This window comes from Sphaerodactylus townsendi, linkage group LG16, assembly GCF_021028975.2.
Source record: "Sphaerodactylus townsendi isolate TG3544 linkage group LG16, MPM_Stown_v2.3, whole genome shotgun sequence".
NCBI classification, from domain to species: domain Eukaryota; kingdom Metazoa; phylum Chordata; class Lepidosauria; order Squamata; family Sphaerodactylidae; genus Sphaerodactylus; species Sphaerodactylus townsendi.
In genome coordinates this window covers 149,063-422,844 of record NC_059440.1, presented here as the reverse complement: position 1 = coordinate 422,844, position 273,782 = coordinate 149,063, and the positions used below count along the sequence as shown (strand labels likewise).

Genomic DNA, 273,782 nt, shown 5'->3' with positions numbered 1-273,782 from the left:
CGACGCGCTGGAGGCCCGGGGACAAGGTAAGTACAGGGAGGGAGGGGGGGAAGCGCCGGGAAGCCGCTGCCGTTCGCACGGCAGCGGCTTCCAGCCGGCGTTTCCTCAACAAGTGCGCTTTGAAGCGCGCCGGGAAAACGCCGGCGTCGGGACGAGCAGCCGGCGCGAGGGCGGCGTGGCTGTGACGCAGCTGCGCCCCCTGTGCAAACGGTGGCCTGGGGACAACGTTTTTGCCGTCCCCAAGCCACCGTTTATGGCCCGTGCGGAAAGGGCCTAAGATTATTTTGGCAGTAGCAACATTTGTTTCAGTCCTTTTATCCCTTGCATTAAAAAAGAATATTTTTTTCTAATACAATATGTAGATGAATGGGCTCCTAAGGAATAAAACCCCTTCATCACCCCAAAACTTCAGGACATTTCGTTCACACAAGGACAATGTTGAGATAATTCAGCTCATCCATCTTAGTGTGTCTGTCTTTAAAAAAAACCTTCTCAGAGTTATTTGAAAATGATAAAAACAAGTTTGATTCTGTTTTTGCTTAATTTTATCTACGTAGGACCAAAATTGTTTCTGTGATGTTCCAAGCTAGCTTGATTCCTGCCTACATTTTTTCCCAATCTCTGTGGCTAATTGTATCAAGCACAATTTTCACAGTTATCATAAAACACTGTCTTCTTATCTTACATGCCCTCCAAGGAGTTCAGGATAGCACATGCAACCTTTTTTCTTTGAAGCATCACAACAACTTAGGTAAATTATGGTGAGAGACAATGACTGTACCTCATAGTTGAATGGAAATTGAAACCCAGGTCTTCCTAGTGCTGTTCCAACACCACATAATCTGTAAAACATTTGCTCTGTGCACCTGACATAATTACAAAGAAGAAAACATGTAAAGACATTCACATTCAAGCATATTGACTCATCCCCCCCCCCCCATGGCTGTCTTTCAGTAGAAGACCTCTAGCTCCCTGTGGCTCCTTCCCACAGCTGCTCAGTGGGTGGTGGGAGAAAATAGGTGTGTATGTGGCCATGGGTGTTTGTTGTAGAGGCTGTAAGGACATCTATTACTTCTGGGACAACCAGAAATGACATCACCATAGCACTGGTGATGTTTTGGCATTCAGCCAAAATGCCTATCTGGACAGATTCACAACAGTGTGAACAGAAAGCCTGAACAAAGATGGCATCTTTATCCATCCTTCTTCTATGCAAGTCCAAGTGGTGTGCATAATTCTTTCCCCTTCCATGTCACCCTTACAACAATGGCCAAATCCCCACCAAGAAATTAAATATGGATACAGCCGGGTTTCAAAAGAAACAGTACCTTTTCATTTTACATTCTCCCTTCCCACTCTACTGAAAACTTAGCTGTCTATCTCAGATTCAAATGATATAGATCCAAGCAACACTCCCCTCCGACACATGATCCGCTCAGCGGGGGTGTTCTTCCTCGTCCTGATTAGCCGTCATCATGTTGTGTTTGGGTGGAACCTTTTTTAAAAAATTTGACGTCACAACATCACTATGTGGCATCAACGGTGAATGTGATTGGCTGTTGGGTTGGAGCAGGTACATTGCTCCGCCCCAATTGAAAATTCATAATTTTTCTTGCTTAAACATCCCACATTGCAATGTGGGAACAATATTGCATAATTGCACGCATGTGTGCACATTCGTTCACTGTTTTCACGTGTCCCAGTTTATACCTGGAAACAACCAGGTTGAGCCTGAGAGTATTCAGCTATCTCTGAATGCATTTATACGTTAACAACAACTAAGTTTTGGCTGGTTGAATTCCATGTTCAGCAGAAGTTCACAGCAATTCTATGAGAATCCTCTAGAAATGGCAAAGATCTGGCAAAACGGGTATGATGTTATAAATAAACTGTGAGAAAGGATGAATAAAGGAAATTAGATCATCTTAACCATAATATTTTTTTTTCAAAAATACCCTTGGATCTCTAAGAGAGTCTTTAAAACATAAAACATTTCATTTTAATAATGCACTCTAATTTTATATTCAGTTATAGCGAGTGCTAGACACCATTAATACAAAGAAGGTTAGCCATTAGGGATAGATAAGAACATAAGAACATAAGAACAAGCCAGCTGGATCAGACCAGAGTCCATCTAGTCCAGCTCTCTGCTACTCGCAGTGGCCCACCAGGTGCCTTTGGGAGCTCACATGCAGGATGTGAAAGCAATGGCCTTCTGTGGCTGTTGCTCCCGAGCGCCTGGTCTGTTAAGGCATTTGCAATCTCAGATCAAGGAGGATCAAGATTGGTAGCCATAGATCGACTTCTCCTCCATAAATCTGTCCAAGCCCCTTTTAAAGCTATCCAGGTTAGTGGCCATCACCACCTCCTGTGGCAGCATATTCCAAACACCAATCACACGTTGCATGAAGAAGTGTTTCCTTTTATTAGTCCTAATTCTTCCCCCCAGCATTTTCAATGAATGCCCCCTGGTTTTCTCTCTGTCAACATTTTCTACCCCATGCATAATTTTATAGACTTCAATCATATCCCCCCTCAGCCGTCTCCTCTCCAAACTAAAGAGTCCCAAATGCTGCAGCCTCTCCTCATAGGGAAGGTGCTCCAGTCCCTCAATCATCCTTGTTGCCCTTCTCTGCACTTTTTCTATCTCCTCAATATCCTTTTTGAGATGCGGCGACCAGAACTGGACACAGTACTCCAAGTGCGGTCACACCACTGCTTTATATAAGGGCATGACAATCCTTGCAGTTTTATTCTCAATTCCTTTCCTAATTATCCCCAGCATAGAGTTTGCCTTTTTCACAGCTGCCAAGCATTGAGTTGACATTCCCATGGAACTATCAACTAAGACGCCCAAATCCCTTTCCTGGTCTGTGACTGATAGCACTGACCCCTGTAGCGTGTATGTGAAGTTTGGATTTTTTGCCCCTATGTGCATCACTTTACATTTTGCTACATTGAACTGCATTTGCCATTTTTGAGCCCACTCACCTAATTTATCAAGGTCCGCTTGGAGCTCTTTGCAATCCTTTGTGGTTCTCACCACCCTACATAATTTGGTATCATCTGCAAACTTGGCCACCGCGCTACCCACCCCTACTTCCAGGTCATTTATGAATAGGTTAAAGAGCACTGGTCCCAATACGGATCCTTGGGGGACACCACTCCCTACATCTCTCCATTGTGAGAACTTCCCATTTACACCCACTCTTTGCTTCCTGTTTCTCAACCAGTTTTTAATCCATAGGAGGACTTTCCCTCTTATTCCTTGTAATAAATGCAATAGACCTTGGCCAAAAGTAGGAATCCATTAACAAGCACAACTGGAAAAGATATAATTTCTGATGTGATTCTTTAGCTCTCTAGCAGAAGTTGCCTCATTTGTAAAATGTAATCAGACTTATATTAATTGAGAAATTCATGTAGAAACCAAAAAACTACAAGAAACCCTGACAAAAACATAGCCTAATCCCAAATTTATTGCTTAGTAATAATGGCCAAACCAACATTACCTAATGGAGGAGAGATTCTACTGAGCAGCCACACCTGGGCTCACCATCTCCCTGTTCTCCAGATAACTGACACCAATGTGATTAACTGCATAAAACTGCTTATTGTGCAAATGATAAAACTAGAGCCTTGTCTATGAGTTGCTCTGTAGACTCAGGGTAACTTATTCTCAACCAAAGCACTTTTAAAAATTAAGCTTATTTATATACCTGTCTCCCCAGGGGGGGACTCAGAGGGTTGCCAGCCTCCCGGTATGGTCTGGCGTACTCCTGGCATTTTCAGGCAACAGAGATCATTTCCCCTGGAGACAATGGAAGTGTCGAGGGGTAAACTGTGTAGAATGCCACAGAATCCTTCCCTCGATACACAGGTAGCACCCCAGATCTCCAGGAATTTCCATGGCAGGAATTGGCAGCCTCAGTCAGATTGGGAGTCCCTGTGAACAGTGGGAGGCACAGGCTCAGCCTGGATCTGACCAAAGTTGGCAGCCATCTTCACATACTTCTTCCTGTGGTAATTCGCATGGCGGCCATCCAAGAGGACTTTTGAACAACAACCTCTGCCTCTGGTTATGATGAAATCGTTTGAGTTCCAGTGTATGATCTAGCAGTTTCACTGAATTCACACTATCAGAATTGTCTTTTGATTTCCCCACCTTTTGAACAACTGACAGCTACAAACTTATTTAATTTTTTTAAAAAAAAATTCTCTTGCCTAATGGGAAATACCCACAGAAAACCAAGGTTTGTCAAGCTTTACCCCACTCCAGTTCAAATCAGAAATAACGGCGGGAAATTATGAATTAGATCTACAAACTCAGAGGGGGCAAAAATACCTTTTTAAAAACATGCTGGCAATGCCCAGGCCTTCCACAGGAATTCTAAGCCACCCAACTCCACCTTTCTTTTCCCAACTGAGGAAGAAGAAGAGTTTGGATTTATATCCCCTCTTTCTCTCCTGCAGGAGACTCAATGGGGCTTACAATCTCCTTGCCCTTCCCCCCTCACAACAAACACCCTGTGAGGTAGGTGGGGCTGAGAGAGCTCCGAGAAGCTGTGACTAGCCCAAGGTCACCCAGCTGGTATGTGTGGGAGTGCACAGGCTACTCTGAATTCCCCAGATAAGCCTCCACAGCTCAGGCAGCAGAGCTGGGAATCAAACCCGGTTCCTCCAGATTAGATACACGAGCTCTTAACCTCCTACGCCACTGCTGCTCCTCTGAGCAACAACAATGATGACAAGGTGAGGGGACCGGCAGGAGGAAGAGGAATCAAAGGCAGGGAGAAGACAAGATTGTGGCCTATACAGTTGGACCCATAGAAAGGATTTTTTACTTTATTTCTATCCTCCTTTTCTCCATAGTAGGGCTTCTAAAAGCTCATCATTTCATTCTCTCTCCCTCCCCATTATTCTCATAACAAACACCTTGCGAGGTATATTAGATTGAGAGAGAGTGATGAGTCAGGCTTGCTACTTCCGGCCCTTTGGGTCGGGGAGTAGGGGAACAGTAGGGAAAGAAAATTGGGGGAGGGAGGAGAGGTATCAGAACAAATGCTGGCTAGAGTTTCCAGCTCTGGGATGGGAAATACCTGAAGATTTTGGAGGGGGTGTCTGGGAAAGGCTGGTTTTGGGGAGATGAGAGATTTCTATGGGGTATAACTCCATGGAATCCACCTTCCAAAGTGGCCATTTTCTCCAGATGAACTGATCTCAGTAGCCTCAGTTGTAATAGTGTGGGATCTGTGGCCACCACCTATAGGTTGGCTGAGCATCCAGAAGGGACATTGTTTCATTCACAATGTTCTTGGGATCCCCCAAATCTCTACGGTATTTACCATAGAGATTGGTGGAATTTCTAGTGTAGCAGGACAGGATGGGGTGTGCCATGGGCAGTAGAGTTTGTGAGCAGCAAGACAAGTGGAAGTTCAAGTGGAAAAGAATTGGGACACTGCCTGATTGACCTGCCACACTGACAGGAGGAAGAAGCTGGTTGATCCATGATCCAACAATCAGGGTAGAAGGAATACCACCAGAGTTGAGAGGCCACATAGGTAGACCAAACACCTATGGATGAGGGTCAAGGGCAATTGCTGTGGAGACCACTTAAGCTCATGATTCAGAGCAGTTGGGAGGTGGCCTCTGAGCATGGATGCTGGAGGGGCTGTTGACCCAGATAGAGGGAAATCTGTGGCTGGGCAAAAATCTAGGAGGGTGTAGAGTGATGTAACTCTGGCCTAGAAGAAGACCCTTGGTAACAGAAAGCAATAAATAGCATGCTACGTTGTTAAGTACTAGTCCAGCATATTGATTTGCGGCCCAGTTTGGAACCATGCCCATCACCCCACTTGTTGCAAACTTTCAACCTCTCCAGTCTTTGCCTATCCATTCTGCAAAGGCTCACACCCCATCTTCAGTACTGCATTGTGCAAAATCTCAAACAAATGTAGTAGCTAAAGAAAATGAGTTGTGATTCAATAGGTTCCAGAATCAAGTCTTCCCTCCTCCACGAACTCCCTGGATAGCCTTAGGAGACCCAGTCATCCTCAACAAATGGACATGTAAGGATTGCAACAAAATAATGTAAATATACAGCTGTGAACCCTGTACATTCTCTGCAAATGCTGTCTACTTTTCACTGATATCACATTCACATAATTGCAAAAGACATTTTTTAAAAAGCCATTTGGTTTCTGTTTTGTTTCAAATATGTATTCTTTCTTGTGATAAAAGGGAGCAAATATGGGAATTCCAAATCTAAAATATAATTTGTGTGTCTGAAAATAATTAAAGACTAATAAAATGAAGGCAATGAAAAAGATAGTTTCCCAAAAGAGTGATCTTGGACATCCAAGGTCAAAAGTAAATTATAATTCAATTGAAAAGTTGGAGCACGGTAAAAAGTGGCAGACATTGCCGCCCAGGAAAGGGCACAGCAAAGAAATCTGACTGTGCCTGACCTTGGAAGGGCAGAAGGTGGGCGGCAGCCATGCCCATTAAAGGCAGAGATGTCACGTTGCTGGCAGCGGTGTGACATCATCGATGAAGGGCTGGACGGGAGCCTTACAAGGCTCCAAACAGCCTGGGGTTCTCTTTGTGCACAACATGTTTTTCCCAGCCACTTCACCCCTTTTGTGCAATGTTAATGCATGTGTTTACTGTCATCGCCGGACTGGCGGGTTGCACATGGGAACTGATCTGATGGTGAGGGAAGCTGGGGTGCTACCATCTTTGGTGGGCCTCTATAAGAGGTTTGGGGTGGGGTAAGCCACAAGTCAGGATACCCAGGCGGGGGCTTCTGAGGCTTGTGCCCCTTAGTGGTATAACGGTTCTTCAACATGGGGCCTTCCACCCAGCTAAGTTCCACTATTGCTGCACTGCGCAAAACGGATCTCAGCATGGGGCCCATAGACCAGTTGAGTTCCACATTGCTGCACAAGGTGAATGATCTCCTCCAACAGGTGGGTTGAAAGAAGGTTTCATTGGGGGACAGCACCAGGGCTGTCCAGTGTACAGATCAGGTCCTTTGCTGTGCCTCACACTTCTTTCATCCTTGGTCAATAAAACGGTTTTGGTTATGGCAAAAAAAATTACCCCACAGACAAGAGTGTTATGTTGTTATGGTTTGGGGACTCTGAGCAGTACCAGTCCCACCCTCGGGTGGCAAATGAATAAATGTCTAACTGAAAAAAAAGCAGTTAACTCAATTTTCTTTATTTGAATACATTATTTTACTCCACACCCTCAAAAGATGAATTAGGTTTCTGAAAGGTGACAAGGAAGGTCTTCTACTGAAAATTCATTCTTTTTTGGAGGTTAATGTGGCTATTGTCAGACTCTTGAACGTGGAAATAACAGAGACCGTAGGAAAGTCCAAACGCAGTTTATTCCAGGTAATATGAAGAGTAACAGTGTAAAGCAGGATCAGAGCTAGAGAGCTCAGATCCAGGACTTATATCCTTTAATCCCCCCCCCCATTTTGCCCCACACCAAATGTCCACTACAGTTTCTACTACAAAGCTACAAAGAACCTGGGAACCTTTCACACCTCTTTGGAGATGGGCTGGCGCTAGGAGATTGCTAGGAAAGGAAGAGGGAGACAGGAAAACAATTGCAAATCACACACAGCAAGACATCAAGATACTGACAGGCATGGTCCTGACATTCCGCCCCCCTTAAGACCTCCCTCCCATTTCAGGTGATTGGGGTAAGCCCGGTGAAACGCCTTCACTAAGCGAGGGGCTCGGACATGTTCAAAGTCGACCCATTCATTGTCCCCAGTCGGGAAATGGGTCCAAGCAATCAAATACTGTAGTCAGCCACGATGCACCTGAGAGTCTAAGACTTCTTCCACCTCATGGTGAGACTCGCCACTCACCGCATCAGGGGCTGGCACCGCCAGCTGAGGGTGCCAGTCATCAGGGGGGGTGCCTTCTTGAGGAGGCTGCAATGAAAAACAGGATGTACAGACTTCAAGTTTTTAGGCAACTGCAACTCAGCCGTCACATTATTAATCACTCTGAGCACTGGAAAAGGTCCAATATATTTTTCCCCAGTTTTCTACACCCTTGCAGTCCCCGCAAGTTCTTGGTGGACAAATACATCCAATCCCCAACCACAAGGGTGAACGGGTGCCATTTCTTATCGGCCTGCTGCTTGTACCCCTGCTTAGCCTTCTCTAGGTCTTGCTGCATCGGTCCCCATGCCTAGTGGATGGTCTGCACCCATTCCTGCAGTTCCACAGGTCCCTGCTGGACCTCCCCAAGGAATGGAAACAGCTTAGCTGACTGTCCTGAAACAACCTCAAAGGGGTTTTTTCCCATGCTGCTATGCACTGCGTTGTTGTAGGCAAACTCAGCAAAAGGCAGCAGGTCAACCCAATTCTCCTGATGGAAGTTAATGTAGCCCGTAAATATTGTTCAAGAGTCGCATTCATACATTCGCTCTGACAATCGGTCGCTGCATGAAACGCCGAGGAAAGAGCCTATTCTGGGCCCAGCAACTTCAGAAAGTGCCGCCAGAACTGCGAAATAAACTGTCTGCCATGGTCCAATACTATCTTATCAGGGGGCGCGTGGAGCCGGTAGACGTGGGTTACAAACATGCGGGCCAGCTTGCTCGCTGTCGGCAGAGATGCGCAAGGGACGAAGTGTGCCTGCTTTGAAAACAAGTCCATGACCATCCAGATCACCAACTTCCCTTTGCTGGACAGGAGGTCGGTAATGAAATCCATGGAAATCACCTTCCAGGGTGTGGAGGATGCTGGCAGGGGATGGAGGAGGCCAGGCAGCCTCCCTTGCGCCCTCTTGACCATCGCACACGTGGGGCAACCTTTAACACAAGCCTCCACATCCCCCCTCAACATCCTTCACCAAAACTGTCTATGGGCCAAATCCTTCCCCCGGGGAAGGATCAGGCAACTGAGACAGGGTGTTAGCCAAGCAATTCGACTTCCCTGGGAGGAAATGCAGTGTGAAGTTGAAACAGGAGAAAAAGTCAGCCCAACGAAGTTGCTTGGTGGACAATTACTCCAGAGCACGAAGCACCGTCAAGTTCCTATGGTCAGTCCACACTTCGAAAGGGAGGGTCGCTCCCTCCTGCCAGTGGCGCCAGACAGTCAAAGTGCACTTGATTGCCCCCATCTTCTTGTCCCCAAGTGTCCATTGATGTTCTGCCCCCAAAAACTTGCGGGAGAGATAGGCACAGGTATACAACCTCCCATCCCCCCTTCTGTAGCAGGGCAGCACCCTTAGCCTTGTTCGAAGCATCAACATGCACAATAAAGGGCTTGGAAGGGTCGCCATGGTGCAGTATATTTTCCAATGTGAATGCGTGCTTAAGTGCCTGGAAGGCCACCCCGCACTAAGGGGACCATGGCAGTGGAGCCGACGGCTTGGTTGCCACTGGCCCCTTCTCCTTCGTGCGCAGCAAATCAGTGAGGGGAGAGCCAGCAGGGCAAAGTTAGGAATAAAATCCCGATAGACATTGGCAAAGCCCAGGAACGACTGCAACTGATGCCTGGTGCAGGGCTCCTGCCACTGCAACACATCCTGCGCCTTACCCGGGTCCATCTCTAACCCCTGGCTGGAGATCCGGTAACGCAGAAAGTCCAGCCGCTCCTTATGAAAGTCACATTTGGAAAGTTTTACAAACAAGTCATTGTCAAGGAGCCGCTGTAGCACAGCCCACACAGTCTTAACATGCTCCTCCTCCATCTGGGAGTAAATAAGGATATCATCCAAATACACCACCACCCCCTTGAACAGAAAATCCTGGAGAACCTCATTTATCAAACACATGAAAGTCTTCGAGCCCCAGATAACCCGTATGGGAGGACGCGGTGGGCAAACTGCCCCAGCCTCTTGTTGAAAGCCGTCAGGTGCTCGTAGTCCTTGGCAATCCACACCCGAAAGTAGGCTTCCCGCAAATCCAACTTAGTGAAAATTTTGCCCATCCCCAGACAAGTCAGTAAGTCTTTGATCAGGGGAAGCAGATATTTGTTACATGCGGAGATTGCGTTCAGTCCCCGATAGTCAGTCAAAGGGAGCCATCCTTCTTTCGCACAAAACGTTAAAGGAGCAGCAAAATCACTGGTTACCCTTTTTATGAAGCCCCGTTTCAAGTTTTTGTCCAAAAACTCCTGAAGTGCCTGGGCTTCTGACGGACTCATGGGGTAGAAACGGCTTTTTGGAAGCTTAGCACAGGGCAGTAATTCGATCTTACAGTCAATCTTACGATGGGGCGGCAGCTTGTCACACTCCATTTCCTCAAACACCCTCCGGTGTTGAGGTTGAGGGGTTGGCCGAGATGTCCAGCGCGCTCCCAGCCACCTCATGGGAATCTCCCACCCACAGAAGACTGGACAGATGGTCACCACAAAGGGGGGTCAACAAATCGGATAGAGTTGGAGGACCAGGAGATATCGGGGTCATGGTCCTGTAGCCAAGGCACTCCTAGCACCAGGGAATATATGGCCACTTCGGCAATGATGAACCGCTGCTCCTCCCAGTGCCCCCGCATTGGAGGACAGGTTCCGTCCGATGCGTGGCCGGTGCGCCCCCCAATGTGCTCCCGTCCATCTGCTCGAACAGCATGGGGCAGCACAGGGGGACCCGCTGCAGCCCCAACTGGGCCACTAGGGATGGCTGCATTAGGCAGCGGGTGCACCCTGAGTCAACAAGTGCCTGCGTCTGCACACTACTCCCACAAGTCTGATTTGACACAGTCACGGAAAGAAGGAGCAGGCCGTTGGTTCCACTCACCCTCAGTTCCGCTCCCTTAGAAAGGACCTGGCATTGGGCGCGATTCAGGCCAGGTCGCTGTTGTTTCCCACCGACTCCTCGCTGAACTCGGGGCCACCCGCCTCCTCTGAGGCCGAACTCACCTCGTGCGGCTCCACTTGTAGTCCCGAACTCTTCTTGAATTGGGACTTTTTCTCTGGACACTTAGCCATCCCAGCCTTCGCTGCGCCGCTTGTTGAAACTTCTGGAGGGTCAGATTTCTTGCTAGGACAGACGGCCACTTTGTGCCCTTCTCCACCGCAACTCAGGAAAAGCCCCAGCCGTAGACGCCAGGCATAAAGAGATTCCCCTGCCTCCTTGCCACCACAAGCTGGAGAAGTCCCCCCCGACAGGGGACGGGGAGTTGCCCCACTGTTTCAGTAGCTGTACTCTATGCAGACGGACCTCTGTCTCGCCCGCCCACATGTACCAGGGAGGTCGGCTTCGTAGTCACCATGGCCCATTGTGCCCCTCTAGGAAGAAGTGGATCTTCACCTGCTCTGGCCAATCCCTGGCCACCCCGGCTAGCTGGCGGAACTCCAAGACATACTCACTCACAGATTGGAACCCTTGCCTGATCTGCCACAACCTGGCATGGGCCTTCTCCTCCTCGAACAGATCCTCGAACTGCCGCCCCAGTGCCAACATGAAGGGGAGGAAGGAATGCAGCTTGGGAGCTTGGCCTTTGTAAAGTCCCACGTACCAGCCGGCCGCCGCCCCCTCCAGGAGGGCCCTCGCCTCATGTACTTGCTTGACCTCATCCTCGTAGTCACTGCCATACTTCTCCATATGCGCCACGACCTGCACAAGGAAGTAAGGTAGCGTCTCTGTTGTCCCATCGAAATGGGCCTTCAAGTGCCTGGGTGGGCCCAGCAGCCCTGGTGGCCCAGGTGGCATGTCATTGGGGGGCAAGGGCACCTACTGCCCCCCCTCCAGAGGCAGCAGCAGCAGCTGTGGCAGATCCTGGCGATCCTGCTCTGCCACCTCGGTGCGGGCCAAGAGGAGTTCCATGTTGCGCCGTAGGAAGTGTATCTCCTGCTGCATCTTGTCTCACTCCCACCGCCAGGCAACTGCGCCTAACTCAGGGTCTCATGCCCCTGCCTGGACCTGGACCCGCAACCACTCGCTTTGCGCCGCCGGGTCCCACTCCGAGTAAATGTCCTGGTCCATGGGTTGCATGAGCCAAGTGGACTCACGTCACCCAGCCGCCTTGGCCCCGCAGCACGGCCGCCGAGAGGGGACCCAAGAGTAGGGCAATCCCATGCTCTCCTCACGGTTGGTGCTTCGCGCAGCACTCAAGTGAGGATAGTTATTTTTTTATTGGGGGGGAATTTAAGATTATTGGATCCTAACATTTTCAGAGAAGGCAAAAAAAGCTGAATCCCCATAATGGTAAATGAAGTTTTCCAACTAGTTTTTTGCATATCTGAAAATGTTCAATTCTATTGAAGTCTCTAGAGAATTTCTAGGGAGGCTATGGGGTTTTTTTTAAGATTGAGGGTGGTCTTGCCCTTGATGCGTGTGTCACGCAAGGTGGCCAACATGTAGACCATCTTCTGGGCAAGAGGCTCAAGGCAGGATGCCACTCCAAGGTGCAACCTCTGAACCAGTACTGCATGCCCTGCTTTAGGTCAGTCTGCATGTTCTTCAGTTGGCTCCAGAAATATTCTCACAAACCTTCCGGTGGCACCACCTCAACAACTGCCTCAATGAAGAGCACGTTGTATGGCTTCTTCATTGCACCCCTCCAGTAAGAGGGTGGGTTGGCGGAAAGATGCTGAAGAGCAGGTCTCTACACTGCCTCAATGAAGAGCACGTCGTAGAGCACTGAGCAGCAGTGGCATAGTGGCTAAGAGCAGTGGCTAAGAGCAAGTGCACTCTGATCTGGAGGAACCCGGTTTGATTCCCAGCTTTGCCACTTGAGTTGTGGAGGCTTATCTGGGGAATTCAGATTAGACTGTGCACTCCCACACACGCCAGCTGGGTGACCTTGGGCTAGTCACAGCTTTTTGGAGCTCTCTCAGCCCCACCCACCTCACAGGGTGTTTGTTGTGAGGGGGAAAGGGCAAGGAGATTGTAAGCCCCTTTGAGTCTCCTACAGGAGAGAAAAGGGGATATAATCCAAACTCTTCTTCTTTTTCTTCATTGCACCCCTCCAGTAACAGGGTGGGTTGGCAGAAAGATGCTGAAGAGCAGATCTCTCCACACACAGAACCAAAGGAAATACCTGTTAAAAAAAAAAACCTTGAGCCCACTCAAGGGCAAACAGAACAAGCAAACAAAAATCCTTTGCAACAAACAAAACTGCAACACACACACACCCCTCCCCACCAAGAACCGCAAAATCAAACAAGACAAGACAACTAGTCCCTCAGATCATGCAAGGCTTTTGGGCCTCTCCCTCCTTCCCCATGCCATACCAGAAGAAGACAAGGTCCTCCAAGCAAAAGATAAAAGGGGGAAAGGAAAGCTCCCACAAAACCTCCAAGAGAAACAGCTCAGCACACCTATCAATAGAAACCCAAACATACACACACACAAAGACCTTAACATACAAAAAACTCTGAAACAACTTTTAATGCAGCTGCGCCACATGAAACGGGTGGTCAGACGACTAGAGCAAGTGTGGAGAAAATCTCGTGACGAAGCGGCACGAACATTCTATAGGACGTTTATGAAAGCCTATGAGATGGCGACGAAGGAGGCGAAGAGGGTTTTCTTCTCCTCCTCTCTCACATCTGCTAGCTCTCGCCCGGCTTAATTATTTCAGATAATTCGATCTCTAACCTCTTTATCAGAGGGTTCTACAAATTGTCAATTGGCTATTAGCTGTGAGGCATTTATGAGCTTTTTCGCAGATAAAGTCGCATCGCTCCGCCAGGACCTTCCTGCCACTTTTGCTACAATTAGTGAACTGGAGGCTCCCTTGCCATCTTCTGGCCCTTGCTTGGCCCAGTTTTCCCTGCTCTCTGAAGCCACTGTTGACAGGGCCTTGGCTGCTGTTAGACCTACTACCTGTCCTCTGGATCCGTGCCCTTCCTGGCTGATTAAAACCTGCCGGGGGGAGCTACGACCCCATCTGTTGAGTATCATCAATGACTCCCTTGAGCAAGGAGTCTTTCTGGATGGGTTGAAGGAGGCAATGGTCCGCCCACTCTTGAAAAGACCATCGTTAGATCCTGGAGATCTGTTCAATTACCGCCCCGTTTCAAATCTTTCGTTTCTGGGGAAGGTAATTGAGAGAGTGGTGCTGGAGCAGCTTCAGGGCTTCCTGGATGACACATCGGCTTTTGATCCCTTCCAGTCTGGCTTCCGTGCTGGGCATGGGATGGAGACAGTTCTCGTCGCTGTCACGTCATCCGCGGATCACGCTCGCATATGCCAACTTTTACTTCGAGGCTGTGGTCATCGGGCACTGCTGGTGTTGCTAGATCTCACCGCAGCGTTTGAGTGTGGTTTCGACCACTTCATCTTTTGTCCCAATACACGCCTGGCACCACCTCCAGAGTCCGGGGCACTGTCCTTCAATGGATTGTCTCATTCCTCCGGGGACAGAGTCAGCAAGTGTGGTGTGTGGACCAAGCTTCCCGGAGGTGCCCGCTTCATTGCGGTGTGCCTCAGAGCTTTGTTATCCCCACTGTTATTTAACATCTATATGCGACCCCTTGCTCAGTTGGTACGGAGCTTTGGGCTGATCTGTCATCAGTATGCTGATGACACTCAGCTCATTCTGTTGATGGAGGGGGAGCTGCTGCCACCCCTGCTGCTCTACAGCATTGTTTGGAGGCGGTTGCTGGTTGGTTGCAGCAGAGCAGGTTAAAACTCAATCCATCGAAGACGGAGATCCTTTGGCTTGGTCAGGGGGTAGGGGTTGGGGATTTCCAGCTGCCGGTGTGGGAGGGGGTCACATTGGCGCCGACCTCCTCCATCCGCAGCCTGGGGGTCCACCTGGATTCGTCTCTTTCAATGGAGGCCCTGGTGGCCCATATAACCCGGGTTGCGTTTTTCCATCTTCGACAGGCTTGACGGTTGGCTCCCTTCCTCTCTAACAATGACCTAGCCATGGTAATCCATGCAATGGTCACCTCCAGGCTAGACTATTGTAACTTGGTCTACGCGGCCCTTCCCTTGCGTTTGATCCGGAAATTAAAACTGGTCCAACATGCGGCGGCTCATCTGCTCACAGGGGGCGCCTTTCGAGAGCATATTATTCAACACTGTGTTGGCGCCACCCGCATTGTGGCTCCCCAGTTGAATTCCGAATCATCTTCTAGGTGTGGAGTGAGTGATGTTACGACCTTTAAAGGCCTTTGCGTGACCTGGAGACACCTCGCACCTTCGGGGACCACATTACCCCCCCATATGTCCTAACTTGCGACGCCTCTGTGTGGCGCATGCTCCCATGGCAGAGGCCAGCTTACTGGAGGTCCCCGGCCCCTCCAATGATGCCCGGCTGGCAGCCTCCACTGCCGGGCCAGGGCCTTCATGGCTCTGGCACCGGCCTGGTGGAACACTCTCCCTCCAGCTGTCCGAGCCCTGCGGGACCTTGGGGATTTCCGCAGGGCCTGTAAGACTGAGTTGTTCCACCGGGCCTTTGGAGAGACCAGCCGCTGAGGGTGCCCCAGCCCCCTCCTCCTTACCCCCCATGGGCCCAATACCATCAGGACCCATTATTTTTCATTAGGAGGGCTTTGTAAGGGATCCGTGGGGCGATGTTCTAAAATGATTGTTGTTTTAAACGATATGTATGTTTTTAGTTGATGTTTTATTTGTACACTGCCCTGAGCCCTCTGGGGATAGGGCAGTATACTAAATTCAATTATTATTATTATTATTATTGATACAAAACAGTTATACACAGCAAACAAGATCAATATGCTGGATTTTGTATTACATCACACGTCGGACACTTCCCAAGCATCTAGGACTGTGAATAATGAATAATGCGTGAATAATGCGTGCAGAGCGAGTAGGGTGGCCTTTTGCTTGGTCTTGCAAAAGGTGGCCTTTTGTAGGGTGGCCCACCCTAAGTAGGGTGGCCTTTTGCTTGGCTTAATAAAATTATTATTATTATTATTATTATTATTATTATTATTATTATTATTATTATTATTATTATTATTATTATTATTATTATTATTATTATTATTATTATTATTATTATTATTATTATTACTACTACTACTACAACAACAACAACAACAACAACAACAACAACAACAACAACAACAACAACAACAACAACAACAATAATAATAATAATAATAATAATAATAATAATAATAATAATAATAATAATAATAATAATAATAATAATAATAATAATAATAATAATAATAATAATAATAATAATAATAATAATAATGAAATCCCCACTACCGAGGTGCCGCTTCTTTGTCGCTGGCAGGGGCTTAACTGCTTCTGTGATGTTGAGGAGCTGTGCTGGCAGTAGTGCACAATCTACCGGCAGTTTCAACCGTATGCCGAGAGTGGTCTCAATTGAGGGAGAAGGACTAAAATTTGCACCCAACCCATTAAAATATGGTTAGAAACAAACTCAAGAAAGAAGTCTATACTGAAGCTCGGAATTACGGTAAGCCCGGGATAATAAGGACAGCACGGCGGGTAGCATGGTGAACCTGTGGGCATCCGTCGAGCAGAGTGGTATAGCATACAGGAACCAGGACTCCATTGTACTGAGCAAATTCAGGGCATGGGCCTGCAGGGCAACTGGAACAAGCAAAACTAACTACCACCAAAGCGTGCAGAAATTTTTCAATGTCAGAGAATCGAACTGTCATGAACTGCTACCATAAATCGGAACCCCAAAAGCGTGGCTACCAAAAAATGGATGTACCCGGCTGCTGGAAACTTCGAATATCCAGATTCAACTGTAACTGTCGAACTGAGACTTACTGACCAGAGGCGATTCATAACCAAGGAACAAGGTGTTCCCAGTGTAAGTCGAGAACTTTGAAGAAATCTTCACGGAAAAATCATGGAAACAGTGCAGAACAGGCAACTGTGGAGACAATTGTAGGAGTTCTAACAATATCTACGAGTCCACTTCGAACACGTTTTTTTGAGCCAGAAGAAGCAATGCAGAAATTTTGCATGAAAAACCTGTGGCCATTTTTCGTACACCTGCCACATTGAGCCACAAGGCAACAAGAACTTAAAGAGAAAATTTTGACCTATCTCATGCTGCATCAAAGGAAGAAGAAGAGCAAAGACACTGCCACAGCATTGAAAATAAGCAATGGTACCAAGAAAACCTCTGGCACCTCTAATGGAAGATGTGAATGCTGCACTCGGAACTATCCAAATAACTTTTATCCAATGGAAGGAAACTAATCAGCTTGCATACAGTACAACTGCAGTGATTTGTAACACAAAGAATTGGGGATACAAAACTGAAGAAAACCCGCAAGAAAAAAATGACTGGAGAAAACCAAAATGGAAAATCAGGTTGGAGTTAAAAATCCAAAGAACCCTCTGATCCAGATGCAAGCAATCCTGAAGAACAGCATGAAGGAACAAAACTGAAAAAATGTCAAAATAAAAGAATAACCTGATTAAAAAATACTGGCTGAACACCAAGAAAAAAGGGTGAAGAAGCACTTGGAACATTTGTGGAAACAACAAATCGCAGCAACAGCCAAGAAAAATTCGAACGATATGATGCTAGAAGTCATCCAGTACAAACAAAATCAACTTTTTTCAATCTGATCAAAGGCCCGGTTCTACCGAGGAGAGTCTGAATCTAGCAGACAGCTGTGCAGAATGAAAAAAAACCAGAAAAAACAGCTACAAATACATTCTGGAAAAGATTTGTGGGAAGCAGAACAGAAAAGGCTTCGCAACAAAATGCTGGGTGGATAAAGAAGACTTTTGGTGAAAAGAAATTTTCAAAAGAACAAGATGAGAAACTTCGAAATAACAATAGGAAATGATCAGTAAAAGAGTGGGAATAGAAAAGTCAAAATTGGACATCACCTGGCAAATGATCAGTTGCATGGATTTTTTTGGCTCAAATATCTGACCAGCCTGCACTTCAAAAAAAAAAAAAAAAAAAAAAAAAAAAAAAAAAATTCCGGCCGTAACAATTCAACGAAAATGCTGCAAAAGCTGGAAACATCAGTGAATGGATAGTAACTGGAAAAAACATATATTTGATACAGAAAAGATTCAGCAAAAGGGACAATACCACTTGGGAAAACTACAGGCCAATAACATGCTTCTGCCCGCTACAATGTTCAAACTGGCTGACAGGCATAATTGTACTGATCCGGAAATCCAAGACGGTACTTGGAGGCAAATAACATCTTGCCAGTAGAACAAAAAAGGTAATAAAAGAAGAAGTAGGGGCACCAAAGATCAGCTTCCTGATTGATAAAATGATACTGAGAGGAGAACTGCACAAAAGCACGCTAAAAGAAACAAACCTTGTATACTAGCGTGGATTGATTACAAAAAAGCATCTCGACTCACTGCCACACAGTTGGATCATCAAATGTCTGTGGATGTCATTTGGGGTTTGTGCGTGAAAATATTAGCAAATTTATCTCAAAATGCAATGAAAACGCACTGGAAAACAGTTGTTCGCCATGGGCAACCAAAGCGCTACGGAACTGTCAACATCAAAGAGAGAGATTTTTACCAGGGTGACTCACTGTCACCTACCATTGTTGTTCATCATTACGGCAATGATCCCACTGTCAACTTAATTCTACAAAAAAAAACAAACCTGGGCTATCAAACTGCAAGAAATTCACCAGAAATTTCCCACTTGCCTGTACATGGATGATCCCGAAAGCTTTATGGAAAATCAGAAACTGAAATTCAGTCACTGACCAAACACAGTCAGAGAATTCTTCGGCAGCTTAATGACATTAGTATAAGGTTCGGCTTGGACAAATGCGCCACAGTGGCATTGAAGAAAGGGAAAATTACTGACAGTAAGGAGCATAGAGATGCCTAATGGAAAAACCATAAAGTCTGCAGATACAACCTGAATCCTATAAATACCTGGGAATACTTACAGCTGGACAAGCATCAAGCATGGACATGTGAAAAATGTGGTCAGCAGAGAATATGTCCCAAAGAGGTCCAGAAAAAAATTTTGAAGAGCAAATTAAACGGCGAGCGAGAATACGATCAAGGCTATGAACACCTGGAATGCATACCCGTCATCAGATACACTGCTGGAATTGTGAACTGAACCCGAGCAGAGCTGTCGGATGATCTGGACAGAAAAACAAGAAAACTGATGAGACAATCCACTACTCATTACACCACGGCGTGGTGATGTTGGACAGACTTTACCTACCCAGAAAATCAGGAGGTAAAGAGGGCTTCTGCAAAAGTGAAACAAACGGCGGAAGAAGAGAAACATGCACTGGCAGATTATGTGAAAAACAGTGAAGAACCAACATTGGTGCAGCCTAACAGCAGAAAACTGCTCAAAGTGCAAAAGACAAAGAGTGAATACCGTAAAAAATACAGTGCAAAGCAGAAGAGAAAACTGGTGCAGAAGGCTCTCCATGGACATGTTCCTAGAAAAAATTGAGGACAAAATTGACAAAGGAATAAAACCACGGTTACATGGGTCACAAATGGAACTTTGAAAAAGGAGACTGAGAGCTTGATACTTGCAGCCCAAGAACAAGCAATTCGAACAAAGCGCCATCAAAGCCAGAATTGAAAAGTCAACTACAGATCCTGGCAAATGCAGAGCTCTGCAAGGAAGCAGACGAAGTTCAATAGATCACATACTTAGCTGCTGCAAGAACATCGCGCAGGCGGACTACAAAGCAGAGGCATAATACTGTTGCTCAGATGATTCGCGAAGTAGGCTGGAACTTGTGCCAATAAACTACCATCTGCCTGTGACAAAAGAACTGGTGGAATCACAAACCTGAAAAGGTCACTGAAAATGAACACGCATTGAAAAACTACTCTGGGACTTCCGAATTCAGACTGACAAAGTTTTTCTTGGGAACACAATACTCCTGACCTCCAATGATTGTGGAAAAAAAGAAAGTGTGGATAGTTGATGTTTGCAATTCCTGGTGACAGCAGGATTGGATGGAGAAGCAACTGGAAAAAACTTTACACTCGATAATTTGGAGATTTGGTAAGGGATTGAACTTCATACAAAGACTCTGGCACAAACCAGTAAAGGTGTGGTCCCAGTGGTGATCGTGGGCATCATCTGGGTGCAGTGCCTTAAAGATCTTGAACGCACTTAAAACAACAGCTACGCTGACAAAATCACCATATGTCAGCTGCAAAAAAGGCCACCCTACTTTCGGCTCTGCATCAAGCATTATTCGTCGATACATCACACAGTCCTAGATGCTTGGAAAGTGTCCGACGTGTGATGTAATACAAAATCCAGCATATTGATCTTGTTTGCTGTGTATAACTGTTTTATAATACATTAATAATAAAATAATAATACAATAATAATAATAATAATAATAATAATAATAATAATAATAATAATAATAATAATAATAATAATAATAATAATAATAATAATAATAATAATAATAATAATAATAATAATAATAATAAACTACAAGGAAACAAAATCAAACTCAAGGCAATTACAGGGCTTTTAGGTCTGGTTAAGCCCTGAGGCCATTTCCAATCCACCATCAAGCCAAAGACTAAAAGGGGTAAAAGGCACATTACACATGACTGCACACGCTCACACACACGCACACACGCACTCAGTCCGGACACTTGCCGCCTCCGCTGCCTCTGCACTAGCCATGAGAAGATATATCTTGTGATTCAACTGGTGGATCTCTCTGTGGAGGTCATCCTGCTCTTGGCACCAAAGGCTAGCATCCTGGCAGGGGGCTCTCAGGGGCTGCAGGATTTCCTCCCCCTCATCCGAGTTAGAGTAGTGCTGGGTCACTGGCTGGGTGAGCCATGTGGAACTCTTCCTCCGCTTGGACCTGATCTCTTCTTGGAGACGAGTACGTGCTCCAACCCGAGGAAGGGAGTCTCTCCTGTTTCGGTCATTTGACCCCAATATCATAATGGTGAACACCACTCTGAACAGTCGAACCCAGATCCAACTCTTGGCTGTCAGGTCATCCCTTGGGTTCACTGATGTGGAGCTTTTCCAGGCCCAGTGTGACTGCCTCCACTTTGGACTGGGCCTCGACCGACTGATAAATGCCTCGAGGGTAGAGGTTGTCTCCCCCAAAGCATCTCTGGAGGCCTCCATCCATGCTCATTATGGTTGGGGATTGGCTCATTATGCCACTTGAGCCTTTGGACCAGGACCTGTTGGCTGCCAAGATGTTGTGGGCAGCCTCAAGCTGTGGACCAGAGTGGGCTGCAAGCCCTGAGCAGGTCCCCACCATCAAAGGCTATGAGGCCTCCCTTTGCCCATAGCTTTCTTTCTCTATTTCACTCACTCCCTTTCTCTCTTTCCGTCACTATCCCTGTGCATTTTCCTCCACCCCTTTTGACCCCTTTCTCGCTGCCTTTTATCATCTTTCCCTCCCAATTGTGCCCTTTCAAGACCCTCATTGGACTGCAGGCTGTCTGTCTATCCTGGCTGGGGCACTGGTTGGTCTTTTGACTCGCAACCTGTCAGGGGGATAGTATCTATGTGATGGAGATACATTCCTGAATCAATGTAACTGTTTAAAACAACAAACCAATGCTGCTAAAAGATATATGTAACACTTGCCATTTGGTGCATTCTTTCCTTGATCCTTGCTTTATGGCTTCACATGTGTTGTAGATGACTAGGCTTCCTCTGGTCCTCTGGTGGTTCTCTATTTCTATCTGCCACTGACATTGGAGCACGTCAGCTCCAGAGACTTGTTTTCTGTCTTTCACAACTTGTTGGGAAAATGGGAGCGGGATTTACTATGGGGAATAAAGGGGAGGGCAAAGGTCAGGTTTTGTCAGAACTGGCTTTGCCAAGCTTGGGTGCTCCATTACCTCAACAATAAACACTACTGATCAATACTTCTGAGTCTATTTGTTGACTTATGGTTCTGAGATCTAACACAACCTCACCTCCTCTTTTCTGCCCAAGAAGTGCCAGGCCTGTGACCTCCTTTGCTCATAGCCAGGCCAGCATGGCCAGCAGGCTGTGTGCTGTGTGCAGGCCTGGGCATCGGGCCTTGCCGGGAGGAGTAGAGATCTGGGCCTAAGGGCAGCCTGGGTCTCTGGGACCATCAGCAGCTTGCATGCTCTTGCACCACTCCAACCCATTCAGCGCATCCATTCAGCAGCCAGTCAGCACCCCTGGCTGACCCCCGCAACAACCCCAATCCCTATTGCGGAGGACAGCATGGTCAGGGCCACCAGGGCACCCACCCTTTGTGGCCCCCGTTGCTTCTCCTTGCCGCCATGCTGAGCAAACCATCAACTCAGGCTTACTAGGATTTGCCCACCACCTTCTGAAAAAACTAAAATTAAGGAAGGGGGGAAGGAAGAACACTCCTGTATCTCCCCACGCAGGCAACACAGCTCCTAGCCTCGCCCTTTCTAAGCCTAGCTCCCTGACTAGCAATTAACACCCGATCAGTTTGTTCCAGGCATCGAGGAAGGCCGGAGCAACTGCGTGCAGCCTAATACATAGGGAGCCTGGCTCACCCTTCCAACTTGTGCGTATCACACAATCAGGCCTGGCACGCATGCTCACTGCTCCGGAGCTCACCATGTGCCCTGCCCCCTGTCACAATTATGGCCTAGTTGAATCCAGTGCCATTATTTAGTGATGTACCCTTCTTGTATTGTGTAGTTGTTGCTTTAGTTTCATTTTACCTCTTTGTGGTTGACTGGTGGTTGACTGCCACTGATTGCTTTTGTTCCAACAAAATTGGAACTAAGTGTTAAAACAGCAAATGCATCTGGCTCTCACTCAGTGTTGGTTTTCTATCCTATCAAGTGTGGAAAAGAGTCCAAAGGATGACAGTTTTGGGAAAGTGTTATTGTTTGGAGGAGAGGCCATTTGTGTCCTGATGATGGCTGGGAAGAGACCCTTCTTGTTGCTGATGAGGCTGTTGGAGTGGTTGCCATTGAGGTCTGTAGGCCCAAGTTGTATACATGTAAATAAACCAGTTGACTTCCTTCACAAGTGGCTGGGATCAGCTGGGTGTGGAATCTGTAGGATGTCCCAAAGTTCTCATTATTGCTACAAGTACCTCACACTCTCAAACTGATAATTTGTTTGCAGTCTACACCAGGTTTACATTTTTGTGTCTAACAAATAGGATTATCAGCCTCTAGATGGAGTCTGAAGATCTCCTGTGGTTACAACAGATGTCTAGAACTGAGTTCCCTTGCAGAAAATGGCTTTTATAGCATTACATCCCATTGAGTCAGGCCCCTCCCTAAATCCTGCCTTCCCCAAGCTCTATCCTCAAATCTCTGGGAATTTCTCAGCTTGGTGTTGGCAAACATATTAAACAAGACCCATCCATTAATGAGACTCATTACCACTGTATGACAGTAGGGGAAAGTATCTCAGGAAAGTGACTTCTACAGGGCTTGTAGTTATTATATGTAAATATGTGATTTGCCCACATTCAAGGTACTGGAAGAAGCAATTCTGAAAAGCAGCAGTGTGTCAGGGAATTTATTCTATAGTAAGATCACTTTTTTTGGCTAAGCAATGATTTTTAGTGTCATGTATGTCTTACTGTCTGGGACGCTGGATCCCTGAAGGGGAAGTTTTCAGTTGATAATCTTCTTACTGAAAGAATTTACAAGATGATATGAACATTAAGCATGATGCATTTGTCAGTTTTCACACTGAGACGTCTTCTGCATTTCCCAAAACTCTCTTGCATCTGGAATAAAAAACCCTACTAATGGATTATTTAGATAGGGTTCATTTAAAGGGGTGTGTATAAGACAATCCCATATATTAAAATTGTAATATTCTGAACAAAAAATAATTCAATAGGTAATCACCACAATGTTTTGTTGTTTCATGCAATGAATTTTAATTTCCATTAACTTCACTGTGGACTGCTTAGATAAATGCTGAATGGTAGAATTAAACACACACACAATATTTATTTATGAATGAATTATCTGATCTCTGACTGATTTAACTAACACAGCAAGGCAGGAATAGAGCTTCATTGAGCCATGTGAGAATGTGCATGTGCAGACCGTCTACTGTGCTGATTGTGGTGTTGGGAAGTTACAGGGTAAAACACCTTGCCAAACTCACACACACATGAAAATGGGATGACAAATGGATATACAGTCTACTGCAAAATCAGCTCCCTGTTTGCCCCAGGATATGAGCCTAGCCTGTCAGGTGTTTGAGCATCTTCATCTCATACCTATATTTTGTAAACTATCAATATCCCAGAACCACAAGATTTATTTGTATGTGTCCTGAACATCTTTGCCCTCTTTGCTTACAAAAGAGATGTGAAGAGAATTTCTGAGTAAGGTATCCTGAGCATCAGGCACTGCAGTGTTTATAGATTTTCCTTCACCACCAAAGCTGTACATCTATTTCATGGCCATTTCTGTACCACTAGATCAAGGCGACTGAGTAATTTGGCAGCAGGTGGTCATCATTTTTCTGTCTACATTTTTTCTTGCTACCTATGGCTTTACACAAGATGTAGCTATCAGGCCTTCCTCGACAACACTGGAGACTAAATCCATCTTTTTCTTGTGTCCTAGAGAAATTGCTTTTCTTGCAAGGTGCTGAAGAGGCATTTAATGAGAAATATAATCACACTTCAACCCTTCACATCTCCTCAGAGATGCTTACATTTTTCACCCATGAGCCTTCATGTGACTAAACTCTAAATGTCCTAGTTCTCTCTCCCCCACCCCCCCAGAAAAGGCCACAATCTTGATCAGCTTGAGGATATGTTGCAAAAATGTTTGGTTTTGCTTTGCTTGCTGAGTTGTGCAGAAGAAACTGTACTTTCTCTTAAGAATGTTCCAAGTTCCATTCCTCATAGACCCAGGTTAAGGATTTCAAGCAGTACCACTGATGGAGAGGAGATGAAGGTCTTGAAGAGCCTTTGCCAGTCCTACAAAGCAGCTAGATTGACCAGAGGCCTGACTTTTTATTTATGTATTTATTTAAATAATTATTCCCCCATCTTTCCATATGGCTCAAGGCTGCTTATAATAATAGTTAAAAAACATTTTAACTTTACACTCAAATAAAATAACAAACCCTAAATCTCTTCCTCTCTCCCTCTTTAAAAGACTTCCCACCAAATAAGTTCTTACATTCATTCAGCCATATAGTGAAGAGACATAACAGTTCACTGGTAGCACAGATACTTGGCACTCAGGAGACCCCAAGTACTAGGTGTCTCCTGTGTACTATGTACTAGTACTATGGTGGACCAGGACTGTGGTGTACTTAGGCAAACTGGAGCCCTGGGCAAAACCTGAGTTTGGCACCCCCCCCCCCTTTGGCAGCCACACTCCCCCACCATGACCAAACAATGATTTTTTTCCACCAGGTCATTTCAAAGTCACCATCACATTATAGAACATGCCCCAACTCACAAATCTGAACACAGGGATAATTCATGACACACAGCAGAAATAATTTTTTGACATTTTCAAAATGCTTTCAAAATGTTTTATTACTGCTGAGAAAAAAATATTAAAATAAAATAAAAGGACCCCCAAAGGAACTTCCAAATGGCTTTCATTTGTTTTCCTGTATGACACTAACCCTAACCCTGTGATCCATGGGCAGGGTGGTGTGCTGGGGATGAGGGGAGGCTGGCAGAGCTTGCTCTGCCCTTGGATCCTGCGATTCATGGGCAGGGAGGCATACTGGGGTTGAGGGGAAGCTGGCAGAGAGATGTTCCAGCCTCAGAGCTTTTTTTAAGCCAAGAGAGGGATCCTCTCTCAGCTTTAAAAAAAGCACCAAGGAGGAGGCTGGAGTGCCCCTCTCTCTCGAGAACCAGCCACAAGGCAGCAGCACCAAGATGGTCAGGGTGGGTTGGACTGAAAACAAGAAGACTGTTAGATCTACTGGTTCAAGGGACAAGGGTCATTGTTCTGCATGCAATTTGTGGGATGTGTTTGTATTGCAAGCTGTTCTGGAGGACTCATGGTGGTACAATATTTTAACAGTACAAATCAATGTGTAAATATTAAATGTACTTAATCAGAAGCAGATAAACACACTCCGATACTATCAGAATCAGACAAAATTTTGATTTCAATACGAATGTCTTAACACAGTCCACCCTTTTCTTGATGACATTTCTGAACGCTGGTTAACCTTAAAGGCCAAAATATGGCCTTTCATGAAAAACAACCCCAGGCAAATACACCATCTTCACCACAAGGTAAGGGGTGCTGTCTTTCCAAGCGTGTCCATCACCTTCATATCCCTCTTAAGATCAGCATGTTAAAGTTAACTGTACTTTCCTTCTTTTTACCACTTTCCTTGAGCAGCAGGTCCACAATAATACTTACTGAACTGATGCAAAATCACCTTCTTTCTCCCATGCACTTTCTCACATGCAGAATAATGCATTTTCAAACCACTTTCAATGCACTTTGCAGCTGGATTTTAGGGTCCCCAGTTTAAACAACATTGAAAGTGATGCTATTTTGGGATGGATTCTCCCCCACCCTAAAACAGCATCACTTTCAATGTTTAAACTGGGGACCTCAGATTCTCCCTTTAAATCCATGCTGAAGGCGGTGGATTTAATAATAATAATACTGTGTTTCCCTGAATATAAGACAGTGTCTTATATTAATTTTTGCTCCCAAAGATGTGCTGTGTCTTATTTTCAGGGGATGTCTTATTTTTCCTGTGTTCTGTTTGTCGGGCAGGCTTCCAAACAAAAACTTTGCTATGTCTTACTTTTGGGGGATGCCTTATATTTCGCACTTCAGCAAAACCTCTACTATGTCTTATTTTTCGGGGATGTCTTATATTAGGGGAAACAGGGTAATGATGATGATGATGATGATGATGATGATGATGATGATGATGATGATGATGATGATGATGATGATGATGATGATGATGATGATGATAAACCTTTATGAGGCATTTAGAGAATAAAAGAAAGAAAAAAACAAGCATTGGCAGGAAGGGGTGGATTTAAAAGGAGAATCTGGAGAAATTTAGGGGGTGCCTGCTGTCAGGGGTGAAATTGTTAAGCTAGCAGCACCAAAGTTTCAGGGTATATTTAGGGGACTATCCTGATGATACCACCCTGGTTTGGTGACGTTTGGTTCAGGGGGTCCAAAGTTATGGACCCTTAAAGGTGTAGCCCCATCTCCTATTAGCTCCCATTGGAAACAATGGGGGATGGGGCACTCCCTTTGGGAGTCCATAACTTTGGACTCCCTGAACCAAACCTCACCAAACCTGGGTGGTATCATCAAGAGAGTCTCCCAACACGTCCCTGAAATTTTGGTGCTGCTATCCTAAAAAATTCACCCCCTGCAGGCCAAAAATGGAAAAACACAAAAAAATAAAAATGACAAGCCTGCATTTTTGACACCCACCACAAGGGGCGCCCTGGGAAATTGCCTACTTTACCCAGTGGCAGGTATGCCACTGGACCAGGACCCCTGTTTTAAGACATGCAGTGGCACCTCTTCCACCTCAGCCAACCCTTGGGATGCCCAGCAGTAGTGCCAAAATAGGGAGGCTTTGTTTTGGATAGCCTACAAGGAAAAAGAACTCGGTCTGGACTTGTCTCCCTCCAAAGCAACTTGCATAATGTCCTCTCATGCCTTTCCTGACAGGATTAAGTCTACACAAAAAATCTTGTGTGGAGAGAGTTCCCATATCCAGCCCTGGACCATATGAACCGGAGAAGACAAAGGATGTATTAATGTGGTGACCTGCCCTGTATTGTAATAACTAATGTTTCTTCCTATGGGTAACATTTTTAATGACCACCTTATCATTGTTTCACAGCTGTAATCTCTTTAGCCAACTTCCCGGGACCCATCAGGCTGATGTCTAAACCCATTAGACTCATGACCCACCATTAAAGTTTGTGTCTGTCTCTTGTCCTTCCCAGGAAGGGCAGGAAATTCATTTTGTCTAGGGAGATTTAGGATCACTCTGCATAACTTTGAGGTTCCACTTTTCACTACAAGAAGCCCACTTTCCCAATAGACAGTGTTCAGTATCCTCTGTCTATGATACTGTTCTACAGAGCGAAGCATGGGTTGCTCAGTTCTGTTCATTGGACCATGTGTCAGACTTCAGTCCAAAATAAAAAAAACTGTAGTTGGCTATAGTTTTTATTGGGAATACTAAAGATCAGGAACAGAAATTAACCATTCTGAAGATCACAAGCAAAGATTGGGCTTATATTCCTCAGCCCCCACCCCCCACCCCCCACCCGCCGCCAAAAGGTGCCAACCCCATTCCCATAGGGTCAAAGTGAAAGCACAAAGGACAGAAGGCATTTCACACATATAGAGATTTGAGCTAAATCAGGCCTCCAAGGCCAACTGGCGGAAATAGGAGACGAAGTATCCCTCACCCTGAGCATCCCTCCCCCCTGTCAAACCTAGGGCCATTCTGACACCATGTAAGTCTTATGCACTGGTAAACACTACACAGAAAGTATCTTGATACAACTGTATATACATCCACATCAAGACTGCTTCTTTCTCACTATGTTTTATGAGTAATTAGTAATAAACAGAAAGGTATGGGGGAGAATACAGCTGTAGCCAATTCTGCATGCTGAGCATTTTCCAGCATTTGACAGTAGATTTCTAATGGCTCATTTCTACTTCAGAAACCAAACAGAAATCCAGGAATCCCATATCTTGTGTGAAATCTGAATGTTATTCTAGAAGCAGCCTAATCTAGAGTTTATGGTTTCCAGTTCACTTATTTTTGAAGCTATAATAGTGGCATCATTCTGTTTGTTTTATTTTTTCTGCTCTGCAAGTGCAAATGATGAAAGGAATTTTCCCGGGAAAAGTATCTGTAATGAATATGAAAAGTAACTTTCATTCCATTTTTGTAACCAGTTAAGAAAACTTAATAGTTATTAACACTTCATTGGGGCTAAACTGCTGTAGGATACTGCTATGAGCCTCCAGTGTCCCTAATTATAGATCTCCAGCTGTCTTGCCAACAAAGTCCAATTTATTATTCAAAAGGTGAAAGGATGATGTATTCCCAACCAGTAGGTGGTTCAGTTCCATTTAGTGAATGAATTAGTACCTTAGCACAGCTGTTACCCAGATGTGAGCCATCCTCCCCATGAGAATTACACTGCATGAATCATTAACTAATCTTCTCCAAAGTGTCTTCACCAGTGATACAGACAGACTACAAAATGAAATGCAAGAGTTGGTCAGGGTAAAGGGAAGGAGAAGGATGCCCTTGTGCAGTACTATTTTGCACTGACTCAGTGATTGCCAGAATCTGAGTGAAGAATGTCAAGGTTTTTTGTTTTACTCAATTTGCAGTTTTATACTTTATTACAATTTGAAGTTTTTATGCATTCCACAGAATTCTTAAGACAAATTATGAATCCATTTATCTAGAAGGGTTAATTTTGTACTTTTCCTACAGCTAATACCCTATTGAATCTCTTAGCACATCACGATTAGTTCCTGCATTCACCCGGAGCCATTTTAGTTACCTACAGTAAGGTTGCCTGTCATTAGTCATCAAAAAGAGTCCAGAAATGATAATGGCAATCTTTATTGAAGTTCTATGCAAGGCAATAACCATAATGCTTTACTGCTAGATCTGAAGAACTTGGAAGTTGGTGTACTTGGTGTACTTGGTGAACTTTGCGTACTTGGTGAACTTGGAACTGATGGGGTGGAAGTTGGCGGGCTCTGAATGACTTCCTTTTTTATGAATTGGAAACACAATCGCAGACAGCCAAGTCTTGGGTATCAGACCTCAGCTGTTTACTTGGGTAAAAAGAGTGGCCAGGATGGGGGCTCACCTGTCAGTATGAAATTCCAGAATCTCTGGAATTAAAGAATCATGGCCAAGGGCTTTCCTTCCTTTGAGGTCCTCTAACAGCTCAACTACTTCTTGAGATGAGACAGGAGGCCAACTTGGCAAATCTAAAGGGATAGGTGAAGGAGATCCATTGCTTAAAATATCATCATTAAAAAGTTTGCTAAAATAGTCATGCCAAATATCAGGGGTAATACAGGTAAGGGTAGGAGGCTGCTTCGGTTAAAATTATTCAGGACAGTCCAGAGTAGCTTGGAGTTGTTAGAAGTTACTGCAGAGTGGAGATGTTCCCATTGAGTGATGACATGTTCCATTTGGTTCTTCCTAATTAACTGGTGAAAGTTGTTCCTACTATTTATTGGTAGGATGAGGAGGTCCTGGTCTCCTGAAGCCCTAAAGTTCTGATATAAGGAGCGAATTTGGCCATACACTCTCTTTCAAAACAAGGTGCTTTGTTTAAGAAGATCTTCGAACATGGTAATAGTCTCCTGGGGGGAAACTGCAGTGAGGACAGAGGATTTAAGGCTGGCTAAGCGAGGGGAAATGAGTAAGTTTTGAGTGGCTAAGGCCAGCTTGGGTGTCTAATCTAGTCTGGGGGGTGGTTCATGTCTGGCCTCTTGATGCGATAAAGAGGAAGATGATCACCCAGCAGAAGATCTCCAATCTGGAAGGATAAAACAGATGATCTCAACTTTGGGGAAGTGAGGAGATAGTCAATGACACTGCAGCCATGAGGAGAAACGAAGGTATAATCTTGAGCGTGGGCATAGCACTTTAAGCCGTTAAGTCAAAATTTGTGTGCTTGATGGCCAAGTGAATGAGTTTCCTACCAGCAGCATTGGAGTGAGTATCCTTGGAGTCACGAAGGGCAGGAAGTAAGAGTGAGTGGTAGGGTTCATCATCAAAACATTCCTGCTCAAGAAGGGAAACTCGATTTGCACCTACTCTTGCATTAAAGTCCCCCATTAGAACAATCTCAGAGGAGGGATGACTACATTCAAGCTCCTCAATATAAATGGATAGGTTATCCCAAATTTCACACAAGGTAGCTTTCTGAAGACCAGGAGGAACATAAACATTAACAAGGACTAGAGAGAGATCCTCCCAAAGAATTTGAACAGCCTGAGCTGTTTGAGTGAAGGAGGGAAGGGCCTGTGCCTGGATTGACTGGATTGACTGTGAAACTGGAATGCAAAGGTCACCGGAATAGCGACCAGACCTAGACAATTTGGTTGCTGGAAGGCAGAAGGACTTATAGCTCATAAAGCAAATATGCTAATTGGCCCATGTTTCCTGAAGGAGAATCACATCAGCCTCTCTAAGGTAGTCACAGAAGAGAGGGTTTCTGAGTTTGTCCCCCCATCCTGAAATATTCCATGATAGGATGGAAAGGCCAGCTGGACGTTGGCGTCATTCAGTGTGATTCCAGGAATGTAAAGGGATGATGCAGCCATTTCTGGAGGGTAAGGCTGTTCTTGTGATAGGGGGCAGTACCAAGGGTCTCAACTTCGGCATTGAATTCTCAACCAAGATGATCTCTGGAGGGCACAAATTAGAAGAACTTATTGGTGCAACAGGATACTCAGGCTCAGAGCAGAATTCTGAGGCCTGACCCTCTAGAGCTGAGGACGAAGACTGCATTAGCTGAATGAGTTTGGAGGTACTAGGGCCTAGATTAGTAATGACAGCTTTTTGTTCTGAACTGGGGGGGTCCTGAAACCTTGTAAAGACCTCCTCTTCCAAGGATTTGGACATATATTGGGGAGAAACATCATGATTCTCCTCACAGGCCCCAAGGGATCTAGGTGAAACAGTATGTCGAATGGGAGCTATAGAAGAGAGCTGGGAAGATTCTATTTCCTCAAGCTCCTTAGCCTAGGATTTGCCTGGAGGGTAAGGTGAATTCTTCCTACTAAGCACCCTTGTTGAGTGGAAATCTATGTCCATGTCCAAACGAGTCAACGCCACATGTGGGGGAGCACTCTCAGTGTGAGGAATGTTGGTGGTAGCACTGGATGAGTGTATATGATTAGAAGACAGCGGAACTAGTAGATCTTCAGGTGGGGGGAGCTAGTGTCCATATAACATTGAGTGGAGGGTCCAAAGATAAACTGGAGCAAATTCCTTTGGCTGTGCAGGTTCGAGAGTAGAGTTGTTGAGGATGGAGAGATAGTTCCCAAATTGACCGTCGCTGGCAAATTATCAGAAGCAACATTCGAAGGGGATTTGACCAGATGTTGGGATCCAGCAGTTTTTTCTATTGCAAGTTCCAAGTTCTTCCACTCATCAATAAAGTTCTGGATTCTCACTGGTGTGGCAGTATGTTGGGTATCTAACACTGAGGGACCCATAGGAGATGCACACAAATACCAGTTGCCGGATCAAGTGTTCCCATGAAGGCCTTTTGATAGACAGTATTTCAATTTCCAAAGGGGTCAAACAGGGCTGCGTCCTGGCTCCTGCTCTTTTCAATCTTTTTTAAGGGACCTCCCCTCTGCTCTCTCAGCAGTGAACAGCCATGCCCCAAAACTGCATAGAGCAATTCTGCTCTATGCAAATGATGCTGTCCTCTCTAGATCCAGAGTTGGCCTCAGACGCTTAATGAAGTGCTGTGTAGATTACTGTGAATCCAACACTGACAATTAATTATGAAAAAACCAAGGTGCTTTAAGAAGCTCACATGGGCAATGAATAGCACCCAAATTGAACAGGTTAAGTGCTATAAGTACCTCAGCCTTTCATTCTCCTATAACCTTTCATGGGCAACTCATAGGAAGGCTGCTCTCCTTGCTACATCTAACAGTATGTCAGCATTACTATGTTTCTTCTACAGCTGTGGCCATTCCTTTATCCCTCCTGCCCTCAAATTTTTCAATGCCAAAGTCACCTCAAGATTGCTTTATGGAGTCCCAATTTGGATTCAAGCTATTAACCACTCCTTGAATTCCCTTCAATCCAATTTTTTTCATAAGATAACTGGACTCCCAAATTGTGTGCCCTATGCAGCCCTTTGTCTGGAGTTAGGTCAAAACTCCTTGGAATCAGCCGCTTGGCGGAGGGCTTTTAGATTCTGGCTGCAAATCCATTTTCTCTTGGACTGTAATTCCCTGGTCCACCATCTGCTCTCTGACACCCATTCCAACCCCTGGTTTTCCATAGTTGAAGAAAAATGGCTTCTATTGGACTGTCAGTGGATTCACTTTGCCCTTTGTCCTATTCAGAAGCCTATAGAAAATTAAAAGATCAACTGGATCTCTACCCTAATCACCGCAGCCAAGAAAACATGCTCCCCCCTGTATTTTTCTCTCCCATTTGAACAGGGCCACTTGGCACACTACCTGTATTGTTTACTAAACCCTGCTCAAAGGAGAGCCATAATGCTCGCCAGGTTTAATGTTTCGCTTCTGCCTTGTTACATGGCAGATTTAACAAGTAAGAAAAGATTGTGCCCGTGTAATGATGGCTCAGTTGAATCTCTGGCCCACCAATTAGTACACTGTTTCAGATTCAAGGAAATCAGATCCAAGTATGTGAATCTTACTCCTTTACATTTACCCGATCTCCCTGATTTATTTAGATTACACTACTTGCTGGACAATCCTGATCCTTCTCTCTGTATGATAGTGGCAGACTTTCTCCTGGAATTACTAAATGCCAGTAGATTTCCCTCCACTTAACATTTATTTCCTGTATTATATATTTTTAATCAGTTTTTTTACTATTGTTGTACTGTTGTCTATGCCAGTAAAGGCTTGCTTGCTATAATGAAGAAAGAGGAAACTTAGATATGAAGAAAAAAATTAAGGACGAGATTAAAAATAAAGAGGAACAACTATTAAAGAATCCCAAACAGGTGAAATTGGTTAAAGAGATCCATGAGTTACGAAAACAAATTGATATGTTGTATACTCAAGAGTTAGAGAAAAAAATTAAAATACTTGAAGGCCAAAGAATTTAAGCAAGGGAATAAATCAGGGAAGTGACTTCTTCATACAAATGGAGCCAGTGGTTTTTAGAAATATATTATTTTGTGTTCTTATCTATTTTCTCACTCTGAGCCTAACATTTCAGCCTAAAATGTTTGCAATTGCCCAGTGTTACCTTTGTATCAGACAATTACTTACCTGTATCTTAGACAATTAGTGTGGCTATTATTCAAATGGCATACACTGTACATATAAATATTATGTAAATCATTTAAATATTATATAAAATGGTCCTTATATAAAATATTATATAAAATGATTAAATAATGGAAATGAATCTACAAATCCAACAGCAAAAGCAAAGAACTGAACTCCAACATTAGGGTTGGCGATTCAGTAACCTGAATCATAGAAAAACGTGGGAAAAGCCACATCAACTTTTTTGTTTTTTCCTTGTAACAATAAAAAACCCAGGTGTATTCAAAAAAGCTTTTAAAGGCTTTTGAAATCCCACACATGCACCATTTCCCAAGCCACATGGACTTGGGAGTCAGAAGAGTGGGGAGGAAGGGAGAGATCTTCTGAAGAAATGGCAGGGGTTTGAAGAACTGAAAAAAATTGGATTTGGATTTTTAACCTGAATATTTGCAATAATAGCTGAATAAGTGATGGGTACTATATATTACATTAATTGTATTATATTATTATATTAGTTATATATTAATTGGCTTTAGTGAGCATTTCCAGAGATTTAAAAAGCCTTTAAAATGTACTGATAATTTTTATTGGTGTTCATGCCTATTCGGTGTATGAATGAGTATCAAAATAAACCAAGTTCATCCTGAACTTCTGAGATGCTGGCGAGGGGGAACAGCTTGCCTCTTAACAGATTGAGATGAACACTTTTTGACAAGAATTTTTGAATTGAAAACAAAGAATTTGGAATGTATACCAAAGTTTACTTATGTGGGACAACTTTTGAGCTGTCCTGCAGATCTGTGGAGCACACAAAGTTATACCATTCTTCTCTCTTGATTATCTCTTGAAGAGTTGGGAACCAAATGAATCAAAACCACAATTGGTTTATTTTCTTGTCTCTCTCAGTCAGCCCTTTTCAAAATGTGACAAGCCTTTCTTCACTGTCTTGCTTGAGATTTTTTACCTCATTATGTATTGCTAAAAACTTAGATAAATGAGGTCACTGGGTCTTGAAAGGCTAGGCATCATTATCATTTCACATTCAGGCAATTCTTCTTGCTCCCAAGTTCACTAATTACTTGACTTGATATTAATAAATGGGCTTCCCTGCTTGTAAAACCAATCTAGCCAGACAGGAGAGAAGGAACTTGGTTGGGATATACATGATGAAGTTCAGGCACTGTGTTCTCATTAACAGCTGATAAAATAAGTATTTTGCGGGACAAAATATTCAGTATAGGAACCTTTTCTTTCTTACAGAGAGAGGTAAATAGTGGAAGCAGAACAAAATCATGCCATGGGAGTGGGTTGAGATCCTTTTGAGTGTCTCTTCCCTATAGGATCTCAAAAGGTTGAGATCCATTTGAGTGTCTCTTCCCTATAGTTTGTGTTCCCATTTAGATATCACTTTTCCTTTGCGTGAGTCAAATCTTCCATTCTATATTCCCATTTTCTGTATTCCCCCCTCTGTTACCCAGTTTAACAGGTTATGAACGTATTTTTAAGGAATCTCCACCAGCTGCTAAGAGTGTAACAGCACACAAATATCTTTAGAATAGCGATGGGGAAAATAACTCGGCTTGGCAATGCTTTGGGGAAATGGCTCAGGAGAGTTCCGCAGAGTAACACAAGGAGTCCAAATCAAGTTTAAAATGTTTATATAAATTTGGTTTCAAGCACACATACAGGAAGATATGGAGGCACATACACACAAGTTCCTGGAGATATAAAAAGGTGAGAAAAATAGGTTTGGATGATAGAGAGGGAATTGGGAAGGCAGCAGGGTGATACGTTACCTAATGGTTCCAATGCAGCAGATGAAGTAGAAGGCAAGGACTCTATGCCAGCACAGAGATCCCATAGAAGGACGATATCGTGTCTCACACCAACTTGACCAAGGGAGGTTCAGGTTAGAAATGAGCAATGAGCAGGGCTTTTATAGGGTGGATCGCTAGTTTGGCGGGAAAAGAGATCCTTTGCATTAGGTTTCGTTTCCTACAGCTGTGCTGGGCTGCAGGGGCTGAGCTAATATTGTCCTAAACCCAGGGGTTGGTAGCCAATTGTTTCCTTGATTACATTAGCAACACCTTGAATAGGTAGTCGGAAGAGCGAGTCTCTGGCTATTGTAATTTAGCTGAGGCAGTGAGATTAAATCCAGGGATGGGAGCACTTAGGAGCTTTTAGGAACAGCTGAAGGGAAGGAAGGGTGCAGCATCTCAATTCAAGGGATAGTTCACATTTACAATTCTATTGACTGTAGCTCTGGCTTGGGTGTGGACATCAAGGAGCAAATGAGTAGATTTATTTTCTACTGACTGTTTGCTATTCTGTAGGCTTTCTGTTAGCCCATTTTATCCTGCACCACACCATATATATTTGTTAGCCTTAATATAACTCAGAAATATATCTCACACATACCTTGTATTTATAAATATCCCGGCTTGGATGCATGTTTTAAGATGTGGCGGTGGAAGGGGTACATAACACCTCCATAGCCATGCATTTTTCAACTTCATTTCTGGTTCAATTCCCCACTCCTCCACATGAAGCCTGTTGGGTGACCTTGGCTTAGTCACAGTTCTCTCAGAACTCTCTCACCCCCACCTACCTCACAAGGTGTCTGTTGTGAAGTAGTGGAGGGAATGTGATTGTACTTTGAGACTCCCTAAAAGTAGAGAAAAGAACGGGGCAAATATGATGGTAGGCGGCAGCCGTATGAGAGAAGATGGGCGAGATGTAGATATGCTCGCTCATCTTCTGACCTCTGACCTATCCTGAGGAACGTAGGTGGTAGGGTTCAGGGATACCCTGCTTCATCATTGGTGTTGATAAATGCCAGGTCCATAAATAATAGGACTGCAATTCTCCAGGATTTTATTATTTATTTATTTATTTATACCTTGGATTTTAAACTGCCCACCCCCAAAGGGCTCTGGGCGGTGTACAGAAGGCCAAAACAATATTACACACAATAGGCCATTACATTACACACCATAAAATACATTAAATAAGTTAAAACAATTTACAGATTTCTTAAAACCTAGCAGCATCAGACAGCATTATAAAATACATTATAAAAGTGTGACGCCCGTTCCTAAAGCCAGGCAGGGCAGCAGTGCACTTTAGATATTATATTGAGCGTGCCAAGAGCGGAACAGCACGCAACACACGGGCATCCTGGAGGGAATGAAACGAGAGATTCGAAACTGGGCGGTAACTGGCTGGCCTCCACCCAGGCCAGAGCTTTTACAGCTCTGGCCCCTGCCTGGTGGAATGCTCTCCCTCCAGCTATCAAGGCCCTGCGGGACTTAATGAGTTCTTCAGGGCCTGCAAGACTGAGCTGTTCCACCGGGCCTTTGGGGAGGCCAGCCGCTGATGGCTCCCCTTTCCTTTTATAACATTGGTGGATCCTGCCGTTCCCCCCTCTCTTAGGGGATTTGATAGTAGGTTGCCATCTGTTATGTTTGGTACTAGAACGCTGTATTTTAATGGGGTTTGGTTTTAATATGTATAGAGCCTTATTTATTTATTTATTTATTTAATTCTGGTATTTATTGATTTTATTTTGTGCTCTATTTGTGTATTTTGTTGTTCACCACCCTGAGCCCTACAGGGGAGGGCGGTATACTAGATGGATGGATGGATGGATGGATGGATGGATGGATGGATGGATGGATGGATGGATGGATGGATGGATGGATGGATGGATGGATGGATGGATGGATGGATGGATGGATGGATGGATGGATGGATGGATGGATGGATGGATGGATGGATGGATGGATGGGGGATGGATGGATGGATGGATGGATGGATGGATGGATGGATGGATGGATGGATGGATGGATGGATGGATGGATGGATGGATGGATGGATGGAACCAAAAAAGTATAAAACCAACTCTTCATTACCCTGCCAAAAACAAAAACCTTTTGATAGTATACAAAACAGTGAGCAAGATTTCAAGTTCTCCAGTCATTTAAAGGAACTGGAGGGGTGGGGGGGGAGATGAACTACAAGCTATTCCACACCTGGTAAGTGGGCAATTTATTGGCCCAACCAATATCCTGGGGGATTACCTTCCTCTATTAATTGAGAAGATGTAGTCAGGTTCCTTATCTCCCAAGGTATGACCTGTCTCTGCAGTAGATGTGACAACTGACCAGGTGCAAACTGCTCCATGTGAACTTTGACACAAAGCATTGCGGTAATCTGATAACTGGTAACTCATCCAGGAAATTTGATCCAAATAGATGCACCTGGCAATTGTCTACTAACAGCTGGCTTGGACTGAGTTTCATGAGAACATAAGTCATGTCCCAGACCACAGATGGGCTGCTGATTTCCATGAGGCCATCTTTGATCTAGACCCTGCTGTTGGAACAAGCTATCACTTTTAGATAAATAAGTAATCTCAGAAAGAACAAGTCTTTTCTTGACAACAAGGCTGAGCATGTTATGTGCATTTTCCAGAAGTTAGTACTTCTGGAAAATATGAAGTACTTCTGGTACTTCATATCAGCACTCAGAGTCAAGGTTGGGTCACACCATTAACAGGTTCTGAGTGGGTGGCAGTGACCTGGTTGCATTGAAATCACTAGGACTTTTTCTGTACATTTAAGGTGCAGCAGCACTTAGATAGAAAAGGTGCAGAGGTGAGTATCAGAAGTGATACATAATACATGTTCAGAATATATATGGGGAAAACTTCAAAAAGCTGTGGGTGTTCAGCTTAGAGAAGGGGATGAAAAGTAACATGAGAGTAGTTGACATTAATGACAGGTAGCAACTGCTCCTCATAGCATAGAGGCAATGACCCCAATTCTGAAAAAGGAAAGCACAAGCAGGTTCTGTCATGGACAATGGAAAACAAAGGCTAACGAGGGCAAGCCAGAGCTGCCCTTCTGCTGTTCACACATAGGAAGGAGCAGATTTCCTTCATTTCACTCTTTTTGTTGTTCCATAAGCTCACTCTGTCCTGTGTTCCACTCTTTCAGAATTCAGAAACTAGGCTAGCCATAGCTAGCTGAAGTTTTTTTTTTTCATTTTGGCTGTGTTTTTCTATGCTTCTAGTGAACAGTCATAAAATACTACAATAAAACAATATTAAGGTAATTCTATGATTGCATCAAGATTTTGGGCAGTTATTTCTTGAATTTATTCACATTGATTTATTTATTTACATTATTTACATGCATATTGGGGAAATGTGTCACTTGTGAGACCGCAGTCCCAGAATAAAGCGACCTGTAGTTTAATTTAAAAAACATAAGACTTTATTGAGGACTGATGCATGCGAAGGATAGACGAATTCTGAGGAATATAGAAAGAACACCACCTTAAATCCCTGCTGCTGTTGGCCTGCCCCTTGCTGGTCCCAAGAGTTACAGTAAAATAACAAAGGAAAGAATACCAACATTCAGATACAAAGTTAACATTTCAAAAGACAGGGCTTGGCCACACCTTGGAAAGCTGTGGCTGCATTTTAGCTTTTGTTTCCTGGAAGGCTAGCAGGGGGAGGGGGGATGAGCCAAGGGGCCCATCCTGACATCACATCACTACATTTGAATACAATCATGTATAAGGTTGTCTTAACTCACCCCTCCTGCATTTTATCAATGTACAGAGCAAGGGTGGAGCAAGAGGAAACTATGCCCAGGGTGCATGCGTGCCCTGCGCCTTTGCTGCAGCACTGCCTGCTCCTGCCCCACCCTGAAACGTCCCCACAATGCTCCTGCAATGCCCCCAGGACACCCCCACCACAGCATGTTTCAGGGCATCGCACCCCACCCCACCTCGTTGGTGCTACGCCACTGGTACAGAGGCATACAGACATTGAAAGGTATTGTAAATTGTTCATGGAAAATAATTCAGTGACCAGCAGGCTTCAGGTGGAGGTGTGGAGAATCAAAATAGTTCTCCAGATTAGAGTCCACTAGCCACTCACCACACTGGCTCTCATTAGACCATTCAAGTCTTCCATGTCCAAGAAGTTGAATGAGTCACTATTTCTTGTAGTAGGATGTTGTACCTTCCTCTTTGTTTGGAAAGACCAACGTTCAGTTATTGCAACTTCCACTTAAAGGACTTCAGGTAGCCCATTGGGGAAGGGAAAGATTTGTCTGCTGGATATTCTAGAGATCCATTGCCAGATAGAGAAGACAATATTGAGCCAGGTAGAGCAAAGGCTATTAGGTGAGGCAGCTTTGGATTTTTGAAATGTTAAGAGGGTGTGTGACTTAATAGTAGAAATTTGCATGAATATTCCCGGTTCAGTTGCCTAAATCTCTCCCTAAGAAATATCTCAGGAATCAGGTGTTGGGGAGTCCTTTCTCTTCTTGAGCCCCTGGAAAGCTGCTGCAATACCACTGAATAGATCAATAATCTGTATGTCAGCTTCCTAAGTTCATATTTATATCTCTTGCTAAAATTAATATTTCTATTTAATTTTAAAGTGAACCTGTAACAAACAGGAAGGGAAATACATCTTTCTAGCAATATTAGCAATAATCTAGAGCCTTACTAGCAATAATTATTCAAGAATAGTTATGTGAGTCTTTATTGAAAATATTAAGAAAATACAGCTGCACTTCTACGTAACTCCTTTTTATAAAACATTATAAAATACAGGGTCATTTATTGCCTGTGAAAACTATAAATAACACCTGAAAGATGTAACTAAATTTTAAAAAAATATATTACCTTTCTAGTATTTCCTCCAACATGACCTATCGCTTTGAGTTCACATAGCAATGTTTAAGAGGCCTGTTGAAACGTGTCACCTGAAAACTCTCAACAGAAGGGGATTGAGTTGTCTTTGAAGACACTGCAGAAGATGTCCATAATGAATTTTACAGACCAAACAGCCTCTTACATCCTTCCTGAACCATGATGATATCTTCAGCTTTTCAGAGAGTGGCAGTATCTCAGCAGAGCCCTCCTGCACGGATTTTAACAGATTCCTATAGAAACAGACTCTCAGGTACTCAGGGGAAAGTTCTGTTGGGCTTTGTAGGTGATAAGTTGCACCTGGGAGCTATGTAGGACTTGCTATCTCTCTCACATGCCACTCTACCCACCTACCAGCAGATCCCTCTTGTAAACCATGAAGCATCAAACATTGGCCATCTAGTTGCTTTTGAGAAGGACACAGAACAGGCATGAAAGCAGAAGCCCTCTTCCTCCTCATCGTTTGTTCTGTGCTGCTGGAGATGGAGCTTCCATGTTCAAAACCATCCAGTTGGGTTCACAAAACAGCCATCCCTGTTCAGCCAACTGTGGTGTAACATCAGTCTGTCTTTAGTGGTAACTTTTTGAATCTTCCTTCCTGCCTCAGAAGAGGCTGAAACGTCTTCCTTCAATACATTCTGGGAAGAAGCTCTGATTCCACCATCTCTGCTTGAATCTCCTCTGCCATGCTTTATGTGCATGGATCAAATGCCAGCAGGTGCCATCATTATGAACCTAACTTGAAAATGCCATAGAATATCAACCCTTGAAATTAACCCCGGAGGGTCAGATCCTTTTCCTGAAGTAGGAAGAACTCGCTGACTAAAGACCTGCCCTAGGTTCTCCGGGCAGTTTGTAATGGCAATTTTCAAAGTACTTCCTTGCCTCTGAACCTTCAAAAAAGTAAGTATATCAGACAAACCAAATGGAATAATATGTAACTGCTTCCCAACCAGTGTCAGAACTTGTAGTGAAATACATCAAGTCTGAATGACTTGAAATGCCCACATGCACGCACAAAGAACTTCCTTGCATTCTCAGGAGAGTAACTTGAGAGGGCCCAGCCACAGCGATTCTTTGGGAGGGAGGAGAAAAAATTCAGGAACATCAGAAGGATGAAGGAACTCCACTCATCTCTGGGCACTTCAGTGGAACTAAACTCTTTGAAATGTCCATCAGCTTGAGAGAGCTCTCAGGTTTCAAAGGCTAGAAAGATACATCAGCATGACCACGAGCTTGAAGGCAGCTCTTCAGTCTAGCCAATATCATGTAGTAGTTATTGTTACAGAAGACATAAAGAAAACTGGGTTCTTCAGATCCTCTGGGTTCTTCAGATCCTCATTTAGCCTTGAAGCTCTCTGGGTAACTTTAGGTCACATACCCCTCTCTTGCCCTAGCCAATCTCATAGTGTCCTTACAGGAATAAAAAGGATGTCATGAATGCAAGCCTGAACTTCTTGGAGGGCTGCTACCTGAACTGGTCTGGTCTTTTCCCTGTTGTGATTGGGGGAATTAGCTGGGAACAGACCTGCTATGTGAGAATTGGGTAGGAAATTTATACAGAGGTCAGTGCTCCAAAGAAATCCACTCAAAAATCCAAAGGGGAGAAGGATTACAATTGTATTGAGGGATTAAAATAATAAAATAAAAATACACAGGCAAGTTGCAAGCACTCAGAGAAAGTTTTGAGAAGCCTAGAATATAGCGAGAAATGGTCGATAGCACAAATAGAAGAGGGAGTTGAGGAAAGGGCAATATTTTTATCAATCCAGAAGAGGTCTGAAGAAAGCCAGGGACAGAGACCAGCACCACACATGGGAAATGACAGGCACCAGGAGAAACATCCAAGGGCAATTTACCATGGATTTTTGGGGTCTAGTTATAGGAAAAGCTGACCCTTTGGCGATGTTAAGAGGTACAATCTTTCTAGAACAAAGCAAAAGTTCAATTCCCAGGCACAGACAATGCTGTGAAATAAGGATTTCATTTGATTAATACCTGGGAGTATTTCAAGCATGAAATTGCTGATCTTCTCACTTTAATATGCAACTTATCCCTGAAATCTGCCTCCATCTCTGAAGACTGGAAGATGGCCAATGTCACACCAATCTTTAAGAAAGGATCTAGGGGGGACCCAGGAAATTACAGGCCAGTCAGTTTGACATCTGTTCCTGGTAAATTAGTAGAATCCATCATTAAAGATAAAATTATAAAACATGTAGAAAAGCAAGACCTGCTGAGGAAGAGTCAGCATGGCTTTTGCAGAGGCAAGTCCTGTCTTACAAACTTACTAGAGTTCTTTGAGGGTGTAAACAGGCATGTGGATAAGGGGGAACCAGTGGACATTGTCTACTTGGATTTCCAAAAGGCTTCTGACAAAGTTCCTCACCAGAGACTATTGAGAAAGCTCAGCGATGAAGGAATAAGAGGGGAAGTCCTCCTATGGATTAAAAACTGGTTGAGGACCAGGAAGCAAAGGGTGGGTGTAAATGGGAAGTTCTCACAATGGAGAGATGTAGGGAGTGGTGTCCCCCAAGGATCCGTTTTGGGACCAGTGCTTTTTAACCTATTCATAAATGACCTGGAAGTAGGGATGGATAGCATGGTGGCCAAGTTTGCAGATGATACCAAATTACCGGTATGTAGGGTGGTGAGAACCACAAAGGATTGCAAAGAGTGGACCTTGATAAATTAGGTGATTGGGCTAAGAAATGGCAAATGCAGTTCAATGCAGCAAAATGTAAAGTGATGCACATGGGGCAAAAAATCCAAACTTCACACACACACTACAGGGGTCAGTGCTATCAGTCACAGACCAGGAAAGGGATTTGGGCGTCTTAGTTGATAGTTCCATGGGAATGTCAATTCAATGCATGGCAGCTGTGAAAAAGGATGGGAATAATTAGGAAAGGATAATTAGGAAAGGAATTGATAATAAAACTGCAAAGATGACCATGCCCTTATATAAAGCCGTGGTGCGACCGCACTTGGAGTACTGTGTTCAGTTCTGGTCGCCACATCTCAAAAAGGATATTGAAAAAATAGAAAAAGTGCAGGGAAGGGCAGCAAGGATGATTGAGGGATTGGAGCACCTTCTTTATGAGGGGAGGCTACAGCGTTTGGGGCTCTTTAGTTTTGTGAGGAGATGTCTGAGGGGGGATATGATTGAAGTCTATAAAATTATGTATGGGGTAGAAAATGTTGACAGAGAGAAATGTTTCTGTCTTTCTCAGAATACTAGAACCAGGGGGCATACATTGAAAATGCTGGGGGGGAGAATTAGGACTAATAAAAGGAAACATTTCTTCACACAACGTGTGATTGGTTTTTGGAATATGCTGCCACAGGAGGTGGTGATGGCCACTAACCTGAAAGCTTTAAAAAGGGCTTGGACAGATTAATGGAGGACAGTTGGTCGATACCAGCCAGATTCGTTCCGATTCAGATTCAGACCAGATTCGGATCAATGGGCTCAGATTGGCTGAATTCCAAACCTTAGAGATTCGGACTGCCCCAAATCTGTGAGAACATCCGAGAATTTTGGATGCGTTTTTATTTTTTTGGTGTTTTTTCACGTTTTGGCCTGCAGGGGGCACATTTGTAGACACATCAACACCAAAATTTCAGGGTATCATCAGAAGACAATCCTGATGATACCCCATAAGTTTGGTGTAATTTGGTCTGGGGGTCCAAAGTTATGGACCCTCAAAGTGGGTGCCCCTATCCCCCATTGTTTCCATTGGGAGCAAAGGAGATGGGGGCTACCCTTTGAGGGTCCATAACTTTTGCCCCCCATGAACCAAACTTGGGGGGTATCATCAGGACAGTCTCCTAATGATACCCTGAAATGTTGGTGTCACTAGCTTAACAATGGCACCCCTGACAGGCATCCCCCACATTTGCCCAAGATTCTTTGTTCTGCGTTGAGTTTGCTGCATTGCTGTCAATGGGGAATTTCTGGGGGTGTCTGTGCAGTGCACATTTCTGAAGGCACAGTCACAAAATTTTCTGGGTATCTTCAGGAGAGTCCCTTGATGACACCATCCAGGTTTGGGGGACTTTGCTTCAGGGGGTTCAATGCTATAGGCCCCCAAAAGGGTAGGGCCCATCTCCCACTGCCCCCTGCAGCAAAGTCCCCCAAACCTGGATGGTGTCATCAAAGGACTCTCCTGAAGATACCCAGAAAGTTTTGAGACTGTTTTGAGTCTGATATCCTGTGTCATACAAACCCTCTTAATATCAAAGCCCTTGAATTAAGATTGGCATCCATCTTATCCTTGCCCTGATTCATGAGCCTGTGCTGTCTATGATATCAAGATTATTTTATCATTCTTTATATGCCATTAAAGGTTTTGTATTTGTATTTGTATTTGATATCAAGATTATGACTGGTAGGGCACTCAGATATGCCCTCCCTGCCTTATTATGATGTGCCTGTGTATCAGGGAACACAGAGTGAAAATATGATAAAGGTAAAGTATTATTTGATAAACTGTTTATACTGCCCATAAACTAGTAAGTAAATCTAATAAATCGCAACTGGAATCTTATCCTTTTCATCCATAGTGTTTGCTAAGATATTGTTATATTGTCCCCTTAATCATTCCAGGCAGAGCTTCAGAAATACTGGACTGTAATTGCTTTGCAAATTCCAGGCTAAGAAATCTTCTTCCAATTTAATTGTCTCTTCCTCTAGCAGAAGACAGTTTAGTAGGCTCACCAACTCTGGGATGGGAAATTTCTGGAGATTTGGGAGTGGGGACTGAGGTTTTAGCAGATAATAATGCCACACAGTTCACTCTCCAAACCAACCATTTTTCTCCAGGAAACAGATCTCTGTCATCTAGAGCTCTGTCAAGCTGGTGAAAATGGCCACTTTAGAAGGTGAACTTTATGGTAGTGCACCCCACTGAAGTCCTTTCTGTCCCCAAACTCTGCCCTTCTCAGACTAGACAACCCAATTCTCCAAGGCCGTTTCCGCATGGGCGGAATATGGCAGCCTGGGGACGGCAAAAACGCACGGCAAAAACGCACGGCAAAAACGCATTTGCACGGGGGCGCAGCTGCATCGCAGCCGCACCGCCCTCACACCGCCCGGTGTTTCCGGAGTGCGCTGGGAAGCACACTTTCCCGGGAACGCCGGCTTGAAGCCGCTGCCGTGCGAACGGCAGTGGCTTCAAGGTGCCTCCCCCCACTCCCTCCCTGCACTTACCTTGTCCCCGGGCCTCCGGCGCGTCGCCGAGGCCTGGGGACACGCCCCCCTGCCCTGCGACGCTGGAGCCCTGTGACGCTGGGACATGCCGGGTCGGCCGGGCAACAGCGCTCTGCGGCGCCGTTGTCCCGGCTCTTTCTGGGACCGTCCATGCGGACGGTCCCAGCGTCGTCAGGTCGGCGCAAAATGCGCCGACTCAGCCGCTTCTGCCTCCGTGCAGAAACGGCCCAAGTGTTTCCCAACCCAGGTCTGGGAACCCTGACCCTTCCCCCTGCCACAACCCTTCTGCTGGTACACATAGGCCTTGGACCTTACTGTATCTTTCTCTGTAGACTTTGCACTTCCCAGGTACCCTTCAAACCTCAGGAATTGACTGGGGGAAATGGAGTTAAAACCAGGAGCCAATGACTGATGAGGAGTTGGAGCCCTGAGAAACAGGGCATATAAAACCTTGCACAGGGAGGGAGCGATCAGGCTCATGGCCTGGGCAGCACTGAGGCTGCCATTGGGAGCAATTATAGTTTAATGTTTGATGAAGACAGCTGTTTTAGGGGACTTCACTGCTTTCCTACACACTTATTTTCCTGTAAGTTTTTACCCTGTGTTAAAATATAGGGTTGCCAAATCTGAGTTGTGGAATTCCTGATGATTTGGGGACGGAACCTTGGGAGGAACCTCAGTAAGGTCTAGTACCATAGTCCACCCTCCAAAGCAGGTGTGGATGCTGCACTTCCTGCAAAATAGTATTGAAGGAAAAAGAAATTAAAATAGACAATTTAAGCTGGGGTGAAACATTGGAAAAGTTTTCTAACTGTAATTCTTCATGTATGGTGTACTTATTAAAATGCCCCTATAACCTCCTGTATGTGGGTCAAACCACACACAAGCTCCATATTAGGATGTTGGAACATTCCTCAAGGATCAGGAATAATATCAAAGAGGCACCACTTGTGGAATATTTCATGGAAAAAATGCACAACTGACTCTTTCAAGTTTACAGTGTTGGAAGTGTTGGATTCACAAAGAGAATTTGGATCTACAATGAACTATGAAACAGATTGAGTCAAAATATGAATATTTGCTGAATACAATCCATCCTTTTGGACCTAATCAAACAATAGATCTGTCAGCCTTCATTTAATTAACACAGGTACAACCAGTTTCTGCACCTGTCATTTTAAATTGTGAAAGTTTGAGAGCAGATGTTGCTTCCCGCTAAGGACAGCTCAAGAATCACAGCGAAACTGTAGTCTGGGTAATATGAAATGATATGTGTTATAATGTCATAGCTTGCATATGACTTTACGTATTTGATGTTGTTAATGAATGATTTACATTTTATATGTAGGGAAGCCATTGAACACGATCTCTGTGTGGCTTTATGGAAGTGCTTAGGCACACATTAACACACTTTTTGGAGCAGATATGTCTCATCCATGGTCTATTTATTTATATAGATATTTCTATTCCAATTCTCTCCCCAAACTCCAAAGCAACAACATTGATCTCCCTCCTCCATTTTATCTTCACAACCCCCACCTTGTGAAGTAGATTAGACTGAAAGAATGAGTGATTGGACAAAGGTCAGTGTCAGGAGGCCTGTTATTATGGGGATTTTGCTATTGCTGCTTTCTGAATGCTGAGGTTGGAGGAATGGGTTAATTGCATTTCTAACTGACTTTCAACTGTCTTCTGTATGATGTTATACTGTACCAGGTGCTGCCCAAGGTCAGTACCTGGCTGTCTTTACCATTATCTCATTTGCTGTCCTTTTGGGCAAGCATTCCCACGATGGGGGGGGGGGTGGTGCACTCTGCTTTAACTATAGGGGTTTGCACGGGAAAACCTTAGTTCTGGCAATGACCATAGAAGATCTCAATACCAATAAACTACTGTCCTTCTACATGAGTTTGTTGCAGTTTTTGGGATTCTGACATTATGCCAGAACTCCGCTTAGGTTGAATTCCATGCTGCGTGCATTGCTGCGATTTCACCATGCAATTCCGTGCATTGCCGCGATTTCAGCTTCTACTTTTGCAACTTTACTAAGACTTTTCTTGCCATTACCATGGCTTCGGAGCCCCAGCCAGGGGGGTGCATCTGAAGCCACAGACTTGTGGCACCCCATTCTTGATGATTTGACAGGAACATCAGATTCAGCCTCTGACCCAGCAGAGGGACCTTGGATCTCACTTGGCAGTGCGGCAGGAGGAGAAGCCCCTACTCCAGGTGGAAGTCTGGGCTCCATCAACCCGTTCCTGACTGCCCTGTTAGACGGCTCACATGGAGTTACCGTTTGCCATCACCGGGGTTTGGACTTTTGAGAATCTCAACCTTCAGGTTTCAGCAGTGCAATGTGGGCTACTGCACCTTTGGCTGGAAATGTATCATTGGCCGGCCGCCCGTTGGAAGGAGCCAACTCATCAGAAGCTGAAGCCTTGAGGCTACTGCAAGGGTCAGAGAAGGCGTGGGATTCAGAGCGAGAGGAATATCGCCGGGTCTTGCGCAAGAGAGAATGGGATATCGAGAACTTGCAAGCGGCCCTCACCCAGGCTCAACAAGTGGCCCCCGCTGCCCCGGTACCAGTACCTGTTCTGCCAGCCCCGCCGGCCCCAGTTCCAGCTCCACCAACAACGCCCACTCAGCCACTCAGCTGGCCCTGGTTCCCATACCATACAGCCCACTCAGCCTGTACCAGCCCAGCCTGCTCAACCAAGACCTGCCCCAGTGCCAGGCCAGCCGCCTTTCCAGCTGGGCCCCGGAGGGGTTCCGCCCATGATGCTGCCATTTGTACCACCTGGTTGGGGAGTCCCGGGTGGAGGGTTGCCGAACTTTCCTCCATATGGAGTAGCTCCCCCTCCGTTCATGCCCAGGATCCAGCTGTCTACTTTTGATGGGACTCAGGACTTACTCCCGCTTTCCTGGTTCAGGTCAATGCCCACATGTTGCAGTATGGGCGGCAGTACCTGAATGATTTTGAGCGTGCGTGTGAGATCAGGTCAAAGCTAGATGGCCAACTGTGAGGGGCATTGGGAATGCCGTAGCTTCATAATTGCTCCCATCTCTCAGTACCCGTGATATTGGGATTGTCTTGGCTTATGGATCATGATTGGTACGTGAACCTGTTTCACGCTAATTGGTATGTGAACCTGTTTCAATGCAAGCGCCTGAACTGCGCAACTTCCAAGATTTCATGATGGCCCTTCAATGCCGCTTCGAGAGCCCATTTGTGGGTGAGCAAGCTAAACAAGAACTTATGGAGATGCACCAAGACAAAACCCCTTTTGCAGAGTTTGTGGAAAACTTCTGCACTGTGGCCAGCAAGATCCCGGATTGGGATGACCCTGTGAAAGTGTTCGCCTTTAAGAAAGCCCTACACCCAGACTTGTTAAACTGGGCTCTTGTTAGAGACAGTTTGCAGACCCTGATGGAGTGGTTCATGCTCGCGGGTACTGCGGAAGCCAAGATGCATGAGGCGGCCACGTTGGGAGCTCCAGCCGGTTGATCCCCACTTGCCCAGCCATGTCGGGAAGCTCCCCAAGTTCCATGCCTGCATGCCCTGCTTCTTCCAAGCACCGGATCTTGCTGGAAGAAAATGCCCGCTGCCGCCTAAATCTTTGCCTGTATTGCAGCGGGGAGGGCCATATTGCTGCGTCTTGTCCTGCCAAATGCACTCCCACCACAGCTACTTCCACCCCAGTGGCCAAACCAGCCAAGTCGTCCAAGCCACCGCTGAAAGGGGGTGCCAGCTGATGGAGGGGAACAGCTTATTCCTTGGGAGCCTCCCAAGCCGGAACGGGTGAGTGAAGCCATCATTCTACCCCTCGTTCTGACTAACGGGCCTGGATGCCCAAAATTAGTGGTTCGAGCCCTAGTTGATACCGGCTGCTCTCGTTGTTTAATACACCCCTGGTTGGTGGAAGCACTTGGTCTGCAGCCTGTTTTATTAAAAGAGACTATTTGGTTTGACCAAATGGATGGCAGTCCCATGGGCGGCGGTCCCATTACTTCTCGCACCCCAAAGATTCTGGCCAACTGTGAGGGGCATTGGGAATGCTCTACCTTGATAGTCTGCCCCAGCTGCCTTCCAGTTTAACATGGCTGATTAGAAAATTAATTTTGGAAGTTAGATGACTTAGTTTGCTGCAGTGGGTTTTCCAGGCTGTGTGAGCGTGGTCTGGTGGATCTTGTACCTAACGTTTTGCCTGCATCTGTGACTGGCACCTTCAGAGGTGTATCACAGAGGGAAGTCTGTTACACACTGTGTCCAGTAAGAAGGGAATGTTTAGGGAGGTATATATTGTCCATGTCCCAGGGTGGGGAACCAATCAGTAAGTGTTTGGGTGGAACTTGCTATGCGAAGATGTGATTGATAATATTGTATTACAGGTGGGGGTTTCAGTCCAGGGAGTGATTCACATTTTCATGCCCTGCAGCATCAGCAGTATTGCTGAATGCAAATCCTGTGTTTGGGTGGAGTCCATTGTTCATGAACTTAGTATACCCTTGGGGTTTGCTTTTAGTGTTTTTAATTACTGGTTGCCAAGCTTTGTTAATTCTCAGAGTCTCTTCTTTCCTATTGAAGTTGTCTTGGTGTTTGTGAATTTCAATGGCCTCCCTGTGCAGTCTGACTTAGTAGCCTTCTGAATTGTCCAGAATTTCAGTGTTTTCAAATAAAATGTTATATCCTGTTTTGTTTAAGACATATTCTGCAACTGCAGATTTTTCAGGATGGTTAAGCTCCTTAATAAGAGTCTGAAAGCTAAATTTTGTGGTTCCTATGTAGCATTCAGACTATGTAGCATATAGGCCGCTGAGTCGAGAGGGGTGGAGGGTCCTTCAGTGGGGGGGGTGCACCTCCAGGGTAATCCGCTGCCACCGAGGAGATACCCAACCGTAACGACTATGCCCTGGTACCTAGCTTCCCTTTCATGGGGGTCTGGGATTTGCCAACACTGTCCATCTTGGAATCCCTGGTGCTCCCCAGATCCCTGTCATCCCCCATCCCTTTTGCATCAGGGACTACAAGAGGCTCGCCTGAGGTTCCATCCATCTCAGACATGGGGCCCAGAGCAAGAATGAAGAATCGTCAAAATATCAGACTTCAGTCCAAAATAAAAAAAACTGTAAATGGCTAGCTATAGTTTTAATTGGGAAATCTGAAGATCAGGAACAGAAATTGATGATTCTGAAGATCACAAGTATATATCCCACCTAGCCAAAAGCCCCACAGGATCAAAGCAAAAGTATAAAGGACAGAAGGCATTTCACACATATAAGGATTTGAGCTAAACCAGGTACCCAAGGCCAACTGGTGAAAATGGGAGAGGAAGCATCCCTCATCCTGAGCATCCCTCCCCCTTGTCACACCTAGGGCCATTCTGACATCCTTGTGCTTGCAAGATTGGCATTAAGTACCAATGGTAAATATACTCTAGTCAGCTGATCATGGGTCCATCAACATTTGGAAATGTAACTCAGTCAACACCATGCTTTATTCTCTGTTTCATGAAAGTTGGATGCACAGTAATTCTTCTTTTGCAGGCAGAAATACAAAAGTGAGGTCAGTATAAAATAACTGTGATTATCAAGCTCATCTCTTATCCTATTTTTTAAATAAACATCCTCATTTTTGCTTTGCTTAAATAAACATCCTCATTTTCAGTTTTTCAAGATAAATAATAAACCCTGCCTGGTGGAACATGCTTCCATCGGACGTGCGGGCCCTGCGGGACCTCGGTGAATTCCGCAGGGCCTGTAAAACCGTCCTGTTCCAGTGGGCTTTTGGGGAGGCTGGCTGCAGATTCCCTCCCCTGGATGACCCCGTGCTGAGGGCCATATCGCTTTTGGCACATCCGGTATGACATCTTGTCAGCACAGCCTGTCCCCTCCCTGCCTTTGGATCGGGCGCCACCATTTTTATATTGAATGCTGCTATGTTTTTATATGTCTTATAGATCTGAATTATGAATTTTAATGTATTAAATATTGCTGTATTTGTATTATTGTGTCTATATTTACTGTACACTGCCCAGAGCCTTTCAGGGGTGGGCGGTTTCCAAATTAAACAAATAAATAAACAAATACATTTATCACATTGGTGGTTGGTGTTTCAGTTTCTAATCAACCAGAATGGTTTGTATGATGAACATATCTAGTTTTGCTGCTGTTATTATGCCAGATGTCTGTTTCAATTTTATACATTATAGAACAGGTGCTAAATTGCCTCAGCCTGCCTTCACACATTTAAGTGGTTCTCATGGCCATCCTTAATGTAATTAAACATTTACACTCAAATGAAAATTGTGTAGCAACCTCATGCTGCATGTATCCACCACTTCTATTAAAAGCTGACAATATTTCCATACCAGCCATGAAAACAGTTCACATGGCAGTTCCTTTCATATTCTGGCACTTTGATAGCTAGTGCAGGCTATTAAAATATTTATAAATGGAAGGAAAGGAGTTCAAATGTATCATCACTTGAGAAGGCAACTTGGTGCCATCATTCACAGGTGCTAGAACAGTTGAGCTTGCTCTATTCCTCACAGCACTTTACAGGATGCTTTTATAATACATGCATGAGGAAATAATGGAATATTTGCAATTTGTGAGCATCTGAGCCATTTCCCACAACTTGAGGAGAGAGATGCATTCAAAATGCACCTCTTCCAAATTGTCCCCCAGATTTTGGACTTCCAAATTACCTAGTCTTCTTGGTAAAGTAATGCAATAGGATACCTATTTCCCTTGGGCCAGCTGTGACTGGTTCAAATAACAACAGCACTTCAGCAAAGTTATAGAGACTCTGGGAAGAGGCTGACAGGTGACTTTTCTGAACATGGCTGCTCATCATTATTACAAAGGTATGAGAAGACCCATGTGAGATCAGACCAGCAGTCCAACTAGTCTTAAGGATTCTCAAAGTGGGTGCTGCTGCCCCCTAAGGGCAAGGGAAGCATAAAGGGGGTGGTGAAGAGTTTTGGTAAGAGTAGTGAGGCATGGTGCAAGGGTTTCTAGATGAGGCGGTGGGTGAAAGGTTCTTGGAACAGAACACTGGTGCTGCAGCCCAGATCTAGTTGCAACGGTCTTTGAAAAGTGGCTGGTGCAAGCATGACCAGTTTGGAGGGCAGTAGTGGGAAAGGCCCCCTGGCCTGTGGGGGGAGGAGAGGAGGTGACCAGCCCCCAGCCCTGCAAAACAGCCCTGAGGGGGCAGACTGAGGGTGGGCAGACTGACACTTCCTTGAAGATAGCAGCCCAACCTATGCCCTTTTGGTTTGGCAGCTGTGGGTGTAGACTGGCTGCCAGGGGAGATGAAATGCTTGGACCCTAACTCCTGTAGCAGACTGGGGAAGAAGACAGAAAGTGGATCCAGTTAAAAGATTTCAGACAGTGGAAGAAACTTCGTGCTCAAGATCATGAAGACTGGCCTCCAGGCATGAGCAATGCCCCCAAAAGGAACAGGAGACTGATTTGGTTCAATATAAGGAAACAGTTTTTTAGGGATCCACAAAAGGAAGGTGTGCTTTCCATAAAGACCTCAGGAAGTGCCCTCCTTGTGCCCACTTTTTTTGAAGGGGAATCAGTAAAAACAAGATGGATGAGTTTGCCTGTTCATGAAGCATGGCACTCTCTCAGCTTCATTTGCCTTCACGGACACAATTTCATTGTTGAGTGAATCAGACCACTCAATAAGTCAGCCCAGGAGGCAGGGAACTCAATCTAAATCATTTACCTTTGCTGTTGACAGCATCAATACTAGCCAAATCCAACTGGTTCTATAACACTATCATTGTGTTATGTGATCATTGATTGGCTGGGCTTCTGCTATTGAAGAGGAGGGGGCTTAACTGACAAAAAAAGAACAGATAAGTAGATGTAATAGCAGCAAAGAAACTTGAAATGTGAACATTATTAGTCATTCTTAGTTTGTTACAAAATATGTTGGCTTGAAAAACAATATGGTTGCTATTATCTCAAAACTAATTCCAGAATCCTTTCCCAGCTTTCCTGGATGACAGAAAAAGTACATCATATTCCACACTTGTTTGAGAGTTTGTAGGTTTTCTGAACAAGTATACTAGAACCCCCAAACATTCAGCTGTGCGCATGAGGCAGAGTAGGGTGGAGGTTTTATATTTTCATAAAAGAAAGAACAATACATTTTCTCCTTGTGAGACTAGTGAAGCACTCAATTATTCACTGCAAATATAATTATCTTCCCCTGAGCTATTTCCCAGTGGACTCTCCAATTAATTGGAAAAATATTAACCTTCAAAGGTCAAAACTTCACTGTATCTAATCTCTTCACACCTTTATTGTGTTGCTGACTTTTTACCTTTAAAAATGTGAATGGGGAAAAATAACCTCCTGCATGTTGTACTGAGAAGATTAATAAAGAAGGAAGGATTATCTGTCAGCATTAGGTAGCAGCCTGCCATTGTTCAAAATTATCAGGTTATATAAAAATACCACAAAGATAACCAGGATTTTTAAGAGCATGCAGTCATCAAGGAATGAGTGAATTTGCCCAGGACTTCTGCCATATGCTGAAGATCATGGTCTTGCATGCCACATAAATTCATCTCGTATTACTGCATGTGCTTGCACTCACTAACGTGAATTAGGATCTTCCTTTCATATGTAAGCATGGATTCAAAGTATGAATAAAATCTACTTTCAACCCTGACTGGGAGGCAGGTGGATGAAGGGATCATGAATCCATGTCCTGTGAATCTGAGGACCCTTCCATACATCAAATGTATAATGGGTTGCAGTCGGAATAAAGTAACTCATTTTCCTGTTTTTGTGTTCACATGTATGCATGCAGGAAGTGATTGAAGGCCATGGAAAAAATCTGGGTTGCTGTTGTGCCTTCACATGCAGACACGTCTCTTTTTAAAATATATATATATATATCTCATCATTGTGTAGCTATGCAGGCATAGCTCTCATGAGACAACCATCTGCATCTGTGTAGTTATGCACATGTAAGCCACAATTTTAAAAAAAAGGAAAATGGAGGTGAATAAAGCACCTCCTGCCTGTGAGCGGCTGCAACCTAGGATTTTTTAAAAGACACATTAATAGTGCAATTCTTTAAAAAAACCCAGTTTGGGGAAGATAACATGGGCAGCCTCATTTTAGGGATGGGATCGGTGCAAAGTTTTCCCCCAATGGGGGTTTTTTTACCATCCTACACCCGTGTTTTCCAAATTCCAAATATTTGCATTGTAAAAAATTTATTATACAAGACAATAAAACTATAATCTAAAATACAATATTGTCTCAGCGTAGTTTTAACCAAGAATCAGTTGTTCAGTGAGTATACATGATCTTGTATTTAATTGTGAATGTTCTTTCATAGCAAAACACAAGAACCTTGCAACCTTTTTAGTTACAATGCAAGATTTGTTATTTAGTAACAGGCAGATTTTCTGTTGGTCCATAAATCTTTCTTTGATTACCAAAAAAGGGTCAACAAGGAATGTCTAATTGTGCTGCAAAAAGGACATATAAAGTATGTGACCAACAGTCTCTACATGGTCTGCATTGCAAGCACATGTTCTTTCCTGATAGGGAATTTTTGAACATCTCCCTAGAGCAGTGATGGCAAACCTTTTCAAGACCGAGTGCCCAAACTGCAACTCAAAACCCACTTATTTATCACAAAGTACCAATACGGCAATTTAACCTGAATACTGAGGTTTTGCAGGTTTTGGTGGGTTTTCTGGGCTGTGTGGCCGTGGTCTGGTGGATCTTACTCCTAACGTTTCACCTGCATCTGTGTCTGGCATCTTCAGAGGTGTATCACAGAGGGAAGTCTCTTACACACTATGATACACTCTGTGATTTCCCTCTGTGATACATCTCTGAAGATGCCAGCCACAGATGCAGGCCATGAACCCTGTGATCCATGGGCAGAGAAAGCTTGATGGGGATGGGGGTGGATGGGTCAAAGGAGACTGGAGCGCCACTCTCTTTCTGAGAGGTAGCCTCTCAGAGAGAAGCGGGCTCCAGCTTTTCCTCTCAGAGAGGGGACCTCCAGCCTCTGCATTTGTTTGGGGATTTTTTATGCTGAGAAAGGGTTGCCGCTGTCATTCCCCCTCTGCCTGAAGGAGAAGGAACCTTCTCCCTGGGGAAGAGGGGGTTCCCTGCTCAGAACCGCCTGCTCCCGCAACATAAGAGCAGGTGGCCCCAAGCAGGTAAGAGCAGGCGGCCCCAAGCAGCCACCTTCTCCCTGGGGAAGAGGGGCTTCCCTGCTCAGCGGCGCCTGCTCCTGCAACGCAAGAGCAGGTGGCCCAGAGCAGGTCACTGCTGCCATGCCCCCTCTGCCCAAGGGAGAAGGCAGCCACCTTCTCCCTGGGGAAGAGGGGGTTCCCTGCTCAGTGCCGCCTGCTCCCGCAACATGAGATCAGGCAGCCCCGAGCGGACCACCACCACCGTCTCCCCCTCTGCCTGAGGGAGAAGGCAGCCACCTTCTCTCCAGGGAAGATGGGGTTCCCTGCTCGGGGCCGCCTGCTCCCACAATGCAAGAGCAGACTGGCAAAAGTCCTGCCCTCAGGCGGCCCCACCTATCTCTGGTCCCTATCCTGCCTTACCTCCTTCGGACCATCAATACGTCCCGGAGCAGGGGGCAGAGTTTGCGGAGGAGACTTTTGATTCTCCCTGGGAGCAGCAAGTTTATTGGGCTCCTCAGAAAGGGCGACGTTTTAGACAACCCTTGCCCTCTCATGGACGAGCTCAACCGGCTCTCCGGGGAGGCACCCCTAGCTCACTCTCTCCCCAAGACCCCTCCGTACTACCCTCCAATTATGTACTGAAGGGGCCGGGACAGGCAAGGCGACTCTATTTTGGCCCCAGTCGCCTCTCTTTCTCTAAATGCAGAAGAGCCTGTTATTCCGGTCCAAATTGCGGGCCATGAAATTCCCATGAGCGTAAATACGGGGGCTACCTATTCAGTGCTTAACCATCATCTTCCCATTCCTGTGGGTGAAGAGCTGGTGCGGGTTGTGGGGGCTAGTGGCTTTCCCAAATAGCACCTCGATTGTACCCGGCTACTGTCACTTTGGGTCCCGCATCAGCTCAGCATTCATTTCTTCCTTTGGAAGACTGTCTGATCTTGCTTTTGGGTCGAGACCTACTTTCCAAATTAAATGCCATTATCACCTTCAGGGATGGGTCTTGTGTTCTTTCTTTGCCCACAGAAATTAAAGGTCTTTTTCCTTACATGCCTCCCCTGTGCCAGTACCCCTTCCAGATTCGGTTCTTTTGCAAGTTAACCCTGTTGTTTGGGACAGTGATAATATTGTCCAAGAACCTCGTGTGCCCCCAGTGTTGGTGCAACTGAAACCTAATGCTGTTCCAATCCGCCAACAACAATAGTCCCTTGCTCATTGCCTGGGATTGCAACCTGTTATTGATCGCCTCTTGCGTTTGGGAATATTGGAAGAGTGTGAATCTACCTTTAATACTCCAGTTATTGGTGTGCCTAAGAAGGATGGTACTTACCGGATGGTCCATGACCTCCGGAAAGTCAATGAGCTCACAGAAGATTTGCATCCTCTTGTCGCAAACCCTTAAACATTGTTGACTTTAATTCCCGCCTCCCATGCGTTCTTTTCTTGCCTTGACCTGAAGGATACATTCTTCTCTGTAGCTCTGGCCCCAGAATGTCAATATATTTTTGCTTTTGAATGGACATTCCCAGATCATCGGAAAACATAATTTGGTATCATCTGCAAACTTGGCCACCACGCTACCCACCCCTACTTCCAGGTCATTTATGAATAAGTTAAAGAGCACTGGTCCCAATACGGATCCTTGGGGGACACCACTCCCTACATCTCTCCATTGTGAGAACTTCCCATTTATACCCACCCTTTGTTTCCTGTTCCTCAACCAGTTTTTAATCCGTAGGAGGACTTCCCCTCTTATTCCTTCATTGCTGAGTTTTCTCAACAGTCTCTGGTGAGGAACTTTGTCAAAAGCCTTTTGGAAATCCAAGTAGACAATGTCCACTGGTTCCCCCTTATCCACATGCCTGTTTACACCCTCAAAGAACTCTAGTAAGTTTGTAAGACAGGACTTGTCTCTGCAAAAGCCATGCTGACTCTTCCTCAGCAGGTCTTGCTTTTCTACATGTTTAATAATTTTATCTTTAATGATAGATTCTACTAATTTACCAGAAACAGATGTCAAACTGGAGGGAGAGGAGTCAAAAACCCACCGAATGGGGGTGGGGCTGGCCCCCTTTGGCTGCCCTGCTCTGTAAAGGTCAACCCCTGACCGAACACCCATTGGACCAAAAGGGCCGTCATAAGGGAAAAATGAGGAAACCCGGTGGATTCAGTCAAAACCATTGCACACTCCTCATTGTGCTAGTTCCAGTATGGGGACCTGTGTAAGGAACCTGAAAGGACTAGAAACAAAGTAACTTGCACAGTTCTTTATTCTTAAACTTCCATGATGCACAATACACGGAATGCGGACTCTGACCCTTTCCCGCCAAATCGCTGCTTTTACGAGTGTTTCTGCCCCCGCCCACAGCCCCTACAGTAACTTCATCCAAACTCCAAAACCGGTTCTCACACGAATAGAAAGAAAGACTTCACACGCATATAATAAGCATAGACAGCAAGGTTACTGATAACAGGCCCCCCGGCACACTGCCCAGTCCCTGGAATGTTACCAAGGCCATGGCTGATGAGCAGAGAATAGCCATCAAACCGCAACCTTACACTCCGCCTCCCCAAAGAGAGCTCCCTCCCCTCCAGGCTTGTGAGGGAAAGATTTGTGAAATGCAGAAATTAAAGAGGGGGCATCAATATTTTCAACGTAAATCCATTGATTATGACCAGAAGGGTATCCCACCCAGGAAACCAGATATTGTAAGCGTTTGCGGGAATAGCGAGAGTCCAGGACGGCATCAATCTCGTAGTGCTTGTGGCCGTCAATAATCACTGGCGGGGGTGCCTCCGACGGGTCATGCCAAGCATCGGTATCTGGAGCCCGCTTGAGTAAGCTAGAATGAAATACAGGATGAATGTTACTTAATGAGTTGGGCAAATCCAACCGAGCAGTTACATTATTGATTACTTGAGTGATCTGAAAGGGCCCTATAAATTTCTTGCCAAGCTTGCCAAGCTTGGAATATTTATGCACATCCCTGAGGTTTTTCGTGGACAAAGCCCCGACTTGCAAAGGGAATTCAGAGCTAAGTTTGTCTGCTTGTATCTTCTGCGCTTCTTGCGCTTGAGCGAGTGATGATGATACCGACTCCCACCCCTCAGCCAGAGAGCGTATCCATTCGTCAAACTCAGGAGGCTGCAAAGCCTGATTTGGGAGAAGGGGCAGGGGAGGGAAGGAACGTCCTGATACCACCTCAAATGGAGTTCTATTGGTGCTACTGGTCCGCAAATGCCTTAGCAGACCAGGTGATCGGGAGCAACAGCCGCAGAAGGCCATTGCGTTCACATCCTACATGTGAGCTCCCAAAGGCACCTGGTGGGCCACTGCGAGTAGCAGAGAGCTGGACTAGATGGACTTTGGTCTGATCCAGCTGGCTTGTTCTTATGTTCTTATGTTCTTAACCGCATTATTATAGGCATATTCAGCAAAAGGTAATAATTCGACCCAATTGTTCTGGTGATAGTTTGTGTAGCAACATAGATATTGTTCTAGTGTTCTGTTGGTCCGTTCCGACTGGCCGGCGCTTTGCACGTGGTACAGGGCAGCGACTGTTGAGGCGGTTCCCAACAGCTCCAGAAACGCCTTCCAAAACTTTGACACGAATTGGGGGCCGCGGTCGGAAATTACTTTCTCCGGTGAAGAGTGCAAACGGTAGATATGCTGAATGAACAACCTGGCTAGCTTAGGGGCTGAAGGAATGGTGGGACACGGGATGAAATGTGCCTGTTTAGAGAAAAGATCCACGACCACCCATAAAACCGTGTTCCCATGGCTTTCCGGGAGGTCTGTAATGAAATCCATGGAGATTATTTGCCAGGGTTTAGAAGCTGCTGGAATGGGCTGCAATAACCCATGAGACTTGCCAGGGATGGGTTTGGCTTCAGCACAAGTAGGACAACCCTTTATGTATGCCTCAATGTCCTTGCGCATAGAGCGCCACCAAAATTGACGCCTTAGTAGGTGCAATGTTTTCAAAAATCTGAAGTGTCCCGCTTGCCTGGCATTGTGGCCAGCGAGCAAGACTTGCTTACGAAGTGCCGGCGGGATGTACCAACATTCACCTCTCCTCCAAAATCCTCCCTTAAGCTGCAGGAGGGGATCCGAATCGCCCGTCGGGACGTCATGGCGTCCCGCCTCCTCCAAAAGATGCAAAAAGGGCGAGACGACATCAGGAACGGTGGGTGCAGGGGTGGTGGCTGGAACGGGTGTCTGTGAACGGATAACTGCCAATCCCCACTGCGAAGGGGAGAGAACAGTGCGGGGAATAGCTCGCAAGGAGGTATCCGCCCCTTTGGGCAGGTGGGAGAGTGCGTCCGCCAGCCTATTAGTTCTGCCTGGGAAAAAATGCACTGAGAAGGAGAACCTGGAAAAGAAGTCAGCCCATCTTAACTGTTTGGCGGACATTTTAAAGGGAGTGGAAAGGGCCGCCAAATTCTTATGATCCGACCAAACTTGGAAGGGATGGGTAGCACCCTCTAGCCAATGCCGCCAAGTGCTGAGAGCCTCTTTGATAGCAGCCGTTTCCTTGTCGCCCACGGTCCAGTTCAGCTTAGGACCAGATAATTTTTTGGATAAGTAAGCACACGGCACCAGTTTATTATCTTTATTTTTCTGCAGAAGGGCTGCTCCTAGTGCTTTGTCCGAGGCGTCCACATGCACAATGAATGGCAGGGAGGGATCAGGGTGTGTCAACACAGGTTCTGTAGTGAAAGCTGCTTTGAGCTGTTGAAAAGAGTCCTGACAGGCAGGAGACCAAAGGAGGGAAGCTCCCGGTTTGGAAGCTAGTGGTCCCTTGCCTTTTGTACGAAGTAAGTCTGTGAGGGGTAATGCAAGCTTAGCGAACTGAGGGATAAAGTCCCGGTAGAAGTTAGCGAATCCCAGGAAGGATTGCAGTACTTTACGGGTGGTTGGGACAGGCCAATTTACTACGGCAGCCACCTTGGCTGGGTCCATTTCTAACCCCTCTGGTGAGATGCGATAACCAAGATAATCCATGGAGGTCTGATGGAAGGCATATTTAGACAACTTCACGTAGAGGGAGTTATCAAGGAGACGTTGCAACACAGCTCGGACGAGGCGAACGTGCTCCTCTTCCGTTTGCGGATATATCAGAACATCGTCTAAATAAACGACTACTCCTTTAAACAAGAATTCTTGTAGTACCTAATTGATGAGAGACATGAAAGCCCCGGGGGCCCCAGATAACCCGAAAGGCATTAAAAGATATTCATATTGCCCGAACTTAGTGTTGAAGGCAGTTAAATGTTCGAAACCCTCTGCAATTCGCACTCTATAGTAGGCTTCACGTAAATCAAGTTTGGTAAAAATTCGACCCATTCCCAAAGCATCTAGGAGATCCTTAATCAGGGGTAAGGGATACTTATTGGAGATCGAGACGGCATTTAACCCTCTATAGTCCGTGCACAATCGAAGGGTACCATCCTTCTTTTTGATGAAAAGCACGGGGGCGGCGTAGGTACTTTTTGTGGCCCGCCGAATAAATCCTCGAGCTTCGTTTTTATCCAGAAAGGCACGAAGCTCTTTCTCCTCGGCAGGGCTCATTTTATATATTCTTCCCTTGAGGAGCTGGGCTCCTGGTACTAATAGGATTTTACAGTCCGTATCTCGATGGGGGGGGGGTAATTGATTACATTCTTGTTCTTCAAATACTTTAGACAAGTCCCAATAGACTCTGGGAATACCCTCTAATTCAGAGCTGGGAGAAATGTCGAGGGCTATGGGATGAGAGTCACTGGGGGAATCTTGAGAGTCCTCTGGCGGTTCCCCTTTGTGCATATGATCTCCGCAAGGAGGGTCCGTGAAGCGGACAATACGTTTGCCCCATTGTATGATTGGTTCATGAGCCAGGGCATTCCCAAGACTATGGGGTGTTTGGCGACCGGTGCTAGGATGAAGCTATGCCTTTCCCAGTGTTCTGCACAACGTAAGAGTACTGGTTGGGTTCTAAAGCGTGCGGGACCCTCGCTGCCCAGTGGGCTGCCATCCATCTGGGTGAATGGAATGGGTTTGGTCAAAGCAATTCGTTCAAGACCCAATTGCTCGGCAACCTGGGGTCTCATTAGACAGTGAGAGCAACCAGAGTCCACTAAAGCACGCGCCAGGATGCGCATGTGTTTAGTAGGGTTGGCTAAAGTGGTCATAATGGTTATGGGGGCCCCGCCATCACTCACCGCATCTGGTGTGGGATTCTCCTCCAAAGGGGCCGACGAAAGGCTTACAGCACTGCCCGGTTCATCTTCTCCCTCAAAGTCTTCCAAGTCACCGTCCATCACTGCCTTGGACACACCTTGAGGACCCTTTGGTCCCGGCTTGCGGGGAGTTTTGGCTGTTGTTTTACGAGGAGCTGGGGTGGGGGCTTTTGGTTTTTTTGGGCGGTTGACCGCTATATGCCCCGGGCCTCCACAATAGAGACATAATCCAAGGCGACAGTGACGATCCAACGTGGATTCAGTAGCCAGTGTTCCTCCGCTGGTTTTCTTGGTCGGGGCAGCGATTGTCTTGGCTGCCGGTTTCTTTCCCACTGGTGCGTTGGAACGTGTAAGACGAGTGGCGATGGCATTGCCCACTTCAATCTATTCTGCTATAGTGCGTGGTTCTCGGTGCATTACCGCCCATTTACAAATTTCTGGATCTACAGCTTCATAGAAATATTCGTATTTCATGCGTTCCGGCCAATCAGGAAGTTTACTGGCCGCAATCCGGAATTCTCGGGCGAAGTCAGCGAACAAGCGGTTGCCCTGTTTGATGGTCTTAAGGGTCTTACTGGCCTTGTTGACCACGTCTTTATCTTCGAAGCGCAGCCAGAGACCTTGAAGTAGTTCAGCTACAGTTTGCAGTTCATTGGCTCCCAATTCATATAATTCCACGAACCATTCGGCAGCCTCTGCATCCAACACGGATCCAATGTCCCCAACTTTTTCTGCCTCTGAGCGATACAGATCATCAAATTCTTGCATGTGGGCATCCAATTGTAGTATAAAGTAGGGTAACTTGGAAGCGGTTCCATCGAAACACGCTGGAATGCAAGGTCTAGGGTAGCCCCTACCCGGAGCCGGTGCCATCTGTGCAGTGCGAGGGGCGATTAGCACAGGGCTGGCGAGAATTTGGACTGTAGTGCCGGTGTTAATGACTGGAAGTGGCTGCTGAAGTGGGCCCGGAGGTCTAACAACCCTGGGTTGCGGTTGGGGAGCTGCTATACGAGGTGAAGCTGCCACGTTGACTTGAGGTGTTGCGGCGACGGGGGGAAGAGTTCTCGTTGTAACGTCCGCTCGGGTCGGGACGGTCCGGGTTGCCGGGAGGGCTGGCAACCTGTCCATCCGGAGTGCTCTTTCCAATTCCGCAAGTTCTCTTTCCCTACGTGCGTGTGTATCCCGTTGGTGGTCCAGAGCGTCTCTTTTGCGTTGCAATCTTTTGCGCTCGGCCTAATGCATCGCGGAGTCGACCTCCCCTTGGGTGTGAAGGGCTTTTAAGCTTTCCCTCTGGCATTGGAGGTCGAGCCTGGACTGTTCCATCACCTTATCCTGGACTGTAAGATCACGGAGGAACTGTTGACGGAGGACATCCTTCTCTCGTCCCAGTTCATCCTCAAATTCCTGGCGTTGCTGCTGGCGCTCCTTCTCAAGAGCTTCGCGTTCCCTCTCAAGGGCTTCACGTTCTAATTGCCAATTATGTTTGGCCACCTTGAGAGCCTCAAGTTGTTCGGCCCAACGGACTAGATCCGGTTCGGGGGGCTGCTCCAGATCCCCTCCAGGTAGGGCGGCAGCCCCTTGAAGATCCTCTGAGTCCGGTGGGTCCCGGATGTGGGTATCCTCCACAAAGGAAAGTCGAACTCGGGAACCTCATGTTAAATCCACGACGCCTTTAGGTGCGTCTTCAGTCGCAGGCAAGGTGAATTCCATAGAATCCCGAGGTGCTGATGAGCGAGTACCCTTCGGGCGCGCCCCGGTGCTCTGCCATTGGTGTTCAAGAGGAGGTTCATCGAGGTAACGATCCAAGAATTTCTCCAGAGAATCCTGGGTGTCTCCATGAATGGTTGATAATCCAATTTCCTCGGCGACCGTCCACATCACTGGTTTGTAATCCACATGTTGGCGGGTGGTGATGTGCCGCTCTTGAGGGGCACTATCCATCGACACCCCGCCGCCTGTATCATAAAACTCCTGATGAACCTCTAGACGTTCGGCAGACACCGTGCGTCTGGCCATCAGGGCAGCCTCGTCCACTTGCTCTTGCAGTTGGAGGAAGGCCATGCTTCGGCTGAGCTGAGGCTTGGAGAGGGTAACCAGGGAGATGGATTCCGCCGGCTCCCCCAGTCCAGCGGATGCCAGAAGAGAGGAGACGAAGCCCTCTTTGGGGACTACCGTACCCTCCTCATACTCCACATTCAGCGGACCCCGGAATCCCAATCTCTGCATGCTGAAAGACATCAGAGATCCACAGGAATGGATGGCGTGGCAGACCAGATGCCACGTTCAATCCAAAAATGTAAGGAGAGTCCGCATAATGTAAGGAACCTGAAAGGACTAGAAACAAAGTAACTTGCACAGTTCTTTATTCTTAAACTTCCATGATGCACAATACACGGAATGCGGACTCTGACCCTTTCCCGCCAAACCGCTGCTTTTACGAGCGTTTCTGCCCCCGCCCACAGCCCCTACAGTAACTTCATCCAAACTCCAAAACCGGTTCTCACACGAATAGAAAGAAAGACTTCACACGCATATAATAAGCATAGACAGCAAGGTTACTGATAACAGCCCTCCCGGGCACACTGCCCAGTCCCTGGAATGTTACCAAGGCCGTGGCTGATGAGCAGAGAACAGCCATCAAACCGCAACCTTACAACCTGCCCATCACTCCTTTGCCAAAATCTATTCAGGTAACCCAACCAATGACTTGCCCTGTGCCAATCCACAATTCCTATGGACTGGGGGGGGGTAATACCCCCCAGTGCAGGCTGCTAAGCAGTGAGGCCCTCACCCCATGGCTCTGCAGCAGGAATGGCAGCCCTCGCCATGATGCACTGTAACGTCAAAGGGGGACTGTGACCCAGACGGTGTCCCATTCAGGCTTGATAAACTGCAATGATTGGAGGAAAATCCCTGCACCACCTGGCCTGTGTGGAAGCGCAGCCTGCAACTTTCCTAGCACACCTGTGTCTTTTTAAGAATGACAGACATCCCGAAGGCTTTGCCACACATATGATAATTACTGGTGCAGCCCAACTGTAATGAACCAGTAAAGTCCAGACCAAAAGTAATCATTGAGGTTCTTTATTGAGCTGGCATTCTTGGTCAATCACAGGCACTGCGGGAACTGAGGCCCCCCACCCCGAACCAACAGCTGCTTTTACGGGCTCTATCCCAGTTCCCGCCAAAGCTAACGATAACAAATGCAGGTTCTCATCCACTTCTCCTTGAGACAGTTTTGAGCTCAGTTCACACAGACAAACTATAGCAACAAGATAAGCTGCCCAACCGGGCGTACTGCCAACCTTTGCAGAGAACTCCTGCTCAAGGTTAAACAGCGAGCTTACACTCCGCTACCCCTAAGAAGCATTCCCCCCGGCTTGAAAGGAAAAGATTTATGAAAGGCAGCAATTAATTCAGGAGCAAAAACATCATTAACATTCCCCCATTGGTTATGACCAGAAGGATACCCCACCCATGAGACCAGATACTGTAGCCGATTGCGAGATAAACGGGAATCCAGAATGGCATCAATTTCATAATGCTTGTGTCCATCAATCATGACAGGAGGGGGCCGATCCTGAGGGCCATGCCAAACATCTGAATCTCGAGCCCACTTGAGTAAGCTGGAATGAAAGACAGGATGAATATTGCGCAATGAATTTGGCAATTCAAGTTTAGCAGTAACATCATTAATAGCCTGTATAATCTGAAAAGGCCCCAGGAATTTCTTCCCCAGTTTTGAGTATTTATGTGTGGATAAATATATTCATTCGCCAACTTGCATGGGGAACTCAGAGCAACGTTTATCGGCTTGTGTTTTCTGTGAGTCCTGTGCTTGACGAAGGTTAGTGGTTACAGAGTCCCATCTCTCCGCTAGGGTTTGAATCCATTCGTTGAATTTGGGGGGTTGGAGCGGCTGAGATCCCAACTGTAAGGATGGGGGTTAGTTTCTGCCCCTTCATCCTGTCCTTGGCACATTCCACGTTCTGGGCTGCGTGCCCGGGATGGTTACTGCCTTTAACCTTGCTGCGCTTATCTTATGTGTTTGAAGCTTGTTTTCGCTCTGTCGTGGGAATTGTGCTTGGGAGTTCGGGGAGGGGCTGGATTGTCCGTAAAAGCGACACCTTGAGCCCGGGAAAGTCAGAATCCGCATTGCGTGTAGCAATCCGCATTGCTTCAATGATTCAATGATGAATCATTGAAGTTTATGAAATAAAAGAACTGAACTCAGTTGCTGTATTTTGAGTCCTTTGAGGTTCCTTACACCAACAGAGGAAACAGAGGAGTGCCCTGACACCACCTCGAATGGTGTCTTTTTCGTGCTGCTGTGCACCGCATTATTGTATGTGTACTCAAGCAAACGGTAGTAGTTCAGACCAATTATTCTGATGATAATTAGTATAGCAATGCAAGTATTGTTCCAGTGTTCTATTCGTGCGTTCCGACTGGCCATCGGTCTGCACGTGGTAAGGAGCGGCAGTCGCGGGTTCTACTCCCAGGAGACCCAAAAAAGCCTTCCAAAACTTGGAAATGAATTGAGGGCCGTGGTCAGAAATTAATTTGACCATAGTGGAAGGCAAACAGTAGATACATTGAATAAACATTTTCGCCAATTTGGGGGCAGATGGTAAGATAGGGCAAGGAATAAAATGTGCTAGCTTGGAAAATAGATCGACCACCACCCATAATACTGTGTTGCCATGACTCTCGGGGAGGTCCGTGATGAAATCCAAGGAGATGATTTGCCACGGACGAGTTGCCAATGGAATGGGTTGTAAAAGCCTGTGCGGCTTTCCAGTTATGGGTTTAGCTTCTGCACATATGGGGCATCCCCTTACATAGGCTTCAATGTCCCTGCACATCGTGTGCCACCAGAACTGCCGGCGTAAGAGATGCAGGGTTTTTAGAAATCTGAAATGGCCTGCTTGTTTGGCGTCATGCCCGGCAAGCAGGACCTCCTTGCGGAGAGAAGGTGGGATGTAGCAACAGTCTCCTTTCCGCCACACCCTGTTCAGTAGAACTACCGTGGGGTCGGCGTCCTCAGAAGGAACGGCCTTAGTACCCGCCTCCTGAAGCTGTTGCATAAACGGCATAACTGTCTGGGTGGATGATGGGTTGAGCGGGAGGCGGAGTCGGATCAGATCGTGTTTGTGATCTGGTCACCGCCAGCCCCAATTGCGAAGGAGTTAACACAGTGCGGGGCATGGTGCGTAAAAAGGCCTCCGCCCCTTTCGGAAGGCGGGAGAGCGCATCCGCCAGCTTGTTGGTTTTTCCCAGGAAAAAATGCACTGTGAAATGGAATCTAGAGAAAAAGTCCACCCAGCAAAGTTGCTTGGCCGACATTTTGGAGGGGGTGGATAGTGCTGACAAATTCTTATGATCCGACCAAACCTGGAATGGATGACACGCCCCTTCCAACCAGTGTCGCCATGTACTCAGAGCTTCCTTAATGGCTGCAGTTTCCTTATCCCCCACAGTCCAATTCAATTCTGGGCCAGATAGTTTTTTCGACAAATAAGCACACAGAACCAACTTATTATCTTTATTTCTCTGCAAAAGCGCGGCACCGAGGGCTTTATTCGAGGCATCCACATGAACCACAAATGGGAGGGCAGGATTTGGATGCTTAAGTATCGGCTCAGTGGTGAAAGCAGTTTTGAGTTCTTGGAAAGCTTGCTGACAGGAGGGAGACCACTGGAGAGGGGCTCCTGGTTTTGTAGCCAACGGTCCCCTGCCCTTGGTGCGTAACAAGTCCGTTAGGGGCAGAGCTATTTGGGCAAATTAGGGAATGAAGTCACGGTAAAAATTGGCAAACCCAAGAAATGACTGTAATTCCTTGTGAGAGGAAGGGACCGGCCAGTCAAGTACCACTGCCACCTTGGCCGGATCCATCTCTAAGCCCTCGGCTGAGATCCGATAACCCAAATAATCCAATTTTGTTTGATGAAAAGCACATTTGGGTAACTTCACAAAAAGAGTGTTCAAGGAGGCGCTGTAGCACCGTTCACACTAATTGAATGTGTTCCTCCTCTGTATTAGAGTAAATGAGCACATCGTCCAAATCCACAACCACTCCTTTAAATAATAGATCCTGAAGAACATCGTTGATAAGTGACATGAAAGCCCCTGGGGCCCCATTTAATCTGAGTGGCATTACGAGATATTCATATTGACCGAATTTTGTGTTAAATGCAGATAAATGTTGAACCCCTCAGCAATCCGCACCCTGTAATAAGTTTGGTGAAAATCCGCCCTGCGCCTAAGGCTTCCAGCAAATCCTTAATTAGCAGTAAAGGATATTTATTCGAAATCGACACAGCGTTTAAACCTCTATAATCCGTGCACAATCTCAATGAACCATTTTTTTTCTTAACAAACAGGACGGGTGCAGCGTAAGTGCTTTTGGTTGCTCTGCGAATGAAGCCCCGGGCCAGATTTTTATCCAAGAATGCACGTAATTCAGTTTCCTCAGTTGGACCCATCCTGTAAATCCGTCCCTTGGGGAGTTTGGCCCCCGGAACCAGGTTACTTTTACAGTCCGTATCCCTATGAGGCGGCAGCTGGTCGCACTCCCCTTCCTCAAAAACTCTGGAAAGGTCCCAATATGCCCTGGGCACCCCGGGTAATTCGGGCGAGGGGATGACTTCCAGGATGGAGGAAGTGTCTGGTGAGGAGGGCGGGTCTCCCTTGTGCATAGGGTCCCCACATGGGGATCCGTAAAACGTACAATGTGTGGGGACCAACAGATGGTGGGGTCATGATCCACCAACCACGACATGCCCAACACAATGGGGTGTCGAGCCACTGGAGCCAAAATAAAGCTGTGTTTCTCCCAATGTTCAGCACAGCACAGGAGAACCGGTTCAGTTTTAAAATAAGCAGGACCTTCCCCCCCCCCAATCCATTTGGGTAAATGGGATGGGTTTCGCTAAGGGGATGTGAACTAAGCCCAACTCCTCAGCTATTTGGGGGTGCATGAGGCAATGGGAACATCCCGAATCCACTAGAGCTTGAGCGATAATGCGGGTGTTTTTAGCTGGGTTGGATAGTGAGGTCATAAGAGTAATGGGGGCACTGCCCTCACTCACTGCATCTTGCGGAGGGTTGGTTTCCTCGGGAGCCGCAGTGGACAACCCCACTGCGAAGAAGTCATCCTCTTCAATTTCAGATTCCTCCAGCTCCTCTACAGCCAGGGCCTTGGATGTTCCCTGTTTGGGGAGCGACTTGCGAGGTGGCTTAACAGTGGGTTTCTTTGCCGGGGAGCCAGAGGTGGCTTTAGACTTCTTTGGGCAGGTGGCAGCCATGTGGCCTGGTTCACCACAATACAGACAGAATCCTAGGCGCCAGCACCACTCAGAAGTCGATTCAGGCGCCCCTGCGTTACCGAGTGGCTTCTTCGGAGGGGCCCCGGTCTGCTTACTTGGGGGAGTTTTCACTGGCGTTCCCTTCGAACGGGTGAGCCGGCCAGCGATGATGCTGCCCACCTCGATCCACTCAGCTACAGTTTGGGGTTCATTATGCATGACCGCCCATTTACGGATTTCAGGATCCACTGCTTCATAAAAAATATTCGCACTTCATATGATCAGGCCAATCAGGTATTTTACTGGCCGCTGCTCGAAACTGGTGTGCAAAGTCGGCAAACAGGAGATTCCCTTGCTTAATGGTTTTCAGGGTTTTTCTGGGTTTTCCCACCACATCTTTATCCTCAAAACGGAGACGAAGACCTTGAAGCAATTCAGCTACCGAATTCAGTTCATCAGCCTCCAGTTCAAATAGTTCCACAAACCACTCCGCCGCCTCCCCATCAAAACACCGCCCAGAGCCCTCCGGGGATGGGGTGGTATAAAAGCCTAATAAAATAAATAAATAAATAAATAAATAAAATAAAAGCAGAACCGATATCTCTCACATTCTCCCTCTCCAAACGATATAAATCATCGTACTCTTGCATATGAGCATCCAGTTGCAGAATGAAGTAAAGCAGTTTGTATGCCGTCCCATCAAAGCGAGCCGGGATGCATGGGCGAGGAAAAGCACGACCAGGAGGGGCAACCGGTGCCTGAGGAGGTTGAGCAGTCGGAGCCGGGTGGTGTTGAGTGGGTGGTTGCCACTGGTGAGGTGCCGCTTGAGGGGTAACGCCAGATTGAAGTGCGGGTGACCTGGCTCTGGGACGTGCCGGATGATCCACCTGTCTGGCCGCTTGGATCATAAGCCCCCTTTGAAGGTCCGTTGCCGCCATCCGTTCTTGGGCTTCCAGTTCGATAAGTTCCTGTTCCTTGTGAAGTAATGCTTCACGTTGACGGTCCAAAGCCTCCCGTTTGTGTTGGAGTTGAGCGCGTTCGGCCTGTTGTGCAGTAGAGCTGTCAGCGTCTTGCTGGTGAAGGGAACGGAGGTGTTGGACCTCCCGGAGAAGCTCTTGCTTGGACTGTTCCGCTGCCAGCAACAGGTTGCGTTCCTGTTGCTCCTGATCTTTTTGAAGTTGGAGATAGAGGGCTTCTCTTTCTTGTTCAAATTCCTGGTGTAGTTGGAGTCACTGGTTCACTCGGTCATCAATCAGGGCTACACAAGCCTGTTGCCAGTCTCGTTTGGTCCTTTGTAGGGCTTCATGCTGGGCATGGAGCGAGAACGCATCCAGATCTTCCACATTGCCTTGCAACCCCAACTCGCCATGTCGGGATGAGCTGGCCCTGGGGGGATCAGGCAATTCATCCGGTTCTTCCTCCTCCTCTCCGGATTCTCTGAAGGGAAGTTCGGGGTGCGAGGAAACAACATCCTCTCCAACTGCAGGCAAACAGGCTTGGGCACCTCGAAGAGAAGTGTCTGAATCCATAGAACCCCTGCGGGAGGCTCCTTCAAGCGTGAGCTTTGGCCAGGCCCCTGTACTCTGCCAGTAATCCACAGGCGGAGGGTCTTCGAAGTAATGATCCAAGAACTTCTCCATGGACTCAAGAGTAGTACCATGAATGGTGGACAAGCTGATTTCCTCGGTTACCACTTTCATAATTGGTTTGTAATCCACATGGCAGTGCATTGTGAAATGCATCTCTAACGGAGCACGATCCATAGCTGCCCCTCCGCTCATATCAACGGGCTCTTGATGCAACGCGAGGCATTCCGTTGAAACGGTGCGGCGGGCTGTCAGGGTGGCCTGGTCAAGTCGTTCCTGCAGTTGAAGAAAAGCCACACTGCGACTGAGACGAGGCCGAGACAGCGCTACCAGGGACAGAGTTTCCGCTCCTGCGGCGGGTTCCCCCAGGGCGCTAGAAACAGGGGGAGCAGTGATGGGACCCTCTTTGGGGGTCACCGTCCTGAAATCATATTCCAAGTTACACGGACCCCTGAATTCCACCTTCTGCATGTCCGCGGTCATCAGAGCATGATGAGACATCAGGTAACGTTTAGAAAGTTTCCAAAGTCACACTGATAAAGATGAAGGGAGTTCCCGCATAATGTAACAAACCAGTAAAGTCCAGACCAAAAGTAACCATTGAATTTCTTTATTGAGCTGGCATTCTTAGTCAATCACAGGCAATGCGGGAACTGAGCCCCCCCAGAACCAACAGCCGCTTTTACGGGCTCTATCCCAGTTCCCGCCAAAGCTAACGATAACAAATGCAGGTTCTCATCCACTTCTCCTTGAGACAGTTTTGAGCTCAGTTCACACAGACAAACTATAGCAAACTATAAGCTGCCCAACCGGGTGTACTGCCAACCTTTGCAGAGAACTCCTGCTCAAGGTTAAACAGCGAGCTTACACCAACTCTCAGCCATCCAAAAGTTGCTATCCCATTGTAATCCCAGAATCCCTGGGAGGGGGGGCAAAGTGAAGACTTGGCTAACACCCCCTATCCTACTGAGCGGCCCAACTATGAATAGAACCAACCCTGCGTGAGAACCCCTTCCCTGACAAGGGCTACAACACGCATGCTCAGATCGTTAACCAAAGACACACCGGAAGGAATGAACTGGAAGCCCGGCAACTCACATCACCCGACTGGGCGAACAGCATGTGCTACGGCCCCTGCTCCTTTGGCCGACTAGATGCCTCCTCCGACAGGGGTGCCTCCTCAACTCCTGCCCAGGAGCTAGCATCCCTGCATAAGTCCCACCAAGCTGCCTGACTCCAAGAAGGGACTTGCCAGGTTGTGGAGTATGGGTTCGGTGGAAGGGACCACTGAGACCCCGAGCATTGTCACCCATTGCTGGAAGCCCCAGTCCAAGGAATAATATAGTGGCAGTTTTAGGCCAATCAACCGAGCAGATTGGTCCTAAGAGGCTGGGCCCAGGCCACTTGAAAACTGCACTGCATCCGCAGGTGTATCATAATCCAACCATGTTGCCGCCAAAGGCGGGCCATCAAGCTAGGAGGCGAATGCGCTGTCATCGGCGAGGGAGATATGGAGGCCACGGGGGGGTTGAACAGTGGAGGAGGGTTCCAGCACTAACAGTACCCTGCACCCTGAACCTGCAACCTTGTCTTGGAACATGATACCCCCTTAGGCTGAAGAGACAGCAGCATCCCATCCAATGACTAACCGGGGGCAACCTAGCTTAGCCTCCGAGATCCAACAAGGCCAGGTCATCCAGGGCCATCCAAGTCAGCGTGCCCAGGGCTCCCCTCTCCGCTCCTGCTTCACTAATGCACTCACCACCTGGTGTGCCAAACGGCCCCCATTGCATTCCCTAGCCGCCGAAGCTGAGCAAACTGCTCCCGTGCTGAATAACAAAAAGGCGCGGGGGGGGGGGGAGCAGATGCCATGCTAATGCTCCCAACATTTTTCAAAAACACAGGAAGGGGGGAACCCCTACCAGTGATGCAACCACTATCCCACTCCGTAACCTCGCCCCCATCCCAGCCTAACACTTTATTTAGGCCATGTGCTTGGTAGACCAAAGGAATGATGTGGACGTAGCATACCTGTTTAGGTGCCCCATACGCTATTCAAACCAGCACTCGTTCAGTTTTCTCCAGGCATCGAAGAAGGCTGGACCAACTGTGTGCTGCCTAATGTACAGGGAGTGTGCTCCACCCCTTGCACTTGTGCTCCAATGCAATCAGGCCGGGTGTGGCTCAGCCACCGGGCTGGCCCAGGGCACGCATGCTCACTGCCCCCTGTCACAATTATGGCCTCATTGATTCTAGCGCCGTTATTTCTTTGACAACCTACTGGTGGTCCCTGGCCCCTCGATGATGCGGCTGGCCTCCACACGGACCAGGGCCTTTACGGCTCTGGCCCCGGCCTGGTGGAACGCTCTTCCACCAGCTGTCCAGGCCCTGCGGGACCTTGGTGAGTTCCGCAGGGCCTGTAAGACAGAGCTGTTCCGCCGGGCCTTTGGAGGGACCAGCCACTGATGGTGCCCCCCTCCTCCCCCCTCCTCTCCCCTCCTCTCCCTTCCTTCCCTGGCCTATCTCTGGGACTGTACCATCCGATGGGATCTGCCGCTCCTCTCTTGGGGGAAGGATTTAATGTCGGGTTATGGGGCGCCATCTACACCCATATTTATACTTGGAGCTTTATTAAGAGTCTACACTTAGTTCTTGCTGCTTTTATAGATTTTATTCAATTTATGATGGTTTTATGACTGTATTTACTGATTATTTTGTATTTACTGTATGTTGTGCACCGCCCGGAGCCCCTCGGGGACGGGGCGGTATAAAAGTTGAAAGTATAAATAAATAAATAAATAAATAAAACTGTTCACACAATTTTCAGGATTACCAAAATCAACAACAAAATAAAAACCAAACACTACACCTATCTTAAGCAAGTTTATCCAGAATCCTACTAGCCTATTCAGTGGGACTTGCTCCCAAAAAAGTGGTTTCACCCTATATCCAATGTCCGTCAGAGACCAGACACTGGCTCTATGATGATAAATGTATCTTGGAGACTGGACAGTCTTGGAGTTTTAAAGATTTCATTAATTCCACATTTTCTTCAAGTGTTTTCAAGGGGACCCCCCTCCCATGGGTACAAGGTGCCACAGGATCACGTGACTGATTCTGTGTCTTTTTTTGTTTGACCCAAAGATTAAAGTGAGTCCGTGTCAGCAGTATATCATAAGTATATAAGATTGTAAAGACAGTTTTGTGGGCAAGATTAAATTCCTTGCTCCTGGAAATGTGACACTTGAACAGTACAATGTTAAACTGAGTTACACCCTTGTCAGTGGACAGAAGGGTCTAACTCGACTTAGAATGGTACAATAAAAAATTTTTAGATGCAGTACATGGCAGATTGTCAGTGCATCCACCAAGCCAATACTTCCATTAAGGCTATTCAATATAACTGGAGTAGAAAAAGATATGATGACAGGCATAAATAGGAAAAAGCAATTTTATTACCACTGCAGAAACAGATTAAAATTATTTATTTGTACAGATATTTGTTTGGTTAAATAGGCAGGATATATGGCAATAACTTCCCTTCATATATTTTATACAGTGCAATAACATAGCATGTGTGTTTGTGTGTGTAAATAAATAAATGTGTGTGTATTAAAATAATTTATTTAAAAAGTAGCACATCAGGGTAATATAGTTTTGAATTTACATCTTTTTTTTGTATTAAGGTGTTATTTTCCACTATTTTTCTTATTCCAGCAGTTGACGCCTGCAAGATTGCTGAAAACAAGTTGTCAAAACAATGAGAACCAATAAAGCATTCACAGTAAAATAGCACAATTTTTAAACTATCTAATATGGGAGAGTATAAAAACCTTGGAATAAACTTTTATTTATTTACATTATGCCACAATCAGTGCTCTTCTGACATATAAAAAAGTCTTTCAAAGGACATGCTGGGCCCGCCCAACAAAATAGATGGATGTGAGGCAATCCTGCTTTGACAAATGCTTTTGTTCCTGAACTCAGTGGGATCTGTGGATGTTGATATATGAGCAAATCTTCAATGAAAACATGACACTGCTTTCCATTGGGGCAGAATTCAGACATAACTAGGATTCAGCATTCAAATCCCAGTTTTCTCAGCAAATGCTGGTGTCATTGTCTTTACTCTGGCTCATTGTTGCTGACTTGCTGCGACGAGTGGATGAATGAAACTAAGTAGCAAGCCAGGAGTAAGCTGGAAAATCCTTAATAAGCAACAGAGTAGAGCTTTCTAGGTAGATCCTGGATCTTTTCAGGAAATGATCTTTTCAGGATCTTATCAGGAAATCATAGGCTGATTCCGCATGGGCCAAAAACAGCGGTGTGAAAACGGTTTGAAAACAGTATGAAGCCTTTTACACCGTTTGAAACCCTTTTACACCATTTTCACACCATTTTCACACTGCTTTTTTTGGCCCATGAGCCCTTCGGGGGAGGGCGGTTTATAAATATAATAAATAATAATAATAATAATAATAATGTGTTACTAAAACCCAACCCTCATTATGCCTAGCATATGTTAACCATAATGTGCTTTGTTGTATCTCAAGTTTTTCAAATTTCCCAGTTAGGGAGGATATTTTGAACTTGAATGCAAAACTATCTTCATTGGTAACAAAATTAATTTTCCCCTCAAACAATTTAAAATCAATCAAGCACCCACAGACCCTAAATTTCTAGTATTTTGTCATAGTAACTGTTTCATATGTAGTACTTCATTCATAAAAGACATTTAGCATAGTTCTGTGAATTTTTTTTGAAAGGGGGGAAGAATTATTAGAGTTGCTGCATCTTAATTGTTCAGTATCTATAAAGATCCCTGTGCTCCAAAAACCTGAATGAAGTTATAGTAGTTAGCCAAGAATGCTGTATGAGCAGGTTGTGTGCACACTAAATTCCATTCCCAGTCCTGGTTAATCTAATACTGGCCGTTTCCGCACGGGCAATTAATGGCGGCCTGGAGACGGTAAAAACGCCGTCTCCAGGCTGCCATTCGCACAGGGGGCGCAGCTGCACTGCAGCCGTGCCACCCTCGCGCCACCCGCCCGTCGCGAAGCCGGCGTTTCCCCAGAGCGCTTGGAAGCGCTCTTTTTGGGGAAACGCCGCCTCGAAGCCGCTGCCGAGCGAACGGCAGCGGCTTCAAGAACGCCCTTAACTTGGTATTTTGCTTACGCGTCTGGCGGGCCTCAGGTACGTCACCGAGCCGCTTGGGGACATTTCCACATACCCTGCGCCACTGGAGCAGGCGGCGCAGGGCCAGGGCGTGTCCCCTGTACTCGTCGCCGAGGCCCGGGGACATGCCGGGTTGGCCGGGCGCCAGCGCTCTGCGGCACCGGCTGCCCGGCTGTTTCCAGGACCGTCCGTGCGGACGGTCCCAGCATCGTCGGGTCGGCGTCATAAACGCCGACCCGGCCGCTTCCGCCTTCGTGCGGAAATGTCCACTGTTAAACTGTTTGAGCTAGTGCCAACCCACGAAGTTAGAGTAAGGCATCCATCCACCAGGAAGTCTTCCAATTTCAGAAGAAGTCCTTCCGGTAATGAGTGCCTTTATATCCAAGTGATCTATTTAAAAAAAAATAAATGAATGTCCTTCAGACTTTGATGGCTACCAAAGCCATTGCAATGCAACCTGGTGTGCCAAACGGCCCTCCTAGCAAGCAGGGAAATATCCCAACATCAGTTTTTCTCTGGTGCTGGGTACCACCCCTACCATATTGAAGTCTCCCTCCTGAGTAGCTTTTTAACCATCAGATTCATTTCTCCCAGCGGGCTTTTCAGGAACAAAAGCTGTCACTCCTTCCCATTATCTAATGAAAAATCTAGTCGGAGCCAAATTTAGCTGTGAGGGTTGTTTTCAGGATTTTTTTAATATGAAGAAAAATGAAAAACTAGTTTCTCCACCTGCAACCAGAATGGATGCTACCTAAGGATTTTAGCGCATGTCATGGTATCAGGAAGGACTCATATAAAAATCAATGCAAATTCCAAGAGTTCAGCATAATTCATGTTTTAAAGCTGCCCCCCGTACATGAGTCTACGGCTCATTCCGCACATGCAGAATAATGCACTTTCAAACTGCTTTCAGTGCTCTTTGAAGCAGTGCGGAATAGTTTGAAAACGCATTATTTTGCATGTGCGGAAGGGGCCTACAAGTTTTTTCAGAGTCTCACTTAGCACCTTTTTTTGGCTTGATCCACTGGTGGATTTCTTTGGACAAAATGGGGTGCATATAATTTTCCATGATTCCCTCTCCCATTGCAATCTTCCAACTTCTCCTTTATGCTATTGCTGGAAGCATTAGGGAGAACCACTTTGAACTGCAGCAGACAAGGAAGTCATGCTTCACAAATGGACATCATTCTGTGCACAAAAATGACCAGTGGAGCCAAGAATATATGTCCACATTTTTAACCTCCCCCTTTCCCAGGAAGATCAGAGTTCTCCCCTTCCAATTGTCTACTTATAAACCCTGCAAAATTGTCCACTTATAAACCCTGATGTTACCCAGTGGCCTTCATGGCTAAATGGGTATTTGAACCTCCTATCTGCTTACCCTAATCACTCCAGTGGGTTAGAACATGGCTCAGTGGGTAGAAGGATATCAAAAAGAGATCCCCAACCATCTTAGACCTGAGAGCACCTTTGGTATTCCGACACATGGTGGTGGGCACAACCAAAATGCGGGGACAGAACAAACCACAACATGGCTAGGTTATGCACAGCTCTCAAAGTAATGTCACGTTTCAGGTAGAAACTCTGATTAATAAATTTACATGCTGTTTAAAAATATTTTCTTGCTTTACCTTCAGTAACAAAGTGAAGATCCTTGTGTTGTGGTAGTAGCATTTCCTGAACCATTTTTTAAAATCTGCAAAACCAATCAAATCTTTAGTGGGAAGTAAAAGAAGAGGGGAATTAAAAGAAGCCCTGCTGGGCAACACCCCACCTTTCCCTGTACACTTTCTTAAACACTTGTATGCCAAGAAAGGTGTTGAGCACCAAATTGCAGACAACTGCTCTGAAGGCAATGCACATTCAACCTTTCCATTAAATGTACAAAAAAGGAGAACAATCTTTTGAAAAGTGTGTTGTGTGAAATGCTCTCAAAATGCAGAAATGGGTTACCAAACACTTGAGCTGGGAACTTTCTGGTATGCAGATCATGGCCCCATGTTCCATCCTCAGCATCTCCAGTGAAAAGGAGTAAGTAGCAGGAAATACAAAGGACCTGGTTTACATTTATTCTTGTTGGCTTTTGAATAGAACGTCAGGATATAAATTTGCTAAGTTTGATAGGTTTAATTTTGGAGCTGTTCGACCATTTAAACATAGAAAGGGAGGATATAGATATTTAAAACATACAGTAGCTTTCAGACAGTCTTGGGAAATGTTATACTCCCACCTCTAGTTATACATGGCTGCATTTGAGTAAAAGGGAAAAAGTGTGGTGGCAAATGCACTCACAGAATTGTATTGGCTTGGTTGGTCTTCCTTAAGCTGTAACCCCCACTTAAAGTTAAGGCATATGATGTGGCAACTCACTGGACAGGTATGGATACAAATGTGGTAACTCTTTAGACAAGCTTTTTGGCTAACAACTAATAACTGGCATTAGCAGTGAATAGACTGCTTCCAATCCAAAATATAAATCCCCTCAGATTGAAACAAAGGTCTTCTTTAAGTTAAAATGGTGTATCTAAAAATGAAGTATATTGTCTAACTCTCCATAATAAAATATGAAGTTGGGAGCAGCAATCAACCATGTTTGAAAATATTTATATATTATACAAGTGGATGAACTTTATAAGTGAAAACGAAGCCATTTGAATATTTAATCAAGGAGTCCACTGTCCCAACATAGCACTAGTTTGAAGCGTAGGAAGACTTTGCTCTGGCCTCTCAACAAACCCAGCATTACCCTCTGATGAAAAAATAGTTAGTGATAACAATGAAAAAACAGGCACAGCCTTATATTTAACAATGAGGAAAAAAATTACTGACACCCGAATAAATTCACCTTTGAACATTTTGCATGGATACCCCTCCCCCAAACATTTCCCTTCTAAGCCAGAAAGGCAAATTAAAAAACTGCTGCCAACTTGCTGTAGGTGAACTTGAACACATGGTGTTTTTACTTTCTGTGGCTACGTGAATATTGATTTCCTTGGAAAGTCAGGCCATTAGAAATAGGTTCTTGACACTGTCCTGGTCGATAAGGCAAACTAACCATACTCAGTTTGTGCCATCAAATTTTCCTGGATGATACAGAGAATCATCCCTTCCTCTCCCCTTGTACTGTCACCACACCGAAAAAATAATTCAGGGCTCTAACAGGGTTTTTTTTATTGCATTAAGAAACAAAAAAACCATTAAAGCATTAAGTCAGCCCTTATATATCCCTGCCAAGAGAATAGAGTTGATTTACAAGACATGGTGTGCCTTTGGTCCTCTGCTGGTCCATTCTTCTTTGCAGTCTCTCTCTCTCTCTCATGTGCAGTTTTCAATTTTGCCCATTTAAAGTTGATCAGGGAGAAAGATCACCCAGCAGCATGCGCATGCATGGATAGTTTTAATTCACAGTGTTATGGTTACTCCATTCCACTTCGGAGGATCTGATTGGCTGCAATTAACATGACACTGATAATAAAGGCCATAGCAAAAGCGCATATTAAGCTCTTCCGTACACACGTCTGTCTGTTTTGTTTCTGGGAATGCACTAGAGGCAAGAGAGAAAGCATTTATAAAGCATTATATAGCAAGTCTTTCTATTTATTTAAAAGATCTATAGCCTATCCATCCACCAGGTTGAAATGTTTTTTTAAGCTGTCTCATACCACCATGTTTTGACCCTGGTGGGGGGAAGTTTCTTCATCTCTGGACCATGGGACCGGATGAGTGCCACCCCCCCCCTTGGGTACTGGTAGTAACTGATGGGGTGATGTGACATGGAGTATAACATGGCTTACAAAGGTGGCTGAATTGCTGGTTTATCTTAGTTCTGGCATAGAAGTCTAAATGCTTATTTCTGATGCTGTTTCATTATAAAGAAATCAACTGAATACAGAATCTTGTTACTGAACACTTCAGAAGCATGACAACCTTGGGGACCCCAGGACAATGAGGAGCTTCATGTACAGATAATTGTCCTGCAGTTAGATCAAAACAGACTGGAACAACTGTATGTTCTACTCCAGAGTCTCTGTATAAAGAAGAAGAAGAAGAAGAAGAAGAAGAAGAAGAAGAAGAAGAAGAAGAAGAAGAAGAAGAAGAAGAAGAAGAAGAAGAAGAAGAAGAAGAAGAAGAAGAAGAAGAAGAAGAAGAGGAGGAGGAGGAGGAGGGAGAAGAGAAGAAGAAGAAGAAGAAGAAGAAGAAGAAGAAGAAGAAGAAGAAGAAGAAGAAGAAGAAGAAGAGGAGGAGGAGGAGGAGGGAGGAGAGGGAGGGAGGAGGAGGGAGGAGGAGGGAGGGAGGAGGGAGGGAGGAGTTTGGATTTATATCCCCCCTTTCTCTCCTGCAGGAGACTCAAAGGGGCTTACAATCTCCTTTCCCTTCCCCCCTCACAACAAACATCCTGTGAGGTGGGTGGGGCTGAGAGAGCTCCAAGAAGCTGTGACTAGCCCAAGGTCACCCAGCTGGCGTGTGTGGGAGTGTACAGGCTAATCTGAATTCCTCAGATAAGCCTCCACAACTCAAGCGGCAGAGCTGGGAATCAAACCCGGTTCCTCCAGATCAGAGTGCACCTGCTCTTAGCCACCGCTCTTAGCCACTACGCCACTCTTAGCCACTACGCCACACCAACATATCATCCAAGTAAACCACAACCTCTTTATACAGATGCTCATGTAGCACCTCATTGATCAGGTTCATGAATCCTCTCAACCCAAAGGACATAACAGAGAACTCAAATTGTCCTAACTGGTTGTTCAAACTAGTTTTCCATTCATCATCTTCATGGACACAGATCATGTAATAGGCTTCCCTCAGATCCAGCTTTGTAAACACTTTTCCTTTGAACAAACAGGCTAACAAGTCCTTAATTGGTGGCAATGGGTAGTGGTTGGTCATGGAAATAGCATTGAGACTTTGTTAATCTATACATAAATGCAAGGTTCCATCCTTTTTCTTCCTGGACAACACATGAGCCACCAGAGGACAGCCATATAAACCTCCTCTTCAAACTATTATCTAGGAACTCTTGCAGTGCTTCCAGTTCTCTTAGACTCATGGTGTATAATTTTCCCTTGGGAAATTCCTCATGGTGTATAACTTTGCCCCCTCCACCAATTTAATCTCACAGTTCAATTTACAATGGGGAGAAAGAGTATTACACTCAGTTTCCTTGAAAACACTCTGCAGACCATAGCACCCTGAGGGTACAGTTTGAATCTCTTCTGCAATTAACCCTGCCAACACTGGCACTGGGGAATTTTTCCAACCTTAGGTTTCACACAGAAGGGAATTAAAAGCAATTATTTTCTGTCTCCATTTAATATCTGGACCATGTCTTGCCAACCAACTCAGTCCCAGAACCAGGGGGTACTTTGCCACCACTGCTACAATGAACTGGATCCATTCCCAATGGGATCCTATCACTGCTAGTAAAGGTTCAGCCACTTGAGATGCAGGGGGGCTAGCTATTGCCTGCCTATCCATCTGCTCAAAGTGGATCGAGTGCTTCAAATTCAAATACCACTGGGTTGACCAGACAACACCCACTACTGTGGCCATCAAAATCACACATGTGTCTTTGTATACTCCATAAATTTAACTTGAACAAAAAGGGTGAGTGGACCATGACAAGTTATTACTAAACCAGTCCTAGATATTTAAAAACAATTTAACTTGCTCAATATAGTGACCCTTTATCTTCCAGACTTGTTTTTGCAGCTTTTTCCAAAAACCAGAATCAGGTTCATGTCGTAGCTCACCCGTAGATCGTTTGTCTCACAAAAGTCAACAAAACTGTGCAGGAGTCTTGTTAAACCCACACGAGAGAGGGATAATAGGGCTGCATCATCTGCAAATAGCAAGAGAGGGACATGCTTTGGGCCTATCTTAGGGCTATGCCCATCCACCCAGGCCAGGACTATAGGGAGATCGTACAAGAAGATGTTAAATAATAAGGGGGCTAGTACATGGCCTTGTTTGACCCCCTTTTTTACCTGAACCGGGTTCAAGACTCCTTTTTCTGATCAAATAACTGCACACCCCCAAACTCATGCCAGGTGAAAGACCACAGGGGATTACACCTATTTCAAAAAGCCCTACGAACCATGCAACAGCTTCTCCTTCCAACAAGGTGCCCATGTAGTGCACATGACTCAGCTCAGAGGTAAACAAATCCACCACCCAGTTGTGCATGAAGGCTGCTACCTGGACCATGAAATAGGGGAGCTTCTGGGTGGCTCTGTTGAAAGAAGCTTTCGACTCCTGACCCACTGCTCTGCATGGAGTCCCTGTCCCTGGGGATCATCCCATGGGGGGCACAGAAACTGGTGGCGTCAGATCCCTCAGCAGCAAACCAGGCCCCAGCTGTTCTGGCTGGGGATCTGGCCCTGGTTTTACTGATGGGGCCCAACCAGCTGAAGGGCCTAGTGCAAAGGGCCTAGTGCAAATCTGCAGCACTTCCAACTGTCGGGCCATCTTTTGGAAACCTTGCTGCATCTTGCCCATCTTCTTCTCAGGGTCTCATTTTCAGTCTCCAAATGGAGGAAGTCCCAGTCATGACAGCTCCAGTGGGACTCTCTGTTCTGCACGAGTTCAGCTTCATTCCAAGATGCACCCTCCTAATGTTGCCTCATTGGAGCCTGCAGAGATAAGGCCCATGCTGGACCAGATGGTGTTGCAAAAGAACTAAGCCATAGGAGACGGCTCAAGTCCACATCTCTAGGTTTTGTTGGGGTAGGGACCACTGTTGGCCCTGTTTCCACTTCTGGTTTGGAAGGCTTTCCTCCCTCTTCCTCCCTGGGCTTCTTGTCCCCCTCTTCAGTCAGCAGTGGAGTGGTGTCCCCATCTGCAATAGGATTGCTGGCCATTGTTGTCACCCAGACGATGTACTCTTGCAGGACGGGCACTGAACAGTTCTGGAAAACTGTGGTGCCCCTGGATTGTTCAGTGACAAGACTCTGTATTCAGGAATAAGCATTTATACTTCTGTTGCCAGAACTAAACATAACTAGCAATGCAAATGCCATTATATGCCACATCATGCTCCACATCACATCACTCCACTCCTGACTACCAGTTCCCAAGGGAGGGTGGCACCTTTCCAGTCCCATGGTCCAGAGACAAAAAACCTTCCCCTTTTGGGTCAAAACAACCTAAATTCCACACTAATGACAGAGCTACAACAGCAGGTGTCCAATGAGCTAATAAGGTATTACCTGAGAAGAAAAGTGAAAAAACATAAACAAAGCAGGGAGGTGGAATGAGAAGAGAAAGGTTCTTGCATCCCGGGCAGGAGACAGGAGACAGGAGACATGTAGGATCAAGCAGGGGCTGATTATGGCAGTGTCCTCCAGTGTCCTCCCTATTCATTTGTGCTCCTCCCCCCGCCCCATGTCCAAAGTTCATATTGATCAAATCCTGAAAAAAGAGGAATCTTGATATGATTCATTCATTTGTATAAAGATTCTTTGGGCTGGGTTTTACCAATTCACAATAGAGTTTATGCATAGCAGTACAATAGAGAAGAATAGATTTTTATACTCCGCTTTTCTCTACTATAAGCAGTCTCAAAGCACCTTACAATCACAATCACTTCCTCTCCCACAACAGGCACCTGAGAGTTTTGAGAAAACTGCAACTGGCCCAAGGTAACCCAGCAGGTTTCATGTGTACAATTGGGAAAACAAACCTGGTTCACCAGATTAACTCATGTGGAGGAGTGGGGAATCAAACCTGGTTCTCCAGATTAGAGTTCACCACTTTTAACCACTATACCACACGTGTCTCTTTTTACAGTGTGGGATTTGGGGGAACTGAAAACTGCAGCAAACTGGACATGTTTCAATTCTACAATCAAATTAAGAAATCCTCCTAGGTAACCTATGTAATCAAGAGAATGAAACAACCTAACAAAATAATGATACAGAAGAATTTTCCTTCCCTGTCTCAGATAGAGGAGGGTTTTTTTTGTTTTGTTTTGTTTTGTGTTTTGTTTTGTTTTGCAATGGGCTCTGTAAAGGGCATGTGATCGTATGCCATGCCCAACATGGACATTTACCTTGGAAGGAGAATAGATGCCTTGGAGTCTGCTTTCATCAGAAACTGCCCCGATAGGGTTATGCTGTTATAAACTGGCTGCTTTGGGTTCAAGTTAACGGGTTTTTTTGCTTCCAAGTGAACTGTTTTCTATTCACTGCTCCAGATTGGATAGATAGACCATTAAAAATGGGGTAGGTGCACCCAAAAAGTTAAATAAATGCCATGCTGCAGAAAAACTCATAAAGGTATATTAACACCTGTAAGTCTTTAGCCGCTTCCGCACGGTCACGCTGGGGGTTGGGTTGCCGTACATGACGCCAACCCACCCCCCGGGACCATTTGCACGAACGGTCCCGGGACCGACAGGGAAGACGACGCCACGAAGCGCCGGCGCCCGATCGACCTACCTTCCCTGCGACCGTCCGGCGTGTCGCCAAGGCCAGGGGACCCACCCCCTGCCCTGCGCAACCGCTCCAGAGTCGCAGGGCAGGGGGCATGTCCCCAGGCCTCGGCAACGCGCCAGACAGTCACAGGGAAGGTAGGTCGATTGGGAAAGGGGGGAGGGATGGCGCCTTTCAGCTGCTGCCGTTCGCATGGCAGTGGCTGGAAGCCGCCGTTTTCTAAAAACCTCGCTCAGGGAGCGAGGTGGGGAAATGGCGGCTTTGCGCCGCTGGGGAGGAGCAGGGGTGGCGCGGCTGCGAAGCAGCTGCGCCCCCCATGTGAACAGCTCCCTAGGGACAGCGTTTTTGCCGCCCCTAGGGCGCTGTAATTGGCCCATGAGGAAAGGGCCTTTAACTCACACAGTCACTTAAATAACTCTCATTCGTTCTGTTTTTACCGGTAATAACTCAAGATAATCCAGATAAAATACTGTATTGAAATTTCTCAATAAACAAAATAAACAAGATGTTCTTTGATTTTGTCTCATTAACACAACTATTATAATGTGCAGTAGAAGACTCTTACAACCATTGGGCTTCTGTTGTAAACATGCCCAACAAAATACATATATTTTATCAATGTATATCCGACATAAATTAGGATAATATAACCTCCGGATAGGTTATTATATACCTTCTTCAAGCACAATTCCTGAAAGTAATGAAAACAAGTTTCAAAACCATACCTCTTACATAAAACTCAATGGTATGTAAACTGATTTATCGAAACACTTACTCTAATCAGCAAGTGCATAGATATGCTGTACTTCCAAAGGTTTCCCCAGAAATATAGTGGATATTTTTTCTACGATAATAATAAATGAGATTAATTTCATATATAAACCAGTTATAAAACACATTATACTAAAAATACTTGCTTGGCGTGACTTACAATGTTGCTCAATAAAGCAAGGCAAATCAGTGCTTATGCCTCTCCAGCACTTTCACAGACTGCAGTGCACTATTAATAACAGTATTAATTACAATCTCAATATTTTAGCAGTAATATAAACATAGCAAGACCCCAATATAGCTACTTTACTCTTGCTTAATTCAGGTCTCCAATGAGTAGCAATGAAACACCCATCTAGTGTAATTTAAAGAGTCCACGCATTTAATGAGCAACCCCTGCTTGAATTGAAAGAATAATGAAAAATCCAAAGCCTGGTTAAATCCTCCAGGGTAAGTGGTTCCCAACTTAAAGACAAATTTTGTTTCCATCCTCTTCAATAGTCTCTTAGGCCCTTTCCGCATGGGCCATATACGGCGCCCTGGGGACGGCAAAAACGCCGTCCCCAGGGAGCTGTTCGCACAGGGGGCACGAAGCCGCCGTTTTCCGACCTCGCTTCCCCAGTGAGGTTTTCGGAAAATGGCGGCTTCGAAGGCGCCCTCCCCCCCTTTCGCCCTCCACCTACCCCGTGTCTGTGGCCGTCCAGTGCATTGCTGAGGCCTGGGGACACGCCCCCTCCCCTGCAATGCCAGAGCACTTGTGCAGGGCAGGGGGGCGTGTCCCCAGGCCTCGGCAACGTGCCAGATGGCCACAGACACGGCAAGTCGGCCAGGTGACGGCGCTCCGTGGCGCCGTCTTCCCGGCTGTTTCTGGGACCGTTCGTGCAAACGGTCCCAGGGGGGTTGGGCCGGCATCATATACGCCGACCCAACCCCAATCGTGGCTATGCGGAAACGGCCTTAATGTCTCTGGAAGAATCACAATGCTCCACAATTGCAAGGACCAAGTTGGGATGAGAAGCTAGATGGGAGCTTCATTGCTCCTCATTGACGACCTGAACATAGAAAGAATAAAGTGGATATATCGGGGTCTCAGTATGCTTAAATTACTGCTATAATATTGAGATTGTAATTAATATTAATATTAATTGTATTGTTATTGGATTTTTTAGGGAAGCACAGTGAAAGTGCTGGTGAGGCATAAGCACTGATTTGCCTTGCTTCATTGAGCTATTTTGTAAGTCACACCAAGGACGTATTTACAGCATAATGTGTTTTATTAATGGTTTATACATGACATTAAATCTCATTTTATATATATATATATATATGGTTTATACATGACATTAAATGGTTTATACATGACATTAAATCTCATTATATTTATATTTATATTTATATTTATATTTATATTTATATATAGGATAGTTTTAAGCAGAGTTTGCCCCACAGGACTAACACAGCATGGAATAGACTGATCCTGATCCTTAGGTAATTGGAGTACAGTCATCATGGCTGTTGTTTGTGGCTGGCATGTGATTTGTCAGTCCCACTTTTCACCAGGCATACTAATGGATTAGCACAAGTAACACTTTTTTAAAGCTACATTTCATTCCTATGGATATATCCTATAATTGCTCACAGGCAGTGCCATCTGGGATCACATCCAGCCTGTGCTGCGCCAGCTGCACTGGCTCCCAGTAGAGTTCCGAATCATCTTCAAGGTGTTGGTGTTGACCTTTAAGGCCTTACGCGGCTTGGGACCTTCGTATCTTCGAGACCGCATCACCCCACATGTCCCTGTACGGCCTCTTCGTTCAACGGAGGCCAATCTACTGGTGGCCCCTGGCCCCTTGATGATACGGCTGGCCTCCACACGGGCCAGAGCCTTTACGGCTCTGGCCCCAGCCTGGTAGAACGCTCTTCTGCCAGCTGTCCGGGCCCTGCGGGACCTTACTGAATTCCGCAGGGCCTGCAAGACGGAGCTGTTCCGCCGGGCCTTTGGAGGAACCAGCCGTTGATGGTGGCCCCCCCTGGCCTTTACATCTGTGCCTCTTGTCATCTTGGGATTGGCTGCTTTTCCTCCCCTGAAAGAGGGTTTGAAAAATAGAATTGTCGGACGCCACTCTGTAAACCAATCCTAGTTATTATGCTTAGTTTTCTATTTTATCGCTGCTTTTAATAGTTTTAGTCGTTTTATCTTGTACATGATGGTTATTATGCTGTACACTGCCCAGAGCCCTCCGGGGATGGGGCGGTATAAAAACTGAAAAAAATAAATAAATAAAAATAAAATGTCTCCTGTGTTCCTTCTGGGGTCCAAAGACAAATGTTCATTCATGATTTCATTCATGATTTCAGCTCTAGGAGTACTTATGAATGCATAAGCCAAGAAATGCATACACAAAACCCTCACCTTCAAATTCTGTTTGACAGTTGCCAGAGTTCTCATTTAAGCTCTCCTCTTCATTGATGATAATGTTTTCAATGTCTTTCATTGTTAGATGATCCTGAAATGCATGGTAGAGGATGTGTTTTAGCTCTTCCAGTGTTATCCGTTGCATGTCAAACTGAAGAGAAAATCAGGGAGATAAGAGTCAATGATACATTAAGAGAAGCATATATAATGATACATTAAGCATATATAATGATACATTAAGAGAAGCATATATAAAATAAATATGTTTTTTTAAAAATAATAACAAGGAGGGGTTTGACCTGAAAATCCCTGTTTTTATTTTGCTTTCTCCTTATGAGAATCCAATCTTTTTTGCTTCATTTTTTCATTCTTAGTGTTCACCTTTATTGTCCGACATGATCATCATCATAGCAACAGCATAAATATAGAAATCAGAACACACTGAGTGTACATATTATCTTGTCGTCACTTCATTGTTTTCTACTGATGTAATACAATTTTCCTGCATTGTATCTGCACTCTTCATCATGTCTACTGTGCTGTTTATTCAAATTCCTTTAAAAATATTTTAGTGATATAGTTTAAAGATACACATAATAAAAAAGAATAGGGATGCCAACATCTGTAAGCCATAAATATAAAAATTAACATTATTTCTTACATTTTGCTTCAAGATCCATTCTCTGGACAGTCTTCAACCATAATGTCTAATCTGGAATTATCTCTATTTTGCTGGTAGGTTGTCAGCTTCACCAGTGTGAAGATTCCTTATTCATTAGTCACTCATGAATATTTTTAGACAGATCAACTGCACAATTTAACACTAAGAATGCTACTTTATGGGGAACATGTATGTCAATTCTGATGTAATTTCTGCTTATATTAGTAATATAATTACTGCTAATATTATATTCCAATAATTTGTTGTTCATTTACATATTCATTACACGTAGGAAAAATATGCCTTCTTTCCTTCACAAAATCAGGACTTATTAATCTGAGCTTTACTAGCCTGAAAGAGATTAGATGCCATCAGACTGTCCCTTAGAAAACGGAAATTATAAAGGTGGCTCCATAGTCTTATTCAGATTTCTGTAATCCTGATCCTAGTATCAGTCCCGAGCTGGATAGCACCAGGCTAGTCTGATCATGTCAGATCTCAGAAGCTAAACAGTGATGGCCCTGGTTAGTATTTGGATGGGCAACTTCCAAGAAATGTCAGGGTCATGATGTGGAAGCAGGCACGGCAATCCTATTAGTCTCCTGATCTGAAAACCCTATGAAGTTACCATAAACCAACTATGACTGGATGGTACACACACACACAAAATCCTAGTATATTGCTTAACAGATGTCCCATCATATTGATCATATTGATTTATTTTAAGTCTCAATGCGAAAGGAGCCTTATCAATATAGTAAAAAAAACGTAAATTTATAATATGGCTATGCATGGCCTTCACTGGAGATATTAATACTATATCAATGCACCCCTTAAAGATACAGCATGAATCAAAAGACATTGAGAGAGATGGCACAGTGCCTTTGGGACACAGAAATGGATTCCAAGCCTTTGCAGTGGAGACAGAGACAGAAACACTGTTGGAGGAAGAGCCACAAGGACCTAGAAACAGAGTGAGGAGGGCATGGGAATATGAAGAAATGTCAGTGGAAAGGGGAAAAAACTATTGATCATCAGTGACTCACTGCTGAGGGGCATGGGTTTAGGCCTGCCCTTCTAGCTTGACAGAGGGGTTGCCTGCCAGTAGCAAAGATAAAAGACATTGCAGACCAGATACCGAAACTGATCAAATCTACTGAGCAGTACCAATTTATTGTGGTCCATATGGGAACCAATGAAACAGCTGTGAACACCATTGCCAGCATTAACAGACTATAAAATCCTCCAGGGGAAGCTGAAGGGAATGGGGGCACAAGTGGCATTCTCTTCAGTTGTGTCAAAGAAAGTGGAATGTAATGGAAACAGAAAATAAACAGAGCCCTCTGGGGAGAGGGCGGTAAATAATAATAAGAATAAGAATAAGAATAAACAGCCCCTCATGGGCACCCCCTTGTCATGGGGAGCGGCTTGCATGCTTTGATGATGTTGAGAGCTATGATCAGCATAACCCTGCCCCAAAGTGCCAAAAGTGTTCAGGATGCTGACTGTACTCCTAGCCAATTGCTGCCCCTGGAACCAACCCCAGCTTGAACCTAGCAAACATTATAACATTATTAGAGATGGCCAGCACTGATAACTCTGGCACTGACCATGAAGGGAATTGGCAGCAACACAGCACAAACTGGAACACAGCACAGCACACCTGCAGTCCTTTCACAGCATTCCTGCACTGTTGCCTGAGCTCAAAGACATAGGAGCAAGCAAGAACACCCTGACAATCACGGGATGCTGTCAATCTAACACAATTGCATGTCCTTACTGTTTCAGGGAACACCACTCCTTGTGAGAGGATGCCAAGTTGGGACCACCAAAAGCTGCCACCAACAGCTGCAACTCCAGACAGGTGTTGGAGGGGCAATCTTCCCAAAGGGGGCTGTGTATTTAGTGTCAATGCAAAAGACCCAACTCCCAAAGGCAAATGACCATACTGTGTGGACATTCCAGATGATTTGGCATGGAGCCATCAGGGAATTCCTGGGCTCCCTCTTTGCCCATGTACACTGTCTTCCTTCTCACACAGTCCCACAAGAGGCTCTCCAACAGATCAAGCACTAGACTCAGCCTCCAACCTGTCATAACTCCCCTGCATAGACAATGAAGCATTTGAAAGTTCAAAGATTTTATTGCTGATGGCAGGTGAAAGACAGAAGCCTGTTCTGAGGCATTAGCTCAGAACAGTTTGATAATATTCAACAGTGACACCCTCCCCCACGTATGAAACAAAACAGAACAAGATTCACTGAAACAGTTCTTCCATCCCAAGGTTAGAGATAACGCAGCTGCAGGAGAGAAACGTAGCAAAATAGCAGGCAGAGCTTGGCATTGCAAAGCATCCCAGTAACAACCCATCCCCCCTTGCACACAACCCCTCAATCCCCCCGCACATGTGGACCAGTGCAGCCACCCACATCTGAACAGCTCTGGCTTTGACAAGTTTCCCCAATTGACAGTGATGAAGTGATCTTGGATCCTCTGCAGGTGTCTCCCCAAGAGCCCCAGAGGTGCACCTGAAGGGTGACCTCTCCCATGATAGTTTTCCATTGTCAAACAAAGTTGTGTCTTGGTACCTTTGTAAAGGGGGAATGGGGTTTGGGAGGGTGGAGTGGAGTGGAGTGGAGTGGTGAGACGGAACACTGGAAATTCACCAACAGCATGATCAGAGACTTTCCATTGGTCCCAATGAAATCCCTTGAGGTCTGTAAAAGCATCTAGCTACTTTTATGGGGCCCTGCTCCCCCCACCACCCCGGTTGTTAGCTGTGAAATAGGAAATGGTGTTGGAGGAAGGGAGACCTTGTGGGAGAATGGCAATGCCCTGACCCCACATGGTACACGTATCCACAAAGAAAATTAAGAACATAAGAACAAGCCAGCTGGATCAGACCAGGGTCCATCTGGACCAGCACTCTGCTACTTGCAGTGGCCCACCAGATACCTTTGGGAGCTCACATGCAGGAGGTGAAAGCAATGGCCTTCTGCTGCTGCTCTTCCTGAGCACCTGGTCTGCTAAGGCATTTGCAATCTGAGATCAAGGAGGATCAAGATTGGTATCCATAGATCGATTTCTCTTCCATCAATCTGTCCAAGCCCCTTTTAAAGCTATCCAGGTTAGTGGCCATCACCACCTCCTGTGGCAGCATAGTCCAAACACCAATAACGTGTTGCATGAATAAATGTTTCCTTTTATTAGTCCTAATACTTCCCCCCAGCATTTTCAATGTATGCCCCCTGGTTCTAGTATTGTGAGAAAGAGAAAAAATTTTCTCTCTGTCAACATTTTCTACCCCATGCATAATTTTATAGACTTCAATCATATCTCCCTCAGACGTCTCCTCTCTAAATTAAAGAGTCCCAAATGCTGCAGCCTCTCCTCATAAGGAAGGTGCTCCAATCCCTCTATCATCCTCGTTGCTCTTCTCTGCACATTTTCTATCTCTTCGAGGGATGGTCGGGGGTGTCACCCTGGCTGGGGAGATGGGACAGGGCATCCGCAAGGCATTTGCCCGGAAAAACTGGAGAGTAAAACCCAATAGTTAAAGCAGACTGCACACCCCCATCGTGGGAATGCGTGCCCAAAAGGAACTGTGAAAGAGATAATGGTGAAGACGGCCAGGCACTGACCTTGGCCAGCACCTGGTACAGTATAACATCAAAAGATACACATAAAACAGGGAGCCTCTCTCCCAAAAAAACCTTGCCAAAAATACAAGGAAGTAAAGTGAAACAATATTGTTTATAGTGATCAATACTAAGTACACATTCATATACAAGTTAGTGCAAAACAATGGTACTTATGTAGTTCGTGCTTATTCTGCTCAGTCCATTCATAAATTTAAAGACCTTTCATGAATGACGTGCCCACCGGGAGTAGCTGAATGGAAAAACCAGCGCGTGAGGTGGCAAGTAAATGGGAAGAAAACAATCTCCTCCGCCATAGAGCTTCTTAGATGGTCCAAGCTACAGCTTTTATATGCATATAATAAATCCAACGATACAAACCTTTTTGACGGCAGCAAACTCCTCTCAGAGAAACTTCTACTGGCGGTCCATACACTTGAAGATTTCCTTGTATAGGTATATCCCAGCTAAGGCGGTACAAGTAAAACCGCTTGACAAGCACTAATTGTAGGCAATGCGATCCGAGTCACAACTTCTTATAGATGTATTCAATCATGCTGTGCAAGCCGCTCAATTCACACTGATAATAAGCATCGCCTTAGATACGAGCAGAAGACAATTGAAAGTCAGTTAGAAATGCAATTAACCCATTCCTCCACCCTCAGCATACAGAAAGCAGCAAAAGCAAAATCCCCATAATAACAGACCTCCTGACATTCCGCTCCCTCTAGGACCCTCCCCCCGGCTTGCTTGGGCAGCATTGATGAAAAGCTCTAACGAGGCAGGGGGCTTTAACATTTTCAGCGAATATCCACTGATTCTGCCCAGGTAAACAACCTTTCCATGAGACCAAATACTGCAAGCGGTTCCGATAGATGCGAGAATCAAGAATGTCAGTAAGTTCATAATGTTTGGTTCCATTAATCAGGACCAGAGGAGGAACCTTCATCTCAGGATGCCAGACATCCAGGGAATTCGTCTTCCTCAGTAAGCTGAAATGAAACACGGGGTGTATTTTATGCAATGCATTAGGCAGTTCCAGTTCAGCAGTCACCTTATGGATCACCCTGACAATCTTGAAGGGCCCAATATACTTCGCACTTAATTTCGAGGGCCTATGTAGGTCCCGAAGATTTTGTGTGGAGAGGTACACCATATCTCCTACCACTAGAGGGAAGTCACATCTGTGTTTATTAGCCTGTCGCTTGTATGAGTCTCTGGCTTCCTGAAGCACTTGCTATATCAGGGGCCACTGATCAGCGGCAGACCGCATCCAATCTTTAACCTCGGGTCCAGGGGCATCCCCCAACTGAAGCATGGGCAGAGGGGGTGCTGAGAAGCCATGAACCACCTCAAAAGGAGTCTTGCCTGTGCTACTATGGGCAGAGTTATTATAGGCATATCCTGCATAGGGCAAAAGGTCAACCCAGTCATCCTGCTGATAGTTCACATAACACCTTAGGTACTGTTCCAAAGTCTGATTGGATCTCTCACTCTCTCCATTTGGTGGTACGCAGAAGACACCCCTTGTTCAATGCCCAACAACTTCATAAACGCCCTCCAAAAGCTGGACAAATTGTGAACCCCTGTCTGTGATTATTTTCCTGGGGGCAGAATGCAATCTGTAAATATGCAGCATAAACAGTTCAGCCAGTTTCTGAGCAGTGGGAATGGAAGCACACGGAATAAAATGAGCCTGCTTAGAAAACAGATCAACCATGTTGATGCTTCGGACAAAGCTTTGGGTGCTGCCCTACTTCAGCGGGGTTCGGATGGTTGCCTCCACCCCTGTGCATATCTCTCCAGCAGGTTTTTGGGTGCCAAACTTAATTGGACTGTCAGTGATAAAGAAACCTGTGCTATCAATGTCGCTCTGACTGTGTGGAGGCATTTCTTAGAGGGAGCAGAGCACCTCTTTGAGGTCTGGACTGATAATCAAAACCTGGCCGCACTGTGCTCTCCAGGCTGGCTATCTGCTAAACAGATCCGTTGGGCGGACTTTTTCATGCGCTTTCGTTTTACAGTGCATTTTTTCCTGGGCAAAACCAACAGTTTGGCAGATGCTCTGTCCCGCTTGCCAGAGAGGGAGGAGCGCAAGGGGGATCCTTCGCTTTCCTGCACTATTCTTTCCCCCACCCACTTAGGCTTGGCTGTTACTCGGTCGCAGGCGAAGGCAGAGCCTCGCCATCTGTATCACCTTCTCTCTGCCTTCTTGGAGGTGGGACAGACCTTGGTGACTCTTGCAGAGGGAAGCGATGGATTGGTATTACGTGATGGTATTTGGTGTCGTGGCTCGCTGTTGTATGTTCTGCCCCATCTGCGGTCTCACATCCTCCACCAGGGGCATGATTCCAAGTCGGCCGGTCACTTTGGCTTTGTGAAAACTTTGCATTTGCTTCGCAGACAATTTTGGTGGAAGACTGTGAGTAAGGACGTTGAGGCTTATATCAAGGGCTGCCCTATCTGTGCTATGGCAAAAACCATCCCGGGCAAGCCCCAAGGATTATTGCAGGACATTGAGTTGCCCAGCAGGCCCTGGCAAGTGATCTCCATGGATTTTATTACGGACTTGCCTTTGAGTCATGGCAAAACAGTGATCTGGACTGTAGTTGATTTGTTCTCTAAGCAGGCTCATTTTATCCCTTGCCCCTCCATTCCCACTGCTCAGAAACTGGCTAAACTGTTTATGCTGCATATTTACAGGTTGCATTCTGCCCCCCAAAAAATAATTACAGATAGGGGCTCACAATTTGTCTCCCGCTTTTGGAGGGCCTTTATGAAGTTGTTGGGCATTGAACAAGGGGTGTCCTCGACCTATCACCCCCAATCCAATGGGGAGTCTGAGAGATCCAATCAAACTTTGGTACAGTATCTGAGGTGTTATGTAAACAGGATGACTGGGGTTCACCTGTTGCCCTACACGGAATATGTTTACAATAACTCTGTTCATAGTAACACAAGCAAGACTCCTTTTGAAGTTGTCCATGGTCATTCGGCTCCCCCTCTGCCCATGCTCCAGTCAGGGGATGCTCCTGGACCTGAAGTTAAGGAATGGATGTAATCCATTGCTGATCAGTGGCCGCATATCTTGAAAGTGCTTCAGGAAGCTAGAGACTCATACAAGCAGCAAGCCAATAAGCATAAGTGTGACTTCCCTCTAGTGGTAGGAGATATGGTGTACCTCTCCACCAAGAATCTCCGGGACATACATCGGCCCTCAAAACTGAGTGTGAAATATATTGGGCCCTTTAAGATTGTCAGAGTGATAAAGTGACTGCTGAACTAGAGTTGCCTAATGCTTTACATAAAATACACCCTGTTTTTCATTGCAGCCTGCTGAAGAAGACGTGCTCCCCGGATGTTTGGCATCCAGAGAAGAAGATTCCTCCTCCGGTCCTGATTAATGGGACTAAACACTATGAACTATCTGACACTCTTGATTCTCGCATCTATCGAAACCGCTTGCAGTATTTGATCTCTTGGAAAGGTTGTTTGCCTGGGCAGAATCAGTGGATTTTTGCTGAAAATGTTAAAGCCCCCTGTCTCGTTGAAGCTTTTCATCAAAACTGCCCAAGCAAGCTGGGGGGAGGGCCCTAGAGGGAGCGGAATGTCAGGAGGCCTGTTGTTATGAGGAATTTGCTATTGCTGCTTTCTGTATGCTGAGGGTGGAGGAATGGGTTAAGTGCATTTCTAACTGACTTTCAACTGTCTTCTGTATGATATTATACTGTACCAGGTGCTGGTCAAGGTCAGTGCCTGGCCATCTTTACCGTTATCTCTTTTACAGTTCCTTTTGAGCGTGCTTTCCCAGGATGGGGGGGTGCAGTCTGCTTTAACTATTGGGTTTTGCATGGGCAAACCTCAGTTCTGGCATGACCAGAGAAGATCCTCAATACTCAATAAACTACAGTTCTTTTACATGAGTTTATTTCAGTTTTTGGGATTCTGACACCATGTTTAGATATTTGAAGGGATGTCATGTTGGTGACAGAGCAAGCTTGTTTTCTGATGCTTTGGAAACTAAGACCAGGAGTGATGGGTTAAAGGTAAAGGAAAAGAGATTCTTGCTGACAGTAACGGCTGTTTGACTTCGGAGTGTGGTGGAGTATCCTTCTTTCTTTGGAGGTTTTTAAAGAGAGGCTTAGTGGCCATCTGTCAGCAGTGCTTTGATTATGTGTTCCTGCATTGCAGGGGGTTGGACGATGTCCCTTGAGGTCTCTTCCAACTCTATGATTCTATGAGCCATTTATTGAGGAAAAATAGTCTCCAATATTATACTGCTTAAAGGCTGGAGAATAGTCTCCCTCTATTTTTCTCCAACACTTATGAGATTTCATTCTCCTCTACGTCAGGCTGCCTAGTCATTTAAATGAAAAAGCATTGCTTGCTTGGCAACAAAGGACTGCAGGCCTCAGAAGACTGTCTTACAGTCTGTCCAACAAAAAAGGGGAAATAGTAAGCAGCCACTCCCTGCTTCTGCTTCTCCACTCAGCACTCACTTCTATCAGAGCTATTCTTCATTAGACAAAAAGGTTTCTGTGATGTGGTGGGTTTTCTGGGCTGTGTGGCCATGGTCTGGTGGATCTTGTCCCTAATGTTTCACCTGCATCTGTGGCTGGCATCTTCAGATTATGACACTTTTACAATCTGGAGCCATGGTGAGGAGGAAATGCTGAATTTTCTGGACCATCTTAACAGCATCCACCCAAATATCCAATTTACCATGGAAGCTGAAAAAGAAGGAAAACTGCCTTTCTTAGTGTCTTGGTCTTTCGCAGACTCAACCATCAACTGGGCCACACAGTACACAGAAAACCAACTTACACATCTACATAAAAACTCCAACCACCATTCACAACAGAAAAGGGGTATAATCAAAACTGACAAATCGCGCAAAACTAATTTGTGAACCTCACCTCCTCCCTGATGAAATCAATAATCTAGACTGGGCTCTGCAGGTTAATGGCTACTCCACAATAAAAATCAGAAGAGCTTTAAGACCAAGAGAAATCCAGAGGACTGAGGAGAAACAGCCTACCACAGGAAAAATATTTCTACCATACATCAATATTTCATACCATACATTGATCAAATTGGGAAACTGATAAAGAAATATAACCTACAACCCATCTTCAAACCCACCAGGAAAATACAGCAGATGCTCCGCTCAGCAAAGGACAAGAGAGACCCCTCACTTCTGCAGAAGTCTATCTCATACCCTGCAGCTGTGGAAAGGTATCCATAGGAATCACAAAACGCAGCATCCAGACTCATATTAAGGAGCACGAAAGACACTGTCGGCTTAACCATCCTGAAAAATCTGCAGTTGCAGAACATGTCTTAAACAAAACAGGATGTAACATTTTATTTGAAAACACTGAAATTCTGGACAATTCAGAAAGTTACTATGTCAGACTGCACAGAGAGGCCATTGAAATTCACAAACACCAAGACAACTTCAACAGGAAAGAAGAGACTCTGAGAATTAACAAAGCTTGGCTACCAGTACTTAAAAACACCAAAAGCAAACTCCGAGGGCATGCTAAGTTCATGAACAATGGGCTCTACCCAAGCACAGGATTTGCATTCAGCAATACTGCTGATGCTGCAGGGCATGAAAAGGTGAATCACTCACTGGACTGATAAGCCCCACCCACAATACAATACTATCAACCACATCTTTGCATAACAAGTTCTACCCAAACACTTACTGATTGATTCCCCACCCTGCGACATGGACAATATATACCCCACTAAACATTCCCTTCTCACTGGACACAGTGTGTAACAGACTTCCCTCTGTGATACACCTCTGAAGATGCCAACCACAGATGCAGGTGAAATGTTAGGAACAAGATCCACCAGACCATGGCCACACAGCCCAAAAAACCCACCACAACCAGTTGAATCCAGCCATGAAAGCCTTTGACAATACATTGTTTCTGTGATGCATCCTCACAGTCCCACTCTTGCTGCTTTTCAGTTCTGAATTTCTCTTCCCTCAGCTGCTTTTCTTTTTTAAAAATGGCCTCAGAATTGAGTTACGCCAGGAAACGTGTTTTCATTTGTGAAATAGCCAATTGTTTCCTGCTGAAAATGTTTTCTAGTGAGAACCTCTGCAATCCTACCTCATTGTTCCCCCTAGCAACAGCAGCCAGCCCGTAATGAGACTGTTGCCATGGAAATATGATCATTACATTGCCAGTGTAATTTTTATGAACTACTTTTTTCAGTTTGTTGAAAGTTTCTAAGGGAATGTGAATGGTTGTCAGAGATGAGAGCTTCAAAAATCAGCCATATAACACATACATATGTAGCCTCAACTTTATGTCCTGTTCATTTTTTAATTCGAAATGGAATGTAAGTCTTTTGTGGAAGGATTACAGGCTCATTGGCTGGTCTCAGCCATATCCCATCTTCCATGGTCTTCATTCCTAATCTATATAAGGGAATAGTGAATTGTGGAGTGACTGCATTTAAGGATCTTCTACCATAGATGGATTAGTTGCCATGACTCCAAAGGTGCCAGCTATTTTAGCTTTGTAAAAAATTTTACGTCTAACCTGCAGGCAATTTGGGTGGAAGGCCATGTAGAAAGACACAGAGGATTATGTGTGGGGTGTTCCATATGTCTCATGGGCTCCAGAGAAACCCCATGGTCTTCTGAAGCCTTTGGAAACCCCACAGAGACCCTGGGCAGTAATTTCCATGGATTTTATCACCAATGTACCCCTCAGTCATGGGAAAATGGTTCTTTGGGTAGTTGTGGATACCTTTTTGAAGCAAGCCCATTTTGTGTCTTTATTTGGTCCCTACAGCAAAGAGTCTAAATAAGCTGTTAGTGCAACATATATATTGCTTACATTCATTTCCCAGTAAAATAATTAGTGACAGAGGTACCCAGTTTGTGTCTCAGTTCTGCTGCTGCTTCCTGGCACTGTTAGGGGTGGAGCAAGGATTAAGCTCCTCCCACCCCCCCAAATGGATGGACAAATGGAGAGAGTGAATCAGATACTGGAACAATACCTACAGTGTTATATCAACTACCACCAAGATTATGGCATTGTTTGTCAGATGCATCATGGAGTTGACTTCCAGCTGCCATCCTGTGCGGTCACTCCCTGACGAGCTCCTACGCACATTTAAGATAAGTTGTAAAAACTTCTTTCACCCTATTCACTCTTTTTATCTTCCAGCACTTTTTATCTTCCAGCACCTCCTTTTAATCTAAAACTGTTTTATTATACAAGCACAAAGTCTGTTAATGCTGGCTACATTCCAGCTGCATTCACTTGATTGGGTTTCGTGTTGTAAGGAATTCCATAGACGCAGAAATAAAAGGCTTTGGGAGTAAAAGTCCATTTATTAAGACATCTTAGAAAAGCTCAAGTACACGCAGTGGCAGGAATGACACTTCCCGCCAGAAGCACAGGTTATAATACCATTCACCCCATCCCCCCTTCCTGCTTCCCATGGGAACAGAGAGTCTTCATCTCCACAAGAAGATAAAGTTCCGCCGAATGCATCTGGGCCCATCGCCTCGCCGTGGAATACCTAAGGTTACTTCTACCATCAACACTATTGAATCCTTTTACACTCTTTTGCCCCTCCCTTTAAAGAAGACCCTTCCCCAGGCTGCGGAAAGGCCGTGAAAGCAGAAATAAGGGTGGGGGCTTCAACAGCCGGAATAAACCCATTGATTATACCCAGAGGGAATATCCCACCCTAATTAAACTAAATACCATTGCAAGCGCTTACATTAGCTGCAGAGTCCAGGGATAAGAAGGGCCAATTTCAGAGTGCTTGTAACAATAATAATAATAGTCGGTGGGGCCCTCCGCGGTCGTACAGGCATCGGAAGCTGGAGCCTCCCGATAAGCTGGAATGGAAGACAGGATGGATGCTACTAAGAGAGTTAAAAATCTGCTGTTGGTGACATCATTAATCACTCTTAGTAATCCGGAAAAGGTCCCACAAATCTCTGCCAAGTTTGGAATATTTACGTACGCCTCTGAGATTTTTTGTGATAAATACACCCAGGAGCCTATACACGCAGAGGGAAATCTGAGCGGTGTTTATCCGCTTTGCAAAGTTTTGGGAGTCCTTTGTTTGTTGTGGGCGCTGTCTGACCGACTTCCATCCTCGCTAGGATGAAATCCATTGTTGAAATTCTTAAACCAAAGTATGCGGTAGTTGTGGCAACGGGCGGGAAGGAGCCACTCAGATTACACCCCTTAAAGGGTTTTCTTTGTACTCACTATGAACCGCGATTGTTGTAGGCGATTCGAACGAATAAAGTTCGCACTCAATTGTCTGCGGGTAGTTGGTAACAACGCAAATACTGCTCTAGGGTTCTGTTCTGCTCTCCTTCCGCCTCACTTCGCCACTTCTTTGAACGTAGGGCGGCGATACCGGGCGGCCCCAACAACCCCAAAAAACGCTTCCAGAACTTTGAGATGAATTAAATGGTCGGAGACCACCTTAACGGGGCGGAATGGAGACGGTAAAACATGTTGAATAAAACAATGCGCCAAATTTGTGGAGCCGGGAGGGGATGGAAGCATTACGGAAATAAAATGGGCTTGCTAAGGTTTAGAGAATAAGTCTACCACCACCCATAAAACCGTGACAAGAATTTTCGGCAAATCTGTAATGAAATCCATGGAGATGACTTCCTAAGGGCGGGTTACCGAGAGGTTTCCAATAGTCCATGGCTTTCCCCGGGATGGTTTTGGCTTCTGTACAAACCGCGAAAGAGCCCTTAATGTATGCCCCTAATGTCTTTGCGCGATTGCGCCGCCACCAGAACTGCCGGGCGGGCTGGGCGCAGAGTTTCAAAGCCAAAATGTCCAGTCAATCGGCATCGCGGGCAAGCTTCAAGAACCTGTTTATGGAGGGGGGGGGGAGGCACGCATTCTCAACACCCTCCGCCAAACCTACTCTCCAAACGCGAATTGGGAGTCTCCTTCCGCCGCTTTGAGGCTCAGCCCCCCGGGCCTCCTTAACCACTTCGGAAGGGGAAAGCGGGGAGAGACGGTGACTGGGAACGGGATGAAGTGACGCTTGAGATCGGTGATGTTTCAACCCCAACTGGGAGGGGTAAGAACAGCGCGGAATGTCCGGCAGCCCCACCCTCCCCTCGGTAGGGCGAGCCGCCATAGCCAATTTGTTGGTTTCTCTCCCAGGGAAAATGGACTGTAAAAAGAAACGAGAAAAGAAATCGCCCAACGGGTTGTTTTATGACATCTTGAGGGGGTGAAAAGAGCTTTCGCCAGGTTTTTTTTTTTTTAAGTGATCCCACCAACCAGGGTGCTTAGCCTCCGTACCAGTGGCTTCAAGTGGAGAGAGTGTTGATGGCCGTAGTCTCCTTGTCTCCTACAGTCCAGCTGGAGTTCGCACCAGAGAATTTTTTTAGACAAATAAGCACACGGAACCAGTCTACTCATCTTTATTTTTTCTGCAACAGGGCTGCCCCTAAGTGCTTTGTCCGAAGGCCCACGCGGAAACTACAAACGGGAGATCCGGGGTCAGGGTGCTTTTAGGATAGGTCTGGGTGGTAAACGCAGGATTTGGCTAGTTGAAAGGTTGTTTGACATTCCTCAGACCAGTGCTGGGGCCCCCGGCTTGGCGGATAGTGGATCTTACCCTTAGTGCTGCAGAGAGGTCTGTGAGAGGGAGAGCCGTCTGAAGCAAATTGGGGTATAAAATCACGAGTAGAAATTCTTAGCAAAACCAAGAACGACTGGAGTTCTTTGCGGCTGGTGGGGCAGGTGCTACTGGAGGACTGGGCGCTAATTTTAGATCCATTTTAAGCCCTCGGCGAGATCCGTAACCCAAAGAATACCGGAGGTCTGATGAAACAGCATTTGGAGAGCTTGGCAAGAGAGAGCTATCGCTGCTGCCAATACCTCTCTCTCAACCAATATTTCATGCTCTTCTATAGTTTGGTGAAAGTAAATTAAACGCCATCTAAGTATACAACCACTTGTACAGTAAATCATGGAGAACTTGCTGATAAGGCCATGAAAGCCTCGGGGCCCTAATTTAACCCAATGGCATTATTAAATATTCAAACTGTCCAAACTTTGTGTTAAACGAAGCCAAGTGGTTCATAACCTTCAGCAATTTGGACTTGTAGGTAAGCTCTCTGGTCCAATTTAGTAAAAAATGCGCCCTTTGCCGAAAGGTGCATCTAAGTCCTTGATCAAAGGCAGCTGGATATTTATTGACAGGGGAGACCGTGATTGAGACTTCGGATAATCCGTGGTAAAGCCAGAAGACTCCATCTTCTTTGACAAAACAAAACGGGAGCAGCGTAGGTGTTTGGTAGCCCGGCCGTGATAAACCCAAGGAGCAAGGTTCTGTCTGCTAGCTGCACGGGTTCCTTCTCCCTCATTGGGGACCTTCATATGGTAGATTCTACCCTTTGGGTAGTTGTGCCCTGGTTGTGAAGGACAATTTCATAGTCAGTGTCTCTGTGGGTGTGGCAATTGATCTGCGTGATTCCTCTGCTCCTTCTGAAAACTCTGGCTAGATCCTTCTGATATGCAGGTGTGGGATGCCAATAGAATCGGAGCAACTACCACTGAGGGAAGCCAGAGAGGGGTGCGTGTCAGGAGACGCTAGTTTTCTTCCCAATTCATGTGTTCACCGCAGGGAGTGGCCAGTGAATTTTAGGATCCTTTCTTTCCAAAATGAATTTTGGTTCATGTAACAATAACCAAGGTATGCCTAAAAACTATGGAGGTTTAGCCACTGGCGCCAAAATGAAATCCACTTCTTCCCAATGGTCGGCGCAACGGAGGAGAACCGCCGTGTTTTGTACTGGGCTGTCCTTCGCTTCCGAGGGGCCGCCATCCACGGTGGAATGGCATGGGCTTAGCCAGGGGAATTCGGTCTAGACCTAGCCTCTGCCACCTGGGGCCGCATTAAGCAGTGGGAGCAGCCGGAATCCACAAGGGCCGAGGCTATACGCTATGTGTTTAGCGGCTTGGCCAGGAAATGCTTGAATTAGCCGGGGAGCGCCAGTTCTAACGCAATCGCTGGCCAGGGAGTCGGCCCATGTCCATGGGGCTGAAGAAAGGCAAACAGCTGCTTCCTCCTCTGGGTCACGCTTTAGACGGTTTTCGTGGGAGGCGGCCCTGGACCGGCGGTGGTTTGCAGACGGAGGCGCTGGAGCTGGAGCTGCTGGTTTTGCCTCTTGGGACAGCTTGGCGGTTGATGACCTGGCCTCCCGCAGGAAGACATAAATCCAAGTCGGGCGACGGCGCTCAGAGGTGGTTTCGGGTAGGGAGCCGCTGGGCTTGATTTGCGGGATTACAGCAGTGGTTTTAGGGCGCGGGCGGCCTCCTTGACGCAGCTGCGATTCCAAACGACGCTTCACCTGAGACCCCAACTGATCCAATCTTGCAATGGTAATGAGGAACCTCAATTAAAACACCGCTTCACGAGTTTGCTGTCCACCGCGATTCGAGTAGCGCATTTCTCCGGTGATTTCATGCTCAGGCCATACTCATAGGAGGAATCGGTACCGCATCAAATTCACGGACAAATCTCTTGCAAAACGGCGTTGCCTTCTTGCTGGGATGGTCTTTGATGGTTATAGCTTCATTCTCGCCTGGATCTTGGTGCCAGCCTTGCAGTTTGGAGGAATGCTGGCACTGTACGAGAGCCCTTCATCCTGCAAATCCAAAACAGTCAATGTAATCCAGTCGGCCGCTGCCCCATCCAGGACCGAGCCGATGTCCCGATATTTTTTTCGTCAGACCGTATAGATCATCAGTAGTCTCTGCCAAGTACTGGAGTTGGTAAGATGAAGTAGGGAAGTTTGGAAGCGGTCCCATCAAACGGGCTGGTATCGGGCCGTATAGTAACCTGCCTCGACGCCCTGGCGCTGGGGAGTGGTTGCGCTTGGTTGCTGGTGGTGGTTGGGCAGGCAGCTGTTGTACGTAATGAACGAGCGCTTACGGTACGCTGGCGCTTGGGGTATAACCAGGCCCCCCTGGCACCGCATGATGTCAGTAAATAAGGCTAGGGTTCCTGAATCCTAGCCCCCTATCTTCGCTGCCTCCTTAGTTCCTCCAACGAGCCAGCCCTCCGCGCAGCCAATGCATCTGGTGCGCATGCAAAGCAGCTTTTTCGTTCTAACTTAACCAGTTCGGTCCTGCTTAAGGGCTTCCAGCATTTGCTACCCTTTGCGCGTTAGAGCCTGAACGCTGCTGCCGCTGCTCCCCGTCCCCTTGCAGGTTTTCGCGCCTTTGCTGCAACTGTGCCTCGCTCTTCCTCCCATAGCTGCTGGATGCTCACGGTTCCATGCCGCTTTGGCATCTCGCTGGTCGCCTCTTAATTTCCTCATCCCAGTCTTCTTCTCGATGGGGAGAGAAACCGTCCGGGTTGCTGGGAATGCGGCTTCTTCAGACTTCCGCTATCAGGAAGCGAAAGCCATCGGAGACACCGAAGCCGCTGAGCCACCGTGGCTCTCGAAAATCTCTCAGGTGCGCCCGCCGGACCGGATGGGGTCATCCGACAGCGTACTGATACCCTCCCACCCCAGATTGAGTCCCGCGTCCTTTGACGTGGCTCCCAGTGCCAGCACGTGGTTCCTTGGGAGCATCACCAAAATACGGTCCAGGAATCGCCTGAATGGATTCCTGGGCTGCCGCAGATGAAAGGGTGGTCAAGCCCGCCTCCGCGACAGTTGCATCTGAGGTTTGTAATCCACGGTGAACGGGTAGAGATCCGACCCACAGGCGCCATCCATGGATGTTTCAAACCCACTGAAGTCCCTATTGTCGTCGCCACGCCCCTCGCTCCAACGTGGAGTAAAGCGAAGACTCCTGTATTGATACGAGGGACGGAAAGAGCCACCAGCGAGGCCCGCTCTCCTGCCGGGTTTCTCCAGATCCAGAAGGCTGGTGCTGTCGAGCCCTCTTTGGGGCTACCGCACTTTCCATTGGCAATATCCAACCTCTCCATCGCAAGACAAGAGGGGTCCTACCGTAATAAGAATATAGATGAATTCAGGGTTTCCACAATGTAAGGAATTCCATAGACGCAAGAGAAATAAAAAAGGCTTTGGGAGAAAGTCCATTTATTAAGACATCTTAGGAAAGCCTAGCACCAGTGGCAGGAATGACACTTCAGCTTCAGAAGCACAGGTTATAATACCATTCACCCCATCCCCCCTTCCTGCTTCCCATGGGAACAGAGTCTTCATCTCCCGCGCAAAGATAAAGTCTCCGCCGATGCATCTGACGCATTCCTGGCTGTGGAATGTGTAATTCCAAGGTTACTTCACCATCAACACCATTGAATCCTTTACACGTGTTATCTGAGTCTTCTTTAAAAGTTTTAAACCTGTTATCTTTTAGCTATTACTGGTTTTAGTTTTAGTTCATCTTAATTTTTAATAATTTTACGGCTGGGATCTCGGTGATCTGAGTCCTTTAATATTTTTAAACTGTTTTTAAGTGTTTTTTTTCTCTGCAACTCTTAGCTTAGCTAATTATTTTATTGTTTCATTGCATTTTATTGCCCTTCTGGCTTTTGAATCTTCTGAGCTTTAGGGTTGTACGGAGGGGAAGTTTTAACTAATCAATCAACTCAAGGAGACCAATCTCAAACTGTAGCGACAGTTTGTTTTAATCTGTTCTTAATCCATTGACAGAATATGGGTGCTAGAAAGCATCAGCGTGACACAGAGGATGCAAGCACCTGGCCTGTCCAAAAACAAAAAAATACTTTGCCATGAGAGACTCTTCTGAGGATTGCTTTCACCATATTGGAGTTCCAACTGCCGATCGGTTTGCCCTGCTGAGTCATCCAGAGACTGAAGAGCAGAACACATAGTCATCCGAAGCAAATGAGCACTTTGAATCTACTGAAAACAGCACCCCTACTGATGACCAACTAAACCCTGAAACTCCCTTATCTCAACTTAACCACAATGGGGTTAGTAAATGCAAAGAAGTTAAGAACGATGCAATAATGCTCTGTAACTTGACAGCAGTAACCTTTGGAAAAAATTATGAGCATTTAAGATCCCTGGATGGAAAAATAGACAGGCTGCTTAGACAACAAGAACCACGCATGCGTCATGCCAATGACTCTCCTCCCAAAGCAAAAAAGACAGGAATTTCCACATCAGTACAAGCAACCAGTAGCTATGACCCTGCCACAGAAGTGTCAAGTAGCAATGCTGGCAACCAAAGTCCTAGGGAAAAGTGTAAAGTCAGTAATAACAAAAGTTCCCAACAGAAGCTTAAACTGATGCTTAACAAAATCTGTGTGATCGCATTTAACTATAAAGGCAGCCTCCCCGAATGGAACTCCCTGAGGGATGCCAGATATAATTTTAAAATGTTATTGGAAAACAGGCTAAAGACTATAGATTTGCAATCTGTTGAGACTCTCGACAGAATCTATCCACATTCAATGCACCAACCACAGAGGTTTGTCCTAACATTTAAATCTGCATTCATTCCCTCCCTGATGCTAAAGAGTAAAACATTGCTCACAAGGAAGGAAGTATTTTAAGCAGAGTTTTTGCTAATCAGTTAGTGAATCCACTTGTGCCACAAGCCTCAACGCCTAAGTCCAAAGCCTCCTTCCCTATAAACATCAGATCAATGAGGACAGCCTCCATTCACCCAAGGGAACGAAACAAACAACCATCGAGCATTAGACATGATAATCCTTGCTAAAATAATTCTGAACTATCATGAGCCAATTGTGATTTGCTAGAAAACAGTGCCTAACAAATTTTTGAGCTCCTACCCTTGGAAGAACAGGAGGTAACTATAAAGAGACTCAAAAACCTCCTAGAAAATCTTTTAGCGATATAGATTTGAGATCACACAGAGTGCTTCATAGAGCTGTAGGAATGGCTATCAAGGGCAAATCATGGGCCCAGGAACTCAAAGAGAATGGCATCCTTGAAAACAATGTGTTTACTGAGGCCCATGAGGGACATATAGAATCGCTGACCCCAATCACTCTAACGCTGGAAGAATATCAGGAACAGTGTCATCCAGAGCTATCTCAAGCATTTCCCTTGAACCAAATGGCACAATCTGTACCTAATATCAGGACTGGCTCCAATAACACGAATAACACTATCCCCTCTCCAGATGCATCAGATGTCCCACTTAGCAAAATACAAAGTGGTAGAAACGGATGTATATTTTATGACACCAACAATTCCCTGGAGCTATTAATTAAGTTGGATTGACGCCCCGCCAGCCAGCAACCTCTGAGGATTCTGTCCTGAAATATTGCTGGCTGGAACAACAAGAAAATGAATCAGGATTTTTTACAATATATTTTGAGACATGACATCATATTTCTACAAGAGACTTGGTCTCCTACTCCAATCCATCTCCAAGGCTATTCTGTACATTACACCCCAGCGCACAAGGAGAATTTCAGAGGGTGCCATAGAGCTGGACTTGCAATACTAATCAAAACTTCTTTATTTACTGATGTTTTGACTCTCCCAGTTTGTGAAAACTTGGCACACGCAGTAAAGGTAACAGGGGAAAGCCGCAGTCTCATAATGATTAACGTCTACCTTTAGAGGCGCACTGGGGGTAAGTGGCGCCAGAGACAAATTGTCTCCAGGATGCCCCCAGGCTCTGCCCACCACCACCCCAGCTCTGCCCTGAGGCTCCAGGCTCCACCCCCACTGCCCTCGACTCCGCCCATGTCACCATGGACATGGGCAAGGTCTAGGGTGTCCACCTCCCCCCAGACTCCACCTGCTGCCTGGGCACCCAGCCGGCAGCCTGCAGTCTCTTCTGACCTTCCCTCCAGGCAGGCCAGAAGAGACTGCAGTCCCAGCCTCGGAGACCTGCTTGTATAAGCACTGAGGCCAGGGGGTGGGGCTTGGGGAGCAGGAAGGGGTGGGAATTTCTCCTATCCAAGCCCCCCAGCCTCAGAGCTTATAAAAGCAGGTCTCTGAGGCCAAGACTGCAGTCTCTTCTGGCCTGCCCAGAGGGGAGGTCAGAAGAGACTGCAGGCTGCCAACTGGAAGCCCAGTTGGCAGGGGGGAGGGAGGGGGAGTCCTGCTGCCTCATTGTTTTTGTGTGCCTTGACAGACACGGAAAGGGTCGAGGCATGTGAAAACGATGAGGCAGCGGGACTTCCTGGTCCCGTGGGGAGCCAATTTTGTGCCCCCCACGTGACCAGAAGAGTGGCGTCTGGGGACAAGGGGTATCCCTTGTATCCCTTGTATCCCTGGGGACAAGGGGTATCCCTTGTCCCTAGGTAGATACGCCACTGTCTACCTTCCCCCTAGCTCCATCAACAAGACAAGGGAATTGCGGTGGCATAAAATCACGGAATATCTAGAAACTTTACAACTTTCTAATACATGCGATGAATGGTTGGTAGCAGGATACCTTAATGCTAGGGTGGGTAAAGATGAGCACTCCCTCCAGAAGTTGGTAGGGCTGGACATAGAGAACTGCCCATGGTATTTTTCCTTAACCAGAACATCAAAAGATCTTCTGACTAACGCGGCGGGGGTTGACTTTGCGAAATTTTGCTCTCAGTTTGGCTTAATGCACTTAAATGGCTTAGCCCAATACGCAACCTCGGGTGACTATACGCACATATCAGTACATGGTAATAGTATTATAGATTACATACTAGTCTGTCAAGCAAGTTTCAAACAAGTTGAGAACTTTCAAGTGGACTGCCAGGTTTGGAGCGATAACATGCCACTTGTGCTTTTTATGAAAAAGGCAGCTCTTAATTTTAGCTCTCTTAACTTATGCTTAACCAGAGCCCCAAGAATTATTTGGAACAGGGTCACTGAAAGGGAACTCAAAGAGTTTCTTTCTACTTTTCTGTTAACTAAAGCCAGGCAAGACCTAATGGCACTAACATCACCAACCCAATTTCTAGAACAGTATGAGGTACTCTTGGAAACAATTACAGATAAAGTTGCAAGATACTCAAGTCCCAGTGATACTCCTCCTGAGAAATTTGTGAACAAGGAGTTTAATAGGGAGTGTAAAGAGGTGAAAAACAGATCAGAAAAATTTACAACACCTTCAAAAGTAGCAAAGCAGCAATCGAGAATATTTTTGTCTCAGGTCCCAGCTAATGCAACTGCTTCGTGAAAACAAACTAAAGACCATTGAATCCCTATGGAGTGCTCTAATACAAGCTACAAGGAGTAACAATACAAGAGAGTTCTGGTCATTAGTTGCAGGAGCCATGCGCACTTCAACCTTCTTAATGTCTAATATCAGTCCCCAGAACTGGTTTGAATATTTTGAAAGACTATTTGAAGGAGACAATGAATCGGCCTTACAGAATGACCTGACAGTACTCAATCAAGTAGCACCTTGGCCCACAGTCTCAGTCTCAGAAATCAGACTATTAATTGCTCAGCTGAAATTGCACAAATCACCTGGTCCAGATCTAATGCCCCCAGATTTTTATAAAGCATTTTCAGACTGGTGGGCTCCCCTTTTGGCCTTTCTGTTTACTATGGTTGATAGTTCAGGTACTGTCCCGGGATCTTGGGTAAATGCAATAATAACACCAATATTCAAAAAGGGTGACCACATGTCACCGGCTAATTACAGACCCATTAGACTTTTATCTGTCTCCGGTAAACTTTATGCCAAACATCTGTTAAATCGGCTTCATACATGGATCATTAATGGAAAAATCATTCACCCCGAGCAAATAGGGTTTTAAAAAAGGCTGCTCTACACTTGACCACTGTATGATCCTTAACCTCCTGTTATTAAAATACAAAAAAGGGCACGATCTAAGATCTTTGCTGTATTTTTGGACCTGAAAAGTGCCTTTGACTCAGTTGTTAGAGAGTTGCTATGGCTTAAGCTAGCAGAGATGAGAATCAATGTTAGATTATTATTACTTATCAAATCTCTCTATTCAAACACAACCTGCCAGATAAAATGTACAAGCTCTGGAGACCTAACCCCAAAGATTCCCATTGTGAAAGGTGTTAAGCAGGGCTGTGTTTTGGCTCCAGTCTTGTTTAACTTATTTATTAATGATCTGGTACACATATTGTCGGATGTTAACTCACATAGCCCAGTTCTTTCAAACCAACCCATACAACTTTTACTTTATGCTGATGGCATGATACTGATCTCTAGGTCTCAAGTGGGTCTTAAAAGGCTTTTTAGAAAAACTATGGAGTACTGCACATCTAACTTCCTATCCTTAAACCCAGAAAAATCAAAAATTGTCATTTTTTCCAATGTGTTCAAAGCTCTCTCCTAGATGAAGCCTTAGCAACAGGATTAAAGATTGGAACACCCAAGTCCCTTTAAATACTTTTGTAGGCCTAATCCCTTTCATCATAAGGCCACTTTGGGCCATTGACACAGGAGACACTGCTATAAAAGCTGGAAGCTTAATAGCTAATCACACACTGCTTCAGAAATTGTGTACGAGGTAAGTTTTTTTTCATTCCAGGGGAAGAGGATGTGTCCCCGCGAGCTCTTAAAGGTTTTCTTCAACTCCAAGGTAGTTCAGCAACTTCTCTATGGAGTTCCCCTATGGATAAACTGCATGGAACAAACTCAGTTGAAAAGTAATACAAATCTGGCTTCCTCTACAAAACATCACTTGGAGTTGTAATCAAGCACTCCGCACCATAAGCTTCATACTCATGCTTAGAAACTGAATTCAGAATCTACTTGGAAACAAGAGCATGGCTAAATACGGGCTTCAAGTATTGGATCAAACTATGTTTTTAACTCTGATGAGCTGCAGTTTAACATATATTGTGCTCCCAGACCTATTCTGCCTCCCCAATTATATCAACTTCTTAAATCAAAAATCTACTCTCTAGGTTTAATGCTTGAAGATCTCTGTATGCTGTCACCCAGAGAGATTCTGCAAACCTTAAAAAGCAGACTTCTAGAACAGGAATACCATATCTCGTTGGGCCAAGCAAATAAATCATGCTCACCCCTCTCTGTCGGAATAGTACCAGAACAGGGGCACATAGCCAAATATCTTGAACTAGTATCTGAACCCCAAAAGAGATGGATTATTACAAGGGCCAGATGCAATACTTTTCCATCGGCCATTACAAAGGGTCGCTACTTATCTACTCCAGGATCGGGTCTGTCCACACTGTAAAAACCAAGTGGAGACTCTTGCTCACATTATACTCGACTGTCTGAGATATGTGGGTATTAGGAATTTCTCTCCTGGGCTGGTCCTAGACAAATCTGAAAGAGACTCTGACAACTCTGTTGTGGAGCTTTTGTTAAATAATACAGATGCCGTGCTCTTGGAAAAAGTAGCAAAATTTCTTTTGAAGAAGAAGAGTTGGATTTATATCCCCCTTTCTCTCCTTTCCCTTCTACCCTCACAACAAACACCCTGTGAGGTAGGTGGGGCTGAGAGAGCTCAGAAGAACTGTGACTAGCCCAAGGTCACCCAGCTGGCGTGTATTGGAGTGTACAGGCTAATCTGAATTCCCCAGATAAGCCTCCACAGCTCAGGTGGCAGAGCAGGGAATCAGACCCGGTTCCTCCAGATTAGAGTACATCTGCTCTTAACCACTATGCCACTGATGCTTTGGATGGAGTGGTCCAACACCCTAAAGACTTGCAGCAATGGTTGAGTGATATTCAGAATGCCTGGCTTCACATTCACAAGATGTTTGCCAAAACCAAAGAGGCTGACAAAAAAGTGCATATTTCCAGATGGAGGATGTGTTTCTGGTTAAGGATTTGGTGTATATCTTCACCAAGCACCCAGGGTGTGTTCAACCAAGCTGGAAATTGGAGCATCGCTACTTTGAACCATTCAAAGTGATCTGAGAGATTAATGAAGTAACGGTAAAGGTTGAGTTACCTAAAACTTATCATTCCATACACTCTGTGTTTCATTCTGGCCTCCTGAAGAAAGCAACTCTGCCTGACCGGTGGCATCTTCAGTCTGAGGTGCCACCCTGTCTCTGGTGGAATCCTCACTGGAAAACTAAACCAGATACATCCCAGTTCCAAAAGAAACAAAAACTGAAAGTGATCCCCCCAAAGCACCATCATAACACTTCCGCTCTCTTTAAGGCCCTCCCTCCATTTTGTTTGGATAGGCTCAGTGAAATGCTTTAATGAGCCAGGGAACTCGAATGCAGGTGACATTCACCCATTCATTCTGTTCAGGTGAATATCCCTTCCATGAGATTAGATACTGCAGGAGTTTGCGATAGATGCAAGAGTTCAATACATCTTGGATTTCATAATGTGTGGCTGCATCAATCAGAGGAGGTGGAGTAGGTGTAGGATGCCAGATGTTGGGAGCTCAGACCCTTTGCAGGAGGCTGTAATGAAAAACAGGGTGTATTTTACATAGAGCTTTGGGCAGTCTCAGTTGCACAGTCACCTCATTGATTTTGCGAACAACAGGAACAGGACAAATGTATTTGTGTCCTAATTTCTGGTACATATGAATGTTCCTAAGATTCTTAATAGAGAGGAAAACCACATCCAAGGACAGGGGGCGGCAATGCTTGTCAGCCTGTTTTTTGTGAGCATCCTTAGCTTTCTGCAGTGCTCTGAGAATGAGATCCCAGCCATCTACAATCTGCTGGATCCATTCCTGTAATTCCAGAGGATCAACAGTGAATTGACCCAGAAAAGGTAGGGGCTTGCCCAACTGTCCTGAGACCGCTTCAAAACAGTTTTTCCCAGTGCTGCCATGAACTGTATTATTGTAAGCATATTTAGCATAGGGCAAAGATCTACCCAATTATCCTGATGATAGTTACTGTAGCATCTGAGATACTGTTCTAGTGGCTGGTTGGTCTGTTCAGACTGGCCATCTGTCTCCACATGAAAAGCTGAAGATAAAGCTTGCTCCACCCCCAAGAGTTGTAAGAATTCCTCCCAGAATTTCAAAACGAATTGGCTATCCCAATCAGAAATAATTTTGTCTGGGGCTGAAGGCAAACAACAGATATGTTGGATAAACATCTTGGCCAATTTCGGAGAACTGGGGATGGAGGAACAAGGCTTGTTTAGAGATTAAATCAACTACCATCCAAATCACAGTTTTGCCACAACTGGCAGGCAAGTCAGTGATAAAATCCATCAATGTAACTTTCCAAGGTTGGCTGGGGGCTGGTATCAGTTGCAGAAGCTCTTGGGGCTTCCCAAGATTTCCTTTTGCCATGACGCAAATGGGACAGCCCCTAACATAAGCATCTATACCCTTGCGCATGGTGCGCCATCAAAATTGGCATCTGAGGAGGTGTAAAGTTTTAACAAAACCAAAGTGTCCTGCAGCTTTGGAATCGTGTCCCTTCTGCATTCCTGGGAGCTCGAATGCAGGTGGAGAGAGTTCTGTGATGAAAGCACGGTACAAAAAGCAGATCTCCCCTCCACCACATTTCATCATGCAAGTTCAACTCTTGTGGTGGGAATTGATCCTTACCCGCCTCTAGGAAGGAGGAGAGGAGGCTTGCAGGACGTTGGACCATGGAAGTCAATGTTGTAGTGTCAGACTGTTGGTTCTGCAAATGAGTGGTTACTTGTAAGCCCAGCTGAAAGGAGGAAAGTATTGTTTGGGGTGGTCGTATTTCCACCCCCTCTAATGCTGGGAGGTGGGAACATGTGTCAACTAACCAATTAGATTTACCCAGGAAAAAGTGAATGGTGAAATTGAATCATGAAATCTGCCCAATGCAGCTGCTTCGTTGAGAGTTTACCAGGGGTGCTAAGCAAGGCTAGGTTTTTATGATCTGTCCATACTTCAAACAGACATAAGGTACTCTCCAGCCAGTGTCTCCATGTCAGCAAAGCCTGTTTGATAGCTTTGGTCTTCTTATCACCTACAGTCCAATTGATTTCATATCCAGTACATTTTTTAGACAAGTAGGCATAAGGGTGCAGTTTGCCATCTGCCTCTTTCTGGAGCAACAGAGCCCCTAGTGCCTTATCTGAGGCATCTACATGCACCACAAAGGGCTGGGCTGGATCTGCATGAGTTAATATAGGCTCTGAGGTAAATGCTTGTTTGAGAGCATCAAATGCAATATGGCAGGACGGTGTCCAGTCAAGGAGAGCACATGGGTGGGTTGCTGTAGGACCCATACCCTTAGTACCGAGTAAGTCAGTGAGAGGCAATGCAAGTTCAGCAAAGTTTGGGATTAAGTCCTAATAGAAGTTGGCGCCCTCTCTGCACCCGTACCAATCCGGCTCCTTGGTATTTCAAGGAGTTGAGTAGGATGAAACGGGACCTGAGACAGCTTGAGCGAGTCTGGTGGTGGGTCCTTGATGAGGAGTCAAGACTCGTATCGTTTGTTTATGAGCGCCTATGAGAGTGCTGTGACAGAGACAAAGTGGGCATATTTTACCTCTGCTATTGAATCAGCTAGTTCACACCTGGCGCAATTGTTCCGTGTGATTCGGTCATTGAAGACATCTTTGATAGGTCCAAAAGAGAATGAATTGGCATTAAGCTGTGAGGCATTTGCAAACTACTTTGCACACAAAGTCTTGACTCTCCACCAATCCCTTCCCTGTGTCAGGTCCATGCCTGTCAGTGCTTAGATGTCTTGCTGTGTGGGAATTGCAAATGTTTCCTGTAAATGCTTTCCTGTTTCCCTCTCCCCTCCCTGGCAATTCCCTGATGCCAGCCCTCCTGCAGGAAGGTGCAAACGTTCCCAGGTTTCTTGAAGCTCTGTAGTGCAAATGTTATACACTTTGTGAAACACATTTGGTGGGAATCAAATGGGGGGATTGAAGGATATAATCGCTGGATCTAAGCTGGAGAGCTTAGATTCAGCTGTCTTTGTTACTCTACGCATTGTAGAAATAAACTGCTTTAGGACTTGCCTACGGTCTCTGTTATTTCCACGTTCGAGAGCCTGACACCCTGTACGGTTGACACAGTATGTGAACTAGAGGCCCCTTGGCCGTCTTTGGGTCCTTTTTTGGACCACCAGCTCGCTTGACTCTGGATCCCTCGAAACTGGGCAACATCTCTTAGAGACAAGAGCATGGCTTGCCATGCTCAAATATTGGCTGCGCATCTGTTTCAACCGTGATGCAGCCTCCTTGTCATATAAAGCCCTCAAGACTTCTTGTCACTCGGAATGGTGGGGCATTATAGAAACAAAAATTAACAAATTAGGCTATTCTTTGGATTATCTGGCCATGCTACCATCTAAAGAGACTTTCCAGCTTCTGAGGAGAAGGCTGTTTGACCAGGAACGTCAGATCCTACTCAAAAAGGCTTCCAGGACTTGCTCTCCTTTAGCTCTAGACATCACCTACACTGGTAATAAGGGGGCTCAATACCTGCACCAGATAATCATGCCCAGGCTCCGTAGAGCAATCATGTTGGCCCGTTGCAATGCCCTTCCATCAGCCGTACCGACAGGGAGATTCACTAAAACCCCTTACCACCTAAGGCTATGCATATGCAATGGGAACTGTGTAGACTCTATAGATCATATTCTACTTTATTGTCCACTTTACACAGGACCCAGAGTCAAACACCTGTCACCTCTGCTACTCAAAAAAGAGTATGCAGCTGACTTGCAAAAGATTACCTTTCTGTTGGACAGCTCCAGTAGTGATGTAAATGATGCAGTCACCAAATTTTTGGATTTGTATATAAAACAGCGCTTTAGGAGCAAATCCTGAATATCAGCCTTCTCTACCTGTCCATTTATTTTAGCTTCCCTCTACTTGGTTAAGTGGATCTGTGTATATAACGTTGTTATGCCAATAAAGGTTCTTTGTTTGTGTGACTCTGGATGCTGTATGATCTACCGCTTGTCCTTTTCACCTGTGCCCTTCCTGGTCAGTGAAAGCCAGCAGGGAGGAGCTTCGGAGCCACCTGTTGGAGATAGTCAATGGCTCCCTTGAGCAAGGAGACTTTCCTGGTCAGCTTAAAGAGGCAGTGGTCTGCCTGCTCCTGAAAAAACTGTAATTAGATCCAGGAGATCCAGCCAATTACTGCTCACTTTCGAATCCGCCGTTTCTGTGTAAGGTGTAAGGTTGCTTAGGTTTTTTGACAAGCCTGAAGTTAACCTTGAGTCTACATTCCTTCCTCCGGGCATTGTGCCCAGGTCAGTCTTTATCTCTATCTCAACATAGCTGCGTGCTTGCCATCTTTGGCTTCTGTTCTGTGTGAATCTCTATCTTGGTGGGAAAGCTGGGTTGTTTTGGGTTTGGATTTTCGTGGGAAAGGTTTCGCCCGTAAAAGTGGCGGCTGGGGGGAAGTCTGGTCAGATTTTGCATTGTCTGTAGAAGATCATGATTGCCTACCAATAAATGAACTGTTACGGTTACTATTGGTCTGGACTGTACTGATTCCTTACATAAGGTAATTGAGTGAGTGGTGGTGGATCAGCTCCAGCAGTTCCTGTATGACACAAAAGTATTGGATCCCTTCCAGTCTGGCTTCTGTGCTGGTTATGGGACCAAGACAGTGTTGGTTGCCATTGTAGATGACCTCCAGCTACACTTGGACAGAGGCGGTTCGGCTCTGCTGGTGTTGTTATATCTCACTGCAGCGTTCGATGTGGTAGATCATGACCTTTTGGTCCACTGCCTCGCTGGAGTGCAAGGTTCAGCCTTGTGTTGGCTGACCTCGTTTCTCCGAGACTGAGACTGCAGGTGGCGTTGGGGGGTGAGATCTCCGAATGACATTCCATTGCATGTGGGGTGCTGCAGGGAGCAATCCTCTCCCCGATGCTTTTAAATATCTACATGCACCCCCTGGCAAGTCTGGTTTGGAGTTTTGGGCTGCAGTGTCATCAATATGCAGATGGCACCCAGCTCATGTTCACAATGGAGGGCCACCTGACTGCGGCCCCTGATGCTCTCCAGCATTGTTTGGACACTGTGGCTGGTTGGTTGAGTGTGAGTCAGCTGAAGTGAAATCCTATAAAGATGGAGGTCCTGTGACTGGGTTGGGGGGAGTGTCCGGTGGCCTTTGGCCTGCCTATGCTATGTGGCGAGGAGTTAAAGGTGGCCTCATCCACCAAGAGCCTTGGGGTGATCCTGGATCCATCATTATCGTTGGTAGCCCAGGTCACCCAGATGGCGCAGGCGGCTTTTTATCATCTGTGGCAGGCACGGCAAAAGGCCCCATGTCTCTCCCAGCCCAATCTGGTCACTGTGATCCATGCCACAGTCATGTAGAATCATAAAATCATAGAATCATAGATTTGGAACAAGGACCATCAAGTCCAACCCCCCTGCAATGCAGGAACACACAATCAAAGCACTCCCAACATATGCTGATCCAGCCTTTGTTTAAAAACCTCCAAAGAAGGAGACTCCACCACTCTCTAAGGCAGTGAATTCCACTGTCGATCAGCCCTGATGGTCAGGAAGTTCTTCCTAATGTTTAGGTGGAATCTCTTTCCTGCACATGGAATCCATTACTCCATGTCCTAGTCTCTGAGGCAGCAGAAAACAAGCTTTCTCCCTCTTCGACATGACATCCCTTCAAATATTTAAACATGGCTATCATTTCACCCCTTAACCTACACTTCTCCAGACTAAACATCCCCAGCCCCCTAAGCCTCTCTTCGTAGGGCATGGACTTCAGACCCTTTACCATTTCGCCTGCCCTCCTCTGGACCCAATCCAGCCGGCCAATATCCCTCCTGAACTGCGGTGCCCAGAACTGTACACAATATTCCAAGGGAGGTCTAACCAATGCAGAATAGAGAGGTACAATTACATCCCACGATCTTGACACTATACTCCTATTGATACAACCCAGAATCGCATTGGCTTTCTTGGCTACCGCATCACACTGCTGACTCATATTTAGTTTATGGTCTATTTCGACCATAATCTAACCTCTAGGTAAGATTACTGTAACTTGCTCTACGCGGGCTTACCTTTGGTATCTGGAAATTGAAACTTGTGCAAAATGCAGCAGCCAGGCTCCTCTTGGCACCAGATTACACCAGTTTTTAGGCACCAGATTATGCCAATCCTGTGCCAACTGCACTGGCTGCCGATCGAGTACTGGGTCATCTTCAAAGTTTTGGTTTTGACCTTTAAAGCCATTCGTGGCCTCGGATCTGCATACCTAAGGAACTGTCTCCCCATATTGCCCTGCCAGGCCCCTCCACTCCTTGGAGGTGGACCTGTTTGTGATCCTTGGCCCCAAAGCAATCCGGCTGGCCGCTATAAGGGCCAATACTCTTACAGCCCTGGCCCCTACTTGAACAGGTTCCCAGGTGAGATAAGGGCCCTGTGGGACATACAGAGTTTCCGCAGGGCCTGCAAAATGGACCTGTTCCGCCAGGCATGTGGCCAGCCAGGGTAACATAGAATATTTGCTACAAATTAGCACCTGACCTCCCAGGGGCGCAAGGAAGGGAAGCAGAGGGAAAAAATTCTGACTCCAACAAATTATGGTTCTTTTAATTTTGTAAGGTTGGAGTGTTTTAGTTGTTCTAATGTTTTAATGTATTTAATTGTTGTGAACTGCCCTGAGCCCCTTGGGGGAGGGTGATATATAAATTGAACAAATAAATAAATAAACAAATAAAACCCAGAAATGAATCCAGCTGCTTCCAAGTAGCTGGAGATGGCCATTGCAGTACTTTTGAGGGATCCATTTCCAATCCCTCGTTAGAGATCCTGTAGCCCCCCAAAAAATCTATTTTTTCTGGTGAAAGGCATATTTAGAATGCTTGACAAATACAGAGTTATCCAACAACCGTTTCAGTACTTCTTGAACCAATTGTACGTGGGATTCCTCATTCTGTGAGTAGATCAGGACACTATTGCAAGTACACTATCATACCTTTAAACAACAGATCTTGGAGTACATCATTGATAAGGCTCATGAAGACCCCAGGGTCTCCACTTAACCCAAAGGGCATTACTTGATATTCAAATTGACCATAGTGAGTATTAAAAGCAGTTAAATGTTCACATCCTTCAGCTATTCATGCTCAATAGTAAGCTTCTCTTAAATCCAGTTTGATAAAAATTTGCCCGTTACCTTGCTAGCAAGTCCTTGATTACTGGGAGGGGGGTATTTGTTACAGATTGAAATGGCATTTAATACATGATAATCTGTACACAACCAAAGGGAACCATCTTTTTTTTTTACAAACAATATTGGTGCTGTATAGTTACTAGTGGTAAATCGGATGAATTTCTGAGCTAGATTCTTGTCCAGAAACTCACGAAGGGCGGATTCCTCCATTGGACTCATGGGGTATAGGCGACTTTTTGGGAGCTTGGTACCAGGAACTAGCTCGATTTTACAATTGATTTTTCGATGTGGGGCTAAGGCATCACATTCTTTTTCTTCAAATACCCGACCTAGGTTCCAGGAGGGGGTAAGAATTCCATCCCTCTCCTCAGGGCAAGAGACAAGAGAAGCTGCCACCCCCTCCTCCTTTGACATGTCTGTGCTTGGGGTAGGGGTGCAGTGCATATGATTTCCACATGAAGGATTGGTGAAACGTACGATCCGGTCTGTCCATTTAATGGTGGGACCATGATCTACCCGCCAGGGCATTCCCAGAATGAAAGGGTATTTAGCCACGTTGGCAATTATAAAACTATGGCACTACCAGTGTTGAGCGTGCTGGATTGGCATTTTTTCAGTTTGGAAAGCAGCAGGATGCCCCTCCATGGGGCGGCCATTCATCTGGGTAAATTGAATGGGTCTGTGGAGATGTTTTGAAGTTAAACACAACCCTTCCACTATGCTGGGATGCATTAAGCAGTGGGAACATCTGGAATCCACTAATGCTTGAACCATCATTCGGGTCCCTTTGGGGGAGTTGGATACAATAATGGGTAGGACTATGGGTCCTTTATCTTCACTCACCCATTCTGAAGCTCCCATTGGTGGGTCTGGACCCCAGACCACAGCAAGACACCCAAATCCTTGTGCTTCTCCATCAGAATCAGAGGAGGGTGGTCCCAAACTTCTTTTGAGGATCCTTTTCCAGGCTTGGTGACATTCGGCTTGTTTACTCATGATGGAGTTGGTCCTTTGACTGGGGGTTTTGTGGGGCAGGTGGCAGCCATGTGTCCACTTTCCCCACAGTAAAGGCAGAGACCAAAGTGGCACCAGTGAGCATAAGGCGTCTCCTCAGGTACATTTTCCTCAGGTTGTTTTCCCAGCTGGTTTTTAGTGCCCTATCAGGGCTGCTTGCCCCAGACAACGGCCATAGCTCATCTTGTTCTTGAAGTTATGGGCACCCATCATCCAAATTTCAGCTTCTCCAGCTAGTATAATCCAATTAATTAGGGTGTCTGAGCTGCTGGACATCAAAGCCCACCGGCGTAATTCGGGGTTGAGCACACCCTTGTATGTCTGGACGAATATCTGTTCCGGCCAGTCAGGGATTTTGCCTGCCACCACTTAAAACTTCTCTGAGAACTCTACCAAGGATTTACTGCCTTGGCGCATTTGCAAAATGTCCCTTTTTGCTTTTACCACCAGAAATGGGTTTTCAAAATGTCTCCACAAAGCCATCAGAAAGAGTGGGAGTGATTGAAGTTCAGGAGCATGTCTGTGGAACAACCCCACATATCAGTCGGCCGCTGGCCCATCCAATAGAGCACCCACTTTGTGAACTGTTTCTGCTTCACTAGCATAGTTACCTCCATGGTCCTGCATATGAGCATCAACTTGGACCAGGAAATAGAGCAAATGATCAGGGGTGCCATCACATTAGAACATAAGAACATAAGAAAGAGTATCTTCCACATCAGAGGGCTGGTGCGCAGAACTTGTTACTACCTCTGTAAGAGATGAGTTTGCCCCAGCCCCAGTGAAGGGAAGCTGTGATTCCCCTCATCCATGAAACATAATCACCGATAAGATGTTTGCAACTTCAGCTGGTGATCAAAGCATAAAGTTGGCAACATGCACAATGGAGAACTCTCTTAATGTCAGATTCCCCGTTCAGACAATAAATCGCTTGATTGGTTCAAGGCTTTTATTGAAGACATGTCAGGAACATAGAAAGAGAGTTCTGGCGAAAATTATAGACCCCTATTAAAGACCCCCATGCCAGTCTGAAGAGATGGATGAGGCATTCTTGGAACAGATGACCAAACTTGCACAAAGAAGAGAAATAGTAGTAGTGGGAGATTTCAATTATCTGGATATTTGCTGGGAGTCAAACTCTTCCATGACAATCAGGTCCAACAAATTTCTCACTTGCCTTGCAGACAATTTCATGGTCCAGAAGGTGGAAGAAGCAACCAGGGGAATGGCTATTTTAGATCTGCTCCCAACCAATAATGATGACCGTATTAGTGGAGTGAAAGTGGTAGGATCCTTAGGTGGGAGTGATCATGTTCTCCTGGAGTTTGTTATACAGTGGAAAGGGGATGCTAAGCATAGTCATACATGCATTCTAGATTTTAAGAAAGCAGATTTCAGTAAGCTTAGGAATCTACTGGGTGTGATCCCATGGTCAAAAATACTAAAAGAGAAAGGAGTGCATGATGGCTGGGAGTTTCTTAAAAGTGAGATGTTGAGGGCACAATTTCAAGCAGTTCCAATGAGGAGGAAAAATGGGAGATGTCTAATGAAACCAGGATGGCTGTCTAAAGAACTTTCATTTGAGCTAAGATTTAAAAAGGACATGTACAAGAAATGGAAAAGGGGGGAAATCACCAAAGAGGAATTCAAACAAATAAGCAGGATGTGTAGAGAGAAAGTCAGAAAAACTAAAGTTCACAATGAGCTGAGGCTTGCCAGAGAGGTTAAAAACAACAAAAAAGGCTTTTTTGGTTATGTCTGTAGCAAAAGGAAGAAAAATGATAGGATAAGATGGAGGAGATGGCAAAATACTAATTGGGATGCTGCGTGGTTTCCGGGCTGTATAGCCGTGTTCTAGCAGTATTCTCTCCTGACGTTTCACCTGCATCTGTGGCTGGCATCTTCAGAGGATCTGATAGTAGGAAAGAAGGGGGAGTATATATATCTGTTGGAGTGTCCAGGGTGGGGGAAAGAACCATTGTCTGTTAACAAGTAAAGGGTGCAATTAACAACCTAGATTTACATGTGTTGAGTGGGATCCACCATTAGCATGTGAGTAACAATGAAGATAGCAAGGTCAATAGGTGAGTGCATCTGAATAGAAGTAGCCTGGCCTTTGTTCCCTTTGATTGTTTACTGTCTATAGTCATCCTGTGTTTGTGTGGAGCTGATTAGTCACTGTCTTGACTCTAGTGTTTTTCAACACTGGCAGCCTAGTTTTGTTCATTTTCATGGTTTCTTCCTTTCTGTTGAAATTGTCCATGTGCTTGTGGATTTCAATGACTTCTCTGTGTAGTCTGATGTAGTGGTTGTCAGAGTGGTCCAGAATTTCTGTGTTTTCACATAATATTCTGTATCCAGGTTGGTTTATCATGTGTTCTGCTATTGGTGATTTTTCTGGCTGAAATAGTCTGTAGTCCCTTTCATGTTCTTTTATTCGTGTCTGAGTGCTGCGTTTGGTGATCCCTATGTAGACTTTTCCACAGCTACATGGTATGTGATAGACTCCTGCATACCTCCTGCATACATGGTATATGGTAGACTCCTGCATATTCCTGCATAGAGGATCCCTCTTATCCTTTGCTGAACGTAGCATTTGTTGAATTTTCTTAGTGGGTCTGTAGATTGTTTGTAGGTTATACTTCTTCATAAGTTTTCCTATGTGGTCAGTGTATGGTAAGAACACTTGATGTATGGTAAGAACACTTTCCCTCTAGGTGGCTCTTTATCTTTGTTCATGTGGCTTCTTGCAGCTCTTCTGATGGTCCAGGATGTTTAATTCTTCTTCTCCATGGCTCCATGGCTCCATACCATATTAACAAGATCCACTCAAATATCCAATTTACTATGGAAAAAGAAAATGAAGGAAAACTACCATTTCTATCAATCAATCAATCAAAGACCAGAAGATACCAAATATAGAATATAAAATCCACATTGTACATTTCCAGACCAAATACAAAATAAAATTGAGGTAACCTGTTTCCAAAGACTGTTTGTCCAAACCCTAATATAAGTTCAAGTTAAAAACTGAAATAAAATTTTAATAAAAGATACAATTAATGATCCAGACTTCATATCCTTATTGCCCTACTTGTCCACGCCTTTTAACAACATAAGACTTAATTTTGCCACCTCTCTGGTAATATTAGGATTAGCATCTCCTAGTAGACTTTTCATGGCACAGTCCTCGGGGCCAAGCAAAATTATTGTTGGAAGAAAGACAAACAGATTTGCCCTCATTTCTTTGTGAGGCATCGTAAGAAAATATGTGTCAGGGTCTCTATTTCCCCCATATCACATGGACAAAGACTGTCGATATATGGAATTTTCTGATATCTGCCCTCAAGCATTGCTGAGGGAGGAGCATCACATCTGGCGAGTGTGAAAGCCCTCCTAAGTGACTGGCTGTCCACGTTATATAGATTGGGGGAAAGGCCCAAAGTGTATTTACTGGATGGTTTGAGATTAAATTTAGGGAATGCTGTTATATCTTGTTGGTGAGCCATATCTTGGACTCTCAGCTTGACTATAGTCTTAGCTGAGAACAAGTCTTGTGTCAAGAGAGCATTAGGTGATATGCCTCTCTTGTGCAGGCCTTCCCTAACCTCACACATCCATTTAGATTGGAAAGAGTCTTGGCCTATTAGGGGCCAGAGTCCTTTAGGGTTTGTGTAAACATTAAGCCATTGATAAACTAATAGTAAGAAAATTCTGTCAGCAACTTTCATTTGACCCATCTCTAACCTTACAAAGGTGTTCGGTACACCAGGCGGAACCTGTAGAATGGCTCTCAAGAATTTACTTTGGGTTCTCTCTAACAATATTATTTGCCACTGTTTTTTGTTGTAGTATACACCATATGTAAGTTGTGTCAGAATTTTTGCTTGGTATAGTTTAATGGTAGCTGGTACATAGTGCCCTCCTTTAGTATGAAAAAACCTTAAGACTGCCCCTGTTGTCCGCTCTGTGTTTCCCATTACCATTTTTATATGCTCCACATTCAAGCCTGTTGACTGAACCACATAAGAACATAAGAACATAAGAACTAGCCTGCTGGATCAGACCAGAGTCCATCTAGTCCAGCACTCTGCTACTCGTAGTGGCCCACCACAATCCCCAGGTAGTTGAACTTATCAACTTGTTCGATTTCTTTCCCTCTAACTTTCCAGATCCTCTTTTTGGGTTGATCACCAAAAGCTGTGACCATGGTTTTATCAAAGTTAATTGTCAGCTCCTGTTTCTCACAATATGCTGCAAAAGAGTATAATGCTCTTTTGAGGCCTACTGGCCAAAAGGACCACACCATCAGCATATAACAATATGGGGAGATGTCATGTGGCAAGTTTAGGAGGGTGTGTGTCTATTTTCCTTAGGTGCTCCACTATACCATTGATATAAGGGAGGGAGCTAGAAGACATCCCTGTCTAACGCCTTTGTAAGTTCTTATTACATCTGTTAATAGACTATTTGGGTTACATCTCACTCTTAGGCCCTTTCTGCATGGGCCATAAACGGCACCCTGGGGACGGCAAAAACGCCGTCCCCAGGAAGCAGTTCGCACAGGCGGAACTGCGAAAACGCAGCAGCGCCGACCTGGCTCCCCTCCCTCTCCCCCAGGGTGGCATCAGACCGCCTCCAAAAACCTCCCTCCTGGAGGGAGGTTTTTGGTAAACAGCGCATTCCCGGCGGCGCGGTGTGAACGGCACCGCCAGGAATGCGCTGTTTTCCCCGTCCCTCTCCCACTCACCTGGTCGGAGGGCAGCATGGGCGGGTCTTAGGAGGCCAGCAGGGTGACGGAGGTGACGAGGTGAGTGCGAGAGGGATGCCTCTCTTGCGCCGGCCTCTTTGTGGGCCGCTCACACGCTCTCGTGTGAACGGCCCCCACCCCTCCACTGGCAGAATTCCTGCCAGTGGGGAAGCGCCCTTTCCGCAGTGCGGAAAGGGCCTTAGAGAGGAGTTGTCATGAAGAGCTCGAATAAGAAAATACAACCTTCTGTCTATGTTGGAGGTCTATAATTTTTGCCCTAGTTTTTCCCTAGAGATGAGATCAAATGTTGATTTTAGGTCTATAAAAGCAGCATAAAGTGAAGTGGGTCCTGGGGATGAATATTTTTCGATTAGATGTTGCAAGATCAAGCAGTGTTCTGTAGTAGATCTCCCTTCTCCAAGCCTGCTTGTTCGATGGCAATTACCTGTTCTTGTTCTAACCATGTTTTTAGCTTATCTAATAGGTGTCCTGCATACAGTTTGCTGATAATGTTCAAAAGGCTAATTGGCCTATATTTGGCTGGATCGTCTCTATTTCCTTTTTTGAAAATAGGAATGACAATAGCTAGATTCCAGGCTTTGGGGATTTGTCCTATCAATATAGGTAAATAGCGCAGCTAAGCACTGTGCCTACCAATCACCTGATTTTTCTATAGAGGCTGCACAAAAGGAAATGTAAGCTTAATTTAGCCTCTTTTTTTGGCCTGTTGGCAATCCTTATCAAACCAGCATTTGTTAAATCTGTTCCTTTTCCTTTGATGTTGGGTGGTGTCTTGTTTCTTCCATAGTCTTTCTGTAAGTTGTCTAATCATATTCTCATAACTGACTAATGGATCCTGTTCATTGCCAGAGAGAGTATATGAGTCAACACACCTTTTCAGCATTGATCTCTTGGTTTAAATTTCCCGACCATCTAACCCTTTTGCCTACATATTCTAACTGAGAAAGATGTCTTTGAGTTAGATTAATTCTATTTGATGTAAAAGAAACTTGTAGTTGAAGGGGCAGATGATCTCCCACAACACATGGGAGGACCTGGAATTTTTGATTTTTTGTCAGTAAGGGACTACACATATAGTCTATTGTGCTTCCTCTGTTGCCTGCGACAAATGTCAGTTGACCAGGATGATCTCCAGGACAGGAACCATTCAAAATGTGTAGGCTTCTCCGGTGAGTAAGGTTTTTTAGACATAAGCCAGCATAGTTGGCAGAGTGATCTTTGAATTGCCATACGTAGTATGTGGTTTCTGACCCACCTTCCAATGTCCCCAGCAATGTTTTAAACTTGTTTGCCAGAAAGTCATCGTTTGGTCCTAATCGGGCATTGAAGTCCCCTGTTATTAATATTTGTGCTTCAGGGTGATTCCTCATCAAAGATGTGATATAATGATCCAGTCGTGACCATTTTTCCATCACAAGGGCTTTTTGGTGTTCTGGTGTTAAGTAAACATTCACAATGATTAAGCTGGACTCAACTACCATTTCTAGATGTCTTAGTCATCAGCAAACCAAACCAACAATTGGGCCACACAGTATACAGAAAACCTATGCACACTGATAGATATCTACACAAAAACTCCAATCATCATCCAGGCCAAAAAAGAGCACCATTAAAACTTTGGCAGCCTGGAAAGGCCAATCTTATCATTTGGAATGTGTGAACTGTTCCCAAGTAGTGCTTGGTTATGGGGGGTGGGAAATCTCGGGGAATATAGGCAGTAGTTTTGAGCGGGATCTTCAGATTCACCTTTACTTATGTTTACCTTTGGAATAGAAATAAAGGCTTTAGAGCAAACCTACAGTTTCTATTATTGTTGGTCCTGGGGTCTGACATAGGGAGTGCTGTTGGGAGGACTTGGACACCAATTTTCCATCCCCTTTTCCTCTGCACTCCAATCCCTTGGAATATTCAGGAGCCTTTTTATTTGGCAAGTCTAAAGAAGCCCAAACTAGCATGGACAGCTTAGCCACCTTGGAGGAAGGTGCTGTGAGGAATGCCACAAAGGGGGATTTAGACATGTCATCCCCATGAAGCCCCTCAGGAACCAGCAATTTCTCCCACAAAGAGGCCTTCAGCCAAGAGGCTCTCACTGCCAATGCCTTGGGGGTGAGGAAGGCACAGAAGCGGCATGTGGAGGGAATATGGCATAAAGGACAGTCCTTGTGGGCAACATTCTTTGCCATTTTAGCTCCACTAGTGGAGCATTTCTTAAATAGTGCCTCTCCTTTGACAAACATCCTTTGACTTGCCCCCTCACCTCCCACTTCCCTGCCCCTTTGCCCGCTTTGAAGTTTGGGAATAAAAGTTCTTGCACTGCGTTGCAAGAGCGTGATTCTCTCCTGACCGAGCTGTGACCACCACTTGCAATAAAATCCTGTTGCTTTGAAGAACGCCTGCTTCCTGCGCCTCATTAAGTTGCTGAGCTGAAATCACTTATTGTTACCTGGCAAACAGCGGTAACATGAGGAATGACCAGGAGGTAAAATGGGCTCCACATCATGACACTCCAAGAATTCCCCCTTTACTCACAAATGACAGCCCTAGTAGTTGCAAATAATGAGCAGTTTGGTCTGTGGATGCAACTGGAGTGGTTCAGAAAAACTGAGCCAGATGGTGGGAACTAGAGGGAGGAAGAAAATTTACACAAAGCAAAAAGTGCCAGAGGTATGAAGCATACAGGAAACATAAGGAGGAGGTGGTACGGGAGGAGGGGAAAGTACCTGTCTTGCTCCTGGTTGGATGATAACACAAGCCTTACAACAATCATTACATTTTTGTGGCCTTCTGTATAGTCCCACATTGGATTGTGCTTGAGCAGGCCAGCCATGATATCGGATAGCAAGCTTTACTGAATATTAGACCTCTCCAGAATTCTCCTTCCCCTTCCAACCACAGCCCGAAGGCAGGCTTTCCCACTCAAAAGGTAAGGTGACTAGGAGGGAGGAGGAGCACTCCCCTCAGTTTCTGTTATTCCATTTTGTGGGGTTAGTATAGCTACACTTGTAAAGTGCCTGTGCAGTCTTTCTAAAACCTATAGTGACATTACTAAAAAAAACTCAGGCCTCCGACCATATCTTCTAAGGATCACAACTTATTCAGTCTTTCCCTCCCTAAACTATTCAGCCGGCAGATGTCTCTTATTGTGTTTGCAGATTACAGAACAAAAACGGGCCGTTGCCCGTGTAATTTTCTGGTCCCTACCTGTCAGTATGTAGGCCAGTACATCTTTGTAGTTTAGGCCTATTAGACCTATCATGGCTGGGCTGAGGATTTCCTTTCGGGGCTTTTCGAAAGCGGGACATCTAAATAACATGTGTTCTAATGTGTCTATTTCGCCTAGAGGGCAGGGGCAGAGCCTCTTTTCATAAGGGATTTTCTTGTATTTCCCCTCTAACAGCGAGGAGGGAATTACATCTGGCCAATGAGAAAACTCTTCTTGTATTACTGTTTTCAAGGAAAAACAGATATGGTGCTGTAGTTACTTGCCATCTTAGGTGTTCCGGTGCAATGTACTTAGGTGTCTTTAGGAGATCTGTTTGTCTCTCAATATCAAAAATTCTCTGCTTGACCTGTATATAGGCCCTATCAGCTCCCATGGCTATTAGAGCTTGTATGGAGAGTCCCATCTGTTGTATGGTAGTTTGGACTTTCTTGTGCCAGCTGGACTGAAAATTATCCTGCAGGACCAATGGGAGAAGGCCTTGTGGGTTATGAATGCAGCCAAGCCATTTTTTGATTGATGATAGGTTGATTAGAGCTTCAACTTTTAACATCCCGGTTTCAAGCCAAATCCATGAGTTGGAAACAGTTTTTGGAACCTGAACTAATGATCTTAAAAACTTGGATTGCACTCTTTCTAATGGAGTGAATGAGGAGGAAGAAGATCCTAGAAAGGATCCATAGATTAGTTGTGGAATTGTTTTTACTTTAAACAGTTTCAGGGCTGCTGGAACATAGGAACCTCCTCTTGCATGGTAGAATTTTAGGATACTATTTGCTGACCTCTTGCTAACATTTGCCATTTGAGTATGATGGGCAAATTTGGAGCCCGAAGCCTGAAGAACCACCCCTAGATATTTGAAGCTGCGGACCTGTTCGATCTTGTTTCCTACAAGCTGCCAATTTCTGTGACTAGGGCGGTTTCTAAATGCAAGTATCTTAGTTTTTTGGAAAGTTATTACTAGATGTTCTTGCTGGCAGTAATGAGTAAATTTGTTTAGAGCTCTTTTTAGGCCGACAGGGGTCCTCGAGAGGATGACTGCATCATCAGCATACAGCAGAGCTGAAATATGTTGATTTGCCAGCTTAGGGGGATGAAACATAGGGTCAGTCAATTGTGAGAAAATGAATAGCTTTGGGGCAAGTAGACAGCCCTGTCTTAAGCCCTTGAAAGTTCTTATTGGGACAGTAAGAAAACCATTCCGGTTATATCTGACTCATAGGCCCTTTCCGCACATACAAAAAGATCGTTGCAATGACGTCGTTAGCAGCGCATCCCCAGCGAACTGTTCGCATGGGCAGGTGAAGCTGTGTGAGCAAACGGCCTCGCAGAACCGTAGCGGTTCGCACAGAAGCGCTGCGGAAGCGGCGTCACGCTGTGCCCTGTCACGGCTGCGCACTGCGAAGCTGCGTCGGCCCGATGTCACAAGCATTCAGCAGCACAATTGGCCGAGGCGACTGCCCTGATGCTTCGTCCGCCCCCTATCTGTCATTGGCTCTCCTCCCAGCTGTTGTTTGTCCCTGTTCATTTGGCCAGTGGCACCAGGGGCCATATGGGCAGCTTCCATCTGCATAGGCAATATGGATCTGGGAGAGGTGCCCAAGCAGGGAGTGATCGAAGGCATGCGGGAGCAGGACGAATTGGAGGTGGCCACCGACACCTTCATGGCACGCACAAGCTGACAAGAAACAAAAGCCAACGACTCTGGGGTGGGGGAATGGGTCTATTTGTCCACAAAGAACCTGTGGGGGGTTCAGGGGTGTCCTAAGTTGGGACAGAAATATGTCAGATATTTTAAAGTCATGCGTAAAATCAATGAAGAACCTGTGCATCTAGATCTCCTGAAGAACTTGCATAAAATTCACCCTGTGTTTCATTGCAGCCTGTTGAAGAAAGCACCCCTCCTGGATAAGTGGCACCCCTGAAGAGATCCTCCACTTCTACTCCAAGTGGATGGCAAATTGCACCATGAAGTGGAGGCTGTCCTGGATTCCCACCTCCACAGAAAGCATTTGCAAGACCTAGTGTTTGGGATTAATTTTCCACCTGGTTGTGATGAATGGGTGGTTGTCAGTCATGTGCAGGGCCCGGGATTAATAAAGGCCTTCTACCATGCTTAACCTGACTGGCTGCGGGGTGGGGGGAGACCTTAACGGGAGCAGAATGTCAGGCTGGAGCCTGGCATCCAGCAGAAGAGCATCAGGGGGAGGGGAGTTCCACAGACTCATCCCAGTTACTTTTGTTTTCTCCGGGAAGAGCCTCTCACAGCTAATATCTTTATATCATTCTTCTGACCTTGGGTTCATCTTATATTCCTGCTCTTCATGCCTTCTGTTGCTTGAGATGGTATTATGGGCTAGGGACGGGGGAGGAGAAATGGGGCTGTGTACAGGGTCCAGCACAACTAGCTGTTTTCCTCTTACCCATGTATCTACCAATAAAGGCTTCTTAACCATCAAATTACATTGTCTGATTTGGATCACTGATTCAGTTTTTTACAGTTAACTATGTAGCTAGAAGCTTAAAACTACTCTCTGTGCTCAGTAATGTAACTTCCTCAGTGTCATTCTGCCAATATGCTTCACCCCACAACAACAAAAGCACTTTCAATGTCCTTCCTTAACCTCAAAACAACTTATGTTATCCACTAGAGTAAAGAGAGGCAACATGCTTTTTGAAATGCTTATGCCTGTTTGCCAAACAGAATTTTCTCTAAGTCTTAACCACCTACCTGCCAGAATATGCTGTCAATTGTGTTTCCCAAAAAACCATCCCGCCCTTCCGATGACACCAGTTTTGGTCCAAGGATTGTCATGAATTCATCAAAATCAACTTGACCATCTCCTGGAAAGAAAGAAAAACTTGAGAAATAATCACTTTGCTGGTTCACTTCCAACACCTAAATGGAGGAAAATGTGTTTATATCTATATGAAGACTACTGGGGGACAAGGTAGTTTATGATTAATTCAGTTATAACAGCAGCATAATTCAATGTTAAGGCATTCTTAAGAAGTCCTCACATAATTCTTGCAGCTCAAATCAAATTGGATACCTTCAGAAATGCAGCATTTTCTTTTAAAAGGGGGGAACCTTAAGGGGGGATACTTGGAAGGTCCACTGATTACTCTCATTGATTTGGTATCTACTGACAGGATTTCAGTGGCCAAGTATTGCTGTCATTGCTCTTTCCCACACAACCAAAATAAGATGTTCTCATTTTTTTGTTTGAACAGCAAGAACAAAGAAAAGTGTCAGGGGACACAGAGTTTTTCCCCCCGTCTGCTTTTGTTTCTCCCTTCCTCAGACCACCATTTTCTGCTGCTTGACTCCTCCATTTTGCCCACCGTTTGCTAAAGTTGCCCTGGGACATTTGCTCTGTAGACCTCGCTGGTGGCTGCCCTTTTAACTTATACATGATTTAACTCAGTGTTTCCTGCTGATCCAGTAATATTTTCCAGGTTTTGTAAAATTTTCAGTGACATGTCTTTGAAGACACAAACACAATATATGAGAATCAGAATGCAATTCTCCTATTGTGTTTTTGTGTTCTTCAAAGACACCTCATCGAAAATACCCCCTCCCCTCAGAAAACTATATATTTCCAGAATCGGCAGGAAATGTTGAGTTGAAACATGTACTTTGATAAGCTAAAAAGGTGGCCACCAGCAAACATCCTGGGGCTTAGCAAATCTCAAGATGCATGGAGGAGTTAACTGGCAGAAAATAGTGGGTGCAAGGAAGAGAGAAATTGAATGTGAGAGCTGTGTGATTGGGTGGGAGAAATAAGTAGTAGCCTCCTGAGCTCTGCACAGCAAGCAGGAGATGACTTTAAGCCAACTTCAGAAAAACGAGCATTTAGTATTAAAAAAACAAACAGGTTGAGCAGAAATAATATGTTCTGAGGATTTGGGGAGGGGAATGGGAGAGTTCCTCTCCAAAATGCTTCTTTTTACATCCTCAAAATGTTTTATTTGTGCTATGAAGAAGGGATCACGGTTGTTGACCTTCCATCTCAGAATGGTTAATTAAACCTTGGGAACTAATAGAAATGGGTAAAAGTAGTAAATACAGCAAATCAATGATACTAAATAATTGGAAGCATTCTTGTTGGGGTTTTTTATTTATAAGAATATATTATCTGGATATTGATTCATTTAGGACATTTTCAATTGTGTGAATATCTACTGTAGTTTTGTTTTTAAAACCCCAGAGAGGCACTGTGGTAGAACATCTGCTGGGCAGAAGAAACTCAGTTCAATCTCTGACACCATCTGTTAAAAGGATCAGGTAGAAAGTGATCTCAATAGGATCACTTAGTCTCCCGTTATGATGACAGACCTCCTGCTGACTCATGGGAGGGAAAAAAATGTTTAAAAACTGCCCTCAGAATGACCTTCTTAACATTACTTCTGGGGGAAAATGAAAAGTGATGTCATACATCTTTAGGAGTCCCTGGAAATTCTAGAGAGGCAAGCCTGGAAATGATGTAAACCTGACTAGCTGAAGGCATGTCTCCCCTGCTTGCCAACTGCTTTCAGGCAATCCTAGTGACATGTCACTGGACTGCTCAATATCACAACTATGTATTCAGATGATTCCTTTATTATGAAACAGTGCTAAGTAGACAATGCTTGATTGAGAAATAATAAAAAAGTGGTGATCAGAAGAGCATAATTGGTACAGTCAACAAATATATATTTGGTTGCAAGGTCCTCATACACTCACAGCTTATCCCCTAACCGGTTTTCTTTTGGAAGAGCTTGATTTCTTTCAGGCATCCCAATGAATTGAAACTACAATCCCAATGAAACTACAATCCTAGAGCTTCTACAATAAATGACGCTTTCAAGCATGCTCAGCAAAGCCCACACCTGTCTCCACCAAGATTATCCTACTTCCAATTCTCTCATGTCTGGTCAGTGGCACTTGGGTGATGGGGTACTGCCACAAAAGGCTGATTAGTAGAATAGAGGCATCTCATTATCATTGGACCTGAATTTGGAAGAATCTAAGCTCAGCACATAACAAGGGATGGTTTTCCAGATGGGAAATGTATTGTTAACCATACAACCGATCATTTTGAATTTCTCATCCTTGGCAAGGCCAGAGGCAGGACAGGCAGTGCAGCATAGTGTTTCGTAAGTGTAGGAAGACAGTGGTTCAAATCCCCAACTACCATGAAAATCACTACAGGATCTTGAGCCATTCATTCTCAACCAGCCAGCATAACCTACCTCACAGGCTTTGAGGATAAAATGGAGAAAGCAAGAACCAAACATGACATGCTCTTGGGGAGAAAGATCAGCATTAAAACAAAATAGGAGACAAACAGAATTAGGAAACTCTCCATCATACAGGATCCAGCTTTAGCAAACAGGCATCCAATTGCTAATGTTCAGGCTAGAAAAAGGAAAGGATCAGAGCTTTAGTCCAGCTTAGCTAACAGATCTTCTCCCTGCAGCTTCAGACTTCCATGGATGATACCAAAATGAGAGAAGCCAGCCCCCTCCCCCATCAGGCCTGGGTTCACCTTTGAAAGCCCCCCTTTTCCACCAGTGGGTGCATTAGAAGGTAGAAAGCAGCCAGGAACTTTTGATCCTGCCCCTGCCACTTGATTCGGTTCTACTTATTTTTCTGAGCCCATTAGTTAACACAACATGGATAACTCCACACATGATTCCATCCCATAATATAATCTCATGCGTTGTGAAAGGAAAAAAATGTCTATTTAATTTCAGAGTAGACCATAGCATGGTTAAGGGCTTGCACAAATCAAGGGGCTCCAGAAAAGCATACCCATTCCTCTCCATGGTTTCTCCCCTTCCTTCTAACTACCAGCTGACATTTCCAATCCTTCTGTGGAAAGTGGCTGCGGGGTTGGTAGGTGAATATGAGGTTGGGAAGGGTTGGGAGTTAGTATTGAGTGGGGAGGGAGGCAAAGTGAGGGTAGGGGTGGGGGAAGATTAGAAAATGAAGCTTGGGTGGTGGGAGAGTGGGAAGGTGTAAACTAGGGTGGGGGTGGTGTCAAGTGCTCTGTGTAATTGACCTTGGTTCCCATCCATTCTAGTGCCAACTTCAAACCTAATTTGATGATCTTGGTAAGATTGTTTCTTAATAGACATTCTTGATATTAATGGGTTGTATTCGTAATATATGTTTGCAACTTATAGGTTTATTGGGCATAATGTAAATTATTGGTATTTATTGAAATTTTTAACAAATTATAGATATAATAATTGCACATGGAAATTAATACTTATTGTAATATTTACTGTAATATTTATTGTAATATTTATTAAGATTATTGATATAATCATTGTTAGCATATACTTTCAGGTCATTGATGCAGTTGTTAGAATTTGATATTTCTCAATGAATGCTGATATGCTGATATGAATGGTGATATGCACTGAATAAGACTTTTGGAGTCGAAAACGTGATTCAGCGCACAGGCGTTATCTATCCAAAAAGTTTTCTGGTCCTGAACTAAATTGCACTGTGGGGGATAAAGAAACTGGAGCTATTAAACAAGCCCTGGTTACTTGGCGGCATTGGCTGGAGAGTGCGGCTCATCCTTTCCAAGTTTGGACTGATCATAAAAATCTGGTGGCTTTATCTATCCCTGGTAAAATGTTTGCTAAACAGCTTCGGTGGGCTGTTTTCTTTTCTCAGTTCAATTTTACTGTTCATTATTTCCCTGGTAAAACCAATCAGCTGGCTGATGCTCTTTCTCACTTGCCTGAAGGGTCGAATAACGACTCCTCCCTTAGCTCCACCCCTCGTACTGTTCTGATGCCATCCCAATTGGAGATGGCTGTCACTTGTGCTCAAGCCCACCTTCAACTGGCTTCCCCACCTGTTGTTACACCATCTCCTCCACCCCTGGTGACTTCAGTCCTGCCTGGATCCTCCCAGCCCAACCTGCCTTCTTCTCTACTCGATGGCTTCCATATGGCTGGTTTGGAGGAGGTCTCTGTGGAGGAGGGAGGGCCATCCCTCTCCCTCTTAGACGGTCTGTGGAGAAAGGGGAACTGTTTGTACGTCCCACCCCCTTTGCGCAATGAGGTTATTCGTTATGGCCACGATTCTAAGTCTGCTGGTCATTTCAGCTTTCTCAAAACTTTGCAGTTGCTTCGGCTGAGGCTAAGTCATCGTCTGGTATGCCCTATGGACTCCTCCAACTGATCCCAGTGACCGACCGTCCTTGGCGAATTATTTCTATGGATTTTATTTCAGATCTACCTGTAAGCCAAGGGAACACTGTCATTTGAATGGTTGTGGACTTGTTTTCTAAGCAGGCTCATTTTATTCCATGTTACACCATTCCTTCAGCCCCGAAAATGGCCAAGTTGTTTATTCAGCATATCTATCATCTGCATTCAGCCTCAATAAAATTATATTGGATCGGGGGCCCCAATTTGTGTCAAAGTTTTGGAAATTGTTCTTGGCCTTATTGGGGGTGGAGTCAGTCTTATCTTCTCCATATCATGCCCAATCTGATGGCCAATCTGAACATACAAACCAGACTCTGGAACAATATTTGAGATGCTATTCTAATTATCATCAAGATAATTGGGCGGAACTATTGCCATATGGGGAATACACCTATAATAATGCTGTTCATAGTAGCACCAAAAAACTCCATTTGAAGTGGTCTCTGGCTATTCTGCTAAGTGGTCTCTGGCTATTCTGCTAAACCCCTCCCTTTTTTGAGACAGGAACCAGTGCAACCACCGGAATTACAGTCCTGGATTCAAGCCATTGTGGAAGGGTGGGATCCTATTCTCATTGCCCTTCAGAAGGCTAAGGATACCCAGAAGAAACATGCCGATAAACACCACCAGCCCTTCCAGTTGAAAGTTGATGATTGGGTGCATATGTCTACCAAGAACTTAAGAGATATTCACAAATACTCTAAATTGGGACTTAAATTCATTGGACCTTTTAGGATTGTACAGGTTATCAATAATGTGACTGCTCGGTTGGAGTTGCCTACATCACTCAGCAAAATTCATCCTGTTTTTCATTCTAGTTTGCTCAAGTGGGCTCCTGCTTTCGATGCTTGGCCCGGCCCCCAAGATCATTCTCCTCTGGTTCTGATTGATGGCATGAAGCACTACAAAATCGATGCTATTCTTGATTCCAGAATGCATCATAACCGGTTGCAATATCTTGTTTCATGGGTGGGGTTTCCAGCAGGGCATGATCAATGGGTGAACGCTACTGATGTGCACGCCCCCAGGCTGGTGACAGCGTTTCACAAGATGTTTCCTGACAAGCCTGGGAGGGGAGGATCTTAAGGGAGGCAGAGTGTCAAGTGCTCTGTGTAATTGACCTTGGTTACAATTCATTCAAGTGCCAACTTGAATTTTGGCGTATAGCCCGGATTTTGTGCTGTGATGAGATATGCGTGCTTGTGTGTTATCATTAAGAGTGTTACTTTCTGTGTGAATTCTTTCCTTCTTTCTGTGTGAAATCCTTTTGTTTTGGGTATCTATGTATGGGTGGGATGCTAGTCTGGTTTTATACTACTGATTGAACTCTGGGGCTCCAGAGTTCTCCTGCTTTGCCTACGGATCTGTCTAAGCCAGTGGATAAAGAACTGTTTGAAGTTATTTTGATCTGGACTCAGTCTGTTCGTTACAGGTGGCAGGGTCTGGGCTTTCTCATGGGGTGGAAGGGAGACAGGGAAGGACCTGCGGGCTTGCTGGGGGTGAAGGGACGGCAGGGAGGGCTTGCCTGGCAGGGCACAGTGGGAGAGAGGAATCTGGTGTGGGGCTAGATGGGCACACCTGCTGCAGCCTGACTGGAGGGCAGAATAGAGGGCTCACAGGGTGCAGATGTGTGCTGTAGCTTGCAAGGCTGCTGGGGCTGTGTGTGGTACCCTGGAGCACCTTGTGAACGCCAGCTGCTTCCCGCTCCTCAGCTCCAGTGCCTGCTTAGTGTGCACCCCCCCTGCCGTGGAGCTCCTCAAGCAGCAGCCAGCAAGCCATGCCCACCAGCACGCAGGTGTTCCAGCTCGCCAGTGCTGGCTGGAGTGAGGACAAAGGCCAAACAGTTGGGTGTGCATGTGGTCTCAACCCTGAAATCCTCAACTTGTGAGGAAACCCAAATGGTGGAATTGATTTAACAGTTGGTTCATCGAACTCTACAAAAAATAGGCACTGGTTTTTGCGACCTGGTGCAAACCAGCTGAATCCCAGTTTGCTGTGCTGTGGTTGCCCTAGCAACTAATTGTCAGGAGCAACACTGTCCTGGTCTGCTGGGCTCATAGGAAGTCAGGTTACAGTTGCTAGAAGGCACAGACACAAGAGAGGGAGAGGGAGTCTGGAGGAACAAGTTCCAAGTAAGTCTGGATGGAGGCAGTCAAGGGTTGAAGATAGGTCAGGTCAGGCCATCCAGTCTGTGGCAAGAAGCTGTCAAGCTTTCAGTGATGTTGCTTCTGCAACTTCTACTTCCCAGAGCGGTCTCTTATATATCTGTTCTGTCGGTCCCAGCAAGGTTGCTCTTGGGTTTGATCCAGAAGCTCCAGTTGGTCCAAAATGCAGCTGCATGGGTCCTTACAGGAACACTGTGGCGGGCTCACATTTGGCCAGTGTTCTATCAGTTGCATTGGCTTCAAGTGGAGTTCTGTAACTGATTCAAGGTTCTAGTTTTAACATTTAAAGTGCCTCTCCCAATGTGCCTCTGAGAGAACTGTGATCTGCTAATAAAAACTTGTTGCTGATCACTAGCCCAAAAAGTGTCCTGCTGTCCTCCACAAGGGTCAGGGCTTTTTTGGCCTTGCCCCCAGCCTGGTGGAATGCTCTGTCAAATGAAATCAGGGCAAAGCAGAACTCATCTCAGTTTCACAAGGCCTGCCAGGCAGAGATGTTCCATTTCACCTACAGTTGAGGGCAGCAATGGGGTCCATCTGAACTGGCCTCCCTTTCTCCTCCCTCCCCTTTCCTTTCCTCCTAGTATACTTGGGGTTGTATGTTATTATGGGGTTGGGGGAGTTTTGTTTTGCTTTACCCTTGATTGTTAACTTTTTACAGTTGTATACTTATTGTAAATACTAGATGCACTGTGTACGTGTAAGCTGTTCTGAGCCTACCATGGTGGTGGAGAGTAGAGTAATACTGGTTGTGGTGGGTTTTCTGGGCCGTGTGGCAGTGGTCTGGTGGATCTTGTGCCTCAACAAGATCCACCAGAACAAGATCCACCAGACCATGGTCACACAGCCCAGAAAACCCACCACAAAAAGTTGAATCCGGCCGTGAAAGTCTTCAACAATACAGTAAAATAATAAATCAACTAAATAATAATCCTTTGACTTGTATTTTCTCCAAGGGGCTCAGGCATCACCCTAATTCTAAGGAATAACTCTTCTTTCTTAAATTCAATACAGCAATACCATCCATTTACTTTTCCAAAACTTGCTTTGAAGTGTTTATTTTCCTCTCATTTTTTCAACCCAGTCACTAGTAACTTTCACTGCTTGATTTAAGGAGACTTCCAATTTTTTAGTTTGACTGGTTAACTCCTTTTTAATCTTTACCATCTTCTGATTTAAATCTTTTAGTTTTTGCTCTGTTTCACATTTAAATAATTCCCATTTCTCTATTAACTGTTAAGCTAGACTTTAATGCATCATCTTGGAATGAAACATTCTTTGTAAACATTGTATTCAACCACAAGATGTCCCTCTTTAACCTCCATATTAATTACAGTGCCAACAATTCAGTTTTCAGTTCAACTTAAAGCTATAGTTCAAAGTTCAGATATTTCTATAGCAACCACCAGTCCATAATGATCTAGGCATTATCTGAAGGTTAAATAGGTACAAGGTCATACTGCTGGGGGAAAAAACCCCACAGCTTTGTTTATATTGAGCAGGTACCAAAGATACAATCTTTGGCCCACAACGTGTGACGAGTGGAGTCTTGGGAAGTGAGTTGGCTGTGCCTCCTGTATTCTTTAAACCATATGTGAGGGTTGTGACAATTGTGCCTGGAATTGAGGCTGACTGGTCAGAGGAGAAGCCCTTCGGGAGTGCTTGGGACTAGTGACAGAGGTCCCTGCCCCCCTTTTGTCCATCTGGGCTCTACAGCAACCTGTGATCCCCCAAACATTGGCGCCTTATTTGACCCCGGCCTACTGGTGGTTTGAGGGCCAAGGAAGCTGGGATTTAGAGGGTGTGTGAATGTTGCTCTGCAGTGGGAGCTAGTGGCAGTAACTCCCCCATCCCACCCTCTTAGGGCACCTTGTTTGTTTCAGGGGTGGAGTAACATCAATGTCATATTTCTTCCCAGATCACGGAACATCACTGCACCTCTCTTTGGTGTGCAGATTATCATCACTGGGTGGCACTGGGGGGTGACGGTAGTCTCATGGTGGTCAGAGCATGGGGACTACTGACCCCTATTGACCAGGACTATTGATTCCCCCTTTTCTGAGACTGTTAGCACTATTTATTATTAGTTAGTAGATGGATGGTATGGTTGGTATTGTAGATTAGGCTAGCTTTAGGTTGTCAGTAGTATTAATGGCTAGGCTGGGTGGTTAATTTTTAGCTGTGGGTTAGCTTCAAGGTTTAGTTTGTAGTAGATTAGTGGTTGAGTGGGGCAATACTGACTATAGGTCAAATAGCCCTAGGTTGTGATGGGAGGGGACTGTGAGGGCATAGGAGTGGATATGTTGGGGCAGGGGATCCCAGTTCTTACAAGACAGGGTAGGTATGATGGTAGATGGTGGTCATATGAGAAATGGCAGGTGAGAAGTGTCGCATGTAACTAGCTCAGTAGAGGTGAGAAGTGTTCGCATGTAACTAGCTCAGTAGAGCTTACCAAGTACTTCTTATCTTTCTTTCACAGGGAGTAGCTCATCTTTTCCAAAACAATGACTCTGTAATACTGTCTTTGTCTTTCTCATGCTGATATTAGGGGAATGAAAGGTGGGGGCTTTATGGGTTGAACCAAACTGTAACCTTAAGGTATATACTAGGGCCAGGGAGTTGGAATCTTAGATTCAGCTACCTGGCCCTTGGGCTGACACATTTCTGATTAAAGCTCTTGAACCTTTCCTGAGTCTTGTCATTGACTGGAGTACCAGACCCTTTCATTTAGCTGAATCTGCCACTGGATCCCTTTTCTTCACCCAGACCTACTCGCAGTATGGCTGGACAGAAAGGGAACCAAGCCATCTCCTCTGACAGTGGGTTGGACAGCAACGATGGAGCTACTGGCGGGGATCCCCAAGGGCCCCCGATACAGGACGTTTTCACACCAGCCCCGGACCACGGAATTGAGACCCTGGCTGGGGGATATGGATGGGACTGCATCAGCCACACCCCAGGGTGCCGGGATTCCTGGCTGGGAATGGCGGGCCATGCCTGGCATTAGGAGAGGGAGCGAGAGGGTAACCTCAGGGCCAACGATCGATGGGTCTACAATTCAAGCGTGGTCGAGGCAGTGAGATGGCATTGTGAGGCCGAGGCCCTCCAGCAAGAGAGGGACACCATGCAGCAGAGGCATGACCAGATGCACCAAGAGATGAGGGCCATGCAATGCCAGATCACCGACCTGACCCTCCAAAACCCTCCGGCATAAGCTGTGGCCCCAGCAGGCACCGGCGATGGTGGCACTGCTGCTGGTGTGGCGCCCGCCAGTGGGGCCCCAGTTCCAGGGTTGCCGGCACCTCCAACCCTGATATCGAGGAGGAGAAAAGAGTTGAAGGCAACCTTTGACGGGGACCCCGAGAACCTGCCCTACTTCCTGGGGCAAGTGGGGGCCTACATGAGAATGATGGATGATGAGTATGCCAACAATGCTGAGAGAGTGTACGACATTGGAGCTCTCCTCGAGGGCGAAGAAGCTGCCTGGCTAGTGGGGCTGTTCGAAGAGGATGCCCCGGAGCTTTGTGACCTGGATCGCTTCATGGTCTCCCTCTGCTGCCGCTTTGAGGATCCCTTCCTCAAGGAAAAAGCACAGGCCCGCCTGCAACGCCTTAAGCAGGGGACCCGCTTGGTGGCCAACTATGGGGCCAAATTCCGCCAAGTGGCCAGCTGCCTACGAAACTGGCCCAAAAGGATCTTCATCCACATGTTCAAGAATGGCCTGAACCCTAAGATCCTGTAATGGGCCCTGGTGTCTGAGGACCCCAACACCCTCATGGGTTGGATTTGCCTGGCTAGGGATGCTGAGGGATGCCTGAAAGAGGTCCAGTGGGCCAAGCACTGCAGATGGTCAAGCCCCCATCGTCCAGCTGCCAAGGTCCCCGGGGTGGCAAACCGAGGCTCCCAGAGTTCCAGAGAAACCATCTATGCCTGGCGTCGCTGCCTTGGACTATGCCTGCATTGTGGAGAAGCCAGCCACCTGATCGTGACCTGCCCAGAGAAGCAGTGCGCTCAAGCTCCAAGCAAGTCCGCTGGACCCAGACCAAAGAAGATGGGGACCGCCAAGACCGCAAAGCGTCAGCCCTCTCCTAGGGTATCCCTAGCCCTGGAAGAGGTACCCTCATCTGATGAGGAGAGCCTCCCAGAAAAATTGGATACCGGAGAAAGCAGTGAGCCGTCAGGAAACGACAACGACCTGGCCTAAATCATGCCAAAGGCCAGGTCGACCCACCAGGCACTGTACAATGGGTGAGTGACTCTTCTGCACCCCTAACTGTTCCCCTAGCCCTGTCCAATCCCCTCCGACAGACCCGGGTAGCTGTGGGGACCCTCCTTGATTCTGGGTGCTCGAAGTGTTTGATGCACCCCACAGTGGCAGAAGGGCTAGGTTGAAACTTAAGTGACTCAAAACCCCCATGAAGTTTGAGCAGATGGACGGGAGCCCCATAGCTGGGTCCCATTCCACCCACAAGACTGAGCCAATGCTGGTTAAATGTGGCCCTCATTGGGAAAAGAGACAATTTATAGTGGCTAAATTGGGACGCAACCCTGTTATCTTGGGCATGTCATGGATCTCCCGGCATGACCCAGAGATCTGGTGGAAGGACTCTCCCTGTGGGAGCCACCTGGAGCAGGATCATAAAGAGCCGGTCGGCAGCCTGGCAGTGGAGCGCACCCCCTTGCGCCCTCTGGTGGCCCAGGGCGACAGCTCACTCTCCATTCCGGCCACCTACAGTGATTTGCGCCAAGTGTTAAAAGAAAAGGAATGCGATAAGTTACGCCCGCATAGGTAGACTGACTGTAAAATTGAACTGATCCCTGGGGCCAAGTTACCAAAAGGCAGAGTTTACTCCATAAGCCCTGCCAAGGCTTAAAACCTGGCATGATGTTTCATATGCACCGCCACCTCGCACATGGGCCCCCCGGTCGTATTCAGGAAGAAAAAGGACAGATCTCCACCACGAACTCCACTGCGAAGTCACCAACATCCTGGACTCCCTCCTGCACTGTGGCCATCTCCAATACTTGGTGGCCTGGACTAACTTGTCCCCTGGGTTTAACAAATGGGTTTCCCATTCACACATGTGCACACCCCATTTAATAAAGGCTTTCCACAAGGCGCACCCTGACCGGCCGAGTGTGAGAGGGCCTTAGAGGGAGCAGAAAGTCAGGCCGCGTAATTATCGGCTTGCCAGAGAACATGTATCCAGACCAGCAACAGCTGGGCATGCCATCTCCGCCACCCCAAGGCCATGGAGCCTCTTTCCTTTGTTTGCATATAACTAGTTCAATAGAGCTTACCGAGTATCTCTTATTGTTCTTTCACAAGGAGTAACTCGCCTTTCCCAAAACAATAAATCTGTAGTACTGTCTTTCTCTGTCTTTCTCATGCTGATATTGGGGGAATGCAAGAGTGGGGGCTTTATGGGTTGAACCAAACTGTAACCTTAAGGTATATAAGGCCGTTTCCGCACGGCCTCCTTGCGCCCCCACGCCGCCAAGAGTGCGGGCGGCGTGGGGGCGCAAGCCCGTTCGCATGAACGGGCGAAGCGGAGGCCGGCAGGCGGCAGGCGGCTCCGCACGGAGCCGCCTCTTCCCCCGTCCCCGCCCCACTCACGGTGTCCTCGTCGTCGCCTGCTGGGCGTCGCAGCCCCACCCACGCTGCCCTCCGACCCCTGGAGGTCGGAGGACAGTGTGGGCGGGGCTGCGACGCCCAGCAGGCGATGACGAGGACACCGTGAGTGGGGCGGGGACGGGAGACAGCGTCTTCCCAGCGGCGCGGTTCGCACCGCGCCGCCGGGAAGATGCTTCCTCCCCAACAACAACCCTTTAAAGGGTTGTTGTTTAGGGCGGCCTGAGGCCACCCTGGGGGGAGGGAAGCGCATCCAGGTCGCCGCTGCTGCATTGCAACAGCGGCGCCTGTGCGAACGGCGGCCTGGGGCCGGTGTTTTTACCGCCCCCAGGCCGTCGTTAATTGGCCGTGCGGAAACGGCCTAAGTAAATAGTCATAGTTATAGTGTTCAACCAGTGACAATTTAATTATTGCTTTAAAAAAGGAAGGAAAATACCAAAATACCAAAGAGGACAGTGCTATAACTATTTACTTATTTTTTGTAGATTATAAGCACTATTGTACTTTTGAAAAACCTTGACCTGCCTTTGTAAGTATTTTCATGTTTTGGAATTTAGTTTCACATGTAAATTGTAATTCTTTGTAACAAGTCTTTATTTTGTTTCTTTTCAGAACAGCCTTGAAGTAGAACAAGGCCAGTTACTTATCAATGCCAACCACAATGCCAACATTTTGGACTTAATCCCTTTATCATATATGACAACTGTTTGGGGGTTCTGTACCATTTTAATATCAGTTTCTTTTCTAGTTCTGCATATTTCTCTATTTTTATAGTATTTACATTATCCAATATTTTTACCATATATTCTTGATCTGTTACTCCATCTTGTTCCCATTTTTCCATCATAACTCTGCTCATGAAGTTTTTATCCCCCACCATATATTTATACAGATCCCCTAAAATTTTCCCTTTCGTCTTATCATACTTTTTAATGCAGTTTCCCATCATGCTATCTCCTTTTATTCTTGAAACCTTAATCTTCTCCCATATGCCTGTCAACACCAACCAATTCTCAGTTTCTCCTAGCTCTATAAATTTTTCTAAATTTATTTCTCCTCTTTCATCATACAAATTTGCTACTATTTTTATTCCTTTCCTCTTTAAGCTTCTTATCATATTTCCTCCTTCCTTTACGACCATGCTCTCTATTGGTGCCACATCCAGTATGCCTGGCATCCATATTTTTTCCATTTCTCCCATATTTCCAGCAACACCTTCCGTGGCCCTATTAACTTTTGCCTTTCTATTTTTGAATAATTTATAAATATCCCAAATCTACCAACATTCTCATTTATCACATTTTCAAATTTAACTCATCTGTCACCTTTATCTTCATTTATTCCCATCCGACTGTTTATTTGAAATGCCTCATAATATTATTGTAATTTCAGGATACCCCAGCCCATATATTTCTTTATCATATAAATAATTTTTTTCATTACTCTTGGTCTTTTTTGATTAAACACCCATAATTTAAGTTTCCTATCCGATTCCTCAAACTGTTTCTTTTTAATCTCAATTGGAAGAGTACAGAATAAATAAAACAGTTTTGGCATAACACACATTTTAGTGCTGATATTTTCTTTGTTATAGATTCTTTTCTTCTTCACTAATTCCTTTTCCAATAATTTCTTTTTTATATTTACACCCATGATTTTCAGTTTTTCCATATTTACTATCAATCCTGAAACTTTTGAAAATCCTTCAATATTATTTTTAATTCTCTCAATGTATCTACAAGGTTAATCATTGTTAAGAATATATCATCTGCAAATAAGTTTAGTCTTATATCTTCCTGATTCATCTTATATCCTTTAATTCTACCATTATTCCAAATTCTATCTGCCAGAAATTCCATTGCCATCACAAATAATGATGGCGATAAGGGGCAACCTTGTTTCACACCTCTTTCTATATTCACCATTTCTGACCATCCCTCATTTATTCTAACCTTTGCTTTGCCTTCCCTATATAGTTATTTTAATGCTCCTATTAAACCATTCCCAAACCCATAATTTGTCATTGTTTGAAAGCGGTAATCATGTCCTACCGCATCAAACACTTTATATACATCTAACTTTATTATGGCATATTTTTTATTTTTCTCATGTTCCATTACATTTAATACTTTCTGTAATGGAGAACTTATATCTCTACCTCTCACAAATCCATATTGGTCTTGTCCTATTATCTTAGGTAATACATTCTTTATTCTATTTGACAAAAATTTTCCAAAAATTTTATAATCTTGATTTAATAGGCTTATTGGTCTATATGACTCCACTTGGTCATTTTTCACCCAGGTTTTAAAGTTGTTATGATTTCTGTCTCTCTCCAAGTGTCTGGTATTTTCTGTTCCTGTAATATATTGTTAAATAATATTTGTAATTCAGGAATTAACACTTCTGCCATTTCCTTATAATATTCTGCAGTGAATCCATCCAAATCCGGTGATTTATTATTTTTTAATTCTTTAATTACCAAATCATATATATTTATTATTACGGCCTTTTGGCCAGCCAATAGTTTAAAATCAGAGTACATGTGAATACATAGCACTCCACTTATACAAAAATATCATATAAATTAAAATCCATTATAAAATCTATTAATAAATAACATTAGCTTCAGGCATTATGACAGTCCTCATCACACAGTGCAGCTCTTTGTTTTAATAAGGAACTACGCTTGTTGTGCACCAGTATACAAAATTTAGCTACCTTCTGTGAAATGGCAGAAACACGATCTTCTAATAATATTCTTACAGAATTCGTATCTGAGTTATCTATGAATGGATATACATGATGTGTTAACAATGGTTGGATCAACAGCTTCCTTTCACCTTCATGTAACTTGCAATGCAGTAAGATATGTGACATTGAGTCTACTTCCCCTGAGCCGCACACACAGGTTCTCCTGTGCCTTGGAATATTTTGGCATCGTCCCATCAGATTAGCTGACGGGAAGGCATCGAAGCGAGCCCTAGAAAAAGCCCATCGGCTTCTTGCTGATGTTATTACAGATAGATAAGGTGCAGCTGAAATACCTATCCATGATTTTAGTGGTTTATATAGAACAGGTAGCCGGGGAAAATCTGTTTGCATCTCAATGTCAGTAAGACGTTGGTGGACCATACCCATTGCTCTGCTGCTTCCAATCTCCAAAAGTTGCATTGGATCAAGACCACACTGTCTAAGTTTTGATATAATCTTTTCTAGCCATCCAGGGTAGGGTGTTGCTGCCAATAATGAAGGCATAATTACCAAATCCATTTCATCCTACATTATCTCTTCCTCAATACGTCCCCTTTCCTCCTGAGTCAAAACTTTATTCTGTTTCTCTTCTATATTACCAGTTTGAATCCATTTTGGCTGTTTCCACATGGCGGTGGAAGGGGTCGGGTCGACGTAGATGAGGCCGACCCGACCCCTCTGGGACCGTTCACATGAACGGTCCCAGAACCTCCCGGGACGACAGTGCAGAGCTGCGCTGTCGTCAGGCTGACCTACCTGTCCTGCAACCTTCCAGCATGTCGCCGAGGCCAGGGGACACGCCCCCCCGCGCAACTGCTCCGGAGTCACAGGGCAGAGGGGGCGTGTCCCCAGGCCTCGGCGACGTGCCGGAGGGCCGCAGGACAGGTAGGTCGCTCGGACATGGGGGGAGGGAAGGCGCCGTGGAGCTGCTGCCATTCGTATGCCAAAAACCTCGCTGGGCAAGCGAGGTAGGAAAACGGCGGCTTCGTGCCACTCGGGCAGAGCGAGGGCGGCACGGCTGCGAAGCAGCTGCGCCCCCTGTGCGAACGGCTCCTGGGGACGGCGTTTTTGCCATCCCCAGGCCACCGTATTCCGCCCGTGCGGAAGGGGCCTTTGATAGAATTCTTCAAATTTCTGTCTAATCCCTTTATTATCTATTATTCATACATTATTTTCATCTCTACTTTTATCCTTTGTTTTTCCTTCCTTTAAAAAAATAATTAGCAAGTTGTTTCATTGATTTCATGTTTGTTCTTTGAAATTGATTTTTAACACAAGTTTCCTTTTTCCACATCTCTGTCTCATCTAAATCTTCTAATTCCGCTTTTAAACCATTTAATTCATTTTTATCTGTAATATTAAAGCGGGTCTGAAGTTTATCCCTAATCACATTGATTTTTTTCCCACTAATTCCTTTCTTTCTCTATTCATGGCCCTTTTCCATCTTGCTTGTATGTCAATACAATATCCTCTTATAACTGGCTTTGATGCATCCCAAAGAGCATCACCTGTTACTGTACCTCTGTTTTCTGAAAAATAGTATTTTATTTTTTCTTGTAATCCCTTCTTTTCCTTCCCATTTTTCATTACTATATTGTCATATCTCCATCTAAATTGCTTCTCTTCTTTTGCCAGTCTGAACTTAGCAACCAGTGGAGCATGGTTAAAAATCCACACTATGAGTTTGGATATTGATCCTTTTTAAAGTATCCAAATTTTTTGTTAATATATAATCTATGTAATGTTTTATATCTATTTGAATAATAGGTTGGTTGTTGTGGCATGTTAAGCTCCTCATACATATTTAGTATGTTCCATTACTGAACCCCTCATAGTTTCTTAAATCCATATTACAGTCACCCATTATCAATGTCTGCCCTTGATATTCCTTCTGGATCCTTCTAAACTGCTTTTGTAGGGCTCTTTCCACATGGGCGGGAAAGAGCGCCCCAGGGATGCTAAAAACAGTATCCCTGGAGAGGGGTTCACACGGCTGCCGCCACTGCATTACAGCAGCGCCAGCAACCCCTGAGCGGCACAAAGACGCTGATTCTGAACCTCACTCCCTGAGGCCGTTTCCGCACAGCCACGGTAGGGGTTGGGTCGGCATACATGACGCCGACCCGACCCCTCTGGGACCGTTTGCATGAACAGTCCCAGAACCTACCGGGATGACGGCCCGGCGTTGCGCCGTCGTCCCGTCAACCTACCTGCTCTGTGCCCCTCCGGCACATCGCCGAGGCCAGGGGACACGCCTCCCTGCCCTGCGTGACTGCTCCGGTGTCGCAGGGCAGAGGGGGCATGTCCCCAGGCCTCGGTGATGCGCCGGAGGGCCACAGAGCAGGTAGGTTGACTGGACATGGGGGGAGGGAAGGTGCCTTCGAGCCGCTGCCATTCGCACGGCAGTGGCTCGAAGCCGCCGTTTTCCGTAAACCTCACTCGGGGAGAGAGGTAGGAAAATGGCCACTTGCCGCCCTCTCGGGACCATTCATGTGAACCGTACCGGGGGGGGTGTCGGCATTGTTTATGCTGACGCAGCCCCTGAAACTTTTCTGTCTCCTATTAGGGGCATATATATTCATCAATGTTACTTGTACCTCATTAATTCTTCCCTTTACTATTATCCATCTACTAATCTGATCTGTCAAAGTCTCTTCCAGTTGAATATTTAAATCCTTTTTCACTATTATAGCCACTCCATTTTTCTTTGTTGGTGCTCTTGACTCCCCTATAACCTTCCAACCTGTTATTTTTATTAAGGGCTTAATATCCAACAGTCTTTTATGGGTCTCCTGAATGCAAATAATATCCAGTTTCCCATTCCTTACAAATCTGGCTAATTTGTACCTCTTGAAGTTGGAGTTCAAACTATTTATGTTTACAGAAACAATTTTTAAATAATTTCCTGCCATGAGAGTTCATTTTTGATCTCGACTGTTCAATTTCTTTGGAGTTTGTATTGTCGAAGGCTTTCACGGTCGGAATCACTGGGGTGCTGTGTGGCTTCCGGGCTGTAGGGCCGTGTTCTAGCAGCATTCTCTCCTGACGTTTCGCCTGCATCTATGGCTGGCATCTTCAGAGGATCTGATGGTAGGAATGGAAAGCAAGTGGAGTATATATACTGTGAGGTCAAAAGGTGAGGCGATCTGAATAGAGTAGCCTGGTATGTGAGTCACAGAGAAGTCTGTAGCATGGGAGTAACAATGAAGATAGCAAGGTCAATAGGTGGATGGATCTGAATAGAAGTATCCTGGTCTTTATTTCCTTTGATTGCTATAGTCAATTCAATTTGATTTCAATTTTAACCTTTAATGGCATATAAATTATTAGTATGTTTCCATTTAAAAAAGAAAACTTTTAAAACATTTAAATACGGGTGTTTAAAATGCTTTCCAAGAATTTAACCACTGCCAAGGTGATCGATGGATTACAGTCACTTAGCAGAAAGCGAGTGGTTTAGAACTTGGAGTACTCAAGTCTTGGAAGCAACAAAGGGTGAATTAAAATCATGCACAGGTTACTGTGAAGACAGCATTCAAGAAGGATATGAGTTATGGTTTCTATAGATCCACATCCGCAACGGCATAGTCTCTGGTGTTTAGGGATCTGGAGGTATCTCCCTGAGGTTTCCGCTGATGGAAAAATGTTGAGGCGTGCTAGCATGAATGCACGACGTTGGTTAATGGATAGCAGAGATGAGAGATATTTAGCTCTTGCTCTGTAACTTGGTTGTATTCCGAGGGAGCGAGGAGAGCATACAGCCGCCTTTGTTGGATAGAAACAATGATGTTCCAGATTGCTATAGTCTATAGTTGTCCTGTGTGTGTGGAGATGATCAGTCACTGTCTTGATTCTAGAGCTTTCCAACACTGGCAGCCAAATTCTGTTCATTTTCATGGTTTCTTCCTTCCTGTTGAAATTGTCCATGTGCTTGTGGATTTCAATGGCTTTTCTGTGTAGTCTGATGTAGTGGTTGTCAGGGTGGTCCAGAATTTCTGTGTTTTCAAATAATATTCTGTGTCCAGGTTGGTTTATTAAGTGTTCTGCTATTGCTGATTTTTCTGGCTGAAATAGTCTGCAGTTCCTTTCGTGTTCTTTAATTCATGTCTGAGTGCTGCTTTGGTGTTTGGAGTTTGGAGTTTGTCTCAGCTTTCTGCTCCATTTTTTATTTTTTCAACAGTGTCACAAAGCTTCTCTGAGACAGTTTTTATTTCTGTATTTAGTGCAGTCAGATTTACCTGCACAGTCTTTGTAAATTCATTAAAGGAATTCTTTATTTGTGCAGTGAAGTCCAGCATATCTTGTCTCGACACTGGCACATCTTTCTCGTCCGAGGGGGCACCTTCTTGAGGAGACTGCAATGAAAGACAGGGTGGATGGATTTCAAGTTCTTAGGCAGTTGAAGCTCAGCTGTCACATTATGAATCACTCTAAGCACTGGGGAAAGGTCCAATGTATTTCCGCCCCAACTTCCTATAACCTTGCAGCCCCCTTAAGTTCCTAGTGGATAAATACATCCAATCCCCCACTGCAAAAGGGAAAGGGTGTCGTTTCTTGTTGGCCTGCCACTTGTGCTTCTGTTTAGCCTTCTCTAGTGCCTTTTGCATGGGCACCCACACTTGCAGGATAGACTCACCCATTCCTGAAGCACAACCGGCCCCTGCTGCATCTCCGCCAAGAATGGGAAGGGCTTAGCCGACTGGCCTGACACCACTTCGAAGGGGTTTTTTCCCATGCTACTATGCACCACATTGTTGTATGCAAATTAGGTGAAGGAGAGCAGGTCTACCCAATTGTCTTGGTGGTAATTAATGTATCAGCACAAAATTTGTTCCAAAGTTGCATTCGTCCTCTCACTCTGGCCATCGGTTGCTGCATGAAACCCAGAAAAGAGGGCCTGCTCAGTGCCAAGCAACTTAAGGAAGTGGTGCCAGAACTGCAAGATGAACATGCCCCCTCTGTTCAATATTATTTTGTCGGGGTGGCATGGAGCCTGTAGATGTGGGTCACAAACAGCTGGGCCAGCTTGCTAGTTGTCGGCATGGAGGTGCAAGGAACAAGTCCACGACCATCCAAACCATGGAAATCCATGGAAATCACTTTCCAGGGGCGGAGGGAGCTGGTAGGGGCTGTAGGAGGCCAGGCACCTTCCCCTGCGCCCTCTTGGCCATTACACATGTGGGGCACCCCTTAACATAAGCCTCCATGTCCCCCCATAATGTTCTGCACCAAAACTGCCTGCGGGCCAAATGCAATGTCTTCACAAACCCAAAGTGACCGGCAGACTTAATATCATGAGACCCTTGAAGCGCCAGGAGGCGGGTGCATGGGGGCACGTAGAGTTTATCCCCTTTCCACCAGAACTTGCCCCATTTCATCAACTGGTCGCTTCCCTCCTCCTGTGGCACCTCAAGGGCACCCGGCATCTTCAAAGCCCCCTCCAGCGAAGCGGGCAAGGCAGGGGGGTCAGCACGCAGGGCTGCCCGGCTGCAGGTGGTCACCACCAAGCCCAGTTGGGAGGGGGAGAACACAGTCCTGAATTGGGCAGATGACCCCGGGGAGGGGTTGGGCAAGCGAGACAGGGCATCAGCCAGGCAATTAGACTTCCCCAGGAGGAAATGCAGGGATAAGTTGAAACTGGGGGTGGGGGAATCAGCCCAACGGAGCTGCTTGGAGGAAAGCTTCCCAGGTGCCCTAAGCACCGCCAGATTCCTATGGTTAGTCCACCCCTTCCAACCAATGGCACCAGGCAGACAAGGCAAACTTGATAGCTCCCGTTTCCTTGTCCCCAACAGTCCAATGCCTCTCTGTCCCCAAGAACTTGTGGCAGAGGTAGGCGCAGGGGTGCAATTTCCCATCCTCCCCCCACTGTAACAGGGCCACGCCCATCGCTTTGTCTGAGGGATCAACATGTACAACAAAAGGCTTGGAGGGGTCGCCATGGTGCAGGATCGGCTCCGATGTGAAGGCAAGCTTGAGAGAAATGCCTCCCCGCACTGGGGGGACCAAGGAAGTGGGGCTGCTGGCCTTGCCGCCGCCACCCCCTTGTCTTTAGTGTGCAGCAAGTCAGTGAGGGCGAGGGCCAGGCAGGCAAAATCAGGGATAAAGTCACAATAGAAGTTGGCAAAGCCGAGGAACAACGGCAGCTGCTGTCGGGTGCGGGGCTCCTCCCAATGCACATCCTGCACCTTCCCTGGGTCCATCTCCAACCCCTGGCTGGAGATGCGGTATCCCAAAAAATCACGTGTTTCATTGTGAAACTCGCACTTGGACAGCTTCACAAAGAGCTCATTGTCCAGCAGCCGCTGCAGGACTGCCCAAACGGTTTTCATGTGCTCCTCCTCCGTCCATCGTCCAGATACACCACCACCCCTTTGAACAGAAAATCCTGGAGCACCTCGTTAATTAAGCACATGAACGTCCCAGGTGCCCCACTTAACCCAAATGGTAAAATTCTGTAGGCAAACTGGCCAAATTTCGTGTTAAAAGCCGTGAACTTCTCATAACCCTTAGCAATTCTCACCCAGTAATAAGCCTCCCTCAAGTCCAACTTTGTGAAGATCTTGCCCTGCCCCAAACAACTCAATAAGTCCTTGATCAACGGCAGGGGGTGCTTATTGCTCACGGAGAATGCGTTCAGTCCCCGGTAGTCAGTGCATAGTCTCAGGGATCCATCCTTCTTCCGCACAAAAAACACCGGAGCTGCAAAATCGCTAGTCACCCTTTTTATAAAGCCCCATTTCAAGTTTTTGTCCAAAAACTCCTGTAGCACCTCAGTTTCCGAGGGGGACATCGAGTAAAGACTGCTTTTGGGCAGCTTGGCACCAGGTAACAGCTCTATCTTGCAGTCAGTTTTGCAGCGGGGGGCCAACTTATCATGCTCCTGCTATTCAAACACTCTCTGGAGGTCTTGATAAGGCAGGGGGATGGCTGAGACATCCAGCGCACTCCCAGCCAACCCCCATGCTTCTCCCACCTGCCAAGTGATCCCCGCAAGTGGGGTCCATGAACTGAATCGAGTTGGAAGACCAGGAGATTTTGGGATCATGGACACATAGCCATGGCACACCCAGCAATAGGGAGTATTTAGCCACTGCAGCGATGATGAAATGCCTCCCCTCCCAGTGTCCCTGGCATTGCAGGAGGACGAGTTTGGTCTGGTGCGTGGCCAGCACACCACCCAACACCCCCCGTCCATCTGCTCAAAATGTATAGGTTGGCACAAGGGGACCCTCTTCAGCCTCAACTGGTTCATGAGAGCCGGCTGCATCAGGCACCAGGAGCACCCAGAATCGACTAGAGCCTGTGTCAGCACTTTAGTCCCACAAGTCTGATTGGAAACAGTGATGGGGAGAAGGAAAGGATTGCAGGAGTCACTCACCCTCAGTTCTGCGCCGTTGGAAGAGATCTGGCCGCGGGCGTGCTTCAAGCCAGGTGGCTGTCATTTCCCGCCGACACTTCACTGAACTACCAGTCCCCTTCTTGAATGGGGGTTTCTTCCCCACTCCACTGGCCTTCACTGGCTGCTTTGCCTCACCCAAAGAGGCCCTTGGGGGGATCTCTTACTTGGGCAAATGGCCACCAGGTGCCCTTCCCCTCCGCAATGCAGGCAAAACCCAGCCACCGACGTTGGGTGTAAAGGCTCTCCACTGCGCCCTTGTCACTGCGAGCTGACATGGCTCCCCCCATTGGGGTGCGATGGGAGGCCAGCAACTGGGTCTTGCGAGGTGGGCTGCTTTGCATCTTGAGTAGCTGCACCTTGCACAGACGGATCTCCACTTCCCCCAGCTCGCGTGTACCATCCTGCCAGGGTAGTCGGCTCTGCTGTCACCATCACCCACTGGGCCACTTCTGGATGCAACCCTTCATAGAAGAAGTGGATCTTCACTGGTTCCGGCCAGTCTTGGACCACCCCGGCCAGTTGGCGAAACTCAGAGATGTACTCGCCTATGGATCAGGATCCTTGCTGGATCTGCTGTAGTTGGGTGCAAGCCTTCTCCTCCTGGAACAGTTCCTCGAATTGCCGCCGCAGTGCCAACATGAAATGAGGGAAGGAGTGCAGCTCGGGTGCTCGGCCTTTGTATAGTCCCACGTACCAATCGGCTGCCGCCCTCATGCACTTGCTCAACTTCATCCTTGTAGTTGTCCCCATACTTCTCCACCTGCACGAGGAAGTAGGGCAATGTCTCCATCACCCCATCAAACCAGGCCTTCAAGCGGCGGTGCCACCACAGAGCCTGTGGTTGTGGTCGCAGCCGCAGGTCTGGGATGGGAGGGTCCACTGGTTTGGCATAGGGCTCCATGTTATTGGGGAGTGCGGACAGGGGCACCCTGCCTGGCGGTGGCAGCAGCAGGTCTCGTTGTCCCCCCTCTGCCACTTCGGTTAGAGCCAAGAGAAGCTCCATGTTGCGTCTCAGGAAGTATATCTCCTGCTGAATCTCATCCCACTTGGCCCCCCAACATGCTTCCAAGAGGGGGCCGAGTAGTACAATGAGTCTATACTCGCATCCCTGCCAGCACAGCACCAACCACTGCAGTGCAAGACGGGCCAGTCGGGGGCGAGAGCATCCGTCCCCTCAGCTCCCTCGCCTGCCGCCGCATCTTCATCGCCCAAGCGTGCTTCCGTTCCCTGATCAGGCTCCCCTGTGGGGGACACGCCTGTAGCTCGATCCATGTTGGACATGGAACCGAGTGCGAGTTAAGGAGATCTCTCTTGATGTCAGACCTTCGGGTCTGGAAATAACATAGACTGTTGGATTGTTCCAAAGCTGTTTATTCCCATGATCTGTAAGGTACACAAGAAAAGAGAGATCGGAGCCACAGCTCAGATCTGCCCCCTATATCTCTTGGTCCCCTTCCACCCCACGCCAGATGGCTCTCGCCATTTTACACTTCAAAGTGAAACCAGTCCTGGGAACAGATCACACTTCCCTGTCATCATCATAGTTTATTTACGGTCATTGACCAGCAAGATCCAAAAGAATTAAAATCATAAAATTTATAGATATTACAAATATACAGATTAAAACAGTTAACAAAATGCAAATAATAGGCCTCAGGAACTCAGAACATCAGCTCGATAATGAGTGGAATATCAGTCTAATAATAATTAATAATAAGGATTAGCTGGCAGAGCCAGTAGAGCTCTGTCAGGCCTTCCTGATTTTACTTGAAATCCAGGCAAACTTGGCAACAGAATATGTTAGATTTTTATTGGTGTCTGATAACAGTATTTTAACCTTTTCTTTCTTAGCCAAAGGAGAGTGTGTCTGGTCAAAGGACAGAAGCATCTAACATATCTCATCATAGTATGAGCATTCAAATAATATATGTTCCGAGTTTTCAACACCTCCTATTTGACAACTGCAAATTCTACCCTCAGTTGGTACTTTGTTATAAATCCCATTGGTATAGTTAGACGAAAGGGCGTTGTAACGGAGTAGGCTGTAGGCTCTTCGATAGTTAACGTTAAACAAAGTGAGATAAGGCATTATTGAAAGTTTATTCAGCATTATTTTACTGAAAATTGAGTGTTTAAGTTTATTCAGATCGGGTTGCCTCTCGACATCTATGATTCTAAGTTTAACAAGATCCCTAGCTCTATCATAATTCACGCTGGCAATTAGTTGTTGAGAGAGTCCATAATGTGATAGTTTCCGTAAAACTGCTCTAAGCCACGGGGGAACAAATATGTCAGACAAGAGAAGTCTTGCAAGACCCCGCTGGCAATAGCATAGCCTGAGCCAATATAGTATAGAGAGTGTCCATAGTTTTGCTTGTACTGAAATTAGGCCAGTCTCTGTATGCAATGCAGTGTTCAAAATGTTGTTTGGGAGCTGTAGGATGGACCTCAAGAATTTTGACTGAGGACGCTCAAGATTGCAGAGGGAGCCGGTTATGGTGAGTGGTGTACCATATAATAATAATAAGCCTTTAGTTGGCATAACAATAATCATAACACAATAAAAAACCTGAGATAAAAGGTACACAAATACAAAGGTTTAAGATAGAATATAAATTATTGATTGTGCATCACCTCCAGTAAAAATCGTGCTACCAATTCACAAGTTTCATTGTCAGAATTGTCCAGAAGGAAAGGAAGTCTACCTGATTCTCCCAATTCTCTAGGTATCCTAGAAAGAATATTGGAATATTTTGATCTGATATTTGCAGATTTAGGGCAGCAAAGCAGTTGATGTGCCAATGTTTCAATTTGTTGTTCACCACAAGAGCATACCCTTTCGCTCATTTCCAAGTTGTTAAATCTACCACGCAATAAAGCGGAGGGGAAAACATTGAAGCGAGCAAGTGCGAGGGCTCTTCTCTGCATAGGATTAGCCAAAAATACAAATAGGGAGCCATCCTGTTTTGATATAGGGGTATTGAAAGATGTAAGGGTGAACAAGTTTTCATAGCAGCCCTAAATAAATTAATCCATTCACTTTCCAACAATTTTTGTTTTAACAAGTTGTAGGATTCTGAACTAGATAGCGGGAAAAGCGAGTCGAGAGATATACCAAGTGATTCAATCTTTCTTTCGATCAGAGAGAGGTGTACCATATGATAATTGTGCCAATGATTTGGCCTTAAATAAAATGATGGCAGCCGGAATGTGATTCCCACCTCTGTTCCAGAAATAATTTCTAATAGCTCCAGAGTTTCTAGATGCATTTGCAATAGCATATTTGATATGAGCCGTTCTAAGTCCTGATGACTGAAATACTACACCCAGATATTTGTAGAGTGGAACCTGCTTCAATTTTTTTTCCATTTAATTTCCACATATGGCATTTAGGTCTAGTAACGCAAACCATCACTTTGGTTTTTTCATAGGCCTTTTCCACACGGGCCATAAACAGCGCCCTGGGGATGGCAAAAATGCCCTCCCCGGGAAGCTGTTCGCATGGGGGGCACAGCTGCTGTGCAGCCACGCCGCCCTCGCGCCTCCCCAGCGGCGCGAAGCCGCTGTTTCCCGACCTCGCTTCCCCAGCGAGGTTTTTGGGAAACAGCGCCTGGAAGGCGCCATTTCCCCTCCCCTTTCCCAAACACCGTACCATGTCCTCTGGCCTCCAGTGCGTCGCACAGGCCAGGGGACACACACCCCTGTCCTGCAACTTCCGGGCTGTCGCGCAGGGCAGGGGGCGTGTCCCCTGGCCTGTGTGATGCGCCGGAGGCAGGAGGACATGGTACAGTGTTTGGGGGATGGCACAGCCTGTGCAGATGCTGCACCGTCCTCCCCATTGCAACCGGGACCGTTCATGCGAACGGTCCCGGGGGGGTTGGGTCGGCATTATGTACGCCGAACCAACCCCCATTGTGGCCGTGTGGAAACGGCCATAGTTAATTTCTAACTGGTTTTTCTGAGAATAATCAGCAAGGGTCCTTAGGGCTCTCCTTAGGCCAATGGGGGTTCTAGAGATAAGAGCCAGACCATCCACATATAAAAGTAAAGCGATACTTTTGTCAGCAATTTTGGGGGGATGGAGATCTGGGTTATTGAATAAGGCTACAATATCATTGATGTAAAAATTGAATAAGGAGGGGGCCAAAATACAACCCTGCTTGACCCCTCTGCTACTTTTGATTTCATCTGTTAGATAGCCTTGTGGGTTATATTTTACTTTAATGCTGGCATTCTGATAAAGTGCCCTGATTAGCATTAGTAACGGTTTATCTATATCGGTACTAAGCAGTTTGTCCCAAAGTAAATCTCTTGAGATAGAATCAAAGGCAGATTTAAAATCCACAAAGGCATTATAAAGAGAGGCCTGAGGCTTTGATGCGTATTTAGCTATGAGATGGTCCATGATTACACAGTGATTCTGTGTTGAATATCCCTCTCTGAAGCCTGTTCTTCTGCTAAATGGTTCCCTTGTTCCAGCCAGTCTCTCAGTTTCCAGCATAGATGTTTAGAATATAGCTTGCTGATAGTACTAAGTAGGCTGATGGGCCTATAACTCTCTGGGGTATTCCTATCACCTTTTTTATAGATAGGGACAATTACAGCTATTTCCCAGCCCTTAGGGGTTTTTCCTGATCTATCTATTGAGGTGAACAGTTTTGCCAGGACTGGTACCCACCAATCAGTATTTCTTTTAATCAGGTCAGGAGGAACAAGGTCGAAACCAGGGGCTTTCCCACAGTGTAACGTGTCAATTAGCTTGTGCACTTCAAAGGTGGTGACCTCTGGCCAGCTAGGAAGGTGAATTGTTGTTTCTACACCATCAGGGCCAGCCAGTTCTAGAGCTGAGTACAGAGCTTTATAGTGAGTTTCCCAAATATCTGGAGGGATTGTAGCAACCGAGGATGGTTTTCGTGAGCAGTTAGATGTCAATTTCCAGAACAGCGCAGTATTCTTAGAGCTCACAGCTAAATTAAGCTGTTCCCAAGCATCTAATATAGCTTGTTTCTTTTTGATTTGTATTGTGGATTTATATTTGTTCTTGGCCTTCCTCATTTCTATAAGGAGCTTGTCAGAGGGGTTAACCTTATAGGCTCTCACCGTAGACCTTAATTCATTTTTTAGGTTCCTACAATCTGTGTCAAACCAAGAATTACTTGCTCTAATGCTGTTCTTCTGATTATTACTATGGGTAGTCAACACCTGTTTTATGTCCTCCATTATTTCCCCAAAAGCCTGTAGCAGGGTGGTACTGTCTATGCTATCAAAGAAACCATCAGTTTTTATTTGTTTTCTGTGTTTTATCCATTATGGACCTTTTACTGAATTATTTATATTGATGCTATACTGTTGATACTTGTATGCCGCCCTGAGCCCTACGGGGGAGGGTGGGTTGTAAATACAAATAAATAAATAATAAAAAGCAGTAACAGTTGAACAAATTAAACTCCAAATCAATAGAATCTTGGGCCTTTGGGCCTATGCATTCATCCCCCCCCCACCCCTGCTACCAAGCAGCAAAAAATTATAACAGGAAAGCAATGAAGTTTTAAAAGTTAGTGAAATAAAATGCTTTTGAAAAATAGAACTTGGTTAGAGAAATGAAAATCAAACTGTTCAGTGTCTTCTGCTCTTCAGGCCAGTCTCTTCTGCAAGGTTGGTGTGTCCCATTATGGCAGGCTCCCAATGATCAGTCACCAGATAGAGGGAGGACAAGTTCAAGGCTCACTCTACCTCTTTGGACTCCGGCACAGAATGTGCTGACTAGCAACCAGCACTGCAATTTATACTTTTGCGCCAGCCAGGCAGGCAACCCAAATGGAATTTGAATATCCCAGGGAATGAAAATTATCCCAGTCTTGGGCAGTTTTGCTTGGGAAGATTAAACTTTTCCTCTCCTCCTGTATCCTGTCCCTCAAGGTGCAGAAATGCATAACAATCACTGGCTGGCTGAGTCATCCAGTCTCTGGAAACAAATTAACAAAACAGAGTTCCAAGGAAACAACAGAGTTCCAGGGAAGAAGAGAGAGAGAGAGAGACTCAGAACCAGCTCAAGCACCATTTCTGCTGGGCTTCAAGCTGTTTCCTTCCAGACCCCACCAGAAAGCTTCCAACACACACGGCAATAGTAAGTAAGGTGGAGGGGGATCCTTGGGGGGAATTCTCTAGGTTTTTCCCTCTAGTTTTAACTATACAAAGAGCTTAAGGGGTGGGGTGATTCTCTAGTTTATGTGAGTCAAGTTAGTTAACTTTAAAGGGATGTAATGACCCAAAGGACCCCCAGAATAATATTAGTAAATATATTTTGCTTTAAAAATCATATTGGCAAAAGCCAGTTGCCAAAAAGCACTCTTCCGGGTGTAGGTAGCCGCATGATCACTTGGCCACAAGCTAAAGGTCAAAACTACTTTCACAAAAGCTGAGTTAAGATAATGAGTTACTCCTGGCAACCTGGAGGTCTCATTTGAGTTAATAGCATGCTTGATTATCACACCTTGCTATAGAAACTGTTAAAGACAAAGGATATGGAAAGTCACCCTGCCAGCAGATACTGTATTCTTTGTTTCGCTTGGAAACACAGGTCAGCAGCAAATACTTACTGCTCTGCATTTCCCCCTCCTTTTGTAATGGTTCTCCTAAAAGCCCCTTACCTCTCCCAGGTCTAAAGGTCTCAGCCAAAATCTGAATATCTTGGGCAGTGACCCTACAGGGTTAATCTGCATGGGAGCATTGCAGCCCTCCCTCATTTAGCTTAAAATGTAATTCTGGCCCTATTGTCACGGGGTTAGCAGTAGGCGAGCTGACTCATCAAGGTCAGCACCCCAAATCCAGCACAGATGTTGCAGAAACGAAACTTACTCTGATTGGTTCCCTTTCCCGCCAAAGAACGATCTACCCTATAAAGGTTTAGTTCACCTGGAGAACCTTGCTCATTGCCACTTGTTCCTCCCTTGGTCTTGTTGGTGTTGAGACACGATATTGTCTTCACCGGGTTTCTGGCCTGGCGTGGAATCCCTGCCTTCTACTTCGTCTACTCTCAAGAATCGTTAGGTAACGTATTACCCTGCAAAACCCCCATTCCTTCTTTATCCTCCCATCTATCTTTCAAACCTTTTTATATACTAGAACTTGAATGTATGTGCTCTTGTGCCTTACTGTATGTGTGTATTTTTGAACTAAATTCATATAAAACGTTTAAACTTAATTTGGACTCTGTTCCTCTGTGGAATATTCTTTGCCAGAATCCCTTCCCTGTATTATACAGTCCCAAAGATCCCCTCGGCCAACCTCTCGCTGCCAACGTGAGTTTTTATTCCCCTGTGCTACTTAAAAACCTAAAAGTGTGCTGTTACACTCTTAGCAGCTGGTGGAGAATCCCTTTCCTAAAACCCCTTCCCCGTTAAGGCCGTAACAGGGAGTTAGTTGGTCGGTCGGTCGGTCAGTCAACTAGCTAGATTGCTTTAAAGGGAGTCTAAGTAGCTAGCTTTAAAGGGAGTCCAGGGCAGCTAGCAACTATTGAAGGCTCCCTTTAAAGGCTCCTTTTAAAGTTTAAATCCTTCGAATGCAGAATGCCATATATATATATTTGTCATTCAGCATTCTGAGCTATTTGGATCAGCTTTTTATCAGCCTTGCTTGTATTCTGGGCTGATAAAAGCCAGAAAAAGATGAATACAACTTTTTCCAGTATTTTTCCAGTATTTTTTAATTTGGATATACCAAATCTCCAAGCCTAGTCATAACAGAGCCTGCTGCATCTCTCAGGCTCTTCAGCTGCCACCACCAGGCTCATCATGGCTCCCAGCCACCCACTCCCACCAGCAGGGACACAGTCAAGCCCGTGGAAAGAACAGGAGTTAAGTGTGCACAGTAACAGTTTTGTTTCCAGGTGATGGCAGGCAATTCCAATGCAAGACGGGGGGGGGAGGGAGGGCTCTTTCTGGACAGTGCCCTACCAGTCACCTCTATTGATGTTATAGACAGTTCAGACTAAGATGGATGCCAAATCTTAACTCTGGACTTTGATATCAAAAGAGGGGCTTTCCCTAAGTCAGGAGAAAAATCTTTCTCTCTCTCATATCCTCTGATCTACCCAAACTGATCTAGGCAAGGAGGCCCCATAGTTCAGAATATTCCTTGAGATTGCAAATCTAACATTGATTCTAACTGGCCCCAGCAAATTTCATGACAGAGCTGGACATACATAGATAGAATGGAATAGCCTTCTATAAATGACCTCAGGCATTATCTATAGTTACCTGTAACCCAATTTTTTTCTTCATGGCAAAGTGTCAGACTTTGGGTCCGAAAATAATAGAAACAGTAGATTTACTCTAAAGTCTTTAATTCGAGTCGAAAGGAAAACATCAGTAAAGACAATTCTGGGATTCATGCACAAATCTACTTGCCTATATTTCCCAAACTCCCCGCCCCCCTGAGCATCAAATGCTTCCCTCTATTCCCACTACAAAGCACTACAAGGCTTTCACACATGATAAGATCAACTCTTCCGGGCTTGCCAAGACTGCTGGCATAGAAGTTCCCTTTCCCCACTATGTGAAGACCCTGAACCTGAGACCTCCTGCATGCCAAATAGATGTTCTACCACTAAGTCACAGCCACAGTGCCATTTTAAAGAAAAGTAAAGTCTATACAAATTTAAAAAACTTGATGGATTTGCAATACATGAGATGTGATCCTTCCATTCATAGAAACACAAACAGGTATAAGAAAAGATAATTTTATAGGGGAGATATTTTTTATCACATTTGCTGCTTGCATCATTACCAAAATATTTTGAAATCGCCAAGCTGACCTGAAAAACATTTAGCTCTCTGCTCTTCCAGTTTATACTGTGGAGTAGGAATGGCTGAGTTTGAGTGTGATTAACTCAAGGACACCCATTGGTCATCATGGCTACACAAAGATCTGCACTGATATTTTCAAGATCAAATAATCACACATCACAGACAATCTGGGCCCAGAGGATGTCTAAGAGTTAAATGAGGTTCCTGCCAATGAGGTTCCTCTCAGGGGATAGGTTAGGGGCAGTAAGTACCAAAATGGGGGACTTCCTCAGTTTTTATAAGCCAATTCAAAATCCCATTATGGATGTAAAAAGGCCAAACAATAGTGTAAACTAACAAAAGAATTGTTACACAAGAAAGGAATCAAACTCACCATCCATGTCAAGGCGTTGCATGATAATTGCTAACTCCACCTCACTAGGCATATAGCCCAAAGAGCGCATAGCCATCCCCAGCTCCTGTTTTGAGATGAAGCCATTGCCATCACGATCCAGCACTCGGAAAGCTTCACGAATTTCTGCACATATCAAGAAGAAAATTTTGTTAGTACATGTATGTATTTATGATTCTCTGAGAAACAATGCAGATTATGGAATTATTAAAATGTGATAAACAGCAGTATAAAATATCCAATAAACACTTCAATAAAACTACATTACATTAGGTGATAAACTATGCAATAAAATTGGATTACAACATTCAAGAATACAATAAATAATTGTATACTATATTCAAATTAAAACGACAACCCTATTCCCATTCTCTTTGGCCCTTTCTGCACGGGCCAAAAACGGCGGCCTGGGGACGGCAAAAACGCCGTCCCCAGGCCGCCATTCGCACAGGCGGCGCTGCTGAAACGCAGCAGCGCCGACCTGGCTCCCCTTCCCCTCCCTCAGGGCGGCATCAGGCTGCCCTCAAAAACACCCGTTTAAAGGGTAGTTTTTGAGTAAACAGCATGTTCCCGGCGGCGCAGTGCGAACAGCACCGCCGGGAACACGCTGTTTCCCCTTCCCTCTCTCACTTACCTCGTCGCCATCGTCGCCCTGCTGTCCTCCTAAGACCCTCCCTCGCTGTCCTCCGACCCCTGGAGGTCAGAGGGCAGCGTGGGCGGGGCTTAGGAGGCCAGCAGAGCGATGACAGCAACGAGGTAAGTGACAGAGGGACGGGGAGCCGCCGCTCCTGCGCCGGCCTCTGCTGGGGCCGCTTGCATGCTTGCGTGCGAACGGCCTCCACCCCCACGCCGGCAGAATTCTTGCCGGTGTGAGGGCGCATAGAGGCCCGTGCAGAAAGGGCCTTAGACAAAAAATGATCTCCTGGGCAAACCTCTTATACATTCTGCAAAAATTCTGAATCAAGGAAGGGATTTCCAGGTAAGAATTTCCACTTCAATGATAACACATGGCAAATCACAGCAGCTTCTCAGTGAGGAGGAATCACTACTGATTGAGATGAATTTCAATTTCTCACACCCTTTTTTGACCTTCAAATCCCAGTTTCCATATCACTTCTCTATTGCATGAGTCAAACTAGTGAATTTTTACTTCAATGGCATTTATATTTCTAACCACCACATTTTTGCTGCTAAAATTCACCCTTTTCAACATTACTTGCGCAACCCTAAATCAGCAAAACACACTGGATTATATATGTGAACAAGATACGCCGTACATATAAATGATGTAGTTATATCATATACAAACCCTACAGCATTTTTGTATGATACCAAGGAATCTACAGAACAAACAGTGAAAAGCAAAGAAATAAAACTGTTGAAAAATACATTAAAAAACCAAATGAAATAGGGAATGTTCACTCATCTCTAATAAACTCTGCCTCTAGGCAACCAAGCATAGGATGTTTCTTTATCCTCCAAGAAAGACAGTTTCCTATCCTATTTTCATACTATCAGAGATTTGTACCTTTCGTCAATTTGTGAGCTACAATAAGAAAACAACTGCAGCACAACTTGGCTGGTAATGATATGGAAGTTGCACTTTCTGAAGTTAAAATTATTATTTCTGATCATAAAATTAGGAGAGTGTATGTATCTTATAAACCCAGAAGTTGAATTTTAATATTTTAACCTGGAACTTGTTTTTTGATTCACCCACATGCTTTGGCACATGTACATTTGAATTTCTGAACAGGAGCAAATGTAATACAACAATACATATACCGTGTTTCCCCGAATATAAGACAGTGTCTTATATTAATTTTTGCTCCCAAAGATGCGCTATGTCTTATTTTCAGGGGATGTCTTATTTTTCTGTGTTCTGTTCGTCGGGCATGCTTCCAAACAAAAACTTTGCTATGTCTTACTTTCGGGGGATGCCTTATATTTCGCACTACAGCAAAATCTCTACTATGTCTTATTTTTAGGGGATGTCTTATATTCGGGGAAACAGGGTATAAAGCATTGCTGCTTGAATTGCATTACACATTTCTAAATGCCCTACTCCCTACATGCTATAAAGAGGAATCTTAAGCAGGTCTACTCAGAAATAAGTCCCATATTATGTAGTAGCGTTACCTTCTAGGAAAGGGTCCTTAGGATTGCAAGTCATACTCATCTACTCTACAAGAACCGTGTGTCTGATCAAATAATGTTTTTCTTTCCGTTAAGATATACTACACATTAGAATAGGTCACCAAGAGTCCAAAACATTACAGCAGGGTAATGCATCCTCAGAGCCTGCATGCAAATGAGCCTTCTTCTCATTCGCTCTCATTCACTTTCACTTTTGATTTTTCCTCATGAGGGAGGGAGGGTGAGAAAAGGCTGGGATAGCCGAGCCTTCTGACAATTGCTTTGGTAAGTTTTAAAAGAAAAGAAAAGATTATCTTTTAGTTTCAGTTTTACAGACGCTTCATGAGGGGGCATCTTTGTGGCTTTTACTTGATATCTTCCAGCATAAGCACGGTATGATATCTGTGAATTGCATTTGCATGAGATCTTTAATGCACTGAATATGAAAATAATCCCTTTATAGGTAATGGCTTAGCACTATAAAACTGCATTAGGCAAACATCACACAGGCAGCATGAACTTTGGAGATTCAGAATCTGAAAAGTTTACAAAATTATCTCATAGATGCCAGCCATGAGACTTGAACAACTGTACCTGCAAAGTTTTATTTAGTATTTTTTATATTATGCATAAGCCATATAGTTAAAACATTTATGCATATTCATGTATGTGATATAAGTGTTGCATACTTGATTCCACTTGAAAAAGATCTATCTTTAAACATTCCAGTCTTCCCTCTTGCTATTTTAGTTGCCTGTAGCTATTTTGTTTTTGGTATAGCTTTTGGCATATAATTTAATAATACCGTGTCTCTCAAAGTAAGTGCATAATGTGATTTTTCACTATAGATAGTAGAATGAATTTCAGATACATAATAGTTAGCTAAAGAGTGCAAGTCATATTGTTCCAACCTCCAAGTGGTGGCTGGAGATCTCCTGGAATTACAAATGATTTCCAGGTACAGAGATCAGTTCACCAGGAGAAAATGGCAACTTTGTATGGTAGATTCTGCATTGCACTCCACTGAAGTCTGTCCTCTCTCTGAACCCCCCTTCCTTAGGTTTCACCTTGAAAATCTCCAGGTATTTCCCAGTCTGGAGCAGGCAACCCTAGTTCTGCACAATGTAGCATGTTTAAATAATAGCTATATCTTCAATGTTTCTGTTGTCTAAATTGTAAACAAAGGAGCCTTAGAAGAAAGAGCAGAGGACACAAACACATCGCTGTTCATAATTTCTCTGCATCTGGGATTGTACATGGGGACGTGATGGAATGCTTGGAGTAAACTCCCTACAGTAAACTCCCTGAGATTCAACAAAAAGGCATAGAGGCCCAAGTCTGATGTTGCCTCTTGGCACTGGTATTCAAAGGTTTACTGCCTCTGAATGTGGAAGTTTTGCACAGTTTCGGCACTCAAGACAGATTTTTCAAGAGCAAATCAAGAAAGTAGATTGTGAGTTTGTGCCCAAGCAGCCCACAACAGCTTCTGGCCTCAGCTACCCAGGCTGATGAATGCTCACCATATAAATTCAAAAGAATACATAATCTCTCTCTCTCTCTCTCTCTCTCTCTCTCTCTCTCTCTCTCTCTCTCAGAACCTTTGGGTCATCCAGGGGTTACTTTGGGCTGCAGCCTTAGCAATTAGAGGACAAATCTGCAGTGCTTGGAGTTCTTGTAGAAACAAGTGTGAAATAGGCATTCAGAGGAAGAGATGGAAATTCAGGTTTGCTTGTAGTGGCTTATTTGGGCAGATTTGATATTAATCCAAATTGGCTATTATTTCTGGCAATGCTTGAGATAAATGCAAAGGAATGAGTAGAGGGTAATAAAACATTATTCACAGCGGTAATAAAACATTTGGAAAGCATTTTAAATTGTATGACACTTAAAATAGTTTTTAGTGTTATAACAGTTGTTAAACATTTTGAAAGCATTTTGAAAATGTTGTCAAAATTTTTATCTCTGCTGTGTGCCACGGCCCACTGCTGTGTTCAGATTTGTGAGTTGAGACATGTTTTATAATATGATGGTGGCTTTGAGATGACCTGGTGCAAAAAATTGTTACTTGGTTGTAGTGGGGGAGGATGGCTGCCCATATGGGGGGAGGAGGCAAAACTCAGATTTTGCCCCAGGCTCCACTTTCCCTAGCTGCGCCTCTGGATAACAGAGAAGAAATATAGCTATTAGAACCTGCTTGAAAGTGTATATGCAGCCAAAATTTTATAGCCCTCATCCATGCCAAAGTTTCAAGAGTAGTTTGTCCCATCTCTGTGCACAGCACAGCACAAGGCACACATCTAGGGGGCCCCATTAGTTTCTGAAGAAACTAATGCCACCCCTCCCTTCCCTCCCCTCCCCTAGGGTGGGCCACATCCAGATGCTGGGGCTCCTCCCTCCCCTCCCTTGCATGCCACCTCTCGTTTACTCCCCTCCCTTCCCTCTCCTGGCTGGCCTTTTTGGGTGGCAGGGGTGCAGGAAAGCCTTTCCCCCCGTGCCGTCACCCCTGTGCCCGGCCTCCCTGCACCCCACTTACATGGCAGGGCCAGGCAGGGGTGCCCAGCAGCAGACTCTGGGGGCCTGGCCAGTGAGGCTGGCCCAGCAGAAGCTTCTGCCAGGCTTGGCAGGGAGGGGAGGGGAAAGGGGGGTCTTTGGGTAATTTTCTCCCCCCCATGTGACCCACCAGCATGCATCCAGTTTGCCAGTCCCCACCCTGCCCCTTTATAGTTATGTGTCTGGTCCAGAGGAGGGCAACCAAAATGGTTTGGAAACCACGCCCTACAAAGAGAGACTTAGGGAGCTGGAAATGTTTAGTCTGGAGAAGTGAAGGTTAAGGAGGGACATGATAGCTGTGTGTAAATATTTGAAGGGAAACCATTTCAATGAGGAAGCAAATGTGTTTTCTGCTGCCTCAGAGACAAGGACTAGGAATAATGGATTCAAGGTGCAGGAAAAGAGATTACATCTAAACATTAGCTTTCTGTCAGGGCAGTTCGACAGTGGAGCCCACTGCCTTGAAGAGTGGTGGAGTCTCCTTCTTTGGAGGTTTTCAACCAGAGGCCCTTTCCACACAGCGGAAAGGGCACCTCTCCACCGGCAGAAATTATGCTGGTGGAGGGGAGGGGGCTGTTCGCATGGGAGCGTGCGAGAGGCCCCCGCAGAGGCCGGCACAGAAGAGGCGGCTCTGCACAGAGTCGCCTCTTCTGCATCCCCCCCACTCACCTTGTCCTCCAGCATCGGTCTGGAGGGCTGCAGGGACTCACCCATGCTGCCCTCCGACCTCCAGGGGTCAGAGGGCAACGTGGGCAGGTCTCAGCAACCCTCCAGACTGACGCTGGAGGATGAGGTGAGTGGAGGGGATGGGAAAGCACCGATGGAAAGGTGGCGCTTTCCAAAAACCTCCCGTGGGAAGGGAGGTGGAAAGCGGCGCCTTCACGCCACTCGGGGCCGCACAGGATGGCGCTGCTGCATTGCAGCAGCGCTGCCTGTGCGGATAGTTGCCCAGGGATGACATTTTTGCCGTCCTTGGGCCACTGTAAATGGCCCGTGCGGAAAGGGCCAGAGGCAGAATGATCATATGTCAGGAGTGCTTTCATTGTGTGTTCCTGCATGGCAGAGGGTTGGCCTTGATGACCCTTGTGGTCTCTTCCAACTCTATGATTCTTTGAGAACCTAAAATGTCTAAGGGAAGTTGTTAACCTGAGAGGGCTTCAGTAGCTTTCTCCTGGGCCATCCTCTGCACTGAGAGGATTTCTGCATAATTAAAGTTAATTGTGGAGGATGAGTCATCATAGCAGTTTTCCCAAGCCAGGCACAAGAAGTCCTCTATGACAGATGTGAGCTTTTGAAATGGAGCCTGAGAAACGGGAAAGAAAACAGAAATCAGAAAAACTGATGCTCTAACAACCAGGTCTTTCTATGTGCCCCACTGTCTGAAGTATTGGGGGGAGAGTGGCCACAAGAAAGAGGTAGAAAATTAATAGCTGTACTCTTTTTGGTGGCAGCAATGAATGACTAGCATGTCCTGCAAGAAAGTTGGTGCAATAGTATCCCCTACTTTTTACGTTACCAGAGGTACGCCCTTCTTCAAAATGCTCAAAATCTATAGGTCTCTCTTACAGTTTTGCTGCTAAATGGCGGAATGCCAATTTTGGTATAGTGTGCCAAATTATGTTTTAATGCACTGGAATCCAGGGCTTTTAGGCTCCAATAGTGGCAGAAGCTTATCTGGTGAACCAGATGTGTTTCCGCACTCCTACATTCCTGCTGGGTGTCAGACCTCAGATCTATATCCAAATCAGACTCTATGCTGTTAGGGTTAAGAAGTTTTTATTATGGAAAAGATACATAGATTGGAAATAAAAAGCTGGTTCTGGTGGGAACCAGGAAGCACCCCAGTATATGAAACTCAAACTTCCTCCCCCCTCCCTCACATGTAATACAATCCCATGGTTCAAAGAGCGCAAAAGTCAAAAGGCAAGAATGCCAGAATGGCCATGCTCAAAAGACAGAGATGAAGATGCCTCACTGTGGAGACCCACACAGTAAAAATCAAAAGCAGTTTGCCTGGTACCGTTTACCCCCTCCCCCTCCAGGGTTTGCTTGATGACTGCCAGGCTGCAGCCTGACATCGTGCTCCCCTTAAGGCCTCCCCCCCACCCTATATCCTATCTGGGTATGTGCAATGGTATGTCTTTATTAATTTCAGGGCCTGCACGTGGCTAGTGTCAACCCATTCATTATGCCCTGAGGGGAAACGGGTCCAAAACATCAAGTATTGTAGTCACTTTCTGTGGAAGCAAGAGTCCAGGATGGCCTCAACTTTGTGATGCAGTTCATCTCCCACATGGAGGGGGGGTGGAGGCTCCTGATGGGGATGCCATGCATCCAGGACCCCCGCTTTTTTCAAGAGGTTACAATGAAACACAGGGTGGATTTTTCACAAGTTTTTGGGAAGGTCTAATCCCACAGTTACCTCATTAATCTTACAAATGATTTGAAAGGCTCCAATGTACTTTTATATGAACTTGTGACACGTCTGCATGAACTTGTGACACCCCTGCACCCTTGCAAAGTTTGAAAAAGGCTAGAGGTCAAAGCACATAAATTCCAGAGACAGGGTGTACAGGTGTCTCTATGCTAATAGTTGAAGCCTTCAACCTAAAATGGGGGAGCTGGAGTACAGAGTTTTGAAGGAGGACATTGATATAGTGGGCATCACAGAGACATGGTGGAATGAGAAGAACCAGTGGGATGCTGTTATCCCAGGTTACAGGCTCTATAGGAAGGATAGGACAAGGCATATCAGGGGTGGTGTTGCCCTCTAAGACAAAGAGAGCATAGTGTCACATAAAGTAGACAATGCAAGGGGAGCTGATTCCTCTACAGAAGCACTGTGGATAGCAATATCAGGTGTAAAGGATAGTCTAATACTAGAAATATATTATCATCCCCCTGACCAAAGCACACAAGAGGATTCTGAGATGGAAAAAAAATTAGAGAGGCCAACAAAAACAAAAATGTAGTGGTAATGAGTGATTTCAACTATCCCCACATAAACTGGAAAAATGTATGTTCAGGTCTTAGTAAGGAGAGAGCATTCTTGGATATGCTAAATGACTGTGGCTTAGAGCAGATAGTTGTAGAACCAACCAGGGGAAAGGTGATCCAAAACCTAATTCTATGTGGGACCCAGGACCTGGTACGGGAAGTCAGTGTTGTTGAGCCGATAGGGAACAGTGACCACAATGCTGCCAGATTTAGTATCTCTGCATGTGAGCAAGTGATAACTACTAATGTAGTTACATTCGCCTTCAGAAAGGGAAATTTCTCAAAGATGAGGGGGATAGTGCACAGGAAGCTGAAATGGAAAATCAAGAGAGTCAAAACTGTCCAAGTTGCTTGGAGGTTATTTTAAAACACAGTAATAAAAGCTCAGCTGGAATGTGTTCTGCAAGTTAGCAAAGGCAGCACCCAGTCCAAAAGAAAGCCACCATGGTTAACAAGGGAGGTTGAGGAAACTATCAGAAAAAAGATGCCGTTTAGAAAATGGAAGTCCAGCTCAACTGATGAAGAATACAAGAAGGAACACAAATGGTGGCAAAAGAGAAGCAAGTAAGGGAGGCAAAAAAAGGATTATGAGGAACGCAAGGCTGCAAACATCAAGACCAGCAACAAACAGTTCTTCAAGTACATCAAAAGTAGGAAGCCAGCTAGGGAAGCGGTAGGCCCGTTAGATGATGAAGGAACATAAGATGTGCTAAAGGATGACAGAGAAGCTGGATGAATTCTTTGCATCCGTCTTCACCCAAGAGGAGGTGAGGAAAATTCCTGCACCTGAACCAAGCATCTTAGGAGGTGAATTCAAGGAACTAGCAAAGACAAGGAAGACGTTCTGGCAGCCATTGATAAACTAAATGCTACCAAATCCCCTGGCCGAGATTGCATCTACCCAAAAATTCTTAAGGAGCTCAAGCATGAAATTGTTGATCTCACTTTAATATGCCACTTATCCTTGAAATCAGCCTCCATCCCTGAACACTGGAAGATGGCCAATGTCACACCAATCTTTGTCCATATTTCAATTTGTACAAAACCATATTTGTCTCTAGAACGATAGACAGTAGATGTCTGCTCTAAAACATTGTTTATTAAATTAAATTCCTATCCTCCCCTTCCCAACCGAGGTCAGGCTTTAAAAACAGATGTATTTAAAAGACATTTTACACAGAGACATAGCTGGAAAATGAAACCTGGGTTGGACTCAGAGGTTTCTGTCCCCACCTGGGCCTAGGGTGCTGCCTTCCCTCCTCCTGGGCCTGGCAGAAGCCCAGCCAGACTCCCAGCTGGGGGAAAGCCCCTCCCTGCCTCCCTCCTTGACACAAGGAGTGGCTGGGGTGCAGCTGGGGGTGGGGCTGCAGCCCAGTTTCAGATTCCCCATTCAGATAATAAATCTCTTCATTGGTTCAAGGCTTTTATTGAAGACATGTCAGGAACATAGAAAGAGAGTTCTGGTGAAAACTGCACCAAACTCTTGATAATATGAGTGTAAGATCCCCACCCCCACATGAGAAGCAGACAGTTCGCATTGTCTGGCAAGGAGTCTCTTCCCAGCCACAGAACTCCACAGCCACAGCTAGAAGTGATAATACTGCACCTCCAAAGCGATTCCTCCCCAACAGCACCATCATGACATTTCTGCTCCCTTTAAGACCCTCCCCCCCGGGTTGTTTTGATAGGCTCAGTGAAATGCTTTAATGAGCTTGGGAGCTCAAATGCAGGTTGCATTCACCCACTCATTCTGTCCAGGTGAATAACCCTTCTATGAGATTAGATACTGCAAGTGGTTGTGATAGATGCGAGAGTCCAATACATCTTGGATTTGAAAATGTGGGGCCCCATCAATCAGAGTCGGAGGAGGAGGACTAGGTGTAGGATGCCAGACGTCGGGAGCTCGGACTCTTTTCAGGAGGCTGCAATGAAAAACAGGGTGTATTTTACATAGAGCTTTGGGCAGTCTCAGTTGCACAGCCACCTCATTGATTTTGCGAACAACAGGAACAGGACAAATGTATTTGTGTCCTAATTTCTGGTACATATGAATGTTCCTAAGATTCTAAGTAGAGAGGAAAACCATATCTCCCACATCCAAGGAAAGGGGGCAGCGATGCTTGTCAGCCTGTTTTTTGTGAGCATCCTTAGCTTTCTGCAGTGCTCTGAGAATGAGATCCCAGCCATCTACAATCTGCTGGATCCATTCCTGTAATTCCAGAGGATCAACAGTGGATTGACCCAGAAAAGGTAGGGGCTTGTCCAACGGTCCTGAGACCGCTTCAAAGGGGTTTTTCCCAGTGCTGCTGTGAACTGAATTATTGTGAGCATATTCAGCATAGGGCAAAGATCTACCCAATTATCCTGATGATAGTTACTGTAGCATCTGAGATATTGTTCTAGTGGCTGATTGGCCATCTGTCTCCACGTGAAAAGCTGAAGATAAAGCTTGCTCCACCCCCAAGAGTTGTAAGAATTCCTCCCAGAATTTCAAAACGAATTGGCTATCCCAATCAGAAATAATTTTGTCTGGGGCTGAAGGCAAACAACAGATATGTTGGATAAACATCTTGGCCAATTTCAGAGCACTGGGAATAGAGACACAAGGAATAAAGTGGGCTTGTTTAGAGAATAAATCAACTACCATCCAAATCACAGTTTTGCCATGACTGTCAGGTAAGTCAGTGATAAAATCCATCGATATAACTTTCCAAGGTTGGCTGGGGGCTGGTATCAGTTGCAGAAGCTCTTGGGGCTTCCCAAGATTTCCTTTTGCCATGGCACAAGCAGGCAGCCCCTAACATAAGCGTCTATATCCTTGTGCATGGTGTGCTTCCAAAATTGGCATCTGAGGAGGTGTAAAGTTTTAACAAAACCAAAGTGTCCTGCTGCTTTAGAATCATGCCCCTGCTGGATAATAATTCCACGAAGTGAGGGCAATACAAAATGCCAATCTCCCCTCCCCCACATTTCATCATGTAAGTTCAACTGAGGGCCTCCCTCTTCTGGTGGAAATTGCTCCTTTACCTGCCTCCAGGAAGAAGGAGAGGAGGCTTGTGGGAGGTTGGACTATGTGAATTGACACTGTAGCTTCAGTCGGGCGAGTCTGCAAATGGGTGGTTACTTGAAAGCCCAGCTGGGAGGTGGAAAGTATGGTTTGGAGCGGTCGTATTTCCACCCCTTCCAATACTGGGAGGTGGAAAAGTGCGTCCACCAACTAATTGGATTTACCCAGGAAAAAATGAATGGTGAAATTGAATCACGAAAATAAATCGACCGAATGGAGATGCTTAGCTGAGAGTTTACCAGGGGTGCTAAGCAAGGCTAGGTTTTCATGCTCTGTCCATACTTCAAAAGGACAATGGGTACCCTCCAGCCAGTGTCTCCTTGTCGACAAAGCTTGTTTGATAGCTCCAGTGTCCTTTCCCCTTACAGTCCAATTGATTTCAGATCCACTAAATTTTTTAGATAAGTAGGCACCAGGATGCAGTTTGCCATCTGCCCCTTTCTAAAGCAATGCAGCCCCTAGTGCCTTATCTGAGGTATCTACATGTACCATAAAGGGCTGGGCTGAATCTGCATGAGTTACTACAGGTTCTGAGGTAAATGCTTGTCTGGCAGGATGGTGTCCACTCAAGGGGGGACTTGGGTGGGTTGCTGTAGGACCCTTACCCTTAGTATGGAATAAATCAGTGAGGCAATGCAAGTTCAGCAATGTTAGGGATAAAGTCCCAATAAAAGTTGGCAAAACCTGGAAACGATTGCAGTTGCTTCCAAGTAGCTGGCCATTGCAGCACATCCTGTCCTTTTGAGGGATCCATTTCCAGTCCCTCTCTAGAGATTGTATAGCCTACAAAATCCAAATTTTCTGGTGAAAGGCACATTTAGACAGTTTGACAAATAGAGTTATCCAACAGCCATTTCAGCACTTCTCGAACTAGTTGTACATTGGATTCTTTCTCCTGTGAGTAGATCAGGACACCATCCAAGTACACTATCACACCTTTAAACAACAGATCTTGGAGTACAACATTGATGAGGCTCATGAAGACCCCAGGGTCCCCACTTAACCCAAAGGGCATTACTTAGTATTCAAATTGACCATAGCAAGTATTAAAAGCAGTTAAATGTTCAAATCCGGCTATTTGTACTCAATAGTAAGCTTCTCTTAAATCCAGTTTGGTAAAAATTTGCCGCTTACCCAGTCTTGCTAACGTCCTTGATTCGTGGGAGGGGGTACTTATTAAAGGTTGAAATGGCATTTAATCCACGATAATCTGTACATAACCGAAGGCAACCATCCTTTTTTTGACAAACAATACTGGGGCTGCATATTTACTAGTGGTAGATCAGATGAATTTCTGAGCTAGATTCTTGTCCAAGAACTCTCAGAGGGCTGAGTCTTCCATTGGACTCATGGGGTATAGGTGACTTTTTGGGAGCTTGGCACCAGGAACAATAGGTTTTTCGATGTGGGGCTAAGGCATCACATTCTTTTTCTTCAAATACCCGACCTAGGTTCCAGGAGGGGGTAAGAATTCCATCCCTCTCCTCAGGGCAAGATACAAGAGAAGCTGCCACCCCCTCCTCCTTTGACGTGTCTGTGCTTGGGGTAGGGGTAGAGTGTGCATGGCTTCCACACAAAGGATTGGTGAAACGTACGATTCAGTCTGTCCATTTAATGGTGGGACCATGATCTACCCGCCAGGGCATTCCCAGAATGAAAGGGTATTTAGCCACGTTGGCAATTATAAAACTATGGCACTACCAGTGTTGAGCGCGCTGGATTGGCACTTTTTCAGTTTTGAAAGCAGCAGGAGGCCCCTCCGTGGGGCGGCCATTCATCTGGGTAAATTGAATGGGTCTGTGGAGATGTTTTGAAGTTAAACGCAACCCTTCCACTACGCTGGGATGCATTAAGCAGTGGGAACATCTGGAATCCACTAATGCTTGAACCATCATTCGGGTCCCTTTGGGGGAGTTGAACACAATGATGGGTAGGACTATGGGACTTTTATCATCACTCACCCATTCTGAAGCTTCCACCGGTGGGTCTGGAGTTGAATCACAGTGAAATGCCCAGATCCCTGTGCTTCTCCATTAGAATCAGAGGAGGGTGGGATTGGTCCCAAACTTCTTTTGAGAATTCTTTCTTAGGCTTGGTGACACTCAGCTTGTTTGCTCATGATGAAGTTTGCTCTTTGACTGGGGGTTTTGTAGGGCAGTCAGGCTGCCTCTCTCCACATCGCCGGTAAGCATAAGGGGTCTCCTCAGGTGCACTGGTCATTTCCCCAGCCAGTTTACTGCGGTTGTAGCTCATCTTGTTTTTGAAGTTATGGGCCCCCATCATCCAAATTTCAGCTTCTCCAGCTAGTATAATCCAACCCATTAGGGTGTCTGGGCTGCCGGACATCAAAGCCCACCAGTATAATTTGAGGTTGAGCGCACCCTTGTATGCATGGATGAATATCTGTTCTGGCCAGTCAGGGATTTTGCTTGCCACCACTCAAAACTCCTCCGAGAACTCTACCAAGGATTTATTGCCTTGGCGCATTTGCAAAATGTCCCTTTTTGCTTTCTCCCCCCAAAACGGGTTTTCAAAACATCCTCGCAAAGCCATCAGAAAGTGAGGGAGTGACTGAATTTCAGGAGCATGCCAGTGGAACTGTAAGGAATTCCATAGAAGCAGAAATAAAAGGCTTTTTTGGTGTAAAAGACCGTTTATTCAGACATCCTAGAAAGCTCACGTACACGACGTGGCAGGAATAAAGTCTCCCGCCAGAAGCACAGGTTATAACTCTGTCCATCCCATCCCCCCTCCCGGATTCCCATGGGAACGGAGTTCTCATCTCTCTCGCAGAGATAAGGTCTCCGCCACAGATGCTGGCCCAACGCCCGGGTTATGGAATGCAGTCAAGGCCAGGCGGCTGTCCCGCTCATCAACACCATTGAATCCTTTACAGGAACAACCCTACATACCAGTCAGCTGCTGGCCCATCTAACAGAGCACTTACTTTGTGAACCCTTTCCGCTTCACTAGCGTAGTTACACCCATTGTCCTGCATGTAAGCGTCAACTTGGACCAGGAAATAGGGCAAAAAATCAGGGGTGCCATTAAATTGAACCGTCAGGTGCCTCCAAGGCACTGGGGCCTGGACCACTACCAATGGTGTGGGAGTGGGCAAGTTCGATGGGGTAGGCGGCACCCCATCAGGTGCACCCCTAAGCCTGTAACCCACTGTCTAGGATGGGGGAGCCTGTGTTACAGGTGGAGGAGCCATCACTCCTCTAGTTTGAGTCCGAAGCTGGAACTGAGCAGGGCCAATGTGGTTGCTCTCTGCAGCCTGACTTCTAACCAATTCAGCTGCTCCAGTCCAGGCCTGCAGTGACTCCACTTCTTGACAGAGTTGATGAATTACAGCCTGGTATTCACACTTCTCCTGGTTCCACCTGTCAGCCTCCTGCCTCAAGAAACCTGTGGCACTCTAGGGGTCTGAATCAGAGTCTAAGTAGTAATCATCAGTCAGTTCCAATTGTTTTTCCCCACGCCACGCTTTTCCTGCACTGAGAGTGTGGTTCCAAAGGCTCCCTCTCAGGGTAATACAATTCCTCAGAAATTAGTCCCAAAGAGAATCCACGGATCTGAGTCACCTCTATGCTCTGCCTAAACTCCACCAGTGGTGGATCAGACTTGGTGGTGAACCCCAGCTCAGATCCTCAATAAACCTAGTTGTCAGCCAGACCCAGAATGCTGCCAATGTGCAAATGTCCAAGTCCGATCACAGTCTCTTCCACATCAGGGGGCTGGTGTGCAGAACTTTATTTCCTCTGTAAGAGATGAGTTTGCCCCAGCCCCAGTGAAGGGAAGGTGTGGTGCCCCTAATCCATGAAACATAATCACCGATAAGATGTTTGCAACTTCAGCTGGTGATCAAAGCATAAAGTTGGCAACATGCACAATGGAGAACTCTCTTAATGTCAGATTCCCCGTTCAGACAATAAATCGCTTGATTGGTTCAAGGCTTTTATTGAAGACATGTCAGGAACATAGAAAGAGAGTTCTGCAAAAATTGCACCAAACTTGATAATATGAGTGTAAGATCCCCACCCCCGCATGAGAAGCAGACAGTTCGCATTCCCAGCCTCAGAACTCCAAGACAACAGCTATAAGAGATAAAACTGTACCTGCAAAAACAAAAGCGATTTCTCCCCAATGGCACCATCATGACACCCAACCAGACTCCTGGGCCAGGGGAAAGCCCCTCCCTGCCTCCCTCCTCAGCCCAGGGACTGGCTGGGGAGCTGCTGGGGGCAGGGCTGCAACCCAGCCAGACTTCAGGGGTGGGGAAAGCTCCTCCCTGCCTCTGTGCTTTTTTCTCTTGACTTTAAAAAAAGCTCAGTCTGGAGGCTGGAGCTCCCCTCCCTCGGCTTGCAGTGGGAAGCAGTGCAGTCACAGCTGGAGTGCTCTAGCCACAGCTGCGCTGCTTCCTGCTCCCAGTCTCAGTGGCATAGTTACATTGGGGAGCCATTTTGCACACACGCCATGTGACTAATCAGTGTGCGCCCGGGGCATATGTCCCCACATGTCACCGTGACAGCTGCGCAACTGCTGATACATAAAACTCACTTTAGACATCATTAAAATTCAAGATGTCAAGAACATTAGAGTCTATGAAAAACTATCCAACCCAGCATATCCAACATAAACTCCCATCAAAGAACTGTCCAAATGTGGGAGAAGTCAAGAGAGGGATAACTGTAAGGAATTCCAAAGAGCAGAAATAAAAGGCTTTTGGATATAAGACCGTTTATTCAGACATCTTAGAAAGCACACACACACGACATGACAGGAATGAGACCTCCCGCCCAAACTTCAGGTTATAACATACTCAATCCCTTCCCCCTCCCTGGCCATCCAGGCCCATCTCATGGGAACGGAATGCTCATCCTGGACAGCAAGATAAGCCGTCCACCAAGGTTGTTGCCGCCGATTCTGGCCCGCCGCCCGGCTGGAGGCATTCCGTCAAGGCCAGCTGGCTGGGAGAGAACCAAGCAGAACTGCCATCCTTACAATAACACAAAATGCACTGATGGTTCATTGTTGTAGGGAGGTTGGCGGATGACACTGGAGCATACAAATGGCCTCAACCCAAGGCCTGGTGGATCATCTCCATCTTATAAGACTGGTGGAACTGTTTAAGATCCATCAGGGCCCTGGTTTCAGTTGACAGAGAGTTCCACCAGGCTGGAGCCAGGGCCATAAAAGCCCTGGTTCTTGTCGAGGCCAATCGCACCTCCTTAGGGCCAGGGACTACCAGGAGATTTTTTCAAAGGACCGGGACATCCTCCTCAGGCAAATATGGGGTGATGCAATGCCATATCTATAAGGTTGCTGCTTAACCTTGGAAGGTTTCCTCTGCCAAGGTTGGCGCGCAGCCCAGAATTGGGGAGTGTTTTCGGTATCTGTAGTTTCCAACTCCTGTATCTTCTGTTTCTCCTGCGTGTCTGTGTGAAACTGTTTCAATGTAGTTTTCAGATGGGAACTACAGGTGTGTCTATCTAACTTTGGCAGGAATTGGGAGGGGGGCCCGTAAAAGCGGCTGCTTGTTTGCTGGGTGGCCAGTTCCCACATTGCTTGTGATTGACTTAGAATGCCAGCTCAATAAAGAACTCAAATGTTACTTTTGGCCTGGACTTTGCAAGTTCCTTACATTATCACCAAATCTCAGCAGTTGAAACCCTCTGCCAGACACACACCCCTCCCCCCTATCCAGCCACAAGATCTCCATCTCTGATGGATTTAGTCTTAGCCGGCTTTTTTCCAACCAACCAGCCATGGCCTCCAAATTCTGTGCCAAAATATCTGGGGTGGCAGTTGGCTGGCCATCCATCAACAGTACAAGCAGAGTGTCAGCAGCATTCTTGTGATAACTCAGCCCAAAGCTCTGAACAAGCTGTGCCAGGAGCCACAGGTAGGTATTAGCATCAGTGAAGCAGTAGGCAAAAAGGTCATACTCGACCGTGTCAAATGCTGTGGTGAGTCTAACTGCATCTGGAGCTCATCTGTGATGCAACCAGCATGGTCTCTGTCCTAGGGCCTCCATCCCATACCCTGTTATGTAGGAAGAGTATGAGTTTAGTCTGTGGCATCTCCATTTGAAGGATTTCAGTGGAATACCTTTTTAAAGATATTTCTGTGACACCTCTTCAGTCTTGCCCTGTGACTTAGATTCTGCAGAATACCTGAGGTTGAATGTAAAGAACCTTCTAAGTGGTCATATACAGTTCCAACATGCTATAACAGAACACGGATGCATACTGTATTTTTATCTACTGTTTTCCATTTCAAGGTGAGAAATAATAGTATCCCAAACATGCAGTCCAAATTCTCATCAGACAAGGGACCCAACGTAGTACACTGGTCAGAGTGTCAGATGAGGATCCTGGAGGCCCAGATTCAAATTCTTACTCTGCCATGAAATTTTGTGGGTAATGGTGGTCCACTTCCATATTCTCAGCCTCCACTACCTTACAGGGCTGTTGTAACAATAACATGGAGAAGGGTGCAATGTTACAAACCCATTTGGGTCCTCACTGCAGAAAAACATGGAGCATAAATGAAGTATATACATAAACTGAATGCTTCTGGGGGACATGAAAATGCACCCCACCAAGGCAACAGCAGTAAACAGTATGGAGACATGAAGGGATGGCAGTGGGGGTGGGGTTTCTTAGCTACAGCATTTGGAGCAAAGTCCAATCTGCAGCCACCACTGTGTTTTTTCCTGCCAAGAAATAATATGGACTTTTTTGTACTTCAACAAATTTTTATCTTAGCTCTTAGAGCAGCAGTGGCGTAGGAGGTTAAGAGCTCATGTATCTAATCTGGCGGAACCGGGTTTGATTCCCAGCTCTGCCGCCTGAGCTGAGAGCTGAGGAGGTTAAGAGCTCATGTATCTAATCTGGAGGAACCGGGTTTGATTCCCAGCTCTGCCGCCTGAGCTGCTGCCTGAGCTGAGCTGAGAACGGGGGGATATAAATCCAAACTACTACTACTCTTCCTCCTCCTCCTCCTCTTCCTCTACTTCTTATCTCAGAAAAGGCTCACCACCAAGGAAATCTTGCTTCCCTCCTTCCCCCATTAGGGGCTAGTCACATGAAATGTAATGCTAAGGAACCAAAACAAGATGTTAATTGTTAAGGCTCCACAGAGTATTCCTGGTCATACCCATGACTCTCAGGAAAAACAGACTGTGTCAAGGCCTAATTGTTTGTCATGAGTCACCAGGGAGAAGCAGGAGGTCTAGTAACTGGGGTAGGTAATAATATTTGTTTGAGCCACTGGCTATAACATCCAAAACAAAAAGAATAAATAGTCTAAAAGGAAAATATTGCTTACAATTGAAACACTAAAATTGAAATAAGTCTGTCTTTAAGTTAAAATATAAATGAATTACATTCATTATAAAAAGATTAAAATGCCACATCAAATACTATCCACATCAAATACTTTTACAACTTCTTTCATACTAAATTGTCATTAAACTTAATAAGTCATCAGTTTAAGCAAAACCTTCCCTCCTTATGTACTTTGCTCATGTTCTCTTAGTTGCCAGGGCAAAAAGGGTCATCTTATAGGTGAGATAGGAATCGGTGTCAGATTCCTATTTCTCATCAATTTCTCATCTTCAGACAAAAAGGCTGTCCTAGGTATTATTGCATGTAGAATTTTTTTTTGCTAATGTCTGAATATAAAGGACAAGACAGTACCTCCTTGGGCACACTATTTCCACATAGACAATTCTCAGAGACAATGAGAAACGGGTATTCATGTATATCTACCACTAAGCACTGCTGAAGGAATTGATCGAAATCTGAGAAAGGTATAAGCTATTCTTAAGTTTCTAGTTAATGAAGTTGTAAGATATGTGGCTTTGATATGATCTCTTTTAAAAGATTTGCATCATGAAGCAGTTTTTGACTGGACTATTAATTGTCTATCTATTCTGGCATCTTCATTGTAAATCCAAATACAGAGTTTAGCATTAGATGCTGAAGCTTTTAAAAGATCATCTGGAATAGCTTAACGTGAGCAATTTTTTTCTAAAAGACTGGAACGGTTTTTATTTGTCATCATTAGAAAAATAAAAAACTGATGACCAAAAGGAATCCGCACACATGATTCAATTGAAGGTAGATCTATCTCTGCCCTCGTTAGTGCTGCTGATGTTCCCTTTGGGAACATCAAAGATTTCAGAACACATCTTAGAAAAAGGTTTTAAGCATTTCATTGTTCCAACCCCAGACTTCAGTTCCATGTAACATATGGGAGATTACTTTGCTTTCGTATAATTTTACCATTGGGTCTACAAGGCACCCCCCTTTAGAGTAATAAAATCTCATAATTGCCACAATTACTTTTAGAGTCAAGATTCTTACAATTTCTAAATGGACTTTCCAGTTTACGGTCTCATTAAAAGTTACTCTTGTATTTAAATGTGCTGCATTGCTCTATGGAGTTCCTATGTATCTTCCAAGAGTGTTTTTTGGAGGGTTTCCCTAAATGGTATTTGGGGAACAGCCTGTCTGTGTTCAGTATGTTTACTTTCACTGCCAGTCACTGGAACTCAGTGCTGTACTCAGAGATCGGGTTCCCTGGCGTATGTGTTGTATCTCGGTCATCACTTTCTCCTCCTGAAATGGGTCCTCGAAGCGGGTGCATTAGGTGAGCATGAACTTCTCAGAGTTATTCAGCTCAGGGGCTGTCAGGTCAAACAGAGCTTCAAACCAGGCTGCAGCTTCTCTTTCAAGCAGACCCCCTGCAGCACAGTGCACCCAGCTTTCATTGGAGGGAAAGGTTCCTCCCCTAGCATAAATCCCAATGCTTGGATGAGGAAATATGGCAACTTCTCTGTTGAACCATCATACTTTGCCTTCAGGGTCCTGGTGTCTGCAGGGGTCCAACCGCTGCAGGGACCATCACAGGCCCAACCCAGGGTAGCACAGGCACTCTTCTCAGTGGAGGTTCTGGGGTCAGCAGCTGGCTGTGGCTTGGGTGTGGGTGTTGGCCTTCCTGCTGCATCTACCCATCTAAGCAGCCCTTGGAAGCTGTGTCTCATTTCAGTCATCTCCTCCCTCCCTCCAGCTGGTTCCCCCTTGAAGTGGGCTCTAGCTGCTTCCCACATGGGCATCCCATTCTCCCAGGGTTCCGGAAGTTGAGCAAAGCATTTTGCCTTCAACAAAATCTGATCTGGTGCATTGGTTATCTGGCCTCCAGGTGTGCACCTTGGCTGCCATCCATGACTGTAAAGACATACTGCAGGGGGTCTCTCCACTGGTCAGCTCATTCAGGTAAGATCAGGTGGTCCCATCCTCAACATTGGTGGTCCTCATTCTTTTGGATACTGAGTTGTCATACCCCACATCTAACACTCCAACATCTGACATGGCTGCAGCAACCAGAGGTCCAAGCCAAACTTAGTGAGACTGGACAAGCTGTCATGTTCTCTAGATTTTTCAATAAAGCAGACTCAGTTGGAAATGAAATCGAATTTATTGGCAGAAAATCAGAAGAGATGCACTCAGGACAATCTGAAAACGAGCACAAAACCTCCAGCAAAACTATGATAGCCACTCCTTCCAATTCCAGTTAGTAAGCAATGGTTACTCTCTAGCTATGCACCCCCACAAATAACATACTCTGAAATTCTCATTAAGATTGTTCCATAACAAACAGGCATAGCCAAAGCATTGCAGATAAAAGAAAACAAAAGTAAGCATAGTGAAACAGACAGGTTGTTCCCCAGGGGACATTTGCAATAATTAATTTCTTGGACGCAGTTCACTGCCTCTCCTTTGGTTTGCTAGTTCCATCATCTCTATCCTCACTGGCTGGGGGAGGGGCTATCAGGTCAAACAGGGAGGGGAGTGAGTGAGGGGTGGCATTCAAGAGAGGAGAGGGAGGGGAGGCATGCAAGGGAAGGGAAGTGAGGGAGGGGAGGGAGTGAGAGTGGCATGCAAGGGAGGGGAGGGAGGGAGCCTGGTATCTGGACATGGCCCACCCATCGTAGGAGAGGCAGTGGGAGGGGGAGAGGGAGGGAGGGAGGAAGGGGTGGCATGCAAGGGAAGGGAGTAGAATGTAAAGGCTACTTGCCTGGTCTTATCGTGAGTCTCCAGGTGGGAATGGGTGGTCTGGGGAACAGCCTGTCGGTGTTCTGTACACATTATTTTATTGTCTTTTATCTGCAATGCTTTAGCTGGAAACAGCAGAGACACAAACACACTCAATTCCACTGTATGCAATTGTATTGAGTAGTGGTGTGCTTTCAGATATGCTGAACTGAAGGAAATGGCAATTCAAACTGAATCAAAAAGCCAAAAAAATTCAGCTTTTCCCCCACAGCCCATGTAAGAACACAACAGGAATAAAAATTAAAAAAATAAGTTCATTCTCGAGGCTGGCAACTCAATGTCAAGTTTTACAACTCCCCCTTGAAACTTACCTTGGCTGGTTTTCTGCTAGGATTGCAGGTGAATTCTTTTGGGCTGGCAAAAGTGCCCTCCTTTGATGGATTGCTCTGGAAGGAGCAATCTCCTGCTGTTCTTTTTCTCCCCTTTGGCTGGTTTCCAGGGAAACAGGAGGGAGGGGGAAAGGCATCTTGAAGAGAAAAATAGGACTGCTCACTGGAGCTTTCATATTTGGCTAGTGACTGCAAAGAATTTTGCATTGCATTTTTGCTGACCTGCTTGAGTCTTAATGTAGATTGCAAAAACCAATAGAGAAGGAAGACTGGAAAAGTGGGCAGAAAAATTAGAGTGACTAATAGGAATTCACATTAGGAACAACACTGCTCCTTGAACAATCAGAAGATGTTTTTGGCCTGGATTTCTTTCAATTTTTTTCTGTGCATTTCCAAAAACCATAAAAAGGATCCAATACCAGCAGACCCCATTCCACAGAGTTCAGTGCAAAGCTTGGATTTAGCTGTTGCACCTCCCTGTGAGTTTCTAGTGCTTTAACTAATGCATCCTTTGGATTAATGCCTGCCTGTATTGGATTCCTGCTGCCTGAATGCTGCCAGGAGAAGAAAATGTGAAAAAGTTCAAAATAATTGGCTTATTTTTAAATCATATGGTTACTTTTCTCTCTTGAAGTTTGCCTATTGGACCTTTGGCAAGGTTGGTAGGTTGGAGGTGGGGGGGGGGGTCTAAGGGGCTAGCAAGGCCTAAAGACCTTTCAATTGCCTTCAGTTTGGTTTAGTTTCCCTGTTCGTTAAAAGTTGTTTAAGTCCTTTTACGACCTTTAAGAACTTAAGAACATAAGAAAGAGCCTGAGGGATCAGACAAGAGTCCATCTAGTCCAGCACTCTGCTACTTGCAGTGGCCCAGTTACCTTTGGGAGCTTACATGCTGGATGTGAAAGCAATGGCCTGCTGCTGCTGCTGCTGCTCCCAAGCACCTGGTCTGCAAAGGCATTTGCAATCTCAGATCAAGGAGGATCAAGATTGGTAGCCATAGATGACTTCTCCTCCATAAATCTGTCCAAGCCCCTTCTAAAGCTACCCAGGTTAGTAGCCATAATGCTCCTGTGGCAGCATATTCCAAACACCAATCACGCATTATATGAAGAAATGTTTCCTTTTATTAGTCCTTAGTCTTCCCCCCAGCATTTTCAATGTATGCCCCCTGGTTCTAGTATTATGAGAAAGAGAGAAAAATTTCTCTCTGTCAACATTTTCTAATCTGTTACCCAGCTTAACAGTGAACGAACTTATTTTTATAGAGCAATGGGGAATAACTCGGCTTGGCAATGCAAGAGGCAGGCTGGGAGGGGATCTTTTTAGACTCTGTATACCAGAAACAGCTTGAAACATATCTTCAGAGAATTCACAAAAGACCAAATTGCAGTTTAAATATTTTTATATAAGTTTTGGTTGCAAACAATCACACAGTGAGACATTAAGGCACATACACACAGTTCCTAAGTATATAGATAGGAAGGAAAAGATAGGTGGGATGATAGAATGGGATTTGGGGAAGCAGGGGACTTATACGTTACCAAAGATCTGCAGAGAAGTTCCAGAAGGATGATATATCGTGTCTCACACCAACTTGACCAAGGGAGGTTCAGGTTAGAAATGAGCAATGAGCTTAAGGTGAGCAGGACTTTTATACTCCTTTGAGCAGGTAAGGTGGGAAATTCAAGCTTAGGTTTAATTTCTTTGCAACTGCTTGAAGTTTCCTTGCTGGACTAGCAGGGCTGAGCTAATTAACAGTTCTGTCTATTGTCTCTGCTTCCCGGGACAATGGGGTCAATTGGTCCTAGATTACATCAATGAAACCTTGTGTAAGGATCTCAGTCGTTCTTGTTTCCCTTACAGCCAAACCTGGCCTTGACGGAGATTCTTTTGGCCGGGCGTCCGGCCAGGACCTGTACCAACCTTGTGAGAATGCTTATCTCGCTTTTCAAGCGATAGTGCAGAATTCGTTCTCCATGAGAACGGAGCCGGGCGGATGCGGGTTAGTCAGCATTATAACTCCGTTGTTTGAGCGGGGTTGCTCATTTCCTGCCATGTCGTGTGTGTGTGCTTTCGCGGATGTCTGAATAAACGGACTTTATAATCAAAAGCCTTTTATTTCTGCTCTTTGGAATTCTTCTTTACATTATGGCAGGAATCTAACTCATTTTTTCTCTTGACTGTGTTTGGATCTCTGAATTGTTCTTAACATGCAGAGAATTGAGTACTCTTGACCATGTGGAAGGCACGGAAGCCCCCATAGAGGGTTTCGAGCCTTCCCTTCCAGACTCCTCGAGGATCCAGGGGATGATCCGATTTCGCTGGTGACTCTCTCCCGACCTCTGGTCCAGTTCCGAGTATGCCTCTTCTTCCCTTGGGACATCGATGCGACATGGGGTCAGATCGTGGAGATGCATGAAAGAGTTTTGGGGCGCTTATCTATGGATCGGCGCTGTGGACTGGTTCGTTTCCACCCGACAACGTGTGGATTACAAACCCCAGATGCGTTGCCAGTCCCTGAGTGAGTTTGGATTATCTACCATTCATGCTGCTGACACCCAGGAGTCCATTGAAAGGTTCCTGGACAAATGTCGCTGAAGCGATATTCCCAAAGATCAGCAGTGGCACTAGCACCGAGGCTCGTCCCAAAGTTGGCCAGCGAAGCAGGGACGATGACGAGGGTTGGATCGATGATCGGAAGAGGTGGTATTCCACACCACCCTGCGGCAGTTCCAAAACCCAGGAGCAAACGAGCAAATGGGTGAAATCCGTGGAGCAGTTGGAGGCGTGGAGGAAAAACCATCAGAGTGAGGAATCCGGATCCTCCGATCCCGGAATGCGCTACCTATGCCCTCGAAAGAAAAATTGGGACGCATCGCGCGTGGCCATGCTGCAGGACGCCAAACTTGCTCTGGGAGATGCCTTGAGCCCATGAACTGTGAGAAGAGGGAGTCACGCGAAAGTTCCTGCAGCGGACGGGACCGCGGAAGAGCAACGCGAAGGGAAATCCAAAATGGAGTTGGACCGCGGAAAGAGAAGCTGCTAAGCGTACAACAGGTATCAACAGAATCCTGGACGATTCATGATGCAAAGTACTGGATCAGTCCAAACTGGATTTACAGCGCCAGCGCTTGAAAAGCATCAAAAGCCATCCAAACTCCAGAATGGAATCGTTGATCTTTAGTCAGTTCAACGAGACAAAGAGCCAAATTGGATCGGAGACAGGGCAGCTTTGCACGCCTGCGACCAAGATGCCTTAACACGCAAGTGAAAGGGAATTAAGGCTGAACGGGAGCAAACTCTAACTGGCCCGGCAACGTGAGACGCTGGTTAGAGCCCCTCCCAGTTGGTGCCTTCTACACCTTCACCCCGCACCGCTGTCCCTCCCCTGCCGGAGGCGCTGGCGCCTCAGCGGCCCGGTTCCAGCGCTTTTCAACTTAGGGCACCCCTCAACCCCCTGCTCCCTCCATCGCCCCTACACTATCCAGTACAACAACCAGGTTACTATGCAGCAGCAACCCCAACACGCACTCTAGAGCTGCATTGGAAAGAGGGTTCTACAGACCCCCCCCATCCCAGCGCTCGTTTTGATGGCGCAACCGCGATCTAAACTTCGCCTTACTTTATCCTGCAACTCGATGCCCATATGCAAGAAATTTCATGATCTATATCGCTCTGAACGCCGAAAAAAAATCAATGGAGACATTGGAGTCGGTGTTGGATGGGGTAGTCCGCTGGAGTGGTTTGTTACTCTTTATGAATTGCAGGGGATCGATACTCCGCACCGCGGTAGCGGGCTTCCTCCAAGCGTTGCGCATTCGGGTTCCAAAGATCCCGAATGCTGAAAACGATGCCATCCGCGTACCAGTAAAAACCATCCAACAGGGCAAACCCGGCTCCTTTTGCTGATTTTGCCCGGTGAATTCGCGTGCAGTGGCCAGTAAACTTCCACCGACTGGCTCTCGAAGCGCGATGAAATCGCGAAAGTATTTTTTTTCGAAGCTATGGATATTAAACTGCGTGAAACGAGTGATCCTTATTCGATCCATGGCGAAACGCTATGGATTGGGATCGAAGCTCGCTCGCAGGTGGCTGCCTGCCTGTCTTTGCCTATGCCCGTTCGCTGGAGGCCACTCTTTAATGCATGAAAACCAGCCAACACGCCGGCGCCGGCCGCTTAGAAAAATTCAAGCCCGGCCGTAGCGGCCCGAGACCCACGTCGGAACGCCGTCGCCCGCTTGGGATTGTGCCTTTTACTCGTGGAGGTCCTGGCCACCTGGCTGCTAACTGCCCGAAGAAGCCAGAAGCCTTCCTCCCGGGGGCTCGCCGCGACTCCTTCTGCCAAGCCTCCACGCATAAATCCAGCCTGCCAACTCAAGGATCGTCCAAAGCTACTTTTGATGAGGTGATGTCAAGAGGATGAAACTTCGCGGCTTAGTCTTTCTCAAGCTGCGGCACCCGTGTGGATCTTAATCCTTCCCCTGATCCGCAGTGAAAGTGAAGGCGGCAGCCAGCCCATTACTATTTTGACTTCCTTAGCCAACCCCAGTAAACGCATTACACGTATTTTGGCCTTCTGCACTTGTGGAATCAGGTTGCTCCCACTGTCTTATGAGACCGCAGAGTATGGCCGAGGAACTTCGGTTTAGACCGAAGTTCCCTTTGGTGAAGCTTCCATTCCTTTCACCCAAATGGACGGTAGCCCACTGGGTGGTGAGGGTCCGGCCCGTTCAAAACCCAACCGGGTAATTTCTCCGTTGGGCAACGGTATCATTGGGGAAAAAGATTAGTTTCATTCTTGCTCCAGTCGCCAAAGCACTCCCATTGTATTAGGTATGCCATGGCTACTTTTACACGAACCAACCTTTCGCTTGGAAGGAACGAATCCTTCAATTCTCAGATCCCCCCTGCGGAGATCATCACATGGATGGGGGGGGCTTCCATCGGTAGGGGAGGGGAAGCAACGCATCGCTACAGCTTTCAATGTACTGTCGGCTCCCCTTTGCTGTGGTAGGAAATCCCAAAGGCGTATCAAGACCTATCCAGAGTTTTCCAGGAACAGGAGTGCGATCAGCTTCCCCATAGAGATACCGATTGCAAGATCTCTGCTACAACCCAGAGCCCACTATTACCGGTATAGGGTAAGGATCTATCGCGATGAGTCCCAATCCGAGGAAAAAGGAGCTTCTTGCGCCTTCTTAGATAAAAATTTAGCCCGCTGGATTCATACAGGCGAGCCACAAAACACACCCATGCTGCCCCCCTGTTTTATTCGCTAAGTAAGAAAAGGGACGGGTTCATTAAAGACTTTGTACCTGATTATCGTGGACTAAATGCTGTTTCCATCTCCAACAAATATCTCTTTGCCATTAATAAAGACCTCTTGGATGCCCTCTAGGCAAAGGCCAGATTTTTCCACCAAAATTGGATTTCTTGCGGGAAGCTTATTATCGTGTCCGCATCAAGCGGAGGGGTCACGAACATTTAACAGCATTTAATACCAAAGTCGGGCAATATGAATATTTAATAATGCTCTCTTCGGATTAACAGTTGGGGCCCCAGGGGCCTTCATGGCCCCTCATAAACGAAGTATTACATGATTTGTTGTACAAGGGGGTATTCGTGATATTTGGATGATGTTTTAATTTTTACTCACAGCACCCTGGAAGAGGCATGAGGCTTTAGTCCGGGAAGTTTTTCTACAACGCTTACTTGATAACTCCCTCTTTGCCAAGTTGTCAAAGTGCTGTTTCCACCAATCCTCCATAGACTACCTGGGCTATCGAATATCCTCCTGGACGGTCTAGAAATGGACCCGGCTAAAGAGTAGCCGCAGTGGTTGAGCTGGCCTGCCCCTACCAATAGAAGGGAATTGCAATTCTTTTTAGGCTTTGCTAACTTCTATCGTGACTTCATCTCCTCATTTTGCCAAACTTCTGCCTTTACCGGGCTCACTGATCTTTTTTTACGCATCTAAAGGAAAGGGACGCCCAAGTGGCCAAGCCCGGAGCCCCCCTCTCCCTGGTCGCAGGAATGCCCAATTAAGCGCTCCAGCAGCTGAAAAACAGCTTTTCAACTACTGAACCAATTCTGACCTATACATCCCGACCCTGAGCCTTCCTTTTCATCGCTTCCACGTGGATGCTTCCGGACAAGCAAGCATTAGAGCGCTACGCCCTCTTGCAGAAAAAATAAAGACAATAAATTGGTAGTGCCCGTGGTGCTTATTTTATCCAAAAAAATTTCTGGTCCCCGAACTAAACTGGACTGGTCGGAGATAAGGAAACCGCTGCCATCGAAATCCTATATGCGTTGAGCACTTGGCGCCATTGGTTGGAAGGAGCCAAGCACCCCTTTCAAGTCTGGTCAGATGTCATAAAAAATTTGGCTCGCGCTTTCCTTACACCCTCAAAATGTCCGCTAAACAATTACGTTGGGCTGATTTTTTCTCTCGCTTTTCCTTTTGTACGGGTCCATTTTTTCCCTGGTAAAAAAAGCAATAAGCGCTGGTTGATGCGTTGTCTCGCCTCCCCGGGGAGGGGGGAGACGCATCCCTACGGGATATTCCACGCACCGCTTCTCTCCCCACTCCCAGCTTGGATTGTAGCTGTCACCTCGCTCACAATCCTTTCATATGTTCCCCACCTCACTCCATCCCAGCCATCGGCCTCCCCTTCCTCCAGGGAATTTTAAAGGAGAGGCGGGATTACGCTGAAGCTACCAACGGAGTGAAAAGGATGCACAGCTTCACGGCTTTGGAGTGATGGGTGTCTGGAAAGGGGGGGGGTGTTGGCATACGTTCCTCACCTCCCGCTTCGAAAAGCAAGTTCCTTCGCTATGCCATGATGCTCTGCCAGGCTGGGAGCACTTCGGATTTGTGAAAACCTCTTCATCTAGCCCGCCGCCAGTTTTGGTGGCTCTCTATGCTAAAGGATCGTTGGAGTCTTACATTAAAAGGGTGTTCACGTATGTGCGAGAGGCCAAGTCAATACCGAGGAAGCCTTCATGGATTACTGAAACCTCTCCCCGTTGCCTCCCGACCCTGGCAGGTTATTTTTCTAATGGGATTTTTTATCATCACTCGACTTGCCGGACAGTCACGGGAACACTTTGTTTTGTATGGGTGGTGGTGGATCTCTTCTCCAAACAAGCGCATTTCATTCCTTGCAACTTCACCATACCTTCCAGTCTCCCAAACTAGCCCGGTTGTTCAGTTCCAACACATCTACCGCCTGCATTCCTCTCCTCGAGAAGGTGGTATCGGATCGTGGCCCTGAACCATTTCTCGGCTTTTGGAAGTTGCTTTCCCTGGAGTTCCATTGGGGAACTACCACACCAGCAGTCGCTACCTACACACGTTCAAAGTGACGGGCAAAGTGAACGGCAATGAACAGAACACTAGGAGCGAAATATTTTACGCTTGTTATACGCAAACTACCATCAGGGACAACTGGTGTGACCATTTTCGCTTCCCTCTCAAGCGAGAGTATGCTTACAATAATGCGAATTCATAGCAGTACGCAGAAAACCCCATTTGAAGTAAAGTCTCTGAGTCGATCCTTCCCGCCAAGTTGCCCCAGCTGCCGGCGGAGGTATTTGCAGCCACCAGAATCTTCAATCAATGGATTTTGTCACTTCAGCTGAAGGCTGGGAAAACAGTTCAGTCTACCTTAAGAAACAGGCTCAAGCAAGCTCCAAAAGTTTCCAGAGCAGATAAACACGCTCAGAATTTCCCCTTACGTGTTGGGGCTTGGGTTTATTTTGTCCACTAAAACCTTCCAGACGCGTGCACAAATATTCAAAACTTGGCAAAAAAAAATTTTGGAATTCCTTTTCTGGATTACAAAAGTGATCATCAATGATGTTACTGCTCGCTTAGATCTCAAGGCTTCTAATCTTCACTTCAAGTAACATTCATCCCGCCTCTTCATTCCAGCTTGCTCAAGGAGGCTCCCGCTTCAGATGCCTGGCACGACCCTCCGGAGACACCCCCGCCAGTTATAATTGATGGACACAAGCATTATGAAATAGATGCTATCCTGGACTCTTGCTTCTTTCGCAAACGTCTACAATATCTAGTGTCATGGGTTGGCTATTCTTCTGGCCATAATCAATGGGTGTATAAGGAGAATATCGACGCCCCCTCTGCATAATGGTTTATGCAGAGGTACTTCCTAAAGTCTCTGCCTTAAGTATTCAAACTTGGCTGAGGCTTGAGTGAATCAGGAAGAGATCTTGTTTTTAGGGAGATTGTATCTGAGAGGTGGGGGAAATGTATGGAAAAAGCAATTGTTTGGAGACATGTTTTTGTTACCGCCAGGGAAATAGCCAAAATATTTTCCTGAGTTACCTGACTACACTGGCTCCAGGTCAGGACACAGAGACCAGTGTGGTCCAGAAGCCTCCATAAGGCTTGCAAAGAACATATATATGCGATTGTGCCAATGTTTTACAAGGTTTCCTTCTTGCCTTTGTCCCTTTTAAGACGTAATGTAAGCCCCTCAGTGTTGGATGTGTTATTTGCCCAATTATACTTTAGCTAGGTTCTCCAGTTGATTTAAGGTTTTGTTACTGTTAATTTACAATATTCTTGCCTATAGGTATATGTGCTTGTACTGTATTAAGGTTTTCTCTAATGTTTGTTTAGAAATGTTATTTTTGATATTTGTGTATTAGTAAAAGCAATAGCTTGTAGCAGCTGATATTAAGGGACAAGGAAGTTAGCCTTGGAAATCAGCTTAGACCAACACCCAGTCGACTCCTCAGCAAAGACAAAGACCCCTTTGGCTTTGCAAATTGAATCTGATGACAGCACCCAGATGTCCCAGCCGTTGGAAAAAGTGTCAGGACCACCATTGGACAGTTTGAACTTTCTTTTGTTGTGGAACTGAGGCGTGGGAGCCTCAGGTCATAACTCAAAAAACTGCCTGTCTGAATAACAAAGATAACTGGTTGCGGTAGAAGGCCCACCCAGTTCTATGAATGGATTTTCTCCATTCTCCATTTCAGCACCATTGTAAAGTCTCGTGGGAAGATGCGTGACAGCGAGATTTCGTGGTCCCATTCTCAAAAGTTGTAACTATATCTTTCTTTTGTATTGATGTTTCTGTATTGGTGTTCGGTAAGGGACCTGCCCCCTTACCTGCCCCCTTTACCTGCCCCTTTGCCCCTTTTGATGTGCGTGTATAAAAGTTCTTGCGCTTGGCTATGAGAGCGTGATTCTCCTGCTCGAGCTGTCACCACCACTTCTGAATAAAAGGAGCAGTAGTTGCGTAGGAGGAGCAGCAGTGGCGTAGGAAGTTAAGAGCTCATGTATCTAATCTGGAGGAACCGGGTTTGATTCTCCGCTCTGCCACCTGAGCTGTGGAGGCTTATCTGGGGAATTCAGATTAGCCTGTACACTCCCACACACGCCAGCTGGGTGACCTTGGGCTAGTCACAGCTTCTTGGAGCTCTCTCAGCCCCACTTACCTCACAGGGTGTTTGTTGTGAGGGAGGGAGGGCAAGGAGATTGTAAACCCCTTTGAGTCTCCTACAGGGGTAAGCCCCTTTGAGTCTCCTACAGGAGAGAAAGGGGGGATATAAATCCAAACTCCTCCTCCTCATCATCATCATCATCATCATCATCATCATCATCATCCTCCTTCTCCTCCTCCTCCTTCTTCTTCTTTGCTTTGAAGAACACTGGCTTCCTGTGCCTCACTACGTTGCCTGAGCTGAAATCACTTAATGTTACCCGAGCAGCAGCAGTAACATTTTCTCAAGAGCACAGTATCAGGGAGTTTCCAAAAAGCAGCTTAGCGAGGTGTGGTGCTCAGGAGTTCTACAGATTCCATTATGTTAACGGAGTATTCTGGCAGGGTGGGATAATCAAAGATTCATGTCCTTGTTCTGAGATGTCCAGATAGTATTGCCTGGAGTAACTCTTAGGCTCCTTCCGCACATGCAGAATAATGCACTTTCAAACTGCTTTCAGTGCTCTTTGAAGCTGTGCGGAATAGCAAAATCCACTTGCAAACAGTTGTGAAAGTGGTTTGAAAACGCATTATTTTGCGTGTGTGGAAGGGGCTATAGATTTAATCTCTGCAAACAGATTGTTTTGCCTTAGGCTTGCTTTCAGCTTGGACACTCTGCTATCCACCCACACAAACATGGAAACTGGCATTTTGCAGCACACAGTGTAAAAAACAATATGAAAATCCAATGATTCATAAGGCAGGGGATGAAGGCCATGCTAACAATTCCATGCATAATTTTATAGACTTATCTCTTATCTCTTTATATAATTTTATATAAAGAGATAAGATTGGTCTGGCATGACTTGTTTTTCAGAAACCCATGCTAACTTTTTGTGATCAGAATATTCCCTTCTAAGTGCTGGAATGCTGTGGACGTAGCATACCTGGATTTTAGTAAAGCTTTTGACAAGGTGCCCCATTATATTCTCACAAATAAGCTAGTGAAATGTGGATTAGACAATGCTACTATTAGATGGATTTCTAATTGGTTGTCTGATCGAACTCAAAAGGTGCTAATTAATGGCTCATTTTCATCTTGGAAAGAAGTGACTAGTTGCATGCCTCAGGGTTCTGTCCTATTCAATATTTTTATCAATGACTTGGATAATGGAATAGAGGGCATGCTAATAAAATTTGCAGATGACACCAAATTAGGAGGGGTAGCTAATACCCCAGAGGACAGAGTCAGAATTCAAAATGACCTGATTAGACAGCTGGGCCAAAACAAACAAAATGAGTTTCAACAGAAATATGTGTAAGATACTACACATAGGTAGAGAAAATGAAATGCACAAATATAGGATGGATGACACCTGGCTTGACAACACTACATGCGAAAGAGATCTGGGGGGCTTAGTAGACCATAAACTAAATATGAGTCAGCAGTGTGATGCGGCGGGCAAGAAAGCCAATGCGATTCTGGGTTGTATCAATAGGAGTATAGTGTCAAGATCGAGGGATGTAATTGTACCTCTCTATTCTGCATTGGTTCTGCATTGCAATATTGCGTACAGTTCTGGGCACTGCAGTTCAGGAGGGATATTAACCAGCTGGAGTGGGTCCAGAGGAGGGCAACCAAAATGGTAAAGGGTCCGGAGTCCATGCCCTACAAATAGAGGCTTAGGGAACTGGGGATGTTTAGTCTGGAGAAGCATAGGTTAAGGGGTGACATGATAGCCATGTTTAAATATTTGAAGGGATGTCATGTTGAAGAGGGAGCAAGCTTGTTTTCTGCTGCCTCAGAGACTAGGACATAGAGTAATGGATTCAAGGTGAAGGAAAATAGATTCCCCCTAAACATTAGGAAGAACGTCTTGACCATCAGGGCTGTTCAACAGTGGAATTCACTGCCTCAGAGAGTTGTGGACTCTCCTTCTTTGGAGGTTTTTAAACAAAGGCTGGATCAGCATATGTCGGGAGTGCCTGGATTGTGTGTTCCTGCACTGCAGTGGGTTGGACTTGATGGCCCTTGTGGTCTCTTCCAACTCTATGATTCTATGAAGTCAGGAAGCAAGCAGGGTGGTGGGGGCTTTCCAGTGTTTTGCACTGCGTGTCACATGTATGACTATCTACCACTAGGACAGAAGTCATGGGTGTGCCCTTGCTGCAATGAGCTCCTGGAACTCAGGGAATGTGTGCATTCTTTTGAAGCCAAGATCAAAGACCTGGAGAAGCTGCGAGAGGCAGAGAGGGTGACAGACGAGGCTTCCAGGGACCTAACAGCCAGGTCCCACTCCCAGGGTGACATTTCTTCAGATGTCAAGGAGAATGAGGGTCTGGGGGACGGAGGGTGCCAGTCTGAGGTGGTGCAAGATGCTCCCTTAGATGAGACCCCTTTCTCAGCTGGTGATCAACTATCCCCTCGCACTGAGGATACCCCTCGGGGAGATGGGGGGCTCCTTGTAGTAGGCAATTCAATCATTAGGAATGTAGACAGTTAGGTTTGTGAGAGGCATGATGACCGCATGGTGACTTTCTTGCCTGGTGCGAAGGTTGTGGATGTCACACTTCATCTAGATGTGGTCCACATTGTCACCAACAACATTGGGAAATGTAGCTGGGAGGTTCTGGAGGCTAAATTTAGGCTGCTAGGCAACAGGTTGAAGTCCAGGACCCCCAAGGTGGCATTCTCAAAAATGCTACCAGTTCCACATGCAGGGAGAGCTAGGCAAGTGGAAATACAAGGTCTCAATGCATGTACTTACATTCAGATTTGCTAGGAACTGGGGAACCTTTTGGGATGAGGCAGGTCTGTACAAAAGGGACGGGCTTTATCTTAACCAAAAAGGAACCAGGCTGCTGGTGCTCAAGATTAAAAAGGTGGCAGAACAGTTTTTAATCTGATTTCTAAGGGAAAGCCGACAGGAGCTGAGGTGACTTCGGTTCAGAATACAGTATCTATGGAGATGCAGACAGAGAGGGAGGTTTTTCTAAATCAACCACATACAAGTGTGGAACATAGCAATGTGCATATGATAAGTGATAGTGTCTACAAAGGCTAGAGGTCAAAGCAAATCCCAGATTAGGGACAGAGACAGGGTATTCAGGTGTCTCTATGCTAATAGTAGAAGGACATTGTTATAGTGGGTATCACAGAGACATGGTAGAATGAGGAGAACCAGTGGGATGCTGTTATCACAGGTTACAGGCTCTATAGGAAGGATAGGACAAGGCGTATCGGGAGTGGGGTGGCTCTCTACATCAAAGAGAGCATAGTGTCACATAAAATAAGCAATGCAAGGGGAGCTGATTCCCCTACAGAAGCACTGTGGATATCAATACCAGGTGTGAAGGATTGTCTAATATTAAATATATATTGTCCCCCCTGACCAAAGCACACAAGAGGATTCTGAGATGGAAAAAGAAATCAGAGAGGCCAACAAAAGCAAGAACGTAGTGGTAATGGGTGATTTCAACTATCCCCACATAAACTGGAAAAATGCATGTTCAGGTCATAGTAAGGAGAGAGCATTCTTGGATATGCTAAATGACTGACAGAGCAGATGGTTGGGGAACTAACCAGAGGAGAGGTGATCCTAGATCTAATTCTATGTGGGACACAGGACATGGTACGGGAAGTCAGTGTTGTTGAGCTGATAGAGAACAGAGACCACAATGCTGCCAGATTCTTGATCCTCCTTGATCTGAGATTGCAAATGCCTCAGCAGATCAGGTGAGCAGCAGCAGCAGAAGGCCATTAAGCATATAAGAACAAAAGGAAGAGCCTGCTGGATCAGACCAGAGTCCATCTAGTCCAGCACTCTGCTACTTGCAGTGGCCCACCAGATGCCTTTGGGAGCTCACATGCACGATGTGAAAGCAATGGCCTGCTGCTGCTATTGCTCCCAAGCACATGGTCTGTTAATGCATTTCTAATCTCACATTAAGGAGGATCAAGATTGGTAGCCATAGATTGACTTCTCCTCCATAAATCTGTCCAAGCCCTTTTTAAAGCTACCCAAGTTAGTGGCCATCACCACCTCCTGTGGCAACATATTCCACACACCAATCACACGTGTGAAGAAATGTTTCCTTTTATTAGCCCTAATTCTCCCCCCACCCCCAGCATTTTCAATGTATGCTCCCTGGTTTTAGTATTGTGAGAAAAAGAGAAAAAAATTCTCTCTGTCAACATTTTCAGAGCCCCTCGGGGATGGGGCGGTCTAGAAGCCCAAAGTATAAATAAAAAATAAATAAATAAATTTTCAACATTTTCTCTCTGTCAACATGCATAATTTTATAGACTTTAACCATATCCACCCTCAGACGTCTCCTCTCCAAATTAAAGAGTCCCAAATGCTGCAGCCTCTTCTCATAAGGAAGGTGTTCCAGTCCCTCAATCATCCTCGTTGCCCTTCTCTACACTTTTTCTATCTTTTCGATATCCTTTTTGAGATGTGGCGACCAGAACTGAACACAGTACTCCAAGTACGGTCGCACCACGGCTTTATATAAGGGCATGACAATCTTTGCAGTTTTATTATCAATTCCTTTCCTAATCATCCCCAGCATAGAGTTTGCCTTTTTCACAGCTGCCATGCATTGAGTTGACATTCCCATGGAACTATCAACTAAGATGCCCAAATCCCTTTCCTCGTCTGTGACTGATAGCACTGACCCTTGTAGCGTGTATGTGAAGTTTGGATTTTTGGCCCCTATGTGCATCACTTTGCATTTTGCTACATTGAACAGCATTTGCTATTTCTTAGCCCACTCACCTAATTTATCAAGGTCCGCTTGGAGCTCTTCGCAATCCTTTGCAGTTCTCACCCTCCTACATAATTTGGTATCATCCGCAAACTGGGCCACCACGCTACCCACCCCTTCTTCCAGGTCCCTTATGAATAGGTTAAAGAGCACTGGTCCCAAAACGGATCCTTGGGGGAGCTCCCAAAGGCATCTGGTGGGCCACTGCGAGTAGAAGAATGCTGGACTTGATGGACTCTGGTCTGATCCGGCAGTCTCTTTCTTTTGTTCTTATGTTCTCTTCAGTTTTTCTGTCTCAGTGTTTCCTTGAAAATTGTGTTCTCCTGCCTGGGTTTGTGCTGTCAGCATGATTTGTTGGCTGTGGGTGTTTCCACAACAACAAAATTTGCATGAAGATTAGCATGGGGGCATTGCACTGCATATCAGTGTCCTATGGCACACGCACTCTTTCTTCTGCCCCATATGTCAGAGTCCTGATTGATCTCTCTTGCTTAAGCGCTCAATAGCTCCTGCTAATAACCCTTTAACTTCACCTACCTTGGTGTCAGCCTCCTGGCAGAAGATTGGCATCCATTAACACGTATACGTAACATAGCTATAATTGGGTGCCTTTGCTCTAATCTTTACTGGCTTTGCTTTGTAAAACATCTTGGTATCACTTGGCCTTCCCTTGCATTCCGTTCCCTCGTAGTGCTGGGCAACTAGATAATGGTTCGCCCTTCGCTAGACTTAAAAATCACTAACCTCCCTGCTTAAGGTGGGGGGCTTAAGATGAACCTGTATCTCCCTTTGCCTTTCCAATGTTTTCCAGATCTGGCTATGACAAATTTGGCACCATGCCTTGCTAAGACTTGCCAATAAAGACTGCTATTATCAATACCTGAGGTGCTGTTCGTGACTTGCCCCCCCCCCCAAGCGGCGCAAAGATGTCGCTTTGAAACCTCGCTCCCTGAGTGAGGTTTTTAAAAAGCTGTGTCTTCCCACCGGCGTAGCGAATCCGCACCAGTGTGAGGGGTTACCCTCCAGTGTTTCGCGGATCTTCGTATTTTGCGCTCTCTGCCTGGTATTGACGTTTCATGTTGCCCCAGACCCCTGAGGTGGGAGGTTTTGAGGGCAGCATGGGCGTGTCTTTCCAGCCAGCCGGAGCTGCAGAGGGATGCAAGGTAAATCCCTCATAGGCACCCTCGGTGGCTTTGTGTGGAGCCGCCCCTGTGGGCAGCACCGTCGTCAGGACTGCCCACATGGGACCATGCGAGCAGTCCCGACGCTCCACCAGCTTCATCAAAGCCGGTGGGAAGCCGCTGCCTCTGGCAGTGTGGAAACGGCCTCTGATTCAATAAACCTTATTTCTGCAACCCTGGGTCTACTTATTGGCAGGAGGTCGACAGACATGACATAAATCCTAATTGCCAGCTCTTCAGTCATTTATTCAAAATTTGCTTCATGATACAAGACAATTAAAAAAGACCATCACAGAGCTCCTTATATGACTGATATAACAGCATATAATCTTAGGAGGAATTTGCTGCATTTTCAGACTATACTAGTTGGTTGATATGCTAAAAAACTATGCTAAAGAAGAATGCATATGCATACGCCTATATATGTTACATTGAGCGTAGTATACATATTTGACTGATTAGGAAAGTCTGCACAGTCTCCTCCAGTAAGGGCCAAAGCCTGTGCTGTTCTCAGTTGCTCACCACGTATAATCCTCATCCCATACTCTCTGCTCCTGTGGAAATGAGGTATCAACTACAGATGGAGCCTTCTCCATGGTGTCTCCCCATCTTTAGAATCTCACATATCTGCTTCTGCTGCTTCCCCTACTGATAATTGTTGCCAGATCAGAACATTTATATTTGAGCAGGCTTTGAATTGAATTCTTCTGCTGCTGGTTGGCTTCTTTACATCTTCCTAGTATGCTAGAAAAGTGTTTTACACTATTTGGCTTGCTTTGACTCAAGTGTACGCTGCTGAGCTGTTGGGATTCTACTGTTTAGTTTTATTGAATTCTTTGGGTATTTAATTTTCACTGTTTGTGCCGTGAGACACCTCAAGCAGTTTTTGTTGCATATAAATCTCCTCACTGGATAAAAACAACCATCTGCCAATTGGTGGTGACCTTGAAGACTCCCCAATTTTCACAGGTTTTAGCTTTATGGTCCTTTTTTGGGGAGCTCACATATTAACAAACCATTGGCTGTTGTTGGTTTTCCAGGGTGTATCTACATTCTACTCCTTACTTTTATGAACTTCAGTTCTAATAGAACTTCTTATGTTTTATCTATTCTGCTGATTTGGAATCTCAGTCCTGACAGGTTTTAGATGGAAGACTCCTGACTAGAGACTTTAATGAAAATCTCATTTTGAAGGTGCAAAACAACGCAAATGATGTTTAAAGCTGGACGTTTGACAATACTTCTTTATTTGTTTGGAATAGAGAACTTCATAAAGTACTTTTGCTTGTAGAGCTTTAACAGAGTTATTAAAGGAGCCCTGCATTGCCGTGGCTGCGTGATGATGCTTTAACATCCAGAAACAGATAAGATAGGCAGCCAACTGTGAAGATTGAACTCCGACCCTCTTTCTTTTTTATAAAGAACTGAAGGTTGGATAAGTGTATGTGGCTCCTCGAGTGGGTGGGGGAACCTGAGAGCCCTCTCCTCCAGCCTCAAAGCAGAAGAAACTTACTTTCTATCTCAGATCCCTACCAATAATCATTTTGCAATTTGGCTGGCACCCTTGATGATTTCCAGGGAAACTCCCTTTTGGATATTGTTACAATAGCTGGAAAAGAGCAGATGGTGTGAGTGAGGGCCTAATGATGACTGCTCAAAACTCAACCTGTGTTACAGGGAGGTAGACTCAATTGATAGGACACCACCAGACTTATCTTTATTAATGGTCAAAACTAAGGAGTTTATTTGCAATGAGCTGAAAATTCTGTACTCTAAACTGAATTTCTTAATTAAATTGGTTTCCAACAAAACAACAAAGGGACTTAATTCAATCAAATCAAATGAGACTTTTTCAGCTGGCTCACAATGAGACACTGTTGCTTCAAAAACAAACATGGAGCTAGAATAGTTAGCTATCAGTTAGCTTTGTAACCACATAAAAATTGTCTAACAGTATGCAGAGTCAATGGTAAGATTCCACTCTGGAATACTAAAGCATTAGCTAACCAACATCTTAAAACTCTCCAAGGAATAAGATTCATGTGTCAAGCCCTTGATCTGGACCAATATTGGATTGTGATCAGAAACCTTTATTGGCAGATAGCAGCCTGGCACTAGAAGAATCTAGTTCTAAACACTGGCTCTTCTAGCATCCTTTTAATGCCCCAAAGGTGCCCCCTCCTTTCATCCCCAGGAAAATCAAAGCAAAACATTGCAAAGCAAGAAGGTGACAATCGTTTATTCTCAAGCCGACAGGAAAGGTTTTCAGTCCAACTGGCGCTTGGGCGCAATCTACATGCTACAGGTTACAAAGAACAAAGGCAGCAGGAAGCCGCCATTCAGGAAAGCACATTATCATTGCAGAAACCAGAGCCCCATTTGATGTCAGGGGCGCTACCTGACATCATGGACCAAGCGTTGGTAAAGCCATTAAATAATTCTAATCAGCTCCACAGGGTGTTGCTTTCTTTTGGTTGTCCCTAAGTTATTAATGCCTAAGTTATTGCTACATTAGAAATCTCCACTTATTGCAAAAGGAGTCTTCTAGTGCGAATCTTTCTTAACACAATTTTATCTCACCTGTTGGGTGGGTCTAATAATCCTCCAAACTCTAAACATGTGATCAACCCAGGAGTTTCTGACAGAAACAAGAAGACAAATTTAACAGATCTGATGAGTTGGACTGAAGAATTGAAGTTACCACTGCCCCTTGAGGAGTCACCTCTGGGTCATGTTAAACTGGAGAAAGATTTGGTGGGCTTTTCTAAAGATTTTACCCCTTATCAACTAATAACAGATAGTCTGAGGAAGTGAAAATCAAGCTTCCTTAAAAGCACAAATGATGCCACTGCCTTAAGACAATGTCCATCTCTTGGGATACCTGACAGAACTGTGCCTGTAACTTTAAATTCATTTCAGAGATTAGAATGCTTCATGAGATTGGATACTGAAGCAGACATACTTTAGATGTCCTTGCCCAACATTAAATCACACTTGGTGCAGGGAAGAGGCAGCAACAGGATCAACTACTAGCAACCTCGAAAAGTTAAAAACCCACACTGTGGAAATGACAGTATTTATTTTGACACCAATAATTCACTAGAACAGTTAGTTGAGATTGGCTGACAGTTGTGGGATCCCCTTGCCTCAGATTTTTTCTTGGAATATTTCTGGCTGGAGGCACAAGGCAAATGACCAAGATTTTCTGTGCTGCATGATGATGAAGAAGATGAAGAAGAGGAGGAGGAGTTTGGATTTATATCCCCCTTTCTCTCCTGTAGGAGACTCAAAGGGGCTTACAATCTCCTTGCCCTTCCCCCCTAGCAACAAACACCCTGTGAGGTGGGTGGGCCTGAGAGAGCTCTGAAAAGCTGTGACTAGCCCAAGCTCACCCAGCTGGCGTGTGTGCACGGGCTAATCTGAATTCCCCAGAGAAGCCTCCACAGCTCAGGCGGCAGAGCGGGGAATCAAACCCGGTTCCTCCAGATCAGAATGCACTTGCTCTTAACCACTACGCCACTTTGACATTATCTTACTCCAGGAAACATAGTACCCAATCATAATTTGTCTCAAGGGCTATGAATCCCACTCTGTTTTGGTGCACAAAACCAACCCAAAGGGGTGACATTGAACAGGTTTAACCCTTTTCTTATTCCAGCAGATAAACCCTAAATCAATTGTCTTACCAACTTGTAATTCCACTGTGAATTTTTTTACTTAATTCAAATGATCTTGTTTTTAATTTAATTAATGTTTATATTTTCCCTTGTTTAGATAAAGATGCCTTGCATACTCATTGGGAGAACTTAGTCATATATGTTGAAGAACTAGAGCTGCACTGTCCGTTCCTTGAAATTGTTATACGGGGTGATTTTAACACAAGGTTTGGAACAGATGATTAATGCTTTGACAACTGCGTTGGATTTGGACCCAGCTCATTACCCAGTTTTTGTTTTTTCATTTGAGAAGCACGACGAAGATTCTCATATCAACTATACTGCTGTTATTTTTGCAAAATTCTGTATACAATTCCATAGAACATTTCAACACATTTGAAACTTGTGCACCTTTTGTTTTCTTTTGTCTTAATCTATGTTGAAGTATGACTTTTCTTAACCCTTGAAGCACCAACTTATACCCCTATACCATTTTCAATGCCAAGTTTTAAAAATTACTTTCTCCAATTTTTTTTGAAAATTCTGCCTAAATTTAGTTTTATATTCCTCCACTTGTGCTATTGTAACTTTAGTGCCAAATCTACAATTGTTTATATTGTATTTATTTCTATGGAGCAATCAAATTTCAAAACAAAATTATTATTTATTATTTAATTAAATAATTATTTGAGTATTATTATTTTAAAATAATTATTTTATTGCCATCATCTTTATTTCCTATAAATTGCCTTGCCAAAAAACCCCTTCCCAACATGCCTCTTTGTCCTTACCGTCCAGCTCTTCCACAGAGATGTTTGCCAACTGATCGCTGTCACTGCCAGCAGAGAGAGATCGGTTCAGGTAGTTTCCTTTGTACAACAATCCAGCTGTAACATGATGGAATGGCATCTTCTCCCTAATGGCAGAAATGCAAGAATACAGGTTTCATTCTAAGCCTTGTCAAAACTTCATCCAAAAAAGACCAAAGGATAATTCACTCTGGAAATGGGAAGAAATAGTCTTCTGGCCAAATATTCCCTCTCCCCCTGACAACACATTTTAAAGCCATGTTTAGATAATTGAAGGTATGTCATGTTGGTGAGGAAGCAAACTTGTTTTCTGCTGCTCCAGAGGCTAGGACCAGGAGTAATGGGTTCAAGGTGAAGGAAAAGATATTCCATCTAAACATCGGGAAAAACTTCCTGACAATAAGGACTGTTCGACAGTGGAATGCACTACCTTGGAGTGTGGTGGTGTCTCCTTCTTTGGAGGTTTTTAAATGGCTGGATGGCCATCTGTCAGGAGTGCTTTTATTATGTGTTCCTGCATTGCAGGGGGTTGGACTTGATGGCCCTTGTGGTCTTTTCCAACTCTATGGCAGATTCTGCATGGGCCAAAAACAGCAGTGTGAAAACAGTGTGAAAATGTTGTAAACCCTTTTACCCCATTTTACCCCTTTACACCATTTTACACCATTTTCGCACTGCCCATGCAGAATTCGCCTAAGATTCTATGATTCTAAGGAACAACTTTGTGGCAGTTGAGGGCCAAACTATACAATACCCTTTTCAGTTAGTTGAGTCTGCTTTCCCTGGACAGCTCAGCCACACAGCAATTTTAAGGAATGTCACTTGTACTGCCTGCTGGAGCCAATTAGCTCAGGACAGCAGTGTTGGGGAAGGAGGACTGTCCTGTTTCCCCCCCATGCCTTTTTCCGGAAGTGAACAGCCCTGGAATTGAGTAATTCATATAACTTTGGAGCAGCGTCTGGTCTGGATACTCATCATGCAGTGTATTTGGAGATCCAAAGTTGCTTACAGTAAACATAATTACAACAAAAATGGGGGAAAGGCTTCTGTGTAAGGATCGAGGAGTTTCGGGATAATCTCAGATGGCCGACCACACCCTACTATTGGGTACCACTTTCTTCCTTTCATACAAGAATCTCCAAATGACACATGGAAATTCAATTTCTTTTTCTACATTTACATTATAGCAAATTAACCAACAAGAACCAAAACAAAGCAAAACAAAACATGAAATACCAAGGAAGGGCATGCGAACTGTCCTATGGGGAGGGACTGAGCAAGAAAGAAACATCCTAGCGCCCATTTTCTTGTTTACACGTGAGGAGGCGTTCCACTGCCTGCTGTGCAACTTTCCTGTCTTTACTTCAGGGTCACTCCCTCTTGATTGCAAGGTACTGGCTTTTTAAAAGCCCTTTAAATTTTATATCAATATTATTTTATTTATATTGATATTCTTCACATTGCTATTGTTACCGCCAGGAAAATAGGAAAATATTTTCCTAAGCCTGTTGCTGAACTACACTGGCTAAGGATCAGAGCAAAGAGACCAGTGTTGTCCAAAAGTCTCCATAAGGCCTGGAAAGAACGTGTATATATGAATGTGCTGATGTTTCACATGGTTTCCTTCTTGCCTTTGTCCCTTTTAAGATGTAATGTAAGCCCCTCAGTGTTGGATTTATTATTTGCCAAATGTTTAGGATTATACTTTAGCTAGGTTCTCCAGTTGATTTAAGGTTTTGTTACTGTTAATTTAGGATACTCTTGCTTATATGTATATGTGCTTGTACTGTATTGGAGGTTTTTAAAGATTTCCTCTAATGTTTAAGTTTAGAAATGTTATTTTAGATATCTGTATCTGTTGGAAAAAAGCAGCAGCTTGTAACAGCTGATATTAAGGGCCAAGGAAGCTAGCCTTGGAATTCAGTTTGGGCCAACACCCGGTAGATCCATTTAGCAAAAACGAAGACCCCTTTGGATTTACAAATTGAATCTGATGACGGCACCCCAGATATCCCAGCCGTTGAAGAACGTGCCAAGATCACCATTGGACCATTTGAACTTTCTTTTGTTGTGGGACTGAGGCGCGGGAGCCTCAGGACATAACTCAAGGAAGCAGCCCATCTGATAACCAGATACCTGGGTGTGTTAACAGTCTCACCCAGCTTTATGGATGGACACTCTTCAATCCCTTCTGCGCTATCGTAAAGTCTCGCAGGAGGACACCTGACAGCATGATCTCAGGATCCCATTCACAAAGTTGTAATTGTACCTCTCTTTTATGTCTCTTTATTGTTGCATGGTAAGGGACCTGCCCCCTTACCTGCCCCCTTGAGCCTTTTGATGTATGTGTATAAAAGTTCTTGTGCTTGGCTACGAAGGCGCGATTCCCCTGCCCGAGCTGTAGCAACCACTTCCGAATAAAATACTTTGCTTTTGAAGAACACCGGCTTCCTGCGCTTCACTATGTTGCCTGAGCTGAAATCACTTAATGTTACCCGAGCAGCAGCGATAACACTATTATGATGGCTTGTTATTATTTTAATTTTTAAAAACCTCAGCCATTGATCCCCAGAAATGCCTTCAAAGGTTTTGGGGGGTGGCAGAGTCTGGAAGGAGTGGAAACTCTGAAGTCAGGGAAAAGACCAAGGTTTGCTTGCTCTCGGGAACTGAGAGGCTTCTAGGATCTAAGGCAGCATAAGTGTGAGTGTATCTGCAATGAAAACTCTGCCCCAAAGGAAACATGTCCTCACTGTGGGGCAGTGCATCAATGTATAATTGGCCTAGGAGTCCAGGATCTCTCACTTTAACCTTTTGTTGGAAAAAAACATGGGCACAAATGAGGCTAGTGGGCTACCTGGTTACCCAGTTCTGAGAAGCAGCCCAGCTCCACCAGTTTTGTATCCCTTCGGCTTCCTTCACTTTGTGCATTCTCAGACCTCCCAAATGTATTTTGTTTATATGCCTGCAGTCAAGTCAATGAGGGAAAGAAATAATTCTAACTCAAACAAGTTCAGATTAATTAAAATTGTATCCAAAAACTCTGGTCCCCCCCCCCCCGATTATTCCTGTTTCTACATAGCATTAAATCTGCAATGGGATTCACTTGTTCATGTGACTTCATTCTGCTTCATGCACTTCTAGTTTTCATCTCAAACCAAGTCCATTTTAAACCAATTTCATTCCATTATTTGGGGAAAACACATGTCACACTTTCCATAGATATTCCATGTCTGATAACTTGGTCTCTGGATGGCACTGCCAAATGCATCCCGAATCCATCACAGTCTCAGGCTGATGACAGTCCCACTGCAAAAAAACTGCCAGGTTTTTTCTCCCTTCAACCTGATGCCCCTGCTCCTCAATGTGTTCAGTTTGAAAAGGGTTTACACACTTTGCTACTTATGCAAGTCTTTAATTTATGCCATTTTTTACTTCAGCAGGCTTAGTAATATTGCTACTGCACAGCCTTGGCAAATGCAGGGAGATCTTGATGGCAGCCCTGGGGAGGGTGGAATTTGGGGAGGATGTGACATCACTTCCAAATTATGCAGCAGGATATCTCCTAAATCTCGTTGGTAAATACCACAGAGGAATGGTAAAATTCCCAGAATCTAATTATGGAGACATTCCCTAGCAGTTTCTTCTCCTGTCCCTTGGTCTCTCAAAGGCTGTTTCCGCACGGAGGCGGAAGTGGCTGGGTCGGCGCTCCTGCGTCGCAGGGCAGGGGGGGGTGTCCCCAGGCCTCGGCGACATGCCGGAGGCCCGGGGATGAGGTAAGTGCAGGGAGGGAGTGGGGGGAAGCGCCGGGAAGCCGCTGCCGTTTGCACGGCAGCGGCTTCCAGCCGGCATTTCCAAACGAACGGCGGCCTGGGGACGGCGTTTTTGCCATCCCCAGGCCACCATATTCTGCCCGTGCGGAAACGGCCAAAGATTGGAGCAAAAGGTAAGGTTTACCTGCTGTGGGCATCAAATAGCAAACCTAGGGCTTTGAATAGTAGTACTTTGCTGATGCTTGCACTATTATTTGCTCAGTCATTTGACTGAATTTGGCTGTTTTATTTGACCTTGTTCCCCTTACTACATTCTGTGAAATGGTTTCAAAGTTTCATCTCATTCTGCTGGTACTGGTTTTACTGTTTTGTTCACACTTCCATAATAAAATGGGCATGCAGTCCATATTTTAAATTATTATTATTATTATTATTATTATTATTATTATTATTATTATTATTATTATTATTATTATTATTATTATTATTATTATTATTATTATTATTGATACAAAACAGTTACACACAGCAAGCAAGATCAATATGCTGGATTTTGTATTACATCACACGTCGGACACTTCCCAAGCATCTAGGACTGTGTGATGTATCGACGAATAATGCGTGCAGAGCCGAGTAGGGTGGCCTTTTGCAGCTGACATATGGTGATTTTGTCAGCGCCAATTGTTTTTAAGTGCCGTTCAAGATCTTTAGGCACTGCACCCAGTGTGCCGATCACCACTGGGACCACCTTTACTGGTTTGTGCCAGAGTCTTTGTAGTTCAATCCTTAAATCCTCGTATCGTGTAAGTTTTTCCAGTTGCTTCTCATCAATCCTGCTGTCACCAGGAATCCCCCCCCCCCACCCCCCCCCCCCCCCACCCCCCCCCCCCCCCACCCCCCCCCCCCCCCACCCCCCCCCCCCCCCACCCCCCCCCCCCCCCACCCCCCCCCCCCCCCACCCCCCCCCCCCCCCACCCCCCCCCCCCCCCACCCCCCCCCCCCCCCACCCCCCCCCCCCCCCACCCCCCCCCCCCCCCACCCCCCCCCCCCCCCACCCCCCCCCCCCCCCACCCCCCCCCCCCCCCACCCCCCCCCCCCCCCACCCCCCCCCCCCCCCACCCCCCCCCCCCCCCACCCCCCCCCCCCCCCACCCCCCCCCCCCCCCACCCCCCCCCCCCCCCACCCCCCCCCCCCCCCACCCCCCCCCCCCCCCACCCCCCCCCCCCCCCACCCCCCCCCCCCCCCACCCCCCCCCCCCCCCACCCCCCCCCCCCCCCACCCCCCCCCCCCCCCACCCCCCCCCCCCCCCACCCCCCCCCCCCCCCACCCCCCCCCCCCCCCACCCCCCCCCCCCCCCACCCCCCCCCCCCCCCACCCCCCCCCCCCCCCACCCCCCCCCCCCCCCACCCCCCCCCCCCCCCACCCCCCCCCCCCCCCACCCCCCCCCCCCCCCACCCCCCCCCCCCCCCACCCCCCCCCCCCCCCACCCCCCCCCCCCCCCACCCCCCCCCCCCCCCACCCCCCCCCCCCCCCACCCCCCCCCCCCCCCACCCCCCCCCCCCCCCACCCCCCCCCCCCCCCACCCCCCCCCCCCCCCACCCCCCCCCCCCCCCACCCCCCCCCCCCCCCACCCCCCCCCCCCCCCACCCCCCCCCCCCCCCACCCCCCCCCCCCCCCACCCCCCCCCCCCCCCACCCCCCCCCCCCCCCACCCCCCCCCCCCCCCACCCCCCCCCCCCCCCACCCCCCCCCCCCCCCACCCCCCCCCCCCCCCACCCCCCCCCCCCCCCACCCCCCCCCCCCCCCACCCCCCCCCCCCCCCACCCCCCCCCCCCCCCACCCCCCCCCCCCCCCACCCCCCCCCCCCCCCACCCCCCCCCCCCCCCACCCCCCCCCCCCCCCACCCCCCCCCCCCCCCACCCCCCCCCCCCCCCACCCCCCCCCCCCCCCACCCCCCCCCCCCCCCACCCCCCCCCCCCCCCACCCCCCCCCCCCCCCACCCCCCCCCCCCCCCACCCCCCCCCCCCCCCACCCCCCCCCCCCCCCACCCCCCCCCCCCCCCACCCCCCCCCCCCCCCACCCCCCCCCCCCCCCACCCCCCCCCCCCCCCACCCCCCCCCCCCCCCACCCCCCCCCCCCCCCACCCCCCCCCCCCCCCACCCCCCCCCCCCCCCACCCCCCCCCCCCCCCACCCCCCCCCCCCCCCACCCCCCCCCCCCCCCACCCCCCCCCCCCCCCACCCCCCCCCCCCCCCACCCCCCCCCCCCCCCACCCCCCCCCCCCCCCACCCCCCCCCCCCCCCACCCCCCCCCCCCCCCACCCCCCCCCCCCCCCACCCCCCCCCCCCCCCACCCCCCCCCCCCCCCACCCCCCCCCCCCCCCACCCCCCCCCCCCCCCACCCCCCCCCCCCCCCACCCCCCCCCCCCCCCACCCCCCCCCCCCCCCACCCCCCCCCCCCCCCACCCCCCCCCCCCCCCACCCCCCCCCCCCCCCACCCCCCCCCCCCCCCACCCCCCCCCCCCCCCACCCCCCCCCCCCCCCACCCCCCCCCCCCCCCACCCCCCCCCCCCCCCACCCCCCCCCCCCCCCACCCCCCCCCCCCCCCACCCCCCCCCCCCCCCACCCCCCCCCCCCCCCACCCCCCCCCCCCCCCACCCCCCCCCCCCCCCACCCCCCCCCCCCCCCACCCCCCCCCCCCCCCACCCCCCCCCCCCCCCACCCCCCCCCCCCCCCACCCCCCCCCCCCCCCACCCCCCCCCCCCCCCACCCCCCCCCCCCCCCACCCCCCCCCCCCCCCACCCCCCCCCCCCCCCACCCCCCCCCCCCCCCACCCCCCCCCCCCCCCACCCCCCCCCCCCCCCACCCCCCCCCCCCCCCACCCCCCCCCCCCCCCACCCCCCCCCCCCCCCACCCCCCCCCCCCCCCACCCCCCCCCCCCCCCACCCCCCCCCCCCCCCACCCCCCCCCCCCCCCACCCCCCCCCCCCCCCACCCCCCCCCCCCCCCACCCCCCCCCCCCCCCACCCCCCCCCCCCCCCACCCCCCCCCCCCCCCACCCCCCCCCCCCCCCACCCCCCCCCCCCCCCACCCCCCCCCCCCCCCACCCCCCCCCCCCCCCACCCCCCCCCCCCCCCACCCCCCCCCCCCCCCACCCCCCCCCCCCCCCACCCCCCCCCCCCCCCACCCCCCCCCCCCCCCACCCCCCCCCCCCCCCACCCCCCCCCCCCCCCACCCCCCCCCCCCCCCACCCCCCCCCCCCCCCACCCCCCCCCCCCCCCACCCCCCCCCCCCCCCACCCCCCCCCCCCCCCACCCCCCCCCCCCCCCACCCCCCCCCCCCCCCACCCCCCCCCCCCCCCACCCCCCCCCCCCCCCACCCCCCCCCCCCCCCACCCCCCCCCCCCCCCACCCCCCCCCCCCCCCACCCCCCCCCCCCCCCACCCCCCCCCCCCCCCACCCCCCCCCCCCCCCACCCCCCCCCCCCCCCACCCCCCCCCCCCCCCACCCCCCCCCCCCCCCACCCCCCCCCCCCCCCACCCCCCCCCCCCCCCACCCCCCCCCCCCCCCACCCCCCCCCCCCCCCACCCCCCCCCCCCCCCACCCCCCCCCCCCCCCACCCCCCCCCCCCCCCACCCCCCCCCCCCCCCACCCCCCCCCCCCCCCACCCCCCCCCCCCCCCACCCCCCCCCCCCCCCACCCCCCCCCCCCCCCACCCCCACCCCCCCCCCCCCCCCCCCCCCCACCCCCCCCCCCCACCCCCCCCCCCCCCCACCACCCCCCCCCCCCACCCCCCCCCCCCCCCACCCCCCCCCCCCCCCCACCCCCCCCCCCCCACCCCCCCCCCCAGCACCTGCCCGAGCGGCGCAGGGCAGCGGGCGTGTCCCCAGGCCTCGGCGACGCGCCGGAGGCCCAGGGACAAGGTGAGTGCCGGGTGGGGGAAGCGCCGTGAAGTCGCTGCCGCTCGCCGGGCAGTTGTTTTCACGGGCGGCGTATTCCCCAAAAAAGAACGCTTCTTAGCGTTCTGGGAATACGTAAGCTGCGTGGCCAGTTCGGCGGCGCTGGCGGCGCTGCCGCGCCAGCCGCTGCGCCGCCCGTGCGTTTAATGGCAGCCTGGAGACAAGGTGCTACCGCCTCTGTGTTATCATTTTTCCTACCGTATGAAACGGCCTAGATCTTTTGCCATTACCTGTTGAGTGAACTCAACTTCATTGCATCCACCTGAGTTCTAATATTATGGAAGGAGAAAAAGCTCTCTCTATGTCAGGCCTGCAGTTCTAGCAGGGGCATTGTGTGGAAAGTTACTTTCCCTTTAGCAGGTACTTAGCTATCTCTGGTTTGGCTTTGGGAGTCTACTGCAGGGATGGGCCCCTTGTTTGAGCCTTACTGTGTTTCTCTGTTCTATGTTTCTCTGTTCCCATGAGAGGGTTGGGATGTGCCAACTATATTATCACATTATAATCCCGACCGAGAACAGTTGGAGTATAGGACTTTCCCACCAGGGGCCCGCCCGTGCGTTTTCCATGAAACCCACTTTGAATGTTGGAGTAAATTTGGCTCACTCGCTCAGTGGGTCCAATCTGTCCCTCAGATTCAGATGATGAATCACCAAGGCCTCCCTGAGCCCCCTGGAGAGAAGCTGACTACTGACGTAGGGAGAGAGAGGATTTCCAAGCTGAGATCTGTCACCTGAATTGGGAAATGTTCCTCATGATGGCATGTGCTGAAGCAGCAGAGGAGGCTGCTTGGGGTTCCCAGGGTGGAGATAGTGTTATTGGACCCCCTCGTTTCCAGTTTGGGGTCCAACCCACCACAGGAGTACAAAAGCCACCCGACCCTGGGCAATTCCAGCCATCCCTAGTGCCCCAATGGGTTCCACTGCTGGTCAGACTGTCTCCTCCTGGGGGTGGAGGACCCCAGATTGCCCCAATCGGGGTTCCAGCTCCAGCACCTCCAGCAGTAAGGATGCCCTCAATGCCACACAGAAAATTGAGAGCCCAATTTGATGATATCCCGGATCGCTTGCTATTTTTCTTGGTGCAGGTGGATGCCCACATGCAAGAACATGGGGGAAATTATGCAAGCAAGGTGGAGAAGGTACATGAGGTGGGTGCTTTACTGGAGGGTTTGGCAGCAGATTGGTATGTGGACCTGTTTCACCATCAGTCTCCTGAACTCCGCTCCCTTCCTCAGTTCATGATGGCCCTCAGAAGGCAGTTTGAGAATCCCTTCTTAGGAGAGAAAGCCAAATGAGACATCCTAAAATGTGACAGGGCAATAAATCACTAGTGGAATATGCTGCGGGCTTCTGAGCCCTGGCCAGCAAGATCCATGATTGGCCTGGGCAGGTTTTTGTACACATGTACACTCCAGCTCTGGCACTGGTCCCTAGTGAATGGCAATACTGACACCTTAATGGGATGGATTGTACGGACTGAGGAGACAGAAGCTTGGATGATGGATGCTACCAATTACAAAACCAAGGCTATGGCCAGCCATTGAGTGGGGCCTTCAGCTACGGCTGGGGGATGTTGGATTCCCAGCAAACCAGCAGCTGAACATGAAAAGACACAATGTGTGAGAAGACACTGCTAGGGTCTCTGCTTATGCTGTGGGTGTCAGGCTGAACACACTCAAACAAAGCAGCTTTAAAAAGAAGAACTTTATTGATATGTGTGCTGGAACTGAGGATTCTTGTCCTCAGTTCCAGTATTTAAACTATTTACAAAAACAGACAGCAACCAATCAGCTTCTCCCTTCCTCCCAGCTCCTGGTCTCCCATTGGTTCTGAAGCTTCAGTGGGATGTAGCTTTTCAGTTTGCTTTCCTGCACTTTTTGGAAAAAGGCGGGAACTGGAGCATGTTGGGAGTTGCAGTCCTGACATCCCACTCCCTTTAAGGCCCCTCTCCAAGTGACATGTCCGGATGGACACGGTGAAATGCCTGGACAAGGCGTGGGGCTGACACATGATGGCTGCCCACCCACTCGTTGAACCCAGAGGGGAGGTCCTTCCACTGGACTAAGTACTGTAGCCGACCCCTGTGCAACCGGGAATCAATGATGCCGCTAATTTCCCGGTGCAATTCGCCATTCACCTCATACAGCTCAGCTGGGGTGCCAAGCGTCCAGAGGGGCAGCTTTCTTTAACAGGCTAACATGAAAGCAGGGTGAACAGACTTAAAGTTCTTTGGAAGGTCAAGCTCTACAGCTACCAGATTGACCACACGGGAGACGCAAAAGGGCCCGATAAACTTGGTACCCAGTTTCCTGGTCCCCGGAAGCCCCCGTAAGTTTTTGGTGGAAAGATACACCCAATCGCCCACTGTATAAAAGACTGGTCGGCACTTGCAGTCCTTGAAACATTTGTAATCCGCCTTAGCTTTAGCCAATGAGTCCTGTACAATCTGCCAGGTGGCACGTAGAGACGCAATCCACCCCTGCAGATCAGCTGGCCCATCCGGAATAGCGCCCTCTACGGGAAACGGGTTATTGTCCTGGCCATACACCACCCTGAAGGGACTCTGCTCGGTACTGGTATGAACAGCATTGTTGTATGCAAATTCGGCAAAGGAAAGTAGGTCAGCCCAATTATCATTGTGCTGGTTAACATAGCACCGCAGGTACTGTTCCAGAATCCCATTCACCCTGCGCGTCTGTGGCTGCATGGTAGGTGGAAGACAACCCCAGCTCAACCCCCAGTAGTTTCATAAACTCCTGCCAAAACCTGGAGACACACTGGGGCCCCCGATCCAAGATGACCTTCGGGGCGCCTCATGGAGTCTATACACATGTGTGAGGAAGAGCCAAGCCAATTTCTGAGCAGTGGGGACCCCCCCCCACAGCGGACCAAGTTAGGCCTGCTTGGAGAACAAATCCACTACCACCCAAACAACCATTTCCCCCTTACTCGTGGGCAAATACATAATAAAGTCCATTGAGATGGTCTGCCAAGGGAACTCAGGGCTAGGTAGAGGATGTAACAGCAGGGCAGATAGCGACATGACTCACCACATCTTTGCGGAGGGAGGGCCACCAGAACTGGCGCCTGACCAGAGTTGTAGCTGGGCCATAAACTGCTACTTGTAGTGCGCAGTGCGTTCCCCATGCGTCTCCCCAGAGTTCTTCAATTTCTTCTTTTCCACACTTACATACGTTCCCTTTCTATTTCTAGTAGTTTTTGAGACTGAAAAAAGTGACCTCTTCACAGTTCAGGGAAAAAACTGCCTGACGAACTATACTTCCCAGGAGACCTTGTGAGCCCCAAGGTCACCTGGGAACTGTAGTTCCCCAGGCAGTTTTTAGCCTGAACTCTAAATAGGACACTTTTTTAGCCTCAAAAAGTACTTAAAAAGAAAAGTAACGTAAGTGTGGGAAGGGGGTGGTGTGTGTGTGTGTGTGTGTGTGTGTGTGTGTGTGTGTGTGTGTGTTTGTGTGTGCCGTAAGGGGCTGCTGGGGATGTGGGGAAAGGGGGGAGGGGCTGAGGGTGATTTTAAGCCCCCCTCACACACCCCTCTCCCTTGGCATTCCGCCACTGTGCCTGACTAAGTGTAAGGTGTTGACAAAGCCACAGTGGCCCGCCAACTTGGCGTTGTTACAACCCGCTAGCACCTTGGCACGCAGGCCGGCTGGAAAGTAGACCTTGTCCCCTCTCCACCAGAGCCCCCCCAAGAGGTCACCTGCCACCCGCTCCCCCTCGGGTACTGAAGACGCAAGGCTGCAAAGTTCTGCTTCCAGAAGTAGTGCAGTGGGCGGGGATTGGAGGCAGCGCCTGGCTGCTGTGGTCAGCTATGAGTAACACTGGTTTTGAGGTGAAGATCCCCTTGAATACCTGGAATGCCCCCTGGCACTCTGCTGTCAAGGCAAGGGTGACCCCGTCCTGCCCGCCCCCCAGGCCCAGTACCTTTGGTGTGGACAATTAAACTGTTGATGTGGAGAAATGGGGCGGAGAACCATTTAAACTGGTTGAAGAACAGGAAGTAAAGGGTGGGTGTAAATGGGAAGTTCTCGCAAAGGAGAGATGTAGGGAGGGGTATCTCCCAAGGATCCATTTTGGGACCAGTGCTCTTTCACTTATTCATAAATGACCTGGAAGTAGAGGTGGGTAGCGTGGTGGCCAAGTTTGCAGATGACACCAAATTATGTAGTGTGGTGAGACCCGCAAAGGATTGCGAAGAGCTCTAAGCGGATCTTGATAAATTAGGTGAGTGGGCTAAGAAATGGCAAATGCAGTTCAAAGTAGCAAAATGTAAAGTGATGCACATAGGAGCAAAAGATCCAAACTTCACATACACGCTACAAGGGTCAGTGCTATCAAGTCACAGACCAGGAAAGGGATTTGGGCATCTTAGTTGATAGTTCCATGGGAATGTCAACTCAATGCATGGCAGCTGTGAAAAAGGCAAACTCTATGCTGGGGATAATTAGGAAAGGAATTGATAATAAAACTGCAAAGATTGTCATGCCCTTATATAAAGCAGTGGTGCGACCGCCATTCTTGGAGTACTGTGTCCAGTTCTGGTCGCCACATCTCAAAAAGGATATCAAAGAGATAGAAAAAGGGCAGAGAAGGGCAACGAGGATGATTGAGGGAGCACCTTCCTTATGAGAGGCTGCAGCGTTTAGGACTCTTTAATTTGGAAAGGAGACGTCAGAGGGTGGATATGATTGAAGTCTACAAAATTATGCATGGGGTAGAAAATGTTGACAGAGAGAAATTTTTCTCTCTTTCTCACAATACTAGAACCAGGGGGCATTCATTGAAAATGCTGGGGGGAAGAATTAGGACTAATAAAAGGAAACATTTTTTCACACAACGTGTGATTGGTGTTTGGAATATGCTGCCACAGGAGGTGGTGATGGCCACTAACCTGGATAGCTTTAAAAGGGGCTTGGACAGATTTATGGAGGAGAAGTCGATCTATGGCTACCAATCTTGATCCTCCTTGACCTGAGATTACAAATGCCTTAACAGACCAGGTGCTCGGGAGCAACAGCCGCAGAAGGCCATTGTGTTCACACCCTGCATGTGAGCTCCCAAAGGCACCTGATGGGCCACTGTGAGTAGCAGAGAGCTGGACTAGATGGACTCTGGTCTGATCCAGCTGGCTTGTTCTTATGTTCTTTAGAAGGTCAGTGAGGGGAAGTGCTACCCTGGTAAAGTCAGGGATGAAGTCCCTGTAGAAGTTCCCAACCCCAAAAAGGACTGTAGTTGCCTGCGTGTGCGTGGGGCCGGCCAGTCTACAACAGCCTGAACCTTGCTCAACCCCCCGCCCCGAGATGCAGTAGCCCAAAAAGTCCACCAGTTCCTGGTGGAACTCACATTTAGAAAGCTTGGCATAGAGTTCGTGAGGCGGTGCCGCACCTCGCGAACCAGCTTGATGTGCGCCTGGACATTCTCAGAATAGATCAACACATTGTCTAAATAAACAACAACTCCCTTAAACAGCAGGTCATGGAGGACCTCGTTGATGATGTTCATGAACACCCTGGGGGCCCCACTGAGGCCGAATGGTATCACGAGGTACTCGAACTAGTCTAGGGCGGTATTGAAAGTAGTGAGGTGTTCCTGTCCCTCAGCAATGCGGACCCGAAAATACGCCTCCGCAAATCCAGTTTGTTGAACACCCTGCCATTGGAGAGTTGTCCCAACAAGTCTTTGATGACGTTCATGAACACCCCAGGGGCCCCACTGAGGCCGAATGGTATCACGAGGTACTCGAACTAGTCTAGGGCGGTATTGAAAGTAGTGAGGTGTTCCTGTCCCTCAGCAATGCGGACCCGAAAATACGCCTCCCGCAAATCCAGTTTGTTGAACACCCTGCCATTGGAGAGTTGTCCCAACAAGTCTTTGATCAAGGGAAGGGGGCATTTATTGTTCAGGGACACTGCATTCAGGCCTCTGTAGTCTGTACAGAGGCGGAGGGAGCCATCCTTCTTCTTGCAGAAAAAGACGGGGGGCCCCATGTGAGACTTGAAAGTTCTAATGAAGCCTCTTGCCAAGTTCTTATCAACGAACTCCCACAGCGCCGCCAGCTCACGGGGCTCATCTGATACAGTTTCCCCTTGGGAAGTTGGGCCCCCAGGACCAGTTCGATTGAACAGTCAGTGCTGTGGTGGGGTGGCAGGCGGTTGCACTCTGCCTTGTCAAAGGCCTTAGCGAGATCACGGTAGGGTCCTGGGAGGGCGGGGGCGCGAGACTGGCACCATCGAAGAACCTGCCAAAAGCCAACCACCGTCACTGGAATGGGCACAGGGAGGAGCTGTGGGCTCTGGCAGGGCCCCACCAGGAGGGGCAGGGAGGCGAATGACATGTCCCAACCACCTGATGTCCAGGTTGTGGTGAGCTAACCAAGGCATGCCTAGCACTAGGGGTAGCTGCCCAACTTGGCCACTATGAACTGCCATTGCTCGCTGTGCCCTGCAAATGATACGACCTCTGGCTCTGACTTGTGGGTGGAAAGGCCTCCCCCCAGTACAGTACCGTCCATCTGCTCGAACTGGAACAGCCGTTTTAGTTTAACAAGTCCAAGTCCTAATGCCGCCACCAAATCAGGGAGGATCAGGCTCCTCAAGCTACCCGAGTCAATGAGGGCATCGGCACGGGTCTGGGTCTGAGACCCTGGGAGGGAAAGCGTGACCGATATGACTATGGGCTTGGTGGAAAAAGCACTCACCCACTCCGTGGTGCCTGCAGGGACAACCTGACCACTGGTGCTCCCTAAGCCAGGTCGTCGTCGTTTCCCATTGGTGCACCGTAGTCGTGGCTGTCACACACCTCAGTTGCTCAAGTCCCCGGCGTGGACAGCCAGGTTAAGGGCAGCTATAGCTGCAGCAGGGCGGGACCTTTGGGAACCTTTCGTGGGGGTTCCTGAGCGCTGCGGGCCTTTGGGTCCAGAAGCAGATACTGGGGTGCGACGACCAGGGCAACACGTGACGAGTTGGCCGCCTTATCCACAGTGCAGGCACAGTCCCAAGCGGTGATGGCAGGCATGAGCAGATTCAGAGGGCCCCTCTCGTCTCTTCTCGTTGTCCACGGCCTTCTCTGGTGTCCGGAGCGGCTGGCGTTGGGCGCAGATCCACTGGTGTTCTGACTACTCCACTTGCCAGATCCGCAGTTCGGCATCCCCTGCCCATCGGATCCACTCCATCAATGTCTCAGGGTCGCCATGGATCAGGGCCCATTGCAGTACCTTGGGGTGAAGAGCGTCCTTGAAGAGCTGGACCAAGACCAACTCAGGCCTCCCACGCATGTGGCTGGCTAGCCTGAGGAAGTCAGTGGCGAACTCACTGACCGAGCGGTTCCCTTGCTGGAGGCGTTTTAGTTCACCCCGAGCCTTCTCTTCTGCCAAAGGGTCCTCGAACCTCTGTCGTAGGGCCAGCAGAAACTGTTCTAGGTTGTAGAGTTCTGGCACGTCTTCTTCTACTAGTCCCACAAGCCAATTATCAACCTCTCCCCGCAGCCAGGTCCCAATCTCGAACACTCTCTCTCGGTCCAAGTAGAAGTTGCTGCCATGGACTTCCATGTATGAACCCACTTGGATCAAGAAGAAGGCAAGTTTGGATTCCCATCAAAGTTCACCTTAAAACTTTTGTGAGGTCCCCCTTGGGACATGGGACCTTGTTGGTAGATTGGAGCACTCCTCCCTGCAGCGACCAACCCACCGCCCTGGTGGTAGGGACTGCGGTTCAGTGTAAGGTTGGCCAGCTCCCCCCAGAGGGAGCGCAGTTTGGCTCTCAGTTCACCTTCCGTATCATCCCTCGTGACTCCCTCCTCAGCTGTGGAGGGCTCAAGGGCTGTTTTCTCCCTTTCTCGTTTGGCCATCAGGAAGGCAACTTGCTGCCGGAGGTCCAAAAGGTCAGATTGTAGCTGGTCCCTCTCCTGGGTGACCTCCTCTGTCCGGGAGCGCTTCGCAGTGCCTTCATGTGGAAGAACGCCGAAGCTGTTTGTCCACTCCTTTGCAGCCCGGATCCACCTTATTACCAGATGCTTCTGAGGCTTCCGCTGCCTAGGAGGTTTGCAGGTAAAGCCTGCTCGTTCCCCATCCACATCTTCACAGAGGGTGCCAACCCCCATCCAGGATGAACAGCAGGGTGTATCTCACCCGCTCGTTCAAGTGTAGGCCGCCTCACCGGGGTCCTTCGTCCTGCTGGGGAGAGTCCGGGATAGTGGGCGTAGGTTTGTTCTCCTGACCCAACCTTGTCTATAGGAGGTCTGGGTGCGTGGTAGAACAATGAGAGTGAGTTCCAGCACAATGTAAGGCTGAACACACTCAAACAAAGCAGCTGTAAAAAGAAGAACGTTATTGATATATGTCGCCCTAGGTACAGGGTGCTGGAACTGAGGATTCATGTCCTCAGTTCCAGTATTTAAACTATTTACAAAAATGGACAGCAACCAATCAGCTTCTCCCTTCCTCCCAGCTCCTGGTCTCCCATTGGTTCTGAGGCTCCAGTGGGATGTAGCTTTTCAGTTTGCTTTCTGGTGCATGTTGGGAGTTGCAGTCCTGACAGTGGGGATAGTGTGCATGTAGCAGCATCTTGCCCAGCCAAACCACCAGCTCATGTTGCACCCCCACAGCGATCATCTAAGCTGCCAGCCCCTGAGCCAAGTCAATGAAAGAAAGGGTTTGCCAAAGTGGTGCTGGGCTTGTCCAAGGAACAGCCCTCCTCTGGTGAGACCTCTGCTAAATCCAGTGGAGAGCCAGTGAGAAATGGTCAAGACCTGGCTTAGATGATGCCTGCGGTCAGGTCCAGTCTCAGGGCACACTGGAAAGGGTGAGTGAAGATGCAGGGCCCTTTGTTCCCCCCATGATGGTAATCAACTCTCCCAAAGGCACCCGAATGTTAGTCCAAGTGTTAGTGGACTCAAGATGCTCGAACTGTCTCATGCACTCTAGTGTAGTGAAAGGGCTGGGACTAACACCCATTCCCCTGCGAAGACCCATCCTTTTCACACAAAAGGATTGGTGGCCAATGGAAGGGCCCCCAGCTGCTTTTAAAACTGAAAAGTTCTGATACAGTGTGCTCAACATTGGGAGCGGTGCAGTTTTGTCATTCCCAATGTAGCAAAATACCCAGTTGTCCTGGGAATGCCTTGGCTAGTAGAGCATGATCCAGGCAGACCGGACTATAAGGTTCACCAACCCTCCCTCTGTCAGGCTCTCGAACGTGGAAATAACAGAGACCGTAGGAGAGTCCTAAAGCAGTTTATTTCTTCAACGCGTAGAGTAACAGAGAAAGCTGAATCTAAGCTCTCCCGCTTAGATTCAGCGATTATATCCTTCAATCCCCCCCCATTTGATTCCCACCAAATGGGTTTCACAGAAAGTATAACATTTGCACTACAGAGCTTCAAGAAACCTGGGAACGTTCGCACCTTCCTGCAGGAGGGCTGGTGCCAGGGAATTGCCAGGGAGAGGAGAGAAACACCGGAAAGCCTTTACAGGACACATTTGCAATCCCCTCACAGCAAGACATCTAAGCACTGACAGGCATGGACCTGACACCCTCTGGGAACCAGATTCACTCTAGTGATGCATTTATCCCAATTCTGCTGAAAGGGGAGATGATCACTGTTTCTATGATGAGCCAGGGCAGATTCAATACGGGTGTCCTGTCACCATACAGAGATTTAAGCCAGGTCTTTGAAGAAACCAAATGCAACTCCCTGCCCCCCCCTGAAAAACGGATTGTAAAATCGAACTGGTACAGGGAGTCAAGTTCTCCAAAGGGTGGCTATATCCCATGAGCCCAGCTGAGAATGTAGCACTATGGGATTTTTTGGATAAAAATCTAGCCCGGCATTTTATCTGGTCTACTACCAGCAATTATGCTGCCTCAGTTTTATTTGTAAAGAAAAAGGATGGTTCTCTTCGTTTATGCACAGACTACTGCGGTTTCAATGCCATCTCCACTTGCAATAAGTATCCCCTTATAAAGGACCTATTGGCTAGTCTGGGGAAGGGGTGGATTTTTACCGAATTGGACTTGAGAGAAGCTTATTACCGGAAAGATACGCGATCTTCGACCAAAGATACCCCCATATGTTCCAGTCGACCTCATGCTCGCAGAGGCCAATTTTACTGGAGTCCCCTGGCCCCTCTCAATGCAGTTGGCTCACCTCGCCAGGGCTCACGTTCTGCCCCCCGCCTGGTGGAACACTTCTCCAGTTGTCCGCCCCGCGGGACCTTGGGGATTCGCAGGGCCTGTAAGACCGAAGTTGTTCAATCGGGCTTTTTAGAGAAACCAGCCGCTGAGCCCTTCCTTCCCTAGGGTTAAATCCCAATGCCGGGATCCATTATTAAGATCTATGGTTCCTTTATTCACCGACCATTACCCTCCTTGTTAAAGGATTAGGTCTAGATAGGACGCCATCTTGATATATTATAATTGCTGTTTTATTATTACTTATGGATGTTTATGATGTTTATGTGATTTTAGGATGCACACTGCTCAGATTCCTTCTCGATTACGTATATTAAGTCAAATAAATAATAATAATAATAATAATAAGAACATAAGAAAGAGCCAGCTGGATCAGACCAGAGTCCATCTAGTTCAGCACTCTGCTACTTACAGTGGCCCACCAGGTGCCTTTGGGAGCTCACATGCAGGGTGTGAAAGCAATGGCCTGCTGCTGCTGCTGCTCCTGAGCATCTGATCTGAAAGTTTTAAGCATTTGACAGCTTTTAACACCTGTTATGGGCAATTTGAGTACCAAGTAATGCCCTTCAGGTTCAGCGGCACCCCGGGGTGTTTATGAATCTTATAAATGATGTGGGGTGCTGGTGTACTTGGATGATGTGCTTATTTACTCTCAAGATGAGATATCGCATGTGCAACTGGTACGTGAGGTGTTGAAAAGGTTGTTGGGTAACTCTTTGTTAAACTATCCAAATGTGCTTTTCATCAGAAAAAAATAGATTTTCTGGGCTATCACATTTCTGAAGGGGGGTTGGAAATGGACCCTACCAAGGTGTGTTGGCTTGGCAATTCCCTACCACCTGGAAACAACTTCAGTCATTTTTGGGGTTTGCATTTGGTCACTTTTGCAAACTTCTATCGTGAATTTATTCCTGACTTTGCTGAGCTTGACCTGCCCCTGACAGACTACCTCTGCACTAATGGGAAAGGCCCTTCAGCCACCCACCCAGGTGCACGTCTGGTGGACCCCACGGTGTCAAGCAGCTTTCGATGCCCTCAAACATACATTCATTTCAGAACCTATCCTAAGACATGCAAACCCAGCTCTCCCATTCATGGTTCATGTGGATGCCTCAGATAAAGCCTTGGGTGCAGCGCAACTCCAAAAGAGGGACGATGGGAAGTTACACCCTTGTGCTTACCTATCCAAAAAACTCATGGAGGCAGAGGTGAATTGGACAGTAGGGGATAAGGTAACCAGAGCCATAAAACAAGCATTGACCACTTGGTGTCACTGGTTATAAGGGATGCCAATCCCTTTCGAAGTTTGGACTGACCATAAGAACTTGGCGGCACTTAGCATGCCTGAGAAGTTAAACACCAAATAACTCCGGTAGGCAGATTTCTGTTCATGTTTCAACTTTACCATTCATTTTTTCCCAGGCAAAACCAACCACTTGGTGGTTGCACTTTCCCATCTGCCAATTCCGGGGGGGGGGGTTTCCAGAACAGTCCCCTCCTCAAACAGTTCTTTCATCCTTCCAATTGGGGTTAACAGTCACTACTCAAGCCCAAACATGCCTCCAGAACACTACGCCTCTTTCCCAAATGGTCCATCTCCCGTCAGACCTCCTCTTCTCTTTTTTGGAGGCAGGCAAACAACCTGTGACACAGGAGGAAGATGGCCCTTCCCTCTCTCTACAGGATGGACTATGGTGGCAGGGAGTTGCCTGTTTGTTCTGCCCTCACTTCATAAAGCAATCATCCAGCAGGGACATGATTCCAAATCTGCAGGTCACTTTGGTTTTGTAAAAACACTCCACCTACTCCATCGTCAATTCTGGTAGCAAACAATGCACAAAGATATTGAGGCTTATGTACATGGCTGCCCCATCTGTGATATGGCTAAAGGAAACCCTGGAAAACCTCAGGGATTGCTCCAACCCTTGGCCTTGGAAAGTAATGGAGTTTATTACTCTATGGAATTTATTATATATTTACCTACTAGTCATGGTAAATCAGTGGTTTGGATGTTGATTTGTTCTCCAAACAAGCACATTTAATTCCATGTTCTTCCATTCCTAGTGTGCCTAAACTGCCCAAGCTGTTCATTGAACATATTTACAGATTACATTCCGCCCCCGAAAAGATTATCTCTGATTGAGGCAGCCAGTTTGTTTCTAAGTTCTGGAAGGTATTTTACAGTTATTGGGAGTTGAACAAACTTAATCTTAAGCTTATCACACCAAATCTGATGGTCAGTCTGAGCGCACCAACCAGACTCTGGAACAATACCTCCAGTGCTACATCAACTATCATCAGGACAACTGGATGGAGTTATTACCTTATGCTGAATATGCCTATAACAATACAGTACATAGCAGCACTGGAAAAAACTCCATTTGAAACAGTCTCTGATCAATCGGGAAAACCCCTCCCTTTCTTGGGGCAACCTATTGTCGATCCTCCTGAACTGCAGGAGTGAATTCAGCAGAAAGTTCAAGGGTGGGATCCCATCCTCTATGCCCTCCTAAAGACACTCACAAAAAACAAGCTAACACAGATGCCCTGTTGTTTTGGATGTGGATGATATGGTCTATTTGTCAACCAAAAACCTAAGGGGGGGGGGGTACCTGCTCTAAAAAAAACTTGTCAAAAATACCTGGGTTCTTTTTAGGTAAATCAATAATGTGACAGTGGAGTTGCGGCTGCTGAAAAACCTGCATAAAATCCATCCTGTTTTCTATTGCAGCCTTCTCAAAAAAGCCACCCCCCTCCCCCCGGATTCATGGCATCCTGTTCTGGCGTCTCTGCCTCCTCTAACTCTGGTTGATACTGAACAGAATCAGGAAAATTGTAACATATTTGATTCTCACATCTATTGCAAACACTTGCAATATTTGGTGTCCTGGACACACTTTCCTTCAGCTCACAATGAATGGGTGGATGCCAGTCATGTTCTAGCCCCCCGCTTAGTCAAAGCATTCCATAGAGCATACCCAGAACACCCAGGGGGAGGGCCCTAAGGGAGGCAGAGAAGTTGACATTCTATCTCTCTCCCCTACTCCATGCATAATTTTATAAACTGTTATCATGTCTCCTCTTAGCCATCTTTTCTCTAAACCGAAAAGACGCAGATTCTTGAAGACAGTCCTGAATTCCTACCTGTGAGGAATGGTGCTCAAAATATATTTTTTAATTATTTTACAAATAAAAGAAATTACAAAAGGGAAAAGAAAAATGTAAAGCAAAGGAAGCAACAATCATTAGAATAAAAATAATAAACAAACCTTATATAGATCAAAATAAACTCTATCAGTGTTAAATATACAATGTTAAATATACAATCTTACTAGTAGAAAAAGAGCTAATATTGACAGATATACTTATTAAAAATATCAGTCATTTCAAGAGCCTAACTGATTCTATCAATATATTTGTTAAGTATTTTAAAAACTGATAGGTAAAAGAAAATGATTACATACACAAAAAGAGATATTACATTAATCTAAAAAGGCTTTAATCTGGGCTGGTTACTAGAATATTATATATACTTGATTTACCCTATATAATTTGCTAACCCTATATAATTCTTACCCTATACAATTCGATAATGTCACAACAATGAACCCTTGGCCAATGGGCATGCAGGCACACCCATTGGCTTAAGGTGAATGGTCACGCTCAAAAGGATGCCACCAAGTTGCCCTCCTGACAGGCCTCCCCATTCCCCCAGCCACCCACACCCCATCTCAACAAGCAAACTATTCTCCTATCTGGGGCCCTGGCCTCTAGACTCTTACCCCATTCCAGATCCTGGCCAATGGAGCAATGGCACCTCGATGCCCACTTCTCTGCTGGCCCAGCAAGGCCCTCCCAGCTCCCCACCACCACCAGGTTGGCCTGGCCAGCTGTAAGGATCTGGTACTCTGGTCAGCAAATGAGACTCATGAAAGTTTCAAGAGCTTTATTGGAACCATGTCAGCCCGAGGTTCACGATAGCTGAAACTGAAGTTTGGCTCTCTGACCCCTGGTATATACCTGTAGGTTACAACATGACTCACCCCATAAGCTCATCTTCACATTCCCATAATATAAGCTTAATAAAGGATGGTGTGAACAGAAGCAATGTTTTGGGACAGGCAGTTCCTTCGGAGGAAGGCAGATAAGAGAGAACAGTTAAGCTCTATTGACCAGTTACATTGCAAGCAAGAGAGGCCTCCTTGGCATCGAGTGATGATAATGACCTGGCCAGCTGTGGCCTTGATGTGGACGTGAGAGATGCCAGGCTGAAAATGGTGTGGCCTGACACCAGCAGAATGGGGGTGCCTCAATGCCCACTGCTCTGCTGGCCCAGCGAGGCCCTCCCATCTCCTCCCATCTCCATCTCCTCCCAACTCCATCAAGCCGTCCTGGCCAGCAGATCAGGCCTTGGTGCCTGCTTCTCCTCTGTCCCATCAAGGTCCTCCTGCTTCCCCCCCACCCCAAGCATCCCCATTCCACGCTCCCCCACCCCAAGCCATACCTTTCCACCCTCCCAATACTCACTTTCCAACTCTCCCCCACCCCAAGCGACACCTTGCAACCCTCTCCCAACCCAAGTCCCACCTTTCCACCCTCCCTCACACCAAGACTCACCTTTTGAACCTTCCCTCACCTCAAGTCACTCCTTTCCATCCTCCCCCAATTGTCACCTTCCCACCAACTCCAAGTCACCTACTCCAAGTCACACTTTCCGACCTCTCCCACCCCCAAGCCACAGACTCAGGACCAGGTAGGTGGAAAGAATCACATGGGGTAAAGCCTATTGCAGGGGAAAATGTTCCCCCCCCTCTTTGCTAGGGCCCACTGCATCTCCCCCATGATGGCCTTTGCTGCTACTCTCTCTCTCTCTCTCTCTCTCTCTCTCTCTCTCTCTCTCTCTCTCTCAAAGTATTCAGTATTGTTAAAAGTGTAGATAACTTCATAAATAATCATGTAAATGCATTGATAAATCTTTCAAACATAACCTGTTATCTAGACAGCATTTGGTAAAGTATAACTCCCGTTTTTCTTTGAGCTCATGCATTGATCTTCTATTTATGGGTGTGACTATATTAGAATATATTGTTGAAGGCTTTCACAGCCGGAATCACTTGGGTGCTGTGTGGTTTCCGGGCTGTATGGCCGTGTTCTATATTAGAATACTCTCATTATTTCTTCCCAGTTTTCTTGGTCAGGATATGTTTCCATTTTATAACTGAATGCTATTGAAATTCTGGCTGTGGTTAATAAATGCAAAAATAGTTCTTGTAGTTTAGTTGGCAAGTTTTTGGGGAAGGATCCCTAACAAAATTTGGAATTTGATCTTTAATATTTTTTGCATTTCTGCATGTATATTTTTTTTCCTAATGTCTTTTGGAGTTAGATGCCATCTAAAAACATTTTAAGCCAAATTACCTTCAAAAATTTGGTATCATCTGCAAACTTGGCCACCACGCTACCCACCTCTACTTCCAGGTCATTTATGAATAAGTTAAAGAGCACTGGTCCCAAAACGGATCCTTGGGGGACACCACTCCCTACATCTCTCCATTGTGAGAACTTCCCATTTATACTCACCCTTTGTTTCCTGTTCCTCAACCAGTTTTTAATCCATAGGAGGACTTCCCCTCTTATTCCTTCATTGGTGAGTTTTCTCAACAGTCTCTGGTGAGGAACTTTGTCAAAAGCCTTTTGGAAATCCAAGTAGTCAATGTCCACTGGTTCCCCCTTATCCACATGCCTGTTTACACCCTCAAAGAACTCTAGTAAGTTTGTAAGACAGGACTTGCCTCTGCAAAAGGCATGCTGACTCTTTCTCAGCAGGTCTTGCTTTTCTACATGTTTAATAATTTTATCTTTAATGATAGATTCTACTAATTTACCAGGAACAGATGTCAAACTGACTGGCCTGTAATTTCCTGGGTCCCCCCTAGACTTTTTCTTAAAGATTGGTGTGACATTGGCCATCTTCCAGTCTTCAGAGATGGAGACAGATTTCAGGGATAAGTTGCTTATTAAAGTGAGAAGATCAGCAATTTCATGCTTGAGCTCTTTAAGAACTCTTTGATGAATGCAATCTGGGCCAGGGGATTTGGTAGCATTTAGTTTATCAATGGCTGCCAGAACTTCTTCCTTGTCTACCACTATCTTCGCTAGTTCCTTCGATTCACCTTCCCTGAAGAAGCTTGGTTCAGGTGCGCAGTGAATTTTCCTCACCTCCTCTTGGGTGAAGACAGATGCAAAGAATTCATTCAGCTTCTCTGCAACTTCTCCTTCTGTCATCTTTTAGCACACCTTTTGTTCCTTCTATCATCTAACGGGTCTATCCGCTTTCCCCTAGTTGACTTCCTTCGCTTTTTGACATGTACTCTGGAAGAACTGTTTGTTAAGCTGGTCTTGATGTTCTAGCCATTGGCGCTCCTCATAATCCTTTTTTCTGGCCTCCCCTTACAGTTAACTTGCTTTTCTTTTGCCACCGATTTCAGGTGTTCTCTCTGGTAATTCTTTCTGATCAAGTTAGCATGTTAACTTCCATTTTTCTCTAAAAGACATCTTTTTTTTTCCTAATAATTTCTTTCCCTCAACCTCCTTGTTGTGCCAACTATGGTGGCTTAAAGCCTCTGGGAAAGAGTGCAAAGGGTGAGTGAGTGAGTGAGTGAGTGAGAGTGAGAGTGAGTGAGGTGAGGTGGTGAAAGTCGAGTGAGTGATGAGAGTGAGTGAAGGTGAGTGAGGAGTGAGTGAGGCTTCAGTCAGTCAGTCAGGTCAGATCGAGTCAGTCAGTCAGTCAGTCAGTCAGTCAGTCAGTGAGGCTGATTCCGCACGGGCCAAAAACAGTGGTGTGAAAACGGTGTGAAAACAGTATAAACTCTGTTACAGCGTTTTAAACCCTTTTACACCATTTTCACACCGTTTTCACACTGCTGTTTTTGGCCCATGCGGAATCAGCCTGAGTGAGTGAGTGAGTGAGTGAGTGAGTGAGTGAGTGAGTGAGTGAGTGAGTGAGTGAGTGAGTGAGTGAGTGAGTGAGTGAGTGAGTGAGTGAGTGAGTGAGTGAGTGAGTGAGTGAGTGAGTGAGTGAGTGAGTGAGTGAAGGGATGAGGCGCTGCACAAGTAAGCGCTGCAGAGCTTACTTGCAAGTAAGCAGGGCTCTGGGGGGGGGGCGCCCGGAGGGTTTTTGGTCTCCAGGTGCCATTTGGACCCCTTATGCCACTGCACAGAGACCCTCCTACGATAGTAAAATCCCTCTGGAGATAAGGGTGGGTGTTTTAAGGAGCAGGTTCTGGACCATGTGTGGGAAGTCTGTACTGAAAAGCCATTCTTACTGAAACTGTTGCTCTGTACCATTAAGAAGTATCTGCCAAAAGTAATGCTTATGTGCCTCTCTGAACAATTTTCCTGAGAATAAAAGTCTGTTAAATAAAAATCCAGTTTGTGTTTTAAGCTTTCAAGAGCCTCTCTATATGTTCCATTTGGTTCAGTTTCTGGTGGCAGCTTTATATCTATAATTTAGTGTCCCCTGACAGGATTTTCTGTTTAAAAGACTTGTGTGTGTAGGTGGGTATGAGCTGAGGGGAATGCCTTTAGGCCAACAAAGTCAGTTATCCAAGTATCCACCCTCAGGAACATGTTTCACTCCCTTTTTGGGGATTCTGTCTTCCCTCAGGGAGTGGGTGCTGTTACATCATCATATTAATTTTTTTCTATACAGTTCAGAAAATAATTGAATAAATTGTTCTTGAATTTCTCTCTCTATTCAGGTGATTTTGACATTGTTCTTTAGTTTAGTAATTGTCCTTTTTTCTATTTTTTCTTAAACCACAGGCCAAAAATCATCCTGGCTTGTTTGCATATTCAAAATCTCTCTGTTTTAAAAATCTGAGCTTCTTTTGCATTTCTTTGGTTTCAACAGAATCTGACTTTTGAATTGTTTGATTTCATTTAGTATTTTCTTGTCATGGGAGGTTTTATATTGTTCTAAACTTTCAATTTTCCATTAATTTATCTTTAGTAGTTCATCTTTTTTCTGCTTGGATGCTATAGCAATCAGCTTTTTTCTGCAAAATATGCTTTGTTTGCTTCATATTTGTTTTCTTCTGTAGTTTTACAGCTCTACCATATTCTTTTTGTGAGATGGTGATCATAACTGTATACAGTATTTCAAAAGTACAGAGTCTCTGACTCAGATAGGTGGATCTCACATGGGCCTGGTAGGTGGCAGGGCACTGGTGTACATGACACCAATGCTGCCCTGGGGCCATTCACACACTTGTGTGCAGGAAGCCCAGGAGCTGCCATGGCCCCTAGTTACACGTCTGCATGGAGATGTATCACTTCTAAAAAACCCTCTTCTTCCCTGCGTAGCTGCGTTGGGCCAAGGAGACAGGCCCCCATGGCCCTAGCAATGTGCCAGAGGGCAGGAGGTATGTCCCCTCAGCCTGGCGGAGCTATGCAGGGAAGAGGGATATGTTTTTTTAAAAAGAGGCGCACTGAAAAGCAGTGATGTGCACCCATTGCCATTTGCTTGACACCGGGTGCATGTCGCCACTTTCCAAAAGTTTAGCAAGTCAGAAAAACACCATTGTGTGGGGAATAGACCACTGCAGCTGTGCTCCAGCAGAAGCAGCAGTGCAAAGTTCTCCCCCACAATGGCGTTTTTACCAGTGGCACACCAATTTTTATGGCCTGTGCAAAATCCACTATAGAGATGGTGTTTGAATGACATTTCTTTCAGTTTTGTTGATAGAAAACTGCTTCCACTGCTAAGGTAGGAATTTAGGAATATTCTCTGGAGGTTAAATTTATTGTCTCATATCTAAGTCAGGACTTTGCTATGTGTATCCAAAAAAAGTTTGACTAGCACAAAGTCTTCCCTCTTGTCCCCAAAAGAATGCATCAGCAAATGTAGACTTCTCAAGGTCACTTCAATGCTCTTGTCAAATCTCTTGCCAAAAACACATAGTATTGCCACACAATGCCAATTTTCAAGTGTGCTGCTAGCTGCCAGAAGGACTAAGATGAGACTTTGATGCATTACTGATATGCCAGAGAGGCCAGCTGAAAGTGGGCCTCAAGTCATTCTCTTGCCCATAATGTTGCACATTTTAAAAGAAGCCCACAGCATAACATGGGACAAAGGGGATTGTGTGGAGGAGCAAGCTCTCTGAATTGATAGAATTTGGGGCATAGGTGTGAAAAGGCAGTATATGGCTTTTACATTTTAAATTTTTAAATCTTTTCAGTTAGTCTCTGGAACCAGCAGAGAAGAGTAGCAGTGGAGAAGAGGAGTGGGCCAGAAAGGGTTGAGTGAGCTCTGGGGTTTTTTTTCAGAGGGATTTTTTCAAAGCCACATCTTTTAAACACTGTATTTTTAACAGGGGTTTTCTCTAAAGAGGGGCAAGAACCAGTGGGATACTGTTATCCCAGGTTACAGGCTCTACAGGAAGGATAAGACAGGGTGTATTGGGGGTCGGGTGGCCCTCTACATCAAAGAGAGCATAGTGTAACATAGAATAGACAATCCAGGGGAAGCTGATTCCTCTACAGGAGCACTGTGGATATCAATACCAGGGGTGAAGCATAGTTTAACATTAGGAATATATTATCGTCCCCCTGACCAAAGAGGATTCTGAGATGGAAAAAGAAATTAGAGAGGCCAAAAAAAGCAAAAATGTAGTGGTAATGTGCGATTTTAACTATCTCCATATAAACTGGAAAAATGCATGTTCAGGTCATAGTAAAGAGAGAACATTCCCAGATATGTTAAATGACTGTGGCTTAGAGCAGATGGTTGTAGAACCAACCAGGGGAAAGGTGGTCCTAGATCTAATTCTATGTGGGACCCCAGGACCTGGTGCAGGAAGTCAGTGTTGTTGAGCCGATAGGGAACAGCAACCACAATTCTGTCAGATTCAGTATCTCTGCATGTGAACAAGTGACAACTACTAATGTAGTTACATTTGCCTTCAGAAAGGGAAATTTCTCAAAGATGAGGGGAATAGTGCGCAGGAAGCTGAAAGGGAAATCAAGAGAGTCAAAACTGTCCAAGATGCTTGGAGATTATTTAAAAACACAGTTATAAAAGCTCAGCTGGAATGTGTTCCGCAGGTTAGGAAAGGCAGTGCCCAGTCCAAAAGAAAGCCACCATGGTTAACAAGGGAGGTTGAGGAAATTATTAGGGAAAAAAAGATGTCTTTTAGAAAATGGAAGTTAACATAACTGATGAAGAATACCAGAGAGAACACAAATGGTGGCAAAAGAAAAGCAAGTTAGCTGTAAGGGAGGCAAAAAAGGATTATGAGGAACGCATGGCTGCGAACATCAAGACCAGCAACAAACAGTTCTTCAAGTACATCAAAAGCAGGACGTCAGCTAGGGAAGCGGTAGACCCGTTAAATCAGAGGTCTTCAAACTATGGCCCTCCAGATGTTCAGGAACTACAATTCCCATCAGCCTCTGCCAGCATGTCCAAGTAGCAGGGCTGATGGGAAATGTAGTTCCTGAACATCTGGAGGGCCATAGTTTGAAGACCCCTGCATTAGATGATGAAGGAACAAAAGGTGTGCTAAAAGATGACAGGGAGATTGCAGAGAAGCTGAATGAATTCTTTGCATCTGTCTTCACCCAAGAGGAGGTGAGGAAAATTCCTGCACCTGAACCAAGCTTCTTAGGAGGTGAATCCGAGGAACTAGCAAAGATAGTGGTAGACAAGGAGGAAGTTCTGGCAGCCATTGATAAACTAAATGCTACCAAATCCCCTGGCCCAGATTGTAGAGGTGGGTAGCGTGGTGGCCAAGTTTGCAGATGATACCAAATTATGTAGGGTGGTGAGAAACACAAAGGATTGCGAAGAGCTCCAAATGGACTTTGATAAATTAGGTGAGTGGGCTAAGAAATGGCAAATGCAGTTCAATGTAGCAAAATGCAAAGTGATGCACATAGGGGCAAAAAATCCAAACTTCACACACACGCTACAATGGTCAGTGCTATCTGTCACAGACCAGGAAAGGGTTTGGGCGTCTTAGTTGATAGTTCCATGGGAATGTCAAGTCAATGTATGGCAGCTGTGAAAAAGGCAAACTCTATGCTGGGGATAATTAGGAAAGGAGTCGATAATAAAACTGCAAGGATTGTCATGCCCTTATATAAAGCCGTGGTGCGACCGCACTTGGAGTACTGTGTTCAGTTCTGGTCGCCACATCTCAAAAAGGATATCGAAGAGATATAAAAAGTACAGAGAAGGGCAACGAGGATGATTGAAGGATTGGAGCACCTTCCTTATGAGGAGAGACTGCAGCGTTTGGGACTCTTTTGTTTGGAGAGGAGACGTCTGAGGGGGATATGATTGAAGTCTATAAAATTATGCATGGGGTAGAAAATGTTGACAAAGAGAAATTTTTCTCTCTTCCTCACAATTCTAGAACCAGGGGGCATTCATTGAAAATGCTGGGGGGAAGAATTAGGACTAATAAAAGGAAACACTTCTTCACGCAACGTGTGATTGGTGTTTGGAATATGCTGCCACAGGAGGTGGTGATGGCCACTAACCTGGATAGCTTTAAAGGGGGCTTGGACAGATTGATGGAAGAGAAATCGATCTATGGCTACCAATCTTGATCCTCCTTGATCTCAGATTGCAAATGCCTTAGCAGACCAGGTGCTCAGGAGCAGCAGCAGCAGCAGGCCATTGTTTTCACATCCTGTATGTGAGCTCCCAAAGGCACCTGGTGGGCCACTGCGAGTAGCAGAGTGCTGGACTAGATGGACTCTGGTCTGATCCAGCAGGCTAGTTCTTATGTTCTGATGGTATCTTGATTGGTCACTGATTACTTCAATTGGTTTTAATTGTATTTCTATCTGTATTAATTTGAGTTTTTTTAAAAAAAAATTGTAACTTGCCTCAATTCTTCTTTAAGAAGAACAGCAGACTGTCAGGGTCGCAACCCTCTCTTAAGTTTCTGTTGCATGTTAAGTTTCTGTTTCCCCAGTTATCCCCGTTCCCCTCACTGGGAAGGACCGCCCACTCCTACCTGTATATATACTGGAACTGAGGACAAGAACCCTCAGTTCCAGCACCCTGTAGTATAGGGCAACACAAATCAATAAAGTTCGTTCCTTTTTTTTCAAAGTCGACTTTGTCTGAGTGTGTCCAGCCTTACATTGTGATGGAACTCACTTTTCACACCCTACGGCATCCAGATCTTCACGAGATGGCTGGGCCAGGAGAGTGCTCCATTCCAATAGAACTCTCACCGATCCGAGAAAGAACCGACCTCCCGCATCACGAGTCATGGACGGGAGTAGGCACCCTCCGCAAAGTGGGAACGGTGGAGCGAATTCGCTTGGCGTCATTCCTTGTGAGATCTGAGGAACCGGCGTGACGGGTGGATCGTGAAATGGATAAACAGCAGCGAGCCTATGCAGCGCTGCAACGGCGGACCTCGGAGTTGAGTCAAGAGCGAGACCAACTTCGAACCGACTTATCGACCCTACAGCGTCAGGTGGCGTCGTTAATGGCCGACTGCGACCAAGATGGCGGACTATGTCACCGACGACCTAACCGTGGCCTCCAGCCCCCCTGCCCGGCGAGCAATCGGGTCGATGCCTCACTACCCAGTTGACACAGGCACGAACCAACGACCCCACCGGAGCTTTCAAGTAACATTCAGCGGGGACCCAGATGAACTCGCCTTTTTTCTCATACAGGCAAGCTCGTACATGGAGGTCCATGGGGCCGGGTTCTGGACAGACCGGGAACGAGTGCTTGAACTGTGGACTCAGCTGAGAGGGGAGGCTGCGAACTGGCTGGTGGGTGTTGTGGAAACCAACGCAGTGGAGCTCTACGACCTAGAGCAGTTTCTCCTGGCCTTGCGACTACGTTTCGAGGACCTGTTGAAGGAGGAAAAAGCCCGAGCCTCTCTGCAACGACTGCGGCAAGGGACCCGCTCCGTCAGTGACTTCGCAGTGGAGTTCCGCAGGCTCGCCAGTCGCCTCCAAGGGTGGCCGGAACTAGTCCTGGTACAACTGTTTAAAGACGCCCTCCACCCGAAGGTTCTACAGTGGAGCCTAATCAACGGGGACCTGGGGACATTGATGGAATGGATCCGGAGAGCGGGGGAGGCCGAATTGAGGATCCGTCAGGTAGAACTGGCAGAGCAACAATGGAACCACACCCAACGACTACCAAACCGCCCGACCTCCCTGCCCACCGATAAGAGGAGTCCTCGACCGGGAGCACTCGACAACAGCCACGCGCACCGCCGCCGCCTGGGCCTCTGCCTCGATTGTGGAGGGGAGGGCCACTTCACCGCGTCGTGCCCAGAACGCCGCACTCAAACTGTACCTGGGGGCGATCACAACTGGCCCCGCTCGAAAATCCCAACATTGGCCCAGAAGTCCGCGACGCGCCCGCTCTCAGTGACGGCACCGGTCGCCACCGCCCAAGCCACTTCGGAGGCATACTCAAGCGACTCAGAGAGTTCAAAGGTCCAGGACTACAAGCCGGCGGGAAACGACAACAACCTGGCGTGTGGAGCGCCGATGCCCAGGTCACACCAGTAGGCGCAATGACCCGGGTGAGTGCCCTTGCCACTAAGCCAATCATGGTCTCTGTCACTCTATCGGGGGTGGAGATGGACCCTAACAAAGTGCAGGCAGTCGTTGACTGGCCGGTTCCCCACACTCACAGACACCTGCAGTCGTTCCTTGGCTTCGCCAATTTTTATATGGACTTCATCCCAGACTTTGCTTCTCTCGCATTCCCCCTCACTGACCTCCTTTGTACAAAGGGGGTGGGGCTGGGAGGGGGTGGCCAGGGGCTCCCATCACTTGGTCCCCCACCTGTCAGACAGCTTTCCAAACCCTGAAGTCCGCGTTTACGACGGAGCCGGTCCTGGTCCATGCCGACCCAAACAAACAATTTGTGGTGCACGTTGACACATCCAACGTGGCCATGGGGGCTGCCCTGCTACAGAGGGGGGAGGATGGGAAACTCCACGCCTGCGCTTTCCTATCCCGCAAGTTCTCCAGTGCGATCCCGCGAGTGTGATCCGCCGCACCCTGGTGGCATGGCAGCACTAGCTGGAGGGGGCCTCTTTACCATTCAAGGTTTGGACGGATCACAAGAACCTGGCTTTCCTGAAATCCCCCAGCCGGCTCTCCGTGAAGCAACTGCGCTGGGTGGACTTTTTCGCCAGGTTATATTTCACCCTGAACTTTTTCCCGGGAAAGAGCAACCCGTTGGCTGATGCTCTCTCCCGCCTCCCTGACTCTTCCCCTGCAGAGGAGCGGCCCGTCAGGACGGTGTTTTCTCCCTCTCAACTTGGCCTGCAGGCGGTCACCCAATCCCGCGCCCAGTCGTGCAACTCTAGTCCTGACGTTGCGCCAACCCCCCCTCTAGCCCGAGGCAGATCTCCGCGCACTCTCACCATCCATCCCCGATGCGGATCGGGAGGCTGGCGCTCTCTCCGATGGGGGGGCTTTGGTGGAGGGGGCAAGGTTTACGTCCCGGCGACTCTGCGTGGGAGAATCCTCACCGGTTGCCACGATGCCAAGTCGGCGGGGCACAGGGGCTTCGTCAAGACTCTCCACCTAACGAGACGGCAATTCTGGTGGCCCTCCCTCCACAATGATGTAGCCGATTACGTAGCGGGGTGCCCAACCTGCGCGGCCGCGAAGAATGTAACGAGAAGGCAACCTGGGTTGTTGCAACCCCTCCCCAGCCCTGACGCTCCGTGGCGGCATGTCTCCATGGACTTTATCACGGACCTGCCAGCCAGCAGGGGGAAAACGGCTGTTTGGGTAGTAGTGGACCTCTTTTCCAAACAGGCCCACTTTATTCCATGCAAGGGACCCCCGTCAGCTCAAAAACTGGCACGCATGTTCCTCGCCCATGTCTACTGCCTACACGGGGGCCCCCGCAAAATCATATCTGACCGTGGGCCGCAGTTTGTCTCCCGCTTCTGGTGGGAGTCCATGAAGCTGCTGGGAGTAGAACTGGGACTCTCGTCAGCATACCACGCGGCAAGCGACGGCCAAACCGAACGCGTTAATGGAATTCTGGAGCAGTACCTCCACTGTTACGTGAACGACTGGGCGCCCCTCCTCCCCTTCATGGAATATGCCTATAACAATGCTGTGCACTCCAGCACAGGACAGAGCCCCTTCAAAATCATCTATGGGCACGACAATGTGCCTTTCTTACTGGAGGGGGAGCCCGTGAATGGACAGCCAGACCTGCTGGAGTGGGTTACAACCCTATGCGATACGTGGACCATAGCGTTGGAATCTTTAACCAAGGCGAAGGCGGACTACAAGCGCTTCGCGGACTGCAAGCGCCACCCCGTGGACTATAAGGTGGGCGGCCGTGCGTACCTATCCATGAGGAACCTAAAGGGCCTCCCGGGCACCCAAAAACTGGGAGCCCGATTCATCGGACCCTCAGTTCCAGCACCCTGTAGTATAGGGCAACACAAATCAATAAAGTTCATTCCTTTATTTCAAAGTCGACTTTGTCTGAGTGTGTCCAGCCTTAAAATGCTACAAATAAAGATTTAATGTCTGAATTGTAGAGTAATTGGGAATTCTGAGTAAATGGAATTAAAATATAAGGTTATCTCTACTGAACTATTTGTCCACCAAAATAATTTATGAGTTACATGTAGGGAAACTTCAGAAAATCTGTTCATTCAGATTCCTCCCACCAAAAAATTCAGAGTTTGATTTTACCTGTTCTCCCCCCTCCCCAAATAAATCTATGCATTAGGAATTTTCCATTATTCCTACATTTTGTTCAGATTGTTAACATATGAAACTTAGCTGTTGCCTCCAGGATATGCCAATCTTCATTGTTCAGTTAAAAAACCCAATCTTTTGCTGCTCAGTTAGACAATCAGTGCCCACAAGCAGAGGAGCCTAAGTGAAACTTGTATTTCTAGAATGATTCTCAAACTAGCTACCAGCAACCAGTCATTCAGATAGGAGTATAGTGTGAAAATATACATCCTTAAGGTCGAGGACAGCAAGTCACATCCCTTAATTAAGTAAGGGAATAATATCATTCAATGTCATCATTCTAAGTTTTTGCATTTGAAGACACTTATTAAGCTCTCTTAAGTCCAAAATTGCTCTTTTTCCATCACCCTTCTTGTCAATTAAGAAGTAATGTGAGTAAAAACCCCTCGGAGATTCTCCAGAGGGTAACTGTCTGATTGCATCCTCAGATGAGGCATCTCCTACTGTAACAGGAGAAAGGGGAGAAGAGGTGGGACAGATGAAAGGCAAACAGGCTGAGATTTAAACTCCCCCATATCTTTATTATTAGGGTCTTTATTATTAACAAAACTTGTAAATCTTCTGAAAGAACACCAAACATTATAAAACTTTGAAAGCGGGACTTCTGGTTATGAGGAGGGTTTTTTTGTCTTTCTCAGCCTATAACCCCAAAACAGCAAAGGGGGCTGATGGGAAGAAAGCTCTTCCTGGATAAAGGGAGACCTGGAAGAGGACAAGTTCCTGCTCAAGTATGTCCACCCAGACTTGGTGAGGCTTTCCGATAGCCCACAGCGGAGGCTTAATAAATTCAGGGGAGGAAATGGGAGACCTGGTGCTGCGGTGAGCATCTATGTAACCTCATGATTTCCATAAAACAACTTGGGGAATTAAAGGATATAAGCAGAGAATTTACCTTATACGGAGTGGGCAGAAAAGAAGATGTATGATTTATATGGGCACTGAAGGTCCCATTTATGAACATCAAAGTTCAAGTGAAAAAATATTGATGAATCTGCAGGCTGGAAATACAACGTGGTTAACTTGAAGAGGGTATGAGCAGTGAAAACTGATGAAATAAGACCTCATAGCAGACTGATTGCATTGATTGCATGTGCAAAAGAGCTATCCTGATATGGAGGAGTTAAACAAATAAAAATAAAGAGGGGTTTGTAACAGCCTGCAATAATAGAGATCAAAAGAGAAGTGCTGTACAGAGGGAACGAATGAGAGGGATGATGTATATGTAACAAGGGGGGAAAAGAGTGATAAAAGGAGATATTATTAAAAGAAACAAGAAAAATTTGAATGAAATTAGGAGGAAAGGAGGACAGATAAGAACAGTAGTTGTGATGGTTCCTTTATTTGATGGCTTGCTTATTTCCTTATAATGCAAAAAATTAAATAAACTGAAGAATTATTTAGAGGAGAAGAAGAAGAAGAGTTGGATGTATATCCCCCCTTTCTCTCCTGTAAAGAGACTCAAAGGGGCTTACAAACTCCTTTCACTTCCCCGCTATCCCTGTGAGGTAGAGATTACACATATGTTTCAAATCAATTTAAAACAAATTCAGGGTTGGATATTGTATGGGATTTTTGTTGAAGAACTGAAAAACTATAATCGGGGGGTGGGATTCAGATCATAAACCAATTATTTGGGATGGAAAAACATAAATAAAAATGGCCTATGGAAACTAAATAAATATCTATTAAGAAAAGAAAAGGTTGTGGAAAGGGTAAGGGAAGAATTGAAGTGCTTTTTAGAAATGAATAAGAATGGTGAGGTGGATTACAACAGGAAGGCTCAGTGGATAAAAGATTTTGAGAAAGATGTTGGCCAAAAACAAATGCAAGAGCTGGAAATAACAACTGATGTGATAACAAATCGAAGCAAGAAAGTGAAAAACTGGATGGCACCAGGACATGATCAATTGCATGGCTTCTGGCTCAAATACCTAATCAGTTTGCACCCGGCAATGGCCAAGCAGTTCAATGAAGCCATGCAAAATGGTGAAATCGATCAATGGCTAACAACTGGGAGGACATACTTGATTCAGAAAGATCCAGCCAAAGGAACAACACCTGGAAACTACAGGCCAATAACATGTTTACCCACAATGCTCAAACTGATCACTGGCATAATAGCAGATAACATCATGGACTACTTGGAAGCAAATAGCATCCTGCCAGTGGAGCAAAAAGGGAACAAAAGAAGGAGCAGGGGTACAAAAGATCAACTCCTGATAGACAAAATGGTAATGGAGAACTGCAAGAATCGAAGAACGTATTTGCATATGGTCTAGATCGATTACAAGAAGGCATTTGACTCACTGCCCCATAGTTGGATCATGAAATGCTTGAAAACAATTGGCATCAGCAAAAACATTCGAGTATTCACTGAAAAAGCAATGAGACAGTGGAAAACTGAACTGACAGTCGGAAATGAAAACTTCGGAACAGTCAACATTAAGCGAGGAATTTTCCAAGGTGATTCACTATCACCTTTACTGTTTATCATTGCCATGATCCCACTAACAGTAATTTTAAAGAAAACAAAGTTGGGCTATCAAATGACCAAAGACTCAGAAAAAATCTCACATTTGCTGTACATGGATGATTTGAAGCTGTATGGGAAATCAGACACAGAAATCCAGTCACTAGTAAACACAATCCAAATATTCAGCACAGACATTTCAATGGAGTTTGGCCTGGAAAACTGTGCTACTGTGGCAATAAAGAGGGGCAAGATCACCGAGAGTGATGGGATTGAAATGCCTGCTGGCCAACTCATCAAGTGCAACCAAGAGGCAGCTTAACTGGACATTTTGCAGCTGGATAACATCAAGCACGGGCACGTGAAGACTGTTGTCAGCAGAGAGTACACCCAGAGGGTCAGGAAAATTTTGAAATCTAAATTAAACGGTGGGAATACCATCAAGGCCATCAACACCTGGGCCATACCCGTCATCAGGTACACTGCGGGAATCATCAACTGGACACAGGCTGAGTTGGATGCATTGGATAGAAAAACTCAGAAGCTTATGACAATGCACCATGCCTTACACCCACGCAGTGATACTGATAGATTATACCTTCCCCGGAGATCTTGTGGCAGAGGCTTACTGAGAGTACAGCAAACAGTGGAAGAGGAGAAGCAGGCGCTGGCTGATTATGTGAAAGAAAGTCAAGAACAGGCATTGACTGAAATCAAGAACAGACATTTGCTGAAGACCCAGAAAACCAACAAGAATACAGAAAAAAATGTGATTAAAATGAGGACTGAAAGCCGGCACAACAAAGCACTGCATGGCCAATTTCTGGAGAAAACCAAGGACAAGGTGGATAACGAAAAGACCTGGCTGTGGTTAACAACTGGAACTCTGAAAAAGGAAACTGAATCCCTGATTTTAGCCGCTCAAGAGCAAGCCATTAGAACAAATTCGATCAAGAAGAAGAAGAAGAGTTTGGATTTATATCCCCCCTTTCTCTCCTGCAGGAGACTCAAAGGGGCTGACAATCTCCTTGCCCTTCCCCCCTCACAACAAACACCCTGTGAGGTAGGTGGGGCTGAGAGAGCTTCGAGAAGCTGTGACTAGCCCAAGGTCACCCAGCTGGTGTGTGTGGGAGTGCACAGGCTAATCTGAATTCCCCAGATAAGCCTCCACAGCTCAGGCGGCAGAGCTGGGAATCAAACCTGGTTCCTCCAGATTAGATACACGCGCTCTTAACCTCCTACGCCACTGCTGCCAAAATCGAAAAATCCTCAGATGATGCAAAATGCAGATTGTGCAAAGAAGCTGATGAAACAGTAGATCATGTCCTCAGCTGCTGCAAAAAGATTGCCAAGACTGAGTACAAACAGAGACACAACTCAGTGGTCAAGATGATCCACTGGAATTTATGCAAGAATTACAACAGAAGAACAGCTAAGAACTGGTGGGAACATTGTCCAGAGAAAGTAATGGAAAATGAGAAGGTCAAGATCCTGTGGGACTTTCAAATCCAAACGGACAAAGTGTTGAAACACAATACACCAGACATCACTGTGGTCGAGAACAAGAAAGTGACCATCATCGACATAGCAGTCCCCGGTGACAGCGGGGTCATTGAAAAAGATACCATGATTTGAAAATTGAGCTTCAGCATCTATGGCACAAACCAGCTGAGGTCGTCCCAGTGGTTAACGGCATGCTGGGCGCCATCCCAAAAACACTAGGGCAGCACTTGAAACATCTTCGAATTGACAAATCTGTCAAATTCAGAAGGCAACCCTGCTGGGATCCACACGAATACTACGCCGATACATCACAACTTCCTAGGCCTCTGGGTGAGGCTCGAATTGTAATGAAGGCCAACAACCAGCTAAAGATCTGACAGCTGTGGAATCTACCATCATCATCATCATCATCATCAACAACAACAACAACTGCTTGCAACTACAAATCAATACTGCTACAAGATATATGTAACCAGCCTGTCATATGCTACCACTACTATCAGAGGCATTATTTCCTTGATCTTTATGGCTTCACACACTTTGTAGATAACTAGGCTTTCCCCTGACACCCTTGTCCCATGAGAAACACTGTTTTCCACTGCCAGAAATATACTCAACTGAGGATGAAATATGAAAATTCTTTATTTGCTAAGTGGTCAGGTCTGTTGGACTTCCATAAGATACTTTTCCTTTTAAATAATGAGGATCCTGCACATTGTGCACTAATAGTAAATTTATTATTAGATATTATAGAGATTCAGTGAATTGCTTAGAGTTGCAAATTGTATTTTGACTTCTTGTTATTATTTTTGACTTCTTATATGTAACCCTTTTCTTTCTTTTTCTTATGCCAATAAAGCCTAGACTTGACTTGAGAAACAGCATTGTTTACGTTGTATCATGAGGACAGGAAGGAGAAGATGATCTATCACTATCTGTTGCCAACCGTGGGGTGTCCTGGCTTCGCAGACACTTTCACTTCTTATTGTGAAATTGGGAGGGGGGACTGACCACACAGATGACGGGGATGGCAATGGCCAGGTTTCTCTGAACTGGCTTTGCCATGCTTTGATGCTCTGATGCTCATCAATAAAGGGAAGAAGAAGAGTTTGGATTTATATCCCACCTTTCTCTCCTGTAAGGAGACTCAAGGTTGCTGACAAGCTCCCTTCCCTTCCTTTAAGGTAGGGGGGGCTGAGAGAGTTCCGAAGAACTGTAACTAGCCCAAGGTCACCCAGCAGGTATGTAGGAGAACATCTGGTTCACCAGATAAGCCTCTGCCACTCAGGTGGAGGAGTGGGGAATCAAACCCAGTTCTCCAGATTAGAATCTACCTGCTCTTAACCATTACACCACGCTACTGATAAATGATACAGAGTCCATTTATTGGTTTAAGGTTCGAGATCTAATACCATCCTATTTAATAAAGAACAAGTAAGAAAAATGTTTTGTAAGCTTACATACACACACACACAAACATACTAAAAAGAACAAAAGCATCTACCTACAAATTAAAAGTATTTACCTACAGATATATTAAAATATATTTTATAAAATGTATTTTTGTTCTACTTTTTGCTATTGGTTTTGGAGATTTGATTACATTTGGTTTGTAGGTTGTATGATTACTATACACAATTTGTACAATGGGTTGGTTCTAGACTGACAGTGCAATCCTGAGGAGGGGGCAAACCCCCCAGCACAAGTGTAATTGCCATCTGAGTAGGCATAATGTTGTGGAGCTGAGCAGCAGCACAACATTCAGGTGCCAGTGCTCCTCTAGCGCAGGAGCCTGCACAGGTACCAAAGGGGGCATTGCACTGAGTGGGTTCAGCTTTAATCAGCTTCCTGAGTCCTTTTGGCCCAGGTACATCCCCCTGTTGGCAGCACAGACTTACGCCAGCAAAAAACTTGATGCAGACCATGGAAATGTTTAGAGCACTTCCATGAGGGTTGGGGGAGCATCACTATTAGCTTGCTGGCCACAGTGCATGGCAGTTCCATCCCTGGCTACAGCACAACTCCATCCACCTCAGGATTACATTGAAAATGAGTTGGTTGCAACAATGTGCAAATATCATTCCCACACAAAAAACTGATGACTTTTAAAAAAAATTACTTGAAAATGACAGCAGAGGAAGGATCCTTTATAATCAGAGTATTTTCCTGCTTGTGGCTACACGTCACTCTTTCATATGTATTAAAATCAAACTATTAAAGAATTGAAGGGAGAAAAGATAAGATTTGGTGATGAATGACAATGCACAAAGGAAGACATCCTGGAAGCTGAATCAGAAGCAGAGAATTTGCCATTCAACTGATGATTAAAAGCAAGTTTGCATTCACTTTGCGGAAGGTAATGGCTGGAACAGGATTTTACTGAATAGAATGTCTGTCTCTCATATTAGTATTTCATTGTTTCACACAGATGAGCTGCTTCAGTAGCATGGTAACATAAAATATGATTGCACAAAGACTTACTATATAATTGAATCAATATATGGGGTTGGATACAGACAAGCGTTAATGGAACAGAATTTGAATGACACCATCCTTCTGTAGTCTACCATCATTGTGCTCCCCTTGAATCTCATTTCTGAGAATCAGAAAACCTGTAAGGTACAAGACATGGAATTCTAAGGGAGTCAGAAACTGGTCTTCCACTTTTTGTGCAAACTGGGAACAAGCAGACAATCCTCATTTTGTTTCTGTTTGCAATATGTTCACATTTTTCATCAACAGTTTTTGTTCACCACCTTTTGCACCTTAATTGTTACCTGATGGTTTGAAAACAACAGTTGCAATTTGCATGCTTTGTGAAAGCCATTTTACCTTTATTGGGCAATGGTTATCTTCACTTTCCCATAGTTTGTAAAAATGGAGCTGTAGCAGCTGGTCAGGGGAGGAGTGAGGGAGAACTCTACCCAGGGTGTGCTTGCACCCTGTGCCCCTGCTGTAGCACCATTTGTTCCCACCCCAACCTGGAATGCCCTAGCCACTCCCCCGCCACACCACACACCTGGGGCGTTGCGCCCCACCTGGCCCTGTTGGTGCTACACCTCTGCAGCTGGTCCTTTAAGTTTTGTTTTAATTTGCTGTGTTTCTAATGTTTTTTATACATTTGAGATTCTAATTGAACTACTAATGGAAAATGAGCTGGCATAGCCTAGTTCCTTCCCTGGAGGGTTCAAAGAGTTGTGACCTGTAACAGTATTTTTAAACTTATACATTCCCCCCCCCCCCACTATGTACCGCAGATTGTTTCATAGATAAGACAACAAATCAACAAAGCAAATATATTAATTTTTCTTAATGAAGTCTATATTGACAGCTAAGTATAGACTTTTAGAGTTGAGATTATGCCATTTTTCTTGTAATCAGAAATGGTCACTGTCATTTATTTACATGCACACAAGCTGAAACACAAAGTATTCTGCTTTGATTGTTAAACAGTTGTTTGACAATACAAATTTCTTGGCAACAGAGAATTACCCACAAAACAGAACTTTCAACAGTATCAGTAACCCTTTACTAATGCCTTTTAAGAAACAAACTGTATGTAAAACAATGCCAATGAAAATGTATTAGAAGCAAAAACTGTTGTTGTTAACTGTCTCCTAGCTCACAAAAAAAGAAAAAAGAATGGAATGGAACATTCATTCTGATGAAGAATATATTTGCATGACAGAAACAAAGCAAGTCCCATTCATTTCCACAGGCAATATTAATATTCCTTCTAGTTTGCCAGAAAGAAGGAAACCTACACAATAGAGAACTGAAGCAATCTGTTCACATCTTTTGGAAGGGGAATCAATTCACAACAGCAGCATATATATTTTTTAAGATGGCAAAGAAGATCTCTAAAAAACAACAGGCATAAAAAGCAAATGTTAAAAAAGCTATTCTGATATAAATAAATTATCCAAATCCAAATATGGGGGGGGGGGGGGGAACCAAGGGAGAGATTAAACAAGATTCCTTGAAACTTAGGCTCTTTCCGCACGGGCGTATTATGGAGCCCTGGGGACGGCAAAAACGGCAAGCGAGGTTTATGGGAAACGGTGGCTTGGAGCCGCTGCCGTGCAAACAGCAGCTGCTTTCAGGCGCCTTCCCTCCCACTACGACCAGGCGACTTACCTGTCCTGCGGCCCTCCAGCGCATCGCCGAGGCCTGGGGACATGCCCCCTTTGCCCTGCAACTCTGGAGCAGTCGCACAGGGCAGGGGGCGTGTCCCCTGGCCTCGGCGACATGCCAGAGGGCCGCAGGACCGGTAAGTCGATCTGACGACGGCACAGCTCTGTGCCATCGTCTCGGCCGATTCTGGGACCATTCATGCAAACGGTCCCAGAGGGGTCGGGTCGGCGTAGTCCTCCGTGCGGAAACGGCCTCAGTGAAAAAGAACTGAAAATTGCCATTTCTAGTCTGTAGTGGATTAGTTGCACCAATGATTACTGAACTATGATAAATATGACAAATCATATATTCTATGAATTATAATAAACTAATGATCAATATCGGGATGGCCCATAGCTCAGTGACAGAGCACTTGCTTGGCATGCAGAAAATCCCTCTCTGATTGGCCATCAGTTTCAGAATGGTGAGAGGAGCTTAATCTCGGTTTCTCACCTAACAGTTTTTTTTAAATTGCCAAAACTTATATGTAAACTGAGCTCCTGTATTAGAAATCATTTTGCTTGAATGTAACCTATAGATGTGACTCACAGACAACTTAGCCAGTTTTTGTTCATGCAGTACGTCATTGATCAGATTGGTAGTGGAGTGGTGCCCCCATCTGATGACCATAGCTATCACCTGGACCATGGGCTCCCCGCAGGACAGACACTTAGGGAGTTCTGCCATACTGTTGTACCCCTGAAGTGTTCAATAATGAGACTCAAACAATTTCCCTTATTGAAAATAGCATCTGAATTAAGCATTTAGACTTCCATTGACAGAACTAAGAACTGAGGGCCAAAGCTGCTTCCATTATACCTCAGTCCATCCCCCCCCTCTTCTGTGTAGCTTAGCACCATCTTCCAGTGTCAGTTTCCAAAGAGGGAGCAGCACCCCTCCATTCTCATGGGAAGGCGAGGACACAGCCTCCATCAAAGCAAAACAAACCACACACCCCAAGGCTTTGAAGTGCAGAAACCAGCAGGTGTTTAACAAGCAGATTATCTCATGCCAGAAAACAAAACTATGAAGCAAGACAGACAGATAGCAGACAGCAGACCCAGCCAGGGAATCCCACTTCCTGGTCACAAGACATGACAGGATTAGGCCAGAGCAGGACCAGATCATGACAAATACACAGTACAATAAGCAATGTAAATCATTTAAATCAGAACAGTAAATAGGCACCTTTCCATTTTTCATTTCAATTTCCAATGGTGGATAAGTTTACCCAGAAAAAAAAACTATAAATAAATAAACTGGAAAGAAACAAAACAAGAATTCCCACTAAAATCTCTTAGGCCTGCCAACCCACCTCCCTTCTCCAAATATACCAAGTCAGCCTCCAAATGAAAAGGAGGTAGCCCACCCTGCCCCCAAACAGTCCCATAATGGGCAGCACCCTTATGTCGCTGGCCAAAGCTGCTATCTTGGGTGGCTTCCCCACCCTCTGCAGGTGTTGCAAATGGGGTGGAATGGGAATCACAAGCCCTCTGGCTGCAGGCCACAGTTCCACAAATCTTGTGAGAATGTCTTCCATGCAGGCAGCAAAATGGAATAGTTTGGCAAGCAGGCATCCTTGCAAACAGGGGTGGGACACTAGCTGCCTTGGGTTGTTGCCACTCCTTAAAAGCCTGGGTGTAACTTTGGAGTCCTCCTTGTCTATGGAGGCCCAAGTCACACACGCTGCAAGGTGTCAGGAAGGCTTCCTGGCATCAGAGTTTTCTTTTCTTTGTCATGGTAATTGATCTTACCATATATACTCGTGTATAAATTGACTTTTTCAGCACATTTTTAATGCTGAAAAAGCCCCCCTTGACTTATGTTTGGGTCGACTCATACTCAAGGAAATACGGTAAGTGGTGCTATACTATAGCTAAGCTCAGTTTGTGCAACCCAGGGTCCATTAGGGGGAGCTAAAGAGCTCAAATTTTCCATATAAGGAAGAAAAGGCTCAATTTCCTCAGAGTTCAGTTGTTATGAACTGTATTTGCATATTTCAGGTATGATAATGTATTAATTGTTGAGAAGGGGATATTATATTGATTGACTATTAGTTTGCATTTTGGTTTCCTGTTATAAAATGCCTAAAGAACGCCCAAGGCCAGGTCCCATGTCATGGTAATTGATCTTACCATATATACTCGTGTATAAATTGACTTTTTCAGCACATTTTTAATGCTGAAAAAGCCCCCCATGACTTATATTTGGGTCGACTAGAGAACACCCAAGGCCAGGTCCCCATGCAGGACATCACACAGCCGGCTAGCAGCTCTTGCTGCCCCATCCTAGCACCCCTTACCCTAAGCAACTGCAGGAGTAGAGTTACGGTTAAGGCGAAAGCACTGGTAGATTCGGGGTGTACCCGCTGCCTAATGCACCCCTCCCTAGTGGCCCAGCTAGGCTTGAAGCAGATATCCCTACATCACTCCATTGAATTTGAACAGATGGATGGGAGGGTGTTAGGGGGGGCTGCCGCAACCCACAAGACAGAACCGGTGTTGTTGCAATGTGGGGAGCACTGGGAGAAACGCTCCTTCTTGATCGTGCCCATGGCAAAATACACAGTTGTACTGGGCATCCCGTGGCTATGGGATCACGAGCCACAAATTGACTGGGGGGCGGGGGCCATAACGTTCTACAATCCCCCATGTGGAGCCCACATGGCAGGGGCCCCACCACAAGATCCAGGCCCCTCCCAGGAAATGGCCAGGTCGGCAGAAACAGTGGAACTGATCCCCCCCAGAGTACTGGGACATGGCTAGAGTTTTTGAGGAGGGGGAGTGCGATCGGCTTCCCCCACACCGGAGCACGGACTGTAAAATTGAGCTGAAACCAGGAGTCCAGCTGCCTAAGAGTCGCCTCTACCCGATGAGTCCAGCCAAAGCGGCGGTGCTCTGGGAGTTCCTGGACAAAAACCTTCACAGGGGGTTCATCCGGCGCTGCACTAGCGAGTTCACAGCCCCGGTCCTGTTCGTAAAGAAGAAGGATGGGACATTGAGACTGTGCACGGACTACCGGGGCCTGAACGTGGTCTCCGCTTGCAACAAGTACCCCTTGCCCCTAATCAAGGACTTGTTGACTTGTTTGGGGGGGCGGATTTTCACCAAACTAGACCTACGGGAAGCCTACTATCGGGTGCGGATCACCAAGGGGATGGAGCACTGCACGGCTTTCAACATGAGGCTAGGTCAGTTTGAATATTGCGTGATGCCATTCGGGTTATCCGGGGCCCCTGGGGTGTTCATGCCTCTCAGAAATGAGGTACTGCAGGAGTTCCTATTTAAGGGGGTGGTTGTGTACCTAGATGACGTGTTGATTTATTCTGACTCGCTGGAGGAACACGTGAAATTAGTGAGAGCCGCGCTAAAACGGCTGCTGGACAATGAGCTATTTGTGAAACTGTCCAAATGCGAGTTCCACAAAACTAAGTTGGACTTTCTGGGGTTTTGGATCTCCCAGGACGGCCTGGAGATGGACCCTGCCAAAGTACAAGATGTCCTGCAATGGAAGGCCCCTCGTATTCAGCGACAACTGCCATCCTTTCTGGGACTCGCAAATTTTTACCAGGACTTCATTGCAGACTTTGCCCAACTCACCCTCCCCCTCACCAACTTGCTAAGGACTAAGAACAAAGGGGTGGGGGCTGTAAATGCCGCCTTTGGACTGGTCTCTGGATTGCGAGGCAGCATTTGTGGCACTGAAACGTGCCTTCACGTCAGAGCCTGTGCTCCGGCATGGAGACCCCTCGCGTCCCTTCGTTGTTCACGTGGATGCCTCAGACAAGGCTATGGGGCAGCTCTATTACAACAGGGGGAGGACGGACAGTTGCACCCTTGCGCCTACTTGTCTCGCAAGTTTTCTGGCACGGAGTTAAACTGGACAGTAGGGGACAAGGAAACGGAGGTGATTAAGCTGGCTCTGAGCACTTGGCACCACTGGCTGGAGGGGGCTCAATTCCCGTTCGAAGTATGGACGGACCGGAAGAACTTAGCGGCCTTAAAAGCGCCAGGGAAGTTGTCCACCAAGCAACTCTGCTGGGCCGACTTTTTCTCCTGTTTCAATTTCACGCTGCATTTCTTCCCAGGGAAAACAAATGTTTTGGTGGATGCCTTGTCGCTCCTTCCCAACCTGGGGGCTGAGGCACCGCCCCCTGCAGTTCTGTGTTCTCCCCCACCCAGCTGAGTTTGGTGCTTTCGACCTGGAGCCAGACTCGCGCCAAGGTGACCCCGCCCCCTGTCCCGGCAGGCTTGGGCGCTGAAGGAGGGCAGGAAGCAGCCGGTGCCTCCAGAGGAATGCTGTGATAGCGAGGGAGGGGAGGGGATCTGGTGGATGGGGAACAAGTTGTATGTACCTCCCCAGGCCAGGAAGGCGGCCCTGCAGTTGCACCATGATGCCAAATCGGCAGGGCACTTCGGATTTGTAAAGTCCCTGCACCTAGCATGCAGACAATTCTGGTGACAGTCGCTGCGGAGCGATGTGGAGGCCTACATAAAGGGGTGTCCAGTGTGCGCGGGGGTCAAGCATACGCAAAGGAAGGCACAAGGTCTCCTTCAGCCACTTCCTACTCCTGAAGAGCCCTGGTGGGTGATTTCAATTGATTTTATCACAGACTTGCCCACGAGTCGGGGAAAGACGGTGATCTGGGTGGTGGTAGATCTGTTCTCCAAGCAGGCCCATTTTGTCCCGTGCTCCTCCCTGCCCATGACCAGTCGCCTAGCCCAGCTATTTATGCAGCACATATACTGCCTGCACTCTGCTCCAGAGAAAGTGGTGTCAGACAGGGGCAGTCCGTTTGTCTCTCGGTTCTGGTGACACTTCCTAAAGTTGTTAGGCACGGAACAGGCCCTTTCGTCGGTGTTTCATGCACCCACAGACGGCCAGACCAAATGCATGAACCAGACACTAGAGCAGTACTTGCGGTGCTACATAAACTACCACCAGGACAATTGGGTCGACCTGCTCCCGTTCACTGAGTACGCCTACAATAATGCCGTGCACAGTAGCACCGGGAAACCGCCTTTGAAGTGGTATCAGGTCAGCAGCCAAAGCCCTTCCCTTTTTTGTCAGATACGTCGGGAGCGCCAATGGAGCTCCAGGGGTGGGTGCAGTCTATCCGAGAGGCCCATGGGGGACCCATGCAGAAGGCACTGGGCAAAGCAAAATGGGCCTATAAGGAGCAGGCCGACAAGAAGAGGCACCCCCTTCCTCTGGCTGTCGGAGATTGGGTGTACCTAAGGGAAGTGTACCTAAGGCTTGCCAGAAGCTGGGACAGAAGTTTTTGGGGCCATACCGGGTGACTAAAGTGATTAATTCAGTAACGGCCAAGTTGGAGTTGCCCAAGAGGTTTCGGGGGTGCACCCAGTATTCCATAGTAGCCTGCTGAAGGCAGCGCCCACTCCGGACAAATGGCACGCATGAGAAGAGGCTCCTCCGCCAGAACGGGTAAAAGGGGAACTACACCAGGAGGTGCGCAGCATCCTAGACTCCCAAGTATACTGGAAGAGACTGTAGTATCTGGTGGCATGGACCCATTTCCCGAAGGGAATGAACGAGTGGGTGGACGCCAGACATGTTAGCGCACCACGCTTAGTACGGGCGTTCCATAAAGCATATCCAGAACGCCCACATCCGTGAGGGAGGCATTGGGGGGCAGAATGTCAGGATGGGCCCCTTGGCTCATCCCCCCTCTTCCTTCTAGCCTTCCAGGAAACAAAAGCTAAAATGCAGTCACAGCTCTCCAAGGTGTGGCCAAGCTGCTGGCTTTTGTAATGTTAACTTTGTATCTGAATGTTGATATTCTTTCCTTTGTTATTTTACTGTAACTGCAGCTCTTGGGTCCAACTAGGGGGCGGGCCAAGGGCAGCAGGGATTTAAGGTGTTGTTCTTTCTATATTCCTCAGAATTCATCTATCCCTCGCATGCTTCAGTTCTCAATAAAGTCTTACTTTTTAAAAGAAAAACTACAGGCCGCTTGATTTTGGGACTGCGGTCTCACAGAACCTTCTAGGACTGAGCATGGATTCTCACCATGCTACTTCCTGATTCACAAAGTCACATTTCATTATGTAAAGTAATTATGCATAAATGAGTTCTATGTCACACTGGAGTGTACCTTTAGAGAATGATGATCCTCTATCTCATACTATCCTCTATCTCATACGGGGACATCTGGAGACAACCACCCTGGGTGGCCCCCATTGAATCACATGGGGGGTGGTCTCCCTGGCTGACTGTGCACTGGGACATGTGCTGGGCAGCCGAGGAGGTGGGCAGCATCCCTCCCCTTCCCCAATGCAGACAGGATTCCAGAGGGTTGGAGGTGTCCACTCCATGTGCATCCTCTCGGGCTGGGAGGTGTCTGGGCCAGGCCTCTTCCCTGTGCATCCCTGGTGTGCCTTGCCTCCCCCTGTGGGTAAGGCGGGGAGTTCTGCAGGGACTGTGTTGCCCGGTTGCATTTTGCTTAAAAGATGAGTGCCTGATGCCTCTCAGTGGGAGGGAGGGAAATATGCCTCTCTGCTCGAGGCTTGCTTGGTCAGCGTTGCAGGCCTGAGTTGGGGGAATTCCCAGCACTGTCCTGCTCTGAAACTGCTGGGTCAGAGAGAGGCAGTGGCTGGAGGAAAGGAAAGAAATAAGTGTGTACAATGACATGGAAGAGGGCTGGCTCTGTTTGAGAGGGGAAGGCATCCCTGGAAAGTGCAGCTTCCCACAGTGGCCAAAACTTCTTGCTTCTGCAAGCCACGAACATGAGCCCCTGTCCCTGTGCATTTGGTCCAGCACTCTTAGTGAGCCAACTACTGTCCTCAGGTCACTGCTTGCTGGTTGTTCCCTGCTTAAGACAGCCTTCCCATCTTTTCCTTCCCATGGACTGTCCAGGGCTGGGTCTTTGTTAGATCCTAATGACTCTGCCATATCCCTGTCCCTTCTCAAAAGACTCCACATCCTGTTTCCTCCGCTATTTCCCCATGTCTGCCTACTTTGCATCTTAAGGGACTCTACTCTTCTTTGAAGAGGCAGCCAGCACGAATTGTAACAGAGGTTTCGTTTCACCCTGTTTTTCCATGCAAATGTGTTGCAACGTAGATGGTTCACCAGGGCCAGCAGAGGGGCGCAGGAGCCCATGGGGGGGGGGGGGCAGCAGTGGTGGGATCCAAAAATTTTAGTAACAGGTTCCCATGATGGTGGGATTCAAACTGTGGCGTAGCGCCAATTCCTGGGTGGGGCTGTGGCAAGGACGCAGCTGCTGCGCCGGTCCTTGGGCGGGAAACGAATGCACGCAGGCACAGGCTACCACGCATGCCGGTGCACATCCTGCTAGACTGCTTCAAGTTCTGCGCGCTACTGCTGAGAGGAGGGGCGTAACTAAAGCAAAAATCATGTGGCAAAATCACCAATTAGTAACCCTCTCTCAGCACACACAAATAATTAGTAACCTACTCTTGGGAACCTGTGAGAACCTGCTGGATCCCACCTCTGGGGGGCGGGAAGGAAAACTCAGAGTCCGCCCTGGGCTCCATTTTCCCCGGCTATGCCATTGATCTCATATATTTTGTATGACCCTTTATCCAAGGAGCTCAGAGCATCCCTTCTCCATTTTATCCTCACAATAACCCTGTGAGGCAGGTGAAGCCACCTGGTAACCAAGATTTCCTTTTTGGTCAGCTGGATTGAGCCCACTACTCATGTTGATTTTTGTAGCCTTGTTGTTAAATTACTGCAGTGTGCTCCCCCTGAAGACCACTTAGAAATTGCAAGTGGTTCAAAATGCAGCAACCCAGTTATTTTCAGGGACTGGCCAATGGAAACACCTCTATAGGAGTTGCCAATTTGATTTCCAAGTTTAATTCATGGTCTTGCTAATGGTCTTTTAAAAGCCCTTCAGCCACATATTTAGAAGAGCTTTGCTCACCATCTCTCTCAGTGAGCCAACTACTGTCCTCAGGTCACTGCTTGCTGGTTTTTCCCTGCTTAAGACAGCCTATCTGGCATTAAGCAGAACCCATGCTAAGGATTGGGGCTTTCTGAAGAGGCAAGTAGGACCACTGGCGTAATGCCCATTGGGCAAGGTGGGCAGCTGCCCAGGGCATCACCTTGTGGGGGGCATCAAAATGCTGGGTTCGTTTTTGGGTATTTTTAGTGGTTTTCCATTTTTGGCCTGCAGGGGGCGCAGTTTTTAGGCTAGCGGACTCCCAAAGGGGGTGCCCCTATCCCCCATTGTTTCCAATGGGAGCTAATAGGAGATGGGGGCTACAGTTTTGAGGGTCCATAACTTTGGCCCCCCTGAACCAAACTGCACCAAACTTGGGGGGTATCATTAGGGAAGTCTGTGCCTTCAGAAATGTGCCCCCCACAGCCTGCAACCCCCATTGACAGCAATGCAGAAAACTCAATGAAGAACAAAGATTCTTGGGCAAATTTCTAGGATGTTCCTGCAGGGGGCGCATTTTGGATGTATCGGCACCAAAATTTCAGGGTATCATCTGGAGATGATGGCACTCCCCAAGTTTGGTGCTGCAGAATGAGTTCAGGGGGTCCAAAGTTGCGGACCCTCAAAGGGAGTAACCCCATCTCCTTAGCAAAGAATGGGGGATGGGGCACCCCTTTGAGGGTCCATAACTTTGGACCCCCTAAACCAAACTGCACCAAAATGTAAAGTACCCATAAGGACAGTTTCCAGATGATACCCTGAAATTTTGGTGCCGATACATCCAAAATGCGCCCCCTGCAGGAACATCCCAGAAATTTGCCCAAGAATCTTTGTTCTGCATTGAGTTTTCCGTATTGCTGGCCATGGGGGTTGCTGGCTGGGGGGGGACATTTCTGAAGGCACAGTCTCAAAACTTTCAGGGTCTCATCATGAGACTGCCCTGATGATACCCCCCAGGTTTGGTGCAGTTTGGTTCAGAGGGGCCAAAGTTATGGACCCTCAAAACTGTAGCCCCCATCTCCTATTAGCTCCCATTGGAAACAATGGGGGATGGGGCACCCCCTTTGGGAGTCCATAACTTTAGACTCCCTGAAACAAACCTCACCAAACGTGGGGGGTAGCATAAGAACAGTCTCCTGATGATACGCTGAAAATTTGGTGCCACTAGCCTAAACACTGCGCCCCCTGCAGGCACCAATGTCCTGGAGCAAATAAATTTTTGGTCGTGGTGGAGTGGCCGCCCATGGGGGGGGGGGGCATCCAACTCAGGTTTTGCCCAGGGCTACAGTTTGCCCAGGGCTGCCTCGTTACGCCCCTGAGTAGGACTCATTTGTCCTTTTAGAGTGCCTGCTGTAGGCAGTGGATGGGTGGTTAGTTGGGGTTTATTGTCATTGATGCATTTTTAATTTTCAAATCCAAAGCCACCCTGAGCCACAAAGGAAAGGCACCATAATTTAATCAATAAAGGACAGAACTGAGATTTGCATATGACTTTTCTCAGATCCTAGTCCAACTATTTAAATGCTGCATGACACTGGTCCTTCAACTACTATCATTCAGAGTGTCTTCCTTTTGTTCCCACATTATACACAGCTCAGCATAAAATACCACTGAACCAATCTACAGGCTTGTTGAAGAAACTTTACTAACGCTTTCAGAAAATTAACTTGCTGTCATGAGTCAATTTTTTCAAAGCCACTGAGATGCATTAAAGCCATTTCAAGGCCGGAATCACTGGGGTGATGTGTGGTGCTGATTGGTGGGGCTGCTGAGAGGTGGGGCTTTTCAAATTTTTAAATCTTTTCAGTTAGTCTCTGGAACCAGCAGAGAAGAGTAGCAGTGGAGAAGAGGAGTGGGCCAGAAAGGGCTGAGTGAGCTCTGGTTTCCTTTTCAAAGGGATTTTCTAAAAGCCACATCTTTTAAACAGTGTATTAGGAAAGGAGTTGATAATAAAACTGCAAGGATTGTCATGCGCTTATATAAAGCAGTGGTGCGACCAAACTTGGAGTACTGTGTTCAGTTCTGGTCGCCACATCTCAAAAAGGATATCGAAGAGATAGAAAAAGTGCAGAGAAGGGCAACGAGGATGATTGAAGGATTGGAGCACCTTCCTTATGAGGAGAGGCTGCAGCGTTTGGGACTCTTTAGTTTGGAGAGGAGTGTTTGGGACTCTTTAGTTTGGAGAGGAGACGTATGATTGAAGTCTATAAAATTATGCATGGGGTAGAAAATGTTGACAGAGATAAATTTTTCTCTTTCTCACAATACTAGAACCAGGGGGCATTCATTGAAAATGCTGGGGGGAAGAATTAGGACTAATAAAAGGAAACACTTCTTCACACAACGTGTGATTGGTGTTTGGAATATGCTGCCACAGGAGGTGGTGATGTCCACAAACCTGGATAGAGGGCTTGGACAGATTTATGGAGAAGTCGATCTATGGCTACCAATCTTGATCCTCCTTGATCTCAGATTGCAAATGCCTTAGCAGACCGGGTGCTCAGGAGCAGCAGCATCAGCAGCAGGCCATTGCTTTCACATCCTGCATGTGAGCTCCCAAAGGCACCTGGTGGGCCACTGTGAGTAGCAGAGTGCTGGACTAGATGGACTCTAGTCTGATCCAGCTGGCTTGTTCTTATGTTCTTATGTGGTTTCTGGACTGTATGGCCGTGTTCTATAGCATTTTCTTCTGACCTTTCGTCTGCATCTGTGGCAGAGGATCCTCTGAAGATGCCAGCCACAGCTGCAGGCAAAACATCAGGAGAAAATGCTACTAGAACACAGCTATAAAGCCCAGAAATCACACAACACCCCATTATAGAATTGTTTAAATCAAACACACATCAAAAGAAGAAAAAGAAAGAACCAGGCAGTGCTCAAAATCAAAAACACAATGGAATTTACAGAGGTCCCACCCAATAAAATGTCTGTAAAATGAAACTGATTAGAATATCTAGTTGGAACAAAAGGAAACAAGCCATGCAGCAAGCAACAGACATGTCTACCATCAATATAGCTTCAGTATTTTAAAAACAACGGTCACATCTGAGGCTGTGTTTCCCCAACTCCCCCAGTGTTAACTGCACCATCAATAAAATAGAAAAGCAGCCTTCTTCTTCCAGGACAGTGGTGACATCAATGGGCTCTCAGGACAGAAAAAAGGAAATACTTCTTTACTCAATTAGTATGAAAATTGTGAAATTCACTACCAATAGATATGGTGTGAATGGATGTTATGTTCCCATTTGTTCATTTTTAGAATGTTTTATTGGCTTTATATATGTGATTTTATATTGTTTTATTATGCTGTGCACCACCCTGAGCCCTTTGGGGGAGGGCAGAACAAACAAACGAACAAACGAATGAATGAGTTAGACAAAATCATGGCAGAGAGGTCCATTGATAGCATCTAGGAATGGTACCGGATGAGAACCTCCATATTGCTAGAACACGGCCATACAGCCTGGAAACCACACAGCACCCAAGTGATTCCGGCCGTGAAAGCCTTCGACAATACATTGAACATCTCTACGGGGAGAAATTGTTCCAAGACACACGGAAATTGGAAAAACTACGGCTCAGGAAAGCACACTTACTGTGTTCTCTAACCTTTCTTCTACACTGCAGAGACACAGGTACTATCCCTTCATTTGCTAGAACACGGCCATACAGCCCGGAAACCACACAGCACCCAAACCTCCATATTGCAAGGTTGCAAAAGTCCTTGAATACAAAGCTAGGAGCAACATCAAGGCAAGAACCTCCATGACAACTGGTTGGCTGCTATATGATAAATGATGGTGGACTAGAGAGACTCCGATCCAGAAGGTCCCTTCTTATGCTGTGTTCATAAGGAGTCCTTCACTGCTAGAGAAAGGTAGACTTTGCCCAGATTATCTCTGTCTCTATTCCTTAGCTTTTCCCCTCATCACATTTTAGGAATGGCAGTTGCAAGAATGTCTGATAATCATCACAACCATTAAATGCACCCATGTCACAGGGTCTGCTATGATGGCAAATTCCTGGACTGCAAAGCACTTTGCAAATTCTCAGCATCACAGCAACAATACACAGTACATCAAGGACAACTGCATGGTTGGGCTGCCAGGCCGCTTCTTTTTTTGGAACAGCACGACACTAGGAAAGCTGTTCTACAATCTGGTTATCTTGTCAATCTGATAGTTTTATATGCTCCAAAAAGGTTGAAGAGCATGAAGTCTATCTAAAGTCTTTGCTTTGTTCACTATTAATTTGGCCAGCACCACAACAATTTCTAGTACAAGTTGGCTAGGATTGCCAGCATACTGAATACACAAACATCTGGCAGAAACTGGGACTAGTTCAAAGGTAGTAAGGTATACCTTCTTGAAGTTAGTACAATAAGTATACAATGCCTTTACAACATCCATAGCACTCAACTCTGCATAATAACTCTGGCCGCAAGTGCTCCCCTCCCTGACCTGGCCTTTCCATCTACAGCCTTGTATAGGAACACTGAACACATGAAGCCGCTTTATGCTGAGTCAGACCATTGGTCAATTCCAGGGGTTTGCAACCTGCAGCTCCAGAGCCGCATGCGGCTCTTTCAGCCTTATACTGCGGCTCCACATGGCCTGGAGGTCAGAGGGTAGCATGGGCGTGTCCCTCCAGCCCTTCAAAGAAGCACTGGAAGGAAAGGTGAGTGAAGGGGCCGAACTGGAGGTGACTCTGTGCATGAGGACGCCTCTTTTCGCATCCCTGCCACTCACCTCTCCTTCCAGCGCTGCTCTGGAGGGTTGGAGGTTGGGGGCCGGAGGGTAGCGTGGGTGTGTCCCTCCAGAGCAGCCGCCATCCCCCCTCTGCCATCCCTGCAGCCGCCATTCCCCCTCTACCCCATGGAGCAGGCTGCCTGCTCCGTTGGGCAGAGGGGGTTTCCCTGCCCGGTGGTGCTGCCTCCCACAGCGCAAGAGGCAGTGGAACCAGGCAGGCCGCAGATGCCATTCCCCCTCTGCCCCATGGAGCAGGCGGCTGCCTGCTCCGTTGGGCAGAGGAGGTTTCTCCGCCTGGTGCCGCTGCCTCCCACAGTGCAAGAGGAGCAGCGCATCTGCCTGCTCCATTGGGCAGAGGGGTTTCCCCTGCCTGGCGCCTCCGCCTCCCAGTGCTGTAAGGAAAGGTGAGTGGAGGGACCAAACCTGAGGCAGCTCTCTGTGGAGCCGCCTCTCTGGCTTGGTAGATCTTCGGGGCAGTGGAAACCGTGTCCAAATGGCTCTTTGGGTGGTAAAGGTTGCCGACCCCTGGTCTATTCTGTCCACCATTTTCAACTACCTAAGGCCAAGTCTTCCCCAATAACTGCAAGCCAACATCCTCTGCTAGACCTGGCAGGGAATGACTCTGAGATTTTCTCCCTCCGAGCATGTAATCTTCACCATTAAACCAACCAAATCTTTCTGCCAACCAAAGACATCTGCAGCTGCTAGTGCATTAGTCTGTGATCTCGGACAAACAGGTTTGAGTCTTCACTCTACCATGGAAGCTTGCTGGGTGACCTTGGGCCGGTCAGAATAACTCAGCCTAACCTACCTCACAATAGTCCTTCATGCTTGCAGTGCTTACCCTACAGTTGGCAGCTTCGCAGAAGGTTTTTCCCACTTTATTCATTTATTTATTGTTTAAATGGGATTTGTCTACTGTAAAATGTCCCCAGTCAAGCCAAGTTGCCATTTCACCCTCCCGTTCTCTCCATGAAACCTCCAGCTGGGGAAGTTGTTCTCTGCTGCCTTTGTGTGTAAGTGTGTCTCATCTTGGATCTAGCGTTGGGTCTAACATTAGATTAGATGTCGTGTACTTTTCACAAGCAGCATTACAATTTTTTTTTAAGTTCCTCTGATCGCTCTAAATTGCTGCCCTGAAGAATGGGAGGAACTGCTGTTGTGTGGGAAGAAGGGGAGGAGCAAGAAAACCCAATGCAAGCCAAACACATGTCATCAATCTTCCCTTGCCCTGTGAGGGGAGAGGGAAAGTCATACTTTCAGAAGCTCTGGAAGCCACAGAGATTCTCTGCTCTGAAGTGTGGCAATTTGGGGGGAGGGGGAAATGCATGGGTAACTGAGAATCCAACCTGAAGGGAATGTACAGTCAATGCGAAGGAGAATACAAGTGCGTAAATGGTCAATATGGTAAGCCATGCTGAATCTCTGTTGTGGAGAAAAGGAAAGTATATATATGTAAAGAAAAACTGTACAGTGGCATTTGGCTCATGAAGCATGCAATCATTAATATTTTAGAGGTTGAAATGCCTTGAGGGGATGGTTGCATTTGGCTACAACAGACGCTTGTTGCATTTGATGACAACAGCTTCACCTGCAGATTCACTTGCCATCTTTTTGTAACCCTACAAGGTGGATCAATGTTACCTAACACAGCAGATGAGAAGCTACAAGTCTTAATTGACATAATGGAGTAAGTTTGTGGCTCAGGCAAGAGTTAAGAACAGGGCTTCCTCATCCCCTGCTCAGCCCCTTTCCAAGTTCACTGGGGAACATCCTGAATCATTGGGGTGCACTTGAGAAGCAGCAGGGGAATGATTAAATCCTAGAAGCATAAGATTCAGGGGTCATGTGTGTGCATATGTGTGTATGGGGAATACAAAAATACCATATGGAATTAAGGAGGATCCCCAGGCCAACTTGGGGGTAGGCAGGCTGCCAAAAGGCAAGTTTGGATGCTTCTGCACTTATCTTGAAAGCTCAAAGCCTGCCTCCCACCCATATTTTATTAAAGGTAAAAATCTGTTTGTCTGCTCAATATTATATATTCAACAGTCAGGAAAACCTGCCCATCAGAATTACCTTTGCCACGGGTGGGAGAGGCTTTAATTGAATAAAATAAAAAAAGATAGCACACTCTGCCACAATTACATGTTTACAGATAATTATAGTTCCTCTGACATTTCTGTTTCATTACGGAATACTGAAAACATGCAACTTAAGCAGATGATTAAAGATTTTCTTTCAGCCTTGGAGTGCCAACTGCATCCTCCCAATTCCTCAGCTACCTGCATATGTATCTTCTTTGAGTCCAACACAAATGGGTTTCCCCCATCAGTGTATACCAGCACCTGGACATGCATTTTACATGTCTCCTATGTCAACAGCTACATCTGCATTTATTTTAAATTTAAAATCTGCCCTAACTCAGGGGCTTCGGGTGAGTAATAAGAATCTGCTATGCCTAATGACAACTTCAAAATCAGAGCACTGATGAGCAAAGTGCTATCCCCAATTGACAACACACACACACACACACACTGCTGTCCCCAAGGCAACTGAGACCTGACATCTTGCTGGTTGAGAACCTGATGCTTCCCATTATCTGTAGCTCCTTTGCCTTGTCCTTTATTAACTGGCCTACCTGATGCTTAGCAACTTCACATTTATTTATGGAACAGCACATTTGCCAGCTGTACGCAGTCATGGGGTGGGGTGGGGTGGGGGGGGGGGTTCAATGTTTTGAAATCCCAGAGGCAACACTGCACAGGGCCCCTTCTACCTGTCTGCTCCTTGGGCAAGAAGAACAAGGTGGGAAAGGAACAGCGGGCTGGACCAGGCATGCCCCCCCCCCCACCCACTGCCATGTACCCCTTGTCCAAGATGTGCATATCTTGGGAAATTGGGGAGGGCGCTTTCCCCTTCCACCCTTCTGCTGTCCACCAAAGAGCACAATGGCTTATGGATTTTGCATCCGGATTCATTCACTAGCGGCTGCTCCAGGACCCAGTTAAAAGATACGCCACTCGCCCCCTCCCCAAGCAGGTAGCAATTTGGGTTCCTCTCCGAAGCCTCCCCCGGCCACAGCAGACTTGGAGAAGCCTCCGGGAGGCGAACCCTGGACCCTCCGCCCCTGCGGTAAAACCCCATCACTCGGCAAACGCGGCGTGTTGACGAAAAACCGCTCCCGGGAATCCGCCCCTCCCCCCACCCCCAGGCACGCACACGCAACCTTCTGAGGTCAGGAGCTGCCCCCCCCCACCCTCCCCTCCCGGCTGGCCAACAGGTGCGGGGTCACGGGGCACAGCGCCCCACACTCACCTTCCCCGGCGGCGCTGGCAGAGGCAGTTCTTCGGTCCCCACCGGGCCGGCTCTCTCCAGCTTCTGGCCCCTCCGGCACTTCCCTTCTCCAACCCGGAGTCCCGGACGGAGGGACGGAGGACGCAGCAGCGCCGGCCCCCAGGGGGTCCCGCCCGCAGCAGCAGCAGCAGCAGCAGCAGCAGCAGCAGCAGCAGCAAAAGAAGCAGCAGCAGCAGCAGCCGCCGCCGCCGCCGCATAAAGCGCCCGTCCGGGCGGGCGGCTGGGCCGAGGAGGCAACCTGCGCGGCTCAGCTGCGGGGCGCCCGGGAGGGCTGCCCACCGGGCCCGGCTGATCCACGACGGGGGGAGCTGGGGCGCAGTGGCAGACGACGGCGGCAGCAGCAGCAGCAGGTGGCCATGGCCCCGCCGCCGCCGGCACGGCCTCTCTGCCCAACGGAGGGAGCGAGTGGCGTGAGGCGGGTGCAGTCCCCCCGCCCGTTCGCCGCCCGCCCACGCACGCAGAACTCCAGCAGGTGGGCAGGAGGAGGGACTGAGAGGCTGCGACTGAGCCCGAGCGGGGCGACGGGAACCCTTTCCTGGCCAGCAGCTCCCACCTGACAGCGGGCTGCGCTTCAGATCCCCCGAGAAAACGGCGCGGGGAGGGGTGGGGGTCTTTGTTTTCCAAAGTCTTCTAGGCAGGGGGAGACTGAGACCCCCACTCCTTCTTCCAGCAGGGACTACCAGACTTGCTGGTGAGAAGCCAGGGGCAGCAGGACTGGAGGGGCTGGAGGATGGCTGCCCTGGCCCCAGGCTGAGTTTTCACCTCCAGCAAACCCAAGAGCAGAAGTCTCTTGAGGACCCAAACCAGAAGGGTGAAATGGAACCTTCAGGTTTATAGGCAATCTACCCCTTCCCGTGAGAAAATAGCCAGGTAGACCTCTGTACTCCCCAGTGAATCTGTCTGGCTGCCATGAGAAGGAGGGGATTGGACAAGAGGGACTGATCCAGAACTGGCATCACATTAGCCAAGACTTTGAAGAAATGACCCTCTGTCAACAGAGGCCTCTACCTCAGAATACCAGATTGCAGCAGGTGGGATGATGGGTTCGGTGGCAGATGATCTGCTTTCAAGCACTGGCATTTCCCTCCTTCAAAAGGGTACTGGTGAGAGACCAGAGGAAGAGGAAGCCCTCTGCCAGTCAGAGGAGACAAGCCAAGAAAACATCAGTTGTTTCCTGCTGGCAGCAGTCTAAAATGCTATCGGTGCTGGACTAGATGGGCCATTGGCCTGCTCAAAAAGGGCTGTTCAGGGAACAATGTGGTGTAGAGAGCCCAGTTCCGCTCTGCAGGACTTAGGTTGGGAATCCTCACTCTTCCAGGGAAGCTTGCCGGTGACTTTTAGGCCAGTCACACACTCTCAGCCGAACCTACCTCACAGAGGTGTTGTGAGGATAAAGTGGAGGTGCGGAGAATGATGTAAGGTCCTTTGGGCCCACACAGGAGAAAAGTGGGGATGTAACTAAAAAAAATCAAGTGATTCACCCAGATTAAATTTTATGCTCCAGAATTTCAGGCACCTTATTCCAGAAAACATTTCTTTTAAAAAAAATAACCCTTCACAAATGCAATGTGATTTTGCAAAAATTCAAGCGGACAGTCTCACTATCTATATTAACTTCCAAGTATAGACTGTAAGACTATACAGGCACAATTCAAGGTGTGGGTTTGGAACCAAGATGCCTGAAATCCTCTTTGGAGTTCTCCTTTGGGTTATCCCACCTTCTGAGATTAGACAGGTCGCAACTTCTCAGTCATGGCACAACGCTCTGAAACTCTCCCTTCTGCTGTAGTCTTCCACCAGCAGGTGAATCCTGTTTTGTTGGTTGTGATATTTCCTCAGTGATCCCTTGTCTCTGATCAATGTTTTAATTGTGTTTAGGAGACTTCCAAGGTTACATTTAATCATTTTAGGGAGCTTGCATGATGTTGCACTTCAGTCCTTAATTTATGAAGGGATTTATTTCCTGCATTTCTATCCAGTGGGGACCCAAAACACCTTACAACATAATTTTCTCTGCATGGCTGTATAGTATTGATCCCAGGTGTGTCAGTGAGTTTCACTAACTGTCATGAAGCTCACTGGATGACCCTTAAACCAGCATTCCTCACAGGGTTAAGAACATAAGAGTAAAAAAAGAGATTCTGCTGGATCAGACCAGAGTCCATCTAGGGCTTGAACATCTTTCATGGATCCAGAACAGGGTCATGGAGGCACTACTATTACCAACACCAACACCAACACCACCTCTTCCTCTTCCTCTTCTTCCTCCCCCTGAACTGGTTTCCTGCACGTGCAGGGTCAGTTTTGTAGCTGTCTCTTCCAAAGGTCATGATTTTGAATGTCTTCTGGGGTAAGGTTCTTTGCCCGCATGGAGGGTCATGGAGGCACTGCTGGTTGAAAACTTCATTCAGAACCATCGCAAGCCCCAGTCTGTCGGTTTTGACATCCTGGCAATTATAGAAGTAAAGGACACATAAGAACATAAGAAAGAGCCTGTTGGGTCAGACCAGAGTCCCTCTAGTCCAGCACTCTGCTACTCGCAGTGGCCCACCAGATACCTTTGGGAGCTCACCTGCAGGATGTGAAAGCAATGGCCTTCTGCTGCTGCTGCTCCCGAGCACCTGGTCTGCTCAGGCATTTGCAATCTCAGATCAAGGAGGATCAAGATCAGTAGCCACAGATCGACTTCACCTCCATAAATCTGTCCAAGCCCCTTTCAAAATTCTGTCTGTCAACATTTTCTACCCCATGCATAATTTTATAGACTTCAAACATATCCCCCTTCAGACATCTCCTCTCCAAACTAAAGAGTCCTAAACACTGCAGCTTCTCCTCATAAGGAAGGTGCTCCAATCCCTCAATCATCCTCATTGCCCTTCTCTCAGAGGTGTATTTAGGCAAACTGGAGCCCAGGGACAAAACCTGAGTTTGGCCAAAAAACAAAAAAACCAACCCCGTGTAGGATGTAGATGTTCCTTCCCCCACCACGACCAAACAATGATTTTTGCACCAGCTCACAAAACACTTCCCACCCCCAGCAAAACATACATGTCTCTCTCCCCATCAACTCTTTTTCCTAATTTTGTCCTCACACCAACCCTATGAGGTAGGTTGTTAGCCTGAGAAACAGCTCCAAGCCCGTGCAAGTGGGAATTAAACATGTAAATCTCCCACAAATCACCCCAGCAAAACATTTACCAAACAAATGTCAGCAGTATCTCCCACAAAACACCTCTAGTGGAATCCACCCCAAACAGCATCTCTTTCAGTGGTGTTTAAACTAGGGAGCCCAGATTCTTCTTTTAAATCCACCTTAAAGGGAGAGTCTGGGGTCCCCAGGAGTCCCCAGTTAAAACAACATTGAAACAGATCCTCAAAATGATCACATGGAATGTGAGAATAGCACAACGAAAAGGGGAAGTTTGGGAGTTGATCATCTCAAGGCCAGTGCAACAATAGTTCCCAACCACCTGCCGCCTCCCGCTGGGAGGGCTCCAGGATCGCTCCTAGTTAGCTACAGTTACAAGCATCAAAGGAAAACTAAGGGAAAGGAAAAGATCCACTAACGTACCAGAAGGTGAAGACAGTGGCCCCCTCCCCACGGCCAAGTGTGAGTCCTCACACCCCATTCCACCCCCTTGATGGCAGGGGAAAACACATCCTGGCATTATAGCATGTTTATCGCACTGCAAACCATCACCATTCATTACTGTGGATTGATATGACAGGTTTAAGTTTATCCAAACATTTCAGATTGACCCTGCTTGACAAGTCAGGAATTCCACTTTGAAAAATTTTATGGATGCATTTTAAAATGTACAAGAGACCTACTTCATAGTTTAGAGTGCTGTTTTTGTCCTTTCAGAACCCAAAATGGTCTATAACTGACATCTCTTACAAAGTGTTTCTTTATTTAATACAATTTTATTCTACCCTCTGCCAAAAAGCCTGACCTAGGTTAAGACTGCCAACTCTGGTGCGGAAAATACCTGATGATTGGGAGGGTGGAGCCTGGGGAGGACAGGGTTTGGGGAGGGAAAGAAAGGGTGCTCAGCAGGGATGTGATGCCAGACAGTCCATCCTCCAGAGAAACAGTTTTCTCCAGGGGAACTGATTTTGATTGTCTGGAGATCAACTGAAATAGTGAGAGATCTTCAGGTACCACCTGGAGATTGGCAACTCAAATCAAAGTATCCTATCAGATGCACAGAGCCTTTTTTGTTTGCTTGTTTGTTTTTCAGTGCCCAGATTCTGGGCTTGTGCCTGAGCACAACAGTCAAATGAATACCTTAAGCATTCAGTGAGTGACTTTTGTTCACTTCCTATCAATCTAAGGCCGCTTCCGCATGGCCACGCTGGGGGTCGGGTCGGCATACATGACGCCGACCCAACCCCCCCAGGACCGTTCGCACTAACGGTCCCAGTAACGACCAGGAAGACGGCGCTGTGCTGCACCATCGCCCAATCGACTTACCATCCCTGCGACCATCTGGCATGTTGCCAAGGCCAGGGGACACGCCCCCCTGCCCTGCGTGACCGCTCTGGAGTCGCAGGGCAGGGGGGCGTATCCCCTGGCCTCGGCGACACGCCGGACGGTCGCAGGGACGGTAAGTCGATTGGGCAAGCGGGGAGGGATGGCACCTTCTAGCCGCTGCATGGCAGCGGCTGGAAGCCACTGTTTTCCAAAAACCTCACTCTGGGAGCGAGGTGGGAAAATGGCAGCTTCGCGCCGCTGGGGAGGAGCGAGGGCGGTGCAGCTGCAATGCAGCTGCTCCCCCTTGCGAACAGCTCCCTGGGGCGACGTTTTTGCCATCCCCAGGGCGCTGTAAAAGGCCTGTGCGGAAAGGGCCTACCATACATGACAGAGCCATTGTGAGGATAAAATGGCTAAAGGATACTGAGACAACAGTATGGTGGGTTAATAGAACCTGCATTAGCTCTAATTATCAAGCTTCATTTAGGAATTTCCCTGTTTCCAAACTAGGAAGGAAGGTTATGATGAACTACAGCTAAGGTCGAGAGTGCTGGCGATATGCATCTATCATTACTTACCAAATGGCAATGTTTTTTTAAAAAAAAATGTTCCCACAAGTATGATTCTTGACTTCAGGGATATTTGACAACACAGGGAAGTAATAGTAACCAGCAGATAATTGCTGCTTTTAGCACAATGATAATTACAGATTGATCCGGGAGATCTCAACCTGAGATCACACTAGACCTATTCATATGTTCAGGGAATACAAGCATATCCATGTGCAGTATTTAGTGAGACAACATATGTAGTGTAGTGGTTTGTCTAGGACATGGGAGATCCAGGTTTAAATTCCCACTCTGCTGTAGAAGGTTGCTGACTGATCTTGGGTCAGATGCACACCCTTAATCTAGCCTCATAAAGTTGCTGTAAGGTTGAAATGGAAGCATGGAGAATGATGGAAGTTGCTTTGTGTTTACATTGGGCAAAAAGGTGGGGTACAAATGAAATAAATACACTGCTCCCTTGGGTTTAATTTGCTTAACAGGTTTTATGTTGTTATTCTTTGGGTTTGATCACTGCATTGGCACATTTAGACTTTTGATGGTTGTGATTGTTTTTTTGTTTAACCAACCTCAATCCTAAAAGTTCTAACCATTTCAGGAATCATTGGTTGATAGTTTGTGGTGTATAAAATGTGCTCAAGTTTGATGTGCATTAGAATGCAGACACAACCCTTTGCTTCACATTGGATGTACATTAGAATGCAATGGCTATGCATTATATAATGGAATGCATATCCAATATGAACCTAAACACACATTCAAATGTCGATGCTGAAACAGTTTTGTGAATTCTAATGGGTTGTCAACTTGGCTGTACATCTCCCCTCCCCCCTCCCAAATAGCTTGCCGCAGTATTTTTTTTCACAAAATAAATTGCATAGAGTCGAACACAAAATAGGTTTAGTATAAAAGCCACCTGCACTGGCAGAACTTTATTATTCATTTTGGAAATTAAATCAGATGATTGTCACAAACACAAAATAGAGATAGTTTTCTTTGCCACATAAGAGTCACCAAGTGATCAGATCCCCAGGATATTTGCACCAGTTTTAATCCTTAATATTTTGTATCCTAATGAGGAGCGCTGGAGTTTTCACTCAGCCATCAGATTTTGGCAGCTTTGCACTCTAATAACCAACAGTTAGTAAAGATAAGGGCAGGGGTGCTGTAAATTTTACCACAAACATGTGTGAAACATGTGGCCTGGTTTATTGAGCTAATCAACCTGGCAGCTCCTGAGTTTGCTCTGCCCATCAATTTCAGTGATCCCTTCCAGGAAAAAATGGCAAGAACCCAACTACAACAGCTAGGACAAGGGTCCCAATCCAAGAGTGGGTATGCCACTGAATTCTGGCAGCTGACCAAGAAGGTGCACAACTGGACTGAGGCTACCATGGTACAGTACTTCTGTGATGGCCTCAACCACGAGATTTTGGAATGGGCCCTGATACAAGGTGATCCTGAAATGATCTTTGGTTGGATGCAGCTGGCCGGAGAGGTTGAGTGTCGGGCCCATGCAGTGAAGCTGGCCAAGCAACACTAAGCATGGTCCATCTGCCTTGAATGGAACAGAGGGATCTTGAATGTGAAGACCTGAAGCAAAGGGGTGGATTTTTACCAAACTGGATTTGAGGAAAGTGTATTACAGAGTGAGGATCACGGATCGGGACCCTTGCCGGATCTGCCGCAGCCTGACCCGGGCCTTCTCCTCCTCGACTGCAGGGCCAACATGAAGTGAGGGAAGGAACGCAATTCGGGCGCCTGGCCCTTATAAAGTCCCATGTACCAACTGGCCGCCGCTCCCTCCAGGAGAGCCCCCACCTCATGTACCTGCTCGACCTCATCCTCGTAGTCACCGCCGTACTTTTCCATATGCGCTTCGACCTTAACAAGGAAGTAGGCCAGCTCCTCCATCGTCCTGTCAAAACGGACCTTCAAACGCCACCACTGCTGCGGGGCCTGCGGCGGCTGCGGCCCATGTGGGCCTGGTGGCCCCGGCTGCCCGGGCAGCCTGTCGTTGGGGGGCGCAGGCACTGTCTGCTCCTTGTCCGGAGGCTGCGGCAGTGGCAACTGCGGCGGATCCTGACGATCCCGCTCTGCTGCCTCTATGCGGGCCAAGAGGAGCTCCATATTGCGCCGTAGGAAGTGTATCTCCTGCCGCATTTCATCTCATTCTCGCCGCCAGGCAACCATGTCTCAACCAGGGGCCCACGCCCCTGCCTGAACCTGGGTCCGCGACCACTCACTTTGCCCCACCGGGTCCCACTCCGAATAAATGTCCTGGTCTATGGGCTGCATGAGCCAAGTGGATGCACGCTGCCCCGCCGCCTTGGACCCCCAGCATGGCCGCTGAGAGGGGACCCAAGAGTAGAGCAATCCCATGCTCTCCCCACCGCTGGTGCTTCGCGCAGCACCCAAGGGAGGATCATGTTGGTCGGGGATGAGGACATCCTTCTCATCTCCAGAGTCCGGGTCACAGGGCTTCCCGTCCTTCTCCAGGACCAGCCCCATTCCCTCATCAGGTTCGCCAGTGAGGGACCCGCTAGTCATTCCATGCTTTCCGGCCATGGATCCGAGCGCTGGTCAAACTGGGAGATCCTGCTTAATGTCAGACTCTTGAATGTGGAAATAACAGAGACCGTAGGAAAGTCCTAAAGCAGTTTATTTCTTGCAACGCGTAGAGTAACAATAGAAAGCAGGATCTGAGCTAGAGAGCTCAGATCCAGGACCTATATCCTTCAACCCCCCCCCCCCGTTTTGCCCCCACCAAATGTCCACTATAGTTTCTACAACATTTGCACTACAGAGCTTCAAAGAACCGGGGAACCGTTCACACCTTCTTGCAGATGAGCTGGTGCCAGGAGGTTGCCAGGAAGGGAAGAGGGAAACAGGAAAGCATTTACAGGAAAACATTTGCAATTCCCACACAGCAAGACATCTAGGCACTGGCAGGCATGGTCCTGACACTAGGTGGAATATAAGTGATGCTGATGATAGAAATATAGCACCAGATGTGAAAGGTATGGGAGGCCGGCTACTTCAGATGCAATGTTGAACTCACAGGACGTCTTCAACCAAAAGCTTGGTGGAACATCTCTGTCTTGCAGGCCTTGCAGAACTGATTAAGGTCCCACAGGGCCCTTGGCATTAGCTGACAGAGAGTTCCACCACGCTGGAGGCAGGGCCAAAAAAATCCTGACTCTGAGGCCAACTGGGTATCCTTCGGGCTGGGGACCCATAGTAAATTGCTGTTGGATTATTGAAGTATCCTCCATGGGAGATATGGGGAGACAAGGTTTAAAAGTTATGAGCCCAGACTGCTCAAGACCTTAAAGGTTAAAACTAACACTTTGAACATGATCCAGAATTCAACTGGTAGCCAGTGTAGCTGGTGTAAGACTGGCTTAATATGCTCCCTCACTGGTGCCCCAGTGAGAAGGCTCACTGCTGTGTTTTGGACTCAGTCTTAATTTCTGGATCAACCTCAGAGATGGGCCAGTGTAGTGTGCCTTACAGTAATCCAGCCTGGAGGTGCCCATCGCAAGTATAACTGGGGCCAACTGCCTGGCCTGGTGAAGGTGGAAAAAGGTGACTTTTGCCCTGTGTGCAACCTGTGCCTCCATGGATACAGAGGACCCCAGAGTTACACCCAGGCTCTTGATGATGTGGCAGGTGTTAAAGCCACTCTGTCTAGACATGGCAGTTGGAAACCCTCTACCAGGTTTCCTCAGCTCAGCCACAAGACCTCCATCTTTGATGGATTATGTCTCAGTTTGCTTAGTTTCAGCCAGTCAGCCACAGCCTCCAGACACACAGCCAGCAGATCCCCCAACAGAAAAAGCTGAGTGTCATCCACATATTGGTGACAACCCATCCCTACTAAGTATATTAGCTGCTCTAAGCCTGGCTGTTGGATGGGAAAGAGCAGGGTAGCAAGTTTAATAAAATAACACAAATTTAACTGTCTATTGAAATAATTACCATATATACTCGTGTATAAGTCGACCCGAGTATAAGTCGAGCACCTAATTTTACCACAAAAAACTGGGAAAATTTATTGACTCATGTATAAGTCAAGGGTGGGAAATGCAGCAGCCAGCGGCACAGAGCAGGGCGCCTCTGCCATTCCCCCTCTGCCCCAGGGAGAAGGCAGCCGTCTTCTCCCTGGGGCAGAAGGGGTTCCTTGCTCGGCACCCCCCGCCCCCCCCCCATGGCGCCCACACACACTTACTTTAGCAAACGGAGCAGGCTGGAGACGAGACCTCCCAGGAGACCCTGGGAAATGTAGTTCCCACCAGGTCGTTTGCAGCCTGGAAAGGAACAGGCAGGCCTCTTCTCCAGGGTGCTCCATTTGCTAAAGTAAGTGTGGAGGGGCGCCGTGGGGGCATGGGGGAAAGGGAAGGGGATTTTCTGTCCCCCACGTGACCCAAAGCCATGTGCCCGGTGTGTGGCGCACCCACCTGCCCCCTGGTAGCCCTGCCACTGACTCGTGTATAAGTCGAGGAGGGCATTTTTCAGCCTAAAAAAGAGCTGAAAACTCAACTTCTATGCAAGTATATATGGTACCTTTTGAGCAGAGTAGTTACACAGCATTGACAAAAGTGGGTAGTAGAACTCAAACAGGCTTTGAAAAACGCATATGTGTGAAAAGCAAATTGTACAGCATGGCATTGTTAGGGAGGAAAACAATACAGCAACATTCTGAATAAGCACAAATGGATCACCTAACAGTTAAATGGATCATTCAATAAATCAGCTCTCTGTTATTCAATAAATGGATCATTCAATAAATCAGCTCTCTCAGGAAACATGATCTTAGCTGAACTGGCAGAAAATCAAGCATCTCTAGACAGGGAAGAGATGTCACTCATCAAAATGATCAAAAATTAGAAAGCACAGAGAAAGAGAAGAGAAAGGTAAAAAGAAAAAGAAGCCCCCGCACAAACTGCATTGAAAGATAATGTCACCAAGTAGCCACAGTTTGATCTGTTATTCAGAATTTATCCAGTTTAGCAGAAGAGACAACCAGGGGTGTACCACCCAGGGGGACATATGGGGTCAAATGTCCCTGGGCTGTAGCCATTTAGTCACAGGGGGGAATTGCCCCCCCAACTTCCCCCCGGGTCCATACACTGACTTCAAGACAAGAGATATGGACCATTGCTGTGTTCAGATTTGTGAGTTGGGGCATGTTCTATAATGTGATGTGACTTTGAGATGTTCTGGTGCAGAAAAAGTTGTTTGGTCATGGTAGGGGAGAGCATTCGCCCATACAAGAGGGTGGGGGCAGAAAACTCAGACTTTGCACCAGGCTACATTTTCCTTAGAGATGGAAAATCTCTATGGTTGCCTCCATATAAATAGCAAAATGTATATAGATTTCAATAGGTTTTTACCCTTTGCAAAGTTTGGAACCTCAGTCATCTCACATGAACCCCAGTCTATGTACTTTGCACAGTGGATACTTCCAAATTCCAATATGGATGTTCTGAACTGAGTTTTCACTGCCAAAGAACAGAAAAAATAATGTCCCATCCAGTTGCCGTTGACTTGTGTTGATTCCATGGGGCATTCCAAGCAAGAGATCATGAGAAGTGGTTTACCACTGCCTCCCTCCATGTAACAACCCCAGACTTCTTTGGCAGTCTCTCATCCAAGGACTGACCATGGCTGACCCTACTTAGCTTTGATGAGCCCAGGCTGAATCGGACTATTCAGGCTGTTCACAGAAAATAGCTGTATTTATTTACTTCATACCCCACCTTTTTCCTTAGTTGCTATCCAAAGCAACATACCGGTACATCATTCTTCCCTCCTCCATTTTATCCTCACAACAATACTGTGAGGTAGATAAGGCTGAAAGAAGTCATCCACTGAGCTCCCATGTCAAGCTTGGGATGTATCCTGGGCCTCCCAGATCCTAATCTGAAACTCTGCTGGCTTTTGTGGGGTGGTTGCTGTTGAACAGAAGCATGGTGAGTCATGTAAGTTGTATGGTAGAAAGTCACCTGTGCTTGCTCACTGACTTGGCCCCAATTAAAACTGAATCCAGCGAAGACGGAAGTCCTTTGGCTAGGTCGCGGGGGGGGGGGGGGGGGGGGGCTTTCCAGCCGCCGGTGCGGGAGGGGGCCTTATTGGCACCGGCCCCCTCAGTTCGCAGCCTGGGGGTCCACCTGGATTCGTCTCTTTCTATGGAGACCCAGGTGGCCCATGTAACCCGGGTTGCTGTAAAGGATTCAGTAGTGTTGATGGTGAAGTAACCTTGAGTGCATTCCACAGCCCGGGCGATGGGCCAGATGCATCGGCGGAGACTTTATCTTTGCGCGGGAGATGAAGCCTCTGTTCCCATGGGAAGCAGGAAGGGGGGATGGGGTGACTGGTATTATAACCTGTGCTTCTGGCGGGAAGTGTCATTCCTGCCACTGCGTGTACTTGAGCTTTCTAAGATGTCTTAATAAATGGACTTTTACTCCCAAAGCCTTTTATTTCTGCGTCTATGGAATTCCTTACATTGTGGCAGGAATCCTAATTCATCTATATTCCTGTGCAGTGGACCTCTTGTCTTGCGATGGAGAGGTTGAATGTTACTGCGGAAGGTGCGGTAGCCCCCAAAGAGGGCTCCGACCTTTCCCTTCTGGATCTGGAGGAACCAGCAGGAGAACGGGCCTCGCTGGTGGCTCTTTCCCGTCCTCGTATCAGCACGAGTCTTCCTTTACTCCGTTGGAACGAGGGACGTGACGACGACCATGAGTCGTTTGGGGCGCTGTCTATGGATCGAGCGCCTGTGGATCGGATCTCTACCCGTTTTCATGTGGATTACAAACCTCAGATGCAACCTGTCATGGAGGAGACGGGCTTGACCACCTTTCATGCGGCAACCCAGGAATCCATTGAACGATTTCTGGACTCATATTTTGGTGATGCTCCCAAAGAACCACCGTGGCACAGCACTGGGGCCCGTCCAAAGGACACCGGGACTAAACCTGGAATTGGGAGGGGTATCCGTACCGCTTCCCAATCGGACCCCCCTAATCCCGGGCCAGCGACCGCACCTGAGGTGCCTCGAGGAGCCACCGGTGGCTGCGGCGGCTACGGTGTCTCCGATGCCTCGCTTCCAGACGACGAAGAGTCCGAAGAAAGCCTGCGTTCCCAGCCAGACCGGTTTCCTCTCCCATCGAGGGAGGACTGGGATGAGGAAGTGGGACGACTGCGAGAAGCCCAAGCGGC

At 46.7% G+C, this 273,782-nt stretch overlaps 1 protein-coding gene across 1 annotated transcript; it reads right to left on the bottom strand.

Annotated features, from left to right (window-relative positions):
• Window positions 1-79,432: 79,432 nt before the first annotated feature.
• Window positions 79,433-261,927, bottom strand: CALN1 (calneuron 1). Its single transcript, XM_048518765.1, has 6 exons — window positions 261,477-261,927; window positions 203,600-203,724; window positions 162,529-162,672; window positions 130,915-131,027; window positions 87,895-88,048; window positions 79,433-79,822 (listed from the first exon to the last, which is right to left on the bottom strand). The coding sequence occupies exons 1-6, from the start codon at window positions 261,710-261,712 to the stop codon at window positions 79,695-79,697; spliced, it is 900 nt and encodes a 299-aa protein (XP_048374722.1). The 5' UTR covers window positions 261,713-261,927; the 3' UTR covers window positions 79,433-79,694.
• Window positions 261,928-273,782: the final 11,855 nt, after the last annotated feature.

What these genes read in the sequence shown, in the direction of transcription:
- CALN1 (XM_048518765.1), bottom strand. Translation starts at nt 261,712, where the DNA reads ATGCGGCGGCGGCGGCGGCTGCTGCTGCTGCTGCTTCTTTTGCTGCTG. An exon ending in CTCTGTGGAAGAGCTGGACG is followed by an intron (nt 162,673 to 203,599) that starts GTAAGGACAAAG and finishes TGATATGTGCAG; the next exon opens with AAATTCGTGAAGCTTTCCGA. An exon ending in GCAACGCCTTGACATGGATG is followed by an intron (nt 131,028 to 162,528) that starts GTGAGTTTGATT and finishes CTTTCTTTCCAG; the next exon opens with GAGATGGTCAAGTTGATTTT.